Source organism: Rana temporaria, chromosome 6, assembly GCF_905171775.1.
Source record: "Rana temporaria chromosome 6, aRanTem1.1, whole genome shotgun sequence".
NCBI lineage: Eukaryota > Metazoa > Chordata > Amphibia > Anura > Ranidae > Rana > Rana temporaria.
This window is the reverse complement of record NC_053494.1, coordinates 189761760-190050117: the sequence shown is the minus strand read 5'-3', so window position 1 is coordinate 190050117 and position 288358 is coordinate 189761760. Positions and strand designations below refer to the sequence as shown.

Here is a 288358-nt window from a genome sequence, read left to right as displayed (position 1 = left end):
TTCTCCCAGCTCTGTCGGCGTCTGGCGTCTCCATGTGTCTCTCTCTCCTCTCCCTGTCACGCGCGCGCGCGCGGGCACGCAGGAAATAGATGAATTTCGCGCCATCGGGAGAGGGGGGAGGGCGGGAGCACGCAGGAAGAGGCGTGTCCCGCCTCTGTTAAGAGTGACAGGCTGCGCGCATAGATCAGTCTGAAGCTGATCTGGAGGAGAGAGGACACAGAGCGGCATTCCTGCGACCCCCGGTGGCAAGAAAGGGGTAGTACATCATAGGCTTGGCCTATTTTTTCTTATTTAGCCAAAAATTCCCCTTTGTCAGCAGGTTGAAGGGCTGGAAAAAAGATATTGGTGGGGCCGTAAAAAAAAAAAAAAAAAAGGAAAGTAAATATAATTACTTCTAATTTAAAGGAACATAATAGCATATTAAAAAAAAAAAAAAAAAAATTTTTTTCCTTTATATTTGATTTCGGCCTCACCAGGGTTTTTGGACACTAGTAATCCTATTGCTCCCTAAACCTTTCAAAATTATTTCCTAGCTGCGTACAGTTAGTTGTTGCAGGCTAAGAACCTCGGTTTTGTACCATGGCACCCAAAGGCTCAGGATCAAGGGGGTCTAAAAATGTAAAAAAGCAAAAGGGTTCCCCCTCGGATTCTGAGGATACGAGTCAGGCTATGCCGGTACTCTCTCCACCTGACCCAGTTGTGGCCGCCTTGGTTGAGCCAATAGGGGGATCTGGTGCAGTGGCTGGCCCAGACCCACCCAACCCTGTGTTCGTCACAGAGGAAAAGCTAGCTACCGCATTAGAAGGGCTAGAGAAAAGATTGGCAGCTATGCTCACTAAATCTTTTCCAGGCAAAAAGCGGGCTAGGTCCCCTTCGCCAAAATGTGTATCCTCGGATGCTGAAGTGATTTCACTGGAGGAATCAGAATTTCAGGAGGATCTATTGGACGAGAACCCAGAGGGTTCAGAAATTGAGGAATCTACTATTGAGGAACCATTCTCAGCCTCCCAAGCAGAGAGCCTGTGGGTCCAGTCTTTGACGGACATGGTACACTCAGCATTTAACCTGCCTTTACCGGAGCTCCGGAGTCCGGCAGTTTCCTCTTTGGGCTCCTTAAAGGCGCCCCTGAATAACGCAGTTTTTCCAGTCCATCCGTTATTAGAGGAGCTAATTTTCCAAGATTGGGTACGACCAGACAGAATTTTTTTGCCGCCTAAAAAATTTTCTGTTATCTACCCGTTGGAGGAGAAGTTTGCCAAAAAATGGGCGCTCCCAGCTGTGGATGCTGCCATCTCTTGTGTAAATAAATCACTAACTTGCCCGGTAGAAAACATTCAGATGTTTAAGGACCCGGTTGATAAACGGTTGGAAACTCTCTTAAAAGCTTCTTTTTCCACGGCAGGGGCAGTGGTACAGCCAGCGGTGGCTGCTATAGGAGTCTGTCAGGCTTTAAAGGACCAGACTAAACAGATGCTTAAGGACATCCCTGCCCAACAGGCAGAAGAGCTGTCCGATATACCCAGAGCTCTTTGCTTTGCGGTGGATGCTATAAAAGATTCCATTCAGCAGGCATCTCGCTTATCTCTATTTTTAGTGCATATGAGAAGGCTCTTATGGTTAAAGAACTGGGCGGCCGAGCCCCCATGCAAAAAGCTTTTGGCAGGTTTCCCTTTCCATGGAGGTCGACTCTTCGGAGAAGATCTGGATAAATACATTCAGACTATCTCAAGTGGCAAGAGTACCCTTTTGCCAGTCAAGAAGAGATCTCGGGGTCCTACATTTAAGAGGCAACTTTCCCCTGTGCCAGGGCCCTCTAATGCCAGGCAGTATCGACGGCCTCCTGCGCGATCAAATTTTAAATCGCAGGGACAGGCCCCGGGAGGCAAAAAGCCTTGGTATCGCAAGCCAGCAAAGCCTGCCCCTAAGTCTGCCTTATGAAGAGATGCCCCCACCCACGAGGATAGGGGGAAGGCTTCGTTTCTTTTCAAAGATCTGGGAAGCCAACATCCCCGACAGATGGGTCCGATCTTCTGTGGCCACAGGCTACAGATTAGAGTTTTTAAAGTTTCCTCCTCCTCATTATCAGGAATCAAGAATTCCAAACGATCCAGCAAAGAGGTCCCCCTTTTTGGCGGCATTGGATCGTCTGATTTATCAAGGCGTGATAGTAGAGGTACCAGTCCAAGAACAAGGGCTAGGTTTCTACTCCAATCTATTTGTCGTGCCAAAGCCCAACGGCGAGGTCAGGCCAATTTTGGACCTAAAAAATTTAAACATTTATCTAAAGGTTCAGTCATTCCGGATGGAGTCTGTTCGGTCAGCAGCCGCCGTGCTCCAGAAGGACGATTTTCTGGCCTCCATAGACATAAAGGATGCTTACCTTCATATACCGATCTTTCAGCCACATCAGAGATTTTTACGTTTCTTAGTGGCTCAGCGTCACTTCCAATTTGTGGCGCTTCCTTTCGGGCTGGCTACGGCCCCCCGGGTGTTCACGAAGGTTCTAGCTCCAATATTAGCCAGTCTAAGAATCCAGGGTGTCACGGTCCTGGCATATTTGGACGACCTCTTGATCATAGACCACTCCTCTCCTTGTTTGGAGCGAGCGGTTGCCCTCACGGTTCAGATCCTCGAGAGGTTCGGCTGGGTCATAAACCGAGAAAAATCAGTATTCCAACCCGCAAAACAGTTGGATTATCTCGGCATGAGGTTAGACACAGCTCAGCAAAAGGTTTTTCTACCCCTGGTAAAGGTCAGGGCTATCAAAGAATTGATTCAGCTGGTTCTGAGTAAAAGAGAACCAACTATTCGCCTATGTATGCGTTTACTAGGCAAGCTGGTGGCCACGTTCGAGGCGGTACCTTACGCTCAGAGCCACACTCGCATCCTACAGGCAGCCATTCTGGCAGCTTGGAGCAAGAAGGCGCAGGCCTTGGAGTTTCCGTTGCCTCTGTCAGCAAGAGTCCGGCAAAGTCTGTGTTGGTGGTTAAACCCTCAGAACCTACTAAAGGGAAAATCGTTCAGCCCCATAGCCTGGAAGATAGTAACCACAGATGCCAGCCTAAAGGGCTGGGGAGCGGTCTTGGATGGTTGCACTCGCCAAGGCACTTGGGCACATGCGGAGAGGCAGTTGCCCATCAACATCTTGGAGCTTAGAGCTGCTCGGCTGGCCCTCGAGGCTTGGACATCCAAATTACAGGGGTTCCCGGTGAGGATTCAGTCGGATAATGAAACGGCTGTAGCATATATAAATCACCAAGGGGGAACCAAAAGTCAATCAGCTCAGAGAGAAGTGAGCTTGATTTTCCTGTGGGCAGAGGCTCATGTGCCCTGTATATCGGCAATTTTCATTCCCGGGGTGGACAACGTGCAAGCGGACTTCTTGAGTCGTCAGTCTCTGTCGCCAGGGGAGTGGTCTCTGCACCCTAAAGTTTTTCAGTTAATCTGCCAGAGGTGGGGAATACCGGACGTGGACGTCATGGCATCAAGATTCAACAAGAAACTAGACAGGTTCATGTCCCGTACTCGGGACCCTATGGCCTGCGGAACCGATGCATTGGTTTGTCCGTGGCATCAGTTCAAACTGCTATATGCCTTTCCCCCGCTACAGTTGCTACCCCGCCTGTTACGCAGGATCAGGGTGGAGCACAAACCAGTCATCCTGGTAGCTCCAGCATGGCCCAGGAGGGCATGGTACTCACTAATCCTGAGGATGGCAGTGGGAGAACCTTGGGCACTTCCTCTACGGCCAGACCTACTCTCACAAGGCCCGATCCTACACCCTGCATTACGGCGTCTAAATTTGACGGCCTGGCGGCTGAATCCCTGATTCTCAGTAGTAGAGGCCGTTTTAGGCAGATAATCTCTACCCTGATCAGGATTAGAGGGCCGGTCTCCAGGGTGATTTGTTACAGGGTCCGGGAAGCCTATGTAGACTGGTATGTGTCGAAGGAATAGTTTGCCGCAAGTATACATTGATCAAATGTTAAGTTTCTCCAGTTAGGAGTGGTGGACTCCCACTCGCGGTTGACACCTTCTTTCAGAGGGTCTTGCGCATTAATCCTCCGGGTATGTCCCCACTTGCCGTGGGACTCGGTCAACTCTACAGGAACAACCTTGTGAGTCGTTGGCTGAAATTCCTGTGATTGGCTATCAAGGAAGCTGGGATTTCTGGTTGCCATAGTTTGGCCAAAGAGAGCAGAAATAGCAGCCTTATCTTATAAGAAGCTATATCTTAATTTTTCTCACAAGGACGAGGTGGTTCTCCATCCGCATCCTCCCTGCCCACCAAAGGTTATATCCAGTTCTTTCCTAACCAGGATTTGGTACTATCATCCTTCTCCGAAACCTACTTCCAAAAGGAAGGGTTGCTATATACCTTGGGTATGGTCACGGCCATAAAGGCCTATCTTAGAGCTACAGAGAAGTTCCGGAAAACAGATGTGTTGTTCATTTTTTCCAGATGAGCCAAGAAGGGGCAGGCAGCTGCAAAAGCCATCCTCTCGTGAGAGAGGAAGCTATTATTTACTCAGGCCTACAGCTTGAAGGACTGCCTCTTCCGTTGCCAGTAAGGGCTCTTTCTGCCAGAGCCATGGGCGCCTCCTTGGACAGCACACCATCAGTTCCCTGGGGCTCAAATATGCAAGGCGGCAACCTGGTCCTGAGTCCGCAAGTGTTCTAAATCAGACCGGTTGGACGTAAGAAGGAATACTGATACAGCCGTTTTGGCAGGAACTGCTGCAGGCCGCATTTTTAAGACCCTCAGAATCGGGGGCACCCTTGAGTTAAAAAATTTAAATTTTATTTCTCGACTAAGTTGGATTTATTATTATTATTTGAGTTATCTCAGAATTAAATCCTTGGGAAGATGTCTCCCTCCCCTCATTAAAGCATTGCTTTGGGACATCCCACATAGTAATGAATATGCCGCTCTGTGTCCCGTGATGTACGATAAAGAAAAAGGGATTTTTAAATACAGCTTACCTGTAAAATCCTTTTCTTGGAGTACATCACGGGACACAGAGCTCCCACCCCTCTTATGAGGACCATTTTGGGAGGCATACTGCTTGCTACAAAACTGAGGTACTCCTCCTATGGGAGGGGGTTATATAGGGAGGGGACTTCCTGTTTGAGATTGCCAGTGTCCATCACCTGAAGGTACTCCATATAACCCACATAGTAATGAATATGCCGCTCTGTGTCCCGTGATGTACTCCAAGAAAAGGATTTTACAGGTAAGCTGTATTTAAAAATCCCTTTATTGTGTTTTTTGAGAACTGCTTGTGGTTATTGGATCTAAACTATTCCCTCTGTTAATTTTATATATTTATAATTAACTCCATATTTACATGAGCTCCAAACTGTCTAGTAATAAAAATGATTGGGATAGGACAAACAATACTTCTAGGGGGCTTAGTTTAAGCAACAGTTTAAGCAACCTTTTTTCTTTTATAAGATTAAACTTTAATGTAATGGCACTGTGCTTCATAAACAATTGCTCAAATAATTTATTTTTTATCCTTTGTTAAAGATAAGTGATTCTGATCTCCTGCATTCTCTTTGCAACCACCTCCTGTCTACATGCATGCGCTACAGCCATGGCTACATAGCATTTTTTTTTGACCGTGTTTTCTGGCGGAGTCAACAGTGCATACCTGCATAGTGTGTTGAAATGGCCACTTGTCTTCATTGGAATCTCATGTGACAGGGTGACAATTCAGGAGCACTGTTGAAGTGGGGACAGAGTGTTGTCACCAGGCTGCATTCACACCTGAACGCGGCGTATGTTACTGTGACAAATTGTAGCGTTTTGTCCCGCGATTTGCCGCGACAAAACGCAGTGTTTTTTAAGCCTACATACGCCGGAGGGGTGATAGGGCTCCATTAACACATAGGCGTTTTGTCGCCTGTAGCGCGACGCTATTGCAGCCTGAAATACGCTGGAGGGGTGATTTAACATTGTCAGCTATGCCGAAAGCTGCCTGAAAAAAGGGTCCCGGGACTTGTTTTGAGCTTCAGGCGTACAGCGGTTCGGCGTGGAAATGTGAACCATCTCCATAGCCGACAATGTTAAATCACCCCTCCAGCGTATTTCAGGCTGCAATAGCGTTGCGCTACAGGCGACAAAACGCCTAGGTGTGAATGGAGCCTTAGGCTGCATTCACACCTGAACGCGGTGTATTGTACCGCCATTTGCCGCGACAAATTGCAGTGTTTTGTCCCGCGATTTGCCGCGACAAAACACGCCGTTTTTAGCCTACAATACGCCGGAGGGGTGATTGAAACATTGTCGGCTATGCCGAACGCAGAAAGCCGCCTGCAAAAAAGGGTCCGGGACTTGTTTTGAGCTTCAGGCGTACGGCGTTTCTGCGTTCGGCGTGGAGATGTGAACCATCTCCATAGCCGACAATGTTAAATCGCCCCTCCAGCGTATTGCAGGCTGCAATAGCGTCGGGCTTCAGGCGTTAAAACGCCTAGGTGTGAATGGAGCCTTAAATAGGTAGTGCAGCAGGATCTTCATGTCATGGTCCACAGATTGTTCAATTAAGCTTTGACAAAAAAAAAAAACCTGGCACAGTTGGGCAATACCGCTTGATGAGTTTTGATTTTCTGGCCTTCAGTGGCACCTTTTCATTGTAGGGACTTGCCGCCATCCTAGTTTACATGAACGTGGTAAAAGGATCATGTGCCCATTCTCCCTCCAAAAGGTAACATACAGTGATCCATAAGATATTTATAATGATCTATCTAAGGTCTGGTAGTAGGAAGCGCTCATTAACACTTAGGCTGCATTCACACCTAGGCGTGTTTTTGCCGCGACAAAACGCGGCGTTTTTCGCTGGAGGGGTGATTACACATTGTGTAATATGGCCGAACGCCGAAGACACCGGGAAAAAAAGGGTCAGGGGGGAGGGAGAGGGGGAGGGAGGGGGGGAGGGAGAGGGAGGGGGAGGGAGGGGGGGAGGGAGGGGGGGAGGGAGAGGGGGAGGGGGAGGGGGGGGGAGGGAGAGGGGGAGGGGGGGAGAGGGGGAGAGGGAGGGGGGGGAGAAAGAGAGAGGGGGGAGAGGGGGGCGGAGAGGGAGAGAGAGAGAGAGAGATGCAGTCAGACAGATCTAAATGCCAACCTAAATTGTTACTAAACCCACAACAGTAAAATCAGTCTGTATATGTAGTAAAGCATGCTGGTTACTCACTATGGAACCTAAATAGTTAATTATTTGCAATATGTAAAAAAAGGCCGTTTGATCCCATCTTCTCTGATCCTCCCCTTCTTCCACTGTCCCCAATCCATCTCCTGATATTACAGAGTCTTAAGAGGCACCCTGCACACATGCTCAGTTAGGTGTGTATTACTTTTTTCTTGGGAGAGTGCATGTGATCAGCACAGGGCCAATCAGCACTGTCCAGACAGAGGATAAGGGATACTGCAGCCTCATAGGACAGTCAGAGAAGAATGAAAATTCCTCCTACAAGCTTTAACCAGACACTGATAGAAGTCACAGAAGTGTGTTTCGGCTTCAGGCGTTTCGGCGTGGAGATGTGAACCATCTCCATAGCCGACAATGTTAAATCGCCCCTCCAGCGTATTGCAGGCTGCAAGGGCGTCGGGCGTGAAAACGCCTAGGTGTGAATGGAGCCTTACACAGCTTGAGCAGCAAAAAAGGTGCATGACTTTGCTGCATCGCTTGTTTTTATTAGGGGAACTATATAAAGCCTATGTGTAGCTTTGGACAAATGTCTCTTGTGTGGCGGTTTTCTTATGGTTGCAGTGGTAAATGTTAGAAATGCAGCTATCTTTGTGTTTCTGGAAGCGCTGCTTGGTTTGAGTGTCCTATAACAGTGTAATACTGAATATTTCAGGCCTGTTCCTGCTGTGTGTGTGTCAGGGCAGTAAGATTGTGAGGGATAGACAGTGACATAATGCCAGGCTTGTTAAATATAGATTCACACGTTGCTAGAAAGAAAGCAGAGCTTGTCAATGGTGTACACTGTATTTACACTGCTACCCTTTGCCTTCGAAACAACAAAGCTGGACATGCTGCTGCACTCCAGCAGCTGAAGAATCACAAGTCCCAGCATACCCTGAGAGCAAGCGGACTAAGCCCTATCCTTCCCAGCATCCGTAGATTATTTGGCACGAATTTCAGGATCCCTTAACACTAAAATGCAGTACAGGAGAGCTGCATTTCTGCATGGCTTCCTGCACCGCATTGCGATTGCGATGTCCTTGCGATCTGCTGTGGGGGTCAGTTCACACTCCAAACGCAGGACGCAAGTGCATCAAGTTTGCCCGCAGAGTACAAAGTATGGGGTTGCCGCATGTTTCAAAAAGCAGTGCATGCGCTACTTTTGGTGCAATGTGTGTTCAGGCCATTCAAAATGAATAGGGCTGTAATTGCACTGCACAGAACTGCATGTGAAGTGCACAGGAACCGCACAGTGTTCCTCTGTGATTTGCATGCAGCTCCTAGTGACTGGGCCCTCAAAATCCAGTACAGTATATTATTCATTACATCTGCCCTCCTCCCAAATACTGGCTGCCTCCTCTGCATGGAATCTGTGGTACTCTTGTAATGGTAAGGAATCCTGCAGTGGTTTAGAGATTGGCTTTCGCTCAGGTTGCTAGTGCTTGCTGCAATTTTTACATTCATCATGCCTTTAATAAATGAGATTGGATATGAATCTTCTTTCAATTTGAAAATGGAATACTCTTGGGCTAATGTACACAGATGTTTTTGTTTTCTCTCTGACATTGCATTAGGAATAATTTTTTATTGATCTGGAATGTACGGTTATTTGGATCTTGTATAGCGACATACATTTGAGCTGCTTGTTTTTGCAGTGCATTTTGTTTTAGCCCCGTTCACATGTGACAAATGTTGGGCGGCATTGGCCGGTTCAATAGAGACCAGCCAACATTCGGCCCACGTGTACCGCAGCAGGTCCGACAAGGGACATGATCAAAAAAGGTCTGGCGACCAGAGTGTTCTGGGGGGGGGGGTTGGCGCTGTACTAAGGATTTAGTACCGCTGCTCGCACCGAAGTTGTCTTCTTAGTTTAAAAAAAAAAAAACACTGTTCTGAAACTCGAAGTGAAAGTATCTGATCTCGGGTCTGTAGGCCTTCCCTATTGTCCCTGGCTAAGCCCTGCTATGAATTTACCTGCATAATTTCTATGGTTTCCTGATGGTCACCATAGCTTATAGCCCTTCCCTGCTCTTCCAGAAGAGTAAAAATGCATGGATCAAACATGCATGCTTGTGCAGTGTTGCTGAACAATTTTCAGGATTCAGATCTTTAATGTCTACAGGCTTTCTTCCTGTGCTGAACTGTAAAGCTGATAATACACAAGTTGATTTTCAAACAGACATTTTTACAATTTAAAGACTTAGAAATGTCATTCGAATGTACTTCTAAATTGTGTTTTGCTTTTAACATTCAATTCTGAAATGAATGAGTTTGCTGAATGAAAATCTTTAGAAATTTGTTCCTTTGGGGAAAAATGTTGCTCCTTTTTGAATTTTTCCACTGTGGTAGAAAATGAATGTCAATTTGAATTGACCTCCCTAAAAATTCCATAATAAGACATGTTTCTAACAAAGCACATTTGCAATGAAATTCTATTAGTGCAGGGTTTGACAAATTTGCTTGGAATCTAGGAGCCAGCTAAAAAAGTTAGCCAGAAAACGCGCCCCGTCCCAACGAGCTTGCGCGCAGAAGCGAACACATACATGAGTAGCGCTCGCATATGTAAACGGTATTCAAACCACACATGTGAGTTATCGCCGCGATCGTTAGAGCGAGAGCAACAATTCTAGCTCTAGACCTCCTCTAACTCAAAACATGAAACCTGTAGAATTTTTTTAAACATCGCCTATGGAGATTTTAAAGGGTAAAAGTTTATCGGCATTCCACGAGCGGACACAATTTTGAAGCGTGACATGTTGGGTATCAATTTACTCGGCGTAACATTATCTTTCATAATATAAAAAAAATCGGGATAACTTAACTGTTTTATTTTTTTTATTAAAAGTGTATTTTTTCCCCAAAAAAGTGCGCTTGTAAGACCGCTGCGCAAATACGGAGTGACAAAGTATTGCAACGATCGCCATTTTATTCTCTAGGGCAGGGATCCTCAAACTACGGCCCTCCAGCTGTTGTAGAACTATACATCCCATAAGGCATTGTAACACACTGATATTCGCAGACATGACTAGGCATGATGGGAATTGTAGTTCCCGAACAACTGGAGGGCCGTAGTTTGAAGACCCATGCTCTAGGGTGTTAGAATAAAAAATATATATATGTTTGGGGGTTCTAATAAGAGGGAAGGAGATGGCAGTGAAAACAGTCAAAGAATAAACATTAGAACTGCTGTTTTACTTGTAATGCCAACGGCCCCCACCAGATGGCGCCAGGTCACAGGAGGAAGCTTGGACTTCACAAGGATGCAAAGCCGCGGCCTCAATTACCGGCTGTCGCTGGCCCGCCGCGATCGTGTGGTGGGGGCGCACGGAGACACAGGATCATGTGCCTCCCCGCGATCACGCGACGGCCGGTAATTGAGGCCGCGGCTTTGCGGCCTTAATTACCGGCGGGTGCCAGGTCACAATTTCTTGTTGCAATTGCGACCTGGTGCCCGGATTTTGTCGAGCCCTGTACTAGTGTATGGCCAGTTTTAGTTTACAAACGTCAAATACTGTTGAATGTTACCTGCTGGAGTCTCCTGCAGATCCTGAGCGAGTCCAGACTTTGGGGTCTGTGTTTTTACCAATATTTAGGTCCTCTTCGCTGCTGGCTCTTCCATTGTGGGTGTGGTAATGCACGTTTAATGTGTGTTGTGCATTAGGGTAGTTCTGGGAATGTGCTTTTAAATGCAATGGTTTTATAACACTGGACCCCGCGTAAGCACTTCTACACCTAGGTATTGACTAACTCTCTCTCCTTAGACAAAGACTATTGTTCATCTACTTCCTGCCGCTAAACTCAACATTGCTAAACTGTGGAACTCCACCACACAACCGATGTTCTTGGGGAACTCCATCACCAATGTGAAATGGAAAAAATACTGGCCTCAGCCAATCTAGTCTAACTGAAAGTTGCCTCTTTGTGATCCATCAGGTTACACCATCCTAACTGTAAAATGCATGGGTATTCGTTAAGCTGGCCATACACTAGTTGGATTTATTTTGTTTTTAAGAACATTATTTAGTTTTTCCAATTGTTGTCAGGGTCAAATGGATGTTCACTTTCAACCACAGTGACAAAATTCTTTCAAAAGTGCGGGATAGAAGAATGATTTTCCAGCTATGTATGTCGGAAATTACATTCATTCCAAAATCAAATGTTAAAAGCAAATAACATTTTGAAGTTCTTCTGAACAACATTTGTCCAGTCATCGAATGTACGAGAAATTTTCATATTAAAGTTCTATTGAATATTAGTATAATCGTTCAGAAATCTACTATGAGCTTGATTCATTGTGAATCAACAGGATCGTTAAAGCATGGGCAAAACATTATTTTTTTTCATTGTGGAATAGAGTAAGGGAGGATTCATAGCCACTGTAAGGTTATTTTCTCCTATCACCTTCCAGGACGGCAGGCCTACATTCAGGTGTGCCGCCCTGGAAGGTTCGTAGATGGACTTTCCGGTAGCAGTATAACTTACCCCCCCCCCCCAATCTTTGTCCTGTTGGGGAGATTTCACTTCCTGTCCCATAGCCAAAACAGGAAGTGGGGGGGGGATCCTGCAAATGAAGAGAAGAATCCCTTGGGGGACCACCAGGTCATCCAAGCTAGTGTCCTCATTGGCTTGCTTTTCTGAGGACAACCCAAAATATGGGACTTTCACTTCCAGTAATGATGGTAAACAGGACAAGTAGAGAGGGTGACTCTCCCTAACAGGTGTTCCAATCCCTCTTCACTCTATCCAAAACTACTTAAAGACCCCCCACCACAGATTTACTGCGGCAGGGCGGCTCTATTGCATGAAACAACGTACCTGTATGTAATTTTGTGCAATGGATACTGTGGCCGCACACGCTGATTGGCCAGCGGGGGAGCCAATCATTGGATCCTGTGGACACTGTCTGCCGGGACCAGACAATCATTCCCCAGAGAGTCAGAACGGCGATCTGCCCATGTAAACAAGGCAGATCACCATTCTGACAGGGGAGAAAGAATGCAGTGATCTTGTGTTCCTGCCAAGCAGGAACACTGATCTCTTCTCCCAGTCAGTCCACCCAGTTAGAAAGCATTCCCTAGGGACACGCTTAAAACTTTGATCGCCCCTGGTGTTAACCCCTTCCCTTCATTAGTACAGGTCATGAAGGGGGTAAAACCTTCTGGGGCCAAAGTGGTAGAATTAGAACTGACCTTGTGCATGTTGTAGTACAGCACAACACTTTCAAGTTGTATCTAGTCAGGTAGGCCCTTCCACTACATAGTTGACAATATATCTAGGATTTAAAAGAAGGAAATTATACAAAGAAAATGTATGTTTGGCCAGCACAACTTACCTACTGTAAAGATTTTTAGCTTACCAGTAACTTACCAACTCTTGAGGCTTTTGTGTGTGTTTGTAAATAAAGGGCTAAGATTGTGGTGTAAATGGTGAGTGATGATGGCAGCCTACAATGACTGCTATAACACTTCTGATAACTGTTTAAAGACAATCGCACAAGAGAACAAGATTGTTCTCAGAGAACATTGGGCCTGTTCTTTTACCTGTGCTCTGTTTGTAAAGCTCCCCCGGCTCCCCTTTGCTTTTCTCTTCCTGCTTCTGGTGAATTGTGATTTTCTAGTGTTATTCAGAAACATCTGTGGTATGTGGCTGTGGAACGTGATTCTAGATTATTCTCTAGGGAGGTTTTTTTTTCTTCTTTAATCTTCCCCCTGTCCAAGGCATCATACGCAGCAATGTACATACAAAAAAAGACTCTGCCAGTGTCCAACTTGACTACAGTTTTGGGACTCATTCACATGGTCGTCATAAATGTGGGATACAGGGTTTAGTATTTTACACCTCTGTATGCAGCAGTATACAAGGTTATGCGCCTATTTACACAGATGCACTTCGAGTATAAAGAAAATTGGAACAGAGCTGCATCTGGGGTCCCGATTTGGTTCTCGTATTACTGTATGCATGTAAACCTGTACTAACGTATACATGGGTTCCCTGTACATGGAATCTATTGGCTGCTGCTTGAGACCTACGTGCAACATGTGTAGCCGGCGCCTATTGCACACAGAATGATCTTGGCCAAGTACGTTTTGCACTGACGTGTAAAATATCAATAAAGTGTAGCTCCACTTTTGTGAAAGGCTTTTGGCTTCAGATGCTAAAAAAATCCATAGCTTGAGAAAGTGGTTTACAACGTTTTCTGTCTAGAACAGTCTTTCTCAATTCCAGTACTCAAGGCGCACCAACTGGTCATGTTTTTAGGGTTTCCCTCAGATAAAACTAATAGTGAAACGGATCAAATCACCTGTGCAAACTAATGGAGAGCCTGAAAACGTGACCTGTTGGTGCGTTTTGAGGACTGGAATTGAGAAACCCTGGTCTAGAATCACCTTTGTCCATTCCCATCAATCAGGGCTCAGAGCGGTCCCCCCACCCCCTGCTTTTCAGAGCTCTGAGATGTGCAAAAATGTATGTATGTTTTGGAAGGCTGTAGAAAAGAGAAGTTGGTCACTACTCTGTTCTGCCCCTCCAGTGCTCACTGGAACATCAGGCTGTGCAGAGGGTGAAAGCAGATATCTTAGGCTCTCATTTGGCATCTGGGTGGATCCTATCATTATTGTAGGGATTCCTGGACTTGCTCTGGGACATCAGCAGGCCTTGGCTGTCGGCTGAATCTGGGTCACAGGAGTCGAGAACTAAGTGCAGTCCTGTGATCCACAGGAGAAGTGGCTGAATGAGCTTCTCATTTGTATGTGCAGAATAAAGCAGATGAAGGGGTTAAAGCTGAACCCAGGTATGACCTTTATTGCTTGGTTACAATAGTCCAGCATGGCATGATGCAAGTATGCATATCTCATGCCTCAGAAGTCTCGGTCACCACTACTATTGGGATATTCTTTGTCATGGGCCTAGCAGATGCCCCACTGCAAACTGAGCACAGGGGTCGCTTGCTCAGCACAGCCGCCATTCACAGAACACTTTTGTATTATATTTTTTTCTCAATAAAGGAAAATTTGTTTCCTAATTTAAAGTGGAGGTTCACCCGAAAAGTTAATTTTTAAGATTAGATTGATGCTCATTTTGTGAAGGGGAATCTGGTATTTTTTTTTAAAAAATCTGAGCAGTACTTACCGTTTTAGAGAGTGATCTTCTCCGCCGCTTCCGGGTATGGTCTTCGGGACTGGGCGTTCCTATTTGATTGACAGGCTTCCGACGGTCGCATACATTGCATCACGATTTTCCGAAAGTAGCCGAACGTCGGTGCGCAGGCGCCGTATAGAGCCGCACCAACGTTTGGCTTCTTTCGGCTACTCGTGACGCGATGTATGCAACCGTCTGAAGCCTGTCGATCAAATAGGAACGCCCAGTCCCGAAGACCATACCCGGAAGCGGCGGAGGAGATCGCTCTCTAAAACGGTAAGTACTGCTCGGATTTAAAAAAAACACCCGATTCCCCTTCACAAAATGAGCATCAATCTAATCTTAAAAGTTTTTTTCCGGGTGAACTCCCGCTTTAACTTGGTGGAAAGTACTGCCTCTTCTGCAGGGAGAGCCCAAAATTGTGTTTATAAAAGTTCTGCCCTGCTGAACTACAGAACTCCTTTTGTTATGCAGATGAGGAGGTGTCCTGTAGTCCAAGAGGAGAGAATTGATTCAGGGCTGACGGTGAGCCTTTGGTTTTCAGTGAAGCGGAGGCAGTGCTGTCCGATCATTGCAGGAAGTTGGCTCGCTGGATTTCTGTAGACAAAGTGCAGCAGTTCTGCAAGGATGTTGGCAAAAAATGGGCAGAGGAAAAAATCTACAAAGATCTACATGGGGAAGAATGGAACATCCAAAAAGATCGCATAAGAAATTGCTTTTCCATTACACTTCTAGGCACAAAATCTGTGATGGGATGGGAGAAAATGCTGTATATCCCCCCCCCCCCCTAATTGCTGTATTGTACAGTGTTGGCCGATGGATTTAATTTTTTCTATACTCCGATGATTGAGAGATCAGATGAGATTGTGTTGAAGCAGCTGCTTTGCTGTACACAAGTGAGCATGTGCTTCCTCCTCTGTGTCTACTGTGTCAGGTCCGGCTCCTCAATGTCTACCATCCGAAAGCTTTCATTGATCAATCAATGGATCCTATACATATTCAGAGGCTTGCAGGGGAGTTTAGGTAAAGGTGGGCAGTATATACCAGAGTGATCGCCATCCTAGCCCGAGCGTGATTAATGCGATCTGTACATGTTGTTTTATATATTTCACAGGCTCTCTGCAGTAGACGACGGTCTAGACTCCATGTCTGCATTCTCCTCCTGCTTTGATCCTCGCTTCCAGCTTGGAATATTGCAGATTTGCGTGCTGTTTCAGTGTAACTTTACTCTTTTGCTTTGTCTTTCTCCCCACAGCAGGGTATTTCAGCTTTCATCTTTGTCTGCTGCGTATACAAGCTAGATTAGAACTGTAAAACCGTCTCGACAACGAGCAGAAAGAATCCTTGTAAACAAATGTATGGGTAGAAGTGGGTAATACTTTGTCCCCGTGTATAAATATGTCAGGCAAATGTGTTGGTGGGTTTGGCATACAGATTGAGGCTCGGATCACATCCGTGCGATGCTAGACATCGCATGTGATGTGCAGATCACATGCGATGTCTGTGCGACGCAAATTCAGCCATACAGTTTATATGGCTGAATTCCCATTGCATTCTCACCAAAAATGGTGCAGAACCCACATCCAATTCCCATAATTGTGAACCCAGCCTTAAAGCGGGGGTTCACCCTAAAAAAACAAAATTCTAACATTACATCCAGCATACTAACGACATTTACAGTAGGCAGGTCTTTTTTTTTTTTTTCGCAGTACATACCGTTATATTGTGATTTTTCTCCCCGGGTTCTGATTCCCGGCGGGACTGGGCGTTCCTATCCCTGGGTTAGAATGACGTGTTGTGAAAAAGTTCCCATGTCGCACAAGGCGCGTCACCAGTTTTCCATAAATAGCCGAGCTGCGAGTCGGCGCTATACGTCGCCTGCACAGTCGGCTCTACACGGCGGGCGCAGGCCCCGTATAGCGCCGACTCGCAGCTCGGCTATTTACGGAAAACTGGTGACGCGCCTTGTGCGACATGGGAACTTTTTCACAACACGTCAATCATCTAACCCAGGATTAGAAACGCCCAGTCCCGTGGGAATCGGAAGCCGGGGAGAAAATCGCAATACAACGGTATGTACGGCGAAAACAAAAAGACATGCAATACTGTAAATGTCGTTAGTATGCTGGATGTAATGTTAGAATTTTTTTTTTAGGATGAACCCCCGCTTTAAAGTCGGCCATATGTGGAACAACATTCATCCAGTTCAGTAGGGACTGGCTAAATTTTGATCCATGTATGGGCAGGCTGGTTGTATACAAGTTGATCTATTGACTTGCATAATTTTCTGACAATCCGTTCTGCCGCCTGTAGCTGCTGGTGAGTGTTCTGACAGCGGGGAAATCTCCCCTCTGACAAAATACACAGTGCGTGTGGACAGGGGAATTGAGTCATTTTCTTTCAGCCAGCAGGTTAAATAGAAGAAAATATCTCATGAAAGTAATTGCCATATATACTCGAGTATAGGCTGAGTTTTTCAGCACATTTTTTTTTTTTGTGCTGAAAATGCCCCCCTCGGCTTATACTCGAGTCACCTTTTTGCACCTGGAATTTGGGGACCCGGTGCCGGCCGTAGGTCTCCTGAACCCCAAACTTGGCACACATGTAGCCCCACTCTTCCTCTACAAGTGTGCAAAGTTTGTTGTCCAGGGGACCTACGACCGGGGAGCACAGATTTTTTATTTTTTCAAAGCTGGGCAGCCCTTGCTGCGCTGTGTGAAATGGGGAAAATGTGAACAACCAAAGCAAATGTAAGGGTTAAAATACCACTAACGTATAAACATCCAAAATTGATAAAAGCTTGCTGGTGGTAGTGATACAACTGACATCAAATCCAAAGTAAAGTGCTAAAAATGAAACTGAAATAATCAACATGCACTGCTATAAGAAATCCCAAGGACAGCAAAAATACAGCATAAAATATACAACACACATAAGTGATAGTGATGCACTAGATGCACTAGAATCTTTCATCAGTGTCCATGCAAAAAAATATAGCCAAAAAAACAAGTGCTGCTATAAACTATAATCCAAAATAAAGTGCTGGTGCAAAAAAATTCAACGTGGAGGTTGTGAAGATAGGGATTCCAATTTCTTTTCGAAATAAACGGGGGTGAAAGGCTGCTGTAAGGTAACGGCATGTATAATAAATCCAAGTGCGTCTTCTGTCGTTTTCCAAGTGTAGTGTATCCAAAAAGAACTGTAGTCTCTATCTGTGGATAGAGCCCCTCTCGGGAGTCACGTCTATGGACGACAGTGACCCTCACCCAAGGAGAAAAAAGCGCCAATAGTGCAGTATTGTTTAAAAGATATTTAATGTTAAAAGACATACACTATGGTACTCGCATAGATGCAGTAAAAGCAGGCATAAAAGTAAATATTGAGTTCGCCAGCGTCACCTCCGGTACCTCTTAGTGGACTCTTGCGCGTATTCTTCACTTCTCGTGACTTCTTCAGGAGTAATTTGGAGGTACAAAGGAGATGTATTGTATAATAAGATCCATTTAGGTGGGTGGTCATTGTTTCCCAGGCAAATGAACGCCGGAAATGGGGCAGTGGCCATCTTTCGTGCATCGGAAGTGGGGCAGCGGGCATTATATTGTAGCCCTATCCAAAGAATGGGGGAGGCCGTTCTAAATACAAGGCCCGACATGGCGGGCACAGTATGCGCCGAGTAGCAGGACGCAAGCTGCCAGATTCATCTTCAGAAGGGAAAAAAACAAATGGGCAGACTACAGCTGCGATTGCCCTGCATAGGCGAACGTACGTCCCATGTTAAACGTCAGTCTAGTCATGGGCACAGTGAGGCAATGCTCATGGGCACCCTGGGCTTATACTCGAGTCAATACGTTTTCCCAGTTTGTTTGTGGTAAAATTGGGTGCCTCGGCTTATACTCGGGTATATACAGTACATTGTTCAGGCTGCTTTACAACACTGTATCTTTATATGTGACAGATGTTTTCAGATTCCTACTGGAGGTTGCTTGTAAATTCTGATTCATCCTTGTAGTGTAGTTTGTAGGATGAAAGTTCTTTCAGTAGTGTGTGGTGTTATGTCATGTTTGTCAATTGTTACACAAGCAGAATTACAGGCTCATTACAACTTACAATAGATGAGGTGTATAGATATCCACCTTGTACCTGTTCTAAGCAGCGAGCTTTGTCTATACCAGTACATCCGTTTGAATAAATTACTTTTATTTTTTCTCTTGCATTGAACCTTTTGTATTTATACAGAGCAAAACAGGAGAGAAACCTAACTAACCGTATAGTGTGCTTTATTTTTTGGGGTCTGAGTGAATCTGCACAGCTTTGGAAGCGAATGGCTTTCTGATTTGTATATTTTTCTCTTTAAGAAAGCCTGGCAGAGTTGCTTAGCACTCGTAGTCTGGGAGCCGCTTGGCAGTGCTGGTAAATAGTGGGGTGGGGGCAATGTACATGTACAGTGTTTCTACTTTCCTGGGATCTAACAAATCTAAGCTACGAGCCAGCAGGCACTATTGAGAAGCCAGGGGAAATTGGCTTCTATTAACTACATTGGGAAAAAAGGCTTGAGCAAGTTATGTTGGGTGTCCTTATTTCTTGGCTCCTGGGATCTGACCAGTCATATTTATGGAGCACAATATATCATATTGATGTGTAATATTTCCATAAGGACATTGTTTTCTAAAGCCCAGTCAAAGTAAAAATCCACCCTTGCAGTGAAGCGGTCTACCTGCTCTGTATGGGTTATATGATCATTTAGGTATAGGTTCACACTGATGCGATGTGGGAACCAGTGCAATTACAGTGCTGGTTCCTGCATCGCTCCTCATCCGCAGGCATTTCACACCGCCTTGTGCGAACCTCTGCAGGTGTCATTAACAAAGTTAATGACACCCCCAGATTGGTTCGCAGTGCGAACTGTGAAATCGCACAGGAATCGGATCACATAGGTGATGACACCCATGCGATCCGATTCTAGTGCGGGGAACAAGAAGTCCCTGCACTATTTTCTATGCAGATCTAATGCGAGTTCAGCCATGCTATTGTATGGCTGAACTCGCATTGCTAAAAGATCGTATGTGATCGGAGCCTGCAGTGCGGATCTGAATCGCATGTGATCTGAGATCGCACCAGTGTGAACCTGGCCTTGGGCTGCTTTCACACTGGGGCACTTTACAGGCGCTTTAGTGCTAAAAATAGTGCCTGCATAGCGCCTGTAAGGAGCCTCTCACTCTAGTGTTAAAGCCAGAGTGCTTTCACGCTTGTGCGCTGGCAGGACGCCAAAAGTCATACATGCTGCATTTTTGAGGCGCTGTAGGAGCGTTAATCAATGTGCAGGGCCAACGAAGTGCCTGCAACGCGCTGCTTTGAACCCCTTTTTGGCTGCTAGCGGGGGTTAAAAGCGTTTTGCTAGTGGCTAAAAAAGCGCTGCAAAAAAAGGTAAAGCGTTGTTAAAAATAGCGCTGCTTTACCGCCAACGCCCCAGTGTGAAAGTAGCCTTAGGTCTAGGGTGCCAAAACAGTTTGATCCAACTCCCCTGGCAGCTGGAGCTCATCTCCTAGCCTTTAACTCCAGATTGTGGGGCTGTCCCTTGCGGGAAGATTTACGAACACTGGAGCGCTCAGAATCTGGTGCAGCTGTACATGGTAGCCAATTGTCTTCTAATGTCAGCTTGTTCACCTAAGCTTTGACAATAAGACCTGGAAGCTGATTGGTTTCTATACAGAGCTGCACCAGATTTTGCACCCTCCAGTTTTGGTAAATAACCCCCTTGGTGACATTGCTTCCAATCCTATGGGCCCTGCAGTGCACTTGATGATGTCATGGTGCACGCAGCCACCAGATAAAAGGGAGGAAAGGGGGCTGCGGGGGCTGATCTTGTAGCATGGAGCGAGGGTGTTGGTACAGGTAAGTAAAACTGCCTTTTCTAGTACCCTAGACATAAATGAGTATGTAACCCTTGCAGTGTGGAGCAGCCCCACTGCATGGGGGGAATTTTTACTTTGCTGGAAATTCAGCTTTAAAGCAGGACTCCAGAAAAACACGATGAGTGGTTCCGATATCAGGAGTGATTTGTTTTTAGCTACCAGGATTTTCCAGCTTGTTTGGAAACCACAGATGAAGCCATTTGGATTTGATCTATTTGAGATGTTCCTGTGGAGTGGAAATGACTCCAGGGCCTATTGATGGATGTCAAGTAATCAGTGATAAGACTTTGTATGGATTGAATGATCTCTGTGTGATTCTGGGTATGCCCGCCAGTGTAGAGTTGACTGTATCTGATGGCTCCTGAATAAAACGTTCTGTTTTCATTACATACCTTGTTTTAGACCACAGGTGTCAAACTGGTGGCTTTCCAGCTGTTGCAGAACTACAAGTCCCATGAGGCATTGCAAGACTGACCGTTACAAGCAGAGGAATGATGGGACTTGTAGTTCCGCAACAGCTGGAGGGCTGGAAGTTTTGACACCCCTGTTTTAGACTAAGTGGTCTCATCATTGGATGTCTGCTTCTCTGTGCAATGCAGGTAGGTGAGAAGGACTGGCCGGATGGTGTAAATTGCTTTCTATAAACAAGGGATATTCAATTAGCGGACCTCCAGCTGTTGCAAAACTACAAGTCCCACCATGCCTCTGCCTTTGGATGTCATGCTTGTGGCTGTCAGAGTCTTGCTATGCCTCATGGGACTTGTAGTTCTGCAACAGCTGGAGGTCCGCTAATTGCATATCCTTGCTATAAACAAACCTCACCCAGCCCTCATTATTCTTAAGAGTCCTGGGGCAAGCAGTAGGCTGACTCTTGAGGAGTTTTCAAAATACCAAAAATACCTAATGGGGTGCATGTCGGTTTGGAGAAGCCGGCAGGCTATGTTTGAATTTGGACTGTCCTAGGTAACGCCCACATATAATGTTGAGTCTTCATCCTTGAATGACCTGAAATCCAATGAGTATTTGGTCTGGGCCAGGGACAGTAAATCTGAGGAGGAAAAGAGCTAGATGATGAATGTCGGAGTGGATTTGATTTAAATTGCCAATAAAAAGGCTTAATTTTAAATCAACGATTTTAAAATCATAACTTTTAAAGGGCAACTGTCCCACAGCGTCTCCTCCTCTGACCCGCTGCTGACTCACCGAGCAGTCTCATTCACTTTAATGGGATGGCTGGTGATGCGGCAGTGACACAACAAGGTGAGGGACGTGGATGTGTGTTAACAGGCGCTGCCATGATGGATCTTAAATGACACTCTTTAAATGTAAGCACTTATTCTTGCTGGTAGTTAGAGTCTTTAGGCTTTCAAGTTAGTAAAGCGGCGATATCACAGCCGATCCTATCGTACAGTTCATTGAATGATTTTACCAAAAATGTAAACATTACAGAAGATTACAGCCTCATGCTACATAACTAAGCTTAATTTCATGCTTAAAGGGGTTGTAAAGCTTATTTTCTAAATGGGTTCTTTTTAAGCTAGTGCATTGTTGGTTCACTTACCTTTTCCTTTGATTTCCCCTCTAAATGTTTTTTTATTTGTCTGAATTTCTCACTTCCTGTTTCTCCTCTGTAAGCTTGCCCCCATCATCCAAGCGTTAGTCAGGATGCTCGCCCCTTCCCTTGGGACTACACCCCTGCGGAGAGACGCAGCGTCTCTCCGGAGGGAGTGAACACGCTGACTAACCCCCAGCCAGAACAGCTTGGATGATGGGGGCACACTTAGTGAGTAGAAACAGGAAGTGAGAAATTCAGACAAATTTTCACTTAATTTCACCGCATTTTATTTAAAAAAGAAAAAGAAAATATCATTTTTTTTAAAATTCTTTGATTTTTATCCTCCCTGTTGAATGTTCTCCAGTCAGCAAATGAGGTTGGCTGTACCTGGCTTGCTGCAGCTTCTAAAGCACATTGTGAGAAGCTCAGTGTGCAGTGAAAAATCGGTGTAAGCAACACCAACACTGTTTTGCCACTTGTTTTACAATTGTTTTGTGTGTGCCCGAGCGGAGATGTGGGTTTCTCCATGGCAGAAGCCGCCAGTGTATGCAACCTCTAAAAATAGATGCACAATGAAGATCAGGGGCAGGTTTTTCCCCCCCCCTGTGCTATTTTATAGTCGCTTGGGGGTAATTTGTGAATGAAGCTGACCAAGTATAACACAATATATGTATTGTCCACCCTGAAGAGGGGAGTGCAAGTCTCCGAACTGCATCAGTATGGATATGTTTACTTTGTAGGTTGCCCTTTGCGCGCTCTGTGAAACGTGTTCCATCCTGCCCGCCATTTTGGTTGTGTATACACACTACGCTTTAGGTGCCTTTTTTATATTTTCTTCAGGTTAGCTTGTGAGCCACTGACTGATGACTTCCAGCACAGACCATGGCTGGTAGAGCCGGCTTTACTGGTTTGATGGGGAATGATGCAGGGTGGATCTCTCACCTTTGGTTGGAAGAGGCGTGTCTTTTCCCTGACGGAGGAACACGTCTGACTTGTATTTAAATAGGGGTTTGTAATTCTGATGAGGCTATAAAAAGAATGCAGTAAATGGGGGTTCATGGTGACTATTTTATTGAGTGAATGAGAATGCATTCTAAAGAGGGAAGTGCTGCAATTGTAAATTTACCTTTTAGTAGGCTTGGAGAAATTCCAGGAGCCAAGCGGCCAGTTACCTACATTTTCTAGGCCTTTTCTATTTGCTTTCTGAGCGCATGTTCCCTGGATTATTGGCATGATTCTAAAAATGAGCTTCATGCTTCCCTGCCAGATTGCATAGCCAGGTCCTGGACCTTCCTACATACTAGCCAATGCCAGAACCCACCCCATCTCTCATTGGACAATAGAGGAGATCAGCACACTGATGTCATTACTACAGCGCTGCACAATGTAGCTGACGATGCTCAAGTCTGTGACTAAGTTGCAGTTTAGGGTGTTTTTTAGTTTCCCCTTTTTGTCTTCCTATTTAAAAAAAATATATATTTTGGAAGTGGGGAAGATTGATCTGTTTAGATTCATTTTGGACTGTTGGAAAATTGTGTTTTTTTTTTATTTTATTTTTTAAGTGCCCTGTGGGGATTAGGTAGGGGTGTTTTTTTTTAGCTTCGCAACTGCAGTATAACCAGAATAATTTTCCTTGTGCTCTGTTTGGATTTTAGTTTCTCGTGTGCGATTTATTTTTTTATTTTTTTCCTTCTTTCTTGTTCTCCATATGTGTTTAACATGCTGACTGCATTGACTAATGTACAGTAGTCACAGATTAATCTGTTTATGAAATCTGGTTTCAGCAAGACATGTACAGTAGCCAGGTTGTGTGTGGGGTGCTTTTTTGTTTTAATCCATTGCTTTCAAATGTGTGTGTGTGTGTGTGTGTGTGTGTGTGTGTGTGTGTGTGTGTGTGTGTGTGTGTGTGTGTGTGTGTATGTATGTATGTGTATGTATATGTGTATATATGTGTGTATATATATATATATATATATATATATATATATATATATATATATATATATATATATATATATATATATATATATATATATATATATATACACACACATTGTGCAAGGCTCAACAAATCCCGGGCACCGACTAGAAATGGTGTCCTGGCGACTTGGCTTGGAAAGTGGGCAAAAAAAAAACATTTTTTTTGTGAGCTGGCGCCATCTGGTGGTGAGCCATTGGTATTACAAGTTATTACCACGAGATGTGTAAGCTGGCACCATCTGGTGGTGGCCGTTGGTATTACAAGTTAAACAGCAATTCTAATGTCCTTTTTCACTATTTTTCACTGCCATCTTCTTCCCTCTAATTGGAACCCCCAAACATTATATATATATATTTTTTTATCCATATCCCTAGAGAATAAAATGGCGATCGTTGCAATACTTTGTCATGCCGTATTTGCGCAGCGGTCTTACAAGCGCACTTTTTTGGGAAAAAAATGCTTTTTTTTAATTAAAAAATAAGACAACAGTAAAGTTATCCCCATTTTTTTTAATATTATGAAAGATAATGTTACGCAGAGTAAATTCATACCCAACATGTCACGCTCGTGGAATGCCGACAAACTTTTACCCTTTAAAATCTTCATAGGCGACGTTTAAAAAAAATCTACAGGTTGCATGTTTTGAGTTAGAGGACTAGGGCTAGAATTATTGCTCTCGTTCTACCAATCACAGAGATACCTCACATGTGTGGTTTGAACACCGTTTACATATGCGGGCGCTGCTCACGTATGTGTTCGCTTCTGCGCGCAAGCTCGTCGGGACGGGGTGCGTTTTTTGGCTCCTAACTTTTTTTTAGCTGGCTCCTAGATTCCAAGCAAATTTGTCAAACCCTCACAGTGTGTGTGTGTGTGTGTGTGTGTGTGTGTGTGTGTGTGTGTGTGTGTGTGTGTGTGTGTGTGTGTGTGTGTGTGTGTGTGTGTGTGTGTGTGTGTGTGTGTGTGTATTATACATTGCAGCCTATTAAGTTGGTAATTATTTTTTAGTTTTGTGCATGTCCTGGTTTTAGCATCCTGATGGAATCGCAGGCCTAAAGTGAAAGCTTGTTTTGTGTCGGTAATCATGGCATTGAATTTAAAACTGTTTTTATGTAAATTGAATGACTTTGACTTTTGCTGTAACCCTTCCCTGAATAGCATTAGCGGATCATTTATTAAAGCTTGCGATGAGTTGCTATGTAACAATGTGGATCTCCAGCTTCTGAGCATGAAGGTCGTTCTCTCCATCGCTGTAAATGTATGAACGCTCTTTAGTAGATAAAATATGCATAGTGTCTTTGGTAAAAAATTTCACAGAGAAGTCTGGAATGTACGGTATTGCTGTGATTACGTATATACCTTGACTGCCTTTTTGGTTGCTTTTGCTGAGGTTTTTTTTGTAGGAAATGAACACAAATTATAGAGAACTAATGGAAGTTTGTGTCTCTTTTGGATGTACTGTATGCTGGAATGAATTGCCCCATCCTTTTTGCTGCTATATTCCTATTACAAGAAAGTGTAGCGATTTGCCATTCTCTAAGAGAGATTGCAACAAGCTTAAAGCTTGTTATACATTGATCGAAATTTGGCCTGTTCAGCAAAGGCCAGCCAGACTTTGATCCGTGATTGGCAGTCCCTGCTCAACAGAAGCCGATCATTTTGAATATCATGGAAAGGACATGCTGAGAAAACTTTTGTTGATCAGCGGCTGCAGGCACTGATCAGTGTATTCTGACAGCCCTATTGTAATGACCTACATGACTGCGTACCTCGGGAGCATTGCGAACTTGGTTCTGACAACAGAAAAGCTAGAAGCTACTCACCTGCTTCCATGACATGCCTTGTGTGCTAGGTGTTGCTCTCCTGCACCCAAGGCCATGGCTAAAGATGTGGGATCAGTCACTTAATCTGGACATTTTCATTTAGGTTGGGTGATATTCTTGCTTCTGTGGGACCTACAGAATAGGCAGAAAAAAAATGTCCACAGAAATAGGCTTAAGCCTTGGTTCACACTGGTGTGATGCGGGAAAACCTGCGAATCCAGTGCGGGTTCCAGCATCGCACCTGAATCGCAGGCAGTTCACACTGCCCTATGCGAACAGCTGCGGGTGTCAATACAAATCGGTTTGCAGTGTGAACTGTGAATTCAGACAGGAATCGGATCGCATGGGTGTGAACACTTGTATGACTGAATTTGCATTGCGTGTGATCTGCACAGCAATGCGGTGCTAATCGCATGCGATGTCTGGCATCGCACAAGTGTGAGTAGTCCCTGACAGTGTGGAAAAACGGTTCAATTGACTATTTTTCAAAGGGGTTGACTGACTTTGGAGAGAGCAAAATTTTGGTGCAGCTCTGCATGGTAGTCCAATCTGCTTCTAACTTCAACTTGTTCAATTTCAAGAGGTTAGTAAATCCTCAAGATTTTTCACCTTAATGCATTCTATTCATTCTATGCATTAAGGTAAAAAACCTTCTGCTGTGCAGCAGGCCCCCCTTTTACGTACCCAAGCCCGATCTATCATCATTGGATAGATAGCAGCAGGAGCCATTGGGGGCACTCCGCTGCCCGCATGAGTGCCCCCATGGAAAGAGGCGCTGCTTGGGGGCACTAAAGAAGAGGAGCCAGGAGCAGAGAAGGGACCCTAGAAGAGGATCATCAGGAAAACTGAGGGCCAGATGGTCCCCGGCAGTCTGACCTTCCTTTTTTTTTTTTTTTTTTCTTTTTTTATCACGTTTGAAAAATTGCTGCGCAAATACTGTGACATAAAAAGTTGCCATGACTGTCTTTTTATTCCTTGGAGTCTGTGGGTTCTAAGTAATTTTCTAGCAAAAAAATGATTTTTACATGTATGAGAGGAGTGCTGGGATTCACACGGTATGGAAGTGGTTAAGCTTTGACAAACCAAGAAATAAAATAAAACTGGAAGCTGATTGGTTTCTATACAGAGCTGCACCAGATTTGCACTCTCCAGTTAAAGTAAATCAACCTCTACGAGGTTTAGAAGTGTATCTAACCTCAAGAACAAAACATGTTAAATACTGCGGTTTACCAGATTGGATTGCTTCATTCGTTTCCTTTTGTCCAACAAATGGTAAACTGCAATATAGTGGGACAGGAAGTCCCACTCCTACTGAAGCCCTCACTCCCCCCCCCCCAAAAAATTACATGTGTAATTGTGGCATGTAAGGGGGGGGGGTGAGGAGTGGATTAAGCGAAAGTTCCACTTTTAGGTGGAACTCCGCTTTAATTGAACAAGCTGATGTTAGAAGCCGATTGGCTGCCATGCACAGCTGCACCAGATTTTGCACTCCAACTTAAAGCAGGGGTTCACCATAAAAAAAAATGCCATCCAGCATACTAGCGTTGGCAACAGTATGCCATTTATTTAAATTTTTTTCGCTGTACCCAGTTTAATCCATTCGTTTTGTTTCAGACTCCCGCGGGGAGTAGGCGTTCCTATGAAGAGGGGAACACGATTGACGGCCGGCTATGGGGCGTCACGCTTCCCGAAAATAGCCGAAATAGGACTTGGCTCTTCACGGCGCCTGCGCAGTCAGCTCCTAGTCTGTGCGCAGACGCCGTGAAGAGCCGAGTCCTACTCCGGCTATTTTCGGAAAGCGTGACTCGCCATAGCCGACTTTAACAAACAGCCTCCTATAAGTTTCTTTATCGGACTTTCGATTTGGTGGCTGCATTGGTTACCTTTTTTTTTTTTTTTTTTTTCCCCTCTGTCTGGTAAACGGCAGTATACTATATATATTTTGTTTCTTGAGTTTGGAAATGCTTATTGGGGTTGATTTACTTAAATTGGAGGGTGCAAAATCTGGTACCAACTGTCTGCTAACTTCAGCTTGTTCAGTTAGACCAGCTTCACACTGGGGCAGTTTTCAGGCATTACTACCCGAAAATAGTCTGCGATAAGGCGTCTGAAAAGTGCCTCCCATTCATTCAAGTGTGACTTTTCACACTGGGTCGATGCGCTTGTGGGACGTTCCAAAAAGTCCTGGAAGCAGCACCTTTGGGGATTGTTGGGAGCGCTGTATTTAGCATGCCCAAAACGCCCTTCCCATTGGAATGAATGGGCAGCGCCCTAAAAATGATTTGAAAGCGCCGCAAAATGGGAGTTTTTTGGAGTTAATAATGCCCCGCTAGTGGCTGAAAAGCGGCGCAAAAGTGCTGATTAAACACTGCTAAAGCAAGCGGTGGTTTGGCGAATAGTACCGACTTTCAGTGTGAAAGCAGCCCTTAAGCTTTGAGGGGTAAAAAAAAAAATTGGAAGCTGATTGGTTTCTATACAGAGCTGCACCAGATTTTGCTCTCTCCAGTTTTAATAGATCCACTTCAAAGTCTTGGTAGCTTGGCCTAAAGTTTGGACAAACACACTGACCCATTCTGAGCAAAACCGGTATCTACTTCCTGACCTCAGAAGTCAATCTGATGAATTCCCTGTATCAACCGACAAGCGCCAAGCTATCCTTTGTAATTATGACTGTGGATATCATGAGTTGTAAGAAATCATCCATTTTCATGTTTATTTTTTCATTATTGATTTTTCTCTTTTAACCACTAGCCGACCAGCCACCGCAGTTATACGGCAGCAGGTCAGCTCGGCTGCGCGAAACGACATAATATTATGTCATTCCGCATTCCGGCCATTAGGGGCGCATGCGTGCTGCCGGAGGTGCGCGCCCCCTGGTGCCGGCACCCGCGATCACCGCTGGGCACCCGCTCGTTACAGAGCGAGAACCGGGAGCTGTGTGTGTGTGTAAACACACAGATCCCGGTCCTGTCAGGGGAGAAATTACTGATCGTCTGTTCATACAATGTATGAACAGCGATCTGTCATTTCCCCTAGTCAGTCCCACCCCCCCCTTCAGTTAAAACACTCCTAGGGAACAGAATTAACCCCTTCTTCGCCCCCTAGTGTTAACCCCTTCCCTGCCAGTGACATTTTTACAGTAATCAATGCATTCTAGATTGTAAGCTCTAACGAACAGGGCCCTCTGATCATTCCTGTATTAAATTGTATTGTAACTATGTCTTCCCTGATGTTGTTGTAAAGCGCTGCGTAAACTGTTGTCGCTATATAAATCCTGTATAATAATTTTTATAGCACTGATCGCTATAACAATGCCAATGGTCCCAAAAATGTGTCGAGTGTCCGCCATAAGGTCGCAGTACCGAAATAAATCGCTGACTAGTAAAAAAAAAAAAATAGATTGCATATTGCAATTTTTTTCCCCCCCGAAAAATTATGTAGAAGAATACGTTTCGGCCTAAACTGAGGAAAAAATTGTTTTGTTTTTATATATTTTTGGGGGATATTTATAGCAAAAAGTAAGAAATATTCATTTTTTTTTCCAAAATTGTCGCTGTTTTTTTGTTTATAGCGCAAAAAATAAAAATCGCAGAGGCGATCAAATTCCACCAAAAGAAAGCTCTATTTGTGGGGAGAAAAGGACGCCAATTTTGTTTGGGAGCCACGTCGCACGACCGTGCAATTGTCGGTTAAAGCGACGCAGTGCTGAATCACAAAAAGTGGCCCGGTCATTGACCAGCAAAATGGTCCGGGGCTGAAGTGGTTAATGGCTTATGTGAAAAAATATCACGTTCAACTGCAGTACTAAAGGACAACAGGGCCGCTCGCATATCCTCCCAGGAGACCATCTAAAGAAGGGTGCATATGTAGCGATACCAGTTTTCTTGAAAAAGGACAAATGGCTGGTTTGCTGTACAGATTTTCCTGCACATTGAGCAATATTTGTATTTGATACTAAGCACTTCTCATATTTACACATTGTATTTCTTAAACGGTCATATCTTACAAAAAATGAAGAGGAATAAATATGAAGAAATTTGCACAAACTGAGTAGTTATGTAATCTTTTCAACTCTGTTGGTATTATTATATATGTAAACCCATGGTGTTTTTTTATTTAACAGGAGCCATACTGGGGAGGTCGGAGACTCAGGAATGTATCTATTATAACACCAGTTGGGAAAAGGACAAGACAAATCACAGTGGTATTGAGCGCTGCCAGGGAGACAACGACAAGAGGAAGCATTGTTTTGCCACGTGGAAGAATAGCTCCGGATCTATACAAATACTTAAGCAAGGTTGTTGGTTGGATGACATGAACTGCTATGACAAGTAAGAAATTGTCCAGCTCTGTCTAAAGTAGTTTTTGGCAAATTCTGAAAAATTTAATTAGCCAGTCATTTCTTGCATCCCGATGGGTTCCTATTGGCTCTCCAGAAACATCTGTGTGCAGTGCCTGGGACGTTGTACTGGTAGCGAGCACCATATAGCAGACCACAAATAACAGACCTCTATGGTGGTCTTTTATGCATCATTAAAAGCTCTTTACCTGGTAATTTTTTGTTCCTTATGGCAGGGCTCAACAAATCCCAGGTGCCAGGTCGCCATGGCCATTAGGAATTGTGTCCTGGTGCCAGGGCTTTTGTCGGCCTATTTACTGTTGCAGGGATGCACAATTTGTATCGCCCAACACCCGGGACATGCAATTCTAAGTGCCGGGCAAGCGTTTTTTTTTTTCCTACACTTAGCCCTGCTTGCTTGTCAGGTGGAGGCATTCGGGCGTCTCCCCTGCCACCTAATCTCATTCATATGCTTGAGTAATGAGACATGTGGGGTCTTTTAGTGCTTGGAGAAAACACCTCCCCTGTAGTCCTAGTGTGAAAGCCCGAGTGTTTTCACACTGGGACGCTGCGCTGGCAGTTTAAAGTCCCGCAAGCAGCTTTCTTGAAGCAGTGAAGGAGCGGTGTATACACCACTCCTGCCCATTGACATGAATGGGCACCGATGCCAAAACACTGGTAAAGCGCCGCTAAAACTAGCAGTGTTTTACCGCCAAAGCTCACCCCGGTGTGAAAGGCGTATTGGTGTCATGTAAATACGCACTTGAATGGGTTGCCCTACGTGTGACAAACGCACCAAAGAAGCACCTGCACGTTTTTGGGTATGGAGTGTCACATGTTTTGATGAGTGCTGAAACGCATTTGGGGTGCCATGAATAGCGCAGGTTGCGGTATAGAATACCTTATCTTTGGCCTGCCCTACAATTCTGGAAGATAGTTGAAACCTACTATATCTTTTTATGTAGTTGCACAGATTCCTTGTAGGGTGTGGCCTTCCAGCATGACATTCACATAATGCGATTCAACACTGCCATACAACATGCCCTCTCCACCTTCCCTGTGTTAATGATTTATGGAATTGGCTTGATGGGTACTGTGTAATCACAGCACTATGGAGAGCCCTCTTATCTTTTTATGAAGTATTTTAGAGAGCCTGTGTTTTGTTAAAGTGTACAGATTTGTTAAAGATACGTTCACTTAAAAAAAAAAAAAAAGAAATGCACATTTATTTGGGGGCGGGGGACTAATTCCATTTATCAGCTGATCACTGGTGCCATGCAGGTCACTTGCAGACTCAGTGTAAGGTGTCTGACATCGTACCGGCAGACAGTTTCACACTGGTAGGAAGAATCATTGAACTACCACAGCACCATGGTAGTTCATTGTTGAGAACTAAAAGCCGTAAAGGATGTAGGGACTTGTAGTTAATTTAGGCACAGAACTCTGAGAGTGACACATCTGTTTGGGTGGGGCCCCGCAGTTTACAAAAAGTGACAGCTGATACAGGGAGCTTCTCCCCATACTGCTGTCACATGGGCAGCGGATCCCCGAGTGGTTGCAGGCGCGGGAACATGTGTTTACAGGTGGAACATTTTAATCTGTGCCCAAAGATAAACTCATCTCTTTAAAGAAAAATAGCAAAGGATAAATGGTTGGCTTCCTCGTCCACCTGCACGTGCATTACCCTAAAAAACTGACATTGTCAGTTTTATTGGATATCGCAAGACCAGTTTCCGGTGCTGTGCTCCCATTTAATGTTTGCCTGTTCCCATGGCATTGCCGTAAGCATAGGTAAGGTTTGACAGTTATCATATTGCATTAGTGGTTCTGTGGTTAGAGTGGTTGTATCCTGTAGAAGGGATGGGTATAGTTTGGGTATAGTTGGCTCACAGAAGGAGCTCAAGAATACCTTTCGTCCGAAGTATCATAACTTTAAAAACACTGGGGAAAAAAAATATTTTTAATACCCACTTCTGAGATCCATGGGTTTGTCTTAGTTTACTGGCCCTTTTTGGGTGGTAAATATCCTGCAAATCACTATTTTCTTCCACTAAAGGTTTTCAAAAACGAGCGGAAGTTTAAAATCTTGATTGTTTTTGGATAACCGTATATTATGAGACGTTATTGAAGATTTTCTTTTCCCTTGAATCAGCTAATGTTTTTTTTTCCCCTTGTTTTCAGGAATGAATGTGTGGAGCGGAAGGAGAACCCAGATGTCTTCTTCTGTTGCTGTGAAGGCAGTGCATGCAATGATCGTTTCTTCCACTTTCCAGAGGCTGACGTCACCCAGCGTACGTATCCTCCTAACTTTAATGGCGATCCTGCATTGTACAGCATTGCCACCAGTTACTGGCGTTACTGCTTTTAATTGAGTGCGGTAACTTTTAGCAGCCAATCACCAGTCACCAAGCATGAATTTGCAAAACCATTAATAGAGTTAGAGAAGTACAACCAAAGCTTGTTTAGCTGTACTTCTCCTATGCATCACAGAAGTGCAGTTCATTCTGCACTCTACTGTGACCTGTTTTCAGCAGACAGCAGGCTGAAGTCACAGAGCTGGTCGAGCCTCAGGAAGAATCATGACCATATAGCCGGGATCCACCCAGAATCCTGAACCAGCACCCGGCTTGGCCTCTCAGCATGCCGCTAAGAGCTTGAGCCTCCCGCTCCCTCCCATGGTTGCAGAGCAGACAGGGATGACTGACCGAAGCTGTAAGACCCGAGTAATTGGCGGTGTTTGCTCGGTTCTCAGTGTTCAAGCCGGCGGGGAACAGATGCAGCATCTGAGCGTATGCTGCATCCAGCTAGGTAAAAAAAATATATATACATCTTTTAATTAGTTGCTATAGCTTATAGGGCATTATTCTTGGCACTATTAATAGACTTGTATAGCTAGAGCGGGTCATGATCATAAATGGGTTCAAGAGCACAGAAAAAAAATACTGTAAATTATCTTCCCGTTTATCTGAAGGATTTTAGAAGTAGCACTCTGCAGTCCTGCCTTGCATGCTCTCGTGGATGCCCTGCCGCCACTTTTATTGTGGTTTGGACATGGAGGCTTTTACAGTGTGGATCCATTTTATTTCAATGTTTCATTCAATTTAGAATTATTTTGACTATTTGCAGTGCCTTGTTTTCATCTGGTTTTCTTTTATCTTGCAGCCACTTCTCTCCCAGTTCCCCCAAAGCCTCCTCTGTTCAATACGTTGCTTTACGCTCTGGTTCCCATCATGGGTTTAGCTGTGATCATCCTTTTCTCCTTCTGGATGTATAGACATCATAAGCTTGCTTATCCTCCGGTGCTGGTTCCAACACAGGTATGTATCCGATGTGAACTGCTTAGCGCTGAAGAAATCTGTCTGTTCTGCTTGTAGGATTAAAAAAATTTAACGGGATTTCCAACTTTTAGCCCACTCAGCAGAAGGACCCCCTTTCCTGTGGCCAATATGACAGTCTAAAGTAAGGCTGCTGCTATCCCTGCGTTACTTTTTTTTTTTTTTTTTTTATCTTTTTCCAGTGAGATGTAACCTGGCCTCGCAAAACCCATTACGTAATGGTTTTCCAAGGTTGGGCTGCACCTGGGAGACGCAGCCAACACTGACCTTTAAAACCAACAGAAAATAATACGTATTTCCCTGGTTTAGTTCAGATGAAACTCTGCAGCAGTAGCCACAGAACTGATCTGCAGCTAAAATAACTAATCGGTTTTAATATGCGTGGTGCTGCTCACACAGGTTTTATTTGTGCCCACAGAGAAGCAGGTTTCTGCTGAGTAGGATAAAGGTGGGGAGCTCCCCTGTGTACAACCCAGGTCACACAAGAATTTCAAGGCTGCAGTGTGTGGTAATAAATGTGAAAATCGCACTGTAAATTTATCCGAGTTAATGATTGCTCGGATGACAGATGACAAAGCAGTCATCAGCACAGGGAACATTTTGCATCTGTGATTATCTGCTCTAAAAGAACTAGGCACATTCTGTTATCTGGTACTAATCATTGACATTTCACTTAAAAAAAACATTCACATTTAATTAATCTATAATGCATCTTTTATTTTTTTTAGAAGGGTGGATAGGATGCTCGGGGTTCAACTAAAGAGAACCAAGCAGTTGTCCTCATTTACAAAATAATCATGTGCATCGTCCAAACATTTTGCAAAAGTACAACATACATGCTTATTAGTCTTTTTTATTAAAGCCCCTTTCACACTGGGGTAGTGGTTGCATCAGTGGTAAAGCGCTGCCATTTTTAGCGGCGCTTTACCGTAAATTTTGCGCTGCTATTGGGCTGCTTTTACCCCCCGCTAGCGGCCGATAAAGGGTTAAAACCACCGCAAAGCGTCACTGCAGCGACGGTATAGCCACAGTGCCCATTCTTTTCAATGGCGGCATAGAGACCGCAGCTAGCAGGACTTTTTTTTTTACCATCCTGCTAGTGCACCGGCAGATGGCAGCGGCTCTTTCAGGGTGCTTTGCAGGCACTATTTTTTGCATTATAGCGCCTGCAAAGTGCCTCAGTGTGAAAGGGGTCTAATGAAGAAGGTATCTATCCTGTCCCACCTCTGTGAATGGAGTGAGTTTCTTCTTCCAGGCATGAGCTATAGTTTTGCTTAGTTGCTGATGGGATGTAATTGGCCAGTTTTGCTAAGGTTTGGCTAGGGAGGGAGAAATCCTTTTTAAAAACAGCCTGACCATACCAGTGCATTGTGATTTGCTGGGGGGGGGGGGGGGGTTTCCTGCATCCTTAATTTTAGGTGCTTTGAACTTGTTTAGGCCTTGACCCCACGGGCATTGTGGACTGTATAGTGTTAATGGGCCATTTCTTTTGGCATAAGCTGTCCTACCCTGCTCAAGCAGCGATCAGCCCTGAATGTGGACTGCCTGCCTTCACTCATGTGATCGCTTTGTGAGCAATTAAATGTGAGTGGGCGCGATTGGCTTTCAAAAGCCAGCTGCCTAATCGCAGAAATCTGCTGGGGTTCTCGCAGCTAATCACACACGGGGGTACATGCACCCTAAATGTATGACTAGGGGGCCCTCCTTCCTTATCAAACCTAATACTGTGCCCGGCAAAATATCTCTGGTTTTGTGTGGGTGTAGTTTAAATTCCACTATGTGTTAAAATGGGAGATTTTCAAATTTCGTTTCACGTTTTGCGCATTTTTGTATATAGTTATAGCTCACTCTGGGGCAAAATAGGATCCCCCCCCTAGATCCCAACCTACATAGTTTTCATCAGTTTTTACCTGGCGAGCCCCCCATTCTAGTCCTATGTTGCCGTTTCCCTCTGGTGTGGGGGGGGACCATCAATCCTGCACAAATGTCCCCTCATTGGCTGGCCCCCACCTTTCCTGTCGCAAAGGCATCGCTTCTTCCTCTGGATCAAGAGGACTACACCGCTGGACACCTGAAGCAGGACTGACTGGAACTTTTTTTTTTTTTTTTTATAACCTAACTCCATTGAATACGGTGGCAGTGCAGTAAGGGGAGTGCTGGTAGGGATTGAAATGTACCTGGTGCTTTGCCCTGCATAGACAAAGCATTGCTTCACGTTAGGCGTAATCTGCTTTTGATGAAAAGACCATTGTATATAAAAATCCCCCAACTTGTAAACTGAAAATTAAGTGCAAATGGGGAACCTACCTGCTTGGGCTTCAGTCTTCATCTAGGCATTGCAGTAGTTCGCAACCCAAACCATTTTGGCAATATTTTTATTTTGCTTTAAAATGATATCCCTGTCAGTTGTAAGAGGTTTGCCACATTACTTGTCTAGAAGTTTAAATCGGATTGGTGGTCTAGGCAGGAATAGGAAGTTGTATAGTAGCAAGCATTGTTCATACACTCACTGGCCACTTTATTAGGTACACCTGTTCAATTGCTTGGTAACACAAATTGCTAATCAGCCAATTGCATGGCAGCAACTTTAATGCGTTTAGGCATCTAGATGTGGTGAAGACGACTTTAATGTTCAAACCAAGCATCAGAATGAGGAAGAAAGGGGATTTAAGTGACTGAATGTGGCATGGTTGTAGGTGCCAGACGAGCTTTTCAGGGATAACCATCTCACGGGTTCACAGAGAAGGGTCTGAAAAAGAGAAAATATCCAGTGAGCGACAGTTGTGTGGACAAAAATGCCTTGTTGATGTCAGAGGAGAATGGGCAAACTGGTTTGAGATGATAGAAGGGCAACATTAACTCGAATAAAACCACTTGTTACAGCCAAGGTATGCAGAATACCATCTGTGAATGCACAACACATCGATCCTCAAAGTAGCTACAGCAGCAGAAGACCACAACGGGTGCCACTGAGGATACTGAGGCTATAATTCTCACAGGCTCACCAATATTGGACAAGTGAAGATTGGAAAAACGTTGCCTGGCCTGATGAGTCTCGCTTTTCAGCTGCGACATTCAGATGGTGGGGTCAGAATTTGGCATAAACATGAAAGCATGGATCCATCCTGCTTTGTACGAATGTTTCTGGCTGGTGGTGGTGGTGATATGGTGTGGGGGATATTTTCTCAGGACACTCTGGGCCCCTTAGTACCAATTGGACATTGTTTAAACGCCACGGCCTACCTGAGTATTGCTGATCATGTCCATCCCTTTATGACTTCAGTGTCCCCATCTTTTGATGGCAGCAGGATAATACACCATGTCACAAAGCTCCAATCATCTCACCACTGGTTTCTTGAACATGACAATGGGATTCACTGTACTCCAATGGGCTCCACAGTCACCAGATCTTAATCCAATAGAGCACCTTTGGGATGAGGTGGAAACGGGGATTCTCATGGATGTGAAGCCAACAAATCTGCAGTAACTGTGCAATGCCATCATGTCACTGTGTACCAACATCTCTGAGGAATGTTTCCAACACCTTGTGGAATCTATGCCAACGAAGAATGAAGGCAGTTCTGAAGGCAAAAGGGGATCCAACCCAGGTACTAGCAAGGTGTGCCTAATAAAGTGGCCAGTAAGTGTGTGATGTACAGATTAAGTGAGGATCTCATCTGAGGGTTTGATTGCCGTTAGGTGAGTTCTTGTGTATTTGATCGCCTTTACAAATGTCCTTCATGTGACCTCCATGTTTGAGTTGTAGAAAGCATTGCAATGGAAGCCGCAGAGTAAAGTGAAGTGTATTGCTTCCATCTGCTCTGTATTGATGGCTTCAGCGTCATCAATCTATAAGAGTCACTAAATGCTGAATAGGCACAGCTAGGTTTCCAGAGCTTTGTAATCTGATAGAGGCAAAGCAGGGGAGTCCTTAAAGGGCACCTGTACTGAAGTAATAGGCGATTGCTTAGAAGGGGTTCCTTCATCTATTCAGATTATATGGTTTCCCTTCTGCAATCCTCTATGGATGCTAGGGGCCTATCTGGCTGTCTGCTGATATACCTACCAGCATGAATCCCATACGGGTAAAGAGAGGGAGGCGCAGACCCCATGCAGCTGATTTCACTGAATGGAGTTTAATCCAAGACCCCAGAGCTTAGCTGAGTCATTATTTATCGGGACTATTAATCGCCTGGTTGTTAGACGGCTATGGGAGCTGATTATTTTTTGTTCAACCCGTTGGTTAAATGAAACCATCTATTTCCCCATCAGACATTCAAGGTGTATGGGGGAATCTCTCCCACTGTGCTGTGTATTTTGCCATGGAGGGAACCTTCCCGCCGGCAGAATAGTGATCAGTGCTGTCGGCTATAGCTGATGATCTTAAATTATTTTGATTATATATCAATTAGAGCGACTTGTGTACAACCAGCTAGCCCATACATTGATCAAACTTCAGCTGGTACCTGCTGAATAAGGATGAGCTCCAGTGTGTTCGCATAGTACACGTGCAGAGCCCGCCAGGGAGTCAGCACGGCGCTGCGCTAATGACAGCCAGGGAGACATTTCCCGATGCTCGGCTGCAGAGATCGGAAACATAGTGGTGAAAACAGTGTAATATAAATGGCACGCACACATTTTAACAGGCACCATGGTCTTTAAAGGATTATTTCACCTAAAAAAAAGGAAACGCTTGCAGTCAAGGGGCCCCAGTAGTTTTCAAAAAACATTGTGCAACCCAAAAAAATATGGAACTTGGTTTACATGACATATCTGTAAGCCACACACTGCTTCCTTGAAGCCTGACCAAGAAAATCTGCAATACTGACCAATGTTTCTTCCTGGCATAGACGCAAGGGCTCTGCCTGTCACATCAGCAGATAAACTCAGACTAGGAAACCTCGGCCCTCCAGCTTTTTTGAAACTAGAAGTCCCATGAGACGTTGCAAGACCCTGACAATCGCAGGCATGACTCCTAGAGGCAGAGGCATGATGGGATTTGTAGTTGCTCCACAGCTGGACAGCCGAGGTCACCTACCCCTGGACTAGGCAAAGCAACATGCATGTTGTCACCAAGCTTTACCAGATCTCACGTTTATCAAACTTTCACTGCAGGTGAATCTTCTTTTTAAATGATTGAGTCACCTGACCAGTGAATGTTTAGTGAAAGCCACCTTCTCTCTCTTCAAAAGATGTGTTGGGCTTGGTTCACACTGCTGCACTGCAAATATGTTCAGTTTTTTTGTCCTGTGTGAGGTGCGAATTTACCACGATTTTACTGTGAATTTCAGGAGTTGGACATTCTGCGATGTTCTAGCCAATGGAATCATAATGTAAAAAAAAAGTGTTCACTTCCTGTGTATTTCCTGTTTTTTTGTGGAGAGTAGCGTGTTGGAATTCGCACATATGTGATTCCACAACGATTTACATTGATGTCTATGGAGACAAAATTTGCAACACTTTAAACTCGCACAAGACCCTTTTTTTTTATCGCATCATATTCAGAAGAATCGCAACGCATGTATGTGAACGACGGTCATTGAAAACAATGACTTTATGGATGACATGCGAATTTAGAATGTTTTTGGCGCATCACATTCGTTGTGAACTCGCATCAGTGTGAACCGGGCCTAGGAGAGAGACTTTGAAATATTGTATGCTTCAGAAAGTATTGAAGTACTGGCTACAGAATTCTTGGAGTTGCTATGATTTGTGTGTTCTATGGAAGAAAGTCTGTCATCCGAGTGTAAAGCTCCATAGAAAGCATTCCACTGATGAAACGTTGGAATGTTCGCCGCCTTATGAGATAAGCAATGTGCTCATGTTCACTTTTAACATATATTTATTACAACAGCGCCCTCTGGTGTGTAAAGGTAAAAGCACACCCTGCCATAGGCTGCCCAGTGGGCCCTGCAGCTTGTGCCATGAATGACTCCTGGACCTTCTCAATAGATTGGGATTTGGGATGATTTTTGCATGGTCTTGTGAAGATTATAGTTGTAATGCTACGAATGCAAGATGATCGTATTTTTGCTGAGGCACAGATAGTAATTTCTTTTGCATATGTGTTTTTCTTCACAAGCACGCCTTTCACATAATGATAGAGGTAAGATGACTTGTTTCCCCAGATTGATAACACTCAGTGCTGTGCATGATAGACTTGTGAGGTTTTTATGTATTGTAACATGGCAAACACGCCCGCAGCCTGCTCACTACACCGTGCCAGTCACATGGTAACATCTAACACATCGCTTCGCTCAGCTATCCTATGGATTAGACTGCCACTGTTTTATATTAACGCTCTAGAAGGATGATATTGGTGCAACATTAAGCACATTTTAGATGTAAAAATAAATGTAATTGTTGCTGTCTTTGATATTTGTAAAGAGGTTTAGTGTTAGAAATTGTTAAATAGTTGGGTTATTTCCCGTCACGAGCCTTAATGTTAAAACATATTAAGTTTTTTAATGCCCAGACTGTGAACAGCAAAGTATTTACAAATCGTTAACAAGCAGTAAAAGGGATTTAAAACAAACCACCCCTGAGCTCTCTAGGTGCTTGTTCTGTGAAGCAATTCATTCTCAAAGTGCACAACAAAAACTTCAAAGTTGTTTTTCAGTCAGTTTCTAACAGCTTGGGGCTCATTCACATAGGCGTTAAAAACGCACGCCGTGTACAAAGTCTACTTTTGTATGCATCTATATGAAGCAATATAAAAGTCTATACACTCAGACAGCTGCACCTGGCAGTAGAATGTTAGTGTGTTTTAAAGCGGAGTTCCACCTAAAAATTGAACTTCCGCTTAACCCACTCCTCGCCCCTTTACATGCCACATTTGGAGAATGTCCCACTTCCTCCTTCTGCCGAGGGGCTGGAAAGGTGATTAACTTAATCGCCTTCTTGCAGCCCCTCCCTGTAGGCGCAATGCCGCTCGCACATGCGCAGTGGGTGCCCGGCCGTGAAGCCGAAAGCTGTCACTGCCGGGTGCCCACACTAGGAACGAAGACGCCGGACGGCGAGGAGCGGAGCCCCGGCCGGCACGTCGCTGGAGCCGTGGAGCAGGTAAGTGTCTGTTTATTAAAAGCCAGCAGCTACACTTTTTGTAGCTGCTGACTTTTAATAAACTTAGTCTGGAACTCCCCTTTAACAATGGAGAAAATGTAGGATGTTTGTGTTAACATTTACATGCCAACAGTAATTTCTCTGATCATTGCCACTGCTCAGGGCCAATGTGTCAATATCAACAATGTGTAGCCAATGGCACCTGCACCACTGATTCAACTTTTATTGATGTTGACCTATCAGCCCTAAATGAGTCTTTCATGCAGTGCCGGTGCATACAGAGAAATACCTCTGCAATTCTGATTGACTGAAGCCCAGTTATTCAGAAATACCTCTGCAATTCTAGAGCCCAGTGATTCTGCGCATGCGCTGCTGCTACATTGTCAGGGCTGATGTCAACATCAATAGTGTGTAATCGGTTGTGCAGGTGCCACAAGCTTTGCATTGCTGATATTGACATGTTGGTCCTGAGCAGTGACATTGTTTACACAACATTGTTTTTTTTTTTTTGGGGCTGTATTTATCCTATGGATCCCAGGAGTGCAGTTCGTTCTGCACCTCTGTGACCTGTTTTCAGCCCGCTGTCGGCTCACTTCACAGACCCAGTCCAGGCCCTAAAGAGATCCCGAGCATGTGGTCAAGATCCACCCAGAAGTCTGGATGGCAGCTGGCTCAGCCTCTCAGTGAGCCGCTAAGTCTAAACCAGCCTCTCCCTCCCCCTCCACATCCCAGAGATCCAGTGAGCTCTGAAGAGATCTGGCGACGGGACAGTCACAGCTCCCCGATCAGAGCAAAGGAAAAAACTGAGCAGTCAGCAGTGTTTGATCACTCAGTCCTCAGTGCAGAGCTGGCTGGGGACAGATTCGGCATCAAAGCCACATGGGATGTTTTTTTTTATTTTTTATAGCCGATACTTTTTGTAAATGCAGGGTCTTACTGCCACCTTCTAGCAAGATCCTGCATTTAAGTTGAGTATTTAGATATTCTTGCCTGAGCCTTCAGCAGCACCCACTGTGTCTACATAGAGGGCTGGCAGGCAGCCAAAATTTTGATGCAATAAAAAAAGCTTCTGTGCCTCTGTTATAAACTTCGAATTTCTCTGCAATGCTTGTAGCTATATACAGTGCATCCAGAAAGTATTCATAACGCTTCACTTTTTACACATTTTGTTATGTTGCAGCCTTATTCCAGAATGGATTCAATTCATTTTCCTCAAAATTTGAAAAAAATACCCCATAATGACAACGTGAAAGAAGTTTGTTTTATCTTTTTGCACATTTATTAAAAATTAAAAACAAAAAATCACACGCGCATAAATAGTCACAGCCTTTGGCTGGGTTCACACTACTACACTACTTTCATCCTACTTTGCTCTGTGTTCAATGTTTCCCTATGAGAGCGTCTTGTAGCGTCCTACACAAGTCGGTCCGACTTTGAAAATGCTCCCTGTACTACTTTTGGTCCTACATTGATCCTACTTCAGGCCCATTGAATATCATTGAAGTCGGACCAAAGTAGTATCCTGTTCATGAAAGTAGGATGGATGTAGGACCAATGTAGGATAAATGAAGGACCAATGTAGCAGAGCAAAGTAGGATGAAAGTAGTGTAGTAGTGTGAACCCAGCCTTTGCCATGACACTCAGTGAGCTCAGGTGCATCCCGTTTCCACTGATCATCCTTGAGATGTTTCTACAACTTGATTGGTGTCCACCTGTGGTAAATTCAGTTGATTGGACATCATTTGGAATGACACACCTGTCCATGTAACGACCCACAGTTAACAGTGCATGTCAGAGCACAAACTAAGCCATGAAGTCCAAGACAGGATTTTGAGGCACGGATCCGGGGAAGGGTATAGAAATATTTCTGCAGCATTAAAGGTCCCAATGAGCACAGTTTCCTCCATCTGTAAATGGAAAAAGTTTGGAACCACCAGGACACATCCTAGAGCGGGCTGCCTGGCCACACTGAGCAATCGGGGGGGGGGGGGGGGGAGAGAAGGGCCTTAGAGAGGTGACCAAGAACATGATGGTCACTCTGACAGAGAATCTTCCAGAAGAACAACCATCTTTGCAGCACTCCACCAATTAGGCCTGTATGGTAGAGTGGCCAGACGGAAGCCAGTCCTCAGTAAAAGGCACATGACAGTCCGCCTGGAGTTTGCCAAATGGAACCTGAAGGACTCTGACCATGAGAAACAAAATTCTAGGGTCTAATAAAATGGATTGAACTTTTTGGACTGAATGGCAAGCATATTGTCTTGGGGAAACCATCTGGCCAATACCATCCCTACAGTGAAGCATGGTGGTGAAATCATCATGCTGTGGGGAAGGTTTTCAGCAGCAGGAACTGGGAGACTAGTCGGGATGGAGGGAAAAATGAATGCAGCAATTTACAGAGACATCCTTGATGAAAACCTGCTCCAGAGCGCTCTGGACCTTATGCCGCATACACACCATCACTTTATGTGATGGGAAAAAAAACGACATTTTCTGTGAAGTAAAAAACGACGTTTTTGAAACTTCAATTTTCAAAGACGAAGTTGCCTACACACCATCATTTTTCTCACAATGTTCTAGCAAAGTGAGGTTACGTTCACCACGTTTTCCCTTGAAGCTCGCTTCATAACTAGCTTCTGGGCATGCGCGGGTGTAAAAACGTTGTTTTAAACGACGTTTTTTGCTACACACGGTCAATTTCTGTGAAGTAAAAAAACGACGTTTTGAAAAACGACACATAAAATTGAAGCATGCTTCAATTTTTTTTTTTTGTCGTTTTTCAGAAGACCTAAAACGACGTTTTCCCCCCACACACGGTCATTTAAAGTGACGTTTTTAAAAACGTTGTTTTTTTTCATCACATAAAGTGATGGTGTATACACGGCATTAGACTGGGGCAAAGGTTCATCTTCCAACAGGACAACGAAGTACACAGCCAAGATAACAAAGGAGTGGCTATGGGACAACTCTGAATGTCCTTGTGTGGCCCAGCCAGAGCCCAGGATTGATCCCAATTGAACATCTCTGGATCTGTAAATGGATGTGCAGACGCTCCCCATCCAACCTGATGGAGCTTGAGGTCCTGCAAAGAAGTATGGGAGAAACTGCCCAAAAATAGGTGTGCCAAGCTTGCAGCATCATACTCCAAAAGACTTGAGGCTGCAATTGGTGCCAAAGGGGCTTCACCAAAGTATTGAGCAAAGGCTGTGATACTTGTGTTTATGGGATTTTTCTTATTTATTATTATTTTAATAAATGAAAGATTTCAAACAAATGTCTTTCACGTTGTCCTTATGGGGTATTGTTTTGTAGCATTTTGAGGAAAAAAATATTTAATCCAATTTGGAATAAGGCTGTAACATAACAAAACGTGGAAAAAGTAAAGTGTCGTGAACACTTTCCAGATGCACTGTAGCTGGGGGGCTCGTTTTTTTTAATCTTTTTACTGCTTGATTATAATATATAAATATATGTTGGTGTGTAGTCTTGGGCACAGGTTCACTTACATTTAGCTAGGGAATGACACAAGGGACCAGGGAGGTCAGTGCTGATGGTACATGGAGGAGATGCTTGTTTACATTTTCCAGTCTGATCTGATTTTCCTTTCCTGCATGAGGATCAGAATTCTGAGAAGGCCCGAAGTTAGCTTTTTTTTTTCTTTTAATATTATGCAATACGCTTAGAATGCCAAGAATTGATGGGCAGCAGCTTCCACCTACATAAATCTTTCTTTCCTCCTTTTTCTTAATTATGTGCAGACTAAAAATAAGGCTTTCAATTCAATCTATAGTTAGGGTTTTATGGGTAAAATCGGGCCAGAAAAGCCATTTCTTGGAATCGTAAAGCTCCTTTTTCTGTCTTTCTCATTCTCAAATTTAAAAGCTGTGTGCTGTCCCATAGGCCATCTGTAATTTGTGTGTGTTTTTTTAAAATGGTAACTAAAAGTGCAGCAATTGTTTAGATTAGCGGTCACAAATCACAACTGTTCCCATTTTATTACTATAGTCTAGTGCAGTGGTCTCCAAACTGAGGCCCGGGGGCCAGATGCGGTCCTTTACTTGCTTTTTTTTTTTCCCAGTCCTTGGGGCACTTTTTCATTTACTGATACCAACAATGGGCATAATTGTTGCATTATTATGTAAGCCTTATTCATATCTATGTACATGTATGTATTGAACACAAATTATGGTCTAAATTAATGACAAAAACAGATTTTTCATTTAATGTGGCTGAATGTGGAGCTTTACGATTCTGGGTTACACTGACTGTACACATTTGAAAAGCAATGCTAGATTTCTTGCATGTGTGACAAATGTTGGTTTAATAAATTTGGGTTTAGAGAGACTGTAACCCCCCCCCCCCTTCTCTCTTTCAGGATCCAGGACCTCCACCGCCCTCTCCACTGCTGGGGCTGAAGCCTCTTCAGTTACTGGAAGTGAAAGCTCGGGGGAGGTTTGGTTGCGTGTGGAAGGCACAGTTGTTAAATGAACTCGTAGCTGTCAAAATATTCCCCATACAGGTATGTGCAGGCATGTTTAAACGTGATCTTCCAGATACTTCAACCTGATTGCTCGGGCTTGTTACCCAGCGTTCAGAGTGTAGTGAAGAAAAATGTGTTTTTAGGAAATGTTTCTTCAAGAAATCTTCTGACTTTATCCAGACTGAGTGACTGTTTAATTCCTGGCGTGACTAGGAGCAAATATGATAGGTGACATCACAGAAAGTATATCCTGAACTTGTCATTGCTTGTGCATCAGTGGCGGTTGGTGTTTTTTTTTTTTTTTGCTGTGTGCCGGGCGGTCCACCAGGACCTGCCCCATCTAGAAAGCAGGCATCCGAGGAGCGGTGGTGGAGAACGGGCATCCAGGCATCAGCCGGGACTGGGCATCCTCGCTTCTGCTGTTCATTTCCTCCGCTCCTAGGTGTCCAATAGGATCACCTGTCCTTTCAGACAATCGGGTGACTGGTATCGGACCCACTTCCGATTTGGCCGGGAGGAGGACCAGTGTTGCAACAGCCAATATGCATTAGCTGTTGCAACACATCTAGCTGGGCTCCGGACCTATCCTTTGCGACCCAAGCCCACCCTATTTTGAAGCCTATTGGAGCCTCTTATCAGTTGCTAAAAAAAAAAAAGATGCTGTAATTCATGCACCCGGTGCCCTGAAAGTGCCTGACGCATAAATAGGGGGGTGGCTGCGACAACCTTGGATAGATTCATGGTATGCATGAATCAATTCATTGCATATAGGGGGTGACCTTGAAAGAGGGGGCGGAGCCCCTAATAGATGGGCCACCCCTGTTGTACATACTGACGTGTGTGTGTGTGTGTGTGTGTGCGTGTGTGTGTGTGCGTATGTGTGTGTGTGCGTATGTGTGTGCGTGCGTATGTGTGCGTGCGTATGTGTGTGTGTGTGTGTGTGTGTGTGTTTTTTTGTTTTTTATCCTATCAGCTCCAGGTATTGGATATATCACACTATTGTGGAACGGATACCTACATCAGATCCAACATAGTATAAGCCCCATTGTGAAATTGTATAAACAGGCTGGAAACAAAGGATATCTACTTTAGTACAGCCATCGCGCTCTCCCAATGCCCAAATTCCTCCCACGAACACCAACACCCCCTTAAGTGTTAAACCTTGTTTAGACTTTTGGTTGGGGGGGCTGCAAATATGCGCCATTAAGCCACATTTTTTCAGCCCCTCCCCCCCAATTCTCTTAGGCAGCGAATGGGGGTGTTGATCTGCTGTGATACTTTGTGCGTGTAGCAAAGTTGGCCTGGCTGGTAGCGATTGGCAGGCGGCAAGGTCACTGAGTGAGACGCATTCTGATCAATGGGGAAGCACTGCAACCACCTGCAATGCATGCGGTTTCTGCCTTTTTGTCGCCAAAAATGGGGTTAAAACAGGCAATGAGGGTGTTGAAGATCTTCCTTGCCGCCTGTCAGTAGCCTCTGGAGTACAATCCAAATGCGGATCAGGCTTCGGAGTCGAGGGAGATTTAGACACATAACTATATCTACTCTTAGTTACCCGCACCCACTCCTGAGATATTTGCTTCTTAACCCACTGTTACTGCACAGCAGTCGCTCTAAAAGACTCCCAGCCTGGCTCTTCCATGAGTAGACTCGATAATCCGAATTTTGTTTGAACTTGTAAGATTGGCTTTTAGTAATGACTAGAAGTGTTGCCTTTATTAAGCTAAAGAGGTTCATCCACTGTGGGAATTGTGAATCCAATCTCTCTAACCGCTTTTGTTTTGTCCTCCAGGACAAATTGTCGTGGCAAAATGAATATGAGATCTACAGCCTGCCTGGCATGAAGCATGAAAATCTCTTGCATTTTATTGGAGCAGAAAAACGTGGCACCAACTTGGACACAGATCTCTGGCTCATAACCGCTTTCCATGAAAAGGTTTGATTCCTTTTAGACATTAAAGTGTTATAAATTATGGGCAAGTTCTTGGATGACTTTTGCGTTCATATATTTTTTTAGATGCATGATGGCATAAATGGCGTCTTTAGTTCTACTTGGTGCTATTTTTTCTTTTGAACACATTTTTACCACAGAGTTGCTATAGAAAAATATTCATAGATTTTTTTTTTCTTTTTCTTTTTTTTTTTTTCAAATGTGGTTACTTAATGTAATCCTGTAGTTAGTAAATATGATTGGGGTGTAGGAGGATCAAAACCAAAAATGGAAAACTTTAGGGCTAGGTTCACATTAATGCGATGCCAGACATTGCATGTGATTTGAATCGCATTGCTGTGCACATCACATGCAATACAAATTCAGCCATACAGTTGGTATGGCTGAAATCGCATTGCATTAGCACCAAAATGGTGCAGGACCCTTTTTTTTTTATTTTTTTTTTATTTATCTGCACTTCAATCTAATAGCATGGGTGTTTACACCCATGCAATCCGATTTCACGATTTGAACTGCGTTCTGCAAACCGATTTGGAGGTGTCAAGTTTTTAATGACACCTGAAGCGGTTTGCAGAGAGCAGTGTGAACTGCCTGCGAGTCAGATGCGGGGAAACGCTCAGAAATCGCACTAGTTCCCACATCGCATCAGTGTGAATTGAGACTAATTGTTTAAAATTTGTCTTTTAATTGATCAAATCTAAGGAAAATTGGTCCTAAAATGCCCCTTTCTTCAGGACTTGTAAAGGTAGCAACCTGCTCAGAACCGCTCTGATAAATGTCTGTTCCACAGTTCGCAGAATTTATTTTTTTGTAGTAAAATTCTTAATCCTAGATCTAATAAATAGTCCATATTAGAAATCATTCATTTAGAGCCCAACTCCAGCAGTTTTTTTCAAATTTGTTTAGTGGAGGAAAGTTAAACTTGCTGTGCGATTTTTCTTCCGAAAAATGTTTTTGGTGGTTTGCATTGGAGAAAGATCCAGTCACTACTTGACAGAAAGGGAAATCTCTCTAAGGCCCCTTTCACACGGTTGGACCGTTTAGGTCCGCCTGTCAGTTTTGTCGGCGGACCTGAACGGCCGCACCATGCAGTCCTATGGAGCGTCGGATGTCGGCGGAGACATGTCCGCTGACATCCGAACCGATTGGACAAAATCAGATGGATGGCGATACGTCCCCATCCGTCCATGGTGGATTGGGTGAGATCTGATGAAAACGGACGTCTGTTTTCATCAGATCTCCCCATAGAAGACAGCGACGCTGCACAAGCCCTTCCCCGCTCAGTGAGTAGAGATGGACTTGTCATCCGCCAACTCAGCGGAGAGATCTCCTGATGAGCCGGCGGGAGCTGGCGGACTCCGTAGCGACAGTCCGTCTCGTGTGGAAGAGGCCATATAGGGGAAACAATTGTAAAAACTTAACATCAAAAAATTTGTGTCACACTGCCTGTAATCCCCAGAATGAGGCCTATGTTGGCCCCATGAATTATTGCCAAAACACATCACCACAAATGTGGTGTAACTGGCTGTTTTACAGTATAAAAAATTAAGTTTTAGAGACGCAAAGGTCCCCTTTGTTAGGTGGCAATACAAAGCAAACACATGAGTGTGACACAAACATATAGACATGCCAAATAAATAGAGGGTTGCCTTGGACCCTTCAATCTAAATGTGGTATTCATCATGCTCTTTCCAGGGTAATACTATGAATAATATAGTAGTGCACAGCCAAGAATACAAATAGTTCCAGCTTAAACGTAACAAGTCTTAAAAATGTCCCCTCCTAACACCTATGCTTGCTAACCTGTGTAAGAAAGATATATGACCTATTTTCAGGCCCTTCTAGTCCGGTCATGTGACTCAGCTCTCCTCTGTCAACCAGCGGTGGCTGAAGGGGCAAGGAAGAATGCCAACAACAAATGGGCCATAGAAGCTGTTGGGTGACATCACTTCTCCAAGCTTTACTAGTTGTTGGAGCGCTCTTTCCTCTCTTGCAGTCGCTGTTGGCTGACACAGGATCACATGACCGAAATTAAGCAGACTGAAAATAGGTGATAAGTACGTACATCTTTTTTTTGCACTGGTTGGTTAGCATAGGTGTTTGGAGGGGAAGGGGACATGTATATGGCTAGTTATGTTAAAGCTGGAATTTCACTTTAAATAAGGAAAAATTGTGTTAATACACCATCTGTGTCTGACTGTTGCAAGTGGGACAAAAACTGAGGAAAAACTGAAAAGTTTAGTTGCACCAAAACTGGAATGGAGGAGAAATCTTCCAATGGGAGCACAGATCATAGATTTCCCTAATTTTAGGAAGATTTCTTATTTGTCTACAGCAGGGATCTCCAAACTGCGGCCCTCAAGCTGTTACATAACTTGTACATGAGGCCTTGTAAAACTGACCTTTGCAGACATGACTAGGCATGATGGAAATTGTAGTTCCTGAACAACTGGAGGTCCATAGTTTGGAGACTCCTGGTCTACAGGACAGGGTCAAAAGTAAATCGCCCCAATAGGACACACTTTTTTTTTTTCTCTGTCTTGACAGGTTGTTTGAACACTTCCCTAATCTAGGGGACACGAGCCATTACACTTTTAAATGATACAAGATTTTGAAGTCTTTCTCTCTTCTGCAGGGTTCTCTTACAGATTATCTGAAGGCAAATGTGCTTACCTGGAATGAGCTGTATCACATTGCTGAGACGATGGCCAGGGGCCTGTCGTACCTCCACGAAGATATCCCCAACGTCAGAGATGGCCACAAGCCAGCAGTAGCCCACAGGTAAAGGCATTTGGTTGGTCGGTACTTCCATGCACTGCTCCGGTAATGCTGGAGAGAAAGACACAGGCACCTCTGAGTATGGACTGCAATATTTAATAAAGAAGGTGCATTAAAAACTCACATTGAGGTTACTGTGTAATGCTGGAGGCTCTGGACATCCTTAGCTAATCATTAAGCCATGTTTTCCATCTTTCTACAGGGATATCAAAAGCAAAAATATCCTCCTGAAAAACAACCTGACGGCCTGTTTAGCAGATTTTGGTCTCGCTCTTAAGTTTGAAGCCGGTAAATCTGCTGGTGACACACACGGTCAGGTAGGTGTCATAACATGTAGAAATTGAACCTCTGTACACAAATTGATTGATTCTGAATAAATGCAATATTACCAGCCACAGGATGAAAAGTTCTGTAGACCTTAATGTGCCATGGGCTGGTGTACTGAATCGTGACGAGTGGGAGATGACTGGGAGTAGGTGGGGCTTTATTCAGAAGATTTGTCTTCATGGAAATGCTTATTTGCATGATTTCTGCATCTTGTTCTACCTAATATTTACTGAGGTTGTTTTGGGGGGGTTACTGCACATTTTGGTAAATATTGGCTGTGCCCTAAATTAATCTGTTATAGTGAGACAACTGACCTCAGTTTGTTTCTGTACTATACAAGTCATATTCCTGCCATCAGATTTGACAGTTGGAGGCTGGTTGCTGTATGCATGACTTAAAGTGATATTAAACGCAGATGTAATGCTTTCCTTCTCTGTGCAAATGTTTTGTGCAGAGCAGCCCCGATCCTTATCTTGGGTCCCCTGCCGGTGATTTTGTCCTCTCTTGCTGAGTGCCCATATAGCAAGCTGCTTGCTATGAGGAACACCCAAGCAGGTTCACTCCGAGCCACTGCTCTGTGTCCATTCACGCATGGAGCATGGCTCGGCCCACTCGCTCTCCTCATTGGCTCCACTAGTTGTGATTGACAGTAGCAGGAGCCAATGAGAAGGAAGAGACCTCTTGTGCATATCACTGGATCGAGATGGGGCTGAGGGGGGCTGCTGCACACAGGTTTTTTTTACCTGAATGAAGGTAAAAAAAACTTGAGCCTTTACAACCACTTTAAAGTAGCATTTCAATCAAAATATAGTAGTTTGTAAACCTCAGACATGAAATATGAACAAAGCATATCCCCCTATAGTGTGTACTTGTCTCAAGAGCACTTTCTGTCTGCTGCATCATTCCTCTATCTGCATGATTCACTTCTGATAAGTTCCTGACACCAAGAGAAACGCATGCAACAAGGGAGGGATCTCCAGCACACAGCATCGGCTCTGTTCCTGTGTGAAAGGGTGGGGTGTGGGGGTGTAAAACTTCAGCTCTACGCTCCCTTTTTACTGACAGCTCAGACTGCATTATAAATTTAGCCTTTTGGATGTAGAGAAGACTGCAGATAAACAAGTACAACTTCTGTAGGAGGATTTGTTTCATGTGTATCACCTGAACTTCACTGGGTATATGTAAGGCTTTACAACCACTTTAAGCTTTCCTTATACTCGTAAATCTATTTGTAATCTCTCCTTCAAATCCTGCCTGTGGTGCTGCTGTGTCCTTCCTGCACTGGGCGGGGAAGAGGTCTTGCAGACAACGTGCTGTAAAGGTGGACATGGTGAGGTCACTGCAATACATAACGGGTGTAATGGAGGGCCAACAAAGCCATTGAATCTGCATCTTTGGCTGCCCTCTATTTCCTTTATCCCAATTATGCTATGCAGTGACATCACTGTCTGTCTTCACACTGCATTGTCAGTCAACCCTCTGATCCCATTTGGCTATGTGGTGTCATTATTGGGTCAGAGAGTGCTGCCCCGCCGCCCCTGTCAGCGTCTCTAGATCCTGACACGGGTCACCGAATAACAATGAAAAACTTGTCTAGGACTGTAGACTTGCCTTCTTGCTAAAGTTTTTCTCTTCACGTTATCACCCTTTGTACCTGAATCAAATGTTTTATGTTTCAGGTGGGAACACGGAGGTACATGGCTCCAGAAGTGTTGGAGGGTGCTATTAATTTCCAGAGGGATTCCTTCCTGAGGATAGACATGTACGCCTTTGGCCTCGTCCTCTGGGAACTGGCATCTAGGTGCACGGCATCTGACGGTGAGTACAGTCACGCTATATAGTAGTAGAATAATGAACTTCCTCTTCTCATCCCCTGAAACGTCCAGTAGTTGCTGAAAGTTTGTACACATGGGAATACTTCTAGCCTCTGAGGACTACAGTATTTCTGATGCTTTCCTTTCCATAATTTTTTTTTTTTTTTTTTTTTTTAACGTATCTGTACTTTGCCTTTTTGAACTTGGTAGAACATTTTGATTACTTTCCCGGGAGAGACTATTCCTTATCCCCATTATTAAGCATTGCGGGGGGGGGGGGGGGGGGGGGGGAACATGTTGGAAGTGTGGCCTGGTAGGAGTCTAGGCCGAGGTTGTTATCCTCACCACCATCATAGGAATATAGGGATGTGCAGCATAATTTCTTCCTTCTCCCTTGAGCTATTGCTCGAAGCCTGAACAAGTTTCCTCCGTTTGCCAGTACTCCCAGTAGCGGCTGTGGAGGAATCCTCATGCACACCCCACATTGGCGAGCCTAAGCCTCACACACAGCTATACCATGGGTCACAGTCCATTCCCTATCGCAGCCCATTCCTCATTGCATGTGATGGCCCTCTCTCCTTTTGGAAATGCCTAATTGTATGTGGTGGCCCAACTCCTCCGCGCACCTCTCTCCATAACCTGTTATGTAATGGCTGGTGGAGGAGCGGAGGGGAATTAGAGTGTTGACTGAGTGTCGACTCTGAGTCTGCTGGGGCTGCTGACATCACATCCAAGATGGACGTGCCCATCAACAGTCTCAGGGCTTTAGATGTCTACACAACAGAGGTTTTTTACATACATAAAATGCATATTATCTCATTAGAAAATTGCTGTTGAAGTGGATGGTCTGGCGATTGGGTCTTTTTAACTCTCCTGGCAGTATTCCTGCTTGTGGCTCGGGGTTACATTTCAGTACCATTAGCGGTAACCCCTGAGCCACACTCGGGATTGTATTGCAGAATCCTGGTACAGCGTACTTGCCTTGTCCCCAGGATCCTGCGATGTCCCCCCGCTGTGTCCTCCGCCGGATCATACGCCCGATGCTCTGTGTTCCGGGCTCCGTTCCCTGCGAGTGTAGCCCGGGTACAAAAAAACCGAACACAGTACACTGTAATCTTATAGATTACATTACCGTATCAAATCATTTCTCCGCCCTTTTGTCCCTAATGCTTGTTATAATTTTATTTCCCGTTTCAAACTTTATCATACCCGGGATGTCTACTACTCTTGTTTGGACAGATTTACGTGTGTTATTAAGTATTACAGGCCTACAATATAAAATGCCAAATTTCTATGAGAAACATTGTACCGCTTTGAAATTTAAAGATCTGACATAATCATACCGCCAGGGAGGCTACAGCCCCAGTTCACCCTTTTTATTACTGATCTAGTTTGTTTTTATTTTCTGTTGTGTACAATCTGTATTTCCTCTTTTTGATGATTCTTCATTTTGCAGCATCCTTTGGGCATTGTCCTTTTTATATATTTTTAAATTTCTTTTTATTAGGGAATGCCACTGCCTGTCATGCATTGTGCAGCTCACAACACCCTCTGGAGAAAAGCAGTGCATGCAGGCGGTCCAGAACATTTTTTTCTTAAGTTCTGCCAGTAAAAAAATAATCTATTGATGTCTTGTAAGGATTTTGAAGCAGCCTGAAATCCTTTAATAACGGATTTTTAACACTGATATAAATAAATTGTGTGGGCACATTAGAAACGTGTCGTTTTTCTTTTTGTAGGTTATAGTTGTTCGGCTTCTCGCTAAATAATTTAATAATAAATGCTATCCAGTTGTAGACTAAGCCTCAATCTGTCGGAATCCTTTTGTCAGGTCCTGTGGACGAGTACATGTTACCGTTTGAGGAGGAAATAGGGCAGCACCCGTCTCTGGAGGACATGCAGGAGGTGGTAGTACATAAGAAGAAAAGGCCCATTTTAAGGGAATGTTGGCAGAAACACGCGGTAAGTAGGAAAACATTTTGCTGTTACCATAAAGAATTTGGTTGTCTTATGGCTCCTGTTTTCTGAAGTAATTGAAGTTGATAAGAATGTGTAAATAGTTTTGTGACGACTTCCGTCTGCCCCTTTGCCTGGGTCTCCCATGCTACCGGGAGACTCGACTGACCAGCCGACATGTCCACCGACTGGCTGGAGTCCAGAACAAAGCTGGAATTGGCTTTGATCGGGTCTCCGATGTAGTAACCCGGAAGCAATGTCACTTCTGGTTTACTTGACGGCCAACAGCACAGATTAAAAAAAGTCCAAAAGTATTTAAGCATATTTTGGCGTTTTGAATACTTTTAAGTGCAAAGGAGGGGTTTGGGTAATCTCTCCATAAAGAGCACCTGTCACTGCCTATTACTGTCGCAAGGGTTTTTTACATTCCTTGTGACAGCAAAAAGTGATCAGAATTTTTTTTTTTTTTAAGTGCCCCTGTTACCACGTGCTCACGCACCAAAGAAAGAGAAGGTGACCGTTCATGAACATTATCCGGTACAATGCAGGACAAGCAATTATACAGGATGTCAAGGGCCCACTTTTTTCACCTTCGTCACCCCCCCATGCAAAACAGGCAGTGAGCCCCTGCAGTGTGGAGGGGGACCCACTGCAAGAGTAATTATTTTTCATCCCAGGTTCAGCTTTAAGTACATGGGATTCAGTATTTGTAATATATCTTTTCATCTTACGGGGGAACAAAAAAAACGACCAACTTGATGAGTAATATTTGCTGAAAATTTATGTGAATCTGTGTAAAAAAAAAAAATCCACTTTGTGCCAAATCAATAATGGTAAAAGCTGCTGGCACATAGGTAGTATAGCAAACCTAAAAAACAGAAAATATTGTCTATTGTCATAGAACTGATTATAGCAATCATGGGTACAAAAAGTAAATATTTGGTGCAAAAGCAACATCCAATAGCATAAAAAGTGACACAGTAAATGTGATTTATAGCAAAGGAAAATGTCCACTTCTTTCCTCTGGTTGCCAGTTTATGAAGCCGTGTAGATTGCTTCTCCCTTTATGAAGTGAAACGATCTACAAATGCTTCACACCATGGAGAACACCCCATGATACTGGAATCTCCTGAGCAGGACTTTTTTCTGGGGGGACTCAGTTCCACCACCTCTGGCTCAGACCCTTTGGTGCCCGCTCACTACAATTACTTGTAAACACAGAAGTCTGGTTTCTGTGTTTACAAGTGACAGCTCTGTACTCTGTGTGTAACCCCCCTGAACTCTGCACTATGTATGCAATGCAATCCTGGTAGTTAATGCCTCTTTAAGACCCTTCTACTGTTTTTGAAATCTGATCAGGGTCGTGGTTGAGTTCCTGCACCTATTTTCTGAGAAAAAAAGCTCTGCTCCTGAGACTTTATCGAGATTACAGTACCAGAAATTCACCAAAACACCCAGGTGTGCGTGTATTAAGCAGTGATCACTGCTCAGTACATGGACAGACGGCCCACCTCATGTTAATAAAAATTGTGTGTGTGTATATATATATATATATTCTCTCTGTCTGAACTGGCAGTTTCTGTGTGTGGAGATGATCGGGGAGATCATCTGTTTCATAAACCATTTATGAGCGGAGATCGTCGGGATCGCTGCTGTTCAGTTTCATAGACGAGAAACACTGATTTAGGTGTCAAACTCCAGTCCTCAAAGCGCACCAACATGTCATGTTTTCAGGATTTCCCTCAGACGAAACGGCTGTGGTAATTACTAAGGCAGTGAAACTGCTTAAATCACCTGTGCAAAATAATGGGAAGCCTGAAAACATGACCTGTTGGGGTGCATTGAGGACTGGAGTTGAGAAACACTGACCTAAATCATAGGACTGATTGTGATCATCATGGGTGCAGATAGTCCCTAGAACAATGTCCTAAAATACCAAAGCAATAGTCCAAATGCATAAAATAATGGGGGGAAATGTAAGTGATGCTACCACTCCAGTGAACTTAAAGGTATTTATCAGATTGTGTCCAAATGGTTGAATGTGAATTTCTGATCACTGAATCCCACTTTTTCTCCACCCAGGGGTTGGCGATGCTCTGTGAAACCATCGAGGAGTGCTGGGATCACGACGCAGAAGCCCGGTTATCGGCGGGCTGTGTGGAGGAGCGGATCATCCAGATGCAAAGACTCACAAATATCATTACCACAGATGACATTGTAACAGTGGTCACCATGGTGACAAACGTGGACTTCCCGCCCAAGGAATCTAGCCTATGATACTTGCACTAGACCAACGGACTCACAGCTGCTAAGCTAAGGAATGACTCTCAGCGGAAATGGTTGGTCTGTACTGCAAAAGTCCGTCCCTCGGGACGCACCCGGCGTATCATTCCCTCGTGGCCTGCAACGGTTCGGCACGAATTATGGAATGAATAAAACATGAAGAAACAAGGAGACCTCTCTGGACAACTCACCGATTTCCCTCTTTGTTTTCTAAACACGTCAGAGAAGGACTGAACCTTGAGTGAACTACTGCTATAAAAATATATATATATATAAAAATATATATATGTATATATACACACATATACATATATGTGTATATATATCCTATGAATATTTTTTTTTAAATCAAAAGCATTTCATTTCAGATTTTAAGAAAAAAAGGGTAACTGTTTTTATTGCATTTGCTGTTGTGTTTCTATAAATGACTATTGTAATGCCAATATGACACAGCTTGTGAATGTTCCCCTGTGCTGCTCTTCTGTGTATAGGAACCTATAAGAAAAGTTTGTGGGACATTTTAAAGAGGCTTCCAAGCATAGTTTAACCTCCCTCAACAAGCTATACCTCAGTTCCACAGTCTCTCTAAATTTAAATTATACAGTTGAAAACACTAAGCAATTTGAAATAACCGATCCATGTTTTTTTTTTTTTTTTCGTTTTTTTTTTTGAATATATATGTATGTGTTACAATTTTTTTGTGTTATTTAAGAATAAATGTGGTAGGTTTTATTTAACCCATCAAAATGGCATCCCCCTGCTATTCATTTTTGTAGTTTATAGGGACCCTGGAACCAGCATAAACAAGTGCATAGGGTTTCTTACCAAAACCCAACTTTTAACATACTAAGCTTCTTTTTTTTTTCTTCTTCTCGGAATTCGTCCCATCTTCAGGAGTAGTCCTTCCTCCTTTTGTGTTTGTGAGGGGTGTAGGCTGTGCTACCTCAGTCTTGGTTAGATACGGTCCTTTAAGCCCACAATGCATTGCTGCAGCAGGTGACGGTTTTAGAGAGGTGTAGTTGGATGTTATACATGCCGAAGAGAAACGACGGGTATTCTTGTGTGGGATTTTTGTTTGTTTTTTAAAGATGGGGGAAAAAGACAAGCACACAGGCTAGGAAGATTGTTTTTTATTATGGGGAAATGTCGCCTGTAGTGTGACGCCGCAGCAGCCCCGAGACGCTGGAGGGATGAAAACACATTGCCCTCTATGGAGATGGTTCACATCTCCACGCCGAACGCCTGCCGCATGAAAAAAAGTCCCGGACCTTTTTTTCAGGCGGCGTTCGGCATAGGAGATGGGAACCATCTCCATAGAGGGGGTGAGGCTGCATTCACATCAATTCGCGGGACAAAACGCTGCGATTTTGTACGCCTAGGTGTGAATGCAGTCTAAGAGTGTATCCATTGAGCATTAATCATTGTACGTTTTCTCAAAGGAGGGGTTGGCTTTTATAATATCAGTCCCTTCCAGGACTTGTTGGCCTGCTACGTCTTTTGACTTCTAAAGGTTGACCTTTTTAAAAGGGCTGTAATAGGTTTTGTTTAGAATGAGTATTTAAAGTGGGTAGGACATGATTGTGTTTAAACCCCCCCCCCCCCCCCATCTCACCAATGCCTGATGAAGGGACTTATCCTTTAAGTTCTTTAAGTTATAAGGACTGAGTATTCAAACTTCTCCCCTCCCTAAACCACTGGATGGACAAAATAAAACCTGTCGGAGGGAAACGGAGAATACACTTTCCTTTCTCAGCTTCCTGTTGTGGTGGCTGGGCGAAGGTGTCGTCGTCCTACTTTGGCCAGATCTGGGAGAATGTTGAGTTGCCCAAATCTCACAAGATGGGTTGCAATGACTTCTTGTGAGATTTGGGCTGTATCAATATTACCTGAGATCTTGTCCGCAGGAGGGTGACATCACCCCTGGCACTACAGGAATTGCAGAAAGGTGCGGGTATGTAACGATTTTCCCTTCACAGGTTCATGCAGTGTTTGTGAGTGAGTAACTTGTATAGCGCTACAAATGCGAACTGAATCGCATCAAGGCGCTTTGTCCCATTTCGTCCAGGTCCCTCAGAAGAGGTGGTTGTTACGTTCTTTCCTGAAGGCCTGGTGGGGGGGCTACCATGAATAAGCAGGCCTTGTCTAAAGTGCAAGGTTTGGTTAAAAGGGGAACATAGAAGCTGTCATCCTTTACTTCTGGTTGGCATATAATCCCTAGGGCAAAGTCATGCTTGTGGGTTAATCTTTGAAGGGGCCTACAGCCAGTAGTTGGCCTGGCCATCTCAATCTGAGACTGTATATCTTCTCATAGGTTCTCTGCACATTTTAATGAGCTTATAGCTCAGATGTCAACCTTGCAACCTCAATCTGAGGCCGTTACTATCTATGGGGCTTGTGTGTTCGAAAGTCAGCTTAGTGGTTCGCCACGCCATCTTTGAACGAGCCACAGTCCAGAAAGTCAGCCTGGCAACCTCATTTTGAAGTTGCATACCCTCTGTGGGGCAGTGATGGTGCCCGCAGGTTTCACCGTACAGCCTACAACCCAGGAAGCCGCATGGTAACCTCCATCTGAGGCTTTCCGCATGCACCTTTTTTTTTTTTCTTCGCAAAAGATTCCCTATAAGGCACTTGATTAGCGCTGGTGACATTCCCTTCCATTGGATGCATCACTTATGGGTTAAATATAGCATTTGCCAGCTCTTTTATTACTGGAAGGGTTAATGTCCAAAACAAATAACCATTCCTAAACAGTGTTTTTTTTTTTTTCTGTGAAGAACTCTTGCCTTTTTATTTTCTTTACCTGCCCACATAGGAAATTATTTCTTACCTGCTGATGTGTTATATAGATTTGCTGTGTCTGAGGAACCATTGAAAATAGAAGCATGTGTTTTTTTTTTTTTTTTAATCTTTATTTGCAAGCTCGGACACTGGAACACCCGGTTTTGTGCTCTCTCTCTCGCTCCTATATTTCCTTTATATTTATGTTGTATGTCTGTTCAGTGAACGACCAAGTTGGCCGTTTTCAGATCTCCTCAGGAAATTTCACGACCCAGAATTCCTCAGAATATAATTGCAACCACGCAGTGCCATCATGTCAGTGCAACACTGGAATCTGAGTTTGTGTAATCATGCCAGGTCTATATTTTACCGCAGCTTCAGATTCCTTGTGTCACCGTTTAAAGATCTCCTCCAGTCAGATAGAAAAACCTTTGCTTTAGCCCATGTAGATCATTGGAGAAAAAGACTAAGATGATTTTTTATTTATTTTTTTAACTTGGATATGCTAATTGGTTGTAATTCCTTAAGTAGACATACACGCTGTAAAGCAAAAATCGCTATACATGCCTTTTCTGCAGTCGGTCCGGTCTCCAGCGGCGGCATCTGTGTGCAGGAGAGAACAGACAACGGCTGGGAAGTGACGTAACCCATAGAGTTACTATGGGGGCTTCCGTTGTAGTCTGCCTCTTGCACACGCCTAGACACTGAAGCCACTGCTCAATGTGGGACCGGAGTGGCGGCACACAAGGCATCATGTACATCCATTTTATTTTTTTGGGGAATTTTATAGAGGGCCAGATTTGGTTTTAGAATGCGCTGCTAGTAGGTTTAGAGCTAGTTGGGTATTGGCTGAACTTCAAATGTAAGCTTTAGTTACCGTCACCCCGTACACACTAGCTTAAATCTAAACTCCAAGCAGACTCCAGTTCAGTTATCCATAAATGTATTATCTACAGCTGCTGTCAGTACCCCAATCTGTCTGCGTTCCAAAGTGCTGTCATTCTGACACTGGAAGATTGCTGACAGGAGAAAAAAAGCGGAGAGCTTACCTAGTCAGATGCTCCACATGTTGCAGGTGTATTAAGGACCAGTCCCCTTTGCTAGTCTGACTGACATTGCTGTGCTGCCTGGCAGGGGTATCTAGATCCCAGAATTTGCTGAACAATTACCCTTTTCCAGTAAGACAGCCCACCTTTATTTATTTTGACTGCATACTTCGCTTTTTGTCTGGAGATCAGCTTCAAATTTCAGTCCAGCCTCAGAGTAGTCTTGCCTGCATTAGCTGCTGTAGTAAAGGAGAGAAGACTGACATAAAATTGTCGTGTCAAAACAGTATTGTATTTGAGGCACGAGGGTAGCGGAGGTGAAAAGGGTATTTAGGTAGAAGTCAGGCATGTTTCGGAGCAAAAAATTGTCTCACTTTTCAGGATAAAGCAAGAAATATTGCTTTTTGGAAGGAGACTGGCTATGCAGAAAATGTATATAAACGCGCTTTTGTAACTTCCTGCTTAAAAGGGTTTTTCTTTTTGACTGGAGTCACTTTAAAATTTTAAAATTCAGGGAAAATTAGTGAAATGTAATCGCTATTATGCAAATCTTGTTTTAAGGTATAACCAATACTGACATGGTTAGCACGGACTAGCAAAAAACAAAAACAATTCTCACTTTGACAGTTTATGGTGTTTTTGGCTGGGCATAGGTGCCAAAGTTTGTTTAAACCTGAGAAATGGAAGTACACCCTTGCCTGTTCATGGTGGAGAAGGCCATTTTGTTAGCTTGGCTTCAGAAATTTGACCCATCCTGTCATCCGAGAGCGCAGCTTATCTAACTGGTGGAAAGCGGTCTCGGTGATGTCACTGCCACTATCCAACTGATGGAAAGTAGCCTCAGTGATGTCACTGCCCCTATCCAACTGATGGAAAGCGGCCTCAGTGATGTCACTGCCCCCTATCCAACAGGTAGAAAGGAGGATCCATGTCAATGCTCCTATCCAACGGGTGGAAAGTGGTTTCAGTGATGTCACTGCCTCTATCCAACCGATGGAAAGCGGCCTCAGTGATGTCACTGCCTCTATCCAACCGATGGAAAGCGGCCTCAGTGATGTCACTGCCCCTGTTCAACTGGTGGAAAGCGGCCTCAGTGATGTCGCTGCCCCTATCCAACTGGTGGAACGCAGTCTCAGTGACGTCACTGCCCCTATCCAACTGATGGAAAGGAGGCTCCATGTCACTGCTCCTATCCAACGGGTGGAAAGTGGCCTCAGTGATGTCGCTGCCCCTATCCAACCAGTGGAAAGTGGCCTCAGTGATGTCACTGCTGCCCCTCCACTAAAGAGATAGGCTTGCCTCCTCAAAAGAATTGCTTTTAGCTAACATGGCTGTCTCCTCTCCCCGTAGACGTCAGGTCGGTGCCGTTACATTGATTTGTGCATGCCAAAGTACATTGTTTCATTTTTCTGAACTTTTACCGTAAACCTACAGACACCAAGTATTGTGTTCTATTGCAGGAAATTTTTTTACAACCTTTCTACCAATCAGAAGCTTACTGTGAATGGACAGTGACCCAGGCTGCGGGCTTAAATGCATAGAACCATGGTTAAAGAGCCACTGCCCCCAAACAGGATTTCTTGTCTTCGGCAGAGTGGAATCAGGGTTTTTTCATGTTCTGGAGATGTCCTGGCATGACTGGCTCTTAATCTGAACTGTCCTCAAGTCCTATCTTCAGTACCATCGCAGTACTGCGTCATGGTCGGCACCTGTAGATACATAGTCACCTACAAGATGCTGGGACTTGGGGATCAAGTTGGGAAATAAGGCTGTAGTGGCTTCTCCATTAAAACTAATGGAGATCTCACAAGCCTGTAATGGAAACTCTAAAGAAACCCATTTTGGGTAGAGCTGCTCTTTAATCACTCTGGGAACAATGCATATATACGTTTGTTATATACAACTTATGCATCGGGGTTGTTCTGTAGAACCGTAGGAAGAGAAAACCAATCGCTGTTGGCTTTGTTTTCAAATCTGTTCTCAGAAATTGGTTGGTTGCTGTGGGTCACGCCCCCTTTTCATCCTACTTGTATAGAATACGTTCCCCCCAAATAACCTTCAGAGGCTTCTGTTTTCAAATTCATGGGGCAAACAATGTTGATGGTTCTCAATCTGTGTTCCTGATCCTCAGGTTTCAGTAGTTGTATCACTCACCCGATGGTTAAATAATACTTGGAGTGTTATTTCTGAAAAGAGTCATTTGAATAAACTCTATTGTTTAATATTTGAGATTCTCCTCAAACATATTTCTTTTGTATTTTCAGTGAAATTGTAGATTCTTTAAAGAATCCTTTTCTAGTATTTGCTGCAATGTGATTTGGTGTCCAGGCGAAAGCTGACAACTTGTGTATCTATAGAACGTCGCTCAGTTTGTCATTGAGCAAGTCTCCACGCGATTATTTTTGGGGAAGCAATATACAGTACCTTAGATGGAGGCCTCAGAAGCATCCCAGCTCTTTGGCAATGGTAAAAACAGTATGCTAACCATACATGCATCGTTCAGCCTATGGGCTGAATGTGAGACATCAAATGGGTTCCTCCATTCATGCTGCTGACACCGCGGCAGACTGAATACCCAAATATGTTTTTTTAGGAACAGGTTATCCATCTTCTCCAACTGACTACACCAGTGGCTTCCCCTTTTCAGGCTCTTGGTGGAGATCAGATGGTGGGACATGTGAAGGTATCCTTGGGGATACCCAAATATTTAGATGTAATCGCTGAGAATTTTCCACCTGGCTCCTACAGGTTTTTTTGTCTTGTCAAGCTGCTCGGTGCCAAAAGGCCCAACATGACTTGCATTTTTCCAACAGTAAATGGCCAACCTTTGTGTCACGTATGACCAGCTTAACAGTGAATAGATGCAACTTGATTTATCTAGAACAAGTATACCGCTTTGGAGGCAGAACTGGCAGCTTTCAACTGATGCTTCTCATGGGATTCTTAAAGTAGCATTCCACCTAAAAGGGGAGGTTCTGCTTGTTTTGCATCCTCCCCAAGCCTACCCCCCCCCCCCCCCCCCCTTTCCTTCCACTGCCACAATTGGCACTTTTTTTAGGGGAGGGAAGGAGGAGTGGGTAGCTGGTTGTGACAGCTCCCATATCCGGCTTGTATCGACACAGTGATCTGAGCCAGAATCTTGGCCATTCCTCTTTACCCCATAGGCTTCTGGGACACATCGCAGGTCTCAGAAGACTATGGGACCATTCACAAGGTACAGCGTGGCACAAAACTGGCTGTGAAGCCGCAAGGTTTTACTTCCTGTTTCCCTAGAGATCATAGGTGTGTGTAGTCTATTGCAATAGGGTGTGCACCCCAAAGCTCCAACACATATGCGTTTGACATATTTACCAGCCTCTTCCCCGCTCTCCATCCTTTAACAATGGGAGGAAGCGGGAGCACGTGGGGGGACCCAGGCAACACAAGGAAGAGGAACAGGGAAAGGAAGGGTAGCATATATTAGTACTGAGCCCCTATATTTTCCTCCTGTGGAATGTTGACAAGAGGCACACCCCTTGCGCACGCCTATCCCAGAGCCTGCACCCAAAGCCGATTGAATAATCAGCTTGGATGAGGACATCGCTGGGTCCCTGGACAGGTAAGTGTCCAGCATTAAAAGTCGGAAGCTACAATACTTTTTTGGGGGTGCCTGGAGCTCCTTTTTAAGGACTTGACAGCACCTGATATTTTCTTTGCCTAATCCACATTAACCTCTTGGTCTCATTTGCAATATACCTATTTTTATATGTTGCAAATGTGAAATCTCACTACTAGGGACTTGGACATCTCATTTGTAGCTGAGCCGCAAGGTATTAATGCTGTCCCCACTTTTAGCTTGTGTGAAGTTGTGTTCCGAGCTTTATTAATAGGGGTCAGCTGCCACTACAGGCCAGGGTTCCATGGGAGAACTTTGTGGGAAAGTAGTGGCTTCTATACCAGACTAACTGCAGCTCCCTTGTCTTATGCGTGCTATTGGTACGTTTGGTGTCAAATTGTAGGTTTCTTAGGAAGAAATGGAAACTTGCATTCCCCGCCAAAGTATCAGTCATGGTAACTTGGAGAATATGTGTACTGAACCCCTGTGAGCGATGAGGTGTAATGCACATTTCTTGAATTCACTGTTTGGTGGCACAGAAGTGCTGTATTGGTTTCTTCTGCATTATAAACTAATGCATGTTATTTAATGCATGTTCACCTCCTAGAATGCCGCCACTGGAGTATGTACAGGCTATGGCACAAGTAAATGAACATCCGAATAGCCTGCAAAGATCTTGTTTTTTTTTTTGGAATATGCTACAAGTCGACTTTTGTAATATGCCCAAGTCGACTTGGGTATAACCAACATGTTGGGTTTTCAGCATTCGATTTTTGCCAACCGCTATAGCGGCTAGCGGTGTTCACTGTTCTCTTGGCAGGGACGGCTCCGCACGCCACTAGAACACCGTATCGCCGCAGGAGGGATTCCTCTATCAGCACTGACTGCGTTGATGGGGGAACTGATCGATTTTTCTTTCCCCAGTTGCAGGGAAGAAAATGGCATAATCATATGGCCTGCTGTAACCTAATTCTCACTCCTCATCCCCAAGACAGTTTATATCTTGGTGAGGCTGCAAGACTATTGATGGGCAGGCAGGACTTTAAGTGCAGCAATACACAACCCAAAAACCCACCGCATCTGAGGGGGGAGGGATTTTTTTCACGACTAACCAGTCATTTTCCGTTCTATATTATTGAATAGCAACGAAGAGTCTGTTTTGTGTCAACAGGCACACCTCTGACTCTAACCTATGGGGTTGTCCTCTGTTAAGCACCCTCATGTCCAATTTGTGCTGAGCCTCAAGGGTTCCTTCTGTTTCACTGGGAAGCTTCTGGCCTAAGCTGGCCATACATGGATTGAATCTCCCAAGACCCAATCCATCTATGGGCAGGCTGGTTGTAGTGAAGTCAATTCATTGATCAACTTCAGTACAACCAAATTAAAAATGTTTAGGTTTGACCTGCATATTATAGGGTTTTAGTGAAGGTTGCATTGATACTGCTCATTGGCAAAAGTACTTGCACTCGTGCCAATGTTCCAATGTTTGATCCAATACCTGTGTCCTCAGCGTAGCGAGGGGCAGTCTCGCAGATGATTGGTGGGTGCAGTTACAAGCACCGATCTCCCTATGCGGCTTTCAATAAAGCAGCTGACAGCCGATTCTCCTCCTGTGGCTGTCGGCTGCTTTATTGAAAGCTATACAGGGAGATTGATGCCTGCATCGATCAATCCTGACTGTCCCATGTGTCGTCATCCTCCGGGTCCTGCACTGTACTTCTCCGCCCCCCCACACACGTCCTGTATCTGCCAAGATGGAGAGCAGCAGGAGGAGATGGTAAATGTCCACTGCTTCCTTTTTCTGAATGAACAGAGTCTGTGATCACTGACTGTCTATTCATAACTGCCACTGGGATGTTTCAGTTTATGAATGGAGAGGAGCCTCTGTCTTTTGTCCCTTCATCTTCAGTGCAGCTGAGGCTGCAGAGAAAGGGACTGGGGGATCTGTGTCCTTATTCCCTTTCTCAAAAGAGAGATGTCTGTTTTTCAGACCCCTGATATCTTGCCAACAACAGGGCTGTAAAAAAATATATATATATATATATATATATATATATATATATATATATATATATATATATATATAATTGTAAAAGAGAAAGCTGACAGTCCACGCCTCATCAGTGCTGCATATTAGTGCCACAGTCAAATTACATAAAAATAAATAAAATAAAAGTACTTGGGGGTGAAGTATTGGTACTTGTACTTAAAGTGGTAGCGGTGCAACCCTAGTTTTGGTAAATCTAAAGGAAAGTTGTACAAGAAAATTGTAAAATGTATGGCCAGCCTTATAGCTGGATTCAGGATGGCGGGCGCATAGTTGTGGCGGCGTAGCGTATGGCATTTACACTACGCCGCCGTAAGTTAGCGAGGCAAGTACATGATTCACAAAGTACTTGCCTGCTAAGTTACGGCGGCGTAGCCTAAATCGGGCGGGCGCCTAATTCAAATTCGGCTGAGGGGGCGTGTTTTATGTTAATGGGGGGGGGGGTGACCTGACGTGATTGACGTATTTTACGAACGGCGCATGCGCCGTCCATGTACATATCCCAGTGTGCATTGCGGCAAAGTACGCCGCACGGTCCTATTGGTTTCGCCGTGGACGTAAATCCCTATTCACGGACGACTTACGCAAATGATGTACATTTTTCAAATTTCGACGCGGGAACGACGGCCATACTTAACATTACTATTCCAGCTATTTGATGGAATAACTTTAGGCCTGAAAGTGCGTTACGTAAACGGCGTATCTTTACTGCGTCGGGCAAGCGTACGTTAGTGAATCGGCGTATCTACTCATTTACATATTCTAGGCCGACCGCAATGGAAGCGCCACCTAGTGGTCAGGCTAAAAATTACACTTTAGGATACGACGGTGTAAGACACTTACGCCGCTCGTATCTGAGCCTAATTTAAGCGTATCTGGTTACCAGAATACGCTTCAATTTGGGTCGGCGCAGATTCAGACTTAGGCTGGCGTATCTACTGATACACCAGCCTAAGTCTTTCTGAATCTAGCTATTAGACTTGTGTTGCGAGAACCCTCAGCACAGAGGTGCTTTAAATGTTGAAATTTGAGGGGGAGATATACCCAGAAAGCGCTCTGTAAACCATTTTATAATATGCAGCTAGTAAATCTGCTCGGAATTATTTGCCAACTCTAGTGGCCTTCCCCTATTTTGGCCGCCTCTGTTCATGTATTTTATGAGCTAGCAGCAACCCTTTTCCAACTCAAATCTTGCCTTTTTATTGTAACGGCGTAAAAAGCTATTTCTTCTAAAAATGAAAGCGATCTGATTGGTTAGTGTTGTTTTAAGAAACTCGCAAAGCCTTGCAGCCTGGGTCCAGTCTCTGAAGGTAACACCAAGTGCGTATTTTGACCCAAATTACACAGATATTTGCTGAATGATATTTGGTGCTTTTCATTGTGATCCCTGTGATTGGTCCTTAAAAAAAAAAAAGTAAGTACACCCATTTGCTTCTCTATAAAAATGTGATTGGTCGCTGCCTCCTGTGAGCCAGTGGCGATAATCTAGCGATAAATCGTTGCATACAAGTTTTTGGCGATAAATTTTCCTCAGCAATCCCTGTGTAGTTTGGACTGTTGTGATATAAGACCGGTCAGTGACTTCTACCCCCCCCCCCCCCCCATTAATGCCTTCAGACATGTACTGAATGTAACAAGGTCTCTCCCTATCTCAAGTCTCTGTAACAGTATTTCAACTGCCAACTTTTACTATATGAGTTTTTTTTTTTCTAAAACGTTTTCCAGTCTTACCTGAAAAAAGGAAAAAAAAAATTACTTTTACGAGTTGCATTTTGGTACAAATATGCATAACCTTTATTTATGGTTTAACCGCAAAAAAAAAAAAACGATACAAAAGGGAAACTGTGTCGTTGGATTAAAGTCATTTTTACCTCAGATATTCAACCAGCAACTCTTATTATGCATTTTCTGAAGTCATGTAATCCGTTATTACCTCTGATACCTGCTAAAGCGATATCATTCGGTGTTCAGGAAATCTCTGCTATTGTCAGTTACGGCAAACGGCGGTCCTTGTTTAGCTGTATAGGAACCTGCAGTACCTCTACAGCTGGGCAGGGAGCGCTGGTTGACCTTCCTGATCTATTTTCAGATTGTCTTTTTATTTTATTTTTTTGGTTTTGCCTATGAAAAATGCCATGGTTAAAAAAATAAAAAGTGATTGTTAAATATTGTACAAAAGAAAACATGTATGCTATCCCCACCAAAAAAAAGAAAACTAATAAAAAAAAAACAAAAACAAAAGCTGACACCTAATTCGGAGCACTTTGTTTTATATGCCTGAAACAACTGAACAGCAAATATTTTAGTTTTGTAAACTTTCAAGTGTATTGAGGAGAATGAGAGAAATCCTGATGAGAAATGAACACATTTGCCAATCAGATGCGTACCCATAGAACAGGGATATGCAATTAGCGGACCTCCAGCTGTTGCCAAACTACAAGTCCCATGAGGCATAGCGAGACTGACAGCATCAAGCATGACACCCAGAGGCATGATGGGACTTGTAGTTTGGCAACAGCTGGAGGTCCGCTAATTGCATATCCCTGCCAATAGAAGATAATGGTCCTGAATTTGCACCTGAGCCGCACCGCAATGCCTAGAAAACGCACACTTTTTTGGGCAATGTGCAGTGCGAATGCATCACACATATGTGAACCAGCCTCATTAAAATCAATGGCCTGGATTCAGATACAATGGTGTATCTTCTTGCGGGCGTAATGTATCTCAGATACGGTACGCCGCCGTAAATTAGGGCGCAAGTTCCGTATTCAGAAAGAACTTGCGCCCTAAGTTACGGCGGCGTGACGTATGTGGTCCGGCGTAAGCCCGCCTAATTCAAATGTGGATGATGTGGGCGTGTTTTATTTAAATTAATGGTGACCCCACGTATTTGACTTTTTTTTTTTTTTTTTACGAACGGTGCATGCGCCGTTCGTGAAAGAATCCCAATGCGCATGCTCGAAATTACGCCGCAAATCGTCAATGCTTTAGACGTGAACGTAACTTATGTACAGCCCTATTCGCGAACGACGTAAAATTTTCAAAATTCGACGTGGGAACGACGTCCAAACTTAACATAGGATACGCCTCATATAGCAGCGGTAACTTTATGCCGGAAAAAGCCTAACGTAAAAAAAAATGCACCGGGCGTATGTACGTTTGTGAATCGGCGTATCGACATCATTTGCATATTCCTCGCGTAAATATACGGAAGCGCCACCGAGCGGCCATCGTAAATATGCAGCCTAAGATACGACGGTGTAAGACACTTACGTCGGTCGGATCTTAGGGAAATTTATGCGTAATGGATTCTATGAATCCGTCGCATAGATACGACGCCACATCCGGAGATACGCCATCGTAACTCCTTTCTGAATCCGGGTCAATGTATTTTATAATGTAATGCGAATTGGATGCGGTTTAAGCCACACTCAATTCGCATAGGTGTGAACCCGGCCTTAAACTGCAGTACGCTGTGGATGGGGTTGTTTACATGCCGTGGCTGCGATGCTTCACTTGGTGCCTGCAGCAATGTTTACCCAACATGTAAAGATTGGTGGGTGGCAATACTAAATTCAAATCAATGGGGAAGCGCTGCAAACGTCCTGCAACCCCGTGCAGTGCTTGTTGCGCATTTGGCAAAAATTTGGTCAAAACAGGCGATGAGGAAGCGTTGCATCACTACCTCCAAAAAATATCCTCTATTTTGTAGACGCTATAACTTTTGCGCAAACCAATCAAATGCTTATTGCGATATTTTTAGTAAAAAAAAAAAAAAAAAAATGTAGAAGAATACATATCGGCCTAAACTGAGGAAAAATATTGGTGTTTTTTTTTTTTATATATATATATTTTTGGGGGGTATTTATTATAGCAAAAAGTAAAAAATATAGCATTTTTTTTAAATTGTCGCTCTATTTTTGTTTATAGTACAAAAAATAAAAACTGCAGAGGTGATCAAATACCACCAAAAGAAAGCTCTATTTGTGGGGAAAAAAGGACGTCAATTTTGTTTCGGAGCCACGTTGTACGACCGCGCAATTGTCAGTTAAAGCGACGCAGTGCCGAATTGCAAAAAGTGGCCCGGTCATTGACCAGCGAAATAGTCCGGGGCTGAAGTGGTTAAGGGTTAATCTCATATTATAAGGTTTTGGTAACTCTGAAGACAAAAATCTGCAGAAAATCTAAGTGTGTGTAGGGTCTAACTGGCTGGATCACCAGATGAAAATAGAAGAAAGTCCTACACAAAAACACTAATATAGCCATCACATTTAAGAATTGGTAAGCTGCAACATAATAAATGGTTGCTTTTGGGTTTAAAGCGGGGGTTCATCCTAAAACATCGATATACAGTTACATCCAGCGTACTGCTGACATCAACTGTATGCTGGATTTTTTTTTTTCAGCTGTACTTATGTTTTTTTGCGTTCTATTCACCCGGGTTCTCGCTCCCCTGGGGAGTAGGCGTTCTGAAGACGAGGCATAGATGATTGATGTGCGGGTAAAGCGCGTCATCGCCTTTCCGAAAATATCCGAGGGGACTCGGCACTTTACGGCGCCTGCGCAGTCAGCGCTACATGGCAGGCGCCGTAAAGAGCGGAGTCCCCGTCGGATATTTTCGGAAGGCGATGACGTGCTTTACCCGCATGTCAATCGTCTCCTGGGAGGATCAACACTCACTCCCAGGAGACATTGCGCAGAGCTCCCCGTCGGGTAAAAGGAGCGACACGCCCACTCCCTGCAAGGAAGAAGACTCGTTTACACATTTAAAAGAAAAAAATGACAACGCTACAAGCCTTTATTAAGGCTGGAGATAGGTTAGGTAAAAAGTAACCCAAATAACCCAAATCAAGGGCTAATTCACCCAAATGCCTTTAATGCTTCATCCCTTCATTCTTCGGCATGAAGGGATGCCCCACTTTTCAGAATGGAGGATGTTTGTTGGCCTTTGGGGACTCCTGGACCGTGAACGTTTTTCACGCTCTACCCCACTTTATGTTGTCCAACTCGACCTTCATTTTGGTCTGGCAGACCTCTTGGATCACGGAGTCATTACCATTATTCTAGTAGCAGGTTTCAAGGTTTTTGCTCCAACTTGTTCACTGTACCAAAAATAAAAGAAGCCATTTGCACCATTCAGGACTTAACCACTTAAGGACCGGACCAATATGCTGCTAAATGACCCAAGGGGTTTTTACAATTCGGCACTGCGTTGATTTAACAGACAATTGCGCGGTCATGCGACGTGGCTCCCAAACAAAATTATTTTTTGCGCTATAAACAAAAATAGAGCGACAATTTTGAAAAAAATTCAATATTTTTTACTTTTTGCTATAATAAATATTCCCCAAAAACATATATACATTTTTTTTCCTCAGTTTAGGCCGATACGTATTCTTCTACCTATTTTTGGTAAAAAAAAATCGCAATAAGCGTTTATCGATTGGTTTGCGCAAAATTTATAGCGTTTACAAAATAGGGGATAGTTTTATTATTTATTTTTTTACTACTAATGGCAGCGATCAGCGATTTTTTTTCGTGACTGCGACATTATGGCGGACACTTTTGACACATTTTTGGGACCATTGTAATTTTCACAGCAAAAAATGCATTTAAATTGCATTGTTTATTGTGAAAATGACAGTTGCAGTTTGGGAGTTAACCACAGGGGGTGCTGTAGGAGTTAGGGTTCACCTAGTGTGTGTTTCTGATGTCATCGATCGAGTCTCCCTATAAAAGGGATCACTCAGTCGATGCAGCTGCCACAGTGAAGCACGGGGAAGCCGTGTTTACATACGGCTCTCCCCGTTCTTCAGCTCCGGGAAGCGATCGCGAGGGGGTGGCTAGAAATGAATAGCCGCGCCCTTGTCCTGGATCGCTCCTGAAGCCACGGGAACCGCCGCATGTACGGCGGGGGGGGGGGGGGGGGGGGGGGGGGGACGTACAGGTACGCCAATGTGCCTGTCCGTGCCATTCTGCCGACATAAATGTACATGCGGCGGTCCGGAAGTGGTTAAAAGCAGTAAATTTCTTCCAAGTCTGAAAGATTTGTGAGGCCTGTCTGTGGAGGAGGGAGGTGTTTGGGGGGTAGTGGAGGAGGGAGGTGTTTGGGGGGTAGTGGAGGACTACGTATGGGTTTAAAAGGAACCCCCCCCCCCCAGTGGTATAAGCAATTTTTGGGGAATTCACACTGCCCTGTCATATTAATTTACATCCAATTAATATATTTTTTCCCAAACTGGAAGCCTCAGTAGATGCATATTTCCTTTGTGATGTTTTATGTATGGAAAATATAGAAGCATCGCCCCTATAATTAGGGTAAGGCACCACTTGGAATTCCACTCTCAAAATTCATACACAAATTGGGTTTCTTGCAGGAGATGTCCTGGACACCTTGCCACTCTGACATTGGAAAAACCCGGTCTTCCAACTAACCTTTTGGACCATTTGGTTGCCTCTTCAATGGTGGAAGGTCAGCCGATCAGGATTCAGCCAGACAACACCATGGCTGTGGCCTACATCAATCGATAGGTAGAAATAATCAAGAAATCTTACTGCAGTGAGAGGTAGAAAGGTTTGTAGCTTGGGCTCAGTTGTCAACATCAAGAACCTGAGGGAATGGTCTCTACATCTGGAGGTGTTCCAAGACCTGTGCCATAGCTGGGTGTGCTTGGGCCTCCAAATGTAGCAACAAACTGGACATGTTTCCTGCAGAAACAGCGACATTTTCCACATTTTGCCATGTTACAACCAAAAACGTAAATGTATTTTATTGGGATATTATGTGATAGACCAACACAAAGCGTCACATAATTGTGAAGTGGAAGGAAAATGATGAATGGTTTTCAATTCTTGTGGTGTGTATTTGTATAGCGCCCCCCTGAGTCGATACTTTGTAGCAGTGGTCCCCAACCTTTTTGGCACTGGGGACCGGCTGCATGGAAGAAAATTTTCCAAGGCCCGGTTGGGGGGAGGTTGGGGATGGCATGCGGGGGGTAAGCGATTTTTCGCGGGCAATTTGTCAGCGCATTATTTCTATTTATTACATTGTAGTAAAAAATAAAGTTAAACCCACCATAATGCAGAATCAGTGGGAGCTTTGAGTGTGTCACTTGCCATGCTGCCTGCCACCAGATGCGGATTGTCACTTGCCACGCTGCCTGCCACCAGATGCGGATTGTCACTTGCCACGCTGCCTGCCACCAGATGCGGATTGTCACTTGCCACGCTGCCTGCCACCAGATGCGGATTGTCACTTGCCACGCTGCCTGCCACCAGATGCAGATTGTCACTTGCCATGCTGCCTGCCACCAGATGTGGTAAGGCCCCAACAGATGAAGCTAGTGCCCCCACTAGGCCCTGCTCACACTCACCCTGTCACGGGTAGTGTTGTCATACTCTGGGCTCCCCCATTAACAGTACTGTCATCTGCCCCTATTTATATCATAACCCCACATTACAGTCCTCAGCCTTCCCCCCCACACATTACAGTCCTCAGCCTTCCCCCTCACACATTACAGTCCTTAGCCTTCCCCCCCACACATTACAGTCCTCAGCCTTCCCCCCCACACATTACAGTCCTCAGCCTTCCCCCCCACACATTACAGTCCTCAGCCTTCCCCCCCACACATTACAGTCCTCAGCCTTCCCCCCCACACATTACAGTCCTCAGCCTTCCCCCCCACACATTGCAGTCCTCGGTCCCGTCCCCCACACATTACAGTCCTCGGTTCCGTCCCCCACACATTACAGTCCTCGGTTCCGTCCCCCACACATTACAGTCCTCGGTTCCGTCCCCCACACATTACAGTCCTCGGTTCCGTCCCCCACACATTACAGTCCTCGGTTCCGTCCCCCACACATTACAGTCCTCGGTTCCGTCCCCCACACTTAGGGACAGATCGGAGGGAGGCACAGCGTGAGGAGAAAAGTTGCAGGCAGGGAGGCGGGACAGTTCTGGATGGAGGGCCAAGGTAACAAACAGGTGATTGGCTGCTAGGATGAAGGACAGTACTAGCAGCCAATCGCCTGTTTGATAACCTCGGGCAGCTCCGCCCTCCACCCAGAATTGTTCCGCCTCCCGATGTCGGCTCTATGAGCGACGCAGGAGGAAGAAAAGTCTCCTTGCGGTCCGAATGGCAGAGTGCCGCGGTCCGCATGTGGGGCTCTCTCATGCCGCCTGCTCGCGGCCCGGCTGCAGAAGTGCTGCGGCCCGGTAGTGGGCCGTGGACCGGGGGTTGGGGAACACTGCTTTGTAGAACCTTCTTTCTCTGCAATTACAGATGAAAGTCTTTTGGGGATGTCTCTATCAGCTTTGCACATCTAGAGAATTTCACCAATTCTTCTTTGCAAAATGGCTCAAACTCTGTCAGATTGGATGGAGAACGTCTGTGAACAGCAATTTTCAAGTCTTGCCACAGATTCTCAATTGGATTGAGGTCTGGACTTTGACTGGGCCGTTCTAACATGAATATGCTTTGATCTAAACCAGGAGTCTCCAAATTATGGCCCCTCTAGTTGTTCAGGAACTACAATTCCCATCATGTCTGTGAATGTCAGTTTTGCAATGCCTCATGGGATGCGTAGTACTGCAACAGCTGGAAAGCCGTAGTTTGGAGATCCCTGATCTAAACCATTTCATTGTAGCTCTGGCTGTATGTTTAGGATTGTAAATCTTCTGGAAAGCAAACCCTGGCCCCAGTCTCACGTCTTTTGCAGACTCCCAACAGGTTATCTTCTAAGATTGCCCTGTATTTAGCTCCATCCATCTTCCCATCAACTCTGACCAGCTTCCCTGTCCCTGCTAAAGAAAAGAATCCCACAACATGATGATGCTGCTGCCATGTTTCGCAGTGGGGATGCTGTGATCAGGGTGATCTGAGCTGTGGATCTCTGCAGCTCCTCCATGGGCCTCTTGGCTGCTTCGCTGATGAATGCGCTCCTTGCCCGGCCTGTCAGTTTAGGTGGACGGCCATGTCTTGGTAGGTTTGCAGTTGTGCCATACTCTTTCCATTTCTGGATGATGGATTGAACAGTGCTCTGTAAGATGTTCAAAGCTTGAGATTTATTTGTATAACCTAACCGCTTTAAACTTCTCCACAACTATATCCCTGACCTGTCTGGTGTGTTCCTTGGCCTTCATAATGCTATTTGTTCACTAAGGTTCTCTAACAAACCTCTGAGGACTTTATAGAACAGCTGTATTTATACTGAGAGTAAATTACACACAGGTGGACTCAATTTACTAATTACGTGACTTCTAAAAGCAATTTGTTCCACTAGATTTTAGTTAGGGGTATCAGAGAAAAGTGGGCTGAATACAAATGTATGCCACACCTTTATTTGTAAACCATTTATCATTTTCCTTCCACGTCACAATTATGTGCCACTTTGTGTGGGTCGATCGTAGGGATGGCAAGCCTTGGCACCCCAGATGTTTTGGAACTACAGTTCCCATAATGCTCATGCACTATAGGTGAGCATCATGGGAACCGTAGTTCCCAAACATCTGGGGGGGGGGGGTACCAAGGTTCACCATCACTGGTCTATCACATAAAATGTATTTATGTTTTGGTTGTAACATGACAAAATATGGAAAATTTCAAAGGGTATGAACACTTTTTCAAGTCACTATATGCCTCACCTCCTCTGGAACTCTTCATTTAGTCCTAAGTAAAGATGAGCTCCAGCGTGTTCGCACACTCCATGTGCAGAGCCCGCCAGGAAGTTGGCACCGCGCTGCGCTAATCACAGGCAGGGAAACATTTTCCCGATGCTCGGCTGCAGAGATTGGGAAATATCTCCCTGCCTGTGATTAGCGCAGCGCCGACTTCCTGGCGGGCTCTGCACATGGAATGTGCGAACACGCCGGAGCTCATCCTTAGTCCTAAGGAATAAAATAGAGCGCATTCCTGTGCTCTTCATGGTTCTCGACTACCCAGGCCGATGTGCTACTCTGACCCGTTTTATAAAACTGAAGCATGGTGAGGGATTATTACCAGCTGCACAATGGTTTTTGTGTGTACGTTTGTCCAATTCCTTCTAAAGGCAGCAGTATGTACTTGGAGCCTATCAAGCATTGCACCCACGATCGGCAAATCATGGGTGCCATGCATGACTCCTAGAGATTTCTCAGTGTATCTGTCTGCTCGAACCTCATACAGGCAGACAGATATACACCAACAGGAAAAATAAATGAACTACCAGAGCACTCAACGGCACCATGGTAGTTCATTAAAAGTACAAGTTCACAGCCGCCAAGGCTGTCGGCATTTGTAGTTTCCCATTCACAGAAGACTGAGGCTGGGTTAAAAGATATGTGAATTGGATGCAGGTTTCCCCATATGCAATTTGCATGACAGAGTGGGACCAGCTCTCAATGAAAATGGTTCACAGGGCTGCATTGAAGAAGGGTCCTGTGTGTCTTCTGGTCCAAATTCAGAACAGATTTGCTCCTGAATTAGTGAACAGGAACACACCAGACCCCATACTGTGAGATGCAGCCTATGTGAATGGAGCCTTAATAAATGATGTGGCTGGGCGGGCAGAACCTCACACAGCCATGTTATTTTCAAACAGTAGCCGCCCAAAGATGCCCACCGCTGGCTCTGTGGAGGGGAATAGGTGCAGCTGCTGAAACATGTTACATGTTCCAAAAGGTGAACTGATTTTTGAGGCTGGGTTCACACTGAAAAATGCAACAGCTCACAGCAGGAGGCCGGTGTGTCTCCAATTGAAAACCTGAAACTAACCAATTCACACCGAAGCTGCTGCAGAGATGATTGAACCAGCTCCATAGAGAGACGGTCACAGGCTCCTGCTATGCAAATTGGATGCGGAAAAGCTACATACAATTCACAATAGTGTGAACCCAGCCTTAAAGAGCTGTATGCAGAGGACTACAAAATGTTGTGTTGGCATTGGTAACTTGAATCTTTTACCAGTTTTCTATACAGTATCTGTCAGGGAGTCCAGTAGTGACATTTTCTCACAGTAGCTTGTCTTCCTTCCCTCACCACAATTATGAAGATGTTGCTCTCTAGAAGCTGAGCTCCTCAAATATTTATTTCTCCATTAAAAAAGGCCAACTATCAAGAAGCTTTGTAACAAGTGGGACAGCACAGTGATGAAGCTAGAATAGGATCATCACCAGCCACACAACAAATACATTAATATGGTGAAGCACAATGGTTAGGCCCCTTAGCTTTGCAGCACTAGGGTCCTTGGTTTGAATCTCAATCAAGCTACTACCTGCATGAAGTTTGTACATTCTCCCTGTGCTTGGATGGGTTGCCTTTCCCGACGGCCGTACGACTATATACGGCCGCAGGGTGGTTCTACTTCTCTGGGGCACCGTCATTTGACGTCCGCCCCTTTCCGCGTTTGCCAAACGCAGCGGGGAACTTCTGTGCTGGCCTTGTCCCTTGGACACAGCCAATCACAGATCGCCGTGAACGGCCAATCGGAGTGGCCGTTTGCTAGGCGATCTGTGCGGCCAATGAGAGATGATCTCATATGTTTACATATGAGATCATTTCTCATTGCCGGCTCTCACAGACAGCGGTGCTGTCAGGGAGAGAGGAGACCGATCTGTGTCTCTTGTACATAGGGACACAGATCAGTCACCTCCCCCTACAGTTAGAACACTATATAGGGAATACATTTAACCCCTTCCTCACCCCCTAGTGTTAACCCCTTCCCTGCCAGTCACATTTATACAGTAATTAGTGCATATTTATAGCACTGATTGCAGTATAAATGTGAATGGCGCCAAAAATGTGTCAAAAGTGTCCGATGTGTCCGCCATAACGTCGCAGTCGCAATTAAAATCGCAGATCGCCGCCATTACTAGTAAAAAAAAATAAAAATAATAATTCTGTCCCTTATTTTGTAGGCGCTATAACTTTTGCGCAAACCAGTCGCTTATTGCGATTTTTTTTTTTTTTAACTAAAAATATGTAGAATACGTATCGGCCTAGACGGAGGATAAAAAAAAAAATAAAAAAAAAAAAATTAAAAATTTTTTTTTATAGCAACAAGTAAAAAAAATATATATTTTTTCAAAATTGTCGCTCTATTTTTGTTTATAGCGCAAAAAATAAAAACGGCAGAGGTGATCAAATACCACCAAAAGAAAGCTCTATTTGTGGGGAAAAAAAAAGGACGTCAATTTTGTTTGGGAGCCACGTCGCACGACCGCGCAATTGTCAGTTAAAGCGACGCAGTGCCGAATCGCAAAAAGTCCTCTGGGCAGGAAGGGGGTTTAAGTGCCCAGTAAGGAAGTGGTTAATCCAAAGAAGGTGGGTTAACTGGTCCTTGCCAAAAAGTATGTGTAGTTACTGTATGTGTATGAGAAAGACCATACACAGAGACTAATGTGACTGTATACCATGTAAAGTGTTCGCACTATAAAAAATACCTGTAATAAATAAATGAACAGGTCACATGTAATCTGCATAAGTAAGTAGATCACAGCTGGCTTCTGTGCGACTCGTCTCTCCCCTAACCAGGAGCCCAGTTGTTGACAAGCATTGGGAGTTGTGTATGTAGAGGCGAGGAGAGAGCAAAGGCTTATGAGCAAAAAAACACAGTTTGCACATAGTAAGAATCAACTCAGTGATTTGTACATTACATATTTATATACATAAAATAAGCATTCTTTGTAGATAAAAACAGTCCCACCAAATGGTGCCAATGACATTCTGGAAAAATATATATTTCTTTTTAGAAAAGACAACTCCTAAGTACAAAATTTGGGCACGGAAGGAAAAACAAGTAACCAACATGCTTTGCTCCAATCTCTCCCCCCCCCCCCCCCATATCTCAAAACCTTCAGCGATCCAGAATTTGATCTTAAAAGGGATAAGTTCACCTTACAAATGCACATATTTTTTTAAATGAGCATTTATAATTTTAATCCTGCAGAAGCCTGATAAGCATTACACCTGTGATCAGTGGATCAGGAGTGCAATGGTCAGGCTTCTACAGACAAGCCCTGCAGCTTTCTGCCCATACCTTCATACAGGCTGTCTGTTGAAAGCTTCAGGGTCTGTGAACAAAGTAAGAGCATTCATCAGCACCCTCAACATTCATTCAGAACTACAAGCCATCAGGCACAGTTGCTGATGGTAGTTGTAGTACATTCATTCACAGAAAACTGAATGAACGGCGTAGACAGAACCCTGCTTGTACAGAATGGGCTAGATTCAGGTATCTGCGCCCGATCTTATGGTGGCGCAGCGTATCGTATTTACGCTACGCCGCCACAACTTACAGGAGCAAGTGCAGCATTTACAAAGCACTTGCTCCGTAAGTTGTGGCGGCGTAGCGTAAATGGGGCCGGCGTAAGCACGCGTAATTCAAATGTGTAAAGGGGGGGGGGCGTGTTTTATGTTAATGTGTGTTGACCTGACGTGATTGATGTTTTGTACGAACGGCGTATGCGCCGTCCGTGTACATATCCCAGTGTGCATTGCTCCAAATGACGTCGCAAGGACGTCATTGGTTTCGACTTGAACGTAAATTACGTCCAGCCCTATTCGCGAACGACTTACACAAACAACGTAAAAAATTCAAAAATCGAAGCGGGAACGACGTCCATACTTAACATTGAGTGCGCCTCATAGAAGCAGGCACAACGTTACGCCGAAAAAGCCTTACGCAAACGATGTAAAAAACGAACGCCGGGCGCACGTACATTTGTGAATCGACGTAACTAGGTAATTTGCATATTCTACGCCGAAAGCAACGGAAGCGCCACCTAGCGGCCAGCGTGAGAATGCACCCTAAGATACGACGGCGTAATAGAATTACGCCAGTCGGATCTTAGGCTAATGTCGGCGTATCTAGCTTTCTGAATACAGAAAGTAGATACGCCGGCGCAGCTTTGAATTTACGCGGCGTATCTATGGATACGCCGGCGTAATTCTTTGCTGAATCTAGCCCACTGTCTTTAAATTATGGTGGCAGGTGCAGAGAGAAGACCCCCCCACCTGCTGTTGCATGTTCCACCCTGAATATGGTTGGAACGTGTAACAAATTCCAAAATGTGAACTTAACCTTTAAATTTCTTACAGGGACTGATCTCAAAACTGCCCACCTCCAGCATGGGACAGAGAACTAAAGATTTCTGAGACCTGAATGCTGAAGTATTTCAAAGCCAAATCACTTGTCTCATCTAGATATCTTGCATGCTTAAGGTTCTACTTTATAGCAAGCAGAAAATGAATCTTCTCAGCTCAGGGAGGACATTGCCCACTGCCGGACATCGGTTGGACAATTGGGATATTTCTGAAGGGCTTCCAGTATTTGGCTGTTATCCAGAAGCAGTTTCATCAGTCTATATTCTTTCTGAGTCCGTACAGAAAGGCCTTCCATTGGCTTGATCAGTTCCAGCTGGTACAAATGTTCAAACGCCTGAAACAGAAAGAAAATGCATCTAACCAAAGCCTAGCAAACATACAAAGGTTTAAGATTAGAGACCAAACGATGCTGCTTGAGCCTGGGTTCACACCCATGAAGGATCCGTCGCACAGTAGGCGTCCTGGTTCACCGTTTCAGGTCAGATTTCAGCCCCAATTTGGGGCCGAATTCGGACCTGAAATGGGCCAAAAAAGGCACACGTTTTTCCTGCAAAACACACCGGATCTGCTGCAGAGATATGTGAACAGGCTCCATAGAGAGCAAGTCCCGTTCTCCCACTATGCAAATTGGATGTGGGGAAAACCCACATCTAATTGGCATAGGTGTGAACCCAACCTCATTCATGCAAGATGAGTTTACACAGTGAGGACATGCAATAGCTGCAAAGAGAAGTGAAGGAATTGATGGCAAAGTAATAACCTTAATGTGTTATTTCCCTCCCGACAAAACATTCATCCAGTGACTGACCGGTACAGAGAATATTGCAAAAATTCCTAGAAGTAGAACATACCCCAACATTATTGCTGGGTAAATTTCACCTTTATAAACATGCTACACCCATATTTAGGGTGCAACATGTTCACCAGCTGCCTGCTCAACACCCGCTGTCATAATTCAAAAAGAGCCCAGGAGTCCGCTCTAAGGCCCCTTGCACACTGGGGCGTTTTTCATGCGGTACAGCGCTAAAAATAGCGCTGCTATACCGCATGAAAAATCATGCCCTGTAGTGTTCAATGTGAAAGCCCGAAGGCTTTCACATTGAAGCGGTGCGCAAGCAGGAGCGCACCAAAAGTCCTGCTAGCCACATCTTTACCGCGGTATAGGAGCGGGGTGTTCACCGCTCCTATACCGCGCCTTCCCATTGAAATCAATGGGAAAGCAAGGTAATACCGCCTGCAACGCGGGCGATATTAACCCTTTTTCGGCCGCTAGCGGTGGTTAAAACCTCACCGCTAGCGCCCGAATATCGCGGTAAATACGCCGGTATAGCCGCGCTACAAATAGGACCGCGGCTGCACGCCTCAGTGTGAAAGCAGCCTAACAGGCACATGATTCATTCACAGTAAGCTGTGAATCAATGAACTACAACCGCTGACAGCTGGTAGGCATCTATGAACTACCAGGACATGGATGAGCAATCTAGGCAGTTCATTGAGCTTCCTGTCATTCAGTAACTGCCTCTCCATATCAGAGGTACGGGCAGACAGTCTACAGGAGCCTGGCATTACACCCATGATCTGCTGATCATGGGTGTAATGCTTTACAGCAGGGGTGTCAAACTCAATTTCATTGTGGGCCGCATTAGCATTATGATGGCCCTCAGAAGGGCCGGTTGTATCTGTAAGATTAGATGTCCAGCACATCCCCTCCCCTTATATTAGATGTCAAGAGCCCCCCCACCATCAGAAGTTGAGTACCCCACTTTCCCTTACATCACAGTGTACCCCCCTTTCCTTATGCTGCTGCTGGGAAGAAGCTGGATGCATTGCTTGAAAGCAGAAAGTAGGGGTCTGGAGGAGGACCAGATGAGGGCTGGAGCTCTCCGGCAGCTGCAGGAGAGGTGCGAGGGCCACATGAAATGGCCTGGAGGGCCGGATTCAGCCCGCGGGCCTTGTGATTGACACCTGTGCTTTACAGGATCCTAAAATATATATAGTTTACACACACACACACACACACACACAACATAATTTCACTTTTTTTTAACCAGCAAAAATAAAATGTGCAATTATATTTTTGTAACAGTAAACTCAACCTTTAACCATCACTGATTGGCTCTTTATATCTTTATCTACATGGCCCACTTTTTTATTTCTGTGCAGCCTGCTGCTCTATGTTTGTTGCAAAGAGTGGATAGATAAAAGACAGCGGGCAATTTCCTTCTACAGTGTCACTTATTCTAGAAGTCACGTCTTCATCAACATACTCATAATTTGATATATTTTCAGTTTTCCTGAAGGTTGTACATAATCACACAAGATTATTAATACTATGGGGGTTATTTACGAAAGGCAAATCCACTTTACACTTCAAGTGCAAACTACAAGTGCACTTCGAAGTGCAGTCGCTGTAAATCTGAAATTATTGGGATGATAAAATCAGCAGAGCTTCCCCTCATGTGCAAGCTAAAAATTATTTTTTTTTCTTTCTTGCATGTCCCCCTCAGGTCTACCGTGACTGCACTTCCAAGTGCACGTTTCACTTGTAGTGTAAAGTGTTTTTTCCTTTAGTAAATAACCCCCATTGTTTAATATGAAGTGATTTATGTTCAATGGTTCTTTAACTGCTTGCCGACCGGTCGGCTCTGCTGGGCAAGAGCACGTAGCTATACGTCACCTCGCCCAGCAGCCAATAGGGGGCACGTGCCCCCCCCCCCCCGACTCCAGTGCCCGGCGGGCGCGATCGCCGCCAGGCACACACGATCGCTTGTTACAGAGTGAGGACCGGGAGCTGTGTGTGTAAACACACAGCTCCCGGTCCTGTCAGAAGATCAGTCATTTCCCCATGTCAGTCCACCCCCCCTACGGTTAGAACACACCCAGGGAACATACTTAACCCCTTCCTCGCCCCCTAGTGTTAACCCCTTCCCTGCCAGTGGCATTTTTATAGTAATCCAATGGTCCCAAAAATGTGACAAAAGTGTCCGCCATAATGTCGCAGTACCGAAAAAAAATAAAAAAAATAAAAAAATGGCTGATCGCCGCCATTACTAGTAAAAAAAAAAATATATTACTAAAAATGCCATAAAACTATGCCCTATTTTGTAAACGCTATAACTTTTGCGCAAACCAATCAAGAAACGCTTATTGCGATTTTTTTTTACGAAAAATATGTAGAAGAATACGTATCGGCCTAAACTGAGGAAAAAAAAATAGATTTTTTTTATATATTTTTGGGGGATATTTATTATAGCAAAAAGTTAAAAATATTTTTTTTCAAAAATTGTCGCTCTATTTTTGTTTATAGCGCAAAAACTAAAAACCGCAGAGGTGATCAAATACCACCAAAAGAAAGCTCTTTTTGTGGGGAAAAAAGGACGCCAATTTTGTTTGGGAGCCACGTCGCGCGACCGCGCAATTGTAAGTTAAAGCGACAGTGCCGAATCGCAAAAAGTGCTGTGGTCTTTGACCAGCAATATGGTCCGGGGGTTAAGTGGTTAAAGCACAAGTTTCCTTTTGTTTATGCATCCCAATTCTAAAAATAAAAGACGTAGCTCCTATTGCAATGCTCCCCTCCTTTCTCTCTGGTGCTGTGCACCACAGAAGACCCAGTGCTGATTCTCATCCAGTTTCATTCAACCTTCATTCTGAGAGTGAAGAAAAGTATACCGCTCTATAAAACAATCAATCCCCGTTGAATCCGTCCCAACAAACCAAGAGGGTGCTGGCTGTGCTCAATTAGCATGGGATGAAAGAAAAATCCTGGATCGCCGCACTCCTAAAAAAAAACTATGTCTTTATTCAAAACAACAAAAATTCATATGGAAAAAAACAGCCAAAATTCATGCAGTCAAACAAGAAGTGGACTAGGAAAAAAGAGCTGACATGTTTCGCATCATGTGATGCTTACTCGTAGCTTTCTGTGAGTGCAGGGCATCATATGGATGTGTCTCCTGGAAGGGAGGGTCACTAAGTTTCCCTGTACTTACATTACAAGGATGCTGAGAACAGTGCATCCCAGCATCAGCTAAGAATATATATGCAAAAGAATAAAAAAAAAAAAAAAAAACACACCACACACACACACACACACTGGGGTGTGCATTTCAAGTTTTATTTTCTATACGTGTGCAATTATAGTGAATAAAAGTGGATTAGGGTTTTATAAAGCGCTTTCTCGTTATATACGGTTTAAACATATTTAATAATGAAAAGAAAAAACTTGAAGTGAGATTAACATCAAAAACGACTTTAAGAAAAATGTTACTCTAAATTATTTTAAATGTGCATCACAAAAATACTATAGTGACGCAGTCTATAATGTTTCCACTAGATGGCGATGTGTACTTACAGATCATGACCCATCTGCATGAAAATACTACAAGGTAGCCCAACCCCCTCAGTAGTACAATAATATCCCAAATACAAAGAATACTGGAAACCTCCTACCTTCAGCACTACAGCCTTCTCAAAGTTATACACGGAATGAGCCTTCCTCTGAACAAACTTCTGGTATTCTGCAGCAACAGAAATGTATACAAATGAACATTTCAATGAAAAACAAGTCACATTCTATACAACCACTTTCTGCACTATACTAGGGGACTAAATAGGCTGCAAGGGTTGTGCTATAGTTATGAAATGCTAGTTGCCTGGCCATCATTATTCAGCTGATGTCAATATTTCAATCATACAAAAAAAAGGGAGAAGATAAAAGATAGTTGAGGAGCCTTTATCTGGCTTTTATTTTCAGGATGCCAATTCCCAGGCTCTGTTCACACCCAATGCTGATGCGGCTCCCAGCAGGGGTCCAGTGCGTCCTGGTTCACCGTTTCAGGTCCGATTTCAGCCCAAATTTTTGTTTGAATTCAGGCATAAAAAACGGACCAAAAGACGCAGAGGGCGATCGAAGATGTGTGAACCGGCTCCATAGAGAGGGATTCACATTCTCCTGCTATTGCGTATTGGATGCGGAGATCCCGCATTCAATTCGCCATAGTGTGAACCCGGCCCTAAACACTAGTCATGGGTGGCGGGACAACAAGCACTTGAATGAATGGTGAATGGCAATGTTGGCAGCCTCCATGTTTTTTTCATTAGAGGTTTTCGCTATCATTTTGTAAATAGCTGTGCAAGTCATAATTAACCACTTGCTTACTGGGCACATATACCCCCTCCTTTCTGCCCAGGCGAAATTTCAACTTTTGCCACTGTGTCGATTTAACCGACAATTGCGCGGTCGTGCGACGTGGCTCCCAAACAAAATTAACGTCCTTTTTTTCCCCCCACAAATAGAGCTTTCTTTTGGTGGTATTTAATCATCTCTGCGGTTTTTATTTTTTGCGCTATAAACAAAAAAAGAGCGTCAATTTAGAAAAAAATGAATATTTTTTACTTTTTGCTATAATAAATATCCCATTTTTTTATTTATTTTTTAAAGAAAGATTTTTTTCTCAGTTTAGGCCGATACGTATTCTTCTACATATTTTTGGTTAAAAAAAAAAAAATTTGCAATAAGTGTATAGTGATTGGTTTGCGCAAAAGTTATAGCGCCTACAAAATAGGGGACAGAATTATGACATTGTTTTTACTAGTAATGGCGGCAGTCTGCGATTTTTGACGGGACTGTGATAATATGGCGTACACTTGACACATTTTTGGGACCATTTATACAGCGAACAGTGCTATAAATATGCATGGATTACTGTATAAATGTGACTGGCAGGGAAGGGGTTAACACTAGGGGGCGAGGAAGGGGTTAAATGTGTTCCCTACTAGTGATTCTAACTGTGGGGGGAGGGGACTGACTGGGGGAGCTGACCGATCTGTGTCCCTATGTACCAGGGACACAGCATCGCTCTCCTCTCCCTGACAGGACGTGGATCTCTGTGTTTACACACACGGATCCACGTCCTTGTCTGTGTAAAGGCCGATTGTGGGTACCTGGCGGACATCGTGGCCGCCAGGCACACGCATTGCCCCCCAGTGGCCGGAGGACCCGAGGACTTCCATAAACGTTCTCCCAGTAGTTAATCCAAGGTTCACATTGATGCTATTTGACATGCCAAATCGTCAGCAATTGCACCGTCTGATCTGGTGCAATGCTGCATTGATTCCCAAAAGTAGTCTCTGTACTACTTTTGGTGACTTCGGATGCGATTTCAATAGACATCTGTGCAGGAACCCGCACAGATGTCTCTGGAGTTGCTCCCGAAGTCGGACTGACATGTGGATATGAAGTCGTGCAATTTTATCTAAACTCGCACGATTTTAATTCCGCTGTAAGAGTGACCCTAGGCTAAAAGCCCAATGACTGATTGACAATGACCCAGCAAACACTGTAGCTGTGATGAGTTAAAAGAGTTTACTCAATCGTACAGCAGATTCCAGAGAACTCCCCACATGTGGGTGGAGCGGTCTTCTTTCTGGTACATATTTGTTTTTAAACCACCAGCAAAACACGACAATTTCATAAAAATAAAAAAAACATTCCTTCTAGGAACACACAGTTGCTCCGGGATTCCTCTACTTTATTTTAAGGAAGCTTTGCTGTGAAGGGGGTGAACAGAAACAGATTTACTACATTTACTATGTCGTCACATTGAAGACATGGTTCAACCACCCATGTTAAAAAGCAAAGTCTTGTTAATTGATTTAATCTATACACAACTGGGTATTTAAAGCAAACTTAAAAGTGAATTTAAAAGGGGTTGTAAAGGAAAAAAAATGTTTTCCCTAAATAGTCCTCCTTCACCTACCTCATCCTTCCATTTTGCTTTTAAATGTCCTTATTTCTTCTGAGAAATCCTCACTTCCTGTTCTGCTGTCTGTAACTACACACCGTAATTCGAGGCTTTCTCCCTGGTGTGGAGAAAGCCTCTTGAGGGGGGGGGAGGGGGCGAGCAGGAGTGTCAGGACGCCCACTAACACACAGTTCCTTTCTCTATTTGCAAAGTAGAGAGTGTCCTGACTTGCCTGCTCACCCCTCCCCCCTCATGAGGTTTTCTCCACACCAGGGAGAAAGCCTTGCATTACTGTGTGGAGTTACAGACAGAAGAATAGGAAGTGAGGATTTCTCAGAAAAAATAAGGACATTTAAAAGCAAAATGGAAGGATGAGGTAAGTGAAGGAGGACTGCACTAAGGTAAAGGAAGCTATTTAGGAAAAATAAATTCCTTTACAACCCCTTTAAAGTCACCACCACTACAATGTATTGAGTGAATTTTTAGTGAATTTTCTCAACTCCTTTAGTAAATCAGCCTCTCTTTTTCAGGATGCCAGACACTGTCCTGTAAATGAAGGAGGTAAACAAAGGTGTGGGTTATTTTTGTTAACCAATTTTAGTGTCTCCGTTTTGAACAATATGCTTTTCCATTAGCCTCGAGATCCTCCAACAGCAGATTGTAAAGTTAGTGACCAATGCTGCTGAAATCTAATGGGTCACAACAAAGATATTCAAAAGACTGAAGGTAGGGAAAAATAATTGCAAATCAATCACATGGATACCTTTTTACCATAGAAAAACTGATCTTACCATTGTGGACCATCTGGAAATTGAAAGGCTCCCCTTGGTAGGTATCTTGTAAGTGCTTCATAGCGATTACTAAACACATCTCCAAAACGGACAGGCCTGCAGATGAGACACACCAGTGAAAATCACCATAATAACAGCAGCAATAAACCAGCAGTCAACCATTCACATACAGCTTTGTTTAATACATTTCCCAGTACGCAGTTTTCCAGATAGCCAACAGACCTCAATTTAAACCGGATTCTAAAACACATTACAATAAAAGCAGAAGTCTCAGAACTAAACTCTCTCAATCAACATTAACCATTTTTAATCCCTTTGTGTCTAGTATTAGTGTGCGAAGAGCTAGGGGGGTATTTAAAGTGGAGTTCCACCCTCCAATTTTTTTTTAACAAAAATCCTAAATAGATTATTATATATATATATATATATATATATATATATATATATATATATATATATATATATATATATATATATATATATATATACATATATATATACATACATATATACATATATATATACATACATACATACATACATAGGGCAGATGTTCATGAATTTTGGTAATATACGGGGACATTTTCTAAAACTGGAGCGCTTGAAATTTGGTGCAGCTGTGCATGGTAGCCAATCAGCTTCTAAGGCTTCATTTCCACTGGCGTTTTTACAGCCACTGTTAGGCTTTTTTACAGCTTAAAAACGCCTGTCCATGTTTATTTTGTAAAAAAAAAAAAAAAATGTTGTGAGCTGCAGCTTTAAAAATGCCGCGGTCGCGTTTTTGAGCGTTTTTGAACGTCTGGCGTTTTTACAGCTCTACTCTGGAGCTTCAGAACGCCCTGGTCCTGCGTTTTTTTTACAGCTCAAAAACGCCTATGCCATTTGCAGCTCAAAAACGTCTATGTGGGCATGATGCCATAGAATAACATGGACAGGCGTTTTTAAGCTGTAAAAAACGCTCAGAAAAGTGGCTGTAAAAACGCCAGTGGAAATGAGGCCTAAACGTCAGCTTGTTCAATTAAGCTTGGACAATAAAACCTGGAAGCCGATTGGTTTCTATACAGAGCTGCACCGGATTTTGCACTCTCCAGTTTTAGTAAAGTTGTGACGTGTCAACCCCCACCCCCCCACCCAAAAGGGTTTAAAAATATATTTAACTGCATTGAGGGTGCTGCAAGTGCAAGTTATATCGAATGCAAGAAAAAGTTATATTGAATTTATACTTCTGCCTCACTATATATAAAGCAACAATATTTCTACATGTTTGCCACACAGACCAACAGAGAGCAGTATAAGCTCATTTTTGCAGCTCTGCAGGATTTGAGTCATGAGATATTGCCCTTGCACAAGCAGCAATAGTCTGAAAAAAAGTCTCTCAACCCTTTTACCTTGGGTACCCTTGAAATAATTTTCAGATCTCCGGGAACCCCTGCTAAAATGAATTCATTGGCGGTCATTGGGAAGAATCCCCCCCCCCCCCCCCCCCCCAACAGTGGTTGTCAGAATGTCATCTCTAAAGATAATTTTAAATTATTTTTTTTTTCCTTCAAACATTCTATACCTGTGAAAAGATCATTGGTGTCATGCCATTGATTCTGCCTGGTAGCGTTTGCCCTGGAATTTTGTAGGCACCATCAAATGTGATGTAATTAGCCACAGCTGAAGGAACCCCCCCCCCCCTTAGTAACCTCTGGAGAGACCCTGGGGTTCCACAGAACAATCGGTGGTCTATACAAATCGTTCTCACCATGCAGAATATTGGCTTTTGAGTCCACACTGCGAAGCCTGTATGCCTCTACAAAGTCCGCTGCATTCAGATGAGGGTGAGACGCGCATACTCGACACAAAGCCAGCAGCTGGAAAATAAATATTCAGTTAAAGGCTTTTTTGTATACATTTAAACTCCTAACTCACCCGCCCTCCAAATAATAAAAATGCACTGCTCAAAAAAATGAAAGGAACATTTTGAAAACACATGAGATCTCAATGGGGGAAAAATCTCATGCTGGATATCTATACTGATATGGACTGGGTAATGTGTTAGGAACAATCGGACGCCACATCATTTCAACCTACAGCTGAATTCAAAGACACCCCGAAAATCAATTCAAAATGGTATTTAGTTGTATGGCCCCCACGTGCTTGTATGCATGCTTGACAATGTCAGGGCATGCTCCTAAATGAGACGACGGATGGTGTCCTGGGGTATTTCCTCTCAGATCTGGACCAGAGCATCACTGAGCTCCTGGACAGACTTGAGGTGCAACATGGCGGCGTCGGATGGACCGAAACAATGTCTCGGAGGTGTTCTACTGGATTTAGGTCAGGCAAGCGTGGGAGTATAAATTCCTTCATCCTCTAGGGACTGGCTGCATACTCTCACGAGGCCGGGCACCAGGAGGAGCCCAGGACCCACTGCACCAGCATAGCGTCTGACAATGGATCCAAGGTTTTTATCCCGATACCCAATAGCAGTCAGGGTACCATAGTCTAGCCTGTAGAGGTCTGTGCGTCCCTCCATGGATATGCCTTCCAGACCAATCACTGACCCACCACCAAACCAGTCATGCTGAACAATTCTGGATAAAATGAGAAATCACAATATTTTTTTTTTGCTTACAGTAAAGATCACGATTCTCAGAGTAACTTCATCTTTCACATTATACAAAAAAATTGGTGCAACTGTTTATTTTAGTTTTTTTAACTCATTGAAATGTATTTGTTCTCCAAAAAATTGTGTTTCAAAGACCAATGCGCAAATACAGTGCGACATAAAATATTGCAATGACTGCCATTTTATTCTCTAGGGTCTCTGCTAAAAAAAAAAAAAAAAAAAAGATATGTTTGGGGGTTCCAAGTAATTTTCTAGCAAAGTATACCGATTTTAACTTGTAAGCAACAAGTGTCAGAAAAAGGCTTAGTCTTAAAGTGGTTAAACTGATCTCATTTGCAGACCGAAGTTCATTCCTTTGACCTAAAAGAACCGAATGATACGTCTTTTTATCGCTCAGCGCTGAGCAATGTGATAAATAAATAAAATAAAAAAGCAGCCAGCATAGTTTAACAGCTGTGAGAAGAGAACAGCTCTGCACTTGTTACATGAATCATGGAAATGCTGGATTAAGATCATGAGGGGGGTTTGAATACAGATAGCAATTTTTTAATGACGAATCCTGCAGCTTTATGTTACAGGCAGCACAACATTCTCCACGGCTTCTCCAGAGCCTTTCACATCTGTCACATGCGCTAAGGGTGAACTTGCTCTCATCTGTGAAAAGCACAGGGCGCCAGTGGCAGACCTGCCAATTCTGGTGTTCAATGGCAAAATGCCAATCAAGCTGCATAGTCCCAGGCAGTGAGCAAAAAGGCCCACAGGACACTCTCATGAAGTCTGTTTCTGATTGTTTGGTCAGAACTTTCACAACAGTGGCCTGCTGGAGGTCATTTCGTAGGGCTCTGGCAGTGCTCATCCTGTTCCTTCTTGTACAAAGAAGCGGATACTGTTCCTGCTGATGGGTTAAGGAACTTCTACAGCTCTGTCTAGCTCCCCTATAGTAACTGTCTCCTGGAATCTCCTCCATGCTCTCGAGACCTTCTGGCAATACCATCCTGGAGGAGTTGGACTGCCTGTGCAACCTCTATAGGGTCCTGGTATCGCCTCATGCTATCAGTAGTGACACTGACCCCAGCCAAATGCAAAACTAGTAAAAAACAGGCAGAAAAGGGGAGTAGGTAAAAAAAATGTCAATGGCCTACACCTATAAAACCAATCCTGTTTTGGAGGCCGTGTCTCATTGTTGGCCATCTAGTGCACCTAATAATTTTTATTAGCACCAAAGCAGCTGAAACCGATCAACAACCCCCTCTGCTACTTAACAAACCAGATCAATATCCCAAGAGTTTAATTGACTTGACGCTATACTCTGATTAACAAAAAGTGTTCCTTTAATTTTTTTGAGCAGTGAATATATTAGTAGCTGCTGTGTAGAACACAAAAAGTGTCAGGAAATTATGTTATTTATACTACACAGCGCTCCTATAAATTACAAAGTGCCCTACTCAGTATTCACCATGCATGAATACATAATAAACCATATATCATTTGTGCACCAACCATTTGATCTCTGGAAAATTGTAACCCCTTCATGACCAGGCCATTTTTTGCTATTCAACATGGTGCTACTTTAGCTTTCGATTACATGGTCATGCAACACTGCGCAAACAAAATGTATATCATTTTTTCCACACAAAAACAGAGCTTTCTTTAGGCGATTTTTAATCACCACTGGCTTTATTAATTTTTTTATTATATAAAAACGAAAAAATAAATAAAAAATAAAATGGATTGTGTGATAAAACGTATCAAATAAAAAAAAAAAAAATCTTCTTTCTTCTACAGATTTTTGGCAAAAAAGAAACCCAATAAGCGTACATTAATTGGGCTGCATGAAAGTTATATGCCCAGATTCACAAAGCACTTACGCTGATGTATAACAGGTTATGCCGACGTAAGTGCAAATGTGCGCCGTCGTATCTGTGCGCCAGACCCACAAACAGATATTCGCCTAAAAACAGGCCACACCCCGCCGACGTATCTTGCTTACGCCGGCGTAGAGTGGGCGCACATTTAGGCTGGGAGCATGGTGCCGCTCCCATTGATTAGCCATTCAAACATGCTAATGAGGGAAATACAGCGATTTACAAACGTGCGTGTGCCCGGCGCATGCTACGCGAGATGTGTGCAAGTTGTACGTCCGGCGTAAAGTCATTCCCCATAAAGGAGGTGCAACCCAGCAACAGACATGCTTAGGTCTGCACCAGGGAACACAAGCCGGCATATTGTGCGTTTGACGTGTGTCTGGCTGGGCGTACGTTATGTTCACGGCGTACGCAGTGATCCGGCGTAGCTTAGGCAGTTTTGCCGGCGTAGTTGCGAGCAGGCGCATATGGGTGCGTCCACGTCACGGCGCATGCCCAGTTCGTGATACGTACCTGTCTGGCGCTCGGCCCATCATTTGCATGGGTTCACGCCCACTTCCACCTACGCCGACGTGCGCCTTCGAAACCCATGCTACGCTGGCGCAGCATTGGGAGCACTGGCTTGCTGAATGCAATGCTTGCCTCTCTGCGCTGCGTTGGCGTAGCGTACAGTGTGTGCTCTACGGCGGCATAATGTGCGCCTTGTTTTCTGTGAATCTGGCCCAATACTGTCTAAAAACTCCATAATATAATGGGGTTAAGCATGTAGTTTTATTGTGGTGCACCATTAATAAAATAGTAAGGTTTTACATTATTGAAGCTCTTGTTTTTTCCTAGATGTCTGACGATATTGGAGAGAAAATATCTGGTCTTGTTTCTGAATGACTGATCCCCGGAGGGCATAAAGTGCATTGTGACCCACTCTAATCGAGGGGTCCCGGGGTTCTAGCGAGTTCTCTGTATTGTAGGTGGTGGCGACATGGAGGGTGGAGTGACTCAATGAAGACAAATAATGCACTGGATGGCACTTCATTGATGAAAATATTATATTGCAAGCATCTTGATATTGCAAGGACACTATTTGGTTTCTTCATACTTGTAATGGATATACGGGTCATTGTATATTAATGCACAAATGATATATGGTTTATTATGCATTAATGTATAGTGAATACTGAGTAAGGCACTTTGTAATTTAAAGGAATGCTGTGTAGAGTAAAACAACAAATAGTGTTTAGATTTGCAGCAAAAAAAATAAATAAGAAGCAGCATATACAGTACTAAATCTTAAAGAGCATCTGTGGTAAAGCTATGTATATCAAATCATTTATATAGTAATATTATGCATGGCCATGGAAATACCTTTTGAATGATGAATTGCTTGCTTCCCAATTCCGGAGTCGAACTACACCTTTAATAATATGCTACTATGTTCTATTTGAAATTGTCAACTTACCCTCTTTCCTTCTCTAGCTACTGCTTCCCCTGTGGATGTGTTATTGACAGATCAGGTGACCTCTGCCAATAGTGGAGGAATCCTAACTGCAATAGGGCAGGAGCAACACATCTTTAACCCGGTAGCTGAGATTGCCACTTACCTTCCTGGATGAGATGAACAGAGGCAGTGTGGCCAATCCAGAAAGCAGTGAGCAACACTAGGAACTACCCATTCCAGGTGCAGACAAGCCACGGGCTTGTAAAATGGCAACGGCAATATGTTGATAGACCACTCCCCCAGCATCCCACGGTAGTGCAGGCACAGTCTACATGTGTGTGGCAATGATGCCCTGAATTCAGGGCATCTGGAAAGGCCACCCTAATACAACTTTCTGTGATGATGCGACACTAGTTTTATTACAGCATATACGATATACCGTATTTATCGGTGTATACCGCGCACTTTTTTGCCCTGAAAATCAGGGCAAAATCGTGGGTGCGCGATATACGCTGATACCCGCTTTCCCGCGCCGAGTTTGAATACTGCGCCGACATATACCGAGCGCAGTACACTCGTGTATTGTCGGGCAGTCTCGGCTCCTCTCGCGCGGACGTCCTGGACATACAGGACGTCAGCGCGAGAGTAGCCAAGCCTGCCCGACTATGCACGAGTGTACTGCGCTCTGTATATGTCGGCGCAGTATTCAAACTCGGCGCGGGAAACGAGCGGGGAGGACGCCGCAGAAGGACGCCGGACCCGACGAAGAGGACACCCGACGAGGCCGCGTAAGACACCAAAACTGTAAGTACAAAAAATCTTTTTTCCACAGGAATTCGGGGCAACTTTAGGGGTGCGCGCTATACGCGGGAGCGCGCTATACCCCGATAAATACGGTACTTACTCTCACTTACTCACCCTCTCTCCCAATGAAAAGGTGAAATGGTAAAAAGCAACTGCTGTAATAAAACTAATGACAGCAACCAGGGCATCCTAGCATGCTGCAACCCTTTTTTGCTTTTCGCTCGTTCTCTCTTTAAATTTATTTTAATACTAGACTATAGTTATAATATTAATTACAACTCGTATAAACAACTTACCAACAACATGTGCAGTGATCGGAGATCCTTTGAAGCATTAAATTGTTTCTGCAGGATGTCTTCCACAGTCTTATTTTCATGGAGACTCTATAAAACAGAAACATTCAAAGTCTTTGCATCAAACAACCTTGCTAGGGCTAGGTCAGTCTTCCACTGTAAGGGCCTCCAGGCAAACTGCTAAATACACACATTAAATATAAGGAAGCAGCTAAACATTAAAAAAAAAAAAAAAAAAAAAAAAAGAAGACCACAACGTTTTTTTCTGTCCATCTACTGCTGAACTTTACACAGCATGCCACAGAGCACAGTCCTGTTTAGCAGGGAATGGGACCCGATTTTTTTTCCTGCAGAACCTTCACATAAAGTATAACTAAAGGCCAATGTTTTTTTTTTTTCTTTTGGACAGGGTGAAGAGGAATTAGAAATAGGGAGATTAAAGCGGAGTTCCAGCCTTTTTTGATGTTTATTAAAAGTCAGCAGCTACAAAAAGCATAGCTGCTGGCTTTTAATAAACACAGACTTGCCTGCTCCACTGTCCAGCGAGGCACGGAGCTCAGCTCCTCTCCCCCCATCTCTGCCGGCGCCTCCATCCTAACTGTGGGCACCCGGCCGTGACAGCTTTCGGCTTCACGGCCGGGCACTCACTGCGCATACGCAAGGTACCCGATTGGACAGGCGATCGCCTGGGACCTGTCACGTGTCCCAGGCGTTCGCCTACAGGGAGGGGCCGCCAAAAGGCGATAGGACGTATCGCCTTAGCGGTCCCTGGGCGGAAGGAGGAAGTGGAAAAAAAAGCCCCACTCCTCCTGAAACCCCCCCCCCTCCCCCCATAAAATGACATGCTAAATGTGTCATGTAAGGAGGTGAGGAGTGGATTAAGCGGAATTCCACTTTTGGGTGGAACGCCGCTTTAATTCTCTCCAGTTGTCCTGTTTATCATTATCACCAAGAGTAAAGGTGAAATAAGATTCCAAATTTTGAGTTGTCAACAAAACCGGAATAGAGGGGATATCTTCCTATGGGGATACCAGCTCTGGTAACATTGGTGACAACCAAGGGCACCCTCAGTTCCTGTTTTGGCTAGGTGACAGGAGTGAAGGGGAATCTCTTGAATGGAACATAGATGGGCAAAAAACACAACAGGGGTTATAACCCTCCCTTACGCTAAAAAGGGAAAAACAGAGCCATGAGCTTTGCTGTAAAGCAAGTTCATACAAAGACAAATTTAGGTACATTTAACAACGCCTTTGTGATTACAAAGCTGGATTCAGTTGTGCCCATTAGCTTTTCACGATGTTCTGCTTTAAAAAAACAGGTTGCCTGGCTGTCAGACTAAGGCCCCATACACACCATTAGATTTTCTGCAGATTTTTATCTTCAGATTTACCAAAACCATATACGAGGTCAAACCTTAATGCCGCATACACACGATCATTTTTCGGCCTGAAAAAAACTACGTTTTTCGGCATGTAGAAAAAACTATGTTTTTCCAACTTCATCATTAAAACGACATTGCCCACACACGGTCGTTTTTAAAAAATGCTCTAGCAAAGCGCGGTGACGTACAACACGTACGACGGCACTATAAAGGGGACGTTCCATGCGGATGACGCCACCCTTTAGGCTGCTTTATCTGAATTCCTGTTAGTAAAAGACGATTCGCGCTTTTCTGTCTGTTACAGCGTGATGAATGTGCTTACTCCATTATGAACGGTAGTTTTACCAGAACGAGCACTCCCATCTCATAACTTGCTTCTGAGCATGCGCAGGTTTAAAACGTCGTTTTAGCCCACACACACGATAGTTTTTTACAACCCGAAAAACGACATAGTTTAAAACGTCGGTAAAAAATGCAGCATGTTCGAAGAAAAAAAAAAATTGTCGTTTTTCAGAACCCGAAAAATGATGTGAAGCCCACACACGATCATTTTAAATGACATTTTTTAAAAACTAAGTTTTTTTCATGCCGAAAAATGATTGTGTGTATGCCGCATAAGAGTTTCAATTTGTATGCAATCAGGCAGGCCCTTCCACTACATGGTTTTGGTAAATCTGAAGACAACAACCTGCAGATTGTAATAATAGCGTGTATGGGGTCTAAGGATGGGTTCACACATGTCCAGCTGCAGCTTGCAGTCTGGAGTATTTCTGTTCACATATGATTTAGCGCAGAATTTCCCCCTAAATTTGCAGACCCAAAAACACACAGTGCCCTTTTTCAAACCGCACTGCAGCCACCACGACATGTGTGAACAGGCTCCATTGAAAGCAGTTATGCGAACTGGATGCGGTTAAAAAAAAAAAAAAACACATTCAATTCGTATATATGTAAACCCAGCCTGCGCTTGTCATTTTTTGAGTTGCTGGCTAAACATCGATTGCAGCAAGTCAGACCAAAGTCTGGTCTACTGATCATCATAAGCTTGTTTCAGGCCAAAGTATTAAAGCCATTAGATCAGAAGTTTCCATATACAAACTTTTCCTGAAATCTGACATATTCATAGCGCCAAGGAGGTTATATACCACGGCCTACCTGAGTATTGTTGCTGACCACGTCCATCCCTTTATGATTACAAAGTAACCATCTCCTGTTGGCTACTTCCATCAGGATAATGCACCATATGCAAAAGGAGAAAGATATGGACAGCCGCACTCCAATTTCTTAAAAAGACGTGCCCTTTATTGGGTAAAGGAAAAATGCACTACAGGTATCAGCACACAGTGGGAAAAACAGCGGACGCGTTTCGCATTGGATATCAATGCTTAGTCAGCTATGACTAAGCATTGATATCCAATGCGAAACGCGTCAGCTGTTTTTCCCACTGTGTGCCGATACCTGTAGTGCATTTTTCCTTTACCCAATAAAGGGCACGTCTTTTTAAGAAATTGGAGTGCGGCTGTCCATATCTTTCTTCTTTTGCATATCCTGTGCATTGCCGGCACCCATTGGTTTCTGAGTGGACATTGATTGTTCTAGTGTGCTCACCTGGAGCGGCAGCCTTCCTACCAGGATAATGCACCATGTCACAAAGCTCAAATCATCTCACCACTGGTTTCTTGAACATGACAATGAGGTCACTGTACTCCAATGGTATCCACAGTCACCAGATCTCCATTCAATAGAGCACCCTTGGGATGCGGTGGAATGAAAGATTTGCATCATGGATGTGCAGCAACTGTGTGATGCTATCATGTCACTGTGGACCAACATCTCTGAGAAAGGTTTCCAACACCTTGTTGAATCTATGCACAAAGAATTAAGGCGGTTCTGAATGCAAAAAGGGGGTCCAAACGGTACCAGCACAAGGCGTACCCAATACCAACCAAGGGGCCGGTGAGTGTAGGTTACAAAAAGATTACCAGTCAGTGGAGTTCTGAAATACAATATGAGGTACCACAATATATGGCAAGAACAGCATAGCATACACCTGTGTTCTGTCTATTACCTGAATACTTGTATTCCATTGCTCAGCAAAGTTCATATCTGGAAATCCAGAAGCTAGAGAAAGAAGTTCCTTAAAAATATCCCGGTATTCAGAGAAGCTGAACGAGTTCAACAGATGGATTTGTCTGTGGGAGAAGCGAGACTTGACCCTTTTTTCCAGCAGCTCCATGACATCCTGAAACAGAGAAAATTGCTAAATTTATGAAGGCAAGGGAAACCAGGCAAGTCACAGATAATGGTGCAAAGAACAGATCTAGAACATCAAAATAAATGCCAAAGAGATAAGTGTAAATGACCCAACATGGATATCGGCTGGCAACATTAAAGGTGAAGCTGCTTCACAAATACAAGCAGGGAGACCCTTGATCCATGCTGAAAACCCCAGTTAAAGCAGAACTTAAGTGTATCCGAGACCCACAAACCAAAAACACTATTGAAGACCCCTTCCACATGGGATGGACTCCGCCAGGTCAGCGGGGAATCTGTCTGCAGATCCCCACTAAGCAGGCGGATGGCTGGCCCATGTCCGCTCATGCAAAGACAGACACAGCCCACTCTGCTCTATGGGTAGGTGAATGTAAATGGACGACCTGTCCGTTTACACCCAACTGTCATCTGATCCACCAAATGGATGGGAAACGGATCCCCATCTGTCAGTTTTTAGCAGATCGGATTTGATGTCGGCGGGTGTAAACAAACACATATCCGTTTTAATTTAGCCTAGGCCAGAAACCAGGAAGCAACCGAAGAAATGAAAAGATAAACAAAAAAACAAAACAGATATACATTAAAACAAGCAAATAGATTATACCTTCCTAGCTATTTAATACAGCTATCAGCATAAGGATTAAAAATTGTTTTTTACCTTAACGCATTCTCCGACTCCATTCTCGATTCAGCGCTGCCCCATCTGCAGCAGCTCTTCTCCCCTCTCTCACAGGTTTGGCTTAAAGCAGCAGAAGCCATGAGCTCCTGATGCAGCGAGTCAAATCCTGTAACGAGGGAGCTGGAGGTGGGGGCGCGCCACACTGTGGGTCTCAGGAGCAGGCCTGCACATTTGCCCTCCCGTAGCAAACGCTTGCTACGGGGGCAGATACAAAAAAAGAGTAGGAGTGGAGAGCACCAGCTGGAGAGCCCAGAAAAGGAGGTTCAGGGCCGCTCTGTTCCAAATAATTGTACAGAGCAGGTAATTATGATGGGTTATTTTAAATAAATAAAAAAACAACTTACAATCACTTTAATTTTGACAATCAGCAAAAAGGACAGCCATGTGGCAGCATTCCATTTCCATTGGGATAGGCTGATCTGCTCAGATTCTAGCATTTATTTGATAATCCAGATATGGTCAAAGCACTCACAGAAGAACAAAAGTAAATGTACTACTGTGACCCACAAAAAAGCACAGCCAAAAAAGCTATGGCAATACTTGACTTAAGTTTCCCCTAATGGGTAACTGGAGATGTTTTACCCTCAAGAGGCTTTCTCCACACCAGGGAGAAAGCCTTGCATTACTGTGTGGAGTTACAGACAGAAGAACAGGAAGTGAGGATTTCTCAGAAGAAATAAGGAGCAAAGCAAAATGGAAGGATGAGATAAGTGAAGGAGGACTGCACTAAGGTAAAGGAAGCTATTTAGGGAAAAAAAAATCCTTTACAACCCCTTTTAACACCACCTGAAGGTTAAAAAGGTTAAGGCCGGGTTCACACTGTCGCATGCGGCGCACAGCAGGGGTCCGGTGCGTGCTGGTTCACCGGTCCAGGTCCGATTTCAGCCCTAATTTTGGGCTGAAATCAAACCTGAAACGCACCAAAAAACGCACATGTTTTACCGGCATACCGCACCGGACCCGCTGAGGACATATGTGAACCGGCTCCATAGAGAGCCAGTCACATTCTCCTGCTATGCAAAATGGAATGTGTGAAAACGTGCATTCAATTTGCATACATGTGAACCCGGCCTTCGTGAAAGCAGAGGCATTCAGGAGCCAAATAGTACTCACCAGCCGACAGGTGAGTCCGATGACTGTGATTGGAGTCTGGGCCGACTGTGCGATATCAAAAAGATTATACAGCAACGTCTGGTTCTTATGGTGAGCAAACAGATCAAACTCATCCAGGATGAAGATGACAGGACAGCTACTGCTGCGGTCACCTGAATACAAAATCATATTATTAGAACCAGTTTAAACCCAGTTACATCCCAACTAAATGAAAGAAAAAGTCCTCTTTCACAAAACAAAATTTGTTATAAAAATACTAAAAGCTAAACAAGCCTTCTTTTATTGCAACGTTCTACAAAAAATAAAAATAAATATCTTTTCTGTTTCAATCTACAGTCAGCAATAATTTTCTAAAGCTGCAAAAATTTATATGTCGTTCTCCATGGCAACACCAGGGTCATTCTACACTCTACATTAAACTTAGAACTCATTTCCTTCTTGCACGATTGGCTCTCTGCTTTACCCAGCCGTTCAATTTTTAGGCTACAAAATGCATGGGTTTTGCTGCATGATAATGGACAAATATGAAAAGGCCCTAAAAGTCTGCAATGCATATAACTGGCCAAGAGTAAGGCATTTTCCCTCCTCAGCAAAGTTTGGGAGTCCCAGGTTGAGGCTCCATTCACACCCCAGGGATCCGTTTTGCTGGCAGAATCGCAACGATATGGAAATGCTCCTAATTGTGGGTTGCCCTTGCGATCCCCGTTACTTTGAATGCCACCAAAAATCAGCGCGATTCTGCCACGATTGTCGCCCTGACAAATCGCAATAAAATCACGCAAACAGGATCGCGGGAACGCCCGAAAGAAGTTCTTGTACTTTATTTGGGCGCCTCATGATTCTGTTTGCCTGTTTGGTGCCATTCAAAATAGTGGGGATCGCAAGAGGGTCCTGCGATTTGAAAACACCGCAAATCGTGGGACCCCCTTGCAATCCCCGCTATTTTAAAAGGCACCGAATTGCAGTGCGATTTTGCCAGCAAAACGGAACGTCTTGGTGTGAATAGAGCTTGAAGGCATGTTTGCTCAAAGACCAGAAAGAAAACAGCAAAGCACTAAAGCTCAGGTGAATTTTCAAGATGCATCAAAACAAAAGGTTGTGTACAAAGTAGGAAAGAACGTCTTCTACCAGCATGCTATAGAGACCTTGATCTCTGTGTGGAAGAAGGTCCAACATGCTCTCTGCTAAGATATAGAAAACAGCAAAGATCATATTCTTTGCCGATTTGGAGAAGTCTAGATCTGACTTAGCAGGGAGCATGTTGGATCTCTGCAGAGAGACCACTATTGTACACAGAGAGAAAGGGTTGTGGCAGATGACAGCAGTTTAACTTGCTAAGCCTACCAGTATTGTTTTCTTTATATTCTACCCACCAAGACATTCTGGCCAGGACTCTAGTAATAACAGTCACAGTTGCCACAGTTTTTAAAAACATAAAAAAAAAAAAAAAGTGCCTATACTGTTTAAAATCCAGTAATGCTCTGACTCACTGTGCTCTGCACATGCTCAGTTGCTCCTTTTTCTCAGCACTGTGCCTAAAATCAGAGCCACTAGAGGCCGATCGGTTGACAGCTTTAAGAATTACTGCTGCTGAAGGGGAATAAAGCAACAGAAATGGCAAAAGATTGTACTAAGAGAACACAGATTAGGGAGGGAAAAAAAGAAAAACAGGAGAGGTGACAGGACAAACTCTGCTGCCAGGGAGGCACAAAAGAGTAAAGCCTAGTTATTAGTTTTTTTTTCATTCAGCCAGCAGGGCACAAATCTGAAAGCTCCGGAGGAGCCACTGTACTAAAAATCCAAAAATACAATGTTAGTACAGCAATATCCCGATATGTTATTGTGTTCTGTCCCCCCCCCCCCCCCCCCAGAACACACTGGTCAGCGCTCTGATCGGGAGCCAATCGGCAGATCTTTTTCGGTCATGCCCCACTGACAGAAGCTGGCTGAATAGCCGCCTTTTGGCCAACTGGCTGCAGTACATACGGGTCGGATGGTTCCTTTGAGCCGGCCGATGCCGCCCGGCATTTGGCCCGTGTGTACTAGGCTTTAAAAACGTACAAGGATAGTGTCTCATCATCCTGATATTCGTTTTCTCTCTCTCATCTGCAGATCTGTTAACGTCAATCTGTAAGACTTCAGTCAGTCTTCCTCTTTATATGAACCAAGACATACAATCACGGCTATATTTTAACTGAAGTGATAGTTATTGAAACCAAAGACGGGGGGAGAGTTTCCGATAAGGAAGTGAAGAGGTGAACTTTCTCCTTTGATCATCAGACTGGGAAGAAGAAGAAGAAGCTGCTGTGCATTAGAGAATGGCTCAGTCTTATGCCGCATACACACCATCACTTTATGTGATGAAAAAAAACGACACTTTCTGTGAAGTAAAAAATGACGTTTTTGAAACTTCAATTTTCAAAGACGAAGTTGCCTACACACCATCGTTTTTCTCACAATGTTCTTGCAAAGTGAGGTTACGTTCCACCATGTTTTACCATTGAAGCTCGCTTCATAAGTAGCTTCTGGGCATGCGTGGATGAAAAAACGTCTTAGAAAACGACGTTTTTTGCTACACACGGTCAATTTCTGTGAAGTAAAAAGTGCACTTTTGAAAAACGACACATAAAATTGAAGCATGCTTCAATTTTTTTTGGTCGTTTTTTACAAGACATAAAACGACGTTTTCCTCCACACACAGTCAATTAAAGTGACGTTTTTAAAAACGTCATTTTTTTTCATCACATAAAGTGATGGTGTGTACGCGGCATTAGTCAAAGAGCTATAAAATTACCTGTTTTTAAAGCTTCCAAAAGGAAAGAAAGGTTTTCTGCAAAGCTGCCCTGTGGAGAAAGAAAAAATATATATCTGAAAACTGTGCAGAACATACAAAAGCATTAAAACACCAGTAAGCTGAAAATTACCAACAAGTACAGTTTATGCAACAGGATCTTTGCCTTTTTTCTGCCTTCTCACTGGCGTTCTAATGTGCTGAGCAGCCTCGAAGGGTGGGGTGTGATGTTGAGATTTGCATATAACCTAGCAGCTTATGTTTCTGGATCTGATGATTGATTCAACATTTGTATTGTTTTACTTAAAAAAAAAAAACGCATAGGTGTGTACCAGGCCTAAAAGAGGATCTGCTTTACTTTAGAGCGATTTCCCCCCATTTCATGCTGCATATCTGAGACAGTAAGCGTAAGAAAATATCTCCACTGGGACAGGATGGATAGTAACCCTTCTGTATAATATCTAAAACTATAAATAGTTTTGGCTTTAGGTCTATTTCAACCACTTCAGCCCCGGACCATATTGCTGCTCAAAGACCAGAGCACTTTTTGCGATTCGGCACTGCGTTGCTTTCACTGACAATTGCGCGTGCAAAGTGGCTCCCAAACAAAATTGGCGTCCTTTTTTTTCCCCACAAATAGAGCTTTCTTTTGGTGGTATTTGATCACCTCTGCGGTTTTTAGTTTTTGTGCTATAAACAAAAATAGAGCGACAATTTTGAAAAAAAAAATATATTTTTTACCATAATAAATATCCCCCAAAAATATATAAAAAAAAATATTTTTCCTCAGTTTAGGCCGATACGTATTCTTCTACATATTTTTCTTAAAAAAAAATCAAAAAAAAAATCGCAATAAGCGTTTATTGATTGGTTTGCGCAAAAGTTATAGCGTTTACAAAATATGGGGTAGTTTTATGGCATTTTTATTATTTTTTTTTTACTAGTAATGGCGGCGATCAGTGATTTTTTTTCGGTACTGCGACATTATGGCGGACACTTCGGACAATTTTGACACATTTTTGGGACTATTGACATTTTTATAGCGATCAGTGCTATAAAAATGCATGAATTACTATAAAAATGCCACTGGCAGGGAGGGGGTTAACACTAGGGGGCGAGGAAGGGGTTAAGTATGTTCCCTGGGTGTGTTCTAACTGTAGGGGTGGTGGACTGACATGGGGAAATGACTGATCGCTGTTCATACATTGCATTTCTCCCCTGACAGGACACAGCTCCCGGTCCTCGCTCTGTAACAAGCAATCGCGGGTGCCCGGCGGTGATCGCGGCCGCCGGGCACGGGAGTCAGGGACGAGCGGGGGACGCGCTGCAGGGCGAGGTGACGTATAGCTACGTGCTCTCGCCCAGCAGAGCCGACCTGCCGCCGTAAAACTGCGGCGGCGGGTCGGCAAGCAGTTAAAGAAATCATTAATACACACAAATTAAACTGCGCATATGATGAAAATACATAAGCGATGGTTGACTTAAAGGAGTTGTAAAGGAAAAAAAAAATGTTGCTTAAAATTTATGTCTGCAAGGTAGGCAGACAGAATAGTGTAATGATTGTCTTAAAAAACGAGTAAATACCTATTAAATTCCTTCATCTATATCACCTCCGGCATTCTAGTTTCTGTTCTCTCATTCACTTCCTGGTTTGCGGCGCTCGTTCATGTAAGAACTACATTTCCCAGTATGAATTGCGGCACGCCCAGTAATTCACACCTCCTTGAAGTCTCTAACACGTAGAGAGCGTCCTGCCGCACAGATGTAGTTCCCAGGAGGGGGTGAGCACGTCACTGACCACCGCAGTAAAGCCTCCCATCACTGTGGTCAGTAAAATCAGACAAGCAGGAAGTGAACAGAACAGAGAAGAAATAGAGCAACTTCTGAGCAAAAACGAACAATGAGGAAGTGAAAAGTGGAATGTCTGCAGGTAAAGGATGCTTATTATGAAAAAAAAAAAAAAAAAAACACTATACTTTTAACCACTACACTTTTAACCACTATACTACCAGCCGCCGTCAATTGACGGCGGCAAGGTAGCTCAGTTATTCTGACAGGACGTCATTTTTAAAGCCGCTGGGGGGGGCACGCGTGCCCGCGCACCCGTCGCGTTACTGGGAACACAATGCACGTGCCCGGCGGCCGCGACGGACGCTGGGCACCCGCGATTGCCCAGTAACTAAACAGCAGGACCGTGGATCTCTGGGTGTAAACACAGAGATCCACGTCCTGTCAGGGAGACGATGTACATAGGGACACAGATCAGTCACTTCCCCAGTCAGTCCCCTCCGCCTACAGTTAGAATCACTCACTAGGCTACACATTTAACCCCTTCCTTGCCCCCTAGTGTTAACCCCTTCCCTGCCAGTCACATTTATACAGTTATCAGTGCATGTTTATAGCACTGTTCACTGTATAAATGTGAATGGTCCCAAAAATGTGTTAAAAGTGTCCGATGTTTCCGCTATAATGTCGCAGTCCCAATAATAATCGCAGATTGCTGCCATTCCTAGCAAAAAAAAATTATAATAAAAAAAATCATAATTATGTTTTGACCAAAAAATATGTAGAAGAATACGCATCGACCTAAACTGAGAATTTTTTTATTTTTAAAAAAAATGGGATATTTATTATAGCCAAAAGTAAAAAATATTTTAAATTCGTATTTTTTTTCAATATTGACGCTCTTTTTTTTGTTTATAGCCCAAAAAATAAATACCGTACAGGCGATCAAATACCACCAAAAGAAAGCTCTATTTGTGGGAAAAATTTTGTTTGGGAACCAAGTCGCACGACCGCGCAATTGTCAGTTAAAGCGACGCAGTGCCAGAAGCTGAAATTTCGCCTGGGCAGGAAGGGGGTGTATGTGCACAGTAAGAAAGTGGTTAAAGAGCAAAATTTTTTCTAAAAAATAAAAACCTTTTTGGGTTGACACACTTTAAAATTATACTTAAAAAAAAAATACATATTACAATTTAATAAAATGTGCTTTATTCCCTTTAGAAGCCCCTTCTCTTTATAGGCTGTGTTAACCCAGTAAAGGTTAGGCTTAAGAAAAGAGGATCATCAATTCTAAAGCTACAGCCAATCTAGGGAACGGCAAAAAAAAAAAAAAAAAAAAAAAAAAAAAACCTTTATAAAACATTTGACTTGACTGGATTCAGCAGGGGAAAAACTAAACCCAATAATAATTAATAAGTTACATTTGGTGCATGCAGAACATGCAGCCCTATACTGAAGCAACCTACTGAGTTGGATAGAATCAGTTCCAATGGAAGGCTTTTCCACACTTGCACAACTCTTACAGTAAAGAATCATTTCTGTATGGGGAGATTAAGCCTCTCTTGTCTCACCTGTAAAAGCGTGCCTTCCCATGTTCCCAACATACCATGTACAAAAACAATATTGGGGGTTTGCAGCCTCTTTAAAATGGGTGATATCAATAACTTGATGACAAGTATTGGAGTTCCAAATAAATAAACTTCTATAAATCCTATACAAAAGGCAGCCACCATGATCCAGAAAATGTACTTACAAATACTCTATCCCCAACTACATTCTCCAAATACAATTGCCTAGTAATCTCTTTCAAAGCAATCTTGTCATTTATCTGCAGCAAACCTAGGAAAAAAATAAAAATAAATAACAGATTGTATTAGAAAAAAAAAAAAAAAAAGAAGGACAATGTAACATGTAGCTTGTGCCCTATGCCAATCCCTAAATATCCCTTATTTACCATACCATTCAGATGGACTGCTAGGGCATTCTCCTTCAGCTCTTTCACTGCCAGGATCTCCTTCAGAGCATCATGCAACAACTGAAAGATTATAAATAATACAAAAAGGTGGACATTTATTGAGGAAATGTGAAAAAAAGTGTAACAAAAAATTAGATGCAAATTATTATGCCTCTAAGCAAAGTCTATGACACAATACGTTTGTGTGCTTGCATCTCCTGCACCTGCAACCCTGGGTAGGCAACTGACCAATACCATCTACATGGGCTTGTTGGATATCCCATTTCAAAACCATGGACATTAGTATGGAGTTATTAAATACAATTAAAGATACAGCCCTCCCCTATTGATCATAAAGTGAAAAAAAAAAAAAAAAAATTATATATATATATATATATATATATATATATATATATATATATATATACACACACACACATACACATATATATATATATATATATATATATATATATATATATATATATATATATATATATATATATATATATATATATATATATATATATATATATATATAAACCCTCTATGTCATGAGTGCTCAACCTGTGGCCCTCCAGCTGTTGTGGAACTACAAGTCCCATCATCGTCTCTGCCTGTGGAAGTTATGCTTGTAGCTGCCAGCCTTGCAATGCCTCATTGGACTTCCCCCAACAGCTGGAGGGCCACAGGTTGAGCACCCGTGCTCTACATGAATCTGCTGTGATGGGCATCAATACAATAGGCGGATAAATGTTTATAGGAAAATTATATAAGAAAAAAAATATATATATATATATATCAAAAGTACAGTATTAGAAATACAAATTAATCAAGTGAATACACTCAAGCAGTGTCACTTTAAAGCGGAGTTCCGGCCACAATTTCACTTTTTAAATATAAATACCCCTGTAATACACAAACTTAATGTATTCTAGTAAAGTTAGTCTGTAAACTAAGGTCCGTTTTGTTAGGTTGTTACAGCATTTAGACACTTTATAAAATAGAAATTGACTGGGGCCATCTTAAGTGTGGGCATCATGAAGCCAGACTGTATGACTTCCTGGATTTCAGCCTTGCAGATCTCGCACATGCTCAGTGCTGCACAAGCTGTGTAATAGGTTTCAGATCAGGTTTCAGCACCTGTACTGTCCAAGTCACATGATTCTTCGAGACTGGGGAGTGCACAGACTCCTGGAAAGTTACACCCACTACATTCCCAGGAGTCTGTGCGGTGTAGGTTAGGAAGCTTAAGCACCTAGGTGCAGGAAGTGGAAAGATTAACTATTCTGCCTAGCAACAACACTTTGAAGGCATCTAAAAAAAAAAAAAAAAATTCTTAAAGGACTGACATTTTTTTTAAAACTGTAATGTTATATTTATGGGTGGAACTCCACTTTAAATAAAACTACTACTAGTAGTAATGTAGTGAAACACCACTATGACAACAGAGTCGGCGAGTAAAAAACATACAACCAATTTCATGTAGACTTAGGTGGTAACAACAATAAAGTCCATAAACATCCAAAGAATTAGATGGTACAGTGCCGACACGCAAACACCTTCAGTGTCCCTCCACTTTCACTCTTATGCGATTACCTCCACTTTGGACCCAATACAGGTCACCATGTGCCTTCCCCTTTAAGAAATCCTCTAGTAGATGGCAATCTCCTTTATTGGTGCTTGCAATAGTCCTGAGTGGTCCTGGATCCTACCAAATGCTTGCAATATGACCTGCGACAATCCTGAGCCGTATTGCTCCCATAGGAATAGAAAAGACTGTCATAGAATAGAGCTGAAACCTTTTTAAAAAAAACTTTAATAAAATAATAGTACCGGTGCACTAAGATCACGTACATGGCATATAAAGGGTGGGCAGCCCCCTTAACCACTTCCCATCCCGCCTATATTTATATGACGTCCACAAGGTGGCTCTGCCATCCCGGGGGGACGTCATATGACGTCCCCAGGCCTCCTGGCCGCTGGGGGGGCGCACACGCCGCCGCATGCCCCTCGTGTGCCGATGCACGTGCCTAGCGGCCACGATGTCCGCCAGCTATCCGCGATCGACAGTTACAGAGCCAGGGATGTGGATCTCTGTGTGTAAACACAGAGGCCCACGTCCTGTCAGGGAGAGGAGACCGATGGTGCGTCCCTTGTACATAGGAACACCGATAAGTCACCTCCCCCAGTCAGTCCCATCCCCCCTAAAGTTAGAATCACTCCCTAGGGCACACATTTAACCCCTTGATCGCCCCCCTAGTGTTAACCCCTTCCCTGCCAGTCACATTTATACAGTAATCGGTGCACATTTATAGCACTGTTCGCTGTATAAATGTTAATGGTCCCAAAATAGTGTCAAAAAGTGACCGATCTGTCAGCCGCAATATTGCAGTCCTGACAAAAAGATAACCGGCATTACTAGTATAAATAAAATAAAAAACTTTTGCGCAAAACAAATCACTGTACGCTTATTGCAATGTTTTTTTACCAAAAATATGTAGAATACATATCGGCCTAAACCGAGATAAAAATATATATATAAAAAAAAAAAAATGGGATATTTATTATACCAAAAAAGTAAAAAAAAAAAAAAAAGTATTTTTTTTTTTTTTACAAAATTGGCGCCCTTTTATTGCTTATAGCGCAAAAAATAAAATCCGCAGGGATGAGCAAACACCACCAAAAGAAAAGCTCCATTTGTGAAAAAAAAAAAAAAAAAAGACGGACGTAAATTTTGTTTGGGAGCCACGTCGCACGACCGTGCAATTGTCATTCAAAGCGTGACAGTGCTGAAAGCTGAAAATTGGCCTGGGCAGGAAGGGGGTGAAAATGCCCGGTATTGAAGTGGTTAAGGATCGATTGGCTGTTGGTAGCAAACAAAGCACACAGGATAAACTTCCTTCTTATGCATGCTGATGTAACTAGGCCCCGCCCCTGATGCGTTTTGTCACACGCCACGTGATTTCTTCAAAGGATATGGTACCTAGTGACATTCCAGGGCTTTATATAGTAAATGGCAAATTTTTTTTTTTTTTGTGTACATAATGAGTAAGTTTATCCTGTGTGCTTTGTTTGCCAAGCCAAGCGATCCTTAAGTGGGCTTCACACCCTTTATGCACCGTTCTGAGTGCACCAGCAGTGGCGTAGCGTGGGGGGGCGAAATCCCGCACCAGCGTGTCACTTTTTTAAAATCTGTAAAATTCAATTCACTGTGTCCCGAGCCCGGCCGCCATGTTGCGGCAGCTGGTGCCCTGTGAATGGGCAAATGTAGTCATGTGCTGGCGCTGCGGCGGGGCTGGCCAGTCATTGAACGTGGGCAGCGCATACGCGAAGGCTGCTCCTGGAAGAGTCCCGTCCACGCTTCTGTAAGCCGCCACCATCTTCTCCTCTACACCCTTCCTTCTGACCGCGCCGGATGTGCAGTGGACTTCGTCTGGGACCTCATGGCATACCGATCTGGACACAGGTAAGCCTGTGAGGGAGGCAGGAAGCCATCTCAGATGGGAGTAGGACTCGGAGCAGCAGCACTTAGTTAGGGGGACAGGCAGACTCACGCCACCACCATGCTGCCACGTGTTAATGCATTGCCAGCCACTCCAGCAAGCACACACGCAGCATGCCTGACAGTGTAGTGTAAGTGGGGTGGGCAGTGTAGTGGGGTGTGTAATGTAGTGGGTTGTAGTGGGGTAGGCAGTCTAGTGTAAGTGGGGTGGGCAGTGTAATGTAGTGTAGTGGGCATTGTAGTGGGGTGGGGATTGAAGTGTAAGTGGAGTTGGCAGTGTAGTGGAGTGGGCAGTGTAGTGGACAGTGTAGTGGAGTTTAGTGGGCAGTATAGTGGGCAGTATAGTGTAATGGAGTAGGCAGTGTAGTGGAGTGGGCAGTGTAGTGGAGTGGGCAGTGTAGAGCAGTTTAGTGGAGTGGGCAGTGTAGTGGAGTGGGCAGTGTAGTGGAGTGGGCAGTGTAGTGGACAGTGTAGTGGAGTTTAGTGGGCAGTATAGTGGGCAGTATAGTGTAATGGAGTAGGCAGTGTAGTGGAGTGGGCAGTGTAGTGGAGTGGGCAGTGTAGAGCAGTTTAGTGGAGTGGGCAGTGTAGAGCAGTTTAGTGGAGTGGGCAGTGTAGTGGAGTGGGCAGTGTAGTGGAGTGGGCAGTGTAGTGGAGTGGGCAGTGTAGTGGAGTGGGCAGTGTAGTGGAGTGCGCAGTGTAGTGGAGTGCGCAGTGTAGTGGAGTGCGCAGTGTAGTGGAGTGCGCAGTGTAGTGGAGTGCGCAGTGTAGTGGAGTTTAGTGAGCAGTATGGTGGAGTGGAGTGGGCAGTGTAGTGGAGTTTAGTGGGCAGTGTAGTGGAGTTCAGTGGGCAGTGTTGTAGAGTTTAGTGGGCAGGATAGGAATCAGGTGGTCAGTGTAGGAATCGGGTAGGTTAGTACTATTGTAGGAAAGAAAGCGACTCAGGGAGTGCTAAAAGTCTGCAGGTTTTGGGGGGGGGGGGGGCGCAAATACTAGCTCATTATGAAATACTTACTTTAGAACGAGGCATTGGTAACTCACCTGGTCCACGATGAGGGAGATAACATCTTGCCTCGGCGTGTCTTCTGGATATCGTGGCTCCATCGCTGTGAGTGGCCGGAGCCGCAATGTCATCACTCCCGTGCATGCGCACAGGAGACTTTTTTCCGGTAAGGTCCGGCGTCTGCCAAATATTCCCTGTGGGCATGCGCCGCTGCAGTCAGCGGCTCATTGCGAGGGGAATATCTCCTTAACAGTAGAGGTTTAGGAGATTTTTGTTTAACCTACAGGCAAGTCTTATTATAGGCTTACCTGTAGGTTAAAGTACAAAAATAGACTATACAACCACTTTAAAAGGAGCTAAAAAGCAGCAGGCCGTAAAGGAGACCCAGTTTGGAAATATTTACTAACCGGACAGCTTAGTATTCTAAATATATAAGAAACCTTAAATCTTGTTTGCAAATATTAAAGATTACAACTACCAGCAAGAATGAGTCCTTACATTTAAAGAGCACCTGTCATTTCAGATCCATCATGGCAGCGCCTGATAGTGGGAATCCACTCACCTGCTGCCACCACGTCCTTCACCTTGTTGTGTCACTTCCACATCACCAGTCGCCCCATTAAAATGAATGGGACTGTCGGTGAGCGGGTCAGAAGAGGAGCCGCTGCGGGAAAGAGATGACAGTTGCTCTATAAAAATGTGGATTTAAAAATCAAGTTGATTTAAATCAAGCCCTTTTACTAGTGATTTAAATAGGCTTGTTTTAAAGGGGTTGTAAAGGAAATGTATTTTTTTCCCTAAATAGCTGCCTTTACATTAGTGCAGTCCTCCTTCACTTACCTCATCCTTCCATTTTGCTTTTAAATGTCCTTTTTTCCTCTGAGAAATGCTCACTTCCTGTTCTTCTGTCTGTAACTCCACACAGTAATGCAAAGCATTCTCCCTGGTGTGGAGAAAGCCTCTTGAGGGGGGGAGGGGGCGAGCAGGCAAGTCAGGACACTCTCTACTTTGCAGATAGAGAAAGGAGCTGTGTGTTAGTGGGCGTCCTGACACTCCTGCTCTCCCCCTTCAAGAGGCTTTCTCCACACCAGGGAGAAAGCCTTGCATTACTGTGTGTAGTTACAAACAGAAGAACAGGAAGTGAGGATTTCTCAGAAGAAATTAGGACATTTAAAAGCAAAATGGAAGGATGAGGCAAGTGAAGGAGGACTGCACTAAGGTGAAAAAAATTGTACCTTTACAAATCCTTTAAATCAAATCCACCCTCATCGGAAATGTACCATCTAATCCTTTGGATGTGTATTGACTGTATTGTTATAACCACCTAAGTCTACCCGATATTGGTTGTAGGTTTCTACTCACGGACTCTGTTGTCACAGTGGTGTTTCACTACATTACTGCTAGGAGTTCTTTATTTAAAGTGACACTGCTCGAGTGTATTCACTGTACTGATTTGTATGTCTAATACTTTTTTTATTTTATATATATCTCCCATAAACATTTATTCACTTATTGTATTGATGCCCATCACAGCATATTTACATATAGGGTTTATATTATTACTCTCTTTATTATCCATAGGGAAGCGCTGTACCATCTTTAAACTTGATTTAATACTTTCATGAACACCTTTTGGGTATTCAGCAGCGGACCTCACATACATCAAAACTGCGGTTTATAAGACATAGTGGTTGTTGGCAGATATATTACACATAGTAGCGAAGGGGATCAGGCACTTTATTATTAGTATGGATTTATCCCTCCTTTTGCAGCTATAACAGCCAAAGTAATTTTTGTAAGGATTGTGTATTAATGTTGAATGAGAAGACGTGGCTAGTAGGCAATTTTCCCGTTTATCCCAAAGGTGTTTAGGTCAGGGATCAGTGCAGGCCCTTCAAATTCATCCACATCAAACACATATTAAACTATGTTCTTTTGAAGTTTGCATTGGGAGCAGCCAAACTACAACAATGGGCTTCCCCAAGCCGTTGCCACAAGCATGAAAGCACTTAATTATCTAAAACATCTTAGTATGCTGTAGCATTACCAGTACCCTTTACTGGAAATATATGAACTCTATAATGTGGAGGAGTTTCCACATACGGTAGTTACAACGGTCATATAGTAGGTGCGATAGTCACCTAGTCTTGTAGTCTGGGTTAAGAGTCCAGAAACATTTGGCCATACAGCATCTACCATACATGTCAATTTTTGAGACAACACAAGGCATAAAGAATTCAATCATATTTCAGCGAAACCCTGTACAGTAAAAACTTGGTTTGAGAGCGTTTTGCAAGGCAAGCAAAATGTTTTTATACATTTTGCCTTGATATACAAGTGATGTCTTGATACAAGAGTAGCATCATGTCACAACCGAGTATAAAAAAAAAAGAAGAGAGGAGCCTCCAAGTGTAGCAATATTGTTACATGTAATGAAGGTACAGCATTAGAGGTGCCTCTCTCCTCTTTTATACCCTGTAAAAAAATGCTTTGAAATACAAGTGCTTTGGATTACAAGCATGTTTCTGGAACGAATTATGCTCGCAAACCAAGGTTTTACTGTATTAAAAAACTGAAAATATGTTCTCAGGAACTGTTGTAGATCGTACATACAGCGGGTAAAATAAGTATTGAACACATCAACATTTTCCTAGGTAAATATATTTTTAAAGGTGCCATTGCCATGAAAATTTCACCACGTCTGTAACAACCCATACTAAGAAACCAAAACAAAGTTCAGCAATTAAGTTATGTGTAATAAGATTTGTACAAAATCCTTTGTTTATAATGACGGCTTCAAAACGCCTCGTGTACGATATATCTTTAACCACTTCCTTACTGGGCACATATACCCCTTCATATACCCCTTCCTGACCAGGTGAAATTTCAGCTTGTGGCACTGCGTCACTTTAACTGACAATTGCGATGTGGCTCCCAAACAAAATTGATGTCCTTTTTTCTCCACAAATAGAGCTTTCTTTTGGTGGTATTTGATCGCCTCTGCGGTTTTTATTTTTTGCGCTATAAACAAAAATAGAGCGACAATTTTGAAAAAAAACAATATTTTTTACTTGTTGCTATAATAAATAGCCCAATTTAAAAAAAAATAAAAAAAATTTCTCAGTCTAGGCGATACGTATTCTTCTACATATTTTTGGGGAAAAATAAAAATAAAAATCGCAAGAAGCGTCTGGTTTGCGCAAAAGTTATTGCGCTTACAAAATAGGGGACAGAATTATTATTTTTTATTATTATTTTTTTTTACTACTAATGGCGGCGATCAGCATTTTTTTCGTGACTGCGACATTATAGCGGACACTTTTGACACATTTTTGGCGCCATTCACATTTATACAGCGATCAGTGCTATAAATATGCACTAATTACTGTATAAATGTGACTGGCATTGAAGGGGTTAACACTAGGGGGTGAGGAAGGGGTTAAATGTGTACCCTAAATTGTGTTCTAACAGTAGGTGGAGGGGGGGTGATCGATCTATGTCCCTATGTACAAGGGACACAGATCGGTCTCCTCTCTCCCCTGACAGGACATGGATCTCTGTGTTTACACACAGAGCTCCACGTCTTGTCCCTGTAGCCGCCGATCGCGAGTCCCTGGCGGACATCACGGCCGCCAGGCACTCGCATCGGCATCTCAGCGATGCGGCGAGCACGCGCGCCGCTGGATGCGTGCGCAGGCCGTAAAAACACGGCCTGTTAGAGATTCAGAACCACCCCGCGGCCGTATAAACTCGTACGGCCGTCGGGTAGTGGTTAAAACCATTGTAGTTCCTTATAATTGGACTATATTGACTTCAAAGATCTGCTCAATGATTCCCACTACCTCCCTCCAATACCAAAATAATTTCGGACATCTCCAAAACATCTGAATCGTATCCCCTTCATTTCTTCCTCATCTGGGGCAGATGGTCTACCACCAAACCGGAAAAGCTTGTACGGGGTAAAACGGGCTCTATTTAATAAAAACAGATGGGACATCCTCTGGGAGGGGGATAATGAAATCGATGGGGCAAGTTCCAGGATTTTTTTCCACTGTATCTCAGTTATGTTACCAAACGTCTCTTTCCCACTTCTTTGTGTGCATCGGGCTATGTATTTCTCTCAGCCTCCCCTTGTATATACTAGGGTAAACTTTTGATATTAGACCCTTTGATGTTCTTGTATTGATAATTTCTTGGAGAAGTGGGATCTTACTCCATTCCATTACCGTTCCTTTATATGATTCTGCAAGAGCATGCCTAATCTGCAGATATCTATAAAAAAGATTTATTTGGTAATGAACTCTGATCTTTATAGCCAGATTCAGAGAGGTTTACGCCGGCACATCAGTATATACGCCGTCGTAACTCTGAATCGACGCCGTCGTACATTTAAGTGTATTCTAAAATTGAGATACACATAAATGTAGCCAAGATACGACCTCCTACGCCGTCGTATCTTAGCTGACTATTTACGCCGGCCGCTAGGGGCGTGTACGCTGATTTACGCCTAGAATGCGTAAATAAGCGAGATACACCTATTCACGAACGTACGCTTGCGCGTCGCAGTAAAGATACGCCGTTTACTTAAGACATACGCCGGCGTAAAGATAAAGCTGCTCTCTAGGTGGCGCAGCCAATGCAAAGTATGGACGTCGGAACAAGCGTATCTTTTTACATTGTTTGCGTAAGTCATACGCGAATAGGGCTGTGCGTAAGTTACGTTCACGTCGTAGGCAGTGTTCGACGTATCTTAGGCATTCTATCCGACGCATGCGCACTGGGATACGTCCACAGACGGGCGCATGCGCCGTACGATCAAAACGTCAATTACGTGGGGTCATGCCTTATTAACATAAAACACGCCCACCTCTTCCCAATTTGAATTAGGCGAGCTTAGGCCGGGACATTTACGCTACGCCACCGTAACTTAGGACGCAAGTGCTTTGTGAATACAGCACTTGCCTCTCTGACTTACAGTGGCGTAGCGTATATGCGATACGCTACGCCTGCACAAAGTTAAGCCAGTCTTTCTGAATCTGGCTATTAGTTCTTTCCATAGATATTCTATTGGATTCAAGTCAGGTGATTGGCTGGGCCATTCTAGCAGATTTTATTTCTTTCTTTCTTTGAAACCAACTGACAGTTTCCTTGGCTTTGCGTTTGGGATCATTGTCCTCCCTTCTTTCATCTTCATCATCCTGGTAGATGGTAGCAGATTTTTATCAAGAATGTCTTGGTACATTTTTCCACTCATCCGTCCTTCAATGATATGAAGTTTGCCAGTACTGTATGCTGAAAAACAGCCCCACACCATAATGTTCCCACCTCCAAACTTCACTGTTGGTATGGGGGGTGTTTTTGGGGTGATGTGCAGTGCCATTTGAACTCCAATAACGGTATGTATCATCTGACCAGACTATATTCTCCTAATATTTCACAGGCTTGTCTAAATGTTGTGCATAAAATTTTAAACAATCTTCAACGTGCTTTTTCTTCAGCAAGGAGTCTTGCTTGGTGAGTGTGCACACAGGCCATGGCGGTTGAGTGCATTACTTATGGTTTTATATGAAACAATTGTACCTGCTAATTCCAGGTCTTTCTGAAGCTCTCCACATGTGGCCCTTGGCTCTTGGACAACCCTTCTCAAAATGATTTTCACTCCTCTGTCAGAAATCTTGCAAAGGGCACTTGGTCATGGCCGGTTTATTGGGAAATTATGTTATTGCCACTTCCGGATTATGGCCCTACCAGTGCTCGCTAGAACATTCAGAAGTTCAAAAAAAACGGGCATTCTAATTACTGATAGATCTCAGCTGGCGTCATAGCTTTCCATGCCTTTTTGCACCCTCCTTTCTTCATGCGTTCAATACTTCTGTGTCATTCCATTTTTTTCACACGCAACTTAAATTTCTGAACTTGTTTTGGTTTCTTTGTATGGATTGCATATATGCAAATCACTTATTTGTACAGAGTGCATTATCTTTTTACACCACCACTTCTCTTCCCCATACCAAGTTAAAGGAGCTGTAAAGTCAGAAAGTATTGTATCTCAATGCATTAAGATAAAAAGCCTTGTGTGTAGCAGCCACCCCAGCACCTCCTAATACTTACCTGAGCTCCATCTCTGTCCAGAACTCCCCCCCCCCCCCCACTGATTGGCTGAGGTGCGGCAGCGGCGCCAGAGGGAGAGGGAGACTCCTTGTCTGAATGGACACATGGAACTGCAGCTTGGCTCGGGCGCCCCCATAGCAAGCGGCTTGCTGTGGGGGAACTCAAAAGATAGTAGGGACCAGGAGCTCTGAAGAGGGACCCGAGTAGAGGAGGATTTGGGCTGCTCTGTGCAAAACCACTGCAACAGAGCAGGCAAGTTTACATTCCCCCCCCCCAATAACAAACACAAAAAAACAAAAACAAAAAAACGTTGACTTTACAATCACTTTAAGCCGGCCATAGAGATTCGAACCACGTATGGGCAAACTGAATGTACCCGAATTGATCGATCGACCAGCCTGCTTTATTTAACATGCGATTATTGCTAGTGGCTGTTACAGCATCTAGCACCAATTACTGTGCTCTCCTGGCGTGGACTGCTTACCCTGCCAGGAGAACACAATGGCTCCGCAGGAAGAATCCCCCCCCCCATCTACACTGACTGTGTTGATGGGGGGGAATCATACAAGTTTCTTTCCTGCATTCCGTGGTTGCAGGAAAGAAAATCGCTCCATCTATGGCCAGCCATACAGTTCTTTTGTACAATTTTCCTTTATATTTAACAAAAACATATAATATGAGGTCAAACCTAAACACTTTTAATTTTTATGCAGTTAGGCAGGCCCTTGCACCACATATTTGAAGATAAATCAAAAAGGAAACTGCACAAGAACATTGTAAAATGTATGGCCAGCCTTACAAGGTCTCACAGCTGGAGGAGAGTTAGAAAAACATCAAATTAGTGACTGGCAAGTGTGGAGACAAGTGTGGGACAAAACAGCACTAATAAGTTGCATGTCAACCCCATCAGCAGTCTTATTAAGAATGTTTTTATATTCTGCCAACACAAATCCTTCCACACAGGACCAGTGTCTTGGCTTGTATAAAAAAATAACGAACACTTACCATACTCTTCCCTGATCCCCTGGGTCCGATGATCAGCACAGAGTTACTCTCCCCATGAATCACTGTTCTCTTCAGAAGCTCTACTAAGTGCCTGAAATTATAATAACAAAGGCTGAGCTTCTCAAAGTCTTGGAATAGCACAGAGCAGAAAGAAGGAATTAAAAAAAAAAAAAAAAAAAAAAAAAACACACACACCACACACACTAGCTGAAAGGCAGTCATCTGAGAAGCTGGCTTCATCTAACTTCTGACAGCAGCCGAGTGAGAGGCAAACAGCTGTTTGACTCATGTTGTAACTCACAAAGACACAATAGGTTTAAAGGGGCACATCCTTACATGTTATCAATGATAATATGTCCTTGAGAAGTAAAAAAAATAAAAAATAAAGATTTTTCTTTATTATTTCAAGAAAACTGATTGCTATAGCACACAACAGAGGGAAGGCACTTGTATCCAATTATCTTATTAACAGATACTCGAAGATAGAATCCATAGTTTCAGTGAGAACATTGCATTGGTGAGGACTATCAGTATAGTAGTGCCTACACTTTATACCTTATATCAGAGCATCTCCCGGCACTCACGTGACTCCTCGGCTCTCCCAATCTGACAGATACAGCGGGAGGGGCCAAGAACTTCTGCCAACGTCAGCCAGGAGGAAAGATGGAAAGAGTAGAGTCTAGGGCTGCAACTAAAGATTATTTTCATAATCGATTAGTTGGTCGATTAATCGATTATTCGGATAATAGCCTTAAAAAAAGAAAAATTGCATTTTCAAAAATGTTTGGGCCAATTTGTTGTTGGGCAGATTACAAAACACAAATTGCCGCAAAAACACATCACATGCTTTTCTGCAGCTTCTTCATTGAAGTATATTGAACCAAAAAAAATAAAAAACAACATTGTTTTGCGTTAAAAAGTCCCTGCCCTTTTCAAATACGCAGCAGCTGAAAAAAGTAATGGATGTCAATGTGTCCCATAGGAAAACATGTAAATGAACTGTAGTGTGTTTCTGCAAAAAGCACCAAAAAACAGAGGTGTAAACCCAGGCCTGAGCTATTTAGTAACATAATGGGGTTAAAAAAACAAAAAGAAGTACAAAAAGAGCAAATAATCGCTACTGTAAGGGGTTCATTTTTTACTGTGGGACAGTGAAAGTAATATTTACAGTAGCCATTTGCTTTTTTGTACTATAAAGGGATAATTTTAGTTTTTTTTACCCCATTATGTTATTGGCCGATTAATCGATTATGAAAACTGTAATCGATTAATTTCATAATCGATTAGTTGTTTCGGCCCTAGTAGAGTTGTCACGTCAGGGGACACCCTAAAGTAAGGTAGATATTGGTCATACAGTGGGGCACATCTAACAGAGGGGATTGTAAAGACATAACACTATTTTACCAGCAGGAGGGGAGGATCGTGGACGGAGCTGACAGGCGGGGGGGGGGGGGGGGGAGAGGAGAGAGCAGATGACAGAGGCATATAAACTGACCACAGTGTCAGGACTCAGCAGCCATGGTAAACCAAGGTCAGTTTACATGGGGGAGGGGAGGGCAGATCGTGTGTACAGGGCTTTAGTGTTTTCGGAGGCCCATAGACATGTCCACACACAAAGAAATTGCACATTGATGCACGATAGCATACCTGCCTATGCTACAGAAAAATGTACCTGCATAGATCTAAACAAGCCATAATTATCTGAGGTTTGCTAACCTAAAAATGAAAGAAAAAAAAGGGATTTTTAATACAGCTTACCTGTAAAATCCTTTTCTTGGAGTACATCACGGGACACAGAGCGGCATATTCATTACTATATGGGTTATATGGAGTACCTTCAGGTGTTGACACTGGCAATCTCAAACAGGAAATGCCCCTCCCTATATAACCCCCTCCCATAGGAGGAGTACCTCAGTTTTGTAGCAAGCAGTATGCCTCCCAAAATGGTCCCCAAAAAGAGGGGTGGGAGCTCTGTGTCCCGTGATGTACTCCAAGAAAAGGATTTTACAGGTAAGCTGTATTAAAAATCCCTTTTTCTTTATCGTACATCACGGGACACAGAGCGGCATATTCATTACTATATGGGATGTCCCAAAGCAATGCTCACAATGAGGGGAGGGAGAACATCTCCAAGACAAAAGGATTTAATTTAGAGAATACTCAAATCATAATAAATCCAACTTAGTTGAGAAAAATAATCTTAAATTTTAAATTTAACTCAAAAAAGAGGAGCCCCCGGATTCCGAGGGTCTCAAACTGCAGCCTGCAGCACTGCCTGCCCAAAGGCTGTATCAGAATTCCTTCTTACGTCCAACTGGTAGAACTTTGTAAACGTGTGGACAGAAGACCAGGTTGCCGCCTTGCAAACTTGAGCCATAGAGATCTGGTGGTGTGCTGCCCAGGAGGCGCCCATGGCCCTAGTAGAATGAGCCTTTAATGATACTGGAGGAGGCAACCCTTTCAAGCCGTAGGCCTGAGTGATTAATTGCTTAATCCACCTAGAAATGGTGGACTTTGCAGCTGCCTGCCCCTTCTTGGGCCCATCCGGTAATACGAACAGCACATCTGTTTTCCGGATCTTCTTTGTAGCTTTAAGATAGGCCTTCATGGCCCTGACGATATCCAAGGTATGCAGCAACCCTTCCTTTCTGGAAGTAGGTTTAGGGAAGAAGGATGGTAATACCAAATCCTGGTTCAAATGAAAACTGGATACAACCTTCGGTAGGAAGGAAGGATGAGGGCGGTTTCCTGGCTCTGATTAGGGTAGAGATTACTTTCTGAGACAGACCTCTACCCCTGAGAATCAGGGATTCAGTTTCCAGGCCGTCAAATTTAGATGCCGTAAGGCAGGGTGGAGGATCGGACCTTGCGATAGCAGGTCTGGCCGTAGAGGAAGAGTCCAAGGGTCTCCCACTACCATCTTTAAGATTAGTGAGTACCATGCCCTTCTGGGCCATGCTGGAGCTACCAGGATGACTGGTATGTGCTCCACCCGGATCCTGCGCCGCAGGCGGGGTAGTAACTGGAGCGGGGGAAACGCATAAAGAAGTTTGAACTGATGCCAAGGGCAAACCAACGCATCGGTTCCGCAGGCCATCGGATCCCTTGAGCGGGACATGAACCTGTCTAGCTTCTTGTTGAGTCTCGATGCCATGATATCCACGTCCGGCACTCCCCATCTTTGGCAGAGTGCTTGAAAGATTTGTGGATGCAGAGACCATTCCCCCGGCAAAAGAGTCTGGCGGCTTAAGAAGTCCGCCTGAAAGTTGTCCACTCCTGGAATGAATATTGCCGATATGCAGGGCACATGAGCCTCTGCCCATAGGAGAATCAAGCTCACCTCTCTCTGAGCGGCTTGACTCCTGGTTCCCCCTTGGTGATTTATGTATGCCACGGCCGTGGCATTGTCTGATTGAATTCTCACCGGGAACCCCTGCAATTTTGACGTCCAAGCCCTGAGGGCTAGTCGAGCAGCTCTGAGCTCCAAGATGTTGATGGGCAACTGCTTCTCTGGCGTTGCCCAAGTACCTTGGCGAGTGCAACCATCCAAAATTGCTCCCCAGCCCGTCAGGCTGGCGTCTGTGGTCACTATCTTCCAAGCCACTGGGCTGAAAGACTTCCCCTTCAGTAGATTCTGAGGGTCTAACCACCAGCACAGACTTTGTCGGACTCTTGATGAGAGCGGCAACGGGATATCCAAGGCCTGCGGCCTTTTGCTCCATGCTGACAGGATGGCTGCCTGCAGGATGCGAGTGTGGCTCTGGGCGTATGGTACCGCCTCGAATGTGGCCACCATCTTGCCTAGTAATCTCATACATAGGCGAATAGTCGGTTCCTTCTTGCTTAGAACCAGTAGGATTAATTCCTTGATGGCTTTGACCTTCCTCAGAGGTAGAAACACTCTTTGTTGTTCTGTGTCTAATCTCATGCCGAGATATTCCAACTGCCTTGTGGGCAGGAAAGCTGACTTTTCTCGATTTAGGACCCAGCCGAACTTCTCGAGGTATTGGACCGTGAGGGCCACTGCTCGCTCCAAGCCGGGAGACGAGTGATCTATGACTAGGAGGTCGTCCAGGTATGCTAGGATCGTGACCCCTTGGATCCTTAGTTTGGCTAGGATTGGAGCTAGGACCTTCGTGAACACCCGGGGGGCCGTAGCCAACCCGAAGGGAAGCGCCACGAATTGGAAGTGACGCAAAGCCACCATGAAGCGTAGATATCTTTGATGTGGCTGATAAATTGGAAGATGAAGGTAGGCATCCTTTATGTCTATGGACGCCATGAAGTCGTCCTTTTGGAGTGTGGTAGCTGCTGACCGCACGGTTTCCATCCGAAATGAGCGGATCTCTAGGTATGTATTTACCATCTTTAGGTCCAAAATTGGCCTGACATCTCCATTGGACTTCGGGATGATGAATAGGTTGGAGTAGAAACCTAGCCCCTGTTCCAGGACTGGTACCTCTACTATTACTTCCTGGGAAAGTAGATGATTTAATGCCGACATTAATGCGGCTCCTTTCTCCGGATCGTTTGGAATCCTCGACTCCTGGAAATGAAGAGGAGGAAACCTTAGGAAATCTAATTTGTAGCCCGTGGCCACGGAAGACCGTACCCACTCGTCGGGAATGCTGGCTTCCCAAACCTCTGAAAAGAGTCGCAGCCTTCCCCCCACCTTCGTGGGTAGGGGCGCCCCTTCATAAGGTCGGCTTGGGGGCTGGGTTTGCTGGTTTGCGAACCCACTGCTTTCTGCCTTTAGCAGCCTGTCCTTGTGATTTGCTGTTGAAGCCGAAGTTTGCTTTCGCAGGAGGCCGTCGATACTGTTTGGCATTAGAGGGCCCCTGCCCAGGGGAGTACTGTCGTTTAAACGCAGGCCCCTGAAACTTCCTCTTAGTTGGCAAGAGAGTACTTTTGCCATTTGAAATGGTTTGAATGTATTTATCTAGGTCTTCTCCGAAGAGTCGTCCTCCATGGAAGGGGAACCCTACCAGGAGCTTCTTGCATGGGGGCTCGGCCTCCCAGCTTTTTAACCATAAGAGTCTTCTCATATGGATAAGGGATAACGATAAACGTGACGCTTGCTGGATAGAATCCTTAATTGCGTCTACTGTAAAACATATGGCCTTAGGGACATCCGAAAATTCTTCTGCCTGCTGGGCAGGAATAAGTTTTTTTTTTTTTTTTTTTTTTTTTTTTTAATTAAGTGTATTTTGTGCGTGTGCTCGAGAGAGGAGCCGGACTGCAGGAGTTGGGAGTAGGCAGGCCTCCCCCAGGGGCAATCTGCCACCTTTCTCCATGCCCCAGGTGGCAATGGCGGGTGTGTGAGGGGGTCCTCCCACACAGCCCGCCCTACCTGCTCCGCTTTGAAGCCCAACGGGGCAGAGGGACTCCCTATAAGGGAGTGAGAGGATCTAGCCCGCTCAACCAGCCCCGTTAGTCCTTCGCCTCTCTTTTTTAGAGACCGCGTGGTCAAAGTGCATGTGTGTTAACCCAATTTCGAGTGCGTGTAAGTGTGGTGGTTTTTGTGGGAGGGGGGTGGGCATACTAAGCGCAGGCTTACCTCGCATAGCACACCCACCGGGAGCCGGGCTGAGACCACCAAACTCAATTCACATGTAGCCGAGACCGGGAACCAAACCCCTGGCTGCAGAGGTGAATGGCTTGTCAGCGCAGTGCCAATCACGTTGAGCCACCGCAGCTCCCTGGCAGGAATAAGTTTAAGCATCTGCTTAACCTGATCCGATAATGCTTGAGCAACCCCAATCGCAGCCACGGCTGGCTGTACTACTGCCCCTGCAGTAGTGAAGGAGTTCTTAAGTAGTGCTTCCAAGCGTTTATCAACTGGATCCTTGAATACCTGTATGTTTTCTACAGGGCATGTTAATGATTTGTTAATACATGAGATGGCTGCGTCCACTGCAGGAGTAGCCCATTTCTTGGAAAATTTATCTTCCATAGGATATAGGGCAGAGAATCTTTTAGGTGGTAAGAAGATTTTTCTGGCTTGTTCCAATCTTGGAACAAAACTCCCTCTAGTAGAGGGTGGATCGGAAATACTGCATTGCTTTGAGGCGCCCTCAGTGAGCCCAAAGCTGAAACCGTAGATACCTGGAGATCTGGTACTGGCAAGTTGAATGCATTTATGGACCAAGTCCGTTAAGGCTTGAGTCCACCAGCTCTCCCCTTGGGAGACTGCTCCAGACTCCTCTGTATCCGGATCTTCGATCCCTGAACCTACTTGGTCCTTGTCCAAGAGGTCGTCCAATTCCCCTGAGGAAAGGACCTCCTCTTCTGAGGGTCTGCGCTCGGGCGACGGAGATCTAATCCGTTTACTGCCCCGCATAGCTGTGGCTATCATTTTTCCCATTCTTTTCTCCATCTCTCTTAAAGAGGTGAGTAATACCTCGTCCGTGACCATCTTAGGGTTGGACTGACCCGCGCCAGCTCCAGCCCCAGATCCCGATGGCCCCAAGGCTCCCTGTGGGGAAAGCAGCGGCATAACTTTGTCCGAGACCTTAGACTCTCCGGATGCCTATGGTACAATACCAAGGTACACCTGCTACCTATTGGTATTTGGAACTATAAAAGTTAATTGCCCAAACACCTGTTTGGGGGATAAAAAATGCTTCCTCTCCCCTAGATGACTTTTTTTTTTTTTTTTTCGTTTTTGTTTCAAATCCAGGAAAGAAAAAAACATTCTGTCCCCCTGAGTAGTATTGCAAAGAAAAACTATGAGATGGAAAAGAAAACAGCCTATTTCTAGGCTTGAAAAACAGTCTTCTGAAGACTGCAATATCCTTTCTGGCCACTGTGAGTCCTCGGCGCCCCGTGCTGCCGTTCTGGTCTTTCCTCCCCCGTTCCAAAGTATTGAATGGAACAAACAAGGAAGGGCCGCCCCTTCCTTAAGCCACTGACCCGCCCTTCCCCCCCCAGCAATCTCAAACAGGAAATGCCCCTCCCGACAGGGGGGGGGGGGTTTGGGAGGAAGGGACCTCTCTGTTCCAGCAAACTGCAGCCTGGAACCATGAGGAGGTCAGGCTCTGAGGAGGAAGACTGAATGGAGCATCGCCTGGAGGCTTGCAGGTAAGCACAGCTCTCTGACACACACATATATTTTTATATCACACAGGCCCCACTCAATGCTTTTCCAACACTACAAGGGAGGTCACATCTTATGGGGAATAATACATATAGAGCCATCCTATCTTTATGATATGTGACTAGTTTGCCAGATGCAGTGCATAACTTTAGGCATGTCCCCTGTGACCCCCCAGAAAAAAACCTGCTAAGAACCAAGTTCCGCAAGTTTTCCCCTCACTTACCTGCTCCATGCCGCAGGACTTTGCCAAGCAAGAGGCCCAATCTTCCCCCATCTCCGTGGGGATGTCTAGACCTTCAGGCCCTGGGTTCCTATGAAGGATCCACTGTCCTGGGCCCATATAGCACCCTGGCAACAGAAAACATTAGGCACCCAAAGGTTTCTAAGTTCTGGGCCCAGGGTCCAGCTCTCTAAAAAGAAAAGCATTATGGGCTATACCCCAAGGGTTTGGGGTCCGGTTACTGACCACTTTAGCGCTGAGGCTTTTTTGGACAGAACCGGTAGCTCACCTAATCCCAAGGATGCGGAGGCAAGCTAAACCATGACTAACACCTAAGACACTGGCGAAAAAACTGAGGTACTCCTCCTATGGGAGGGGGTTATATAGGGAGGGGCATTTCCTGTTTGAGATTGCCAGTGTCAACACCTGAAGGTACTCCATATAACCCATATAGTAATGAATATGCCGCTCTGTGTCCCGTGATGTACGATAAAGAAATAATAATTCTTTATCCTGTTTCATCTTCCTATTTTTATTTTGCATTGGACAGTAGACATGTGCACACTGAAATATTACGTTTCGTAATTTCGTTTTCGTCCGAAAAATAAATTTATTTAGTTACTCCCGAAATTCGTTTTTATTTATTTAGTTTTTCGTAAAAAAAATGCATTTGTCCGAAAATACAAATTAAGGTCGAATCTGTCATTGAAGGCTCTTCATGTCTCTCTATGTTGAATATTCATGTCTCTCTATGTCGAATCTGTCATTGAAGGCTTATGGTGTCTGTCGAATTTTCTAAGAAAAAAAAAAAAAAAAGAAGATTCAATAGAATCTTAAAAAAAAAAAAAAATAATAATTTTTGACTCTTCATGTCTCTCCAAGTCGAATCTTCATGTCTCTCCAAGTCGAATCTTCATGTCTCTCCAAGTCGAATCTTCATGTCTCTCCAAGTCGAATCTTCATGTCTCTCCAAGTCGAATCTTCATGTCTCTCCATGTCGAATCTTCATGTCTCTCCATGTCGAATCTTCATGTCTCTCCATGTCGAATCTTCATGTCTCTCCATGTCGAATCTTCATGTCTCTCCATGTCGAATCTTTTCTCTTTATGTAGAATAATATTGGACTAATAGAGTTAAGGTTAGGCACATTCGACCGCTACGAAAACGAAAATAAAGCATTTGTTTATGTCGGATCTTTCGGTTTTCGTCTTCTGTGCTTTCGTTATTGTTTGTTAAAACGAAAAACGAAAATAACTGAAATTCGGACGAAAATGCATTCGGACGAAAACGAATGCACATGTCTATTGGACAGTGCAAGTGAGGAGTCAGAGTCAGCACATTCCTGCAGTAAAACCTAGTCAACAGAGAATTACATCCATCAGCCAAATGCATCTAAACCTGGCTTTACACTAGTAGAATGTCCTTTGAAATTTTTCATTCTAGTCCGTTTAATTTTCTAATCATTAGCATGGTTAAATTGACACGCGTTTGCGAATGCAGCGACAAGAAAATTTAAAGGACAAAGATTTCTCAAAAGAATTTAACAGTATACATGTTTTTTGTTGCGTCAAGTCCATTTGTTCAAAAAAATTAATGTTAAAGGGAAACAAAAGGGGTTAATTCTAACCTTTCCAATGGCCCCTCTTCCTGTGTGCTGGTCTTCAGGTGTCTTCACTGTGAATGTCATTCTGGCACACAGAGGAGGACAGCACTGTAAACTGAGCTGAGCTGTGAGTAAAACAGGTATTTTACTGCAGGAGAGACATTGCATGTCTCTTCTGCAATGAAAGCCTGCCAGCTTGCTGTTTGTTTTAGTGGAACATAAATTTCACTCTAAAAACAAACAGAATTTTGAAGTACTTTGAAACAACATATGTTAAAGCGTTTGTTAACCCAAAAAAAAAAATAACTAAAAACAAACATAGATTTGGTTCCAAAATAATTTTATACACCACAGTGCTTGTGCTGTATAATTTGGACCCCTGAAACACCTAAAAAACTTGTCTGATCCTGACAGTTTCTCCCCTCCCCTATGCAAACAGATCACAATAATCATGTCTGCTGAGCCCCTCACATCGTGGTCCGTTTGTGTCCCTCCGTCAGCCGCAGCCTGATATCCTGTGTGTCTCTAATGTGCACAGATGAGGCTGCGCTGATGTGGCGGCACTGACTGGCATCACTGATGGGCATCGCTGATGAGGCTGCACTGAATCACTGCACTGATTACCAGTGCAGACCCCCCTCCCCAGCAAGGAGAGATGCTTTTGGACTCTCCTCTACTTACGCCCTGCCAATGTGAATAGAACAACGCTGATAACCGGCACTTCCTAGTTACACTGTGATCAGCTGTGATTGGACACAGCTGATCACATGGTAAAGAGCCTACATTATAGGCTCTTTAACATGACTGGAGATGCGGAGCGACACACTGCACTAATGAACGCCACCATATGATGTACAGTCAGAACTGGAGAGCCACTGCCCAACCATAATTGTGCTATAGGCTAGGCGAAATGTGATTAATACAACTTTATTTAAATGTCAACAGTAGAAGACGGTGAACCAGACATTGTGCTACATGCGTTTGCAATTAGATCTTACTCCACAGTATAATACATTAGTTCTCCTTTCTGCTACTGCATATGGCCACTTAGCACCTAATACAATAAAGTTAGTTGTATACACCAAGAAACAACACTGTATTCACACACAGAGTGCAACATACAGTTGTATTCAAAATTATTCAACCCCCACTGAAATTGATTGTTTTGCCCAGTTTGACACTGATTTTGATCATTCAGTCATCCTGCTTACAATTAAATCAAAGAGGCACGTATAGGTCAGACAAATATAACATAACATTTATAATGAAATAACCACAAATGTCTTTTCTGTGCTCACATCATCAGTTTTATTCAACCACCAATTGACATTCAATCTTAGTACTTAGTACAACATCCTTTTACAGTTATAACAGCTTTTAAACTTGAAGCATAGCTGGACACAAGTGTCTTGCAGCGATCTACAGGTATTTTCACCCATTCGTCATGGGCAAAAGCCTCCAGTTCAATCACATTCTTAGGCTTGCGCACTGCAACTGCTTTCTTTAAGTCCCACCAGAGGTTCTCAATCGGAATTTAAGTCTGGTGACTGCGATGGCCACTCCAAAATGTTCCAGCCTTTAATCTGCAACCATGCTCTAGTGGACTTGGAGGTATGCTTGGGATCATTGTCCTGTTGAAAGGTCCAACGTCTCCCAAGCCTCAGGTTTGTGACGGACTGCATCACATTGTTATCCACTATCTCCTGGTACTGAAGAGAATTCATGGTACCTTGCACACGCTGAAGCTTCCCTGTACCTGCAGAAGCAAAACAGCCCCAAAGCATGACCCCCCGCCATGCTTCACAGTAGGCAAGGTGTTCTTTTCATCATAGGCCTTGTTCTTCCTCCTCCAAACATAGCGTTGATCCATGGGCCCAAACACTTCTAATTTTGTTTCATCAGTCCACAGAACACAATCCCAAAACTTCTGTGGTTTGTACACATGATTTTTGCATACTGCAGTCGACTCTTCTTATTCTTTGGAGACAGCAAGTTCTGGAGTTCTGGCATGGAGGCCTTCATTACGCAGTGTGCGCCGTATTGTCTGAGCAGAAACTTCAGTACCCACATCTGACAAATCTTTTGTCAGCTCCTCAGCAGTCACAAGGGGACTTTTCTACACTCTACGCTTCAGGTAGCACACAGCAGTCGAAGTCGGCATCTTCTTTCTGCCACGACCAGGTAGCATTTCAACAGTGCCCTTTGCCTTGAATTTGCGAATGATGCTTCCTATGGTGTCTCTTGGTATGTTTAACATCTTTGCAATCTTCTTATAGCCATTGCCCTTCCTGTGAAGAGTAATCACCTCTTCTCTTGTCTTCCCCGACCATTCTCTTGACTTCACCATGTTTGTAACCACACCAGTAAATGTCTAGAAGGGGCTGAGTATCACAGTCATTTTAAAGCTGCCTGATTGGTGCTTATTAGGCTTTATTGCTGCTCCCTGACATCCACAGGTGTTTTCAATACCTGATTGAAAACACTTCAATGAACCTCTGTTCTTCAGAGTGGTAGTCTTTAAGGGGTTAAGTAATTGTGTAAATGAAGAATTCACAAAATAAACATTTACTACTGTATTACAAAACCAATTGATGTCATTTTAGTTGCATATGGTTCTTTAAGAAGTCCTTGTAGGATTTCATTCTGAATACAATTACAAATGTACACTAAATTTCCTAAAACCCTTTACAGCATTGGGGGGTTGAATAAATGTGAACACAACTGTACACCAATAGCTGCAGTTCCAGGGTCTTCGCGAGCAGAGAGTGTTCTCAGACAGTTTAAACACTCTATGGAAGTTGTGTGCGCCACACAAGACAAAAAAGCTACGACTGATACCCTCTAAAGCCCAATAGGTGCATCAGGCATATTCTGCAACAAAAAGGTGTGTCTGCTGAAATTTCCTTCAATAAAAATAATACAGAAGACGCGGGGGGTAGGCCAGGCATACTGCAGTTTCTGGTTCACATTACCCGTTTTCTTAGGAAGGGTTTCTGATGACGGAGCATGCATGCTACCTACCAGGAAGTGCTGGGAGCCACCAGCACAGCTGAGGGCTTTACTTACAAATCCACCATAGCAGTGTTAACTAGATGAGCACTTTTCCTTCTTACTGTTGCAAGTTGTCACTCATTTAATAAAGCCAGTACTCTTATGCTACACTTAGAATGTGCTGCGTCTATTCTCATTTATCCACATACAGAGTTCCTTCTAGCTCTTCAATCAGTGGAAGCCACCGAGTCAGGCACATAGGCATACTTGGATTTTCCACAGGCCCCCATTCATTTACTGATAGCCATTTACTAAGGCCCCTTTCAGACTGGGGCGGGAGCCGCGGTGGCGGTATAACGCCGCTAAAAGTAGCGGCGCTATACCGCCGGGATTGCCGTGGAAATCAGCCGCTAGCGGTGCGGTATTAACCCCCGCTAGCGGCCGATAAAGGGTTAATACCGCCCGCAATGCGCCTATATAGAGGCGCATTGCGGGCGGTATTGCCGCGGTTTCCCATTGTTTTCAATGGGAAGGAGCGGTGAAGGAGCGGTATACACGCCGCTCCTCTCACCGCTCCAAAGATGCTGCTGACAGGAGATTTTTTTGTCTCCCGCCAGCGCATCGCCTCAGTGTGAAAGCCCTTCGGCTTTCACATTGAGGTAGCTGGGCAGGAGTTTTTCAGGCGGGATAGCAGCGCTATTTTTAGCGCTGTACCGCCTGAAAAACTCCTCAATGTGAAAGGGGCCTAACTGTGGACTGTGTTCTGCTAGCGTGGAATTTTCTGTTTTTGAGGTCACTGCAGCCAGCCAGTCATAAGCAGCAGAGGCATTCCCCACCCTAAAAAATATTATATATATATATATATATATATATATATATATATATATATATATATATATATATATATACACACACATACATACACATATACACATACACACACACACACACTATATATATTTATTTGCAAAATTTAAAAAAAACAGTAGTGATTGAATACCATTAAAAGAAAGCTCTATTGGTGCAATAAAAAAAAAATTTGGTTACAGTGTTACATGACAGCGCAATTGTCATTTAAATAGTGACAGTGCTCAATGCTGAAAACTGGCATGGGTAGGAAGGGGGAAAAAGTGTCTGGTATTGAAGTGGTTAAAGCAAACCTGTGCTTTGCCCTTTAAAGTACAGGTTAAAAGTCATCTGACTCAAAAGGTACGTGTATGTGCATATAGAATATCCTGTACAGAGATTAACTTACTTGTGCTGAGATTCCACCCCACATCTCTTGCCAGGTTGGGCAAGCTGAAGCAGCCTCAGTCGCAGGTGAGCCTGTAACTATATGAGCAAAGAAAGGTCACAAGTAGCCGACATATTTCCGAATCAAAAGCACATCATCCACACAAACATCCATCCAATAGGACACCCGATAATGCCTTTCAGATAAATCATGCTGCAGGGATAAAACTGCATATCAGAACAATGATGACTGATTTGTTGCAAAGGCTATGGAGCTACAAACTTCAGTCACTGACTTGGTGAAAATATGCAGGAGACACTTCTCTCGCTGATCTTATGTCCCAGGTCAGGGACTCACTAGGTCAGGGGTGCCCAACATTTTGAAGCGCGAGGGCCACTTAAGCGACTTGGTAACCAGTCGCGGGCCAAAATAAAACGGAGCAGGCGGACGGCAAGTCGATGTCTGCTCTGCATATGCAGAGCAGAAACTGACATAGCCCACTATACTTTTGTTTTACTGCACTTTGCAATAGACTTCTATTTTATTCTGCAGGTTTGGTACATTTTCAGAAAGCTCACTAAACTCACAGGTAATAACAGAAGTGTATGGCTCAGTTCAGGTGACCAGCAGGTGAGCTGCTCTGCATCTGTGGGTCAGTTTGAAAGCAGCCCAGTAACCACTGCAGAACAGATATGCCCATATATACACTATGATTTTAGTAATAAACCGACCTTTAATAACAGTATTCCATTCTAAACCATCCCAGAGCAGGAGGTCGTGGGCCACATCAGAGGGCTCCGCGGGCCACTGGTTGGGCACCCCTGCACTAGGTAAAGAACCCATGATCAGGATAACAGTCCCAGAGCCTGCACATCTAAATAAATAAATCCGCAAAGGCAGGAGTCAGGTGAGTGTTTAGGGATGGGGGTGGGTAGGACAGGTATTGGAGTGTTTTTTTTTTTTTTATCCCAGTTCTGCCTCTGTGTACCGCTGGACCCGTGGGCACGCACTGCAGTGGGTGGTCTGGAAGTGGTTAAAATGGTTGTGAACCTCAGACGTGAAATAAGAACAAAGCATATCCCTCTATAGTGTGTACTTGTCTCAGTCCATGGCACACAACACTTCACCTCGTTCCTCTATCAGCACGAGTCACTTCTGAAAAGTTTTTCAAACACCAAGAGAACAAAAAGGTAAAAAAGGGATGGGGAGAGAGCTCCAGCTCAGATACTGTGACTGACAACAAAAACCAACGTTAGACCTACCGGTAACGGTATTTCTATGAACCTTCCAGGACGGCACCCGAGAGATGATGGCTCCTCCTGCAGGAAACACAATCACATGACAGTTTAAAAGGCCCCGCCCTTCCCCTTGCTCCTCAGTATGCAATAGAGTAATCCTGAACTGGTTCACAAGGGACGTAGTCCTTATAGGTACTTACCTTTTTTCCCTCCACATAGGGTGGGAAGTAGGCCTGCCGTCCTGGAAGGTTCATAGAAATACCGTTACCGGTAGGTCCAACGTTGGTTTTCTCTTACCACCTTCCAGGACGGCACCCGAGAGGATAATTGAGTAATAAACACAGGCCTACCTTCAGGGTGGGACCACAGCTTGTAGCACCTTTCGACCAAAGGCTAAGTCTTGCTGTGACAACATTTCCACACGGTAGTGCTTCAGGAATGTATGATGGCTGGACCAGGTGGCCGCACTGCGGATTTGTTCCCAGGAGGCCCCTGCTTTCTCAGCCCAGGAAGTTGCTATGGCTCTGGTAGAGTGAGCCTTGATCTTTTTGGGAGCTGTTGCTCCAGTACATACATAGGCTTTGGATATTGCTTCTCTAATCCATCTTGAGACTGAGGCTTTTGATGCCTGCAGTCCCTTCCTGGGCCCAGCGTGTAGAACTAGTAGGTGGTTAGATCTTCTAAAACTTTTAGTTCTCTCTAGATAAATGAGAAGACACCTTCTCACGTCTAACAAATGAAATTTCTTTTCTTTTTCATTCTTTGGTTCAGAACAAAAGGACGGCAATATTATGTCTTGCGTCCTATGAAATAGGGATGCCACCTTCGGCAGGTACAGGGGGTCTGCTCTGAGGGTGATCCTATCTGGCTGTACCCTCAGGAAGGGTTCTTTCATGGATAGCGCCTGCAAATCCCCTACCCTCCTGGCCGAAGTAATGGCTAACAAAAAAGTCAACTTTAAGGTTAGAAACTTAAGGGGAACCTCTTCCAGAGGTTCGAATGGGTGTATAGATAACGCCTCTAACACCCTAGTTAAGTCCCAAGGCGGACAATTATATTTTTGGACTGGAGAAATTCTTTCTCTAGCTAACAAAAAACGTTTTATAAAGGTCCTCTTTCGCCAATCTTTTATCCAGATAGACTGAAAGAGCCGTTATTTGGACCCGAAGGGTACTAACTTTTAATCCTAAATCTACCCCATCCTGGAGGAAGTCCAGGATAACCGGGATAGAAGTTGAAGCTACCTGTCTTTCCTTACGCCAGGAACAGAAGGTCTTCCATACCTTTTGGTAAATCTTTTGAGTTACTGGTTTTCTGCTCATGAGAAGGGTATCTATGACCCTCTCTGAGCAGCCTTTGCGTTCTAGAATCTGGCGCTCACTAACCAGGCTGCTAGCTGGAAGAATTCCGGCTTTGGATGGAGTACTGGGCCCTGCCTGAGGAGATCTGCCCTGTACGGGAGCTTCAGAGGCTCCACCATTGCCATGGCTCTTAGGTTTGCGAACCAAGTTCTTTTTGGCCACCATGGTGCTATCAGAAGAATCTGGCCTGGAGACCTGCTGAGTTTCTGAAGAACTCGCGGAATGAGCGCTACCGGCGGGAAGGCATAGGCCAGCCCGAAGCGCCAGGTCTGGGATAGCGCATCCAGACCTTCCGACTGTAGTTCCCAGGAAATCGAGAAATACCTTTCTACCTTCCTGTTTAGTCTGTTGGCAAACAAGTCTATTTCCGGTTCCCCGAAATACTGGACTAGGTGTTGAAACACCTCTGGGTTCAGTTCCCATTCCTCCTCCCTCAACTTGTGACGGCTGAGGAAGTCTGCTTCTATATTGCTCGTCCCCTTTATGTATATGGCTGAGATAGAGAGTACTCTTTCTTCTGCCCAGGTTAGGATTTCCCTGGAAAGTTCTAGTAGGGGACTGGACCTGGTCCCTCCCTGGTGACCTAGGTACGCTACTACTGTAGAGTTGTCTGAGCTTACTTGGACTTCTCTGCCTCTGATGTCTTCCTGGAAGGCTATTAAGGCTTCCCCCACTGCTCTGAGTTCTCTGTAATTGGATGACCTGCGAGCTAGTGAGCTGTCCCATTGCCCCTGCGCTTTTTTCCCCTCCAGGTGGGCGCCCCACCCCCAGGAACTGGCATCCGTGGTAACCTTCACTGGGTTCCACTGAGCCCACGGTCGCCCTCCCCTCAGGTTTTGGGGAGATGTCCACCACTCCAGGGAGGACAGAACCTGGGGGGTGAGTAGTATATCCTGATCTAAGGACTCTTTCCTTTTGTCCCATGAGGACAGGAAGAAGAAGTGTAATGCCCTTGCATGAAGCTGAGCCCAAACCACCGCTGGGATGCTTGCTGACATCAGGCCTAGAACTCTCAGAACATTCCGTCTGGAGAGTTTGGGGTTTTTGATAAGGTTCCCGACTGCTGAGGCTAGTTTTAAAACTTTTTCTTCTGGTAAGAAGAGTCTCTGCTGCCTGGTGTCCACTACGTATCCCAGGAAGGTCTTGACCTGTTCTGGGTTGAGGGAGGATTTTTCTATGTTGATTATCCACCCTAGGCTCTCTAGGAGTGCCATTGCTTTGTTGGCATCCAGCGTGACTTGGGCGGCCGATTTTCCTGAAATCAGCAAGTCGTCTAAATAAGGTATAAGGGATATGCCCTGAAGGTGCAGGTATGCCACCGCTTCTGCTAGGACTTTTGTAAAAATCCTTGGGCTGGAGGTTAGCCCGAATGGTAGTGCTCTGAACTGCCAGTGGAAGGTTTCTCCTTCCACCACGACCGCAAACCTCAGATATACCTGGTGATCCACGTGGATTGGCACGTGGAGATAGGCATCTTTGAGATCTAGGGTCACCAAGAAGGCCTCCTTCATGAGGTTCTTTCTTACCGAATAAATACTTTCCATAGCAAACTTTTTGTATTCCAGAAACTTGTTCAGGTTTCTCAAGTTTACTATTAGACGGTATTTCCCGGAGGGTTTCCGTACTACGAAAATATGGGAATAAAATCCCTGGTACTGCTGAGCTTTTGGTACTGGTACTACCACTAGTTGTTTGGCTAAGTCCTGTATGCCCTCCAAGAGGGCAGACCTTTTCAGGGAATCCCTGGGAAGGTGAGTAATGGTGATCATGGTGGGGGGTGTAGCCAGAAATTCTAGGCGATAGCCTTTTTGAATTATTTGGCAGATGTAATGACTGTTCGAAATTTTCTCCCATAGGGGAAGGAATTGAGATAGTCGACCCCCCACTCTGACTACGTCGTCACTTGGACGGTTTGTCGCTGGGTTTTGGAGGAGGGAAAAGGAGGTTCTTCTTCCTGTTCCCTTTGCCAAAGTTCCAACGCCTAAAAGGTTCCTTTTTGGCTTTTTGTCTACCCTGCCCCTGGGGGCCTCGAAAAGTTTTCTTGAAACCTTCTTTTTTGGGTTTAACTGGGAATTTTTTACCTTTTTCTGATGACCTAGCCAGGACATCATCCAGGTCTTTCCCAAACAACAGGGAACCTTGAAAGGGGATGCCACAGAGTTTTCCCTTGGATGTAGCATCTCCTTCCCAGGCCTTGATCCAAACTGCCCTCCTAGTAGAGTTAATGAGGGCTGCTGTCTTGGCTGCTGCCCTTGCAGATTCCGTAGCTGCATCTGCTAGGTAAGCAATCGCCTTCCTTACCACTGTAAGTGACTCAACTACCTCCTCCGCCTCCGAATTCTGGGCGAGGTGGTCGATGAGTGTCTCTACCCAAACATCTGTATTCCTAGCTACACATGCTGCTGCTAAGGCTGGGCTTAGTGCTGCCGCATTGGCCTCCCAGGCTTTCCTAAGGAGAGACTCTGCTCTACGGTCCATCACATCCTTGATGTTACCTGTATCCTCAAAGGAGAGATCAGACAATTTAGTGACTTGCGACAAAGCCGCATCAAGTCTAGGAAGCTTAAAAAAGACTTCCTCATCTTCATGGGAGAAGGGGAACCTTCTTTTCCAGGTTTTTTGTTTGATTATTCTCCTTTCAGGGTCTCTCCACTCCTGAAGGACTAACTCCTTGAGGGATTTGTGCAGGGGGAATACTTTAGATTGAGCGTCACTCAGGCCCCTATAAACTTTATCCTGTGCTGAGGTAGGTTTAGGGGTCTCAGGAATTTCCTCTGTGGCGTAGATAGCCTGGAGGAGACTCTCTAGATCTTCTACAGCAAAGAGGTGTTTTCTCGGACGTGTGTCCTCCTGAGACTGACTAATGGAGTCTCCATCTACCTCCCCTGAGCTGTGCCTAGACCTAGGTAGACTGGCTACCTCACTCTCTTCACCATCTGCTTCCCCCAAAGGGGGATTTTGTGAAGGTGTAAAGAAAACACTTGGGCCCTTAGAAAAGGGGGTCTCCTGAGAGGAAGTGCCTTCCTTAGGGGTAAGTTCCTCTGTTTCAGTCTGTGCCGACTGCCCGGCTGCCTCCCGAAAGGCTTTAACTGTTGCTAACATTTCTGTTTGCATGGATGAGAGAAAACTCTTCATCATGGCAGCAGCCTCCTTTCCCGCCAGTATATTAATACATTTGTAGCAGAAAGGTTTTGTGTAGGACTTGGGGAGCTTCTCTCTACAATTCCCACATTTTTTAGAGGAACTATGCCCTGTAGCGGAGGGAGACTGAGCTGAGGCCTCCTGGGGTCCGCTGGGGGTTTCTGAAAGACATGAAATATACATTTAAATTGTCTTTTTTCCCCCAAGACTGCTGGCTGTACTGGGGAGGGGAGGAAGTGGACGAGAAGGGACCAGATCCTGCTCCGGTCGTTCCCTAAAAGTTTGGGAACTCTCACCACTTCCCCCCTCCCTTTCCAGGGGGATTGGTACTTACCGCCCCCCGACCTGGATCTGCCAGCGGTCGTGTCTGTCTTTCCGTCCTCTTCCATGAGGAGGGTGACTCGGTCCTGGCTGTCGGTACTCCTGTACTGGTCACCGCAAGCCGACCCGTCCACCACCCACGCTGTCTCCTCGCTCCACTGGGAACTTCCGGGTTACGCCGTCCGGAACCGCCCACTTCCTGTGATGCAGTTCCTGTCTCAGAATGAGGCCTGGAGCGCGGCGTTTTTACGTCTGGAGACCCGGGAAAACGGCGATTCGAATGGTGGTGGATTCGATAGCACGCAGTGATGGCTCACCTCCCCGCAGCTCAGAGCACTGGTGCTTCCATAGGGCGACCTGTGAGTTTGGACCGAAGTCTACAGGTAAGTTCAGCCCTCCCTGGCCTCCCTTAAACCTGTCTCACAGGGGTACCTTCGACCCTCCCCGGTCTCTAGGTTTCCATAAACAAAACAAACGTGTCGCTGTGTTGGAGAAACACAATCAATACTGAGGAGCAAGGGGAAGGGCGGGGCCTTTTAAACTGTCATGCGATTGTGTTTCCTGCAGGAGGAGCCATCATCTCTCGGGTGCCGTCCTGGAAGGTGGTAAGAGAAAGCTGTGTTCTTGTGGTAAGGGAGGGGGGGGGGGTAAGCTTTATTCTTGCCTCCAATCAGCTCTCCTCACAGAGCTCTGCAGAGTTATGCTTCATCCCACCGCCCCCTGCTTTCTGAAAGCTAAGGCAAGCTGTATAAATTATGTACTTTGAATGGATGTAGAGAAGGGAGGGCTTCAGATAAAGACATTTGTTTAATTTCTGTGTATCATCTGAGGTCAGTCACTTAACTGGGTATATGTAAGGGTTTACTATCACCTTAAAAGTTGTTGTTAAGCCACTACACTATAAATATACCATCCCCTCTGTAAAATAATATTGGGTGCCCCAGTTATATTAAAAAAAAAAAAAATGCTGGATTATACCTTATATCAGAGCGTCTACCGGCGTTCATGTCACTCCTCAGCTCTCTCCTCTGCCTGGCTAACAGCTATAATGGGCGGGGCCAAGCCCTCCCGCTGACTTCAGCCAGGGAGGAAAGAGTAGAGAGAGCCAAGGAGTCACGTGAGCATCGGTATACGCTCTGATATAAGGTATAATCTGCATTTTTTTTTATTTAACACAGACATTGGGACACAGTTATGTTACAGAGAGGATGGTGGGTTTTTAGTGTAGTTATGATCGCAGTAGGAGAAGAGGGCTAGGGAGTGGAAGGAGACAGGGGAGAGGAGAGCTGTGGGTGATGGAGGCACGTAAACAGACCACAGTGTCAGGGCTCAGCAGCTATGATAAACTGTGGTCATTTTACAGGGGGGGGGCATAGCCAGGCAGGATCAGCCAGGTATTTTAGGTGATACAGGGGGCCAAATTACACAGCACAAGCACTGTGCTGTTATTCATGCCCTAAGGGAACAGTGTCTTTTTTTTTTTTTGAGTAACACTTTAACGCAGAGAATACATTAAAGGTAAAACACTTATACTTTAGAACTCCAGGCAGTGGCGGTGCGTCCATAAAGGGCGCACAGGCGGCGCCCCCTCTCTCCTCCCGCCTGTCTATCACCATAGGTTCATGCAATGCATGAATCTATCTATGGTCGATGCTGCCACCCCCTATTCATGTGGCCGACACCATTTTGGGCGCCAGGCACCTGAATAACAGCGGCGGTGTATTTTTTGGAAGCACCTGATTAGAGCCATAGGCTTTAATAGGCGTCCAAAAAGGTGTACAGCGGGCGCAATGCTGTGTGCTCGCAGTTCACTCAGCGTTGTTAGGAAAGCAAAAGAATATTCGCTATACTAACATTGAACCGCCTCTTAGCCAATCAGGTGCTCAGGTCTGTTACCTGTCACCTAATCGGGTGAAACGACAGGCACTGTGATTGGACGCCTATCAGGCATCCAATCATAGCAGAGGATGGGTGAAGAAATTGAGGAGTGTGGAGGACATCTCCGCCGTGACCCGCTGCCCCACCGAGACAGGTAAGTGCCGGGCGGGGGATGCACACTGACGGCAATTGATGGGCACAGTAGCTGCTTTTGATGTGTTTTTTTTTAGTTTGTGCCCCCCCAAAAATTTTGAGCACCAGCCTTCACTGACTCCAGGTATGGATATTTTATATATCACTATCCCACCTTGTCCAATCAGAGAATACTTTGCATTCATTCCGAATATGCAAAGCTGTGCTGCTGATGAGAAAATGTATTTAGCAGTTTATATTTACTAAAGCCATTACATTTCCATGTTCTGCGTACTGTGGGAGACCAGATATAGTGAATGCAGGGTCCATGGTTTGATAAGTCTTTAATAAGTCTAAGTCCACTATAAATCATAAAGCAGAGTTGGGTTTAGTATGGAAATTGTATGTGTAGAAAAGGTAGGGGCTCCCCAGAGCTGGGATTTTTGTACTGTACACTATACATAGCTCATCCCAGGTAATTCTACCCCTTTACTGTACAACCAAAAATAATCATACCTGAGAAATACATTCTCCTATGGGGAGACTCTTGTCCTTGCTTTTCCGTTTACTCATTACATGAAGTTTGAATCTGCTGCAGGTGAGAAGATACAGTCAAAATCACTACCATATGAAGATTACTCAGAAAATATAATAAACCGGAGACCCTCCTTAACAGACACCTGTACTGTCTGGTGACTGCTAGTAGCCAACTCTCCTGTTGGAAAAAGTCAGCTTCCCTGAAAATCCAAGGATTACGATTGCTTTGCAATAGCCCAAACCTAGTATATATACACAAGGATTTCTGATTGGACTTGCAGCATGCTTGTTGCCGGCAAAAAATAAAAAAAAATAAAAAAAAAAGTCAGGCAAAATATTTTTCCAGTAGGTCAGCAACAGCAGCCTACATACAATACGTGTATGCAAAGATCGCCTTAAAGAAGAACTTTACCCATAACAACTTGATAAAAAAAAAAAAAAGAAGAATGTACTTTATCAAGGAACATACGGTACATTCCACATAAATAATTATGCTACCAAAATTAGCGTGTGCTGTAAATTGCCTCCAGCATTGCTACAGTTTCTCCTTGCTGATTTTCTGAAGCCCAGAGCTCCTGAGCAGCAGTAAATCATAAAAAAGGAACTAAACCAATTGATTTAACAGATTGAAAAAAAAAGTCACTTGGAATGTGGGGATTGCCAACTGCCACATTTAATTGTGTCCTCAACCAAACTGTTAAACCAGCAAAAGGCTGGTGTCATAATTGATCACGTGAGCAGCACCATGACAGTTGCAGATCAAACAGAAGCAGCGTGCTTGGCTGTGAAGGATAGGAGGGTTTAATTCCGGTTTAAGGCTGTCAGCAGATCGGCCTCTACAAACTTGGCAGTGTCTAAAAATAGAGAGCTACTGAGCATGTGCAGAGCAGGATGAGACAGTGTATTACCGATTTTAAAACAGTATAGATACTGAATCCCCAATCCTGAAGCTAAACAAGGTTTGACGCCAGTCCGCGAGAGGAGTCCCGGGGTCCTCAGCGACTAGTCCGCGAGAGGAGTCCCGTGGTCCTCAGCGACCAGTCCGCGAGAGGAGTCCCGGGGTCCTCAGCGACCAGTCCGCACCAGGTCCCCCATACCCAGTCAAAGTCAGGTCCTAGATGCCCAGTGAGCAGGATCCTGTCAGTGCTTTCAGAGTCCTCAGCTACCACTCAGTGAGAGAATTCTGGGGGGGTCAGCACCCAGTCAGTGTGGAGGGTGTAGTATTCTCAGTGGAGCTCTCAATAAATGTCCTCAGTCATTACTGTGCTGTCAGTGTATTTCTACAGTCAGTGTAGAGGCTGTCATTGTCTTCATCAGAGCAGTGCACGGCTCTCAGTCAGTACTGGAGGGTGCACGGGTCCTCAGTCAGCACTGGAGGGTGCACGGGTCCTCAGTCAGCACTGGAGGGTGCACGGGTCCTCAGTCAGCACTGGAGGGTGCACGGGTCCTCAGTCAGCACTGGAGGGTGCACGGGTCCTCAGTCAGCACTGGAGGGTGCACGGGTCCTCAGTCAGCACTGGAGGGTGCACGGGTCCTCAGTCAGCACTGGAGGGTGCACGGGTCCTCAGTCAGCACTGGAGGGTGCACGGGTCCTCAGTCAGCACTGGAGGGTGCACGGGTCCTCAGTCAGCACTGGAGGGTGCACGGGTCCTCAGTCAGCACTGGAGGGTGCACGGGTCCTCAGTCAGCACTGGAGGGTGCACGGGTCCTCAGTCAGCACTGGAGGGTGCACGGGTCCTCAGTCAGCACTGGAGGGTGCACGGGTCCTCAGTCAGTACTGGAGGGTGCACGGGTCCTCAGTCAGTACTGGAGGGTGCACGGGTCCTCAGTCAGCACTGGAGGGTGCAGGGTCCTCAGTCAGCACTGGAGGGTGCACGGGTCCTCAGTCAGCACCGGAGGGTGCACGGGTCCTCAGTCAGCACCGGAGGGTGCACGGGTCCTCAGTCAGTACCGGAGGGTGCACGGGTCCTCAGTCAGTACCGGAGGGTGCACGGGTCCTCAGTCAGCACCGGAGGGTGCACGGGTCCTCAGTCAGCACCGGAGGGTGCACGGGTCCTCAGTCAGTACCGGAGGGTGCACGGGTCCTCAGTCAGTACCGGAGGGTGCACGGGTCCTCAGTCAGTACCGGAGGGTGCACGGGTCCTCAGTCAGCACCGGAGGGTGCACGGGTCCTCAGTCAGTACCGGAGGGTGCACGGGTCCTCAGTCAGTACCGGAGGGTGCACGGGTCCTCAGTCAGTACCGGAGGGTGCGGGGTCCTCAGTCAGTACCGGAGGGTGCACGGGTCCTCAGTCAGTACCGGAGGGTGCACGGGTCCTCAGTCAGTACCGGAGGGTGCACGGGTCCTCAGTCAGCACTGGAGGGTGCGGGGTCCTCAGTCAGCACTGGAGGGTGCGGGGTCCTCAGTCAGTACTGGAGGGTGCGGGGTCCTCAGTCAGCATGGAGGGTGCGGGGTCCTCAGTCAGCATGGAGGGTGCGGGGTCCTCAGTCAGCATGGAGGGTGCAGGGTCCTCAGTCAGCATGGAGGGTGCAGGGTCCTCAGTCAGCATGGAGGGTGCAGGGTCCTCAGTCAGCATGGAGGGTGCAGGGTCCTCAGTCAGTACTGGAGGGTGCAGGGTCCTCAGTCAGCATGGAGAATGCATTGCTCTATCAGTACTGGAGGTGCAAGGTCCTCAGTCAGTACTGAAGAATGCATTGCTGTCAGTCAGTACTGGAGGAGTAGGGTCTTCAGTCAGCATGGAGGGTGCATTGCTCTGTCAGTACTGGAGGCGCAAGGTCCTCAGTTCGCATGGAGGGTTATTGCTCTCAGTCAGCATGGGGGGTGCATTGCTCTCACCTGCTCCCCGGAGAAACCTGTATGTATATCTCCCGCTCTTTACTACTTTCCACCACGTGACCGTAGCATCCTCCAGCCCCGCCCCATAGTCCCGTCACCTTGGAGACAGCAGACGACCTGTTCCGGGCCTCCGTCACTTCCGGGAATCTCCTGGTCGCGGTGCACCCTGGGTCCCCTCCCCTCCGCTTCCCCCGGCCTGGCCCGGACATGCGCAGTTGGAAAACTCCCATCTTTTTCCTGAGAAGCCAGGGAGCTAGAAGCGGCCGGGGGAGTCGCCGAGGGGTGTCGTGTTGAGCCCCGGGGAGCGGGTGAGAGAGGGAGCCCTGCCCTCCGGCTCCCAGCTGGATGTGGGGGTGGAGGGAAAGCGCTGACCGGGCCTGAGAGGGACAGGGGGCCCCCCCGGATCCCAGCTCAGGGGCCACACTACTTATCTAGTGACTGCTCTGCCTGAGAGAGGCCGGAAGAGTACAGGAGACCACCCTGAGGACACGGGGTAAGAGGGGAGCCCAGCCTGGGCCATGGGGGGTGGACTGAGGGGGGGTCACAGCATGGAATTATGGGTGGCCCCTGGGATCTTCTATGGGCCCCAACTGGGAGATGGTTTGTTGAAGTTCTCATGGAGTCTCACTCCTCCTGCTGCAGCAGCCTTCAGACTCTGGATTGCTGTGGTAGGTGAGGGGGGCTGGGCTCTGGTACACAGGGCCCTCTGACAACACATGGGACAAGCCAGGAGCCTGTATTCATGGGACAAATTCATAGGAGGACCTGTCAGAGAGGTCACAGCCAGAGCTGCCGCACAGAGCCAGGGCCTGACCCCAGCCTGGGGGTCCGGGTCCATGTCAGGGGACTGGGGTGTCCGCCCAGCACTGATCGGGAGCCCCATCTGTGACCGATCGTATGACAGGTCCCCTTTAGGAGGACCCCGCTCTGATGATGGGGCTGGAAGGACACCTGGCTTTTATATGACTGGAGTCTTATTAGAGCAGCAACACGGCTCAGTGATGTCTGAGAGACTTTGTTTATTTGCAGTAAAAATGCAACTTTAATTGCAGCTGGAAGCATTGCAGACATTTCTCAGTACTTGGAGTTAGAGCAGTATTTATCCCCGAACCAAAATGTATTATATTGCAGATTACCAAGCATTAGATTTCATGCATTCGTTTTTTATGCTTGGGCTGGTTTCACACATGTGCGGTGCAAATTGAAGTTCAGTTTCCACAGCAAATTGACAAAGTAGTTGGTCAGCTTTGGATCAGGGTCAGGATCTGGCCAGGTTTGTTTCAGGGTCAGGTTTGTTTCAGGGTCAGGTTTGTTTCAGGGTCAGGTTTGTTTCAGGGTCAGGTTTGTTTCAGGGTCAGGGTCAGGTTTGTTTCTGGGTCAGGGTCAGGTTTGTTTCAGGATCAGGTTTGTTTCAGGGTCAGGATCAGGTCAGGTTTGTTTCAGGGTCAGGATCAGGTCAGGTTTGTGTCAGGGTCAGGTTTGTTTCGGGGTCAGGGTCAGGTTTGTTTCAGGGTCAGGATCAGGGTCAGGTTTTTTTCAGGGTCAGGTTTGTTTCAGGGTCAGGATCAGGGTCAGGGTCAGGTTTGTTTCAGGGTCAGGATCAGGGTCAGGTTTGTTTCAGGATCAGATCAGGTTTGTTTCAGGGTCAGGGTCAGGTTTGTTTCGGGGTCAGGATCAGGTCAGGTTTGTTTCGGGGTCAGGATCAGGTCAGGTTTGTTTCGGGGTCAGGATCAGGTCAGGTTTGTTTCGGGGTCAGGATCAGGTCAGGTTTGTTTCGGGGTCAGGATCAGGTCAGGTTTGTTTCAGGGTCAGGATCAGGTCAGGTTTGTTTCAGGGTCAGGATCAGGTCAGGTTTGTTTCAGGGTCAGGATCAGGTCAGGTTTGTTTCAGGGTCAGGTCAGGTTTTTTTCAGGGTCGGGTTTGCGTCAGGATCAGGTCTGGTTTGCGTCAGGATCAGGTCTGGTTTGCGTCAGGATCAGGTCTGGTTTGTTTCAGGTTTAGGATCAGGTCAGGTTTGTTTCAGGGTCAGGATCAGGTCAGGTTTGTTTCAGGGTCAGGTCAGGTTTTTTTCAGGGTCGGGTTTGCGTCAGGATCAGGTCTGGTTTGCGTCAGGATCAGGTCTGGTTTGCGTCAGGATCAGGTCTGGTTTGAGTCAGGATCAGGTCTGGTTTGCGTCAGGATCAGGTCTGGTTTGTTTCAGGATCAGGTCGGGTTTGTTTCAGGATCAGGATCAGTTCAGGTTTGTTTCAGGGTCAGGATCAGGTCGGGTTTGTTTCAGGGTCAGGTCAGGTTTTTTTCAGGGTCGGGTTTGCGTCAGGATCAGGTCAGGTTTGCGTCAGGATCAGGTCAGGTTTGCATTGGAATCGGGTTAGGATTTTATACTGTTCACAAATGAGTGACGTGTGATTCCGAAGTGTTTCAATGGAAGTCAATGGGACTGAATTGCACTGCTCAGAAAAAAAAAAGACAGGACTCTGAAGTCTGCACCCGACATGTGAACAGGCACAATAGAAAACAATGTTTTTTCACATGTCATACAAATTGGATGTGGTTCAAAATGTATCCAATTCACTTGTGTGAACCTAGCATGAGTTCACATATTTACAGCTGAGGTTTGCAGTCCGGGGTCCGGTGCGTTCCGGTTTACCGGTTCAGGTGTAAATTTGTGCCTGAACCGGGCCAAAAAACACACAGGACCCTTTTTGAAATGGAACCGTGGCCTGCCCCAGACATGTGAACTGGCTCTATTGAGAAACGGTCACATTCAACATGTCATGAAAATTGGGTGCGGTGTAAAACAAATCCAATAAGCATATATGCTGCGACTTAAAAGTCATGTGAATTTGATGCGTTTTCAGGGAATGCCTGTGTAACTTGAGGTCTATAGACTTGGGAAGCTGCAATATAGTGTTTAATTTTGGATTTAATGCCGCTATATAATTGGTGAAGATTCTTATGCCAGTGTTATGTGAGGAGACCCAGCTCTGGTGGCATGCAACCTGATGGTGGGGGCACAGCTCTGGTGATGGGTACAGATGTGCTGGTTAAGTTTTGACAATAATGTAGCTGTGATTGGGACAGGGCACAGCTCTGATATCTGAGCTTTGATGAATGATGCTGTGCTGTGGCTGGGGTGAAGCTCTGGTGGTAAATCTAGTGGCCGGGATACAACTCTGGGGTGCAGCTTTGACAATGACGCATGTTTGGTGGCTGGGCTGTAGCAGGGGGCTCTTTTTGCAGCTTCGGTGGTTGGGCTATGGTGGAAGTACAGCTCTGGTGGCTGAGCTGTGACAGGAACACAACTGTCAGGGGCGCAGCTGTGGTGGCTGGGCTGTGACGATGATGTGGCTGGTGGGGGTACGCAGCTCTGATGGCTGCGCTGTGGCAGGGTTGAGGTGTAGGACTGTAATAGTAACGCAGTTCTGTTGGCTTGGACACTACTTTGGTGCTGGGGGTGTAGATGTGATGGCTGGGGGTGCAGCTGTGGTGGTTGGACTGGGTGTGTAGCTGTGGCTGAGTGTGCAGCTGTGTGGCAGAGGGAGTATTGGTGGTGGCAGGGCTGTGGCTGGGTGTGCAGCCTTTATGGATGTGCGGCTGTAGTTGCTGGGTGTGCAGCTGGGCTATGGCTGTGATTGTAGCTGTGGTGGCAGAAGGGGTATTGGTGGTGGCTGGGTGTGCAGCTCTTGTGGCAGAGGGGGTATTCATGGTGGCTGGGAGTGTAGCTGTGGTGGCTGGGAGTGTAGCTGTGGTGGCAGAGGGGGTATTGGTGGTGGGTGTGTAGCTGTGGTGGCAGAGGGGGTATTAGTGGCTGGGTGTGCAGCTGTGGTGGCAGAGGGGGTATTGATGGTGGTGGTAGTGTAGCTGTGGTGGCAGAGGGGGTATTGGCGGTCATGGGTGTGTAGCTGTGGTGGCAGAGGGGGTTTTGGTAGCTGGAAGTGTAGCGGTGGTGGCAGAGGGGGTATTTATGGTGGCTGGGTGTGCAGCTGTGGTGGCAGAGGGGCTATTGATGGTGGTGGGTGTGTAGCTGTGGTGGCAGAGGGGGTATTGGTGGCTGGAAGTGTAGCGGTGGTGGCAGAGGGGGTATTTGCTGTGGTGGGTGTGTAGCTGTGGTGGCAGAGGGGGTTTTGGTGGTGGTGGGTGTGTAGCTGTGGTGGCAGAGGGGGTATTGGCGGTCATGGGTGAGTAGCTGTGGTGGCAGAGGGGGTTTTGGTGGCTGGAAGTGTAGCGGTGGTGGCAGAGGGGGTATTTATGGTGGCTGGGTGTGCAGCTGTGGTGGCAGAGGGGGTATTGATGGTGGTGGGTGTGTAGCTGTGGTGGCAGAGGGGGTATTGGTGGCTGTAAGTGTAGCGGTGGTGGCAGAGGGGGTATTGATGGTGGCTGGGTGTGCAGCTGTGGTGGCTGGCCTGTGACTGAGCAGCAGTTCTGGTGGTTGGTGCCTGTTGGTGAGGGTGAGGGTGGGGGGGGGTTATTGAAGATATCTTATTACCTGGATGCATACAGTGGCACACAATAGTATAATGGTGTTCAATCTCAGTCCTGCCAGCAGGCCATGGTTTATGGAGTTTCTGTAGTGTATTACTAATCTAAGGTGTTCAATGTGGATTATTCCATTGTTGGTTGATGGGAAGGTTATGAGGAGTGCATGGTGAAGTGGGACACCCCTTTGAGGACTGTCATGAGTTGAAGCCGGCCTAATGTTGGTATAAAGTTGACTGGAGAGCTCTGGTTACTTAGCCATTAAACCTACTGGCTTGATCGATCATTCAGAAATTGCAGTGGGAAGATTGTCTGGCAGAACCGCTCAGCTCTGTCACTTCTGCCATACTTTGTCTTTACACTGCAACATTCAGTGTATACACGGTGACCAACCCAACACAGTTGTCATAGGTTGGCAGAGCTGGAAACTTGAGCATATATGTCCAGATGTTGGCAATGAATCTGGTAGGTTAATCGTTTTACTTGAAATCAAAATATTAACTTTCGAGTGATGCTTTAAACTACTCCTGGAAGGTTTTATCCCTTTCATGACCTGAGCATATTTTGCTATTCAGCTCTGCAATGTCATTGCTCAGTCATGCAACACTACACAAATAAATTTTTTATTTTTTTCCCACACACATAGCCTTTTTTTGGTGGTATTTGATCGCCACTGAGTTTATTTTTTTTATTTTTTGCAATATAAACAAAAAAAAGACCACAAATTTTGGAAAAGACACAAACAATATTTTCTACTTTCTTTTATAACATATCCAATGAAAAAAAAAAAAATCAAATGTCTTCATAAATTGAGGCGAAAATGTGTTCTGCTACGTGCTTTTGGTTAAAAAAAAAAACATCCCAGTAAGTATATAATTGGTTTGTGAGAAAGTTATTGCTTCTGCTGTGTGTGTGTGTGTGTGTGTGTTTTTTTTTATTTATATACACTGGAATTGATGCAGCTATGATAAAATAGTAATGACGGTGATGAGTGACTTCTGATGTGACGGTGATAGTGTGGGGGACAATCTGATACTGGGTGGCGGTACGCTAACTGACGTCTATAGTGACACTAATGGAGTGATCAATGTTAATACTATACACTGTCACTGTACTAAATACACTGGCTAAGAAGGGGTTAACAGCTAGGGGACAATAACGGGGTTAAAGGGTCACTAAAGGAAAACAATTTTTTCGCAGACCGCCACGCACTGAAAATGTTTCCTTGTGTTCCTTTTTTGGACAGTTTGTTGTACAAGGAATCGGGTACGCCGCAGACAGTTTTTGCCTTCGCGACCCGTTATCCCTTTGTGGAGGACCTTTTTAGTAAAAGTGGGTCTCTCCTCCGTCCAGGTTGAGCAACCACCACATTGGCTGTGGATGGGGCTCCTGCCTTTGAGGACCCGGCGGCTGGGAGAATGGAGGCTGTGGCCCGCTCCATCTTCGCGGTAGGGGGTTCGGCTGTGAGACCGGTTTTGGCCGGGGCTCTGGTGTCACGGACTCTGACTGTACGGGCAATGCTTTTTGCTGCAGGCGCTGGAGGCACAGGGTGCTTCCGAGACCTGTAAGGACATGGCTGAACAATTGGTTCAGGGTCTGAAATTTGTCTGTGAGTCGGTCCTGGTTACACTCTTGCTTTCAAGGGCTTCCGCCTATGCGGTGGTACTGCGCCGCCTTGCGTGGCTGATATGCTGGTCTGCGGACCAGTCTTCAAAAAGGGCCTTGGTGGTTTTACCCCATAAGGGTGAACGGTCTTTTGGGGCATCCCTGGATGGCATCATTAAGGATGCCACGGGTGGTAAGAGCACACTGCTCCCACAGTCTGGGAAGGGCTAGGAGCCTCGCCATGAGCAAGGGCCCTCCTTTACTACCCCCAAGCGTTTTTTTTTTCGCCCGCCCAGTGCGGTGAGGAAAGGTTTTCAAGGTGCTAAGACCCCCGCTGCGGTGCAGTAGCGCACCTGGTACCGCAAGCCCAACAAGTCTGCGGACAAACCTGCTTCTGCCTGAAGGTCTGCCCCCGCTCGTGTCTCGGGTGGAGGACCGGCTTTGCGAATTCCCGGCTCGGTCTAGGTCTCTCCTCTCAGACCGTTGGGTTTGCGAAGTAGTTTCCTCGGGATACAAGATGGAGTTTCTCTCTTGTCCACCAAACAGATTTTTCCCTCCAACCTCCGTTTTCCTCCGGTTCGCCGGCAGGCTCTGTCAGGGGCTGTCCAGGATCTTCTGGTCAGGGGAGTGATTGTGCCAGTTCCCTCGATGGAACGGTTTTAGGGGTTTTACTCCAATCTGTTTGTAGTCCCCAAGGCGGATGGGGTCTGTCCAATCCTGGACCTCAAGGCCCTCATTTGTTTTGTCAAAGTGCAAAAATTCAGGATGGAGTCGATTCACTCGGTGATAGCTGCGCTCCATCAGGGGGGATTTCATGGCATCCTCGGATATCATGAACGCATACCTGCTTGTTCCCATATGCACAAAGCACCAGAGATTTCTGCGCTTTGCGATCAGGGAGGACCACTTTCAATTTGTGGCCCTCCCGTTCGACCTGGCCTCAGAACCACGAGTTTTCACCAAGGTGCTCGCCCCGATGCTGGCCCTGCTGAGACAGCGAGGGATCGCTATCGTGGGGTATCTGGACGACCTTCTCCTGAGAGCTTCCTCAGGCTCAGAATTAGAGGATGTGTCTGTCACATGTCAGGCTCTCCAAGTGTTCGGCTGGCTTCTGAATGTCCAGAAGTCAGTGTTGGTTCCGTCTCTACGTCGGGAATGCCTAGGGCTAGTCCTGGATTCCGCGGAGGCGAGAGTTTTTCTCCCAAAGGAGAAACTCCAGGCATTGCATTCTGCGGTGCAGCAGCTGTTGACCCAGTAGTGGTCGTCTCTTCGATTCTGCATGAGGGTTCTGGGTCAGATGGTGGCCTCTTTCGAGGCAGTTCCTTATGCCCAATTCCACACCAGGGAACTACAGGAGGAGATTCTGTCACGTTGGGACAAGCTCCCGTCTTCTCTGGAATTGCCAGATTCAGTTGAGTCATCTGGTCAAGTCTTCCCTGGTGTGGTGGCTGACGACTCCGGTGCTTCGGACCGGGAAGTCATTTCTACTTTACAAATGGACCGTGGTCACGACGGATGCCAGCCTCTACGGTTGGGGGGCGTTTGGGGCACCCAGTCAGCCCAGGGGCGCTGGACTCAGGAGTCCCGCCTGCCAATCGATATACTGGAGCTCCGAGCACTCAGGCTGTGCCTTGCCAGGTGGTCCCTGGATCTGCAGGGCCGACCGGTCAGGATCCAGCCCGACAACGCCACGGCCGTGGCCTACATCAACCATCAGGGGGGCACACGGAGTTCAGCTGCAGCGACGGAGGTCGCGCACATCATTTGGTGGGCCCGAAAGGTCCGTTCCGGCTCTATCGGCCGTGTGCATTCCGGGGGTACGGAATTGCCAGCCGACTTCCTAAGTCACCAAACGCTAGACTAAGGAGTGTGGTCACTCCACCCGGAGGTTTTTCAGAGTCTGTGCCTGAAGTGGGGCACTCCAGACGTGGACCTTCTAGTGTCCCGTCTCGATCGGAAGGTGCCACGGTCCGTGGCCAGGTCGAAAGACCTGTGGGTGGACGCGTCAGACGCGTAGGTGGCACCTTGGGGTCGCTATCTCCTGATTTACGCCTTCCCTCCTCTGTAGCTTCTTCCTCGCCTGCTGCGCAGAGTGGAAGCTGTAGGGATTCCAACAATCCTGACTGGCTGCGCCGCTCCTGGTACGCGGACCTGGGGCGTCTGGTGGCAGACTAGATCTTCTGTCGCAGGGTCCTATCTTCCACCTTGCTTTACAGTCGCTGGCTTCAACAGCGTGGCTGTTGAGAGCCAGGTACTGTAGGACCGAGGCCTGTCAGGCTCGGTGGTCTCTACCATGCTGCGTGCACGGAAGTCTACCTCACGTAGGATTTACCATCGTACGTGGAAGGCCTACATCTCTGTGTGTGGAGATGAAGTGGCACCCTCATACGTGGTGTTTAGGATTCTGCTGTTTTTTACAGCGTGGGAGTGGACCAGGCTCTCGCCTTGAGTACGGTTAAGAGTCCGATTTCGGCTCTGGCCGTTTTACGTTCAGCGACCCTTGGCAGCGCACTCCTTGGTGCGTACGTCTGTACGGGGGGTCCGACATGTGGCTCCTCCGGTGCGCCCTCCACTATCCCCGTGGCACTTGAATTTAGTCCTTTCGGCGCTTCAGGATACTCCCTTTGAGGACATCCGAAAGATTCCCTTGTTGACTCTGTCACAAGAGATGTTTTTTCTGGTAGCAATTACCTCGATCAGATGGGTGTCTGAACTGGCGGCCTTGTCCTGCAAGGCTCCCTATTTGGTCATCCATAAGGATAAGGTGTTGCTGCGGCCGCAGCCGTCTTTTCTCCCGAAGGTTGTTTCGGCTTTCCACATTAATGAGGACATTGTTTTTCCATCCTTATGTCCTCAGCCAAAAAACCAGAAGAAGGCCACTTTACATTCCCTGGATGTGGTTCGGGCCTTACGTGTGTACTTATCTGCTACTGCTCCGTTCCGGAAGTCGGACTTACTGTTCGTGTCGGTGGCTGGTCCCAGAAAAGGTCTGGCAGTCTCGTCGGCCACCATTTCTAGGTGGATCCGACAGGTTATGCTCCAGGCCTATGCCCTGAAGGGGCGGGCGCTTCCCTTTCGGGTTACGGCGCATTCGACCAGGGCGATCGGTGCCTCTTGGGCTTTCCGGCATCAAGCCTCTGTGTTACAGGTGTGTAAGGCAGCGACCTGGTCGTCGGTCCACACTTTTTCAAAGTTTTACAAGGTGGAGGTGGGTGCATTTTCTGATGCCTCCTTCGGCCGCATGGTGTTACAGGCGGCAGTTTAAAGTTGGAGTTCCTCCGTTGAGTAACTCCGGTCTTGTTTGGGGTGTAGCTTGGTTTGCTGTGTCGTTTTCCCACCCCTCGAATTTTTTTGACACTGCTTGGGGACGTCCCTAAGGTCAAAGGCTGCTGTGTCCGGCCATGAACTGAAGAGAAAATAGGATTTTTGTACTCACCGTAAAATCCATTTCTCTGAGTTCATGGACTGACACAGCACCCACTCCTCATTTGTTTGTACTGCTTGTTACGAACTGGAAGCTGCTAAAGCAGGGTGTGGGCTATACCCGGGGAACCATGCCCCCTGGGAGGAGCTGCACTGAGGAAAGTGTTGTTAACACTTAAAGTGCTTTGTTTCTGCCTAAACTCTCCTGAAGGGAAGCGGATATAACCCTAAGGTCAAAGGCTGCTGTGTCCATCCATGAACTCAGAGAAATTGATTTTACGGTGAGTACAAAAATCCTATTAGGCCCGCACCTATCTTGGGTCTGATTTGAGTGCCCAGGCAAACTAAAGAAAAAAAAGGGGGGGGGACCCCAATTTCCCCAAGCCCCCCCCCCTCTTAATTACTCAAGATATTAATAAAGATTTCTGTTTCCCTAAACTCTCTCCATCCTCTCAAATCTTGGCCTACATTCATTTTGAATTGACAGTAGCTCCTCCATAACTCCGATTTTATCCACCTCCCTGATCCATTCGCCCACCGATGGAGCATCTTCTTTTTTCCAATTCTTTGGTATTACTGCCTTAGCTCCATTCAATAGGTAAGGGATCAGGGACAATCTATATTTTTTTCCTTGATATCCTTGTGTTATGGAACAGGCAAACCCAGGGGTCCCATTTCACCTCTGTACCACTTATCTTTTTTATCAAGCCTAAAACTTCTCTCCAAAATGTCTGTACCATCTAGTCAAGAGCTTGTAGTTCATCTCTTTTACTTTGGTGTCTTTAGAGGAGGAATGAACATAGTCCAAGACTTGTAACTTCTTATCCTCTGGTAGATTTTGTTTTAGTTCTAGTTCCCAAGCCCTCAGTGATTTCAGCGTCTCCGGTCCTCGACGGGGTCAATATGCCATATATGTTCGATATCCCTTGTTTACCCAAACCCCTCCGGTCTATGAGCTTCTCCCAAGGGTTCAGCTTATTCAAGGCACGCAGGGGTTTCGGCAGGGAATCTACGAAATGCTGGACCTGTCTGTACCTCCAATCATCGCCTACAGCAGCTCCAAATATTTATTGCAATTCTAATAGATGGCACAAGGTGTCACCTTTCAATATGTCCTTTAGTTTTAATGTATCCGCAGCTGCCCATCTCAGGAACCGGACACCCCCCTTAACTGGCGGGAAGTAGTCTGTGCCCGTGAGGGGCAACTGAGGGCTGTTGTAGGGCCTCTTTTTAACTTTACATACTCTGTCCCATATTCTGAAGGCTTCTTTAGTTAATTTAAGATATTAAGATCGCCGTTCTGCTAGTAGGGGAGACAGAGATCCTGTGTTTCTGATAAGCAGGAACACGTATCTTCTCACAGCCAAAGCATCACCCCCACAGTTGGCAAGCACTCCCTAAGAGCACATTAAACCATTTAATGTGAAAAATATACTACAGCGCTAATTAAATAATCAATTCCACGTGCACCTAAATAAAAAAACAAATAATATAGCTGCTATCTTGAGTGATACCAAATCCAAACAGTGAAACATATAAAATATAGATGCGCTAATATTAACTTAAAAGGTGATAAAACGTACAAAGAAAAACTAATCAGGGAGAATACTCCATAAACTGTGAATTACTAATATGTCCTTAATTAGTGCACAGTGATTAGCAGGATTCCATGCAGGGAAAAAGTCACTCTCTTCAATCTGAATGCTAATCCAGCCCTCCACCGCTGTGATCAGATGATACAGGCACTCACAGACAGGGATTGCATGAAAGAAAAGAGAAAAATCTCATTGCGCAATATTCGATGACAGATCAAAAAATGTAATCAGAGCATTGACATATGCACTCACGAATCCCGGCTTTCAGTAAAGCATGAAAACGCCACTCAGTATGTTGTTTCCTCAGCTCGATCCGATGCACTCGGATTCGATCGCAGGCTCCTCCCTACGCGTTACGTCACAGGCACGCGACTTACTCATGGGTTCATACGTTATGAGAATGGCTTGGGGTTTAGATAGCCTTCTCATTGACAGCGTTTACATTAGTGTGAGCAACCAAAGGGAAAGACAAACATCATTGCGGCAAAACTTTACTCACATAGCTGAATTCTAGTGAGATCAAATGTCGATGCATAGACACACATAATTTTAATAAACAAATTTAAAAAAATGTAATTGATATAAAACTTTAAAAACATTCTATGTAGTTTGCTATGTGAATGGTGCATTTGCATTTGCATTTGCATATGCAATCTACTGCCCTCTTGTGGCCAGATATACAACAAGCATAGAATAAGTAGATGAACATTTAAAAATACAATTAAATAGATGCATCAACACTATTCAATATTATCAATAAAACATATAAAACCATCAAAAATATGTAATAAAAATTGTACTAAAGAGTTAAAAGATTATTACTATAATAACAGTAATAAAAACCATCATAATGAATAAAAATCAATATATATTAATAAAATTAATTATTAATACAAAACCAAGAGTATGTTTACGAATTGGAAATGAAGCAATTTAAATCAAATTCGATATTAAGGCCATTGGGAGATAGAGTCTGCATCTCATGTATCCAGCGAGACTCAGTTTTACTTAATTCCCTTACTTTATGACTGCCCCTCCAGTGTGGAGTGTATTTGGCAATGGCCCAAAATTTCATTTCCTTGGGATTGTTGTGGTGGCATAGATCAAAGTGCCGAGACACATTGTGTTTGGGGAAGGCTTTTTGGATATTTTGGACATGTTCTCTGATGCGCTTCCACATTGGGCGCTTCGTGCGTCCAACATATTGGAGTGAGCAAGAGCACTCCAATACATATACTACCCCTTCAGTCCTACACGTGATCAGATCCTTTATGTTGTATTCCTTCTGAGTCACTGTAGATTTGAATTTAGAACATTTTTGTCCATTGAAATTGGTTTGCCTACACGCAAAACATCGTTTACATGGAAAAAAACCTTTTCCTTGGTAAAAAGTGAGTAAATTGTTTCTCACTGGTGGGTCAGGAATATTTTTTGCCACCAAATCCCTTAAAGTTGGTGCTCTTCTGTACACCACCCGTGGGTAACTCGGTAAAATTCCCTGTAGCTGTCTGTCTGCTTTCAAAATTGGCCAGTGTTTCTTTATAATAGCTTCAAGTTGCTTGTGTTGGGTGTTATAATTTAGAATTATGGGTAATTCAGTTTCCAGCCTTTTTGTCTTGATTTTGTCTTGTGTTAGAGAGGTACGTGGAGTTTCATACACCTTTTGTATTTGTTCCATTATAAAGTCCTTGTTATACCCTTTATCAATAAATTTTTTCCCGATCGTTTTAGCTTGATCCAAAAATACCTCAGGGTCTGAGCAATTCCTGCGAATCCTTAGCATTTGACCCTTTGGTATATTGATTAGCCACGGGTCATGGTGGCAGCTATCCACAGGGATATAGCTGTTCCTCTGGACCGGCTTAAAGTGTGTTCTAGTTTTTAGTTGTTGATTGTCTATAGTAATCTCTAAATCAAGGAACTGAATAGTAGTGTTGCTCAAAGTGTAGGTGAGTTTTATGTTCTTCTGGTTATCATTTAATTTCTCAAAAAACTGAGTTAGGTTGCTGTGTTGTGACTGAATTAAGGATTAAACCATTTATTTGCCTTTTATATTATTATTATTATTATTATTATTATTATTATTATTATTATTAATTTTATTTTATTTTATTTTTTAGCACTGATCACTGTATTGGTGTCACTGGTCCCCAAAAAGTGTCACTTAGTGTCAGATTTGTCCACCGCAGTGTTGCAGCCCCCCTAAAACTTGCTGAACTCCGCCATTACTAGTAAATTAGAAAATTCCATAAATATATCCCATAGTTTGTAGACGCTATAACTTTTGTGCAAACCAATCAATATACACTTATTGGGGTTCTTATTTTTGGCAAAAAATGTAGCAGAATACATATTGGCCTAAATTGATAAAGAAATTGGATACATATTTTTATTTTGTGTTTTATAGCAGAAAGTAAAACATTTATTATTATTTATTTATTTTTTCCAAAATTGTTGGTCTTTATTTTTTGCGCTATTAAAAAAAAAAAAACTACAGAGGTGATCAAATACCACCAAAATAATTTTTTATTTGTGGCCTGTGCAATAGTCCGTTAAAGTAACGCAGTGCCATATCGCAAAAAATCGCCTGGTTGTGAAGGGCGGAGGAGGGGGGTAAACCTTCAGGGGCTGAAGTGGTTAATTTGCAGGGATTTCCTCTCACTTCCTGTTTTGGCCATGGGATGTGAAGGGAAATCTTTGCAATGGAACAAAAGTGGGGGAAAAATTATCCTTTTCAGGGGTTATAGGTTTTTTTTCGTTACTTTACCTATAGTTCTACTTTAAATGTGATGGCTTCATTTGTTTTTATTTTTTTAGGCTTTCTTCTATTTTATTTTGGTGATCCAGCCAGCAATTCTGTTTATTTTCAAAAGCTCAAGCTCTGTAGCAGAATGTATCAGTTTACATTGATGAGCCAAACCACTTAGAGCGATTTGTAAACCTCTGCACGTTTTCTTACCTTTGCTTTGCAGGTAAGAAAAAACTTTGATGAAGATCAGATCACATTTTATGATCATTCCAAAAGGGTTCACATACTTTTTATTGCAACTGTACATCTGCCGCTCCATAGAGGTGAATGAAAGGTCCGATTGGGTCAGATAGTTCATGTTAAAGGTGCCTAAGGCTACTTTTACACTGATGGTCTGCAGTCTACCCACACCATGGATGCAGTGCAGTGCACCTGTGGCTTTCCTGCAGGTTAGCTGCACTTTGCCATATAATTTGAGATTTTCCTAGCTTGTGACGGAAAATATTGATTATATGAAGACAGGAGGCGAGTATCTTATGCATCATCTTTCCTTTAATAATGCTCACAGCAGAAAGTGTATCTAAAACATTCAGTGTAAAAAACTTAAAACAACCACCACCCCCAGCAGTCCATATAGTCACTAACCACGCCCCAACGGGGGACTCCATAAAGGGGGCTGCTTGTGGTGGATCCTCCTCTTTCTTGATGCGACGCTTACAGAGTAGAACGGCACCGGAGGAGAAACAAAGTGTAGCCTTGAAGTCTAGACCGGCCGGTCGACGTCGGGCGTCTTCTGTGGAGAAGAGACAACTTTTCACCATGACCCAACAGGGGTCCGGGAACGAACGATCCCAACGGGGAAACTAAACCGGGTTGTGTTTCATCCATCGGACGGGATTCCATCATCCTTTAAACTGGATAATCCGTCTGCCAAACGCAGTTTGTCGGTCAATAACCTGTGAAGGAGAGAAAACAACCGTAATAGGGAGGGCAGGGAGGGAAGATACTCGCCTCCTGTCTTCATATAATCAATATTTTCCGTCACAAGCTAGGAAAATCTCAAATTATATATCAGACAGGAGGCTCATATCTTATGCAAGTTCAAAGCTAATGTAGCCATCACAAAATTAACACAATATAAGACATAAGATATCCATTAAGAGAGAACTGATCTAGAGATGTGATCTGGAGGTCTGAAGTAAAATTGGCGGAACGTGGTCTCCGAGGACCAGTCCGCTGCTCTCAATAAATCGTAAAGAGAGCCTCCTGAGACGAGCACCTTTGTGGCCATGGCACCCCTGGTGGAGTGGGCCCCAAAAAGTGTGACGTCGATCCCCGCCATGTCCATGGCGGTCCTAACCCAACGCGCCAGAGAGGCGGGGGAGACTGGAAAATGGGGTTTTACATAAGACAGAAGAAGCTGGGAAGAACCCGCGGAACGCAGAGCAGAGGTCTGGGCTTCGTACGTCTGAAGACAGCGCACGACGCAGAGGAGCGGATGATCCGGAAAAGAGGGGTAAAAAACCGAGGTAATGCCGGTTTTAGTCCTGCGTACAATGGAAAATTCAACTCCCTGTGGGGAAAACTGCCGCCTGGAAATGTCCAGGGCTCTAACATCTGACACTCTCTTGACAGAGAGGAGACAGAGAAGGACCGTCAGTTTTATGGATAAAAGTTTAAGCGAAAGGTTTGTGTTGTCCCCCCAACTGGCGAACATATCCAGCACCTTGGAAACATCCCAGGTCGCTTGGTATCTAGGCCTGGGGGGACGTTGGAATTTTGCACCTCTCAGAAGACGGCATACTAGTGGGTGTCTGCCAATGGGTAAAGAATCAACAGGTTGGTGATATGCTGAAATAGCTGAACGGTAGATATTAATGGAGCTATACGAGCTACCGGAATCGAAGGAATCGGCCAGATAGTTGACCACTAGGGGCACAGGGGCTTGCACGGGATCAACTTGCCGTTGATCACACCAACGAACCCAACGTCTCCAGGCTGATCGATATGCCGATCTAGTCCCGGGGGCCCAGGCCAGGGCGAGGAGGTTTCGAGCTGACTCTGAAAGAATTCTATCAGGGGTAGGGATCCCGATACTAACCACGCGAGAAGTGGGAGATTGCCCTCTAGAACTAGGGGATGGGGTTCCCCGTTCGGGTTGGTGAGGAGATGAGAGGATTGTGGGAGATGTCTGGGAGAGTCCACAGACATTGCTAGTAGCAGAGGGAACCAAGGTTGGGTCGGCCACCATGGTGTGATCAGTACCACCGTTGCTCCCAGGTTGGTTATCCGAAGGAGAAGTCTGGATAGTATCTGGAAGGGGGAAAAGCGTAGTGCGTCCCCTCCGGCCAAGGTTGGCGGAGAGCGTCTACTGCGTAGGCCTCCGGATCTGGCCTCCAGCTGAAGAAGCGGGGTAGCTGGCGATTGAGCCGAGAGGCGAATAGATCGAAGGATAGCGGACCCCAAAGCCTCTGCAAAAGGAGAAAAATTGATCGATCTAGTCTCCAATCGCTGGAATCTCGAAGATATCGAGAGTTCCAGTCGGCCACGGAGTTGAGGATTCCCGGGATGTACTCTGCTATAGGAGTGATGTTGTGGGACAGACAAAAGTGCCAGAAGTCCTTGGCGATATAAGCCAAAGTTTTGGATCTGGTGCCCCCCAGGCGGTTTACATATTGCACCGCCGCCACATTGTCCATGCGAAAAAGAATACAGCATGCTGGAGAATGAGGCATGAAGCTCCTGACAGCGAACAGGGCTGCCAGTAGTTCCAGTGCATTGATATGCAGGGAGGATTCTGTTTGGGACCAAGTCCCCCCTGTGGAGGCTACGCCGCACCGTGCGCCCCAGCCCAGGCGGCTGGCGTCCGACTCTATGACAACGTCTGGGCTGGGATTGAATATAGTTCTGCCGTTCCACTCGACGGCATGGTGTAGCCACCATTTCAGTTCCTCGGTGGTCTCCCGACATAGGGGAATCTCGTCTGAATATCCGAGGCCTTGCCTCAGATGCATAATCTTGAGCCTCTGAAGGGCCCTGTAATGCAGAGGGGCCGGGAATATGGCTTGGATAGAGGCAGCCAGCAAGCCCACCAGTCGGGCCAGAGTGCGTAGTGAGAGATACCTCTTGCGAAGTGCAGAGCGAATCTCCTTGCGAATAAGTGTAAGCTTGGGTTTGGGGAGGCTGAGGGTAGATTGGACGGTGTCCACTGTAAAACCTAAGAATTCCATCTGACGGGATGGGGTTAAGACCGACTTTTCGCGGTTGATTATGAATCCCAGTTTTTGTATAAGGGACATAGTCCATGACATGTGTAACAGGGCTTGGGACTTTGAGTATGCCATGATGAGAATGTCGTCCAGGTAAATAATCAGACGCACCCCTCTGCTCCTTAGAGCTGCCACTACGGGTTTCATGATCTTGGTGAAACACCATGGGGCGGATGATAGGCCGAAGGGGAGGCAAGTAAATTGCCACATCTTGCCTTTCCACGGAAAACGCAGCAGATGCTGAGAGTCCGGGTGTATGGGTACCGTCAGGTAAGCGTCCTTGAGATCTACTTTCACGAGCCAGTCTCTGGGTTGGAGAAGGTCTCGTAGGAAGTGAATTCCTTCCATTTTGAAGTGCCGATACTGGACGTGTTGATTCAGGCCCCTGAGATTGATAACTGGGCGGTAGCCCCCCCTTTTTTGCGAACCAGGAAAAGGTTGCTCACAAAACCTGGGGAAGAAGGGTCTACTTTTACGATGGCCTGTTTGGTAAGCAGGTCTCTCACCTCCCTGTCTATGAGAAGACAATTTTGTTTTGCAAATTGAATGGGAGGGGGAATTATATTGAGTAGTGGAGGGGTAAGTATGTCTATCGTGAACCCCTCTACGGAATTTAAGATCCACGCGTCTGCCGTAATCGCAGACCAGGCGTGGGTAAAATATCTCAGACGACCCCCCACCGGGGTTAGATCGAGTGTGGTGTAAGGCATGCTCACCGGTATAGGGTCTGGATCGAGGGTAGCCGCGTCCCCCGCGTCCGCGCCAGGGTCTGCCTCTGGGGGGAAAAAACGGTGCTGGCTGAGCCACCGGGGTGGAGTAGTTTGGAGCCTGGTACTGATACTGGGTAGAGTTCCTACCTTGTGGCCTGTAAAAGTTAGCGCGGCTGGCAGAACGGCCTCTACTTCTGCCGGCCCTGTTGAAAACCTTATTGGTTCCGGTACGTCTCAGAGAATTCTGAGCTTTATCTAGGCTGGAAAACAGGCCAACAAACTTGTTGATGTCCTTAATGACCGAATCCCCAAATAGCATGTCCTCGGCCGATGGGCCGGGTTCAGTCTCAGCCAGGTGTAAGAGTTGGGGATCCAGGCGCATGAGAATGGACCTGCGCCGTTCTACGGAACATGCCGTGTTGGCAGTGCCCGCTAGGCATAGGGCTCTTTGCGCCCAACCTCTCAGTTGTGGTAAGTCAACTGCTTGTCCCGAAGTTGCTGCTTGTTCGGACAAATTTAAGATTTTGGTCAGTGGACCGATAAGATCTAAAACTCGGTCTTGTATTGACCGGAAGGACCTCTCAATGCCCTTTTTCTGAAATGTACCTGTTTTAATTAGGTACTTAGTGAGGACTGGGTCTACCTCCGGGGTAGCCACCACTTTTTTGGGCAATGAGGGTCTAGGGCATTCGGCTCTCAGTTTGTTACGGGCCGTTCTGTCCAGGGACTTCCTGGCCCAAAGCTCTACATACTGTGCCACATGTGGCAGGGGTGTCCACTCTCCGGAACGCGGGTGAGTAATCGCGTCCGGGTGGAAAAATGGTTCCCCTAGAGCGTCCAGTAGGACATCGTCCTGCGTGGCAGGATTGGCGACTGTGTCGGTCGCCGTGGCCCCAGCGTCCTGATTGATAGATTCAGAATCTGATAGTTCTGATCCCTCAGAAAAGTCAGCCGACTCCTCAGCAGAGGAATCTTCGTAAGAATCCGGCTTGGCTCTTCTAGGAATTCTATACCCCTTTTGGTGAGTCTCCCTGGGGTCCAGGGGTCGAGCAGATTCAGGTAAGTGCTGGGGATGGTAGCCCGTGCTAGGGGCTACCTGTTGCACATTATTTTCTTCCCCTGCCGGGGAGTCAATTACCACCAGGGTGTGTTTTCTTTTATGCAGTACTTTTCCCTTTTTTAAAGGTGGTTCGCCGCTCTGCGGCGGTGGTGGGTGTACCACAGTGGGTTGTAAAGCCCAAGCGGGTGAGGCAGTGGAGGCCAGGGCCGCTTGAATGGACATTTGTATAATGTCCTGTAACTGTGTGGCACTCAAAGTATGTGAAGCAGCAGAAGGAGAGATATCTCCATTAAGGGATAGGGGATTAGTCTCAGACATGTCCACTATGATATAGTCTGTAGTATATTAAATAGTACAGGCAGGCACTTAAAACAGGGTTTTGTAAAGGAGCTGTAAGCTATCCTGTATCTGGTCCTGTAGTGTATGTAACACAGGCAGATATTATCTGAAAGTGCCAGCTAGATTAGTTGGTAATTCGTTTCTAATATTATTACTTATCAGTCTCAGGTTCCAACTAGTCTTCCCCTCCGTCGGCGCCGATTGGCGACAGAGGGGAAGGGAACCTGGACTCTCCCAGCGGCCCGGGAACGAAGTCTCGCGAGACTACGGCCGCTGGGCGCTGATTGGACGAGCGAACGGAGAAGAAGCTCCGCCCCCCCGAACGCGCGCTCTACGCAGCAGTAACTGAGGGAGACGTGATCTCCCTCAGTATGGCGGTGATAAGTACAGGCGCGCGCTGGGTAAGACAGCGGAGGGGCTGTAGTGAGGTGAAGAGGGAGAGGGTCTCGAGCGCCAGGGAAAAACCGCGCGATCGGAACGGGGAGACAAGTAAAAATCCTGTCAGAAACAGGAATACTGGGAAAAAGATGGCAACGATAGGCAATCCACAAATATGCTATTAAATTAAATTAATTTAAAATAAATAAAATAACATATCAGTAAAAGGAAACAATAGTGAGGGTAAGCAAGGGAAAGAAACAGGAGTGGAAATCTCTGTATATCCCTAGTCAAAACCAATATAGTTATACTGATGACAATATCTAATGGAGTACTTATCTGATCCTGTGAGCAGAAAGAAAGAGGAGGATCCACCACAAGCAGCCCCCTTTATGGAGTCCCCCGTTGGGGCGTGGTTAGTGACTATATGGACTGCTGGGGGTGGTGGTTGTTTTAAGTTTTTTACACTGAATGTTTTAGATACACTTTCTGCTGTGAGCATTATTAAAGAAAAGATAATGCATAAGATATGAGCCTCCTGTCTGATATATAATTCTATTATATTCTGCAGGTGTGGTGCACTTTCTGAAAGTGCACCAAACCCGCAGGTGAAACCAGAAGTCTATGGCTCAGTGCAAGTGACCCACAATGTATATGATGGACATATCTGTTTTGCAGTGGTTACTGGGCTGCTTTCAAACAGGTGTAGTTCAGTGCACCCTCAACTACACCTAATTGAAAGCAGCCCAGTAACCACTGCAAAACGGATATGTCCATAATATAAATTGTGATTTTAGTAATAAACAGGCAGAGTACCTTTGGTATCACTCCGCCTATGACAGGAGCTGGTGCTATACAGGAAGCATTGGCTTATTCTGCTCTGCATCTGCTTGCTTTCTCTACCGCTGGCTTTATTCACAACATTGATGCCCTGGCATATTGGGTAGGCAACCTGCAATCCTGGGCTTGCCAACCTACCATCAGATGGCTCCGCAAGCCACATGTGGCCCCTGGGCCATTGGTTGGGCACCACTGCTATACATGCTTGTTATCGGTTAGTGCCTCACTAGGTAAAGCAAAGATAAAGATGATGCCTCTATAGCTTCCTCATTCTAAATAAAGTCAAAGGTGGTAACCAAAAAACTAAAATGTAATATATTGCAGTTTACCAAGCCATAAATATGGTGGCTGATTTTGTTTTATTTTTTTTCACCTGGTGGTCCATTAACACACTTTCTGTCCAAAGCCTAGTACACACGATGAGATTATCGGACAAACGATCTTCCTTTTTTTTTTTTTTTTTTGCATGCTAGTCTCCATATTGAGAACGAATGGTTTACTAAAGTACGAGAATTCTCGTACGACTGAATAAAAATTCAGAAGTGATAGAATGCATTAAGGTGAAAAACCTTGAGGGTTAACAACCCCTTTAGGCCTGATTCACACCTATGCATTTTTTTGTGCTTTTTGCATTTTGCAGATTTGCACTACAGTCCATTTAACTTGGTTTCCTATGGAACACGTTCTGTAGTGCAAATCTGCAAAATGCAAAAAGCACTAAAAAATGCATTGGTGTGAATCAGGCCTTAAGAGAGCTATGAGTGTTGAGGATTGAAGCTAAGTAGTTGTGACAATACGGGGGGAGGGGAATCGTGCTTGGTAGAAGTGGTTCGGCTCTGCAGTGTGCCATCGAATGAGAAATTGGGATGCCTAGATCTAAAGGAAAAACACAAACAGGTACAGTATTGCTTAGCAGAGTTATTAGTACATGGGTGGCTTTTTCAGGTTGGGAGTCCATGAAAAAACGTATGTCTTCTAAACTGGGTGTTTGGAAAATGTTACCATTATTTCAAATCAAGTTGTTGTAGCGTGTTGGCCTACACAAGTCCCCCTTTCTGCGTTTACATTGTAGAACTTCATATCTTGTTGCTTGTGTCCACCCCTAGCTTTTGGTTTGGATATGGGGGATTGCTCTTGGCCTTTTTGTCTCCTTAACCTTTTTAAAAATTGTACCACACCAAAACACAGGCTTCAAAATGTTGTGCCTGTAATTATGATGTGATCACTTAATAAAACGTTGAAACCTGCCGCTCCTTGTTGTGCTGGTGACATCCTCTACACCAAAAACGTTTCTTTTGCGTGCATTTTCACAGCACCCAAGTGTGCATGTAGTCTAAAAGCAAAAGCCTTGGATTTGTGCTGGCCAGACAGTTTTTTTTAAAAGGGCTCAACCTGAAATAAAGATAAAGTAATACAGTTATCGGGTATCTCTAAGTACTTGTATTGGTTGATACTGTTCCACTTTGACAAAGCTGCAGTTACCCTTTAACCACTTCCCGCCCGGTCAATAGACAATTGACGTCCGGGAAGTGGTTGTGAAATCCTGACTGGACGTCTATTGACGTCCTGCAGGATTTCTTGCTGGCACGCGCCTGTGGGGACGCTCAGCGCCGCTATCGGTAGTGCGGGGTGTCAGTCTGACACCCTGCATCTCGGTTAAGAGCCTCCGGCGGAGGCTCTTTACCACGTGATCAGCCGTGTCCAATCACGGCTGATCACGATGTAAACGGGAAGAGCCGTTGATCGGCTCTTCCTCACTTGCGTCTGATAGACGCGAGGAGAGCCGATCGGCGGCTCTCCTGACAGGGGGGGTTCACGCTGATTGTTTATCAGAGCAGCCCCCCCTCGGTAGCCCACACTAGACCACAGGGAAGCCGCCAGGACCACCAGGGATTGGAGGAAACATGTGGATGGCCAGGTACATCCCCCATGGCCATCCACATGTAAAAAATATGCACAATAGATGCAAATCAGTGCCCACAAATGGGCACTGACTGGCAACAGGGGCACTGATTGGAAAAATTGTAAATAAACAAGTGCCACCCCTCAGTGTCCATCAGTGCCCATCGGTGCCGCTTATGAGTGCCCATCAGCGCCGCCTATCAGTGTCCATCAGTGCCACCTCATCGGTACCCCGTAATTAAAAAAGAAAACATACTTATTTACAAAAAAAATTAACAGAAAAAAATAAAAACTTAAATTTTTTTCAACATTTTCGGTCTTTTTTTAGTTGTTGCGCAAAAAATTTAAATCGCAGAGGTGATCAAATACCACAAAAAGAAAACTCTATTTGTGGGAAAAAAAATGATAAAAAAATTTGGGTACAGCGTAGCATGACCGCGCAATTGTCAATTCAAAGTGCGACAGCGCAGAAAGCTGAAAATTGGTATGGGCAGGAAGCTGCGTAAGTGCCTGGTATGGAAGTGGTTAAATTAAAGCTTGCCAAAGAATACTTTTATCTATCTATCTTTTGGGGATCAGGCGGAAGCTGTCACGAATGTGGGGGAGGGGGGGAGTTGATAAAATGCCTGGAGCTGTGCTTTAGCCTAGGTTCACATTGCAGTGATTTGGCATGCAATTTCACATTGCATGTCAAATCGGCAATGGCACCGCCTGAACTTTGCGGCGCCACACCGATTCCCAAAAGTAGTTTCTGCACTACTTTTGGCAACTTGGGATTGTGATTTCTATAGACCTCTGTGCAGCAACCCACACAGATATCTCTGAAATTGGTCCCCTGATGCCGGGACTGGCTTGCGGGAATGAAATTGTGCGAGTTCAGCTGAACCTTTGGGTGTGAACCTGGGCTGAAGCACATAGTTGGTTTCCATCTTAAAATACTATTGGTACTCTGTATTCTCAAGCTGGTTAGCTTCAGCCATTTGCATACAAATTACTTTTGACTTTATCACTGGACTATGCAGACATTCTAGAATACATATTTTTTTTTTGCATCTGACACCTAACTGCCATTTTTAATGCTTTTTTGGGGGCCAGTGACCTTTATAGTGATCAGTGCTCAAAATATGCTATGTTGCTGTACTAGTAAAACTGTCAGGAAAGGGGTAGGGCTGAAACAACTAATCGATTATGAAATTAATCGATTACCATTTACATAATCAATTAATTGGCCAGTAACCTAATGGGGTTAAAAAAACTAAAATTAGCCCTTCATAGTACAAAAAGAGCAAATAATCGCCACTGTAAATATTAATTTCACTGTTCTACGGTAAAAAAAATGAACCCCTTACAGTATCGATTTACTCTGTGTACTATAAAGGGTTAATTTTTTTTTTTTTTATTTATTTTTTTAACTCCATTATGTTACTTAAACGTCTTAGGCCCCATTCACACCTAGGCGTTTTTACGCCTGAAGCGCACTGCTCATAAACGCCAGAGTGGAGAATTAACATTATTCCCTATGGTGACTGTTCACACCTGAACGCCCAAACGCCTGTCGCGCGAAGCTCAAACAAGTCCCGGACCTTTTTTTGTCGCGCGTATCGTGCGGTTTGGGCGTATTTGAGCGTTTTTTTTCCCCCATAGAAAGTAATGGGAAACGCGCGAATTGAGCGTATCGCGCGACCACGGGCGTTTGCTACGGGCGTTTCGTCGCTTTAATAAATAGAACTTGTCGCCCATGCAGAAGATTAAAAAATCTACCAACATAGCAACAAGTGATGAAAAGATCATTTTTCCTATTGGCTAAAATAAAAAACGCAGAAGTACAAAAAACGTCACACGACGCTGTATGCAAACGCGCAAATACGCGCGACAAAACGCCAGAAAAAAAAACGCCCAAAAAAACGACCGAACGACCTACGCTCAGGTGTGAATGCAGCCTTAGGCCTGGTTCACACCCATGTGTTTTTTTTGCGTAAATGCACTACAGTTCATTTAGCCTGGTTTCCTATGGGACACGTTCACATCTATGCTTTTTTCAGCTGCTGCATATTTGGGAAGGGTCAGTTACTTTTTTCAACACACAACTGCTTTTTTTTTTGTTCAATATCATTTAATCGAGAAGCTGCAGAAAAGCATGTAATGCGTTTTTGCAGCATTTTGTGTTTTTTTTTTTTTTTATCTGCCCAACAACAAATTGGCCAAAAAAAGCATAAAAAATGCAAACACGCAAATCGCAGCAAAATCATGTGTGCAGAAACAGATCCAAAGCAAACCACACAGGTGTGTATTGAGCCTGATGCTGGCCTCACGGATCAACTTTCACTAAGGCCTTATGCCCAATGGACAGTTTTGATGCTACGGTTAGGGGCTGCGTGTGTGTGTGTGTGTTTTTTTCATCCCTGCATATTATTCTGTTCACACACACACCCATATATACAGTTGCAAAAAAAGCACAGAATTGGAATACTATTTTGTTGCACACCTTTTATAGGTATTGATAGTACAATTGGCAGACAATGCATTGAAGTGAACAGCAAGAGCAGTCACGTACTTTGTAATTTGTCCTCATTGTAGTTCAGAGGTTGCCATGGCACACAAACCATTTTCTTATTACTATTGCAGCACACATAATGCATTGAGAGAGAAAAGGCAGTGTTTACTGATGCACAAAACCTGACAGGCCCAGAAATTCTCAGTAAGCGTCACGTTATCCTTGTTATCAGACTCGCATAGTCAGCAGATATGAATGTCTTAAGCACATTTACAAATGGTAGACAGAATATTTTTTTTTACAACAGTAATTGATAAAATTATACACCAAACCAAAAACACTTATTTATTTTTATTATTCAAAGCAAACTCCCTATTCATCCATGTTTTTATTTTGCTGAGAAATCAATTTGAATAATTCCCCTTGGCATTTCTGATGAGTGCTCCTAATCTCAGCTTGTTACCTCCTATAAAAGATACCTGTCCACAGAAGTTATCAATCGATGTCAGGAACAAGATTGTAGACCTACACAAGGCTGGAATGGGCTACAAGACCGTCGCCAAGCTGCTTGGTGAGAGAGTGGCAACAGTTGGTGCCATTAATCGTAAATACAAGAAACAAAATAACTGTAAGTCTCCCTCGGTGTGGGGCTCCATGCGCAGTGAAAGTGCCGTTTTTCTTAATGGCATAACCAGGGTTAATGCCGTTTTTCCGCGCAAGCGTGGAAGTGACGTCATCACCGCTCTGGCCAATCAGCGGCGAAAACAGGAAGTTTCTTATGAGGGGACATGGTGGGGACCGAGGAGGACTTCGGGGGCTTCGATATCAAGTAAGTGCCACATAATGAGCTAGTAGGCTATGCCTACTAGCTCATTATGCCTTTCTCTTGCAGGTGTTTTTCCCCCCCTGTTTTTCAGGGGGGCTCCGTTTTGGGGTTAACTTCCTTTTTAAAAGTATAGACTGATCATTTCTTTGTCAGAGGGGCAAATATCCAAAATCGGCAGGCGATCAGATACTTTTTTCCCCTTGCTATATGTTCATAGCTTCTATTGTATATGCGTTTTTTTTTTTTTTTTTTATATTATTATTATTATTATTATTATTTTTTCTCTTGTATTGTTTAATATTTTAATAAAAATGTATTGATCTAAAAAAAATAAAACCTGACACGTTCTATTCCGTCTGCACTCGATACAAAAAAAAAAAAAAGTTTTGACTTTCGTTGTACTTTAACCACTTAAGCCCCGAACCAATATGCTGGCTAAAGACCCAAGGTGTTTTTACAGTTCGGGACTGCGTCGCTTTAACATACAATTGCGCGGTCGTGCGACGTGGCTCCCAAACAAAATTGGCGTCCTTTTTTCCCCACAAATAGAGCTTTCTTTTGGTGGTATTTGATCACATCTGCGGTTTTTAGTTTTTGCGCTATAAACAAAAATAGAGCGACAATTTTGAAAAAAAATCAATATTTTTTTCTTTTTGCTATAATAAATATCCCCCAAAAACATATATAATTTTTTGTTTTTCCTCAGTTTAGGCCGATACGTATTCTTCTACCTATTTTTGGTAAAAAAATCGCAATAATCGTTTATCGGTTGGTTTGTGCAAAATTTATAGCGTTTACAAAATAGGGGATAGTTTTATTGCATTTTTATTTTTTTTACTACTATTGGCGGCGATCAGCGATTTTTTTCGTGACTGCGACATTATGGCGGACACTTCGGAAAATTTTGACACATTTTTGGGACCATTGTCATTTTCACAGCAAAAAATGCGTTTAAATTGCATTCTTTATTGTGAAAATGACAGTTGCAGTTTGGGAGTTAACCACAGGGGGCGCTGTAGGAGTTAGGGTTCACTGTGTGAGTGTTTACAACTGTAGGGGGGTGTGGCTGTAGGTGTGACGTCATCAATCGTGTCTCCCCTATAAAGGGGATGACGCGATTGATACGCCGCCACAGTGAAGCACGGGGAAGCCGTGTTTACACACGGCTCTCCCCGTTCTTCAGCTCCGGGGAGCGATCGCCGCACTCGAGCGGCGATCGGGTCCGCGGGACCCGCGGTCCCGGAGCTTCGGACCGGGTCGCGGGAGCGCGCCCGCGACCCACGGCTGGGTACAAGTACAGGACGTGTATATATACATGCTTGTGCCCAGCCGTGCCATTCTGCCGATGTACCTTACCTTACCTTACCTGAGCCTTTGCTGATCCAGCAATGTTCACGATCCCACTGCTTTCAATCGCAGGCTAAAAGGTGTTCTAACCCCTGTCCCCTTCAAGTAAAATAATAATAATGTGCCCAACTATTTTCTCATTACTGTGGTGGTCATTATTCACTAACCAGCAGTGAGGCAAAGTATAGGGAAGAGGCCAAGTATGACTTTAATTACCTGAATCTGATATCATAATGGAGCTTACCAGCCTTTAAAGCTGGAGCAATGTTTTTAAGGCTTTGCAAAGGTATGTACACCTCCTGTGTGCAGTTTATTAATTTTATCCCGTTTTAGGCTGCATTCAGGCAGAAAGTTGTGCGTTTTTACCGCAATTTTGCACAGGTCAAAAGGTCATAAATGTAAAAAGCAGAAAAACACCTGTAATCTGTCCAAAAAACAAGCTAATGTACTTTTTTGAGCTTCATGCGTTTTTGCTTCAGGCTACAAAATGCTCGGATGTGAACAGGGTCCATTTAAATGAATGGGATTTTGCTTGTTGGGCATTTTTTTCTGGCGTTTTACGAGCTGAAAATGCTCAGGTGTGAATGCAGCCTTATGCCGCGTACACACGATCATTTTTCGGGTTGTAAAAAACGAAGTTTTTCAGGCTCTAGAAAAAACAAAGTTTTTTTCAACTTGATCATTAAAACGGTCTTGCCTACACACGATCGTGAAAAAAAAATGCTCTAACAAAGCGCAATGATGTACAACGCGTACGACGGCACTATAAAGGGGAAGTTCCATTCGGATGACGCCACCCTTTCGGCTGCTTTAGCTGATTTTGTGTTAGTAAAAGACGATTCGTGCTTTTCTGTCTGTTACAGCGTGATGAATGTGCTTACTCCATTACGAATGGTAGTTTTACCAGAACGAACGAGCGCTCCCATCTCATAACTTGCTTCTGAGCATGTGCAGGTTTTTCACGTCGTTAAAGCCCACACACAACCATTTTTTACAACCCGAAAATAGACAACGTTAAAAACGTTGTGAAAAAATAGAGCATGTTCGTTTTTTTTGTTTGTTTTTGGGTTTTTTAGAACCTGAAAAATGCTCTGAAGCCCACACACAAGTTTTTAATGACATTAAAAAAAAATCATTTTTTACAAGCCGAAAAATGATCGTGTGTACGCGGCATTAGAGTTTGAAAATAAAGTTTCGGCTTCTACTTGGACCCTACTGCAAAGAAAACTGATGAATGCAAAAAAGCATGAAACCTTCTGATCATGTCTGCCGTGGGACTCCAGCGCTGCAAGGTTCCTGGGATAACTATAAATCACTGTTTTAGAATTATTAAAGATAAGAATCTGCATCTTATGCATCAAGTTTTTCCTATAGCAGCCAGTCTCATTGGGACAGTGCAATATAAAATACCTAGGGCCAGATCCACAGATAATTAGATGGGCACAGCGTATCGGAGATCCGCTACGCCGCCGTACCTTACCTGGCCGATCTTCGAATCCTCAAAGAATTTGCGCCTTAAGTTACGGTGGCGTAGTGTATTTCTGGCAGCGGAATTCAAATCGGCGGGTAGGGGGCGTGATTCATTTAAATGAAGCGCGTCCCCGCGCCGAATGAACTGCGCATGCGTCGTTCCGAAATTTCCCGCCGTGCATTGCGCTAAATGACGTCGCTAGGACATCATTTTTTTTTACTTAGACGTGAGTTACGTCCATCCCTATTCACGGACGACTTGCGCAAAAAAAATTAAAATGTCAAATTTTGACGCGGGGACGACGGCCATACTTAACATGGCAAGTCTATCTATACCCAGCAAAATACCAGCTTTAACTATACGCTGGAAAGAGCCGACTACAGACGACGTTAGAAAATGCGACGGCTGCGCGTACGTTCGCGGATCGTCGTAAATCGCTAATTTGCATACCCGATGCGGAAAACGACACGAACTCCACCCAGCGGGCGCCGAAGTATTGCATCTAAGATCCGAAGGCGTACGAAGCCGTACGCCCGTCGGATCTTACCCAGATGCCGTCGTATCTTGGTTTGAGGATTCAAACTAAAGATACGATGCAGGAAATTTGAAAGTGCGCCGGCGTATCAGTAGATACGCCGGCGTACTTGCTCTGTGGATCTGCCCCCTAGTCTCTATGAGGAACCTTTTTGTTTCTTACATTATGTTGAATTTTCCAACTTCTTCTGCATTATTCTTGCTTTTATATAGATTGTTCGTATTGTGAAATGCAGATTTTGATTTATATATTATTAATGTATTATCCTCAGAATAAGTTCATGTGCAGAATCGCATAAGTCATTGTTTGACAGATTGTGCTGTAGTGCTGCATTCTTGTTGGCACAAACATCGGTATGAATCCTGCATATAAATTCTCTGTACGGACGTTTGACATCTGCACAAACACTTCTATCGGATGCGAGTTAAAAATATTCCTATACTAGCTCTAGGGGCTTTGATTTTTTTTTTTCCAGCAGCCTGAAAAAATGATGGATGGGTACAGGTCGGCTCCAGCCAGGATAAAAATTACTAGTAAACCTGGATAAAATCAGTATATGTGAACATGTTCTATTCTTTGTAACTGTGAGCTACACAAGGCCATTGAAGGTTACTATTAAAATGGACTTGTATTTTTAAAGTGGTTGTATACCCGCTGTCATATTTTTTTTTTTTTTTAAACCTGAAAAGAAAAAGCCATAATCGGCTAGTATGCACCGCATACTAGCTGATTATGAAATACTTACCTTGGAACGAGGTGAGAGGAACTTACCTGGTCCACGCCAAGGGAGATGTCATCTTTCCTCGGCGTGTCTTCCGGATATCACCGCTCCAGCGCTGTGATTGGCTGGAGCAGCGATGCATGTGCGCGGGAGACTTCTATCCGGCAAGGTCCGGCGGCCGCCAGCCCTTTAGCCGGGGATCCCCGCTGCGCATGTGCCACTGCAGTCAGAGGCGCATTGCGGGGGGAATATCTCCTAAACCTTATAGGTTTAGGAGATATTCTTTATACCTACAGGTAAGCCTTATTATAGGCTTACCTGTAGGTTTAAGTGGTAGTACAGAGTTTACTATCACTTTAAATGTACACATGAAGATTTGTTAAGTCTAGGGCCAAAACAACTAATCGATCGCCAACTAATCGATTATGAAAATGGTAATCAATTAATAAGCCAGTAACATAATAAGGTTAAAACAAAAATGAGCCCTTTATAGTACAAAGAGCAAATCTCTACTGTAAATATTACTTTCACTGTCCCACAGTAAAAAATTAACCCATAAGGGTAGCGGATATTTTGCTCTTTTTGACTAATTTTAGTTTATATATTTTTTTTTTTTTAACCCCATTATGTTACTAAAGATCTCAGGCCTGAGTCACACCTCTGTGTTTTCAATGCGTTTTTGTGGCAATTTGTGTTTTTTTTTTTTTTTGTTTTTTTTTTATATCTGCCCAAAAAAATGCAAATCGCAACAAAATTACTTTTTAAAAAATAATCGGCTAATCAATCAGTTATGAAAATAATCGTTAGTTGCAGCCGTAAAAAAAAGTCTGAATGTGTTGCTTTTCCTGCAGAAAATGCTGCTCCTGGTTCATTCCAGTGCTGAGCATGCACCCAGAAGCATAGGCATTTGGTATATTGTGAATACTTGAATAGCAAATACAGGCATACCCAACTTTTAAAGTGTAGGTAAACCCTCCTATCGTTTTCAGCCAAGGAAGCTGCCATCTTTGTTTAATCTACAACTGCCATGATGCTGCACATGTGATGAGTTTAGACACCAGCCATTGGATGGTTTGACAGTTTGGTTGAGAGCGCAACCAATGGGAGTGTTACATTTCCGGCACATGCCAGAAATGAATCTGTTTTATGGATGAGTTTACTTCTGCTTTAAGTACACAATGGGACCAGTGCATGTATGTAGAACTAAAATATACTTAACCACTTAAGCTCCGGACCAATACGCTGTCTAAAGACCAGAGGTGTTTTTACAATTTGGCAATGCGCTGCTTTAACTGGTAATTGCGCGGTCATGCAATGTTGTACCGAAACGAAACTTGCGTCCTTTTCTTCCCACAAATAGAGCTTTATTTTGATGGTATTTGATCGCCTCTGCGATTTTTATTTTTTGCGATATAAACGCAAAAAGACCGTAAATTTTGAAAAAAAATGATTTTTCTTATAACAAAAAGTAAAAAAAATCGAATAAACTAAATTTTAGTCAAACATTTAGGCCAAAATGTATTCAGCCACATGTCTTTAGTAAAAAAAATCGCAATAAGCGTATATTTATTGGTTTTCGCAAAAGTTATAGCGTCTACAAACTAGGGTACATTTTCTGGAATTTACACAGCTTTTATTTTATGACTGCCTATCTCATTTCTTGAGGTGCTAAAATGGCAAGGCAGTACAAAACCCCCCCAAATGACCCCATTTTGGAAAGTAGACACCCCAAGGAAACTGCTGAGAGGCATGTTGAGTCCATTGAATATTTAATTTTTTTGTCCCAAGTGATTGAATAATGACGAAAAAAAAAAAAAAAAAAAATGTTTACAAAAAGTTGTCACTAAATGATATATTTCTCACACATGCCATGGTTATATGTGGAATTGCACCCCAAAATACATTCTGCTGCTTCTCCTGAGTACGGGGATACCACATGTGTGGGACTTTTTGGGAGCCTAGCCGCATACGGGGCCCCAAAACCCAAGCACCGCCTTCAGCATTTCTAAGGGCACAAATTTTTGATTTCACTCCTCACTACCTATCAAGGTTTCGAAGGCCATAAAATGCCAAAATAGCAAAAAAAAAAACCAAATGACCCCATTTTGGAAAGTAGACACCCTAAGCTATTTGCTGAGAGGCATGTCGAGTCCATGGAATATTTTATATTTTGACACAAGTTGCGGGAATATGACAAACTGATTTTTTTTTGCACAAAGTTGTCACTAAATGATATATTGCTCACACATGCCATAGTTATATGTGGAATTGCACCCCAAAAGACATTCTGCTGCTTCTCCCGAGTACGGGGATACCACATATGTGGGACTTTTTGTGAGCCTAGCCACGTACGGGGCCCCAAAAACAAAGCACCGCCTTCAAGATTTCTAAGGGCATACATTTTTGATTTCACTCCTCACTACCTATCACTACCTATCACAGTTTTGAAGGCCATAAAATGCCAAGATGTCACACAACCCCCCCAAATGACCCCATTTTGGAAAGAAGACACCCCAAGCTATTTGCTGAGAGGCATGTTGAGTCCATGGAATATTTAATTTTATGGCCCCAAGTGATTGAATAATGACCAAAAAAAAAAAAAAAAAAATTTTTTACAAAACGTTGTCACTAAATGATATATTTCTCACATATGCCATGGGCATATGTGGAATTGCACCCCAAAATACATTCTGCTGCTTCTCCTGAGTACGGGGATACCACATGTGTGGGACTTTTTGGGAGCCTAGCCGCGTACGGGACCCCGAAAACCAATCACCGCCTTCAGGATTTCTAAGGGCATAAATTTTTGATTTCACTCCTCACTACCTATCACAGTTTCGAAGGCAATAAAATGCCAAAACAGCACAAAACCCCCCCAAATGACCCCATTTTGGAAAGTAGACACCCCAAGCTATTTGCTGAGAGGCATGTTGAGTCCATGGAATATTTAATTTTTTTGCCCCAAGTCACTGAATAATGACCAAAAAAAAAAAAATACAAAACGTTGTCACTAAATGATATATTTCTCACACATGCCACGGTTATATGTGGAATTGCACCCCAAAATACATTCTGCTGCTTCTCCTGAGTACGGGGATACCACATGTGTGGGACTTTTTGGGAGCCTAGCCGCGTACGGGACCCCGAAAACCAATCACCGCCTTCAGGATTTCTAAGGGCATAAATTTTTGATTTCACTCCTCACTACCTATCACAGTTTCGAAGGCAATAAAATGCCAAAACAGCACAAAACCCCCCCAAATGACCCCATTTTGGAAAGTAGACACCCCAAGCTATTTGCTGAGAGGCATGTTGAGTCCATGGAATATTTAATTTTTTTGCCCCAAGTCACTGAATAATGACCAAAAAAAAAAAAATACAAAACGTTGTCACTAAATGATATATTTCTCACACATGCCACGGTTATATGTGGAATTGCACCCCAAAATACATTCTGCTGCTTCTCCTGAGTACGGGGATACCACATGTGTGGGACTTTTTGGGAGCCTAGCCGCGTACGGGGCCCCGAAAACCAAGCACTGCCTTCAAGATTTGTGTGAGTGAAATCAAAAATTTATGTCCTTAGAAATCTTGAAGGCGGTGCTTGGTTTTCGGGGTCTCATATGCGGCTAGGCTCCCAAAAAGTCCCACACATGTGGTATCCCCGTACTCAGGAGAAGTAGCAGAATGTATTTTGGGGTGCAATTCCACATATAACCATGGCATGTGTGAGAAATATATCATTTAGTGACAATGTTTTGTACATTTTTTTATTTTAATTTTTTTTGGTCATGATTCAATCACTTGGGGCAAAAAAATTAAATATTCCATGGACTCAACATGCCTCTCAGCAAATAGCTTGGGGTGTCTACTTTCCAAAATGGGGTCATTTGGGGGTTTTTTGTGCTATTTTGGCATTTTATGGCCTTCGAAACTGTGATAGGTAGTGAGGAGTGAAATCAAAAATTTGCGCCCTTAGAAATGCTGAAGGCGGTGCTTGGTTTTCGGGGTCCCGTACGCGGCTAGGCTCCCAAAAAGTCCCAAACATGTGGTATCCCCGTACTCAGGAGAAGCGGCAGAATGTATTTTAGGGTGCAACTCCACATATAACCATGGCATGTGTGAGCAATATATCATTTAGTGACACATTTTTCTTTTTTTTTTTTTTTTCTCATTATTCAATCACTTTGGACAAAAAAAAAAAAAATCAATGGACTCAACATGCCTCTCAGCAGTTTCCTTGGGGTGTCTTCTTTCCAAAATGGGGTCATTTGGGTTTTTTTTGTGCTATTTTGGCATTTTATGGCCTTCGAAACTGTGATAGGTAGTGAGGAGTGAAATCAAAAATTTACACCCTTAGAAAGCCTGAAGGCGGTGATTGGTTTTTGGGGTCCCGTACGCGGCTAGGCTCCCAAAAAGTCTCACACATGTGGTATCCCCGTACTCAGGAGAAGCAGCAGAATGCATTTTGGGGTGTAATTCCACATATGCCCATGGCATGTTTGAGCAATATATCATTTAGTGACAACTTTGCGCAAAAAAATATATATATATATATATATATATATATATATTTATATTTCCCGCAACTTGGGTCAAAATCTAAAATATTCCATGGACTTAAGATGCCTCTCAGCAAATAGCTTGGGGTGTCTACTTTCCAAAATGGGGTCATTTGGGGGGGTTTTCAATTGTCCTGGCATTTTATGCACAACAATTAGAAGCTTATGTCACACATCACCCACTCTTCTAACCACTTGAAGAAAAAGCCCTTTCTGACACTGTTTGTTTACATAAAAACATATTATTTTTTTGCAAGAAAGTAAAGTTGAACCCCCAAACATTATATATTTTTTTAAAGCAAAGGCCCTACAGATTAAAATGGTAGGTGTTGCAAAAAAAATTTCCACACAGTATTTGCGCAGCGTTTTTTCAAACGCATTTTTTGGGGAAAAAATACACTTTTTTTTATTTTAAAGCACTAAAACACACTATATTGCCCAAATTATTGATGAAATAAAAATTATGATCTTAGGCCGAGTACATGGATACCAAACACGACATACTTTAAAATTGCGCACAAACGCGCAGTGGCGACAAACTACATACATTTTTAAAAGCCTTTAAAAGCCTTTACAGGTTACCACATTAGATTTACAGAGTAGGTCTACTGCTAAAATGACTGCCCTCGATCTGCCCTTCGCGGTGATACCTCACATGCATGGTGCAATTGCTGTTTACATATGACTCCAGACCGACGCTTGCGTTCGTCTTTGCGCAAGAGCAGGGGGGGACAGGGATGCTTTTTTTTATTTTTTTATTTTTTTATATATTTATTTCGCTTTTTTTATTTTATTTGTTAACTGTTCCTTCCATTTATTTATTTTTTTACCATTTTTATTGTTATCTCAGGGAATGTAAATATCCCTTATGATAGCAATAGTTAGTGACAGGTACTCTTTTTTTTTTTTAAATGGGGTCTATTAGACCCTAGATCTTTCCTCTGCCCTCAAAGCATCTGACCACACCAAGATCGGTGTGATAAAATGCTTTCCCATATTCTCAATGGCGCCGTTTATATCTGGGGGGGGGGACATTCCCTCCCACTGAATGTAAAAGCAGTCTAGAGGCTAATTAGCCGCTAGGACTGCTTTTACATGAAAGCCGACCGCTGGCTGAAAAGAATGATACCAAGATGATGCCTAAACCCGCAGGCATCATTCTGGTATAACCATTCAAAGTCCAGCAACATACCAGTACGTTGATGGTTCTTGTTGGACATGTATTGTAATCTTTTTTTTTTTCATGCAGTCTGTTGGCTGAACAAAAAAAAGATTGATCGGTGGGTATGCCCACCATTAGAATACCTCCCTTCATCCACCCACTTCTAATGATGGGCATACATGCACCATTTATATATGCCGAAGCATGGGGGCATCCTCCCGCAAAAAAGTTATGCCGCGTACGGTCGGACTTTTCTATGCCGCGTACACACGGTCGGACTTTTCTATGCCGTGTACACATGGTCAGACTTTTCCACAGGAAAGCCTCCGTAGGAATGTCAACCGTATGTACGCGGCATTAGGAGCAAAATCGCTCCTCCGCCCCTAATGCCCCCATGCTCCGGCATATATGCTCTTTTTTGAACTGTAGTGGTGAAATCACCTCCTACAGCATTGGAGTCGCGGCTTTATATATCGTGGGAGCAAACGCTGTTGCTGTCACGCTAAATAAATCCGCACTGCAACTGAATGGCGTACCTGCTAAGCAAATGATGGTTAACATTAAAACAAAGTAACATTCCAGTATAACAGTAAGATCATACCATACCTGCAAAGCAAATACCTATAAAAAAACATAGTAAAAAATAAAACATTTTTTAACGCAACCTGTGCCTAAAATATATATATATGCCAAAGCATGGGGGCATCCTCCCGCAAAAAAGTTATGCCGCGTACGGTCGGACTTTTCTATGCCGCGTACACACGGTCGGACTTTTCTATGCCGTGTACACATGGTCAGACTTTTCCACGGGAAAGCCTCCGTAGGAATGTCAACCGTATGTACGCGGCATTAGGAGCAAAATCGCTCCTCCGCCCCTGCTGCCCGCATGCTTCGGCATATATGCTCTTTTTTTTAACTGTGGTGGTGAAATCACCTCCTACAGCACTGTAGTCGCGGCTTTATATATCGTGGGAGCAAACGCTGTTGCTGTCAAGATAAATAAGTCCGCGCAACAGCTGAATGGCGTACCTGAAAACAGTAAAATAAATTACATACCTGAAAAGCAAGCATGAAAAAACATAACAACAATAAAACTTTGCAGAATAGAATACAGTAAAAAAGAGCAGAACAATAGAGAGAGAATAGAGAGGGAGAGAACAATAAAACGACAACTATTTTTGGTTTTTTTATTTTATATTTTTTTGTGTGTTTTTATTTTTTACTTTTTTTTTTTTTTTTTTAACACTTTTTTTTGTAACTGTGAACTGTAACTTCAACTTTTCGGTTCCAGGTTTGGGTCTCTCAAAATGCGATGGCATCTTGGGAGACCCTGTGTGAGTGTGCCTAGCCTGTGAAATGTTTCACCCTACACTAATAATTAACGTGTGTGTGGAAGCGTTCAAAACATTCACCAATACAAAGACCAGGATTGCCAGGACATTTGGGACAAAAATAACGGGTGTCACGCCTAAATCCGCGCTTGGTACAGACACGACATTTTCTTTGGGGGGCTCGTTGGGTAGGGGTACTCGGGAGGACATAAGAAAAATGCCTCTCATGCAGTCGGCTTACTGCATTTGGTAGGAGATGGTGAGGTACAATACCGCCTGGATACAGGAGTTCTGTGATGATATCCCTCTGGAATTGAAGGAAGGATTCATTCCGTCCTGAAGCTCTGTATACGACATGAGCATTCAGTAGAGCCAATTGAAATAAATGTAGAGACACTTTTTTGTACCAGCGTCTCGTCTTACGGGCAATATGATACGGCGCCATCAACTGGTCGTTGAGGTCCACCCCTCCCATATTAAGGTTATATTCGTGGACACAGAGGGGTTTCTCCACAACACCAGTCGCCGTACGAATTTGGACTGTCGTGTCTGCGTGAAGGGTGGTAAGAACGAAAACATTCCTATTGTCCCGCCACTTCACAGCGAGCAAATTTTTACATCTGCAGCAGGCTCTCGCCCCCGGCCTAACACGGGCATCTACAAGCCGCTGGGGGAAGCCCCGGCGATTAGGTCGCACGGTGCCACATGCTCCAATCTGTTGATCAAATAAGTGGCTAAAAAGTGGCACGCTGCTGTAAAAATTGTCCACATACAAATGGTACCCCTTTCCGAATAAGGGTGACACCAAGTCCCAAACAATCTTGCCAGCGCTCCCCATGTAATCTGGGCATCCTTCCGGCTCTACCTGACTATCTTTTCCCTCGTAAACCCTAAAGCTCCATGTGTAGCCTGTGGCCCTGTCACAGAGCTTATAGAGCTTGACCCCGTATCTGGCACGCTTGCTGGGAAGGTACTGTTTGAAAGACAAGCGGCCAGCAAATTTAATCAGGGACTCATCAACGCATACAACCTGCTGGGGATTAAACAAGGCTGCAAAACGTTCGTTGAAATGGTTTACGAGGGGCCGAATTTTGTAGAGCCGGTCAAATTCAGGGTCTCCACGTGGACGACAAAGTGCATTGTCACTGAAATGCAGGAACCGCAGGATCGCCTCGTATCGTCTCCTGGCCATGTGAGCAGAGAAAATGTACCTATGGTCAATGGGATGTGTGGACCAATACATCCGCAATGACGGAAATTTGTGTATGCCCATGTTGAGGGTAAGGCCCAGAAAGGTCTTAAATTCGGAAACCTCGAGAGGTTTCCATTCTTTGGCAAGGCGAGACTGGGGGTTAGCGGCGATGTAAGTACCAGCATATAAATTGGTCTGGTCCACAATAGATCTATAGAGATCTTCCGTGAAATACAGCGAATAAAAATCAAGTGACATAAAGTTCGCTGTATCCACCTGAATACCGGGTTGGCCAGTGAATGGGGGAAGTACAGGTGCTGTAGAAGTGGTGGGGACCCAATCAGGATAGGCAAATTCTACAGGAAGGGCACTATGGGCACGACGGGCCTGTCTCTGTCTTTTTCTTGGTGGCAGCGGGACACTACTTGTGCTTGCCACATCGCCAGCTTCAACTGCACTTATGGGACTCGCCACGTCACCAAGTGTTACTGCAGTGCTGGATAAACGACCAGGGTGTACTAGGCCGCTGGTGCTTGCCAATTCACCAGAAGGAATAGCGGCGCTAGTACTGGATCTCTGCTCCATACGAGGGTCCTGCGGTTCTTGCTGCTCAACAACATCAGAATGGGATCGGGTACGCCTGGCCTTAGCAGGGACCTCAACTTCGTCGTGCGAGCTATCTGACATGGAGCCGCTGTCGTAAATGGGTTCATATTCTGAGCCAGAATCTGTCAGATGCGTGACCTCCTCCTCTTCACTATCTGACATGCACATGAACTCAAAGGCCTGCTTATCATTGTACCTTCGGTTTGCCATTTTGGACTCTAAATTTAGTGGTACAATGGTAAGGATTCACAGGTAAAAAAAGCACCTGACTATAGAAAAGCAAATGTAGAAAACGCTTCAAAAAAAACTGTAAGCGATCGCAGGGATCAGGCCTGTCTCTGCGAACGCTGCAGTTATGTGTCTTGTGTTTTGTAAGGGACAGTGATCGATCGATACTGCACTTGGGTGGGTTGGGCTGGGCAGAGGGGGAAAACGCAGGTGCTAGCGGGTATCTGGGCTGATTCCGCTAACAATGCGTTTTTGGGTACCCTAAACTGCTGGGTACGCTAGTATAGATCTGATCAGATCAGGTATCGATCCGTTCAGATCCTATACCACTAAGGGGGGTGTATGCTTAGCGAGTGGGTGTAAGCGGTACTGGCTCTAACCTAACGCTGCCTGGGGTGACGCAGACCCTGACTGGCGCTAAAATTAAATTTATATCACCCGCCGGGTGATCAGGGGGTTAAACCTATTGGGTTATATACGGCGGGTGCTCTGATGCTATAAACAGCAAACTAACCAACCAGCGTCAACCGTAACACTTATACGGTGATCACTGGTGAAAGGGTTAACTAGGGGGCAATCAGGGGGTTAAAACCTTTATTCGGTAATATATGGGGGTACCTAACGCTTTCTAAAAACCTGGTGGCGAACCTAAAATAACTAAATAACTAACTGGCTAACCACGTCACCAGTGACACTTATACAGTGATCAGTGGTGAAAGGGTTAACTCTAGGGGCAATCAGGGGTTAAAACCTTTATTTATGGGGGTACCTAACGCTATATAAACCTGGCGGCGAACCTCAAAAAAAACTAACTGCCTAGCGGCAACAGTGACACTAATACAGCGATCAGAAACCGATCGCTTAGTGACACTGGCAATAGGGGTGAAAGGGTTAACTCTAGGGGCAATCAGGGGTTAAAACCTTTATTTATGGGGGTACCTAACGCTATATAAACCTGGCGGCGAACCTCAAAAAAAACTAACTGCCTAGCGGCAACAGTGACACTAATACAGCGATCAGAAACCGATCGCTTAGTGACACTGGCAATAGGGGTGAAAGGGTTAACTCTAGGGGCAATCAGGGGTTAAAACCTTTATTTATGGGGGTACCTAACGCTATATAAACCTGGCGGCGAACCTCAAAAAAAACTAACTGCCTAGCGGCAACAGTGACACTAATGCAGCGATCAGAAACCGATCGCTTAGTGACACTGGCAATAGGGGTGAAAGGGTTAACTTTAGGGGCAATCAGGGGTTAAACCTTTATTGGGGGGGGGGGTAGGGGGCTACCCTGGACCTAAAGGGGCCTAAACCTAACTGCCCTGACACTTTTTTCTGTCACACTGACACTAAAAGCAGTGATCAGAAAATAAATGATCACTGCAATCAGTGACACTGTGACAGGGGGTGATCTGGGGGTGCTGGGGGGGTGATCGGGGGGGGTTATGTGCCTATGTGTGCTGTGTCAGTGTGCTGTTGGTGCAACTCACAGTACTGACGTCTTCTCTCCTCTGGAATCAAACGAAAAGACCGCCAGAGGGGAGAAAACGTCACTTCCTCCCTGCCTGTGTTTACAGTTACACAGGCAGGGAGGGCTCTGCTGCATTCTCATTCGCTGAGGGAGATCGAGAGGGGACGGCTGGAAACCAATAGCCGCCCCCTCCTCCCGGACCTCCCGTACACCGTTCCCGGCCGCCGCATGTACCGGAGGGGGTCCCGATCGGACCCCCGAACCGAGGTAAGGCGGGGACGTACCTATACGCCCATGTGCCTGTACGTGCCATATTGTGGACGTATATGTACATGCGGTGGTCGGGAACTGGTTAAATAACGTATTACCTAGGCAAGCTGGCCGACCCCAAAATCAGATATTTTGTGCTCCTGGGTCCCCTCTCGGTGTCCTTGTCACCTATGGTTCAGGAGCAGTGCCATCTCAAGAGACCAAGATTTCCCATAGACCCCAATGTGTCCATGCTCACCAGGGTTATTAAAGCGGGGGTTCACCCAAAAAAAAAAATGTAACATTAGATTCAGCCGAGTTGTCAGAATGACAATCGGCTGTTTTTTTATTTTTTATTTTATCTCCATATATACCGTATTTTCACCGCCGCTTCCGGGTATGTCTTCTGCGGGACTGGGCGTTCCTAATTGATTGACAGGCTTCCGACCGTCGCATACAGCGCGTCACGAGTTGCCGAAAGAACCCAGACTGCAAGTCGGCTCTATACGGCGCCTGCGCACCGACGTTCGACTTCTTTCGTCAATTCGTGACGCGCTGTATGCGACGGTCGGAAGCCTGTCAATCAATTGGGAACGCCCAGTCCCACAGAAGACATACCCGGAAGCGGCGGTGAAAATACGGTATGTACAGGGATAAAATAAAAAAACAGCCGATTGTCACCAGGAAAAAAGTTTTTTTCCTCGTTTTGCATTGAATTCAATGCACATTTTGCCGCGCTAGTTTTCAGCCGCGTTTTTCTCTCTCTATTCAAAATCGATGGTTCCCTATGGGAGCCCATTGATTTGAATAGAGGTCGCACCAGAGATCGGATCAAGATGATCCGACTTGCGTGGCGACTCCTGTGCGGAGAATCTTGAAGGGGAATCCCGCGCAAATTAAAAAAAAAAATTGTGTGAGGTTCCCCCCAGGATGATACCAGACCCTTCGGTCTGGTATGGATTTTAAGGGGAACACCTACGCTGAAAAAACGGCGTGGGGGTTCCCCCAAAATCCATACCAGACACTTATCCGAGCACGCCGCCCGGGCAGGAATGGGGGTGGGGACGAGCGAGCGCCCCGCCCCCCTCCTGAACCGTACAAGGCGGCATGCCCTCAACATATGGGGGGGGTGGGTACCAAAGCACTGTTGTCCCCATGTTGATGGGGACAAGGGCCTCTTCCTGACGACCCTGGCCATTTAATAAGGGGGTCCCCAGATCCAGGCCCCCCACCTTACGTTTAGGAGTATGGGGTACACCGTACCCCTACCCATTAACCGGGAGGAAAAGTGTCAATAAAATAAACACAGCATAGATTTTTAAAATAATTTATTAGCCAGCTCTGGGGGTCTTCTCCGCTCTCCGGGCGTCTTTTTCTGACTTCGGGGGTCTTCTCCGCTCTCCCCTGTTCTTCTCCTGCTCTCCTTGTGCCTTCTTCGGGGCTGGCCGCCGCTATCTTCTTGCAGCTCTATTACTAGCAGGCCAGCCCAGTCTTCCTTGACTCCTTCTTCTTTTCTTCCGATGTTGCCACGACGCTCCCTCCCGCTGTAATGCTGGGTGTGCATTGCGCAATGATTTATATAGGCCTCTTATGATGTCAGTCCCAGCATGCTCCGGGTGGTGACGACACACGATCATGAAAAAAAAAATAATGCTCTAGCAAAGCGCGGTGACGTACAACACGTACGACAGCACTATAAAGGGGAAGTTCCATGCAGATGGCGCCACCCTTTGGGCTGCTTTAGCTGATTTTGTGTTACCGTGTTTCCCCGAAAATAAGCCCGGGTCTTATATTAATTTTGGCAACAAAAGACACAGTAGGGCTTATTTTCTGGGTAGGTCTTACCATGTAATGTGATGTCTTCTCTCCCCCTCTCCCTCCCTGCCTGTCAGGAATCCCCAGTGTGAGTCAAGTTAAAATGCTTGTAAAATCATATGATCTACTCTATTACAGTATTATATAATGTACAATGTGTGTGTTTCTGTAATATAAACGTGCCAAATACCTTCATTATAGCGGCACTCTGTACTTCCGTGACGCGCCGAAGCTCTTTTCCCCACTCCGAGCACTGCAGAGGGGGGCCCGTACCGAAGGTATTTGGCAAAATTATATTACAGAAACACACACATTGTACATTACATACTCCATAAATATAGTGGATTATAGGATTTTACAAGCATTTTAAACTAGGGCTTATTTTCGGGGTAGGGCTTATATTGCAGCTCTCCTGGAAAATATTGCTAGGTCTTATTTTCGGGGTAGGTCTTATTTTCGGGGAAACACGGTAGTAAAAGACGATTCACGCTTTTCAGTCTGTTACAGCGTGATGAATGTGCTATCTCCATTACGAACGCTAGTTTTACCAGAACGAGCGCTCCCGTCTCATAACTTGGTCCATCCTCAGCTCTTTTTTTGATGGCTTCAGGAGACCCTCTTCTCTCACCTGTGTTACTTTACAATAGCAATTGGGTACTCCAGCAGGTGATTTTAGAAGGGACAGATGGACGTCATGGTTCTTCCACCCTTCTCTACTTCAGAAATCCTTGCGATAAAGTGCAGTTAGGCTTTTACCGGCAGCCCCTCTCCCGAAACCTCCTATCTAATAAAGAACATTGTTTTCAATAAAAATGCAGGATGTATGTACGCAGAAATTGGGAGGATGCAGTCCACAGTGGGAGGAGCACATGGTTCTTTTTCCACATTTAGTGTTTTTTTTTTGTCTCTGAAGGATAATGACAACTAAAGGATCGGCTTTGAAATGGTTATTCTTTAGGCCTCAAGCACACGGGTATATGATTTTATGCTCAAAATATGCTGGATTTTTTTCTGCCGGAACCTGTACCCATTTTTGTGTAAGTATGTCGTTGAGGGTTAATGCATTCTATTGGCCATTATATTCCATTTATAATATTGCTCGCGTGTTTCTGCAATGTTAATTATGTCCTTAAACATCTCTCAGAATGCAGAAAAATATTGGGCGGGGGAACCTGTTTTTGCAATACTGGCGCAATCCCCTAAAAAAATAATGGGAAACCTTTTCTTCTTCCCAAGTTGATCTCCTAAAATGAAGGCGGTTCATGGGAGATGGGGATTTTTTTAATGTACCCAGAAAATGGTAAATACTTACATATGGTCCATATAAAATCGATACATTTTATTTGTACAAAACCTTTAAAAACGTGTTGTTGTGTATTCCACTTAAATCGGATGTGCCACTAAAAAAATATATTAAAAGCCAGCAGCTAAAAATACTGCAGCTGCTGACTTTTAATATAAGGACACTTACCTGTCCTGGAGTCCAGCGCCGTCCGCAAGCAGATGACGAGCGATCGCTCGTCACCCTGCTGCTCCCCACTCCATCCACGGTGAGGGAACCAGGAAGTGAAGCGCTCCGGCTTCACTGCCCGGTTCCCTACGGCGCATGCGCGAGTCGCGATGCGCCCGCCGATTGGCTCCCGCTGTGTGCTGGGAGCCGAGTGTTCCCAGCATACAACGGGAGACGGACGGGATGCCAGGAAAAAACCCGTCCTTTGCCCGTATCGTGTGGCCGGAAGTGGGTGCAAATACCTGTCTGTAGACAGGTATCTGCACCCCCTCCCCCCTGAAAGGTGTCAAATGTGACACCGGAGGGGGGGGAGGGTGCCGATCAGCGCGACTTTACTTTAGGGTGGAGATCCGCTTTAAACATACAGAACAAAAGTTTTACATGGGGATAACTCCCAAGAGGTGTATGAATCTGGATTGGTGCATTTCACCTAGTGTAAGGGCTTCTTCAGGATCCAATCTTCAGATATTCTGAAAGCTAATAACTGATTGATTGGTAATACAAATAAGATATCGGTACAGAAAATCAAAATCTATCAATAGACTAACAAAAAAGTGCATTTTAAGCCATTGTTTTTTTTACTGTTAATTATTATGCTTTTAGATTTTGTTATTTAATGGAATACAACTCTCCTGCCTTTCAGATATTTAAGGAGAAATGTGACTATTCAGTTCGGTGGCATGAATGAAGAGAACATATCTTGGAGTACTCATGTTTGGGGGGAAAACAGGTGGGTTCCAAAACTTTTTATGTTTTCCTTAAAAAAATAAATAAAAAAAATGTCAGATCAGAATCTTCAAGAGATACTGAACAATACAGTGACTTTTTTTTTTCCTGCTTTCCATAAGTTTCATTCAGCTTCTGGTCATAACTGTAAGGCCCCGTACACACGGGAGGATTTATCCGCGGATACGGTCCAGTGGACCGTTTCCACGGATAAATCCTCTCGAGGATTTGCGCGGATTTTGATGCGATGGAGTGTACTCACCATCGAATCGAAATCCGCGCCGAAATCCTCTGGCGATGACGTGTCGCGCCGTCGCCGCGATGATGACGCGGCGACGTGCGCGACGCAGTCATATAAGGAATTCCACGCATGCGTCGAATCATTACGACGCATGCGGGGGATCCCTTTGGACGGATTGATCCGGTGAGTCTATACAGACCAGCGGATCCATCCGTTGGGATGGATTCCAGCGGATAGATTTGAAGACATGTCTTCAAATATTTATCTGCTGGAAATCCATCGCATGGGAGAAAAATCCGCGGAAACAGATCCGCTGGATTGTACACACCATAGAATCTATTCGCTGGGATTTTTCAGCGGATGGATTCTATCGTGTGTATGGGGCCTTACAGTTTTCTATGTGTTTGTCAGATCTCAACCAATCTTTCAAGCCCTCAAATATAGTGGATCACTTGTGTAGCACCATGGCAACTGCTGACCTATATAGAAGCTTAAAGCGTTTGTTACCCCAACACTTCATATTCCTGATATGTGGCTGCTGTACCATGTATTTTTTATGAGAGTCTCCTGTTCTCTCTGTATGGCTTCATTTATGTGAAATCCCTGTTGTTCCTGCCAGTCCCTCTGCTTTCCTAATAAACACTGACTACACTAAGCATGGGAGCACAGTGTGGTCAGTTCTCTAGCTGTGCTGGGAACTCAACCTGCTCTCCTCCAATGATCAGACTTGTCCTGACACGCCCCTGCTGTACAGCCATTCACTGAGAAGCTGTTTGCTGCTTTTTCTCCTCCCCCCCCCCCCCCCCCAGCTCTTATGCAGCTGGGAATGTGATCACTAAAAAGGGGGGGGAAAAGTATTTGTAATTTTTCCTTCTAAATACTTCAGGTGATTGTCGCAGTAGTGAGTACTGTCCGTGATACTTTTTTTTTTTTTTATTTGCACCAACATAAACATTTTCATAGACGAGCTTTCGGGGTGTTACCCCTTCTTCAAGGTCCAAGCAGTACTGAACTGCTTGGACCTTGAAGGGGGCACACCCTGAAAGCTCGTCCATGAGAAATTATATGTTGGTGCAAATAAAAAAAGTATCACGGACAGTACTCAATTTTCTCTACATCTATAAACGTTTCTATTTCATTTTTGTTTTAAACTGGGCTGTTTTACAAGGTGATTGTTTACAATCACTTTAGGCTGACCATATTCAGATAGAAGTTCAGCAGGGTTGAACGACCGACTTGGGTTCAACCAGCCTTTTAGATCTTTTATGTACGGCTCCAGACGCAAGCAGTAATTTTTGTGTTCTGCTGGCCGGAAGGCATGTGCTTCCCCCCCCCCCCCCCCCTTGTCAGGGAACACCGTAGCTCTGCAAGAGGCATTCCCAGTCGGTGTTGGGGGGGGGGGGGGGGGGTCAAGTGATTTTAATTCTTTCCAGCTGTGGTAGAAGGAAAGAAAATCAAATCATCTGTGGGCTACCCTAGATGGCACTGCCTTTGGCTATAAAGCATAGGAGGGTTTAGTTCCCCTTGCATGCACTACTTTTAATACTGTACTGCACCCAGCTCGCATGGTACTGTGTTACCATGCGAGCTGGTGCAGGCAAGCACTGCATTTGGGGTGTTGGGAATACATATGTGAACGAAACACAGGTTTCCAGCACCACGTTCTGGTGTAAACAGACCCTTACTGATGTTGTAGGTTTCGAGTATTTCATCACTGAGATATCGCTTTGGTTGTGCTTACTAGTCCTTTGCAACTCGACTGGTTCTGTAAGATCCCAGTGTTTTACTGTAGTGTGTGTGTGTGTGTGTGTGTGTGTGTGTTGTGTTTTTTATTTTTTTGTTTTTTTTTGTGTGTGTGTCAAGACTGATGTTGATTGTCCATGTAGAGGGTGTTACCTGTGGTGTTATAAATGCCGGGTAAACTATGTCCAGTCTCATGGATGATCTCATAGCAGCTGTCCCAAGTCCAGCTTCATAGACAACAATCGAAATGGAAGGGATTTATGCACTAGGAGACTTGCCCCTCTAGAGTTTTCTGAGACTGAGCACCCCCACCAAGTGAGTCTCTTGGAGGTTACAGATGTGAGGGTGACATTTCTTCAAGAATTTTAATATTGGGGGCCTCTTGACATTGAAGTTTAGCCCCGTCCATCCCACAAAATTATGTTACAGGTAGCCATGATGGAATACCAAACAATAAATCCTGGAGAGCAGTCCACAGCAGGACTCATGCAGCCATCTATAAGTGTATCATAGAAAAAAAAACATAAGGACAAAAAGCGTACAGTTAGACACGCCAAAATATGCATGGTATTCTACGTACCAAAGCAACCAGAAATGAAATGCAAGCAGGGATGCGGTAAGATTGATTCACTGGAAACAAGTTTGAAAACTTGGCATTCGGAATTAACTATGTCAGCAGTTCTGTAAAGGCTATAGGCTTGGCACCCTACACTGCTTCCAGGAGGCCCAGGATACGGAGGTTATTCCTCCTGTTGTGATTCTCAGCGTCCTCTGCCCAGGCTACCAATGCCTTCACCTTTATCTTCAGATAATGAAGATCAGCATTGTGGTCTCTAATGGTGTCTTCAGTGCAGGAGACTCTCTTCTCCACTTTGGTCCCACGCTGTCTAAAGGAATCCAGGTCTTTCCTAATGAAGCCAATATTGGTCTGGAGGTGGTCAATCTTGTCTGTCAGTTGTTTGACAGGTGGCAAATGGTCTGCATGACTGCCACAAGATCCTCCGAGCCAGCGGTTTGCAGGCTCGGATCCTCCATGTGTGTAGTAATGACATTGGGGTCCAGGTTTCCTGCCAAAGGGGGATCGCTCATCCAAGACAGCTTGGAGGAGGCTGACTCTTCCCCCTAGTCATGCCCCGAGAGCAGTGTTGAGGCAAGGGACTTGAATCCAGGGTGTTAGGTACTCGCTGCACCTGAGAAATGATCCTGCCAGAGCGTCCTCTCCCTGCACCATCTTGGACACGCCCTCTTTTTAGATAAAGACCTCTAGTTAAATGGCTTTCATAAGCATATGCTTGCTGGCTTGTTTACTATTTCTTTATCGTTGCATCACGGGACACAGAGCGGCATTCATTACTATATGGGTTATATGGAGTACCTTCAGGTGATGGACACTGGCAATCTCAAACAGGAAATGCCCCTCCCTATATAACCCCCTCCCATAGGAGGAGTACCTCAGTTTTTACGCCAGTGTCTTAGGTGTTGGTCATGGTTTAGCTTGCCTCCGCATCCTTGGGATTAGGTGAGCTAACCGGTTCTGTCCAAAGGCCTCAGCGCTAAAGTGGTCAGTAACCGGACCCCAAACCCTTGGGGTATAGCCCATAATGCTTTTCTTTTTAGAGAGCTGGACCCTGGGCCCAGAACTTAGAAACCTTTGGGGGCCTAATGTTTCTGTTGCCAGGGTGCTATATGGGCCCAGGACAGTGGATCCTTCATAGGAACCCAGGGCCTGAAGGTCTAGACATCCCCACGGAGATGGGGGAAGATTGGGCCTCTTGCTTGGCAAAGTCCTGCGGCATGGAGCAGGTAAGTGAGGGGAAAACTTGCGGAACTTGGTTCTTAGCAGGTTTTTTCTGGGGGGTCACAGGGGACATGCCTAAAGTTATGCGCTGCATCTGGCAAACTAGTCACATATCTTAATGATAGGATGGCTCTATGTGTATTATTCCCCATAAGAAGTGACCTCCCTTGTAGTGTTGGAAAAGCATTGAGTGGGGCCTGTGTGATATAATGTGTATGTGTGTGTCAGAGAGCTGTGCTTACCTGCAAGCCTCCAGGCGATGCTCCATCAGTCTTCCTCCTCAGAGCCTGCAAGCAGGCAAAAACGCTGACCTCCTCGTGGTTCCAGGCTGGAGCAGAGAGGCTCCCTTCCCCCCAACCCCCCCCCCCTTATCGGCGGGCGCGCGCGTTCCCGTGTTATAGGCGCAATTCGCGCCGTTTAGCTGAGGGGGGAAGGGCGGGTCAGTGGCTTAAGGAAGGGGCGGCCCTTCCTTTTTTCGTTCCAACAGCTCATTCTAAACATTGGAACTGAGGAGGAAAGACCAGAGCGGCAGCACGGGGCGCCGAGGACACACAGTGGCCAGAAAGGATATTGCAGTCTTCAGAAGACTGTTTTCAAGCCTAGAAATAGGCTGTTTCTTTTCCATCTCATAGTTTTTCTTTGCAATACTACTCAGGGGGACAGAATGCTTTTTCTTTCCTGGATTTGAAACAAAAACGAAAAAAAAAAAGAAAGAGATTGAAAAAAAAAAAAGTCATCTAGGGGAGAGGAAGCATTTTTTATCCCCCAAACAGGTGTTTGGGCAATTAACTATTTATAGTTCCAAGTACCAATAAGCTAGCAGGTGTACCTCGGTATTGTACCATGGCATCCGGGTCAGAGGGTACAAGAGGTGGGGATTCCCCCAGAGAGTCTGAGGTCTCGGACAAAGTTATGCCGCTGCTTTCCCCAGAGGGAGCCTTGGGGCCATCGGGATCTGGGGCTGGAGCTGACGCGGGTCAGTCCAACCCTAAGATAGTCACGGACGAGGTATTACTCACCTCTTTAAAAGAGATGGAGAAAAGAATGGGAAAAATGATAGCCACAGCTATGCGGGGCAGTAAACGGATTAGATCTCCGTCGCCCGAGCGCGGACCCTCAGAAGAGGAGGTCCTTTCCTCAGGGGAATTGGACGACCTCTTGGACAAGGACCAAGTAGGTTCAGAGATCGAAGATCCGGATACAGAGGAATCTGGAGCAGTCTCCCAAGGGGAGAGCTGGTGGATTCAAGCCTTAACGGACTTGGTCCATAGTGCATTCAACTTGCCAGTACCAGATCTCCAAGTATCGACGGTTTCAGCTTTGGGCTCACTGAGGGCGCCTCAAAGCAATGCAGTGTTTCCGATCCATCCTCTACTAGAGGGAGTTTTGTTCCAAGATTGGAACAAGCCAGATAAGATCTTCTTACCACCTAAAAGATTCTCTGCCCTATATCCTATGGAAGATAAATTTTCCAAGAAATGGGCTACTCCTGCAGTGGACGCAGCCATCTCATGTGTTAACAAATCGTTAACATGCCCTGTAGAAAACATACAGGTGTTCAAGGATCCAGTTGATAAACGCTTGGAAGCACTACTTAAGAACTCCTTCACTACTGCAGGGGCAGTAGTACAGCCAGCTGTGGCTGCGATTGGGGTTGCTCAAGCATTATCGGATCAAATTAAGCAGATGCTTAAACTTATTCCTGCCCAGCAGGCAGAAGAATTTTCGGATGTCCCTAGGGCCATATGTTTTACGGTAGACGCAATTAAGGATTCTATCCAGCAAGCGTCACGTTTATCGTTATCCCTTATCCATATGAGAAGACTCTTATGGTTGAAAAGCTGGGAGGCCGAGCCCCCATGCAAGAAGCTCCTGGTAGGGTTCCCCTTCCATGGAGGACGACTCTTCGGAGAAGACCTAGATAAATACATTCAGACCATTTCAAACGGCAAAAGTACTCTCTTGCCAACTAAGAAGAAGTTTCAGGGGCCTGCGTTTAAACGACAGTACTCCCCTGGGCAGGGGCCCTCTAATGCCAAACAGTATCGACGGCCTCCTGCGAAAGCAAACTTCGGCTTCAACAGCAAGTCGCAAGGACAGGCTGCTAGAGGCAGAAAGCAGTGGTTTCGCAAACCAGCAAAACCAGCCCCCAAGCCGACCTTATGAAGGGGCGCCCCCACCCTTGAAGGTGGGGGGAAGGCTGCGACTCTTTTCAGAGGTTTGGGAAGCCAGCATTCCCGACGAGTGGGTACGGTCTTCCGTGGCCACGGGCTACAAATTAGATTTCCTAAAGTTTCCTCCTCATTTCCAGGAGTCGAGGATTCCAAACGATCCGGAGAAGGGAGCCGCATTAATGTCGGCATTAAATCATCTACTTTCCCAGGAAGTAATAGTAGAGGTACCAGTCCTGGAACAGGGGCTGGGTTTCTACTCCAACCTATTCATCATCCCAAAGTCCAATGGAGATGTCAGGCCAATTTTGGACCTAAAGATGGTAAATGCATACCTAAAAGTCCGCTCATTTCGGATGGAATCCGTGCGGTCAGCAGCTGCCACACTCCAAAAGGACGACTTCATGGCGTCCATAGACAAAAAGGATGCCTACCTTCATGTTCCAATTTATCAGCCACATCAAAGATATCTACGCTTCATGGTGGCTTCGCGTCATTTCCAATTCGTGGCGCTTCCCTTCGGGTTGGCTACGGCCCCCCGGGTGTTCACGAAGGTCCTAGCTCCAATCCTAGCCAAGCTAAGGATCCAAGGGGTCACGATCCTAGCATACCTGGACGACCTCCTAGTCATAGATCACTCGTCTCCCGGCTTGGAGCGAGCAGTGGCCCTCACGGTCCAATACCTCGAAGTTCGGCTGGGTCCTAAATCGAGAAAAGTCAGCTTTCCTGCCCACAAGGCAGTTGGAATATCTCGGCATGAGATTAGACACAGAACAACAAAGAGTGTTTCTACCTCTGAGGAAGGTCAAAGCCATCAAGGAATTAATCCTACTGGTTCTAAGCAAGAAGGAACCGACTATTCGCCTATGTATGAGGTTACTAGGCAAGATGGTGGCCACATTCGAGGCGGTACCATACGCCCAGAGCCACACTCGCATCCTGCAGGCAGCCATCCTGTCAGCATGGAGCAGAAGGCCACAGGCCTTGGATATCCCGTTGCCGCTCTCATCAAGAGTCCGACAAAGTCTGTGTTGGTGGTTAGACCCTCAGAATCTACTGAAGGGGAAGTCTTTCAGCCCAGTGGCTTGGAAGATAGTGACCACAGACGCCAGCCTGACGGGCTGGGGAGCAATTTTGGATGGTTGCACTCGCCAAGGTACTTGGGCAAAGCCAGAGAAGCAGTTGCCCATCAACATCTTGGAGCTCAGAGCTGCTCGACTAGCCCTCAGGGCTTGGACGTCAAAATTGCAGGGGTTCCCGGTGAGAATTCAATCAGACAATGCCACGGCCGTGGCATACATAAATCACCAAGGGGGAACCAGGAGTCAAGCCGCTCAGAGAGGTGAGCTTGATTCTCCTATGGGCAGAGGCTCATGTGCCCTGCATATCGGCAATATTCATTCCAGGAGTGGACAATTTTCAGGCGGACTTCTTAAGCCGCCAGACTCTATTGCCGGGGGAATGGTCTCTGCATCCACAAATCTTTCAAGCACTCTGCCAAAGATGGGGAGTGCCGGACGTGGATATCATGGCATCGAGACTCAACAAGAAGCTAGACAGGTTCATGTCCCGCTCAAGGGATCCGATGGCCTGCGGAACCGATGCGCTGGTTTGCCCTTGGCATCAGTTCAAACTTCTTTATGCGTTTCCCCCGCTCCAGTTACTACCCCGCCTGCTGCGCAGGATCAGGGTGGAGCACATACCAGTTATCCTGGTAGCTCCAGCATGGCCCAGACGGGCATGGTACTCACTAATCCTAAGGATGGTAGTGGGAGACCCTTGGACTCTTCCTCTACGGCCAGACCTGCTATCGCAAGGTCCGATCCTCCACCCTGCCTTACGGCATCTAAATTTGACGGCCTGGAAGCTGAATCCCTGATTCTCAGGGGTAGAGGTCTGTCTCAGAAAGTAATCTCTACCCTAATCAGAGCCAGGAAACCGGTCTCTAGGGTGATTTATCACAGGGTCTGGAAGGCCTATGTAGGCTGGTGTGAGTCCAAGTTATGGCTTCCTCGCAAGTTCACCATCGATAGAGTTTTAAGTTTTCTCCAGCTAGGAGTGGATAAGGGATTGGCATTAAGCACAATCAAAGGACAGATTTCAGCTCTGTCAGTGTGGTTTCAGCGGCCGCTGGCCACCCACTCGCTGGTTAAGACCTTCCTTCAAGGGGTCTTACGTATTAAACCTCCAGTTAAATCCCCGCTTTGTCCGTGGGATTTAAATCTTGTTCTGTCAAGTTTACAGAAACAACCGTTTGAGCCGTTGGCTGAAATTCCTTTGGTTTTACTGACAAGGAAGTTAGTATTTTTGGTCGCCATAGTTTCCGCAAGAAGAGTATCGGAACTGGCGGCCTTATCCTGTAAGGAACCATATCTTATTTTTCATAAGGACAAGGTCGTTCTCCGCCCTCATCCTTCCTTCCTACCGAAGGTTATATCCAGTTTTCATTTGAACCAGGATTTGGTATTACCATCCTTCTTCCCTAAACCTACTTCCAGAAAGGAAGGGTTGCTGCATACCTTGGATATTGTCAGGGCCATGAAGGCCTATCTTAAAGCTACAAAGAAGATCCGGAAAACAGATGTGCTGTTCATTTTACCGGATGGGCCCAAGAAGGGGCAGGCAGCTGCAAAGTCCACCATTTCTAGGTGGATTAAGCAATTAATCACTCAGGCCTACGGCTTGAAAGGGTTGCCTCCTCCAGTATCATTAAAGGCTCATTCTACTAGGGCCATGGGCGCCTCCTGGGCAGCACACCACCAGATCTCTATGGCTCAAGTTTGCAAGGCGGCAACCTGGTCTTCTGTCCACACGTTTACAAAATTCTACCAGTTGGACGTAAGAAGGAATACTGATACAGCCTTTGGGCAGGCAGTGCTGCAGGCTGCAGTTTGAGACCCTCGGATTCCGGGGGCTCCTCTTTTTTGAGTTTAAATTTAAAATTTAAGATTATTTTTCTCAACTAAGTTGGATTTATTATGATTTGAGTATATCTCTAAATTAAATCCTTTTGTCTTGGAGATGTTCTCCCTCCCCTCATTGTAAGCATTGCTTTGGGACATCCCATATAGTAATGAATGTCGCTCTGTGTCCCGTGATGTAACGATAAAGAAAAAGAGATTTTTAATACAGCTTACCTGTAAAATCTTTTTCTTGGAGTACATCACGGGACACAGAGCTCCCACCCCTCTTTTGAGGACCATTTTGGGAGGCATACTGCTTGCTACAAAACTGAGGTACTCCTCCTATGGGAGGGGGTTATATAGGGAGGGGCATTTCCTGTTTGAGATTGCCAGTGTCCATCACCTGAAGGTACTCCATATAACCCACATAGTAATAAATATGCCGCTCTGTGTCCCGTGATGTACTCCAAGAAAAAGATTTTACAGGTAAGCTGTATTAAAAATCTCTTTTTTTTTTAGCCATTTTTTAGGCATTTTGCCAGGGCACCCCTGAAGAAACCTGAAGGCACCCTGGTTGAAAAAGGCTGCGATAGGCTGTATTTGTTTTGGAAATCAATTGCACTTGCTGTTAAGAGAAAACGAAAATGAGTTTCAGATCATTTAAACCGAGGCATGCATCTGCTCCTTGTCTTGGCTATTGTCAGCCAGTGTCCCAGGCAGGGAAGATCTGCATTAATAGTGTTTGAAAACTGCATGAGGCTTCCCCAGCCCCTGCCAGGACCTTGGTTAATATCAGGACTGGGCATGGGGAGCAGCCAAGTGTAGACTCTCAGTAATGTCAAAGGTAATTAAAAAAATTTAAATAAGTGTCTGATGATGCCAGTTCTCTGTCTAATAAGAATGCCGGGGGACTAATCAGGAAGAGAATTGTTACCTGTCTGGTTGTATGTAAACGTATACATATTTCACCCTTGACCTTAGCTGTTGGAGATTCGCATTCCTATGGGATACTGAGTCTCCTGATTCAACGTTTTTGGCAAGTGCAACTCAATCGCTCTTTTTCCTCTGCCCAGGACTTTCGGTTTTAAAGCAGTTGAGCTACAGGTTACATGTTTGTAGTCCCCTTATGTTGGGTGCTGAAGCAGTAACAGTACTCTTAGAGGCAGCACAGTGACCAAGCCATATTTATGGCTTTCCATACTATCAGGAGCTCTATTTATGTGACCTATTTTTTTTTTTTCTAGCATAATTTCTATAGCAATAAGTAGGATATTTTTAGAGAGTTGGTGAATGAAACCATTTCATCTTTTCTTTTTTTTATTGTGTAATGTAACATTGAAATGCAGCTGACATTGATTTGTCAGGAGTGAGTCATCTGCTAACCTAATAGTAGCTGTGTGTTAATTTAACGCGAACCAGTCACAACTGAGCTAATGTAAATATTTGAATATCCTTCTTAATATAAAGATAGATTGATTTGAAACGCATTCAATTCTTTTTCTTATAAATTCTGCCTTTTGTTTCCTGCGAGCGCTTAAAGAAGAAGTTAAAGCCTATAAAAAAATCCTACAAAAACCCTGCAAGACAAAGGCATAATGAGCTAGTATGCATAGCATATTGGCCCATTATGCAATACTCGCCTCATATCAAAGCCCCCGCAGCCGACCTCGTACACAGTTTGGGCGGCCGACATCTCTCCCGGGACTAACTTCCGGGTATCGCAGCTCTGGCGCTGTGATTGGCCGGTGCTGCAATGACATTACCCTGCGCATGCGCGTGGGAGCCGTCAGTCACGGTATGTAGAGAAAAGGGAAACAGCCGCTCTAGGTGAGTGCACTCAGCAATCAGTGTCCTCTCAGTCACGGCATGGCCTCATTAGGAACGACACGCTCGCCTTTGCTAAAGTGCGCCTGCCACCAGTCGTAGCTCCGGCCAATCACAGCGCCGGAGCCGCGATACCCGGAAGCCCAAAAAAATATATTTTTGTTGCAGTATACATTTTCAACCCAGAGCTCTTCCCAACAGCACTTCTTTTCTGCTACTAGTTCTCAGTCTGATGACCAGTATCATACAAGCCACTTCATCTGAGCCTAGTTTGTCCTGAATCCACCCCAAACTCTGACTGGACAGTGAAAGAAGAAGTAGCACAGTGATGAGCTTCTCTCGCACTGTGCTCCTTCTTCGTATCCGTATGCCTTTTGGTGTAAGTCATTGGATGACACCTCTAGGTTATAACTAAGGTTGTCCCGATACCACTTTAAGACGGAGTACAAGTATCGATACTTTTTTTTCCACGTACTCACCGATTACCGATACTTTTTTTTTATGTCATGTGATGGTGGCACTAATATGCAGCACTGATGACGCGTGGGCTGTTTTTATTTTATTTTTTATTAGCTTTGTTGGGGGTGGCTTTGGTGAGATATCGGGGTCTTAACAGACCCCTGACATCTCCCTTTTGAGACAGGGAAAGGGACTGAGGACAGGGATTCCCCAGTCCCTTTCTCTGCAGCCTCAGCTGCACTGCAGATGAATGGAGAGGAGACAGAAGCTCCACTCCATTCACAAACTGAAGCATTGTATACCAGTTTACGATGCTCAGTGACAGTCATGAATGCACAGAGCATTCGGAAAGGGAAGGACCCGGTAAATTACATATCTATACTCTCTATACTGACAGAGCACAGAGGGGACCGGGGGAGGATATGGGGGACAGCCGGGGGTGATCGGTGCGGTGCTGGGGAGGTGTTTAAATCCCTGTATAGATTTTAATAAAGCAGCTGAAAGCCATGGGAGGGAGAGGAGGAGAAGCCGCTGTCAGCTGCTTTTATTAAAATCTATACAGGGAGATCGGTGATTGTAACTCATCACCCCTGACTGTCCAGGTATCAGATTAAGCATCGGAGCGTTTACCCAAGTATAAGTACTTAGGCAAATGCTCAGTATTGATACCGATACTAGTATCGGTACAACCGTTTAGTTATAATAACATATTGCCGTTCGTTGAGCTAGATTTTATATGTTCCAAACAAAAACGGAAAAAACGTTTGTTTGTTTTTTTTTGTTTTTTGTTTTTTTCCCTGGTTTATGTTCTGCATATTGTGCCCCATATTTTTGCTATGCAAACATAAGTGGGAAATGCAATCTTGAAGCAAACCTGAGTGGTTATATATAAACTAGAACACCACCTTGAGTGCTAAAGGATAACTGAACTTTCATTGGCGGTCCCTTATCTCTCCTTGTCCATGCAGTCTGTACATACAGTAATTCAAACAGAATACTCTGCTTCATTTGAAAGAAAAATAGTGTTTGGCACACTGTGACCTGCAGCCTTCTATTGCTTGTGTACTGCATGCTGAGGTGCTGAGGGAGCTGCTTCTGGCTGCCACTAGAAGGGGCGTTTGGGAGACGAGAGAAGACTTCTATATAGTGCACTGAATAAGCAACCCGTCTTTGGTGCTCTCCAGGAGCAACTTGTTCAGCAGAGAAGACATCACAAGGACTTGGTGGGCCCAGTAAACTATGGTTGGTGGTTGTAAAGGAATGCAGAGGCTATCACGGAAAAATCTGATTGTGGTGTATAAGATTTCACATAAACTATGCCACAGCACATATAGTTTATAGTTTAGACAAAGACACCATTATCTTGACTGTCTTGCTGCATCATCTGCACACCTCCATTTTGCCAAATATTCATCAGCTCATTTGTGAAAATGTATTTATTTATTTGGCACAAATCATGCAACTTTTTTGTGACAGGTCAGTCTTGTGGGTGTTTTTTTTTTTAATTATTATAACTTTTTTTTTATTAACTTGTTTTAAAAATAAATAAAAAGACAGAAGAAAAAACATATACAATGGCAGTTTACAGTAGGCTAAAACAGGGCTCAAAATTTCAAGTCCTGAGCTACTAGCCATGCCTCAAGGCGTACTCGCCACCAGTTGCCCTGCCCAACCCATGCCATGTCCCGCCTCCTAATCCCGCCCCTAGACACGCCCTCATAAATCTCATGAAATGACACTTAGATGTTTTATGCAGAATCAAGTTATAAAAATAAATATTAACAACAACTTTTATCTGTGCCCAAAAATGAAGCCTGCCCATGTCTACCATTGCAGCCAGAGTCCCCCCACAATTGCAGCCAGAGTCCCCCCACAATTGCAGCCAACCTGTGCTGGGTAGGGGAGGAGCCAGAGCCGCCGCCTGGTTGTTCAAACCGCAGGGTACATAACAGCTTTCAGTTCAATAGCTGTGTTCCCCGCCGCGCGCATCATATACAGCCCCTCCCCCCTTGTCCGGAAAACAAGATGGGTGATCTGTCTATCAAAGTGCCCCTACAAGGGGGAGGGGCTGTATATGACACGCGTGGCGGGGAACACAGCTATTGAATTGAAAGCTGTAATGTTCCCCGCACTCTGAACAACCAGACGGCGGCGGCGACTCTCCTCTACTTGCTCGCCCCCTCTGCTCCCAGGCAGCCCACACTCGCCAGCCCTCAAAATTTACTCGCAAAATGCGAGCAGGCGAGTGTAAATTTTGAGGGCTGGGCTAAAACATCTAAAAATGGGCTAGTACTGCAATCGTAACACAAGTCACATAGTAAATGTTCCAGACATATCCATCAGGGTGACCAACAGCATTCTCACAAGGGAAATTAAAATGATTGTAAATGATCACCTTGTAAAACAACAAAACATTTTTGTATAGATATAAAAACATTATTAATACTTTTTTTTTTTTTTTTTTTTTTTCTTCTTCCCCTTTTTGTATAAGTGATCACATTCCCTCTGTTCTCAGCTGCATAAGAGCTGGGAGGAGGAAAAGCAGCAGAACACTAAGCTTGCCAGTGAATGGCTGTGCAGCATGGGCCTGTCAGGACAAGTCTGATTTTCGAAGGGGAGTACACGGAGTTCCCAGCATAGCTAGAGAACTGAGCATGCTGTGCTCTTGCTTAATATGGTCAGTTTTTAATGGGAAAACAAGGGGACTAGCAGGGAGACCAGGGATTTCACATAAAGGAAGTAGAGGACTCTGCTGTATCTTAAATCGTACGACCGCCCTAAAAAGATAGAAAAGAGGAAAAGGGAGGAAAGAAGGAAGAAAAGAGGGAAACGGAAAATTAACTTGGTGTGTCCATTGTCTTTAAAGTGGCGTTCCAGACCCCCCACCAAATTTTTTTTTAAGTCAGCAGCTACCAATACTGTAGCTCAGGGTTTGACAAATTTGCGTGGAATCTAGGAGCCAGCTAAAAAAGTTAGGAGCCAGAAAACGCACCCCGTCACACCGAGCTTGCGCGCAGAAGCGAACGCATATGGAGTAGCGCCAGCATATGTACACGGTATTCAAACCACACATGTGAAGTATCGCCGCGATCGTTGGAGCGAAAGCAATAATTCTAGCTCTAGACCTCCTCTGTTACTCAAAACATGCAACTTGTAGAATTTTTTAAACATCACTTATGGAGATTTTAAAGGGTAAAAATTTGTCGCCATTCCACGAGCGGACGCAATTTTGAAGCGTAACATGTTGGGTATCAATTTACTTGGCGTAACATTATCTTTCACAATATTAAAAAAAAAAATGGGATAACTTTACTGTTGTCTTATTTTTTAATTTAAAAAAGTGTATTTTTTCCCCAAGTGTGCTTGTGAGACCGCTGCGCAAATACGGCGTGACAAAGTATTGCAACGACCGCCATTTTATTCTCTAGGGTGTTAGAATAAATATATAACTGTTTGGGGGTTCTAATTAGAGGGAAGGAAATGGCAGTGAAAACAGTGAAAAAACACATTAGAACTGCTGTTTTACTTGTAATGCCAGCGGCCACCACCAGATGGCGCCAGGTCACAGAAGGAAGCTTGAGCCTTCACAAGGCCGCAAAGCCGCGGCCTCAACTACCGGTGGGCGCGGATGCCAGGTCACAATTTCTTGTCACACTTGCGACCGGGCGCCCGGATTTTGTCGAGCCCTGCTGTAGCTACTGACTTTTATTATTGGTGCACTTGCCTGTCCATGGATCCCACAGTGTCCTCACCCAAGCCAAATCTTGAATTGGGTTTTGGGTGCTGGCCCCGCCATCTTGGGTAGGGGAAACCAGCTGTGAAGCCGCAAGGCTGCGGTGAGAGCCCAACTTCTGGCTGAGTTTGCTGCGCGAGCTCTGCAGGAAGTAGGAGAGTGTACCTGTCAAAACCAGGTACCTGCACCCCCTCCCCCCAAGCCTAAAGGTCAAATGAAAGGTCAGTTCAGAGAGCAAGCAGCCTTTTTAACCTAAATTTTTATTAACCCTTCCACTTTTTTCGTTCTAGTATAAACGCATGAATTTGACTGCCATCAGTCTTGTAGACACTCTAAATGAAAGTTCAGTCAGGAGGGAGAAGCGGCAGGAGAGCGAGGAGAGACCTGCAAGTGTTGAACTGCAGCATAGAAAAGCAGGTCTCCTCCCCCGGCCAGAGTTCTGGTGTGTAGTTGAGCTGTTTAAAAAAAAAAAAAAATCAGGTTAATTAGTTCCTTTTTTGATACATTTTTTATTTTTATTCTACTGGGTCCAGAATTTTGTTTCCAGGGGGCTACAAACTGAGGTTTTGCTTTCTGAATCCTTTGCTTCATGATTTTCAAACTGTCTCCTTCCCCGTCATGGCAGGTGGATCTACTTGCTACTCTTCAGGCAGCTCTTTTCTGAAGGAGTCTTCCCCCTATTGCTCCAGCAGAATGCTTTCAAGGATTTCTCCTTTAATGCTTTTCTGGTTCCCGATCCTAATGGAGGAGTTTGACTCATTCTACATTTACTTTGGGATTGACAGTATTGTATGGAACATTGCAGGGATAAGAAATAGGGATGGGGAAAAAATGTGTTTGAATCTCAAATCGAGTTGAGAGGTCAAATTGATTCAGATTTTCAGCAAATCGATCTTTTAGATTTTTTTTTTTTTCACCAGGATCGGCCTCGCCTAAAAACTCCTGCCCGCAGCTCCTCTGGAACGGCGCGGTGTCCGTAAAAATAAAATAAAAAATTTGAATCATAAGGTTTTTTTTTTTATAAAATCGCCCGGCTCTAATAAGAAACGGAGAGATTGTTTCCTCTGTACAGAGGCTTATGTTGATGTTCAACACAGAACTCTGGGCTATGATTGGACATAGCCAATCAACAGGTCCCGGCAAGGAATCGTTGGCCGAGACCTGCTGACAGACTCCCGCTGTGTAAAATCACAGTGGGTGTTGGCACCCGGTGCATGCCCTAAACCCGGAAACAGGCAGCGCCATGCTGCCCGTCCACAGTACATTTTGCGAGAGGACGGTCTGCAAGTGGTTAATCTTCGATATTTTTGTACTTTGTAAATTATACTGTTGGCTATTAAAGCGTTTGTAAAGGGGGGAAAAAAAAAAATTGTTATTTTAAAAGGAAACGTGTTATACCTGCCTCCACTGTGCAATTTGTTTGGCACAGAGTGTCCCCGATCCACGTCTTCTGGGGTCCCTCGGGGGCTATCTCTGGTCCTCCCCGCAATTAGTCACCACAGTCATGCGAGAGCTCGCATGGTGGTCAGTAATTGTGGGCGCGCTCCCGTGACCCTCTGTCCCGCCCCTCGGTGCGCTGTGTCACTGGATGTGATTGACAGCAGCGCCAGCCAATGGCAGCAAGCACTGCAGCATGTCAGCTGAAGACAGCAGACATACATGTAAAACTTTATATACAGAGATTTGTTTAATCTGTGTATCATCTGAGGCTATTCACTTCACTGGGTATATGTGAGGGTTTACATCCACTTGAATGCTCAAAAGCAATATGCATAGGTGTGAATTGAGCCTAAGACCGCAAGGGGCCTGCTAATCTTTGTATAGCAACCTCCCCCGATACACTTCTATCTCCTGTTTTGGAGAAGGTGTGAGAAGTTATTGGGCTGATAACAGAGCTACTGAGGAAGAGATGGCTATGGGACTTCGTTCATTGAAGAGAGATAAGAAAACACTACAGATATATGCCCAGCTTTGAATGGGGGCAGGCCGGGTCGTAGCTCCATGTCTGAATGGACACATCGAGCTGTGTCTCGGCTTGGGTGCCCCCATAGCAAGCTGCTTGCTGTGGGGGCACCCAACAGGAGGGAGGAGCCAGGAGTACACAAGAGGCAGAAGAGTAGGAATCTGGTCTTCACTGTGCAAATCCAATTCAGAGCAAAGCTGACTTTGTGACACCATGAGTTTAGTATAACATGTATATTATTTTTAATAAAAAGGAAAATCAAGCGAGAGAAACTTTACAATCACTTTAAGGTAATTGGGTAGCATAGACTGTAATCTTGTAAGGAAAGTTCCTTGATATTAACTGTCTGTGTTTTTTTTTTTTTTTTTGCAGAGCAAAGCTGACTTTGTGACACCATGAGGTCACCTGGGAAGTATTGCAACATTTTATCTACAGATTGGAAAACAAAAAAAAGACACAAAGAATGCAGCATATAAAAAGGTAATCCGTCATCACCGCTCCCACCAACAACGTCTTTGGATACACAAGGATGAAGTTCTTCTTTTCTGTGTGTCTTCGCATAGGCCACAGCACATGGATGGATTCTACCAGTTCGTCTTCGGAGGGCACAGTGGCTTTGTGAGATCTTTTTGTTCCTTGATCGGTGTGGCATATCGCACAGCAATGGATTACGGAGATAGTGACCCATTCTTCTGACTTGTCATAAAACTTTATTTACCAAATGCACTTTGTGCGGATTACACAACTGTGCAGGATTGGTCCTCTCAGAGACATGAGTTCCTATGGCATGTGGCAGTCCTCTTTCTGTTAATATCTTGGCTGGATCACAATAAGAAAATGAATGGTGGAAAGGTGTGTGATGGAGGAGACAACGATGGTGCCTCGCTGTCAGTGCAGGTTCCAGTGGGCTGGCAACGTCGAGTGGACCAAAATGGCGTTGTATATATTAGGTGAGCATGACCAGGCCTTCAGTTTTTTGTATGAAACACAATTATCTACTTCTGTTCTGATGTTTTATCTTTTTACATTTAAAGTGTTCCTAAATCCAGCACCCTGCATTCACTATATCTGGTCTCCCACAGTACACAGAAATGCAATGGTTTTAGAAAATATAAACCGCTAAATAGCCGTATATAGCAGTCTTGTGACTTTTATCGGTCTCTGCTTAAAAGGGTTGTAAAGGTTCGTCTTTTATTCTCTAAATTGGTTCCTTTAACCACTTAAGCCCCGGACCAATATGCACCTAAATGCCCAGAGGTGTTTTTACAATTTGGCACTGCGCTGCTTTAACTGGTAATTGCGCGGTCATGCAATGTTGTACCAAAACAAAATTTGCGTCTTTTTCTTCCCACAAATAGAGCTTTCTTTTGGTGGTATTTGATCACCTCTGCGGTTTTTATGTTTTGTGCTATAAACAAAAATAGAGCGACAATTTTGAAAAAAAAAATCAATATTTTTTTACTTTTTTCTATAATAAATATCCCCCAAAAATATATTAAACACTTTTTTTTCCTCCGTTTAGGCCGATACGTATTCTTCTACATATTTTTGGTAAAAATCGCAATAAGCGTTTATCGGTTGGTTTGCGCAAAATTTATAGCGTTTACAAAATAGGGGATAGTTTTATTGCATTTTTATTAAAAAAAAAATAATTATTTTTTTTTACTACTAATGGCGGCGATCAGCGATTTTTTTTTTTTTTTCCATGACTGCGACATTATGGTGGACACTTCGGACAATTTTGACACATTTTTGGAACCATTGTCATTTTCACAGCAAAAAATGCATTTAAATTGCATTGTTTATTGTGAAAATGTCAGTTGCAGTTTGGGAGTTAACCACAGGGGGCGCTGAAGGAGTTATGTTTCACCTAGTGTGTGTTTACAACTGTAGGGGGGTGTGGCTGTAGGTCTGACTTCATAGATTGTCTCCCTATAAAAGGGATGACACGATCGATGCTGCCGCCACAGTGAAGCACGGGGAAGCCGTGTTTACATACGGCTCTCCCCGTTCTTTAGCTCCAGGGAGCGATCGCGAGGGGGGTGGCTAGAAACGAATAGCCGCCCCCTTATCCCGGATCGCTCCCACACGATTAACGACCGCCGTATGTACCGCGGGGGGGGGGGGGTCCCGATCGGACCCCCGACCCACGTCTAGGCAGCGACGTGCCATTCTGCCGACGTATATGTACATGCGGCGGTCGTTAAGCTAGTGCATTGTAGGTTCACTTACCTTTTCCTTTAATTTCACTTCTAAATGTTTTTTTTTCTTTGTTTAAATTTCTCACTTCCTGTTTCTCCTCAGTAAGCTTTCTACCATCATCTGAGCGGTGGAAAGTCATTTAGAACAGCTTACTGAGGAGGAACAGGAAGTGAGAAATTCAGACAAAGAAAAAAAACATTTAGAAGGGAAATTGTTTGGAAAATAAAAAACGAACCTCTGCGACCCCTTTTTTAAAGCTTGTAGATGAAGGAAGTTTTACCATTTAAAGACCAAACCTTTTCTGATATGTTGCTTGCAAGTAAAACATTTTTTTCTGCTAGAAAATACTTGGAACACCCAAATGTGATTATGTTTTTTTTTTTTCTATAGCAGAGACCCTAGAGAATAAAATGGTGTTTGTTGCAATATTTTATGCCACACCGTATTTGCATAGTGGTTTTTCAAACGCATTTTTATTTTAGAAGAAATCCACTTTAATTAATTAAAGTACACAGCAAAGTTAGCCCAATTTTTTTGTATAATGTACAAAAAAGATGTTGCACCGCGAAAATCGTGAGAGAATCCCGATCTTCCAAGCAAAAAAAAAATTGTGATTCTCATTTTAGCCAGAATCGTGCAGCTCTACCCTGTGCTAAGCACCCTCCCAAGAAAAATTAAAATAAAAAACTTTAGCAATACACACCAAACTGAGCATGTGCAGCCTGACTCCTAATGCTCTTTTCTATCACAATATTGATTGGAGTTAGTTAAAGAAGGGGAAGATCAGAGACCGGATCTAACAGCTTTTATACACAATGCTGAGGATTAACCTCTTGGGTTCCACGGTGAGTATAACGAGCATGCTTTACAGTTTATACAGACTAATTTTACTGTTGTGGGTTTGGTATCACTTTAAAGTGGAGGTTCACCCAAAAAGTTAATTTTTTACCCTTAGATTGATGCTCATTTTGTGAAGGGGAATCGGGTGTTTTTTTTTTTTTTTAAATCAAAGCAGTCCTTACCGTTTTAGAGAGATCTTCTCCGCCGCTTCCGGGTATGGGCCGCGGGACTGGGCGTTCCTATTTGATTGACAGGCTTCCTTCCGACGGTCGCATACATCGCGTCACGATTTTCCAAAAGTAGCCGAACGTCGGTGCGGCTCTATAGGGCGCCTGCGCACCGACGTTCGGCTTATTTCGGCTACTCGTGACGCGCTGTATGCGACCGTCGGAAGCCTGTCAATCAAATAGGAACGCCCAGTCCCGAAGACCATACCCGGAAGCGGCGGAGAAGATCTCTCTCTAAAACGGTAAGGACTGCTTCGATTTTAAAAAAACACCCGATTCCCCTTCACAAAATGAGCATCAATCTAATGTTCAAAAAAAAAATTTCGGGTGAACTCCCGCTTTAAGGTGTATTCTTTCTAGTTGGGGTTCTTTATTTATTTTTATTTGGGAGTGTTGGAAGCTCTATCTAGTTTTTACTGGTGTGTGTTATCATTGAAATCACTTTGCTACAAGGACATTACAGGGGCTTTAATTACTATTCCCCCCCCAAGACAATGCTGTTTGCCTGGCTGCTCCTGATTGATATCCTTTTGTATTACATTGAACAAGCATGCTTTTAAACTTGTGCAGAATACCTTCTCTCTACCTGTTGCAGGTCAGCAACTTTGTCAGCATTGAACCCTCGAAGCATCAGTATGACAAGTAGCTTTCTAAAAAAGAGAATTCTGCAATGCTCCGCGATTTAGCCTAGGTTCACACCAATGCTGCTGCTTAATTTATGTATTTTCAATGCTTTATTCGTTTTTTAGGAGGAAGAGACTGGTTGTTAAACACAACCTTGCCAAAAAACGCAAAAAAAAAAATTCGTGTTTTTCCTGGTCTCCCTTTGAAGTCTAATGGGCAAAAAAAATGTACTATGCCCCTGCACCTTTTAAAAACCATACTGCATGTTGCGTTGTCAATGGGCACCATAGAAAAAAAATGTGATTTCTCTTGGCGTGCATTGCAGCACAATGGCAGATGCAGGAGAAATCGCATTAGTGTGAAGAAGGCCTTAAAAAGTAGAATTCCAGGCAAGCTTAGAAACTGCTCCCTTCCCCCTTCTAGCACCTATACCAACTACCCTGTAAAAGGAAGATACCTGTTCCCAGAGCGCGCCGGTCATATGATCTCCCCAGCAACTGGCTTCAGGGAAGAGGAGAGAGTGCCAACAACAGATGGAATGCCTGGACGGTGATGTCACCCATAGACCTTCTATAGGACATCTGTTTTCAGCTGTCCCTCTTCTCACCTGAAGCCAGAGCACTCTGAGAACAGGTAATTGTATGCATCTCTCTTCTACAGTGTCGTTGGTATAGGAGTTGGAAGAGATGTGAGGGAAGTTTTAAGCTTTGTTCTAGCCTGATATTCCACTGTAGGAAATTCCCTTTAACTTCCTGTGTTGTCACCCAGGAAGGAATACAGGAAAACTTTATTTATTTTTTAAGCAGTTAAGGCTGAGTTTGACAAAGGTTGCTTGGAATCTAGGAGCCAGCTAAAAAAGTTAGGAGCCAGAAAACGCGCCCCGTCACACCGAGCTTGCGCGCAGAAGCGAACGCATACGTGAGTAGCGCCCACATATGTTAACGGTATTTAAACCACACATGTGAGGTATCGCCGCGATTGTTGGCGTGAGAGCAATAATTCTAGCTCTAGACCTCCTCTGTAACTCAAAACATGCAACCTGTAGAATTTTTTAAACGTCGCCTATGTAGATTTTAAAAGGTAAAAGTTTGTCGCCATTCCACGAGCGGACGCAATTTTGAAGCGTGACACGTTGGGTATCAATTTACTCGGCGTAACATTATCTTTCACAATATAAAAAAAGTTGACACGGGCTGGCTGCATTTTTGGGTATGGATAAAGTTGTTGTTTTTAATATTTTTATAACTTAACTTAATTCTGCATTGAACATTTAAGTGTACATTCATGAGATAATATATGAGGGCGTGTTTAGGGGCGGGATTAGGGGTAGGGGGTTGGGCGGGGCAACTGGTGGCAAGTAACCCTTGAGGCCTGGCTAGTAGCTCAGGATTTGAAAATTTGAGCCCTGATATAAAACCTTAAAGTAGAACTAAAGGAAATACTTGTTTTGTTTTGTATAGAGTAGGGGAGAGTTATAACCCCTGGGCAATTTTTTTTTTTTTTTTTTTTTTTTTTTTTTTGTGTTTTGAGATGTTCCTTCACCTCCCATTAGGGTTGTCCTGATACCACTTTTTTAGGACCGAGTACAAGTACCGATACTTTTTTTCATGTACTCGCCGATACCGATACTTTTTTTTTTAAATGCAGCCTTGTGTCCCTAGATGCAGCCTTGTGTCCCTAGATGCAGCCTTGTGTCCCTTGATGCAGCCATGTCCTTGATGCAGCCTTGTGTCCCCCTAATAGAAAGCCAAGACACCCCTCCCCGCGGCTGCCGACATCTAGTTAATTTGCGCTGGGGGAACACAACAGCTTTCATTTGAATAGCTGTGTGTTCCCCGCCGCGCCTCATGTATAGACACTCCCCCTTGCCCGGGCACTTTCATAGACAGATCGCCCGTCCAATCCTGGGACGGGTGATCTGTCTTTAAAAGTTTCTGGGCAAGGGGGAGTGTCTATACATGAGAGGTGCGGCGGGGAACACAGAGCTATTCAAATGAAAGCCTGGATCCTCCTCCTTCTCGGGTCCCTCAGTGGCGCTCCTGGCCCCTCCCTGTAAGTAAAGTGTAAAATAAAACCCTCATCACATTTAACCCCTTGTTCACCCCCTAGTGTTAAACCCTACCCTGCCAGTGTCATTTATACAGTATTCAGTGCATTTTTATAACACTGATCGCTGTATAAATGTTAATGGTCCCAAAAAAGTGTGCCATCTGTCCGCCGCAATGTCACAGTCCTGATTTAAAAATTACAAATCGCTGCCATTACTTGTAAAAAAAAAACTGCATATATCTATCCCCTATTTTGTAGACTCTATAACTTTTGCGCAAACCAATCAATATACGCTTTTATTGCGATATTTTTGTTAAACAAAAAGTACAGGAATATATATCGGCCTAAACTAATGATGAAATTATTATTTTTTTTTTAAACCTTTTGGGATATTTATTATAGCCTAAAGTAAAAAAATCTTTCCTTTTTTTTTTTTTTTCTCAAAATTGTTGCTCTTTTTTTGGTTTTATATCACAAAAAATAAAAACCGCAGAGGTTATCAAATACCACCAAAAGAAAGCTCTATTTCTGGGGGGAAAAGGGACGTACATTTTGGTTTGGGTACAGCACGACCGCGAAATTGTCCGTTAAAGCGACGCAGTGCCGAATTGCAAAAAGTGCTCTGGTCAGGAAGGGGGTAAATCGGGGCTCGACAAATCCCAGTCGCCATGTGTGGTTTGAACACCGTTTACATATGCGGGCGCTACTCACGTATGTGTTCGCTTCTGCGCGCAAGCTCGTCTGGACTGGGCGCGTTTTCTGGCTCCCAACCTTTTTAGCTGGCTCCTAGATTCCAAGCAAATTTGTCAAACCCTGGGGTAAATCCTTCTGGGGCTGAAGTGGTTAAATTTAATTAATTAAAGTTTGAAGCTGTACTGCACTGGTGACCAAAATGGCTTAATTTAAAAAAAAGTGACAAAAATCAAATCAAAAATCTCGCCATGCCTCTTACTAAATGCCTCAGCCTGTCTACTTTCCAAAAAGGGTAATTTGGGGGGTATTTGTACTGTCCTGGCATTTCAGGGCCTCAAGAAATGAGATGGGCCGTCAGTACATCAGGATTGATAAACTTTCAAATATATGTCCCATAGTTTTGTAAATGCTATAACTGGCATGTTTGTTGCCAGGGACATGTAGCAGAATATACTTTGGCCTAATTTTATGATGAAATTTGATATTATTGGATATGTTTTATGACCGAGAATAGAAAATATTTATTTTTTCAAAAGTTTTGGTCTTTATTCATTTATATGGAAACCTATGTTGAAACCTCTTGTACGTGAGAGCTCAGGCTGGGCAGAAACAATACAAGGAGTCGCTCAGCTATGCTGCAATACTAATGTGCTAACAAGGAACATTCTCTCTTAGTAGGTTAGTGCAAAGTGAAAGGGAGATGAGCACATCGGTGTCCTGATTCCATTTTATTATCCAATCGGAGGCTGGGGGAGGGACTAGTCGTGTCTTCTGCTCACCCAGACAGTCCTGTGCTCTGTGAATCTCTGGTAATAGTCAGCAAGCAAAGGCAAAACATTATCTGGAAGATCATTCTACTTCAGTGAGTCAAAGCATTAAAACCCCTGGATCAGATTGACCGCTGTGCCGATAACTTTATCTTCTAAAAAAAAAACACTCCTAAACCTTGTGGACAGCCTTCCCAGAAGAGTTGAAGCTCCTATGGGATGGGCCAACTCCATATTGAATCCTCAATAGAGGAAATGTCTGCAATCCAAGATCTATCAAAAGGAATTTTCATCGATCTCGGAGTGCAGCCATTTCTTCTATTGGTCGTATGCGAGCCGGGGCCTGCACCCGTAAGTTTAACCACTTAAGAACCGCCTCCTGCACATTTACGTCGGCAGAATGGCACGGCCGGGCACAAGCATGTACAGGTACGTCCTCTTTAAGTGCCCACCCGTGGGTCGCGAGCGCTCGCCCGCGACCCAGTCCAAAGCTCCGGGACCAGCGGACCCGATCGCCGCTGGAGTCCCGCGATCGGTCCCCGGAGCTGAAGTATGGGGAGAGCTGTGTGTAAACACAGCATCCCCGTTCTTCACTGTGGCGCCGTCATTGATCGTGCGTTCCCTTTTATAGGGAAATATAATAAATGATGTCACACCTACAGCCACACCCCCCTACAGTTAGAAATACAAATGAGGTCACACTTGACCCCTTCAGCGGGGCGCTGAACTCCCAAACTACAATTGTCATTTTCACAGTAAACAATGCATTTTTAATGCATTTTTTGCTGTGAAAATGACAATGGTCCCAAAAATCTGTCAAAATTGTTCGAAGTGTCCGCCATAATCTCGCAGTCACGAAAAAAATCGCTGATCGCCGCCATTGGTAGTAAAAACATTTTTTTTTATAAAAATGCAATAAAACTATCCCGTATTTTGTAAACGCTATAAACTTTGTGCAAACCAATCGATAAACGCTTATTGCGATTTTGTTTTACCAAAAATAGGTAGAAGAATACGTATCGGCCTAAACTGAGGAAAAAATATATTTTTTTTTATAGATTTGTGGTGGATATTTATTATAGCAAAAAGTAAAAAATATTGCATTTTTTTTCAAAATTGTCGCTCTATTTTTGTTTATACCGCAAAAAATAAAAACCACAGAGGTGATCAAATACCACCAAAAGAAAGCTCTATTTGTGGGAAGAAAAGGACGCCAATTTTGTTTGGGAGCCACGTCGCACGACTGCGCAATTGTCAGTTAAAGTGACGCAGTGCCGAATCGCAAAAACTGGCCAGGTCCTTTAGCTGCCTAAAGGTCCGGGTCTTAAGTGGTTAATCGGGCTTCTTGTCTCACCTGGACCAGCGAGTTTTCTTGTTTGCATATCCATATTGAACTCTACGAACAAAGCCTGGGATGCCATTAAAATTCACGTGGGTGTAAAGTCATGTGTCCCAATACTTTTGGTAATATAGTGTATGTGGCCCCACTGAAAAAAGCCCAGTCCAGTGTGTCCACGTATATGCGTACTATCGGCAGGAATGGGTTAAAAACTTGCCTGCACTACTTTTGGTGCGAGTTTGGTCATGAGAATGTAAAGTCGGATCAAAGTCGCACTGGAAATCGTTCGGCTTTGGAGACGAGCTAATGTGAAGAGTAATGTGTAATTCTGCGCTGCCTCATTTATCTGATTTGTCTGTTTACTTTGCAGCCCAAGTGGATCCCATCTGTCATGTTTGGACCAGGTGAAATCTTATCTTCTCACAGATGGAACCTGCAAGTGTGGCCTAGAATGCCCTCTCATTCTGCCGAAGGTACGTCTACAATCTGGTTTAATTGTTAGTTTCTACGATCATAGATTAAACTGGGATATTGTGTAGGGGTGGTGGTGATTAGGGGAAAGGGTATATCACACTCTGTCTTTAATGTAGACCAATCTAATGTTTTTTTCTCTTTATATTTTTCTCCTTGTGAATGTAAGGGTGGGCATTCACAGTATTGGCACAGTATCTAGTATTGGCAAACAACGGCATACATTGTATTGTTGCATTCATGACTAGGGTGTAAGGACTGGCATCAGTGATCATGTACATACCTGAATGTCCGATATACCCGCACAGAGATTTAGTAACATGTCTGTAAAATTGGTGGTGCCATGAAAGAAATAATGCAAAACGTTTGCCAAACAAGCCTTGTATGGTTCCATCTTGCCAGTCCTAGATATGAAGGCTGGCACGCTCCTTACCTCCATTTTTGCTCAGTGAAATATGTACCCGTGTGTGGCCACCCCTAAAGACTTCTAATTGTTAGCCTCTGGCACTGCACAACATGCCATCTGACTGATCTTGGTTTAGTAAATTACTTGAAATTGGAGAATATCTCTTAAAGCGGAAGTAAACCCATCGATTTAACAGTTTCAAAAAGCAGTTACATTTCCGGCATGCCGGGATTGCTAACTGTCCCATTGGTTGTGCTCTCAACCAAACAGTCAAACCAACCAATGGCTGGTGTCATAACTGATCACATGTGCAGCATCATGGCAGTTGAAGATTAAATATAGGCCAAGATGGCAGCTTCCTTGGCTGAAAATGATAGGTGGGTTTACTTACACTTTAAATGGATGCTATTATTGACATTTTGGTGACCACTGGACACACAAAATGTAAAGCATGTGGATATGTATCTAGGCAACGTTTCCAAGAGGCAAATGTATAAATTGGTTTTCTTCCTGACAGCAGAAATTGACAAAAGTTCCCGCTCTTGCTTAAAGTGGCAGTAAACCCTCCTATCGTTTTTGGCCAAGGAAGCTGCCATTTTGGCCGATGATTTAATATTTTAACTGCCATGATGCTGCACATGTGATCAGTTATGACACCAGTCATTGGATGGTTTGACAGTTTGGTTGAGAGCACAACCAATGTGACAGGGCATGCCAGAAATGTTTTTTGAAACTGTTAAATTGATGGATTTACTTCCACTTTACTATACCTGCTCTATCAGAGCATCATTTCACATCTTCTTTAAAAGAGGGGTCTAAGTTCCAGGGGTCTCCAAACTGACGGCCCTCTAGCTGTTGCAAAACTTCAAGTCCCATCATGCCTCTGCCTGTGGGAGTCATGCTTGTAACTGTCAGCCTTGCAATGCCTCATGGGACTTGTAGTTTTGCAACAGCTGGAGGGCCACCAGTTTGAGACCCCTGGAACAAATGGGAATTTTCTAACTACAAGATTTAGGACTTTTCAGAATTCTGAAAAAGGTAAATCCAATATGCTAGCCCTTGGCTAAAGTAGTGGAGCATTGCAGACGTTAATGTGCCTGTCTTTTAGAGAGACTAGTGTACCAGTGCATGTTGACTTCTGCATCCTACCATAGAGCGGGATTGAACTAAAGAGAACTCGGATGGTCCAGGGTGCAGTGTGAGCGGATAATGAATATCTGAATGTGCATGCCCACCCTTATATAATCCAATGTATGACCATTGTAGGTGTTTAATTTTGACCCTGGAGCTGCTGTGAAGCAAAGAACCGCAGAGGATGTTAAGGCGGATGAGGATGTGACCAAGCTTTGCATCCACAAGCGTAAGATCATTGCTGTGGCCACACTGCACAAGAGCATGGAGGCGCCGCACCCCTCGCTGGTGTTGACAAGTCCTGGGGGTGGGACAAGTAAGTTAAATGCTGGAAATTTTAGTAGAAGAGATATATCTTGTGTCATCAGAACTTGTTTTATTAGGGCCTCTGTCAATGGGATTTGGGTTTGTGTCTATGGGTAACTGCAGTTTGCTTTCAGGTTTTGTAATGCTTGTATGCCAAATGAGATAGCGAGGATTCTGAGATTAAAGTGGAGGTCTGCCGAATATTATTTTTTTTTTTTTTTTACAAATACTGCAGCTGCTGACTTTTAAAATAATGACACTTACCTGTCCAGGGCGCCTGCGATGTCGGCACTGGAAGCTGACCTATTGCTCGGCTCTCGGGTGCTGCTGCTGCCGCCATCTTCGGTAAGGGAATCCGGAAGTGAACCCTTGCGGTTTCACTTCCTGGTTCCCTACTGCGCATGTGCTATCCCACTGGTCCTTGCTGTCTTCTGGGACCTGTGTGTCTCCCAAAAGACAGCGGGGGGGGGGGGGCTAAGGCGCCAGAAGTGGCATAGATACCTGCGGGTGGCTCGGGTATTTTATGCTCGACAGTGGGAGCAAAATACCTGTATTACACAGGTATCTGCTCCCTCTTCCCCCCCTGAAAAGCGCCAAATGTGACACCGGAGGGTTCCAAAAAGCAGAAGTTAAATTTTTGGGTGGAACTCCTCTTTAATAGGTGCATATGACATGTGGTCATAGGTGTGCGCAGCCTTTGGCATTGGGGTGTGCACCCCCAAAGCTCAAACACACTCTACCAATCACTCACAATGTTCATTTAGAAAGGGAAGGGGCCAGTAAATGGCATATTTACTGGCCCCTTCCCCCACTCAGCCTAAAATATCCACAGTAACAACCGGTGGGAGAGGAGGGAAGCTGGCAGTGCTGTGGGGGGAAGGAGGGATCTGTTCTGCACAGGGTGATTAGGGTGTGCCTGGGCACACCTGGCACACCCTGTGCGCACGCCTATGCATGTGGTTTACCCTCTTTTAGGCTGCATCAACCTACCTTTTGAGCTACCATTTTTGCAAACAAAAGCTTATCAACCCAAGTCTTTATTGCTACTTTCATTTCAGCAGTTAGGCCAGTGCTGGTGTTGTTGGGTTATCCTAGAAATATTGTAGTGTAAATTCCTAATAATTGCTGTCCCTTTATAGCAGTCTGTATGCCATTACCGGGTCATTCTTGGAGTAGAACTATGGACAATACTTTTTTTTTTTATTGGAATAAGGATTGTTTCATTTTTTGCCTTCTGTGAGCCATTGGGGAGATTTACTGTCACTTCCTGTCTCATAGCCAAAACAGGAAGTGAGTTGAAATTCCTGCAAATTAATGAAATCTTTTGGGGACCCAAAGCCACCGGAACTAGTGTCCTCAATGTAAGATTTACCCTCTTACTTTCCTGGGGACTACCCAAAATGTAGTGTTTTATTTTACTTTCACTTTTAATGGTAATCAGGAAAAATAGAAAGGATGAATCTCCCTCATGGGGGGGAACAGACGGCAATAAAAACTGACAAATCCCTCTCCATTCTGTCCAAAACGAAAGAAAACTTTTTTTGTTTTTAGTTCTACTTTAAACCGTTTTTTTTTTTTTTTTTTTGCATTCCCTTTAGTTTTATCCAGACCCCCAGAGGAGCTCCCGCAGTTTTGTTAATTTTTTTATTGCATAGTAGTATGCTGGCAAGTTCAGCTTGGCATTTCATGAAACTGCCTCCCCCCTGCTTTCTAAGAATATGTACTACCGCTAAACCACAAAAACACATAGTCAGTGACATTTCATACAATAAAAGTAATCTGTTACTGGGAGTGAATTTTATAGCTGTAGAAAACCATGTGCTGCTATAACTAAAGATTACGTGAAACATAAAATTGCTGGTTAGTTCAAAGCTGCAGATGACAACTAAAGGTGGGTCCTTTCTCCAACTCCTCAAGCCACCCTCCTGGTCATACAATCTGCTGAGATCTCAGAGACCAGTTAGGTTGTTTGACGATGGCAGGTCTTAGTGTCAACTTTATACATGAAATTATTATTTGTACTTTTACTGCCCACCAATACAGCTACATGTAATAGTCTTGGTGGATTCCAGGAACCCCAGTCAGTAATTTTTTGGATCTAAAGGCTGCTTTCTAAAAATTGGTGGACCCTAAGGCTGCATTCACACCTAGGCGTACAAAATCGCGGCGTTTTGTCCCGCGAATTGCTGCGACGAATTGCGGCGTTTTGCACCGCGATTTGCGGCGTCAAAACGCCGCGATTGTGAATGCAGCCTCGCCCCCTCTATGGAGATGGTTCACATCTCCTATGCCGAAAGCCGCCTGAAAAAAAGGTCCGGGACTTTTTTTCAGGCGGCAGGCGTTCGGTGTAGAGATGTGAACCATCTCCATAGAGGGCAATGTGTTTTCATCCCTCCAGCGTCTCGGGGCTGCTGCGGCGTCACACTACAGGCGACAAAACGCCTAGGTGTGAATGGGGGCTAAAAGGGTTCCTTGGAAAGCCAGTGGTTTTCGACGATCCATTGAGAGTACTTCATTGCTTATTTCTGTGACCTTATTTGAAACTAATAGTGTGTTGGAGAGACTAAATCTGTGGGGCTCTCTTTTTTTTTCGATTGTAAATGCCATTGCCACCACCAATAGAAAGCAGAAGTATTAATAACATTACAGCAGTCTTGGTTTTAAATTCTTTCCAAAAGGAAAAGGGTCAAAAGCCAAAAGATATATGTTTTTCTAAGTCTTAATCCAACAATGGCTCCTCTTAAAGGGGTTGTAAAGGTTCATGTTTTTTCCCCTTAATGCATTCTGTGCATTAAAGGGTCACTAAAGGATTTATTTTTTTTAGCCAAATAGCTTCCTTTACAGTCCTGGTTTCATGTCCTCATTGTTCGTTTTTGCTCAGATGTTGATCTATGGCTTGTCTCTTCTCCCCACTTCCTGGTTGTCTCTTTGAGAAAAGACACACAGAGCGATGATTCCTGCTGTGTGGAGTAACGTGCTCGCTCCCTCCTCTGTACACTACATCTCTGCGTCTGGACGCGGTGTACGTCTTCCAGACTGCTCTCTTTCATTAATTACAGCAGAATGGAAGGGGGTGGGTGCGCTCTGCGTCCTCCAGCCCCCTCTCTCACTGTGCCCGCCCACACTTCAGCCAGCCTGTGTGATCCATCGTTAGGGGGTATAGTGGGCTATTCAAATCTTTGCACAGAGCGCCCCTCCTGGTTTTTTAACTGCGCATGCGCAAAGGATACTGGGAATAGTAGTTCCCAGCATGACGGCGACGTCGCTCTCATGAACGAGCGGCGAGAATCGGGAAGTAAAATCGTGAAACGAAACTAGATGGAAGGAGGTAATAGATATGAAGCAATTTAATCGCTTTTCAATATTTTTAAAGATGTATCACTACACTATTGTGAATATATAGGATGCAGCAGGGCATTTTAGCAGAAAAAAACGTTTTCCTTTAGTGATCCTTTAAGGTGAAAAAACATCTGAGCATTAGCGGCCCCCCCGAGCCCCCGTTTACTTACCTGACCACTTTAAAAAACCTGCGCCGCGAACGCGCTGGCTTTTTGGTCGGCTTCTCCGCTCATTCATTGGTTGATTGAAAGCAGCGCAGCTATTGGCTCGCGTTGCTGTCAATCATATCCAATGACGCAATGTGCGTGCCGGGGCTGAGTGATACAGCCGGTGGCTATAGCCGCTCACTCTATCACGGAAGCGCCCCCAAGAACTTGCCACCATGCGAGAGAGCTCGCATGAAGGTGGAAAGTTCTTCCGGGGGGCAGCCGAGACAGCCGCTGAGGGACCCCAGAAGACCAGGTTCGGGGGCCACTCTGTGCAAAACGAGCTGCACAGTGAAGGTAAGTATAACATGTTTGTTATTTTAAAAAAAAAAAAATAATTCTCTTTAGTGTTTCTTTAAGCACTCCTTGTGCCTCAGTACAGAACACAATAAAGCTAAAATCTCACATTTCTATTTTATTATAACTTAGGACAGGCTGCAAAACTTTGGTTGCAGCCTTGTCCTAAGTTATTATAGAATAAAAATTAGATTAAAAAAATAGAATAAAAAATTAGAGATGTTAGCTTTATTGTTTTCTGCACTGAGGCACGAGGAGTGCTTAAGAGGAGCCATTGTTGGATTAAGACAAAGGGAAAACATATCTTTCGGCTTTTGAGCTTTTTGCTTTTGGAAAGAATTTAAAACCGAAACCAAGACTGCTGTGAACTTGTGCTTGCAATAAAACAATACAAAACCGGTAAAGCAGGTTCCATACAGTGTGGGGCATGAATTTGTTAAATTTTGAGGGGAATTTATGAAAACTGGAGCAGCCAGAATCTGGAGCAGCTGTGCATGGCAACTAATTAGCTTAACCATAACTGAATAATCTGAAGATAGAAGCTGATTGGTCGGCATGCACAGCTGCTCCAGTTTTACTACATTTTTTCCTTTTTGTGTCTTCATGTGGTCCACTGCTAATACAAGAAAAATACAAACCTTGAAGACAATATCGGCCTTTAACCGGGCCATACATGGGTTGAATTCTGAACAAATTTTCTTTCAAAAAATCAGAAATTGTGTGTTTTTTTTTGTAATCCATTGATTTAGAAAGTCAACCAACCAAGCCAATTTCACCTCATGTTGCTTCAGAAAATGAATCTTCTGGACGGCAATCCTTCTTTTTTTTTTTTTTTTTTTTTCTGGTCACAGCTTATGCGCGATTCTTTTCCGATGTATTCTCTCACATTTCTCCCATCATTGATTAGAAATTAGTTTTTCAAAATATTTCCAACATGCCCGATTACTCCAGTTTGATGGCTGCAGGAAAATTGGTTGTTGCTGCTAGGGTTGCCACCTCATCCCTTTAAAACGGAACACATATGAATTACACAGATTCTGAGGCTGATTTAATGCAGGTAAGGCACCAAATGAGTCTAATTACCACCTTAATTAGCCTCATAACCTGTGTAATTCATATGTGTTCTGTTTTAAAGGGATGAGGTGGCAACCCTAGTTGCTGCAGCCCGCTAATGGTGCAAAATTCGAACGAAAAATTAATCGTTACGATTTTCTAAACAAACTTTGTTGGGAATTCATCCCATGTATTAGGTAAGATATATACTGTCAAGAATTTTGAGAAGAGTTTGGATAAATGTACAGGTAAGGAGGCAGGGTGGTCATCGATTAGTTAACATATGCCACCACTGGTAAAATCTGCCCCTTTAAAGTCTCTCCCTAAATGTCCCCCACCAGCTTTTTTGCATCAATCTGACCACCACAGCTTTTCATAAGAAAGGTTCCAACTTCAAGAGGAGTTAATTGACCAAAAAAGTTGACCATGAAGGCTCTTCCTTGTAGCCTTCAGCATGATTTCACACATTTGTCTACTTCTTTTCCACCAAACACTAGTTGCTTGATGTCCCCATTTAAAGGAAATACATATTTTTTTTAAAAGTTTGAAGCAAAACTACAGAATCCATTTTGTAACGTTTTTCAAAAATATCTTCTTGCAAGACTGCTACAGTGATTTAAGATGCATTTTTTGTTTTTGTTGTGACACATCTCCAATTCAGAAACGCATCGTTTCCTCTTTGGAAGTGGAATGATTTTTTTTTTTTTTTTTGTATGTTTATAAGGAAGTCTGTTTTTTAAAATAACATGCTAAAAAAAATGCTTGTCTTCTTTCAGATTCTGCTCCTGTGGTCTCCACACGTGCATCGACTCCACGTTCCATGAGGAATAAGTCGCATGATGGAAGTGCTAATTCTGTTCTGCCAGAATGTAAAAATCCATTCAAGCTGATGGTGAAAGAACACATGGGAACTCAGCAGCATGACCTCCATTCTGCATATTCGCGGCAAAGATTAGGGAGCAGCGAACACGGGCACAAATCACCATACCGTGGGAGTCATGGTGGCATGCCAAGTCCAGCTTCATCTGGGTCCCAGATCTTTGGTGAAGGCCCTGTCTCTCCAAGGACAGACCCGTTGGGAAGCCCTGATACTTTCATAAGGAGCAACCCCAGTTATCATGCGCCACCCAGTTCCAGTCCCATTCATGTGAACAGGACTCCTGTGTCTCCCCAGTCCATTATGTTGCATGGTTCCCCTGTGCAGCCATCTTGTGCTATGGCCGGAAGGACGAACATACCTCTGTCCCCCACATTTACCAGCCCAGTGTCGAAAAAAACTGTTTGCAATTATCCACATAACATGGATATGTCGCGTGCAATGTTTCACCATAAACCAACACCAGGTCCCCCACCCCCCCTGCCTCCACCGCCCCCTCCACCCCCACCACCGCTTTGTGCTCTTCAGAAAAAGCCATTAACATCTTCAGAGAAAGATCCGCTTGGTATTCTAGACCCCATTCCAAGTAAACCAGTTCTCCAAAATCCTGTTTTGAACACTTCCACATTTCATCCAAATGTTCACTCTCAGGTACCTGTGATGAATGTAAACATGCCGCCTGCTGTTGTTCCTTTGCCAAGTAATCTCCCTTTGCCAACTGTCAAACCCGGTCACATAAATCATGGTAATCATGTTCAAAGAATCCAACATCCAGCCTCATCATCTTTGTCTCCTTCCCCAGTAACCTCCCCAGTTCACATAATGGCACCTGGTATTGGGAGGATAGAGGCCTCACCCCAAAGATCACGCTCCTCTTCCACATCATCTGAACATGGAAACTTCATGATGCCTCCAATGGGAACACAACCTTCCTGTGTTGGCCTCAAAATCCCCCCACGTTCTCCACGACCCCACATGGGCTCTCCAAGACCCTCCATGCCATCAAGTCCTTTAGCTAAACCTGATGGCCATCATCAGTACAAAGACATTCATAACCCATTAATTGGTGGCATGGGCAACGTATTGAACCCCCCAAACAATACCGTATTCCCCTCATCATCGGCTGGTAATGCTCCTAGTAAAGGTCAGGCAGGTTTGCTGGGAATGCCTTTAAATCAGATTTTGAACCAGCATAATGCTGCCTCTTTCCCTGCGAGCAGTTTACTTTCAGCAGCAGCCAAAGCACAGCTAGCAAATCAAAATAAACTTGCTGGTAATAAGAGCAGTTCTGGACCTGCAGTCAGCTGTGGCAGCAGTGACGGGAATAGCACTTTACCCACAATGTTTCCTCCGGCCTCCAGTGCGCTTCTACCACCAGCCGAGGGACAGAGTGGTCGGGCAGCTCTGAGAGATAAGTTGATGTCTCAGCAAAAGGACGTGAGAAAGAGAAAACAGCCTGGGTCAACGGTGATGAATTTGCTCAAGCCGCCACCAATCGATAATTCTAGCCTACAAAAGCACGGGACAGAGTTGATGAGGAAACAAGGGCAAAACTCATTTCCAATAAACTCAATGTCGCAGCTCCTCCAAACCATGAGTTGTCAAAACTCCCACATGAACAGCAATAGCAACACCATTCCTGACTCAAACTTGAGTCTGCCTTGCTCTGCCAACCAGATGAACTATACCGACAACAGCCTGAACACCGTCAATCTCCATAATTCACATAGCTTACCGATGAGAGGGGAGGGCGTTTCCTGCCAAAACACTAACTTTGTTCATGGTGGCAATGCAGTTCCCAATGCCCATCTAACTGGGTTCATCAACCAGATGCAAAATAGCAATTATGGGATGCTAAACCATCCAGGAAATCCTTTACACCACAACCCTTCCCAACCGAGGATACAGTCATCATCATCCTCGATGCCAATAATACCCAACAGCATTGGTAACAGTTCTGATTCAGGTATGCTCTTCACCTGACTGTGTTATGAGGTGTATGGATGGGTGTCTGTAATCATCATGCAAATAGCAGACTCTTCTCTTTTTAATTTTATATGTACACAAAAATATATAATTTTATATGTACACAAAAATATATATAAGCGCGTGTGTAAATATTTATTGGTATTTTTTTTTATTTAAATTATATATATATATATATATATATATATATATATATATATATATATATATATATATATATATATATATATATATATATATATATATAATTTTTTTTTTTTTTTTGTAGTATTGCAGTATAAATAAAAAACAAAAATGGTAATGCTCACTTGCTTGGAAAAAGGTGTGATTCTGTAATTTACTGAACCAGTCCCAGAAGCAAGTCAATTTGTCAAGAAGGAAACCAGGAATAATACATTTGGGGAGAAAAACCTGCAGTCCTGCCCCAAAGCAGTTCCTGTATGACATTTCACTTTTAAAATTTCACCACAAATAGCCTCTGTATGCTATCCTTAAATGTGAATGCTTACAGTGGCAGTTCACCCAAAAGGAGAACCTCCCCCAAGTCCTGCTTGTCTGTTTCCTCCTCCTCCTCCTCCTCTTTAGGTTTTGGCACTTAATTTTTTTTTTGGGGGGGGGGGGGGGGCACCAGTCAGATCACTGCAGCAATCCAAAAGAAAGTTCGCCCCCCTCCTTCCCCTGCCACAGCCCGGTTCCCAAAGTAAACCTGCTGGTGCCTGGACCAGAAGACAGCTGAAGAGCCGACTCGAGTGAGGACAGCGCTGGATCACTGGACAGTTAAGTGTCCTATTATTAAAAGTCAGCAGCTACTGTGTTATATTTGTGTGTGTGTGTGTATATATATATATATATATATATATATATATATATATATATATATTTGTGTATGTGTACCATCTCAGAAATCTCTTTGGGTGGCTACCTGTACGCTGTTGAGTATTTGCATGCTTCGTTGCTTTAAACCTGGTCATTTAAAGGGCCAGCAGCATACACCAAAGGAAGATGAGGGCGTTGGATCCATCCCTGGGTGGCTCAATGCTTGTATAATTGCACACAGTGCTTCATGTATTTATCTCAAATCTGGCATAAATAAGCTCTAATGAACTGGTAGACTTTGGGACCAAGTAGTTATTGGGTTGCCTCCATTGCATGAAGGTATTGTGTAACATGAAATCAATAGATATCAACCCTGACCTTGTGTCTTGTGTTTTTTAGGGGGTTCATTACCAATGTCATCAGTAGCAATAGCTGGAACAGGCCAACCAGCCATCACAAAGACCACATCTGTTCTCCAAGATGGCGTAATAGTTACCACAGCTTCTGGGACCCCAATGCAGAGTCATCATCCTATGGGTAATTCCTTCCCATTTCCAGGACCTGAGCATCCAAATCATTTTGCACAGAACGCTACCAACAACCTTCCACAATCCGTCAACCCTAATCTTCTAAACTCTCTGCCGATGGCATTACCCATGAACCAGCAGCATCTTCTGAATCAGAATATTTTACATATGCTACAGCCTTCAGCTGGAGAAGGCAAGTCTTCTGAATGTACTTTACTTTTTGGAAGCATTAATTCAGTTCAATGTTCTCTTCTTTGTGCCTGACAGTATTTATAAAATGAAAACCTTGGGGTATTCATCCTCACTGTTTGTCCTGGTGACCATTGTCTACTATACAACACATACATACATACATTTAAGGTTGTACCCAGAACAGGTTTTGTCTAGGGCTGCAACTAACGATTATTTTCATAATCGATTAGTTGGCCGATTTATTGTTTCGATTAATCGATTAAATGGATAATGGCCTTTAAAAAAAAAAAAAGTGCATTTTTAATTTTTTTTGGGCCAATTTGTTGTTGGGCAGATTACAAAACACAAATTGCCGTAACACATTACATCTTTTTTTGCAGCTTCTCCATTGAAGTATATTGAACCAATAAAAACAAAATGGCACCATTTTGCGTTAAAAAGTCCTTGCCCTTTCCAAATACGCAGCAGCTGAAAAAAAATCATGGATGTGAACGTGTCCCATAGGAAAATATGTAAATGAACTGTAGTGTGTTTCTGCAAAAAGCACCAAAAAACCCGGCCTGAGATGTTTAGTAACATAATGGGGTTAAAAAAACTAAAATAAGTACAAAAAGAGCAAATAATCGCTACTGTGAGGGGTTAATTTTTTTTACTGTGGGACAGTGAAAGTAATATTTACTGTAGTGATTTGCTTTTTTGTACTATAAAGGGCTAATTTTTGTTTTTTTAACCCCATTATGTTACTGGCCGATTATTCGATTATGAAATTAATCGATTACAATTTTCATAATCGATTAGTTGTCGATTAATCGATTAGTTGTTTCAGCCCTAGTTTTGTCCAATGAGGAATTTTTCTCTGGTGGCAACTGTCTATAGCTGGTCATAGACGGCTCTCATTTTGACCAATTCAGCAGGAATCTGATGAACAATGAGCAGTCTATGGTCATCTATGGAGAGTTACCAGAACAACTTTTCCCAATTGAAACATGTTCTAATAAGAAATTCAAGAAGTTAATCACCCTATCAGTACCCCCAGCTCAACAAAAGTACATTTTAATATCTTATTAACTGGGTCAGTCACTGGTGCAACGGCTCTTAACACAATAGCTGGGGGTTAAGACTCCTTAATCCACACTGGTTAGTATGGATGGCTGAATACATTTTTATTTATTTTTTCTTCTTGGCAATCCTAAGAGGTGACATACTTTGGAGAGAATATCCTTTTACTTTCTGCTGTGTCTCTAGGGCAAGTAGAAGGAAAATCTCTACGAGATTACACAGCAAAAAAGAAAAACTGACAAGGGTTTAAAAAAAACATTCTAACAAACATGTTAAACTTATCTGCTCTGTGCAATGGTTTTCCACAGAGCAGCCCCAATCCTCTTCCTCCTTCTCCTGTCCCCCACCAGCGGTTCTGGCTTCCCCCCCCCTGCCAAGTCCCCCAAATAGCAAGCCTTTTGCTATAGGGGCAATTGAGCAGGCAGTCTCTTGTGAAAGGACATTGTCCATTTACACACACAGCTCAGCTCTCTCATTGGCTTAATGGCTGTGGTTGACAGTAGCAGGAGCCAATGGCTTCCGCTGCTGTAAAACCAATGCTCTCGTGCACATCGCTGGATCAAGATAGGGCTCAGGTAAGTATAAGGGAGGGGCTGGGGGAGGAGACGCAAAACCTTCTGCCTTTTAGAACCATTTTAATTTATGTGATTTCTCTTTCAGAATTTAACACATAGTCTGCAGATGGACCTCGGAAGTCCATAACCATTTTCCTGCCCTTTGCTATTCCTGTTTTTAGACAGACGGGGGGGGGGGGGGTATTGAGGGCATCAGAGTGATGGGCTCCTGCTGCTGTCAGCCAAGGCCATTGCTTGACTTGCTGGAGTGTTGGATGTGTCCTAAGGAAGTACAAAGCATTGTCTGGAAGTGTGCCCGCACAGGTGACTTATGCGGCTAGCAAGGGAGACACCTGCAAACTGGCAGGGGGTGAAGAGGGCAGGGGGGTTGGGCGATGGGTCCATTCTGTAATGCAAGTGTGAACCTCTTAATAAACAAATTAAATAAGGGCTTAATATCACTTTAACTGCAACAGAAAAAAATCAGGTCTCCTGCCCTGCTGGACAAGTGTTTGCTGTATGACTGAGATGTGCAAATCTCAGAACTGGAAGCGCAATGGTAAAATTAATTTGCTTAGAGTTCAGCAGTAAATGATTCTAATTGTTTCATACTCATGAAAGATTTATATGTCAAAAAAGAAAAAACTGCGCTAATCAAATAGTAACATTCAAAGAGAGTACTCAATAGGTTAATAAACAGATTAAGTATAGGGGGAGGCAGCAGCTAGCATGCAATGCACAAACAATATAGACAACAAGGGGTTAAAGCTGCGCCAATGCACCAAAAAACTTTTTTAAAAGTTGTTAAACATATGTGTACAGTCCTCGGGGTACACTTTCACTGTGAGTCCTGTACGATATGCTCCTAATCACCACCGTGACCATCATAAATATGCACACTCTCGGTGAGAACCCGCCACCAGGTATCAAAGCCGCTTACCAGACAGGGCAAGCTCAGTTTGCAGTCGGCTATAGCCCAGCCCCGGCCTTTGGGAGGACGTGTAGTGACGTCACCACGCCGAGGAGGAAGGGCTCCGTTTGCTTGCCGGCCGGCAAATTTTTACATGACTGATTTTAACTGTGTTTTTGTAAGTACAACTTACTTTTTTTAATAAAATATGTTATGCGGAGTTACGCTATATTGCATCCTCTCTGTTTACACACCACCATTTGGTAGAGCTTGTGGAAGTGAAAGAAGCCAGTTCCAGGAATCTGTAACCTGTGGGTTCATTACAACGTTAAAGGCCGTGGCTGGGCTATAGCCGACTGCAAACTGAGCTTGCCCTGTCTGGTAAGCGGCTTTGATACCTGGTGGCGCATTCTCACCGAGAGTGTGCATATTTATGATAGTCACGGTGGTGATTGGGAGCATATTGTACAGGACTCACAGTGAAAGTGTACCCCGAGGACTGTACACATATGTTAAACAACTTTTAGTCTCGGACTTTCTAAAAAAAATTATTGGTGCAGCTTTAACCCCTTGTTGTCTATAAAGATTTATATGTGCCTTCCATTTTTTGCCTGAAGTTAACTGTGGAGCTGACAATCGCCATTTCTTACAGTTGCTGCTCTCTCCAGGACCAAATAACAGAGCTATGAAGTTGAGCGGAATGTAAACAACTGCATAGTTCCTTTATGTGGTTCTCTTATGCATACTCAGGAGCTCTCCGCTCCAAATTCTTCGCCAAGCAGAGTCAGTCATATAGAAATATGTGTGCACAAGCCTTATGAATTCACTTGAAGCCATGATGGTCTCGTATAAGCCCCTTGGTGCTCCCTACCCCCATCCTAAATGCAACAAAAAAGACACAACATCAACAGAAGAGATATATCTGTCTGCACTTATCCTTACTCTTTAGAATGAATAAATGGTGTAAAATGTTGTTTTTGTCATTTCAGGGGACATGTCATCAATGAACCCCCCTTTGAATAACCATCAGCTGTCTCACCTTCAGTCGTTTTTGAACAGCAGCCAACAACAGCAGCAACAGCTCTTACAAGGCTTTCCCAATCTACACGCCTTGAAAGGACATGTACCGGGGCCACCAAACAGCCTAAACCCAATGGCCTGCTTGTTCCAAAACTTCCAGGTAATTATAATAGTCATGACACCTACAGTAGGGTATTAATGATAAATGTATTAAGTTACAATAGCTTAAAGTGGAAGGTGCCTTGTTTTATGTAATATATTATACCTTTCCAACCATGCACTAAAGAGCATCCCTTTTTTGCTGCAATGGTCTTTTTTTTTTTTTAAAGTCCCACTGTTGTCATAAGACTTAAATACACATGCTTTTTGACACACGCCTGCATCCTTTGAAGTATATGTAAATCTTAACAAAAAAATTACCGTATTTGCTGGAGTATAAGACGACTGGGCGTATAAGACGACCCCCTATTTTTCCAGCCAAAATGTTGGTTTTGGGATATACTCGCTGTATAAGACTACCCCCCTTCCTACTAGTCATGCCTCGCCTCACGGTGCCACCAGTACATGCCAGACTGTGCCCCAGTACATGCCAGACTGTGCCCCAGTACATGCCAGACTGTGCCCCAGTACATGCCAGACTGTGCCCCAGTACATGCCAGACTGTGCCCCAGTACATGCCAGACTGTGCCCTTACCTTATCCCAAGACATGCAGAATCGCGGCCGTACGATTTTTCAAAAGCCGCGCCTCCTACGTCTTCTGTTCCGTGTTAGGCGGAAACACTCAGCTTCCCAGGAGGCACTGTGTTCAGTGTTCGCCTATCACGGAGCCTCTGTGATAGGCGGACTCTAAACACAGGACGAGAGGGCCTCCGTAATAGGCGGACACTGAATACAGTGCCTCCTGGGAAGCTGAGTGTTTCCGCCTATCACGGAACAGAAGATGTAGGAGGCGCGGCTTTTGAAAAATCGTACGGCCGCGATTCTGGGGTAAGGTTAGGTTACCGGCGTTTAAGACGACCCCCGACTTTTAAGGGGTTGGAAAAAGTCGTCTTATACACCGGAAAATACGGTATTTCCTCCATTGTTGGCCATTGAAAGCATTTTGTTACTTGTTCAAAGTGCAAAAAATAAAAAACTATGTTGAACCTGCCAGAAGTCCAGTGAGCTCATAACTTTTTATACTGAGATAACACAATACCTCTGCTGCACTGAAATGCAAAGACATTCAGAGCTGTCCTGTGATCAGGAGTACTAATAGCCCTTCCAGTACTTATCTTGAAACTACAGAAAGATTGGCCTAATCTCATGGAGCTGAAAGAGTAGGAGGGTCTGAGTAGTTTGCCAAGAGACAACTGGTCAGTACTGACAACACTTATGCAGGCCATACACGGAGCGAATTTCTTTCCTGCAACCACGAGTTGATTCCCCCATCAACACAGACCTTGTGGATGGGAATCCCTCTCGCCGGTCCATTGTATTCTCCTGGCGGGGACGGATTATTGTTGCGCCTACACAAGCTGCTAGCAATAATTGCATGCAACATCCGGCAGGTTGGCTGTACCCAAGTTGATCAATCAACTTGGTACATTCAGTCTACTCATGCATGGTTCGAATCTATGGCTGGCCTAAGTCCACAAAAATGCTTAGTGTTGTCAGCCCACAACATGACTTTGTAGTAAATGCATTTTCTGGCAGATCAACAGATTTTTTTTCTGTAATTGCAGTCGCTAAAGGGATGTAATATGGGCAAATGTGCATGTATTGCAGAGATGTACTGTATAAGGTTTTTTATTGCCCTAAGATACAATTTAACCAACTCTCATGACTTTTAGCAGGCACCATAAGATTTCTTCCTGATCCAAAACAAAACCAAAGAAAATTTCCCAGCTCATCAAACCGACCAGTCTGCTAACCAACCGATTTGTCCTGTCTAACAGTATGCTTTAAAAACTGGTTTAGTTTGCACACATCTTGTATGCAAATGCATACATAAGCTACAGAGGCCCGTCGAGGCAACCCACTATCTGTAGTTCTAACTTTAAAAGCCTCCACCTTGGGAGCACATGCATTATAATCATTATAATGGTTAGACAGATGAGCCTGGAGGGAGTCCACCCCTCAAAGGCACAGGGGCACACTGGACACCCACCACATAGCACCATGGCAGCAAAGGTGTGCAGTACATCACATGGAAGGGCATTGCATGGTTGTACGGTTTCCATCTTGATCCACTCTCCTGTTCTCCAAAAATGCACATACCTACTTTTTTATTTGCATTGGTCTAAGCATGCCTCTTACCCCCACGTAGCATAGGCCTGGTGGGTGATTCACTGCTCAGGCATTAGCGCTGAATTGTGGGAGACACAGTGAATGGTCACGTGTGTGCCCCATAGTTGGAAGAAGTGGTGCTTTTGCAAGACTCTAGTAAGGAGTTTGGGGGGGGGGGCAGATAAAAGGTAAGAGCAGACACATTTATTGTCTACTGCAAAGCCTGAAGTTAGGTAAGTAATTATGTACTGAGTACTGCTTTCCTTGAAGGGAAACCTGTCATCAAAGAAATACTTTGGTTCCAAATATTGAACTCTTAAAGAAAATACTGATTGCCTGGATGTCTCTGGATTCAGTACCTTCCAACTCACTGATCTGGAACGTGAATGCCTGAAGGCACTATAAAGGCATAACATTTTTGTATGCTTGTTCTAGGCCAATGACTCAGGAGGTATTGAAGTATGGCAGCCAGGCACCTTGGCATATTCAGACACAAATATCATTAATCCTTGCCCACTGCATGTCCCTCTAATACTAGGTGTTGATCAAGATGGTCTGGAATGCTAAGTAATGCTTGCTAAATTATCTAATTTCCACAGATGAAAATGCAAGAAAACAAAGAGGTCAGCGCACAGATGGGAACATCTTCAATACCTGAAAACCCAAACTCATCGGTTCCTCCATTTCCGGACAAATCTTGTAACATGCCTCATAGGACAGAACAGTACGTGAAAGATAATGTCCGAGAAGGAGACGGTTCAGTGGACGCCATCTATAAAGCTGTGGTTGATGCAGCCAGTAAAGGAATGCAAGTGGTCATCACGACGGCGGTGTCCAGCACGACGCAGATGAACGCTATTCCAGCACTAAGTGCCATGAGTGCCTTCACTGCATCCATTGGTGACCCATTAAACCTGTCAAGCGCGGTGAATGCCATCATTCATGGCAGAAACATGGCAAATGCTGATCTGGAGGTCAGGACACGAAACACGAGAGGTACCCGAATGAGGAAGAACATGGATCAGAACAAACACATGGTGGACGGGGATGGTTTTGAATATTTCAAAGCAGGATGCAATACTCCTAAAAGGCAGTGGAATGGCGGTCAAAGTCCAGGTGACATGAACAGGTGGAAATGTGAGGAGTTTTTGGACCACAATGCACAGGTCCATGGCAACCCTTACCAAGTAAGGTCTGGCAATGTCTCTCTATTGCACTCCTTCGAAGACGAGCAGTGCCAGATCTTGCTGCCGCCCAGGCACTGCCCAAGCGATAAGATGCTAGAGGAGAATTTCAGGTTCAACCATTACAAAAGGACTATGATGAGCTTCAAAGAAAGGTTGGAGAGCACGGTGGAACGTTGCGCGCACATGAACGGTACACGGCCCCCACAGCACAGGGGGTTTGGAGAGCTCCTGAACATCCCCAAACAAGAAGTCAGCATAGAGGAACAGTCTCCCAGCTCTTCCAACAGTTTAGAAAGTTCTTTAGCAAGAGACTACATTCATTATAATGGAGACTTCCATGCCAAAGGCATGAATGGGTGCGTCCCTAGCCCCTCGGACACCAAGAGCATCAGTAGCGAGGATGACCTTCGGATTCCTGACTCCCCTTCTTCTAATGACTTAATGCATTATAGGCCAAGGACGTTTAATATGGGAGACTTGGTCTGGGGGCAGCTTAAAGGACTGGCTTCATGGCCTGGAAAACTAGTGCGGGACGACCTACGTAACCCGTATCAACAGAACTCAGAAGAAGGGAAGGTACATACATAACTGCTTTAATTTTTTATTTTTTTTTATTCTTTGTAATGCGCATGCTTATTTTAAAATCATTCAACTGGATGTTTGCAAAATAAATCCTCAATGTCTTTCTAATTGAAAGAGGAAATAGGATTTTTTGTACTGTACCGTAAAATCCTTTTCTCTGTCTTCCATGGACGGACACAGCTTCTTAAATCTTGACATTTGGGTTATGCTCCTGTTAATAGGAGAGCCTCTCCTATGAACAGGAACATAACCCAAATGTCAAGATTTAAGGAGCTGTGTCCGTCCATGGACGAAAAGAGAAATACGTTTTTGCTGTTTTTGGATTGTGGAAGGGTTAAACCATTCCAGTTTTTTTTATGTTGCCATGTCCCTTTTACCCTTCACTTGCTGAATGGAGACGGGCAAAATGACTGTATTTATTGGCGTATAACACTCACTTTTTTTACCCTGTAAAATTGAGGGTAAACTGTGACTGCGTGTTATACGCCAATATTTTTTGCTTTTATTACCAACGGGGGGCAGTTTGCCAGGGTGCCACCCATTGGGGGGGGGGGGGAGAGAGGTTGTCAGGCCGGCTGCCCTGCCAGCATACTTTAACGTTAAGAAAACATTACTGCCAGACAGTCCTTTCTCATACACTGCTCCTCCTGTGCCACCCTCAATGCAAATGAGGTATTTAGAGGCTTCCAATTAACGCTGCTCTTTCTGGCCGCTCTCCTCCTCCTGCTCTACCTCCTTGAGTGTAGCTTTTGATTGGAGGAAGAGAGCAGTCATGTGGCCGTCAATGAATCAGCAGAGGAGAGCAGTCACATGATCGGGTCCACGAGAGAGCGGCGGTAATTGAGGTTTTTAGAAGCTTCGATTTACAGGAGGAGCGGTGTATGAGAAGAGGCTGACGGTGATGTTTTCTCAACTTTAGAGTTGCTGGCAGTGCTGACCCAGGAGACTGGGGGTCTCCTGGGAGTGCAGGGTAGCTTTATAATGAATGGGCGTCTGTGCCCCCGTGCAGGGGGGCCGTGTAATGTGCAGGGGGCTGTGGAAAGGTTGTTTTTTTTTTTTTTGTTTGTTTTTCTGAAACTTCCCTCTTAAAGTTATGTTGCGTGTTATACACCGATAAATATGGTATTTCTATTTTTTTGTCTTCAGTGAACACTCAATTTCATTACGGTACACCTTAATGTCTCTTTTACTATTCACTCCAATGCATTTCCCCAAAATGGCAAAATGTTGTTGAAATTTCTTGTTTTTGTCAAATGTTTAGGTCAAAAAAAGGCGACGTTTCTCTTCCTTCCTGGTGGCATTGAGAGCATTATTCTAAACTGAACTTTCTACTCCTCATGTTTGGGGCATATGCTCCACATACAGTATTCTGGTAGAGAATTCACTAGGGAGCAAGTAATCCTGTTACCAAAACCTCTAAAAAGAATGTATGGAGAATGCACACCATGGAGGGGAGACCAGATGATGAGCTTGTTACGGCTCTATCATTGTCCCTAAGGATATGAGGGGACATTACCCAACAAGGTGCACAGTTCTGAGCTGGTTTCATTAATACCAGCTGTTGTTTTGTGTTTTACGCGTATAGCTTTATTGTGTCTCACATTGTCTGCTCTCACTTTTGGCAAGCATAAGACCAGGTAATGTTGAAGCATAGTAGCGTTGTAGCTGTGCGGACGGATACACTTGCCTCCCAGAGCTATTTACAGGGCTCAAGTGTTTAGAAGCATAGGTTACCAGTGGACTGATTTCTTCTAGCACAAAAGTAAAGCTGTAAAGTAAAATAAACCTGCCATTAGGAAAATGCAAAGCCATTTAAAAAAAAAAACAGTGCCTTGAAATTTTCCACATTTTGTTATTTTACAACCAAAACATGTATTTTGTTGGGAATTTATGTGATAGACCAACACAATGTGGGTGAACACAAAGTGGCACGTAATTGTAAAGTAGAAGGAAAATTATAAATGGTTTTCAAAATGTTTTACAAATATCTGAAAAGTGTGGCGTGCATTTGTATTTAGCCCCCCCTTACTCGGATACCTCGAACTAAAATCTAGTGAAACCAATTGCATTCAGATGTCGCCTAATTAGTAAATCGAATCCACCCGTGTAATTTTAATCTCTGTATAAATACATCTGTTCTGTGAAGCCCTCAGAGGTTTGTTAGAGAACTTTAGTGAACAAACCGCATCATGAAGGCCAAGGAACACACCAGACAGGTCGGGGATAAAGTTGTGGAGAAGTTTAAAGCAGGGTTAGGTTATAGAAAAAAAAAAACTATCCCAAGCATTGAAAATCTCACGGAGCTCTGTTCAATCCATCATCTGAAAATGGAAAGAGTATGGCACAACTGCAAACCTACCAAGACATGGCCGTCCACCTAAACTGACAGGCCGGGCAAGAAGAACATTAATCAGAGAAGCAGCCACGAGGTAACTCTGGAGGAGCTGCAGAGATCCACAGCTCGGGTGGGAGAATCTGTCCACAGGACATCTATTCGTTGTGTACTCCACAAATTTGGCCTTTATGGAAGAGTGGCAAGAAGAAAGCCATTGTTGAAAGAAAGCCATAAGAAGTCCCGTTTGAAGTTTGCGAGAAGCCATGTGGGGGACACAGCAAACATGTGGAAGAAGGGGTGCTCTGCTCAGATGAGACCAAAATTACATTTTTTGGCCTAAAAGCAAAATGCTATGTGTGGCGGAAAACTAACACTGCACATCACCCTAAACACACCATCCCCACTGTGAAACTTGGTGGTGGCAGCATCATGTTGTGGGGATGCTTCTCTTCAGCAGGGACAGGGAATCTGGTCAGAGTTGATGGGAAGATGGAGCCAAATACAGGCAAATCTTGGAAGGAAACCTGTTAGGGTCCTTTCACACTAGCGGACCGTTCGTCCGCTCATTACAAGTCCGTTAACGGACTTGTAATGAATCTCTATGGGAACGCGTCCGTTAGCGGATGGAGCATCCGCTAGCGTCCGCGTCAGTCGGGATCCGCTTTTCCGAACGGAAGAAACCCTATTTTTCTTCCATTCGGCGGAGCGGAACTGATGCAGGCGGACAGACGGTCCGTCTGCATCAGGTTCCCCATAGGGCAGAGCGGAGCAGAGACAGGGCGGTCCCTGCACTGTGTGCGGGGACCGCCCTATCCGCCGACAGCTGAGCGGGGACCCCCGCTGAGCCGACGGAGACACACGGAGCGGACCCGGAAACGGTCCGCTCCGTGTGAAAGAGCCCTTAAGAGTCTGCAAAAGACTTGAGACTGGGGCGGGGGTTTACATTCCAGCAGGACAACGACCCTAAACATACAGCCAGAACCACAATGGAATGGTTTAGATCAAAGCATATTCATGTGTTAGAATGGCTCAGTCAAAGTCCAGACCTAAATCCAATTGAGAATCGGTGGCAAGACTGGAAAATTTCTGTTGACAGGTGCTCTCTATCAAATCTGACAGAGCTTGAGATTTTTTCCCAAGAAGAATGGGCAACATAATCACTCTCTAGATGTGCAAAGCTGGTAGAGACATCCCCAAAAAGACTTGCAGCTGTAATGGCAGAGAAAGGAGGTTATACAAAGGGGGGGGGCGCCATACAAATGTACACCACACTTTTCACATATTTACCGTATTTATCGGCGACGAGCATTCAAAATGGAAGTTTTTTTTTTTCCCCCTTAAAACATCCCTTAAGCTTGGGGTGCGCGTTATACGCAGATAAATACGGTATTTGTAAAAAAAAATTGAAAACCATTTATCATTTTTCTGCCACTTTGTGTTGGTCTATCACATAAAGTCCCAATAAAATACATTTATGTTTTTGGTTGTAACATGACAAAATGTGGAAAATTTCAAGGGGTATGAATACTTTTTCAAGGCACTGTACATGGGGTTTAAAACCTTCCCTATTCTATCTAAAACAAAAGTAAAAGTGCTCACGTTAGGTATGCAGTACTTTAACTTAATGTTAATCTACTTCTTTAAACCCCCCCACACACACTTTTCTTATATTGAGAATGTGTCCTGTATTCAAGACTAGATTAAAAATGTTAATTTCTCTTTAGTCTAGTTAATGTGAAATGTTGCATGAAAATGGCAACAGGTCAGGAGTGCACTGACTACAAATTTCCTGCTGTTCTTCTCTTCTATAAAGAGAGGGTAATTGATCCCCTGCTGTTTAGCTCTCTTCAGAACACACACAGCTGTGTGGATCAATTCATGGAGTAAATTGAATACATTTTATTGTATGACCGTTTATTTGAATAGAAATCTCGTGTATTCCTATGTGGCAAAGTCGCATCTATGCACTGATGCATGCTAGTTTACTACTTCTCAGTAGGGATGAGCTGAACACCCCCGCGTTCGGTTCGCACCAGAACCTTCGAACGCAATGAAAGTTCGCTCGAACATTTAGAACCCCATTGACGTCAATGGGACTCGAACGTTCGAATTAAAAAGTGCCCATTTTAAAGCCCCATATGCAAGTTATTGTCGGAAAACGTCTTTGGCCCCATGCACACGAGACGCTGCTAAACTCGAGTTCAGAGGCATTTGGGCATTTTTTTCAACTGCCCCTGAACACATTTAATGTTATCCTATGTGTCCATGCACACAATCAAGTTTTTTGGCGTTTTAAAGCAGTTGGGTTTAGGGCCGTTTTTCCAAACCCAAAATTTTGGGTTCAGAGGCTTTCAGCTTTCGCGTTTTAGACGCAAATCGCGGCAAATCGCGGCAAAACGCGGTACCGCCGTTTTGCCGCGATTTCGTTTATAGGCGTTTTTAAAGGTGACCTATTTTTTTACATTAGAAATCTCAAAAATGATGGCAAATGATGAAAAAACATAAAAAAAACATAAAAAATGTAATTGCTTGCATTGCATTGTGGACAATCCACAACTTGTGGCAGGTGACGTGGCCAGTGGACAATCCACAACTTGTGGCAGGTGACGTGGCCAGGTGATGTGGCAGGTGACGTGGCCAGGTGACATGGCAAGTGGACAATCCACCACTTGCGGCAGGTGATGTGGCCAGTGGACAATCCACAACTTGTGGCAGGTGGGGTGGCCAGGTGACATGGCAGATGACGTGGCAAGTGGACAATACACAACTTGAGGCAGGTGACGTGGCAAGTGGACAATCCACAACTTGTTGTAGGTGACGTGGCTAGGTGATGTGGCAGGTGACGTGGCCAGGTGCCGTGGCCAGTGGACAATCCACAACTTGTGGCAGGTGGCGTGGCCAGGTGACGTGGCAAGTGGACAATTCACAACTTGGCAGGTGACGTCGCCAGTTGATGTGGCAGGTGACGTGGCCAGTGGACAATCCACAACTTGTGGCAGGTAACGTGGCCAGGTGACATGGCAGGTGATGTGGCCAGGTGACGTGGCAGGTGACGTGGCCAGGTGACATGGCAAGTGGACAATCCACAACTTGTGGCAGGTGACGTGGCAGGTGGCGTGGCCAGTGGACAATCCACAACTTGTGGCAGGTGGCGTGGCCAGGTGACGTGGCAAGTGGACAATCCACAACTTGTGGCAGGTGACGTGGCCAGGTGACATGGCAGGTGACGTGGCAGGTGGCGTGGCCAGTGGCCAATCCACAACTTGTGGCAGGTAGCGTGGCCAGGTGATGTGGCAAGTGGACAATTCACAACTTGGCAGGTGACGTGGCCAGTTGACGTGGCAGGTGACGTGGCCAGTGGACAATCCACAACTTGTGGCAGGTGACGTGGCCAGGTGACGTGGCAGGTGATGTGGCCAGGTGACATGGCAGGTGACGTGGCCAGGTGACGTGGCCAGTGGAAAATCCACAACTTGTGGCAGGTGACGTGGCCGGTGACGTGGCCAGGTGACGTGGCCAGTGGACAATCCACAACTTGTGGCAGGTGACGTGGCCAGGTGACGTGGCAGGTAAAGTGGCCAGGTGACATGGCAGGTGACGTGGCCAGTGGACAATCCACAACTTGTGGCAGGTGACGTGGCCAGTTGACGTGGCAGGTGACGTGGCCAGGTGACATGGCAAGTGGACAATCCACAACTTGTGGCAGGTGACGTGGCCTGGTGACGTGGCCAGTGGACAATCCACAACTTGTGGCAGGTGGGGTGGCCAGGTGACATGGCAGATGACGTGGCAAGTGGACAATACACAACTTGAGGCAGGTGACGTGGCCAGGTGATGTGGCAGGTGACGTGGCCAGGTGATGTGGCCAGTGGACAATCCACAACTTGTGGCAGGTGATGTGGCCAGTTGACGTGGCAGGTGGCGTGGCCAGTGGACAATCCACAACTTGTGGCAGGTGACGTGGCCAGGTGACGTGGCAGGTGACATAGCCAGGTGACATGGCCAGTGGACAATCCACAGCTTGTGGCAGGTGGCGTGGCCAGGTGACGTGGCAAGTGGACAATCCACAACTTGTGGCAGGTGACGTGGCCAGGTGACATGGCAGGTGACGTGGTAGGTGGCGTGGCCAGTGGACAATCCACAACTTGTGGCAGGTGACGTGGCCAGGTGACGTGGCAGGTGACATAGCCAGGTGACGTGGCCAGTGGACAATCCACAACTTGTGGCAGGTGGCGTGGCCAGGTGACGTGGCAAGTGGACAATCCACAACTTGTGGCAGGTGACGTGGCCAGGTGACATGGCAGGTGACGTGGTAGGTGGCGTGGCCAGTGGACAATCCACAACTTGTGGCAGGTGACGTGGCCAGGTGACGTGGCAGGTGACATAGCCAGGTGACGTGGCCAGTGGACAATCCACAACTTGTGGCAGGTGGCGTGGCCAGGTGACGTGGCAAGTGGACAATCCACAACTTGTGGCAGGTGACGTGGCCAGGTGACATGGCAGGTGACGTGGTAGGTGGCGTGGCCAGTGGACAATCCACAACTTGTGGCAGGTGACGTGGCCAGGTGACGTGGCCAGGTGACGTGGCAGGTGACATAGCCAGGTGACGTGGCCAGTGGACAATCCACAACTTGTGGCAGGTGGCGTGGCCAGGTGGCGTGGCCAGGTGACGTGGCCAGGTGACGTGGCAGGTGACATAGCCAGGTGACGTGGCCAGTGGACAATCCACAACTTGTGGCAGGTGGCGTGGCCAGGTGATGTGGCAAGTGGACAATTCACAACTTGGCAGGTGACGTGGCCAGTTGATGTGGCAGGTGACGTGGCCAGTGGACAATACACAACTTGTGGCAGGTGACGTGGCCAGGTGACATGGCAGGTGACGTGGCAAGTGACACGCTAAATACACGTACACTGCTGCTCTCTCAGCTGCTCTGGTCTCACAAAATAGCTGAAATGGTTAAATAATATTGTTTTTTGAGCTTAGGGAGGGTCTTATGATGTTTCTTAACCAAATGCTTATAAACGCAAACGCGGTAAATCGCGGTAAAACTTGTGTTTAGATGAGTTTGCATTTGCTTCTCGTGTACATGGGGCCTTTGAGAACCCGGGTCTTGCCCCAGGGAACATGTATCAATGGAAAAAAGTTTTAAAAACGGTCGTTTTTTCTGGAGCAGTGATTTTAATGATGCAGCATCATTATAAACACTGCTCCATAAAAAACGACCATTTAAAAAAAAAAAAAATTCCATTGATACATGTTCCCTGGGGCAAGACCCGGGTTCTCGAAGACGTTTTCACAGGTATACTACAGACACCCAGCAGGTACAATATTTAAAGGATTTTTTTTTTTGATGATGCATAAATAAATAAAAAATTAAAAATTCCATTAAATATTGTACCTGCTGGGTGTCTATAGTATGCCTGTGTAGCTTTATGGTGCACACTGCAGAGGACACAGGCAATACACCACGTGAGAATACTGTGGCTAGCACAATCGACTACCTGCCAGTACATTAGGAAGAACTGATCTAGCTAAGCTATACAGTGTATAAATATATGTACAACACCTGGGATGTATATATATCCTCTACACACTAACATTAACTGACTAGCCTGCCTGCTCTGTCTACCTAGAAAAATCTCTCTCTGCAATGCCGCAGTGAATTATGGGCCGTGGCGCGTCACTCGAATTTGGCGCAAACGACCCGTTTTGTTCGTATTTCGACGAGCGATCGAACATACGTTCAACTCAAACACAAAGCTCATCCCTACTTCTCAGTGAATTCCTGTTATTGCACAAGCAAGTTCATCTGCAAAGTATCTGATCCACCTGGCGCACTTTAAATGATGGATGGACTTGTGTGCGAACCCAGGTCTGGATAATATTATGTGCTTTCATTTAGGTGGACAGTGACAAGCTGAGGACGTTGACGGAGGGACTGGAAGCTTATAATCGTGTGCAAAAGGGCAACAGAAAGTAAGAAGTGTTTTCTACTTCATTATAATATAGATTTTGGTATTTTATATACTGAACCTAAAGTCTCACTAAAGGCAAGGTGTGTTTTTTTATGAGTTGGATTTTATTAATTCTTATTGCTGTCTTTTCCCCCGTTTATGGAGATTCACCATCTCTAGTTGTCCTGTTTACCTTTATTAATGAAATTAAAAATTAAAAGATATTTCAAAATTCTGGGTTGGAATGGAAGGCAAATCTTCCAATGGGAACACTAGTGACCTCTGTGACACCCGGGTATTCCTTCACTTTGGAGAGAGCTCCTCTTACTTCCTGTTTTGGCTATGCAACAGGAAATGAAAGGAAATCTCCCCAGTAGGACATTCATCCAATAAAAAAAAAAAATTGCCTGTAGTGACACTAAGGCCTCATGCACACTGGACGTTTGTAGCGTGGATGTTGGGGGCTTCTGGCAGGTTTTTGTTTCTGCCTTTAAATGCCCCTACATGTTGTCTTCTGTGTCCATCAGGGGTGGGCAGGAGGAGAGGCTCAACATTGTGAGATAGGGGGGGGCACCATGAGCAAATTGGGTGGAGGGGGATTTGTGTTAGAGTAAATTTGGGGAGCAGCAGGGCATACAAATTGTTCTAGGAGGGTAAATTTAGAGGGCATGTGCTAGGAGTGGTGATTTGGAGAGATTTGTGTTTGGTGGGGGATGGAGCAAGAGGAGTTGTGCTAGAAGGGGCGTTTGAGCTCGAAGAGGTGATATGGAAGAGCGGGGAAGGGGGATGTGTGCTAGGAGAGGACAATTTTTTTTGGAGGGGATTTGATCTAGTAGGGATGTTTGGGGGGTATTTTTGTGCTAGGAGGTGAAATTTGGCAGGGGTTGGGAAGGAGGATTTGTGCTAGGAGGATGGAGGAAAACTTGTGCTGGGAGGAGGAAGTTTGGCGGAAAGGATTTATACTCGGAGGGGCATTTTGAGGATTTGTGCTAAGAGGAGTTTTTTTTTGTTTTTTGTTTTTTCTTTTGGGGGGGGGGGGGGGGATTTGGGGAGAGAGAAGATTTTGAGGAGCGGGGATGGAGGGACTAAGATTTGTGCTGGGAAGGGGAATTTCATCAAGGGGACAGATTTGTCCTGGGAGGAGGGGGAATTTATGCTTCGGAGTAAGCATGCAGATTAGTGCTAAATTATTATAATTTTTTGGGGGAGAGGGGGGAATGTTGCTAAAAACATAATGCTCATATATCTTGGGGGGGGGGGGGGGGGCAGTTGGGCATGTTCAACCTGATGACCTTGTCCTGGCACACATAGGCATTTAGGGGAGTTTAAAAGCAAGGGCGTTTAAAAGCAGAAAAAACCCCAACTGCCAGCGGGTCCAGAAGAAGCGACTTTTTGGTGGAAGAAACATGTTATCGCTAGGCTGGCTAGCGCTTGAGCATTAATTTACTTCACTGGCCAGAATACATGATTATTCTGGCCATTGAAATGAATTGACACCCAAGCTCTTGACACACCTAAATGCATTTACAAGCTTAGGCCCCTTCCACACGGGCGGATCCGTTGCAGCGGTCCGCCAGCTCAGCGGGAGATCTCTCCGTTGATCTCCGCTGAGCCGGCGGATGACGAGTCCCTCTCTGCTCACTGAGCTGGGCTTGTCGAGCGCCGCTGCTTGTCTTTGGAGAGACCTGATGAAAACGGACAGCATATCTGTTTTCATCAGATCTCATCCGAACCGCCAGAACGGGTGGCGACGTATCACCATCCGTCTGACTTTATCGGATCGGATGTCAGCGGACATGGTCGCCGCTGACATCCAATGCTCCATAGACTTGCATGCAGCGCCGGTTCAGGTCTGCCGAATAAGCTGACCGCGTGAAAGGGGCCTTTAAGCGTTATTTTTTATTTATTTTTTTCCAAAACACTGCTGCCAGGAGGAAAGGCATCTAGGAGAGATGGAAAAATGTCCAGTGTGTATGAGGCCTAAAACTGAACCTTACTCAACCTCGCTTTTTAAAACAAATATCTGCCTTCAGTTAGACTGGAGATCTTGTGTACATGTTTAATAACTGTTGTATTTCATATTGTAGAAGTGGAACACTAAATAACCATCTAGAAGCTGCGATACACGAGGCCATGAATGAGCTGGACAAAATATCTGGCAATGTAAGTTGTATGAGATTGCGGGGTCTTATTCTCCCAACACTTGCAGGACAAGAAAAACGTTCCCCATAATTTCCATCCCCACGTTAGACCGTGAGTTGCCAAAATGTATATGAGTAAAAAGAAAGGGTGTTTTGAACTTTGTAAACTGTACAGTGATGGTGCAGAGATAGACCGGGTTTAAGGGTGGCACAGTCTTAATTGCCCAATATATATTACTGGCTCACTTTAAAGAGGAGCTCCAGCCGGCCAAAAGGAAAGCGTAGCACGATTCTTGCATGCGCAGTAGGAAACCGACTTTGAAGCCGTAAGGCTTCACTGCCGGCTTTCCTTACCCAAGATGGTGGCGCCAGCACCCAGAGAGCCGATTTCAAGAATCGGCTTGGGTGAGGACACCGCGAGATCCCTGGGTAGGTAAGTGCCCTAATTGTAAAAGTCAGCAGCTACAGTATTTGTGGCTGCTGACTTTTATTTTTTTTGGTGGGGGCTGGAGCTTCTCTTTAAGCGGAGGATGCATTAAGGTGAAAAAACACAAAGGTTTACAACCCCTTTTAAGTGGTTGTAAAGCTTTGTTTTATTTATTTTATTAAAATACCAAACATGTTCTACTTTAAAGCGGGAGATCACCGGAAAAAAATGTCTTAACATTAGATTGATGCTCATTTTGTCTAGGGGAATCGGCTAGTTTTTTTTTTTTTAAAACGAAGCAGTACTTACCGTTTTAGAGAGCGATCTTCTCCGCCGCTTCTGGGTATGGTCTTCGGGACTGGGCGTTCCTATTTGACAGTTTTCCGACGGTCGCATCTATCGCGTCACGAGTAGCCGAAAGAACCCGAACGTCTGTGCGGCTCTATACGGCGCCTGCACACCGACGTTCGGCTACTTTCGGAAAATCGTGACGGGATAGATGCAACCGTCGGAAGCCTTTCGAAAGACTGTCAATCAAATAGGAACGCCCAGTCCCGCAGCCCATACCCGGAAGCGGCGGAGAAGATCGCTCCCTACAACGGTAAGTACAGCGTCGTTTTTAAAAAAACTAGCCGATTCCCCTAGACAAAATGAGCATCAATCTAAGGTTAAAAATTTACATTTCCAGGTGAACCTCCACTTTAACCACTCTGTGCAGTTTTGTTGCATAGAGCAGTCCTGATCCTTCTCTTCTAAAGGCCCCCCACTGGCGCTCCTGGCTTCACAACCCCACCCCACCAAGTCATTTGCTATGGGGGTACTCATTCGTGCTCACTCCTGAGCACAAATGTACATTCATAAGATGCTGGGCTTGGCACCGCCCCCTTCTCTTGCCACTGATTGACAGAAGCAGGAGTCAATGGCTTCTGCTGTTGTATCGGAGCCAGTGAGAAGCAAGGGAGCTGAGAGGGCCTCAGCTCTCATGCACATCGCTGGATCCAGATCGGCTCAGGTATATATTTAGGGGTGAGCTGCAGTAACGTAAAAAAAAAAGCTTCTGCCTTTACAACCATTTTAAGTCATTATGGTATGTATTGTGTTTCTGCAGACACATTTCTGGTGATGTCAGTACAGTACTGCTTTTGTCTGTTCAGACAGGCCTCTGATGGTTTCAGTATGGTTTGTGTGTTCGTGGACATGTTCCCGGTGGCGTCAGTATGGTCCCGATTTTTATTTTTATTTTTATTTTTATTTTCTCTGCTAGCATTAATGTGGTTACCCATTGAACCGGCAGGTGGCAAAGAAAGGTGCAGTATTCCAATCCCGGCCATGCAGTATGGCAGCGGATATGTAAATAACATGACTATCCAAACAGGGCTAGAAATATCTTAACGGGTAACATAAATATATTTAAACTGTGTTAAAGTTTTTGCCTGAACTTCTGCTGCTTGTATCATGCGTTTGTGGTCATTGCTGTTCTCTGTGTGCTTTAGGTGTCTCAGAGGGATCGACAGCTGAAGGACCCCAAACCCAAGAGGAGGAAGATCTCCAGATAACATTGATAGAGCTCAAGATTATATATCTGTATATAGGCATTGATATTAATATATGTATATCAATATTTCTAGATATCACCACCTGGTGTAAAGTGAATATGTGGTAAATATTTTTGCATTTTAGGCAGGTGGGTGCTGGAATCCTAAAAAAACAAAAAATGTGACTGAGCGGAGATTTTTTTTTTTTTTTTTTTTTTCTATAACTACAATTGTGATTACAAAGAATAATAGTCAAATGTTTCTGATACATTTTCAGTGTGTATATAAAAAGATATAGAGTTTGATGCCGATAACCGAGATGTATATAGTGTACAATATTGTCATGTACAAGCTGACTTAATGCACACTTTATCTTTTACTGTACAATAATAGTGTACAAAAATTCTTTGGTTTCTATCAAGTGGATGTTCGAGCGATGTATAGAGATGAAAAATAACTGCTTTTATACCATAATGTCAGAGATGACAGAAAGGGGGCGCTCCACATTTCTGATCATTCTCTACCCCCCCCTCCCCTCCCCCGGGAAGCCCCTTTCTCCCCTTTCAGGTACCTGTAGGTGAGTGAAGTCTTATAATGATGATTGATTGCATGTCCACGGCTTATCTAAACAACCTCAATTAATTTGATTTCTTCTTTGTCGCTGTGAGGACTGGCGGTTAAGCAATAGGTTAGTCTGGGCAATGACTGTCATCTTCTGTACACCTTTTAATTAATGAACTCCTCTTCTTCGCTTTAGTGCCCAGAGGTCATTGATGCCCAAGACAAATTTAGCACCATCAGTATGCATTTACGGGATTAAACTGCCCACCCCAAAAAATAATATTTTTTTAAGGACATACAGTATAGGGAATTCATTTGCTGTACATCCTTCTCTATTTTAGACTATAGTTCTATTACAGGCTGACAGTGGACAAAATATATATATATATATATATATATATATATATATATATATATATATATATATATATATATATATATATATATATATATAATATTTATTTAAATGCTACAATTGGCTGGTAACGCTATGGGTTTTCACCTTGCCACGCATTCTCCTATTCGAGACTACAAGTTGCTATGCTGACACTTATTTTTGTCCCCATCAGGTAACCCACCCTGAGAAATGCCATACACCAATCGTGTCCACAAAGAGGCTGCGGAAGGTTGGCAGTGTTAATATTGCAACAAACGATAAGAAAAAAGGGGGGGGGGGAGACATGTATTTTGTAAAGAAAAGGCTCCGTAAGATTTATCCCCCCCTCCTTCATGACCAGGCCATTTTTTTGCAACTGCGTGGTCGTGCGACCCTATGCCCAAATAAAATGTATGCCCTTCTTTTTTTTTTTCACAAAGGAGCATTCTTTTGGTAGTATTTGGTCACCTCTGCGTTTTTGCGCTAAAAACAAAAAAATTACAAAAATTTGGAAAATAAAATTCATAGAATTTTTTGCTCTCTGCTATAAAACATAGCCAATAAAATAAAATAAAAATAATCAAATTTTTTCACCAATTTAGACTAGACTAATATGTATTCTGCTACATATTTTTGGTAAAAGAAAAAACCCCAATAAGCGTATATTACTTTGCGGGAAAAGTTATATAGTCTACCAACTATGGGATATATTTATAAAATTATTATTTATTTACTAGTAATAGCGGCGATCCGCGACTTTTGTAGCAGGACTGCGGTAATACAGCAGGCAAATAGGACACCTGACTGACACTTTTGAATGCCCTGTTCACAGCGGCAGATCACCGTTCTCCTTGTGTACAGAACCGCCGGCGGACATAGGGTCAGCGGGACCTGCCGGTCAGCTCCCGCTGTGTGGACATCGGGAGTGGGCTGGTGCGCACTTGTGCCAATACTTGGAAGTGCAGTATTTTGTGTGTGTGTGTGTGTGTGTGTATATGTATATATATATATATATATATATATATATATATATATATATATATATTAATTATACGCACACGTGATCCTGCGCATCGCGACCGCCCTGTAGCAGTAAATGTGCTATAGTGTGGTCGGCAAGCGGTTAATATGCTGTGATTTAGCAATCTAATCGCCATTCACTTAAGGTTTTGCGTCCACTTTCATTACAAACCCTTTCTAAAAGTGAAAAATGCTTCTGCCAGGGATTAGCGGTCCCTCCTTTGGAGATCAAATAAAGGTAAATAAATTTTGTAAGCACTGCTGATCTGCCTAACCTGCCACGTTCTCCAAAATAAATTGAAGGCTCTTGTGGGTTTATGGAACCTTTCTAGCCAAATTAAATTTACACTTTGTACCAATACAGTAATTTATACTGTAGGAAAATCGGCACCTCTCCCCCCTTCTGAATTGCACACAAATGCCTCTTGAATCTTGCCCATATTTTGTACCACTCTGACTCCTCCCCCTTTTGCTGACTTGCTGCTCTTGCTGACACAAAGCCAGTCCTCACAGGTGCAAAAAAGAGACATTTCTTAGCTACATAATTTTTCTCCAGTTTAAGTATAACACTGATATACACTGAATACAAAGGCACTACAATAATAATATTAAGGTAAGGAATCTAAAGAGCATAAGAATTTGATTTGCCTTGAAAATTCCTCCAAGTATGCCATTTTTTTATTTTTTTTAAATTGCACATGTGTTGCAGCCTGGCCATCTTGCGATTGGTTAACCCGGAAATTCTCTCCATGTGCTAAAACGAGTTTCTTTCACGCTAGAAGCAAAGCCGCCGCTGATGCTCCAGGGGGCGCCATCTCCCCGGAGTTCACCGGTAAACTTATATTGCTAATTTCTAGGACACTACAAACTATGTATTGTCTGCATAGCCTGACCAAGGAAGCATGCATCTCCGTTATCCCATTGAGCAGTATTAACCCATCACAAGCTGCCGTGATAGACTCACAAAATGCAGCCTCTCTTCTTTCTTTTCCTTCTTTTTTTTTTTTTTTGTCAGTATTATGTAACATATCACAGATTTATTTTATTTAAGAAAAAGTATTTATACTGTTAACAGATTATATATTAATGTGGCTGAAACACGCAAGTTATTTTATTAACCAAATTATTTATGTTACGTAAAGTGAAAATGTGAAGCTAGAGGAAAAAAAAAAACACTACATACAGAGACATGAGCCGACATTATTGTGTTGTAAGGAAAGGTTCACTTGGAACATTTGACGCGTGTATATTCCGATATGTGATTACGTATGTGGATATACCTCTGTCTTCTCCAGTCCTGTTGATTGCAAAAAAAATAAAAAATAAAAAAAGCAATTGACGTTAATGCCATGATCTAGTTTGTACGAAGCCTGCGCAAGTGGAGGAAGCCATGTTGCTTGCTTATTCAGTGCTAATTAGACCACAGCCCCGGTGACATCACTTTAAATGCAGCTCTAATTTTAAATGACAAAGAAGGATATTTGCACTTTAGACATCCAATGGTCTAGAATGTAAATACAACCTTTATTTTTTAATTATTATTATTATTATTATACAGGATTTATATAGCAATGACAGTTTACTCAGCACTTTACAACATAATGGTGAAGTGTGTACTATTTTCACATTTGGGAAACCTGTATGAATATTTTTATTTTTCATATTTTAATCTAGTTCTGTCTACAGTACACAGTGATTGCAGCATTCCCCAATATATTTTTGAGAATTTGAATAACAAATCGGCAGAACCATTTTTTTTATACGTTTGATGTAAATAAAGTGGGGGAGTTTTACGCCCTCTTAGCATTTTTTTTGTTGGATTATTAGGGCCAATTTAGACTATTGGTGCAATGTGTGCCCCCCGAACACACCTTGGCAGTGGACTTGCGTTGCCGTGCAGGGCATTGTGTAGTGATGCACTTACATGATGCACTGCCAAAAATGCTGCATGCACATTTTTTGGTCCATTGCAGTGTGTTGGGCAGCCCAGTCAAATGAATGGGCTGCCCTAATGCAACGCACATGTATGTGTTTGTATTTAAAGCGGAGGTTCACCCGTTTATATTACTTTTTCCCCTTAGATTGATGCTCGTTTTGTCTAGGGTAATCGGCTATATGTTTTAAAATATGAGCTGTACTTACCGTTTACGAGATGCATCTTCTCTGTCGCTTCCGGGTATGGGCTGCGGGACTGGGCGTTCCTATGTTGATTGACAGTCTTCCGAGAGGCTTCCGACGGTCGCATCCATCGCGCCACGATTTTCCGAAAGAAGCCGAACGTCGGTGCGCAGGCGCAGCATAGAGCCTCACCGACATTCGGCTTCTATCGGCTCCGAGTGACGCGATGGATGCGACCGTCGGAAGCCTCTCGGAAGACTGTCAATCAAGAAGGAACGCCCGCTCCCGAAGACCCATACCCGGAAGCCGACGGAGAAGATGAATCTCGAAAACGGGTAAGTACGGCTCATATTTTAAAACAATTAGCCGATTCCCCTAGACAAAACGAGCAGGAATCTAAGGGGAGAAGATTAAACAATTAATAAATGGGTGAACTCCCGCTTTAACGTACTACTGCTGACTAGATTAGCGCGAATGAGCCCTTGGTGTATGCGGACACCCACCAGGGCAACCCACCTACAATCCTGGCCAGGGCGAAAATATATCAAAAACTGGAGCTTTACACTCTTTAGCTGCTCTAATTAAAAATGTTTCTCATTTGCAGTAAGAACTTCTACATTTGTACTGGTTTAAAAAGAATAAGCTGCTTCCAAAAATGTCTACCTATAAAATGCCTCCCATGAGTAACCCCTTCTATGTTTGAGTGGTGTCACTGGCTCTTAACCAATCGGCTGCTTTTTAGCAACTACCTTTTAAAGCCGCAAAATGGCTGCTTCAACTGTGGACAGGCAACGGCCATGCTTTCTATCCTCTGATCCCTGGCCTGTCCCCTGATACAGATTATGTCAAGTGATGTGTGTGTTTATCGTTCTTTTTGAATTGTTAACGTTACTCATTTTTTGTAATAGTCTGCTTTTCTGCTGTTTTGTCCATAAAGAAGCGAGAGTGTATAAGAATTTAAATTTTTTTTTTTTTTTTTACTGTTTCATTGTATTTCATTTGTATCAATCAGCCATCTCCTCTGTGTTTTCACTAGTTAATGTTTTTTCTCCAGCTCTGTACTTTACGTCGGCCTCCTGTGTAAAGTATATGCGATCTTCCTCTTTTGTGGGTTGCCTACAGAGCAGATGATAGGAGTAGATTCAGTCCATACCATTGTTTTTTTTCTGAGTTTTTTTTTCTCTGGTTGTATGCAGTTAATGTAAATATTGTGAGCATTACAGGTCATGCAGTATTGTGACATTTTTTTTTTAAAATGTTGCACAGACTTTACGATTAAAACAAAAAACTGGTCACATACTTGAATCTCTGAACTGCTTTGCCTTTTATTTCGCTGGTTTGGGCTGCCAGTCTAAAGGTACCCTGTTCTGGAGAGACAAATGGGAGGCTGCCATTTGTGCCTCCCTCTGAAAATGCCAACTTACCAGCTTTTCTGTGCTGAATCTGTGCCTTTTGGTTGTGGACTTACTGACCTAGAAGACCTATGAAGAATTTAAGTTTTGACTCTGAAGGTATTGATGAAACCAGTAACTTCACAGCAGGATACAGGGGGTCCCCGACTTATGAACTACTCCTACTTACGAACGGGACGCAGCCAGGACCCTCTGTCGTTCTGCGCATGCATGGCCAGACGGAGCCTCGGAAAATGTCGGAATTGGCCGCTCATGCACAGAACGGCAATCGACGGAACATCGGAAATGTCTGTAATTGCTGTTCTGCAGGATACAGGGGGACCCCGACTTACGAACTACTCCTACTTACGAACGAGACACTGCCGGGACCCTCTGCCGTTCTGCGCATGCATGGCCAGACGGAGCCTCGGAAAATGTCGGAATTGGCCGCTCATGCACAGAACGGCATTCGACGGAACATCGGAAATGTCCGTAATTGCTGTTCTGCGCATGCGCGGCCCGACTTACGAACATTTCCGGATAACAAACAGGAAAGTCCCGAACCCGTTCGTAAGTCGGAGACCCCCTGTATAGAAACTTTACAAGAATACTGCAATTAAAAACAAAAAAAAAAGGGAATGGGCAACTCAATGCAAAATGAGGTTTAAAGGGGTTGTAAAGGTTCTTTTTTTATTTTTTAAATAGGTTCCTTTTAAGCCAGTGCATTGTTGGTTCACTTATCTTTTCCTTCCATTTCCCTTCTAAATGTTTTTTTCTTTGTCTGAATTTCTCACTTCCTGTTCCTCCTCAGTAAGCTTGCCCCCATCATCCGAGCTGTTCTGGCTGGGGGTTAGTCAGCCAGAAGAGCTTGCTAAGGATGCTGATTGTATGACACATGAGCGCGCCTGCAAGGTAACCTCCTCGGGAGAGAGCTTCGCAGAGGGGGTTAGCGATTGCGTGGAGGAGCTGCTGTGGGACCCCAGAAAAGTCTATCAATATTCCAATCGCACACGTTCCTGGAGAGACTGCTCACAGGTAAAAGGTGGGTGCTGAAGCGATCACCAGCTGGCCACTGGAACAATAAACCACATGAACATATTCGCCAGAACACCATGGATCGTATATGACGTCCAAAAATGTATTGCAAAGGAAGCATCACAAGAAGTGAAACGTTTCGAGGCCACACAGAACCTCTTCTTCACTTGGCTGACGAAGTGGTCCTGCGTGGCCACGAAACGTTGCACTTCTTGTGATGCTTCCTTTGCAATACATTTTTGGACGTCATATACCAGGGGTCTTCAAACTACGGCTCTCCAGTTGTTCAGAAATTACAATTCTCGTCATGCCCAGTCCTGTCTGTGAATGTTAGAGTTTTACAATGCCTCATGGGATGTGTAGTTCTGCAACAGCTGGGGGGGACGCAGTTTGAGGATCCCTGTCATATACGATCCATGGTGTGCTGACGAAAATGTCCATGTGGACCCCAGAAGATTACGATCAGGGGCCACTCTGTGCAAAACAAACTGCACAGTGAAGGGAAGTATGAAATGTTTGTTATAAAAAAAAAAAAAAAAATTAACCTTTACAACCACTTTAATTTAAGAATTCCATGTATCATCCCCATCTATCTCTGTCCCTCTCTACATGGATTTATTTCCCAGAAAAAAACAGTCTTTGACTGGTATGTAGGGAAAGGGGTTTTCGTAGATTTAGTTATAGGGTAGTACCTACCACCAATATATTAGGAACCAATAGGAATCAAGAGGAACTTAGGGCCAGATTCACCAAAGAAATGCGACGGCGTATCTCCTGATACACCGTCGTATCTCTGTTTCTATCTATGCGACTGATTCATAGAATCCGTTACGCATAGATATCCATAAGATCCGACAGGTGTAATTGTTTTACACTGTCGGATCTTAGGATGCAATACCGCGGCCGCCGCTGGGGGGAGTTTGCGTCGTAAACCAGCGTTGGGTATGCAAATTAGGAGTTACGGCGATCCACAACGGATTTTTGCGTTCGCTATGTCGCCGCTAGTCTAGTTTCCGGTCGCAAATTTAGTCGTCGTTTTGGGTGCCCTAACTTTAGTCAGCAATCGTATTGCTGTCTAAAGTATGGCCGTCGTTCCTGTGTCGAAATTTAAAATTTAACGTTGTTTGCGTAACACGTCCGGGAATACGGAAGTACGCTACGCGCGTCGCCATTCTAAAAAAATACGTCACGGCGCGCAAAGCACGACGGGAATTGCGAAACGGAGCACGCGCAGTAGGTCCGGCGCGGGAGCGTGCCTAATTTAAATGGCACACGCCCATTTGAATTGGCCCGCCTTGCGCCGGAGGCTGCCAGCGTAGTTTTCATCGCAAGTGCTTTGTGAATCAGGCACTTGCGATGAAAACTTGCGGCGGTGCAACGTATCTACGATACGTTACGCCGCTGCTCACCTACGTGAATCTGGCCCCCATGTTCCTAGCAGCAGGAGTTTTGACAATTTGATAATGATGTTACAAAGATCAATAAAAGCCGTTTCCCACTACATGAGAAAGGTAAAATAAAAATATTGCTGGGACTTGGTCTATGAGAGGGGAGATCTGGGGTTAAATCTGAGATGCCTACACAAACACATTAGGGATGCACTGATATATTGGACAAAAATAGAGTTATCAGCATTTTGCCGATGGAAAAAGAGGGCCAATAATAGCATGCTGCATCCCATAGACTTCAATGCAAAAATCACGTCCAAAAGACTTTAATACAAAAATGCCTACTAGTGACTTCAATGCAAAGTCGCATGCCATAGATTTCAATGCAAAAACGCCCCCTACCCAGATTGCAAGCAATTGAGATGCAAGTTTGAAAATCACTTGGTAAGCTATTGCTAGACTTGTCAGGCTTCACAATTGCAGCAAGTCCGCATTGCATGACTCCAGATCAACTTTCTTTGCAAATATTCTGCAAATCAGCTGCAAGTTCTAGTTCAGTTATTTTGTGCAATAATCATCCCACCACAGGGGGCAATGTGGCTGAATTTGGAAAAGTGTCAACTAGAACTTGTGCGTCAAGTTGCCCTGAAAGTGTACAACTTGCCAGTGACAATGTGCAGCAAGTTAACCAGATTTACAATTCAACACTGCTACAAATTTGTGGCAAGTAATCCTTGCTATCTGGATAGTAACTTCAATGCAAACTCATGTTCCATAGACTTCAATGCAAAAAACGCCCCATAGGGACTTCAATGACTTTAATTTTTGGGTTTAGGCGCTGTAATTTTCATTTCGGTGCACCACAAATTCATTTTAAGGTAATCTCTAGAAAGGAAGGATAAAAGCAAGGGAAGAGGACTAAGAGGGTTTATGTGGTCAGGTAAAGGGGGAGACCATGGAGCAGGGTGTGCGCTACAGAATTGCACTGTAAAAAAGGGTAATTTATAAAGAGAGCTCAGTAAAATTGACAGTGTAGCCTCGTACACACAACCGGTTTTCCTGGCAGGAAAACTGCCAGGAGAGCCTTTTGGCCTGGAAAACTGGACGTGTGTATGCTTCCTCAAAGTTTTACCGTCAGGAAAACCAGCTGGGAATCCCAGCAGGAAAATAGAGAACCTACCATATTTATCGGCGTATATCGCGCACTTTTTTCCCCTTAAGATAAGGGGAAAATCATGGGTGCGCGTTATACGCCGATAGCCGCTTCCCGCGCTCAGTTTGAATTCCTGCGCCGACATATACCGAGTGCAGTACACTCGAGTACATTCAGCTAGGCTTGGCTTCGCTCGTGCTCACGCATAAACGTCACAGAGCGCAAGCCGAGCCGAGCCGAGCCTTGCCGAATGTACCCGAGTGTACTGCACTCGGTATATGTCGGCGGAGGCGTTCGAACTGAGCGCGGGAAGCGGGGACTTGAGGCGCGTGCTGGAGATGCCGGAAGGACACCACCGAGGCCGCAGATGAACGCCGGACCGGACGATGGACGCTGGGAAGACACCAAAACTGTAAGTATTAAAATCATATAACATTTTTTTTTTACAGGAATTTCGGGGGCAACTTTAGGGGTACTCTCTATTTTCCCGTCGGGGTTCCTGACAGGTTTTTTTTCGCCAGATCTACTACTTACCTATGGGAAACACTGTGCCGATGGAGCATACACATGGGCGGGATTCCTGGCCGAAGCTCCATGGCAGTTTTCCTGCCGGGTTCTCGGCTTTCCCCTCGGTTTTCTCTGCAGACTTTTTACCGCTGAGAAAACCGAGCGTGTGTACAGGGCTTGTTAGATTGTTAGTGAGTCCATATGAAAAGGAGAAGGCATGTAGGCTTTAGTCCATGGGGTCAAGATCCTAATAAGTTTGGTGTTGCTCTTCTTTAGTAAGCCCCCTTTCACACTGGGGCGGGAGGCGGTAGGATTCGGCCGCTAGCAGTGCGGTATTAACCTCCGCTATCGGCCGATAAAGGTTTAATACCTTATACCAGGCATATGCAATTAGCGGACTTCCAGCTGTTGCAAAACTACAAGTCCCACCATGCCTCTTGCTCTGAGTGTCATGCTTGTGGCTGTCAGTCTTGCTATGCCTCATGGGATTTGTAGTTCTGCAACAACTGGAGGTCCACTAATTGCATATCCTTGCCCTATACCAGAGATATGCAATTAGTGGACCTCCAGCTGTTGCAGAACTACAATTCCCATGAGGCATAGCAAGACTCTGACAGCCACAAGCATGACATCCAGAGGCAGAGGCATGATGGGACTTGTAGTTTTGAAACAGCTGGAGGTCCGCTAATTGCATATCCCTGCCCTATACCCTACCCTAGTTGATACCCTATCACCTGTTTTAGCAGACATAAGGATGTAGGTTATCAGTTTAAATTAGGCAAGTGTTTTTTTTTCTTTAAGCCTCATTAGGGTCTCAGTGGAAAGAAGCTCCAGCCAGGAGTTGGTAAACCCTAATCCAGATTTTTTTTGCTTTAGTACATTCCCACCATATTTGCGAAAAGGAGCCCACCTACCAAAACAGGCTGGTAAGTAGGAACAGAATGGGAGATTTCCTGGAGGACTAGGCACCACCATAGCAGAAGTTTTCCTTTCCATTTAGCAGTAGAAAAGCACTTCTGATAACAGTCCTCCTTTTTTTTTTTTTTTTTTTTGTGTATTTTGTGCATGTACTCGAGAGAGGAGCAGGAGTTGGGAGTAGGCAGGCCTCCCCCAGAGGCAATCTGCCACCTTTCTCCATGCCCCGGGTGGCAATGGTGGGTGTGTGAGGGGGTCCTCCCACACAGCCCGCCCTACCTGCTCCGCTTTGAAGCCCAACGGGGCAGAGGGACTCCCTATAAGGGAGTGAGAGGATTTGCCCGCTCAACCAGCCCCGTTAGTCCTTCGCCTCTCTTTTTAGAGACAGCGTGGTCAAAGTGCATGCATGTTAACCCAATTTCGAGTGCGTGTAAGTGTGGTGGTTTTTGCGGGAGGGGGGTGGGCGTACTAAGCGCAAGCTTACCTCGCATAGCACACCCACCGGGAGCCGGGCTGAGACCACCAAACTCAATTCACATGTATGGGCGTAAAATGAAGGATGGATGGCCGCACTCCAAACCAAACAGGTTGTCTTTATTTAAACAAACAGCAAAACATACCAGATCACAGCAACAGAAACAGGAGGATAACCGACGTTTCGCACTGACTTAGTGCTTATTCATCAGCCATGAATAAGCACTAAGTCAGTGCGAAACGTCGGTTATCCTCCTGTTTCTGTTGCTGTGATCTGGTATGTTTTGCTGTTTGTTTAAATAAAGACAACCTGTTTGGTTTGGAGTGCGGCCATCCATCCTTCATTTTACGCCCATGCTTGCCTAGTGCACTGCCAGCACCCTTGGAATCCTACATCTGTGTATGACCCTATAGCAGACCCACCTTGAGCGGTGATTTTTCTTCTTCTATCAATTCACATGTAGCTGAGACCGGGATCCGCACCTCTAGCTGCAGAGGTGAATGGCTTGTCAGCGCAGTGCCAATCGCATTGAGCCACCGCAGCTCCCAACAGTCCTCTGTTTTGAGGGTCCTCAGGAAATCTCTTTCCCACTTCTTTGCATATAAGACTAGGGCATGTAAGAATGAGATAATACCTTGCAGATTAAGTATATTTTGTATACTAATTGCTTTATGTTATACTGTGCTAATAGCTGATTTATACATTTTAAGTAAAAGAGAACATAGCACAGAAATATGGGATCTGTCGTTGTCGACATGCTAATCCACATGTCACTTATTGAGAAAATGTCTTGACTTTTGACCTGTAGTTATGCCAAGTTAGTAAATGATTTGACATAAGAATTGGGGATGGTAGCCATGGAGTCTACACCTTTAAAAGCATGTTGGCAACCTCCCAATTTTGTATCAGAAAGATTCACTTAACAGATTCTCTTGCTTGGTTGCCAGTAGGGTTGCCTGAACGTTATCCGTTGGGGTTTCCTATCTGTCTCTCCTATGAAGAGATAAAGGTTACAGAATTAATTTCACAAGAGGCTGCATTTTCTCACAGAAGCAAGTAGGAGAGCCTGCTGAATCTGGCTAACATACATGGAATGTTTCTTGGATAACATTAGCAATTCACTAATTGATCTCACTTGCTCTTCCTCCCATTGATTTTGAAAAGCCAGGACCAGCCATACTAAGAATGCCAGCATTGCCACTGGCTTTCATAAAATCTAACCTTTTCTACTTTCTGTGTAATATAAAATCATTTTCAACAAGGGTAGAGACCCACCACTTAAAGCAGGGCTTAACAAGTTTGCTTTGAATCTAAGGGCCAGATAAAAAAAAAGTTAGTTAGTTTCCAGAAATCACAATTTATGATTTTTTAACTATTTATTTGTATGATACAGCTGCAAATAAGTATTTGAACACCTCTATCAGCTAGAATTCTGACCCTCAAAGACCTGTTAGTCTGCCTTTAAAATGTCCACCTCCACTCCATTTATTATCCTAAATTAGATGCACCTGTTTGAGGTCATTAGCTGCATAAAGACACCTGTCCACCCCATACAATCAGTAAGAATCCAACTACTAACATGGCCAAGTTCCCCGTTCATTGAAGACGGAGGCATGTCGGACTTCAAGTCGCAGGGCAAAGTCTGATCCAAAGTAGTATGACTGTTGTAACGGAACCCCAAATGGGACAGGGGTTAACGCCGTTTAAGATATTCCATTTCCGAACCCAAGACAGTTACCGACACTCCACAGTCAGGCAAACGAACCCCAATAACGAGACACACAGCTCTGTTTGAGGTTCCACACGAAGAGACCCTTTATTGAGAAAATCAGGCTCTTATATACAGTTAGGATCCTGCAGTAACCAAAATGAACAATGACTCAACTCCACCCACAACATCAGACAATGGTTCCTAACGAGCCTCAATACACATCTTTCAGTAGCCATTCTGGCTCCAGCTCTGACATAATTTACACAAGCTAATTAACTACAGCTGATATTTCTGACACCTGACCTTTAGGCTGTCTGTTAACTCACAATACACATTTATCATCAATAGACCTTCACACAATACAGTGTCAATTAGCACAAACCACAATGACAGATCCTCAGAAGTTAGTCTGAATTCCATACACATCACAACAGACAATAGAATGCAATCACAGCAAGATTTATAGTACACTACAGCCAACATACAATATATAAATATAATATATACAATTAAATCTGACTAGCCCAGACCATAGTGGGGTTCTCATTCACCCTGTGCCCCTATTAGAGACACAGGGTGATCTACACATAAGAGGCATCAGGGAGCTTCTGGGTATCACAGGCCCTTCTGTTACATCTGTCATGTCGTACCAGTGTGAACCCATCAGATTTTAGGAGGGGGTTTCCTGAGCTGTACACAGAAGATGCTTGCAGCTATTAGAGTAATGTTGCACATATGTATGGGGAATGCTTTTTATATCCTATGATTATCATTATTGCGCTGGAGTTCTCCTTTAGTGCTTATGATGAGAGGGACAAAGGCATCTAACCATCCTCCAGTAAAAGAACAATGCTGTTTTCTTAAGACTGGTACACACAAGAGCTCAGGAGGAGCCCCAGTACTAACAATCCAATGTTAGTACAGTGACCTCCCCCGTTGAGCTATTGTGTTCTTACAGGGGGACTGCTCCCCCACCAGAACACAGCGGTTAACGATGATCAGGAGCCAATCGGCAGACCTTTTCCAGTCATGCCCCTTCAACAGAAGCTGGCTGTAGTACACACAGGCTGAATGTCAGCTGGTTTCTATTGAATCGGCTGATGCTGCCCCAATATTCTTCCTGTGTGTACGGCCCTTTAAAAGATGTTCACATGTCACCTCCTTTATCGAAAACTCACAGAGTATAGACAAATGGCTTATTCTGGCAGAGTGAAAGGAGATCATTCATACACATACACATGTGACCATCTCAGTGTTAAAAAAAGATTGCCTTGTAGTAGATATATTATATATATATATATATATATATATATATATATATATATATATATACATACACAGTGAGGAAAATAAGTATTTGAACACCCTGCTATTTTGCAAGTTCTCCCACTTGGAAATCATGGAGGGGTCTGAAATTGTCATCGTAGGTGCATGTCCACTGTGAGAGACATAATCAAAAATTTTTTTTCCAGAAATCACAATTTGTGATTTTTTAACTATTTATTTGTATGATACAGCTGCAAATAAGTATTTGAACACCTGTCTATCAGCTAGAATTCTGACCCTCAAAGACCTGTTAGTCTGCCTTTAAAATGTCCACCTCCACTCCATTTATTATCCTAAATAGATGCACCTGTTTGAGGTCATTGGCTGCATAAAGACACCTGTCCACCCCATACAATCAGTAAGAATCCAACTACTAACATGGCCAAGACCAAAGAGCTGTCCAAAGACACTAGAGACAAAATTGTACACCTCCACAAGGCTGGAAAGGGCTACGGGGAAATTGCCAAGCAGCTTGGTGAAAAAAGGTCCACTGTTGGAGCAATCATTAGAAAATGGAAGAAGCTAAACATGACTGTCAATCTCCCTCGGACTGGGGCTCCATGCAAAATCTCACCTCGTGGGGTCTCAATGATCCTAAGAAAGGTGAGAAATCAGCCCAGGACTACACGGGAGGAGCTGGTCAATGACCTGAAAAGAGCTGGGACCACCGTTTCCAAGGTTACTGTTGGTAATACACTAAGACGTCATGGTTTGAAATCATGCATGGCACGGAAGGTTCCCCTGCTTAAACCAGCACATGTCAAGGCCCGTCTTAAGTTTGCCAATGACCATTTGGATGATCCAGAGGAGTCATGGGAGAAAGTCATGTGGTCAGATGAGACCAAAATAGAACTTTTTGGTCATAATTCCACTAACCGTGTTTGGAGGAAGAAGAATGATGAGTACCATCCCAAGAACACCATCTCTACTGTGAAGCATGGGGGTGGTAGCATCATGCTTTGGGGGTGTTTTTCTGCACATGGGACAGGGCGACTGCACTGTATTAAGGAGAGGATGACCGGGGCCATGTATTGCAAGATTTTGGGCAACAACCTCCTTCCCTCAGTTAGAGCTTTGAAGATGGGTCGAGGCTGGGTCTTCCAACATGACAATGACCCGAAGCACACAGCCAGGATAACCAAGGAGTGGCTCTGTAAGAAGCATATCAAGGTTCTGGCGTGGCCTAGCCAGTCTCCAGACCTAAACCCAGTAGAGAATCTTTGGAGGGAGCTCAAACTCCGTGTTTCTCTGCGACAGCCCAGAAACCTGACTGATCTAGAGAAGATCTGTGTGGAGGAGTGGGCCAAAATCCCTCCTCCAGTGTGTGCAAACCTGGTGAAAAACTACAAGAAACGTTTAACCTCTGTAATTACAAACAAAGGCTACTGTACCAAATATTAACATTGATTTTCTCAGGTGTTCAAATACTTATTTGCAGCTGTATCATACAAATAAATAGTTTAAAAAAATCATACATTGTGATTTCTGGAAATACCGACGTTTCGGAGGAATCTGACAGCTTTGGATGACACCACATATAGACTTACGCCTTTTCAGGTATGCCTGGGCAGCCTTAGCATAGTCAGGAACTGTATTGCACTTAGATGGACATTATAATAAGAGTTTTCAGTAAAAGTTTTGAAGTTATTGAAGGGGTGCATGGTGTTACATGGCATATCAGAAGATTAGGGCCCATAAAGCACGCAAGGGGTACAGAAGCACTACAAAGAGTTAACTCAGCAGGAGGAGTGGAGCAGGAGAGTAGTTTCTACGGGTAACCATAGACTGATGGAATAATGGAATGTCATAAAAGCGTGGTACTTGGCATGGCGACGGGTCCTCTGGTAGCGAGGGGGTCAGTGTTCTGGCTCCCTCCTTAGCGGTCCGTTCCCCATAATTCCAGAACCGAACCAGCAGTGCAGAAGCCTCACAGCCTAGCCTAGCTGAAGGAGTTATGGAAGTGCATGCATGAGGTCCATGGTGCATGGTGGGACCCCATTCTGTCACTTGGAATGAGGTGTCAGAGGTGCACTGGACAGGTGGAGAGAGCACAGGCTCAGTAGTGTCCCTCCTAAATGCAACATACAATGAGGAAGGTGTGTAGTGTCACGGGACAGAACGCTTCACAGAGGGACGCTGTACTTTCAACATCTGCACACAGTGTACAGCTTGTCTCTGAACCGGGAGAACGTCATAATGTTTGGCTTTCACATGAATGGAGCCCCGCCTGGTCCTGAGCACTGAGGCGGATGCATACATATAAAGAAACCTCCATGTGCAAGGCGAGGTGGCCCCGCCCACACACTGTATATTACACGCACTCGAAATTGGGTTAACATGCATGCACTTTGACCACGCGGTCTCTAAAAAAGAGAGGCGAAGGACTAACGGGGCTGGTTGAGCGGGCAAATCCTCTCACTCCCTTATAGGGAGTCCCTCTGCCCCGTTGGGCTTCAAAGCAGAGCAGGTAGGGCGGGCTGTGTGAGAGGACCCCCTCACACACCCGCCATTGCCACCCGGGGCATGGTGAAAGGTGGCAGATTGCCTCTGGGGGAGGCCTGCCTACTCCCAACTCCTGCAGTCCGGCTCCTCTCTCGAGTACACGCACAAAATACACTTTAAAAAAAAAAAAAAAAAAGAAAGCTCTATTTGTGGGGAAAAACAGTACAGTGTTGCAATTGTCATTCAAAGTGCGACAGCGCTGAAAACTAAAAATTGGTCTGGGCAGGAAGGAAAATGCCCTGTATTGAAGTGGTTAAAATTCAACATCAAAACAGTGTCACGGATTTCTAAATATTGTATTTCACGATATGAGCTCAGTTTAGTGTTACAAATAATTGTGAAATTCATGGGTGTAAAAAGATGTCTGTAGGGGAGTGCGGGGTGTGCCAAGATGGCCGTGATGGAAAGTCACTTTCATTACAAATTCTTTTTTTTTTTTTTTGTAAAACCGGTACAAGGCCGCGCGGGCCGACAAAGAAAAAACACAATACAACACACAGTGCAGTATACAGGATACACAATAACAGAATACGGTGCTTGGAAACCATAGCGGGCCTCTAGTCAAGTACACCCCGAAGACCACCAGCCCCAAATGGGGCGTGTGTCCCCGGACTGCGCCCGTTTCATTACAAATTCTGATAGGTTGCCTAATCGAACAGAACACCGGCCTCTGATGGAGACTACATGTGGCCGTTTCAACACACATTACACAAGCATGGATCACAGTTGTCACCATCTGGAAACCTGTCCTGGGAAACACTGGGCAACCATCACTGAAGAGCACAAGGACATGAAATGATCATAGAGACGCTGCAGGAGATCAGTGGCACTTGACTATCTCATCAATAAAGCATGGAAACCCCCCCCCCTCCTTATTCCTCTTCTTCTCTCCCAACCTCCCTATCACACCCCCCATCTCTTTCTTCCTTGGAGCCCCTCCCATCACCCCCTTCTCTCTCTTTCTCTCTATTCTGCTGCATACCTTTCTATGGTTGCTTGACTGCGATTTCTTTCTTATTGTTAAAAAAAATAATCAATAATCAATAATCAAAAATAATCAATTAAGGGGAGGCTGGACCCGTGGGGCCAAGATAGTTTGCCATGTGTCATATCGATACGCGGAATTGCTTCACTGCACTCTTGAGACACTACTGTCCGTGGAGGTGGGGACCCTGGGGAGGGTGGTGCGTGAGCGCATGTCGCTTGGTTGACCCCCCGGGGGGGGGGACACACCCTGTGGTGTAACGGCTGGAATCTATATCGTTGATGGTGTTATGTGTAATAGATGTATGATCCCGACTCTGTGCCATTTGTGGTATACTGACTGTATTGTTGTGCTCCCTGCGGGCCGGCTTCTCTGTTATAAATAAACAATTAAAAAAATAAAAATAAAGCATGAAAAAAAGTATTTTAGGGGGAAAAACACAGCAATTGTTTATGACACACAAAGCTTTAGCTAATTAAATGTCATGCAGTGGGGTTTACATCCACTTTAGAGCTTGTTTGGAGTCTATACTATTCCTAGCAGCCAAGCCTTCATCTCTTTGACATTTAGGCTTAATCTGTGCATTAAGCTGGTAGTTCTGGCTGCACAGTTGGCCACAAGGACATAAACAAACGATCTACTGATCTCCCCATCATTCAAAAATGAGCAATAAATATGTTTTTTGGATTTATAGTAGAAGTGATATGTGAATCCATCTGTTTTAAAAAGGTATTTATATTTGTCACATATACAATGGGGATCGAAAGTTTGGGCACCCCAGGTAAAATTTTGTATTAATGTGCATAACAAAGCCAAGGAAAGATGAAAAAAATCTCCAAAAGGCATCAAATTACAGATTAGACATTCTTATAATATATCAAAAAAGTTAGATTTTATTTCCATCATTTACACTTTCAAAATTACAGAAAACAAAAAAATGGCGTCTGCAAAAATTTGGGCACCCTGCAGAATTTATACCATGCACTGCCCCCTTTACAAAGCTGAGACCTGCCAGTGTCATGGATTGTTCTCAATCATCATCTGGGAAGACCAGGTGATGTCAATCTCAAAGGTTTTAAATGTCCAGACTCATCTGACCTTGCCCCAACAATCAGCACCATGGGTTCTTCTAAGCAGTTGTCTAGAAAATTGAAACTGAAAATAGTTGACGCTCACAAAGCTGGAGAAGGCTATAAGAAGATAGCAAAGCGTTTTCAGATGTCAATATCCTCTGTTCGGAATGTAATTAAGAAATGGCAGTCATCAGGAACAGTGGAAGTTAAAGCAAGATCTGGAAGACCAAGAAAAATATCAGACAGAACAGCTCGCAGGATTGTGAGAAAAGCAATTCAAAATCCACGTTTGACTGCACGATCCCTCCAGAAAGATCTGGCAGACACTGGAGTTGTGGTACACTATTCCACTATAAAGAGATACTTGTACAAATATGGTCTTCATTGAAGAGTCATCAGAAGAAAACCTCTTCTACGTCCTCACCACAAAAATCTGCGTTTTAACTTTGCAAATGAACATATAGACAAGCCTGATGCATTTTGGAAACAAGTTCTGTGGACCGATGAGGTTAAAATAGAACTTTTTGGCCGGAATGAGCAAAGGTACGTTTGGAGAAGAAAGGGCACAGAATTTAATGAAAAGAACCTCTGTCCAACTGTTAAGCATGGGGGTGGATCAATCATGCTTTGGGGTTGTATTGCAGCCAGTGGCACAGGGAACATTTCACGAGTAGAAGGAAAAATGGATTCAATAAAATTTCAGCAAATTTTGGATGGTAACTTGAGGCCATCTGTGAAAAAGCTGAAGTTAAAGAGAGGATGGCTTCTACAAATGGATAATGATCCTAAACACACCTCAAAATCCACGGGGGATTACATCAAGAGGCGTAAACTGAAGGTTTTGCCATGGCCTTCACAATCTCCTGACCTCAACATAATTGAAAATCTATGGATAGACCTTAAAAGAGCAGTGCGTGACAGACAGCCCAGAAATCTCAAAGAACTGGAAGACTTTTGTAAGGAAGAATGGGCAAAGATACCTCAAACAAGAATTGAAAGACTCTTGGCTGGCTACAAAAAGCGTTTACAAGCTGTGATACTTGCCAAAGGGGCAGTACAAGATATTAACTCTGCAGGGCGCCCAAACTTTTGCAGACGACATTTTTTTGTTTTCTGTAATTTTTAAAGTGTAAATGATGGAAATAAAATCTAACTTTTTTTGACATATTATAAGAATGTCCAATCTGTAATTTGATGCCTTTTGGAGATTTTTCCATCTTTCCTTGGCTTCGTTATGCACAATAATATTTTTTTTTACCTGGGGTGCCCAAACTTTCGATTGTCTATATCGCGCATTCTGAAAAATGGATGGAAGGAGCGGTTATATTTAATTACATCCTTTATTTTCGTTGTGCCCCCACCCCTCCTCCTGTCCTGTTTATTGCATGGTTGTTTAAAGATTTTATTGATCAATATCAATTTAAATTTATTTTTACCTGGGGTGCCCAAACTTTCGATCCCCACTGTATATCTCTACATAAAGAATTTGATGATTTGATATATACGTCCCTATTTTCAGACATTAGTCCTATTCATTTTCATGAACCAGAATCAATCTTTTCTCCAGTAAGTCTTTTTTCTTTCCCTTCACCTGTATTAACACAAAGCCCCCAAGGGGTCCCATTAACATTTAGATTCTGCTCCCATCTGCAATGGGCCCATCACAAGCTAATTTCCACCTCAATGAATCGGGAGCCCTGATGAAAAACGGCCTCGGGAGAGGTGACCTTTGTGCGCAATTGTAATGCCTTTTGGAGATTCGTCTGCACATGGCACTTTCACTTTCCGTGCGACACAAGGAAATCGCTCTGAGATATTCATAACAAGCTGGAGACCAACAGAAAGCCATTCCTCCACTGTTTGTGTACATAGATACTTCCTAGTACAGCCAGTTCTCTAGAGAGGATTATGTTCACAGAGAACAGGAGGGAAAAACACCAATGTCTGAAAAGACGACAAACAAAGCTTGTTCTATACCTGTTATCATAGCTCCCAACTGTCCCTGATTTCGAGGGACTGTCTCTGATTTGGAGCAATGTCCCTCTGTCCCTCTGTCCTCCTCATTTGTCCCTCATTTTTGTCTGATCTATATAGGTGTATATAAAATACACTTTTTATTTATCAAAAAGTGTTTCCCAGTGCTAAACCTTTCATCCAATGTCGAAATTGCGGCATTTGTAAATTCCAAAAGCCAATATAAAGCAATAGTAGTGCTAAAAAAAAGCACTTGTGGGTTTAACCAATCTTGTTTTTGTACAATTCTCCTTTAAGTGGGCGTGACAAGGGGTGTGTCCTATGCCTGCATACTTTTGCTGGTAGGTGTCCCCAGGGTTTTTTTTCTCAGCGAATAGGCGCAGGAACTCCCCCCTTTCAAGTCACCCCTTGTCTCTGCCCCCTACCCACCTCCCTTGCACTGTCCCTTGATTCCTTCCCCTATCCACCTCCTAGTAACACCTCTTATGTGATATAAATAAACTTTTAGTGAAAGTACAAAAATAAAGTCACAAAATAAATTTAGCACACCCCGCCCACATAAGAGCTGCCTATGTCTGAAAACATCACATCTGATACATGTTACATAACCCATACATGCCAGGGTGAGAGCAATAATACTGGACCCATTATTTATGGTTAACTGTAAACTGATGACATGTAGGGGCTTTAAAGCGTCACCTACAGAAAATATAGAGTACTGAAGTTCATGGATGTATTGAGGGAGCACACAAACTTAAAGTTTGACATGTAATAATGATGCTTGACGTAAAAAAACAAAATCACACTCACTAGCAGAAAACAAAAAAACATACTAACCCTACACTCTGTGCCCGCTGTACCAAGGTAAGGGTGAGGTTATAGGCCTTCCAGGCTGATCCTGGGATTACTGAAGTTCTCATATCTCCTGCAGCATTTTTTGGAACCACTTCCTCCTTACGTGCATGATCCCCAGCAATGGCTACATGATATTTATTGAAAAATTCACCTCCAATCTCCATGGGAAGCTCATGTGACCGGGTGACAACAAAGAAGAACAATTAGAAGACAGGACAGAACGTTGTCACCCTATGACAGAAAGTGCCTGAGTTGGAGCTTTCATGGTGGAATCATATGTATTATTTTACTGAAAGCAGCGGATTTAACCACTTAAGATCCGGACCTTTATGTAGGTAAAGGACCCTGGCCAGTTTTTGCGATTCGGCACTGCGTCGCTTTAACTGACAATTGCGTGGTCGTGCGATGTGGCTCCCAAACAAAATTGGAGTGTTTTTTTCCCCACAAATAGAGCTTTCTTTTGGTGGCATTTGATCACCTCTGCGGTTTTTATTTTTTGCGCTATAAACAAAAATAGAGCGACAATTTTGAAAAAAAAAACAATATTTTTTACTTTTTGCTATAATAAATATCCCCCAAAAAGATATAAAAAAACATTATTTTTTCTCAGTTTAGGCCGATACGTATTCTTCTACATATTTTTGGTAAAAAAAATCCCAATAAGCGTTTATCGATTGGTTTGCGCAAAATGTATAGCGTTTACAAAATAGAAGTTTTATTGCATTTTTTATATTACTAATGGCGGTGATCAGCGTTTTTTTTTCGTGACTGCGACATTATGGCGGACACATCGGACAATTTTTTTTTTTTTTTTTTAATTATGTTTATTGAATTTTTCAAAATATTAGTGTACAAGCATTTTCAATAAAGCATTACACATCAAACTTTTGCGTTGAGAAACGCAGACTTCTTGTCTTACATAAGTTTAAATGAACAGACATATTATAAACTTTAATACGTATATATATTTAAAGCAGAACTTAAGTAAATGGGGAGGGGAAATGATAAGAGAGAGGAGAGAAAGGTTTTTCTGTTTACTGAAATGAGTAAATAATATTACGTATCAATAGGCATATTCTATAATTTCATTTTGTTATGTGTTGACTAAAAACGTCCAGAAAAAAGGTCAATCTTATCCAGAACAATCCATTAGGACTCCAGTAAGGCATGACATTCAGCGGAATTCACAAAGTGTGTCCAACAGGACCATTTATCAAGATATGATCTTGAAGAGTCTCTAGATTGATATATTAATTCTTCCATTTTGGAAATATGGTTTACCTTACGTATCCATTCCGGAATGGTAGGTGGGAGATTTTGTTTCCACTTTGCTGGGATGCAAAGCCTCGCTGCGTTGATGAGGTGTATTATAATGGTGTCTTTGTAAACGGAGTGAGAGAGGCTAGACAAGTGTAGTAAGTATTGTCCCGCCGTGAAATCGGGAGAGTAAGTAGTTATTTGTACTATCAATTTATGTACTCCCGTCCAAAATTCAGCCAATACATTGCATTCCCACCAAATGTGTATCAAACTTCCCGGCGAGACCATACATCGCCAGCAAAGGGGCGATGTGTCTGGGTTAAATTTGTGAATGACCAACGGGGTCTTGTACCATCTTGAATAGATTTTGTATCAGTTTTCTTGTGTACAGATGTTCAATGTGCCTTTGTGCAATCGTTTAAATACATTCGCCCATTGATCATTCGTCACAGAAACTTGAAGGTCCTTTTCCCAATGAAGGTTTGTGTTGTCCAATTGAGGGTCTACGTCAGAATTTAGAAGGTTATAAGTGAAGGAAATGAGGTGGCTCTGAGGGGATTCCCTAAGGCAAATTGTTTCAAATAGTGTCTTTGGCCTATACCATCCACTCATTGGTTCTAGCCTTTCAAGAAATCTAGTGATTTTAACATAATTGATATTGGAGATTTTACAATTAGGGTCAGTAGATTGGAAGGATTCAAGAGACAAAAGGATATTATTCTTAAAGAAATCTGTAGCTCTGTATAACGTTACTGGAAGAGTATCGGATGTCGATGCGTTACTGTCAGGAAGATAAATTTCAGGATTTATTGTGATTGGGGTAACTGGTCCATACATGGAAGACACTTTTTTCGTCTTACATAAATTCCTGAATATCTTCAGGGACGCTCCTACCATGGGATGTGTTTTAGTTATACGAGGGATCTTTTTGGGGTTGATCCATGGTAGGTGTCTTATAGGTGCACTTGAAAAACAGGAAAGTTCCTCCAATGCTATCCAATCTTTGGATCGAGCATGCACTTGCCAGTCAATTATCTTGGATAGGTGGCAGGCCCAGTAGTACTTGCGCAAATCCGGAACTCCGATACCTCCCAGATGCTTGGGTTCCACCAATTTGTCCCATTTAATTCGAGGTTGTTTCCCACCCCATATAAAGTTTACGCAAATCTTACGAAAGGACGTGAAAAAAGAGCTGGGGATACAAATAGGCAGTGTCTGAAATAGGTATAAAAATCTCGGTAGGATGTTCATCTTAATTATATTCGCACGGCCAAACCATGAGAATAGTCCCTTATCCCATCTTGTTAAATCGGATCTAACCACATTCAATAATGGTACAAAATTATTAGAGTATATGTCATTTAAATGGGGGGACAAATTAACGCCTAAGTAGGACAATACTCTATCTTCCCAAACAAATGGGAAGTTCTTTTTGCATAGATTAACCTGGTCTGGAGGTAGGGAGATATTGAGGGCTCTGGATTTTGCAAAATTAATTTTCAGGTTGGACATGTCTTGGAAGATGGAAAAGTCTTTTAACAGATTGGGGAGTGTAATGATAGGATTAGTCAGAAATAATAGCACATCGTCAGCGAATGCAGCTAATTTATATTGTTTATCTCCAATGGTTATCCCCACAATGTCTTGATTGGCTCGGAGCCTACATAGGAGGGGTTCCAATATTAGAATGAATATGATCGGTGACAATGGGCATCCCTGTCGAGTTCCATTGGACACAGAGAAAGCCTCCGACAGGTTGCCATTTATTTTGATCCTTGCTGTTGGGGAGGAGTAGAGAAGGTTGATATATTGTAGCATACGTTCGTTTAGTCCCATAAATCCCAATGCTGCGTGCATATAATCCCAAGCTATCCTATCGAAGGCCTTCTCTGCGTCCAATGAAAGTACAAATCCCGGGAACTTCGATACCAGTAACCAATTTTGAATGTTAAGGACCTTGATGGTATTATCCCTGGCCTCCCTCCCAGGAGTGAATCCCACTTGATCCAAAGAGATTAGGTTATTCAGAAGGGGTAATAGGCGGTTCGCTAATATTTTCGCATACAGCTTCACATCCACGTTCAACAGTGAAATGGGTCTGTAGTTGGAAACTAGATTTTTGTCTTTGTTCGGTTTTGGGACCATCACTATATGTGCTTCGAGCAGATCTTTGGTCGATGTCCATTGGGCTGGATCAGAATTAAATGCTTTTATAAAATGGGGGATTAGGAGTTCTTTCACATCGGACAATTTTGACACATTTTTGGGACCATTGTCATTTTCACAGCAAAAAATGCTATAAAAATGCATTGCTTACTGTGAAAATGATAATTGCAGTTTGGGAGTTAACCACTAGGGGCGCTGAAGGGTTTAAGTGTGACCTCATATGTGTTTCTAACTGTAGGGGGGCGGGGCTGGACGTGTGACATCATTGATCGTGTTTCCCTATATCAGGGAACACACGATCAATGACACTACCACAACGAAGAACAGGGAAGGTGTGTTTACACACATCTCTCCCGTTCTTCCGCTCCGGATGACAGATCGCGGGACACCAGCGGCGATCGGGTCCGCGGGTCCGGTCACAGAGCTTCGGACTGGGTTGCGTGCACGCGCGCGACCCCACGGCTGGGCTTAAAGGGCCACGTACAGGTACGTGGATGTGCCCAGCCGTGCCATTCTGCCGACGTATATCAGAGTAAAGGGGGGCTGAATACAAATGCATGCCACACTTTTAAGATATTTATTTGTAAAAAAAAATGAAAACCATTTATCATTTTCCTTCAACTTCACAATTATGTGCCACTTTATGTTGGTCTTTCACATAATATCCCAATAAAATACATTTACGTTTTTGTTTGTAACATGACAAAATGTGGAAAATTTCAAGGGGTATGAATACTTTTTGAAGGCACGGTATGTATTCTTAAATTAAAAAATTCCCTTCTATTGCTCTCAGCCTCCTCAAAATCTCAAAATCCCTTTTTTGCTGCAGTGATCTGACTTCTTTTTAGAGGCTGGTAAACCTTAGTCATGAAATCTGACCAAAGTACATATATCTGTAGTGTTCACTTGTCTCTCTCCAAAGCTCTAAGTGTTGTTTCTCTTTGGTGCTTCATTCCTCTGTTATCATCATGGGTCACTTCTGGCAAGTTTTCCTGACACATAAGATAAATTTGTGATGGGGAGGGAGCTCAACACACAGCTTGTCTATTCAAGACATAGCTCTGCATCCTTACTTCATTCCTGCGCAGTGAGTGGAGGGGTGTGTGTCCTTTTCCTCCAATCAGCTCTCACACACAATAACTACAGCTCTCAGGGGCGGACTGACGACTCATGGGGCCCCCAGGCAATAGCAGATTATGGGGCCCCGGGGCAATAGGAGATTATGGGGCCCTCGGGCAATAGCAGATTATGGGGGCCCCGGGCAATAGGAGATTATGGGACCCCCAGGCAATAGGAGATTATGGGACCCCCAGGCAATAGGAGATTATGGGACCCCCAGGCAATAGATTATGTGGCCACACAGTATACACACACATACAGTATACATACACAGAATACACACACAGACACACAATATACACACACAATATACATACACACAAAATACACATACACACACTGAAAAGTTACTGGAGAGGAGGGGCAGCTGTAATCTTGGGATTTAAAAAAGACACAGATTTTTACACAGGCTGGTTTTACTGAGGCTGGCAACCCTGATGGGGCCTCCTAGTGGCATGGGGCCCTCGGGAAGTGCCAAAGGGCCCGAATGGTCAGTCCGCCCCTGGCAGCTCTCCACCCCCTCCTCTCTGTTCCTCACAGATGCAAAAGCATTTTATCAAATATCTGCACTTTTGAAGGGATGAGGAGAAGAGAAGAATGCAGATAAACAAGTAAAACATATGTAGGAGGATTTGTTTCATCTCTGTGTATCATCTGAAGGTATTCACTTCACTGGGTGTAAAAAGGGTTTACAACCACTTTAATAAAAACAAAATAGATTACAGGGCCATTAAGTGGTGCATGTGTGTGGAATATTTTTGGAGAATTAGGATATCTTTAGGGCCTGGGTTCATATATGTGCGAATTGGATGCAGTCTTCTCCGCATCCAATTCCCATCCAATTCCCATGACATGCGAGTGTGACCGGCTCTTAATGGACCCAGTTCATACATGTTCAAAAGAATTGTTGTTCTACATAAAGATGGCCTAGGCTATAAAAAGATTGCCAAGACCCTGAAACTGAGCTGCAGCACGGTGGCCAAGACAATACAGCGGTTTAACAGGACAGGTTCCACTCAGAAAAGGCTCGTGCTCGTGCTCAGCGTCATATCCAGAGGTTCTCTTTGGAAAATAGACGTATGAGTGCTGGCAGAATTGCTGCAGAGGTTGAAGGGGTGGGCGGTCAGCCTGTCAGTGCTCAGACCATACGCCGCACACTGCATCAAATTGGTCTGCTTGGCTGTCATCCCAGAATGAAGCCTCTTCTAAAGACGATGCACAAGAAAGCCTGCAAACATTTTTTCTGAAGACAAGCAGACTAAGGACATGGATTACTGGAACCATGTCCTGTGGTCTGATGAAACCAAGATAAACGTATTTGTTTCAGTTGGTGTGAAGCGTGTGTGGCGGCAACCAGGTGAGGAGTACAAAGACAAGTGTGTCTCACCTACAGTCAAGCATGGTGGTGGGAGTGTCATGGTCTGGGGCTGCCGGCACTGGGAAGCTACAGTTCACTGAGGGAACTATGAATGCCAACATGTACTGTGACATACTGAAGCAGAGCATGATCCCCTCCCTTCGCAAACTGGGCCGTAGGGCAATATTCCAACATGATAACGAACCCAAACACACCTCCAGGACGACCACTGCCTTGCTAATGAAGCTGAGGGTAAAGGTGATGGACTGGCCAAGCATTTCTCCAGACCTAATCCCTATTGAACATCTGTGGGGCATCCTCAAATGGAAGGCGGAGGGGCGCAAGCAGGGCCGATCCTAGGCAGGGTGCACGGGGTGCTCCGCACCCAGGCACCGCAGAGGTGGGGGCGCCGAAGCTCCAAAGTGATCCCCTCCCTCCTCCTTGTCTGTATCCAGAGGCAGAGCGTGTGTAGCAGGTGCTTGCAGTTCCCCATCCCGCTTGCTCTCTCCGCTGGCAACTGACAAGAGCCCATACCTCCCGCTGTCCCCGGAATCCGGGCTGGGTACCACAACGGAGCCTAATACCAGAACACGTTCCGGCACTATGCTCCACTAATTAATTCTGTCCGGTGTGCATGGAGCAGTCTCCTGTTTGCCCTGCCCCCTCTGCGTGTGTCGGCTCTTCTCCCATAGGCGGCGTGTTGAGAGGCTTCTGGGTTGACCAGAGCTGCTGCCAATCACTCCCAGAAATGCTCTCCGAGTGCCACCCTCCAAGTAACCAAAGATGCCACGTATGCCCCGCCCCCTGTAATGTGCTTCTGCTCCCAGCACGCCCGAGCTACAGGGATCTATTGGACAAGTACTGATCTATGGCGACACCTGATGTGGGGGGCTCTGATGGGGGGCAACTGCTGGGGGGCTCTGATGGGGGGCAACTGCTGGGGGGCTCTGATGGGGGACACTAATGAAGACTTCTTAGGGGAGCATCTCTGTATTTGAGGCGTAGCCATAGAAACATGTGTAAAGGGGAGGAGTTAGTAAGATGACCACGCCCATGTGGGGGTGCCAGAAATATTTCTGCACCCAGGCATCTGTGACCCTAGGATCGGCCCTGGGCGCAAGGTCTCTAACATCCACCAGCTCTGTGATGTCATCATGGAGGAGGGGGAAGAGGACTCCATGGGCAACCTGTGAAGCTCTGGTGAACTCCATGCCCAAGAGGGTTAAGGCAGTGCTCGAAATTAATGGTGGTCACACAAAATATTGACACTTTGGGCCCAATTTGGACATTTTCACTTAGGGGTGTACTCACTTTTGTTGCCAGCGGTTTAGACATTAATGGCTGTGTGTTGAGTATTTTTGAGGGGACAGCAAATTTACACTGTTATACAAGCTGTTGAATGCTCCTTGAATGTATTTTGATTTTTAATGGGCTTCTATGACACCTACGTTTAAAGATCAGCTGAAGATTGCACTTCATTTCGCCACACTTTGCCCTATTTCACCACTTAATGTAAATGTGCAATCATAAACCATAAACCATAATAAACCTGGGCAAATCCAATTGCGCATATGATGAAGAAATGGCAGAGGCACAGGTTACCATCAGTAAAGATCACACGTCAAAGCAATCAGAGGATCCAGGAAAGGAAAGCACAATTATATGTAAATCTTCCCACTCATCACATACACCTGCCTTGGTGTGGTGTGTCCAAAAATACCAGCTTGCTGCGTCTTTAGTGTAATATTCAGTAAAGCTCATCTTCCCGAAGGGTGAAGGATAATGTATGTAGAACACATGTAAGCCACGTGTAAACATATACTGTATACTATGTACAAGATAGAAATACAGTGATGTGAATGGATCCTAAAATAAAGCTTGGTCCTGCCCCCTTCCCTTATCTTGCCTCCCTATTGGTCAGTGACACTGTCAGTCACATTAACCACTTAAAGCAGGAGTTCACCCGGAATTTTTTTTTTAACATTAGATTGATGCTCATTTTGTCTAGGGGAATCGGGTAGTTTTTTTAAAAACGAAGCAGTACTTACCGTTTTAGAGAGCGATCTTCTCCGCCGCTTCCGGGTATGGGCTGCGGGACTGGGCGTTCTTCCGACAGGCTTCCGACGGTCGCAGACATCGCGTCACGAGTAGCCGAAAGAAGCCGAATGTCGGTGCGGCTCTATACGGCGCCTGCGCACCGACGTTCGGCTACTTTGGGAAAATCGTGACACGATAGATGCGACCGTCGGAAGCCTGTCGGAAGACTGTCAATCAAGTAGGAACGCCCAGTCCCGAAGACCATACCCGGAAGCGGCGGAGAAGATCGCTCTCTAAAACGGTAAGTACAGCTTTGTTTTTAAAAAAACTAGCCGATTCCCCTTGACAAAATGAGCCTCAATCTAAGGTTAATAATTTACATTTCTGGGTGAACCTCCACTTTAAGACCCGGACCTTTAGGCAGCTAAAGAACCTGGCCAGTTTTTGCGATTCGGCACTGCGTCGCTTTAACTGACAATTGCGCGGTCGTGCGACGTGGCTCCCAAACAAAATTGGCGTCCTTTTTTCCCCACAAATAGAGCTTTCTTTTGGTGGCATTTGATCACCTTTGCGGTTTTTATTTTTTGCGCTATAAACAAAAATAGAGCGACAATTTTGAAAAAAATTCAATATTTTTAACTTTTTGCTATAATAAATATCCCCCAAAAATATATATAAAAAAAGTTTCTTTTCCTCAGTTTAGGCCGATACGTATTCTTCTACCTATTTTTGGTAAAAATAAAAATCGCAATAAGCGTTTATCGGTTGGTTTGCGCAAAATTTATAGCGTTTACAAAATAGGGGATAGTTTTATTGCATTTTTATAAAAAAAAATGTTTTACTACTAATGGCGGCGATCAGCGATTTGTTTCGTAACTGCGACATTATGGCGGCCACTTCGGACAATTTTGACACATTTTTGTAATTTTTACAGCAAAAAATGCATTAAAAATGCTTTGGTTTACTGTGAAAATTACAATTGCAGTTTGGGAGTTAACCACAAGGGGGCCCTGAAAGGGTTAAGTGTTACCTCATATGTGTTTCTAACTGTAGGGGGGTGTGGCTGTAGGTGTGACGTCATTGATTGTGTTTCCCTATATCAGGGAACACACGATCAATGACGGCGCCACAGTGAAGAACGGGGAAGCCGTGTTTACACACAGCTCTCCCCGCTCTTCAGCTCCGGGGACCGATCGCGGGACTCCAGGGGCGATCAGCTCCGCGGGTCCCGCGGCCGCGGTCACGGAGCTTCGGACCGGGTCGCGTGCACGCACCGGCGGCACATGCATGCGACCCCACGGCATGGGCTTAAAGGACCACGTACAGGTACGTGGATGTGCCCAGCCGTGCCATTCACACCACATGCAGTCCAATGCATTTTTTTTTCTTCATCAAATAGGTTAGATGGTTTTCAATGGCATAGTTCACACCAGTGCTTGCAGTTCTAATTCATTCCAGTTCCAGAAAAAAGTAGAACATGCCGCATTTTTTTGCACTAAAACGCTGTAAAACTAATGAAAAATGCACTGAAACGCACCTAAATGCCCCAAAAACGCACTGGAACACATGTCCTTATTTGGGGCCAGTTCACACCATAAAAGCGCAGTCCAAATGCGTTCCAGATGCTTTTCTGCATGCACATTTTTGATGCATTTCTGATGCGTTTTCACCCCCCCTTATTTTTTCTTAACCTTAACTAAGGACACGTGTGTTCCTGTGCATTTTGGTGCATTTAGGTGCATTTCAGTGCAGTTTTCATGCGTTTTACAGTGTTCCAGTACAGTCCAGTGCAGGAAGAATTTTTCTAGAACTGAAACACACTGGAACTGCAAGCACTGGTGTGAACTATACCATTAAAAACCATATAACCTTTTTTTTCTCAATGCGTTTTTGATGCAGAAAAAAACGCATTAAAACGCACTGGAACGTGTCAAAAACAGTCATGCAGAAAAGCATCAGGAGCGAATCTGGTCTACGTTTCTGTGGTGTGAACTGGCCCTAAAGAGAACCTCTTAGCCTGGGTTCACACAACTGCATGCGCATTTGCTCACGCATGTCACAGGTACAGCAACCTATTCATTTGCTGTACCCATGGGTGTTACGACCTGCAGTGGTTATGGTACTGCGGCCTTCTTTCCATCCCTCAATCGCCGAGCATAAGTGATTATCGCTACCATAGGAGGTAGAGGGATAGTGGAGATGAATGCAGTTTTTCAGGATGATTCTTCCCAATGGTTAGAATATTCCCCCAAACATGAGCCAAGACTTCACGAAGGGTGTACCAGGCATTGAACATCTTTATTGAGAAGGCAGGCTCTTATATACACCAAAAAGAATAATTGCAGTAATCAGATGGACAATAGAACTTCACACAATACAGTGTCTTGAGAGCCAGACTAAGGTTTATTTACATGACAGTAGCAGACGACATTACCACAGCAAGTGGTATAGTTAGTACACCCGCCTAGGCATGTGCAAAAGGGAAAAATTGTTTTGTTTTGTTTCGTTTTAATTTGTTATTTAATTAATTTCATTAAGTTAGATTCGTTACATGTGTTAAATTCGTTTTCGGAATTCGTTCGTTTTCGACCGAATTCGAAAAATCCGGTCTAATTCGAAAATATTTGGACCGGATTCGATAATATTTCGACCGGATTCGATAATATTTCAATCGGATTCAAAAACAAATTCTATTCGAATCGAATTTGAAAACAATTCGATTCGAAAACAAATTTGAATGAAAATTGAAAGCAAATTTTAATTAAAATCTAAAAAATATAAATCGATTTCTAAAGAAGAATATAATAAAATAGAATATAAAATAATAAAACATTAGAATGAAAATCAAAGAATAGTAAAGAACAGAATGGAATTTAATAGAATGTAATCAAATACAATAGAATATGACCTGGCATCTTCTATCTATCTTCTATCTATCTTCCATTTTCTGAAATTCGAAATTCATATAGAATGAACTCAAATTCGAATAGAAAAATATTAGAAGAGTAGAATAATAAAAAAAAAAATATATATATATATATCTATATATATATATATATATATATATATATATTTATATATATATATATATTTTTTTTATTCTACTCTATTCTAATATTTTTCTATTCGAATTTGAGTTCATTCTATATGAATTCTAGAAATCGATTTATATTTTTTAGATTTTGATTCAAATTTGCTTTCAATTTTCATTCGAATTTGTTTTCGAATCGAATTATTTTCGAATTCGATTGAATTTCGTCCGCGGGTTTTCGATTCGAAAACGTTCGTTCGGATTCGGTTAATATTACAATTCGGGAATTTGTATGCATCCGAATGTCTGAATAATTAAATATTTGTCCGAATTTCGATTCGGAACAAAACGAAATGCACATGCCTACACCCGCCCTCTGTCTGCCTGGGAGATATTGAGATCAGTTAAGGAATAAACCAATTATCTCCAGGCAGAGAGCACACAATTTTCCAAAAAGTTTGAACACCCCTTACCACACAAGGTATCCCTACAATTACATATCCCCTGATAGCCCCGATCTGGGGGACCAACATATCCAAATTTCACCCAGATCGGTCCAGGGGTTCTTAAAAGAAAACCGAACCTATGAGAAAATACAGAATAAAGTCTATTTTCTTCACAATGGGAAACACAGGCAAAGAAGTTCCAGAACCTTTCTTCAAAGATGCGCTGTACAACTGCGTGGTGCTGTGCCACCCTGCAGTTTCATGCATGCAAAAACGCACTGCCATTAATTGCTAAAGAGCATTGGGCCAGATTCACATATAACTGCGGCGGCGTAACGTATCGTAGATACGTTACACCGCCGCAAGTTTTCATCGCAAGTGCCTGATTCACCAAGCACTTGCGATGAAATCCTCCGCCGGCGGCCTCCGGCGCAAGGCGGGCCAATTTAAATGGGCGTGTGCCCCGCGCCGGACCTACTGCGCACGCTCCGTTTCGTAATTCCCGTCGTGCTTTGCGCGCCGTGACGTAATTTTTTCGAACGGCGACGCGCGTAGCGTAATTCCGTATTCCCGGACGGCTTACGCAAACGACGTTATTTTTTAAATTTCGACGCGGGAACGACGGCCATACTTTAGACAGCAATACGCTTGCTGACTAAAGTTAGGGCACCTAAAACGACGACTAACTTTGCGACGGGAAACTAGACTAGCGGCGACGTAGCGAACGCGAAAATCCGTCGGGAATCGCCGTAACTCCTAATTTGCATACCCGACGCTGGTTTACGACGCAAACTCCCCCCAGCGGCGGCCGCGGTATTGCATCCTAAGATCCGACAGTGTAAAACAATTACACCTGTCGGATCTTCTGGCTATCTATGCGTAACTGATTCTATGAATCAGTCGCATAGATAGAAACAGAGATATGACGGCATATCAGCAGATACGCCGTCGTATCTCATTTGTGAATCTGGCCCCATATGTTTTGCCTGTGGGTCAGGAATGCATGCAAACCTCCATGATACAGTGCCTTAAAAAAAGTATTTATTCCCCTTGTCATGTTACAACCAAAAATCGAAATGTATTCTATTGGGATTTTATGTGATAGATAGACCAACACAAAGGGGGTTATTTACAAAATGGCAAATCCACTTTGCACTACAAGTGCACTTGGAAGTGCAGTCGCTGTAGATCTGAGGGGAAGCTCTGAAATTAGGGGAAGCTCTGCTGATTTTACCATCCAATCATCTGCATGTCCCCCTCGGATCTACGGCGACTGCACTTGAAAGTGCACTTGTAGTACAAAGTGGGTTTGCCTTTCGTAAATGTAGAGAGTCAGAAACAACCATATGAAAAGCGCTTTTCATATGGTTGTTTCTGACTCTCTACTTAATGGGTCTTCAAACTACGGCCCTCCAGTTGTTCAGGAACTACAATTCCCATCATGCCTAGTCATGTCTGTGAATGTCAGTGTGTTACAATGCCTCATGGGATGTGTAGTTCTACAACAGCTGGAGGGCCGTAGTTTGAGGATCCCTGAAATTCTACATTTATCACACCTCTCCTGGTGTATTTTTCCATATAGCAGCTTTTTGGGCTTACGCAGGACGCTCATTTTTTTTTTCCCATTTCCACATATGTCCCGGTCGTCTGGCGCCAGACTTTTTTGCTGTGTTTTTTTGCCTTTCGTAAATAACCCCCAAAGTGGCACATAATTGTGAAGTGGAAGGAAAATGAAAACTAAATATGTGAAAAGTGTGGGGTACATTTGTATTCAGCCCCCCTGAGTCAATACTTTGTAGAACCTCCTTTTACTGCAATTACAGCTGCAAGTCTTTTTGGGAATATCTCTACCAGCTTTGCACATCTAGAGAGTGATATTTTTGCCCATTATTCTTTGCAAAATAGCTCAAGCTCTGTCAGATTGGATGGAGAGCGTCTGTGAACAGCAATTTTCAAGTCTTTCCACAGATTCTCAATGTGATTTAGGTCTGGACTTTGACTGGGCCATTCTAACACATGAATATGATTTGATCTAAACCATTCCACTGTAGCTCTGGCTGCTTGCAATGCTGTATCCTGGCCTAGGCCAACAAGGCCCAGGCCTAAGGCAGCACTTTGCAGGGGGGCAGCACGGAAAGAGTCCCCGTCGGCTTGCGCTACACAGTTAGTGTAGCGCCACCTGAGCTGTGGATCTCTGCAGCTCCTCCAGAGTTACCATGGACCTCCTGGCTGCCTCTCTGATTTTTTTTTTTTTTCTTAAAGTGTATTTTGTGCGTGTGCTCGAGAGAGGAGCCGGACTGCAGGAGTTGGGAGTAGGCAGGCCTCCCCCAGAGGCAATCTGCCACCTTTCTCCATGCCCCGGGTGGCAATGGCGGGTGTGTGAGGGGGTCCTCCCACACAGCCCGCCCTACCTCCTCCGCTTTGAAGCCCAACGGTGCAGAGGGACTCCCTATAAGGGAGTGAGAGGATTAGCCCGCTCAACCAGCCCTGTTAGTCCTTCGCCTCTCTTTTTAGAGACCGCGTGGTCAAAGTGGCTGCCTCTCTGATGAATGCTCTTCTTGCCCGGCCTGTCAGTTTAGGTGGACGGCCATGTCTTGGTAGGTTTGCAGTTGTGCCATACTCTTTCCATTTTCGGATAATGGGTGAACAGTGCTCAGTGAGATGTTCAAAGCTTGGGATATTTTTTTATAACCTAACCCTGTTTTAAACTTCTCCACAACTTTATCCCTGACCTGTCTGGTGTGTTCCTTGGCCTTCATGATGCTGTTTGTTCACTAAGGTTCTCTAACAAACCTCTGAGGGCTTCACAGAACAGCTGTATTTATACTGAGATTTAATTACACTCTATTTCCTAATTAGGTGACTTCCGAAGGCAATTGGTTCCACTAGATTTTAGTTAGGGGTATCAGAGTAAAGGGGGCTGAATACAAATGCACGCCACACTTTTTTGATATTTTCAGAATTTTGAAAACCAATTTATCATTTTCCTTCCACTTCACAATTATGTACCACTTTGTGTTGGTCTATCACATTAAATCCCAATAAAATACATCTAAGTTTTTGGTTGGAACATGACGAATTATGGAAAATTTCATGGGGTATGAATACTTTTTCAAGGCACTGGGCCAGATTCAAGTAGCAATTGCGCCTGTGTAACCATAGGTTACACAGCGCAATTGCTTACTTGCCGCGGCGTTACGAATGCTCCTGATTCAGGAACATCGTAACGCCGACTGCAGCCTAAAATCTGCGTGGCATAAGGCTCTTATGCCACGCATATCTAGGCGGCATTCTTGCGATGACCGCTAGGGGGTGTTCCCATTGTGGTCAGCGTATAGTATGCAAATTGCATACTAACACCGATTCACAATGTTGCTCGAGCCCTGCGTACGCAATTTTCGTCGTTTCCGTACAGCGTTTTTAGCGTAAGGCTGCCCCTTCTAATAGCAGGGGCAGCCAATGCTAAAGTATACCCGTCGTTCCCGCGTTGCGACGTTCGAATTTTACGTAATTTGCGTAATTGATTCGTGAATGGCGCTGGACGCCATTCACGCTCACTTTGAAGCAAATGACGTCCTTGCGACGTCATTTGCCGCAATGCACGTCGGGAAAGTTTCCCGACGGAGCATGCGCTCTACGCTCGGCGCGGGAGCGCGCCTAATTTAAATGATTCCCGCCCCCTACGGGATCATTTACATTAGGCGCCCTTACGCAGGGCAAGTTTACACAGCGCACACGCAATTTACGGAGCTACTGCTCCGTGAATCGCGGGTAGCGCAGTAAATTTGCAGGGGCGCAGGGCAAAAACGCTGCCCTGTGCCTCCGTAAATAAGGGGCAAATCTACCTGAATCCGGGCCACTGTATGTGAACCTAGGATTAAAGAGAGTTCAACTTTAAATTATAACTTACCCCTTCACCTTGTAAAACAATCCATTGCGTTTTAAATTAAAATGAAAGGCAAAACATTTTTGTATACACAAAAAAAATTATACCTTTAAATATAAATACCCTTTCCCCCTTTTTTTTCATAAGTAATCACCTTCCCTCTGTTCTCAGCTGCATAGAGGTGAGGGAGGAGAAACAGCAGCACACTGGTCTTCCCTGTGAATGGCTGTACAGAAAGGGGGGTGTCAGGACAAGTTTGGTCACTGGAAGAGAGCAGGCCGAGTTTTCAGCACAGCTAGAAAACTGACCACGTTGTGCTCTCATGCCTAGTGTGGTCGGTTTTTAATAAGAAAGCAGGGGGACTGGCAGTATCAGCAGAGATTTCACACAAAAGAAGCAATTCAAGAGAACAGGGTACTTTTTCATACAAGTACATATTACAGCAGGTACCTATCAGGAAAATATCACGTTAGGTTTACATACTGTATTCTTTAAAATCAATATAAAAATATTGTAAAGCTGTTTGAGTGCCGTCAGATTACATACAGGAGAATCTCCTGTTTACTCGGCAGCCTCTGTAATAGGAAGTCCCATCTCCTGGGCTGGCATTGGACGGCTGTTCTGTCTATTATAGGAGGCGGGACTTTGTATTAAAGAGGCCACCAAATAAACAGGAGATTCTCCTGTATGTAATCTGTTGGCGCTCCTCCCACCCCCTCACTGTCCCCTCTGAGCCTGCACATGGGCATGTATCAGGCTGCACTGATGACAATGGTGAGACTGCATTCAGATGCTGCATTCATAGCAAAAGTGAGGCTGCATTTATGGCAATGGTGAGGTTGCATTCATGGCAATGGTGAGGCTGCATTCATATGCTGCATTCATAGCAAAAGTGAGGCTGCATTTATGGTAATGGCGAGGCTGCATTCATGGCAATGGTGAGGCTGCATTCATGGCAATGATGAGGCTGCATTCATGGCAATGGTGAGGCTGCATTCAGAGGCTGCATTCATGGCAATGGTGAGGCTGCATTCATGGCAATTATGAGGCTGCATGCATGGTACTTGTGAGGCTGCATTCATGTCAACGGTGAAACCTACGCCACGCTGGCGCAGCCTTGGGAGCACTGGCTTAATGAATGCAATGCATGCCTCTCCGCGCTACGTTGGCGTGCCGTACGGTATGTGCGCTACGGCGGCATAATGTGCGCCATGCTCTCTCTGAATCTGGGCCCATGTGTTTTTGATCCAGAATAAAAACGCATTAGACGGCATCAGATGTGAACCAAATGGGAACTTATGGTGGGATATTTGCTTTGGCATGTCCCTGCAGGCTGCAATACTCCGTCATGTGTACATAACAAAACACAACAAAAGTTTTTCAGCTGCGGAGGTGACAACAAGCAGCCTAAACATTCTATTATGTAAGATATCGGGAGGAATGTGAAACCCTACCCAGGAGATTTATACCATGATGGTGAAAAAAAAACACTGCAGACAGCTTTTCCTCAGCCTGAAATGCATAAAGAATAAAGCAAACAGATGTACTCTACAACAGATCAGGATTTAATACAATGTGATATAATATAAATTAAATAGTTCAACTCACCATAATGCTAATCAGTGGGAGTCATGAGCGTGTCACTTGCCATGTCGCCTGCCACCAGATACAGCTTGTCACTTTACACGTCGCCTGCCACCAGGTGAGGAATGTCACTTGCCACGTCACCTGCCAGTGCCACCAGATGAGGAATGCCACATCACCTGCCAGTGCCACCAGATGAGGAATGCCACTTGCCACGTCACCTGCCAGTGCCACCAGATGAGAAATGCCACGTCACCTGCCTGTGCCACCAGATGAGGAATGCCACTTGCCACGTCACCTGCCAGTGCCACCAGATGAGAAATGCCACGTCACCTGCCTGTGCCACCAGATGAGGAATGCCACTTGCCACGTCACCTGCCAGTGCCACCAGATGAGAAATGCCACGTCACCTGCCTGTGCCACCAGATGAGGAATGCCACTTGCCACATCACCTGCCAGTGCCACCAGATGTGGATTGTCACTGCATTGGTGGCACTGGTTCAGTGGTCGTTGAGTGGGGGCAGGAGAGCGGAGTAAAAGGGCAGGCGGTGAGAGATGTAATGGCAATTGGATGGCGCCAGTGCAGGGTGAGCGGTATTCGTGTGTGCCGCGGCGGTAACCTAGCAACCAGCCACGCTCAAGGCGTCTGACGTGGATGTGCAGGGAGGTCGTGTAGCGGGCCGCGTGTGCACATCGTAGCAAGGGGATCGTTGCCGACGTCGTCATGGAGACGTGACGTCGGCGTATCCCGCCCCTAGATCGGAAAGCGACCAATCAAGGGAGGTGGGGGAGAGTGAGCAGACGTGAGTGTAGGACCAGCAAGTGGGCAAAGAGTGAGAGCGCGCTTCTCTCATCCGCCCGCCCGCCCGCCCGTCTGATCCACCTGCCTGCCTTACAATGTCATGCTGCCCACTGCGGCCCGGTAGCAGAGGTGCTACCGCCCGGTAGTGGGCCACGGCCCGGGGGTTGACGACCCCTGTTCTATACTGTATATAACTCTATACCTACCTAATCAAGATCAGGTCCTATTGCTATGGAAAATATCTTTACTACAAATTTTTTATAAAAGGTTCCATAATACTGAGAGGTCATTTAAATGTAGTCCTCATCCCTCTTCTTGGCCCTTTATGAGGGAAATCAGGCATTCCACTTTCTAGAATAAATAAACTGAAATCACAATTTATGAAATTATCACTCTGATACAACTCGTCCTTCACTCCATCACACAAGACTTTACCATTTAGTCATCGGTACTTCGCACATATAGCAGGATTATTTCTCACTGGCCATCAAATTCTAAACTTGAAACTAGAAGTCACTATCTGGTTTCCTTCATAGGGACTTTTTAATCCATTTGTTGAATCCAAGAATACGAGACTCTATTCTAAAATAACTCTCTAACTAAATAAGGGCCAGATTCACAAATGAGATACGACGGCGTTTCTCCTGATACGCCGTTGTATCTCTGTTTCTATCTATGCGACTGATTCATAGAATCAGTTACGCATAGATATCCCTAAGATCCGACATGTGTAATTGTTTTACACTGTCGGATCTTAAGATGCAGTACCGCGGCCGCCGCTGGGGGGAGTTTGCGTCGTAAACAAGCGTCGGGTATGCAAATTAGGAGTTACGGTGGATCCATGACGGATTTTCGCGTTCGCTACGTCGCCGCTAGTCTAGTTTCCCGTCGCAAAGTTAGTCGTTTTTTTTGGTGCCCTAACTTAAGTCAGCAAGTGTATTGCTGTCTAAAGTATGGCCGTCGTTCCCGCGTCGAAATTCAAAATTTAACGTTGTTTGCGTAAGCCGTCCGGGAATACGGAAGTACGCTACGCGCGTCGCCGTTCAAAAAAATGACGTCACGGCGCGCAAAGCACGGCGGGAGTTAAGAAACGGAGCATGCGCAGTAGGTCCGGCGCGGGAGCGCGCCTTATTGAAATGGTACACGCCCATTTAAATTGGCCCGCCTTGCGCCGGAGGCCGCCGGCGTAGTTTCCATCGCAAGTGCTTGGTGAATCAGGCACTTGCGATGAAAAATTGCGGCGGTGTAACGTATCTAGGATACGTTACGCCGCCACGATTCTACGTGAATCTGGCCCTAAGTCTCTAACTTTCTTACAGACCATAGCACAAACACTCCCTCCCTTCTGATAAAGTGGGAAACAATTAAATTCATGATTAGAGGAACCTTAAAGGGGTTGTAAAGGTTTTTTTTTCTTTTTCTAAATAGGTTCCTTTAAGCTAGTGCATTGTTGGTTCACTAACCTTTTCCTTCCATTTCCCTTCTAAATGTTTTTTTTCTTTGTCTGAATTTCTCATTTCCTGTTCCTCCTCAGTAAGCTTGCCCCCATCATCCAGGCCGTTCAGGCTGGGGGTTAGTCAGCGTGCTCGCCCCCTCCCTTGGGACTACATCCCTGCGGGGAGACGATGTTCACAGAATCCAGACACAGGATTGAAGTTTCCGATCAAGAACTACAGGATACTGAGAGAACTACAGGACACAGATGAGATGCGAATGAGCGACATCTATTAGCAAAAGTATGTAGGCATAGGGCAACCCCGCTCCTTGCCATGCCCCTTTAAAGGAGAATTATACCAAAAAAACACTACTATTCCTTTATTTTGACTTTTGACCAGTGGCGGCTGGTGTTCAAAAAAATTTCTTTTGGAGGGGGGGTGCAAACAAACTGAAAGATTCTGACAAAAAAATATCAATTGCAGCCTCACTGTGCCATCAAACGCAGCAACTTTGCCATCAAAAGCTGCCATTGTGCCATCAAATGCAGCCACTGTGCCAACAAAAGCTGCCACTGTGCCATCAAATGCAGTCACTGTGCCATTAAACGCAGCCACTGTGCCATCAAACGCAGCAACTGTGCAATCAAACGCTGCCACTGTGCCCATTAAATGTTGCCACTGTGCCCCAAATGCTGCCCACTGTGCCCATTAAACACTGCCACTGTGCCCCAAATGCTGCCACTGTGCCCATTAATTGCTGCCACTGTGCACATTAACCACTGCCACTGTTCCCAAAATGCTGCCACTGTGCCCCAAATGCTGCCACTTTGCCCCCCGCCTGCCCAGCATTTACCCTGTCTCGGGTGGGCAGCGGGTGATGCAGGCAGCGAGCGATGTCCGGTGTCCTCCATGTCTTCCTCGATGTCTTCTCCCGCCCGCCCTGTCCTATGATTGGACGCCTTATAAGCCACGTCCAATCACAACGCCTGTCGTTTCAATTAGGTGACAATTAACAGACCCGGCTACCTGATTGGCTGAGAGGCGGGTCAGTGTTAGGAAAGCGATTTATTCGCACAGCATTGCGCCCGCTGTTCACCATTTTGGACGCCTATTAGAGCATACGGCCAGGGCAGTCTTAACAATGGAGACAATTTTGGGGCAGCGTGGGCTCAAGGAAAGTGCAGGGGCCCCCCAATGTAGCTGGGGCCCCTGGGCAGTGCCCAGTTGTGCCCTCTCATTAAGACAGCCCTGCCTACGGCTCTAATCAGGTGCTTCCAAAAAAAACGCTGCTGTAATTCACGTGCCCGGCGCCTGACAAGGGGCCAGACACCTGAATAGGGGGTGGCAGCGGTGACCATAGATAGATTTATGCACTGCATGAACCTATCTATGGTGATAGACAGTTACAGGAGAATGGGGGCAGCGCCCGTGCGCCCTTTATAGACACACCGCCACTGCTTTTGACATTTACAAATGCAGCAATTTGGATGAAAGGTTTAGCACTAGGAAACTTTTTGAAAGATAAAAAGTGCATCTTATATAAAACTATATAGATCAGACCAAAATGAGGGACAAATGAGGAGGAAAGAGGGACAGAGGCACTCTGTTCCAAATCAGGGACTTTCCCTCCAAATTAGGGACAGCTGGAAGTTATGCAAAAACACAGCTTTCTCTGCTCAAAAACAAGAGTCCAGAACCTCGCCCTTAACCCTAAGGGCTAGTTTACACTTGCTTCAAAACAAGGCTTCGGACACCTTTGTTAAAGCTCTCTGAACACCAGTCAAAGCTCATGTCACTAAATAAAATGGTTAGCTTACAATCCCGTTTACACCTTGCTTTTGCTTGGGGCTTTGATGAGGCTTCGGTGGGGCTTTGATGAGGCTTCGGTGGGGCTTCGATGAGCCTTTGGTGGGGCTTCGATGAGGCTTTGGTGGGGCTTCGATGAGGCTTCGATGAGCCTTTGGTGGGGCTTTGATGAGCCTTTGGTAGGGCTTTGGTGGGGCTTCGATGAGACTTTGGTGGGGCTTCAAGTGATCTTTGCCATAGACTTCTATGGAGACTTTGAAGATGTTTTTAAGCACAACTAAAGCGACATGGAGTATAATTTTTGAAGCAAAGCAAAGCAAAAGCAAGGTGTAAACGGGACTGTAAGCTAACCATTTTATTTAGTGACAGGAGCTTTGACTAGCGTTCAGAGAGCTTTAAAGGGGTTGTAAAGTTTTTTTTTACCTTAATGCATCCTATGCATTAAGGTGAAAACAAAACTGGCAATGATGGCCCCCCCCCCCCCCCCCGTTTTACATACCTGAGCATGTTCACCTGCTGCGCTCGCTCCCGACATCCTCTTCTCCACTCAGCCTGGTCGTTGATTGACTAGATTGGATGGATTGATAGCAGTGCAGCCAGGGGGCTGGGCCGAGTGATACAGTCTACGGCTATAGCCGCCAGCTGTATCACGGGAGCGCGCCTGCAAGAACTAAACCCCATGGGAGAGAGCTCCCATGAAGGGGGTTAGTTCTTGCGGGGAGGAGCCGAGACAGCCCCCGAGGGACCCCAGAAGTACAGTGTTGCATGATCGCGCAATTGTCATTCGAAAATGTTACAGTGCAGAAAGCTGAAAATTGGCCTGGGTACTGAAGTGGTTAACCAGTTCCCGACCCCCGCATGTACATATACGTCCACAATATGGCACGTACAGGCACATGGGCGTACATGTACGTCCTCGCCTATTAGCGGGTGGGGAGTCCGATCGGGACCCCCCCGCTACATGCGGAGGTCGGGTCCGCTCGGGGAGCGATCCGGGACCACGGCGCGGCTATTTGTTTATAGCCGCTCCGTCGCGATCGCTCCCCGGAGCTGAAGAACGGGGAGAGCCGTGTGTAAACACGGCTTCCCCGTGCTTCACTGTGTCGGCGCATCGATCGCGTCATTCCCTTTATAGGGAAGACACGATCGATGACGTCATTCCTACAGCCACACCCCCCTACAGTTGTAAACACATACTAGGTGCACCCTAACTCCTACAGCGCCACCTGTGGTTAACTCCCAAACTGCAACTGTCATTTTCACAATAAAGAATGCAATTTAAATGCATTTTTTGCTGTGAAAATGACAATGGTCCCAAAAATGTGTCAAAATTGTCCGAAGTGTCCGCCATAATGTCGCAGTCACGAAAAAAATCGCTGATCGCCGCCATTAGTAGTAAAAAAAAAAAAATTAATAAAAATGCAATAAAACTATCCCCTATTTTGTAAACGCTATAAATTTTGCGCAAACCAATCGATAAACGCTTATTGCGATTTTTTTTACTAAAAATAGGTAGAAGAATACGTATCGGCCTAAACTGAGGAAAAAAAATGTTTTTATATATGTTTTTGGGGGATATTTATTACAGCAAAAAGTAAAAAATATTGCATTTTTTTCAAAATTGTCGCTCTATTTTTGTTTATAGCGCAAAAACTAAAAACCGCAGATGTGATCAAATACCACCAAAAGAAAGCTCTATTTGTGGGAAAAAAAGGACGCCAATTTTGTTTGGGAGCCACGTCGCACGACCGCGCAATTGTCTGTTAAAGCGACGCAGTCCCGAACTGTAAAAACACCTTGGGTCTTTAGGCTGCATATTGGTCCGGGGCTTAACTGGTTAAAGTAGAATTTCACCTATAACGAGAAGTTCACCCTCTCCCACTTTCCCACTTCTGCCTTTTCTTGCCTACGGGGGAGGAGAGAGGAAGTTTGAAATGTTTGTAGCTGCTCACTTTAAATCTTTGTATAAACCAAAAAGTCCTGCATGCGGCATCTTTTGTGTGCTTTCAAAAAATGCGCCATAAAGGGTGAGACCTGATAGAAAGTGCAGCCAAAAGTTACATAGTTAGGTTGGAAAAAAAACACAAGTCCATCTAGTTTAACCATAAAAAATAATAAATA

At 44.6% G+C, this 288358-nt stretch overlaps 3 protein-coding genes and 1 non-coding gene across 6 annotated transcripts in view; 2 read left to right on the top strand and 2 right to left on the bottom strand.

The window, feature by feature from the left end:
- The window catches only part of ACVR2A (activin A receptor type 2A), an 86784-nt gene extending 30538 nt beyond the window's left edge, over positions 1-56246 (top strand). The window contains exons 2-12 of one of the 2 annotated variants that reach the window (XM_040358026.1): positions 29716-29923; positions 32113-32222; positions 33094-33248; positions 39349-39372; positions 44704-44847; positions 46601-46744; positions 49395-49540; positions 49740-49854; positions 51544-51682; positions 53510-53640; positions 55717-56246. In XM_040358026.1, the coding sequence (XP_040213960.1) occupies positions 29716-29923; positions 32113-32222; positions 33094-33248; positions 39349-39372; positions 44704-44847; positions 46601-46744; positions 49395-49540; positions 49740-49854; positions 51544-51682; positions 53510-53640; positions 55717-55911 (1511 nt within the window). In that variant the 3' untranslated portion in view covers positions 55912-56246. The remainder of the gene's footprint in view (positions 1-29715; positions 29924-32112; positions 32223-33093; positions 33249-39348; positions 39373-44703; positions 44848-46600; positions 46745-49394; positions 49541-49739; positions 49855-51543; positions 51683-53509; positions 53641-55716) is intronic. The other variant, XM_040358027.1, reaches the window with a different exon arrangement.
- Positions 56247-62312: 6066 nt separating this feature from the next.
- Positions 62313-62439, bottom strand: LOC120944572. The gene has a single exon (XR_005750434.1). It is a non-coding gene; the product is annotated as a small nucleolar RNA SNORD22 (small nucleolar RNA).
- A 16818-nt stretch (positions 62440-79257) lies between these two features.
- On the bottom strand, positions 79258-142401 carry ORC4 (origin recognition complex subunit 4). 2 transcript variants are annotated; one of them, XM_040358024.1, is made up of 14 exons: positions 142195-142401; positions 139339-139414; positions 130773-130849; positions 117608-117698; positions 105989-106064; positions 105783-105868; positions 102251-102299; positions 99457-99608; positions 97459-97632; positions 94013-94099; positions 88746-88854; positions 86999-87094; positions 83914-83981; positions 79258-79798 (listed from the first exon to the last, which is right to left on the bottom strand). In XM_040358024.1, the coding sequence occupies exons 2-14, from the start codon at positions 139393-139395 to the stop codon at positions 79616-79618; spliced, it is 1305 nt and encodes a 434-aa protein (XP_040213958.1). In that variant the 5' UTR covers positions 139396-139414; positions 142195-142401; the 3' UTR covers positions 79258-79615. The 2 variants fall into 2 exon arrangements, with proteins under 2 accessions (XP_040213958.1, XP_040213959.1); XM_040358025.1 differs by lacking the exons at positions 130773-130849; positions 139339-139414; positions 142195-142401 and adding an exon at positions 126551-126604.
- An 8-nt stretch (positions 142402-142409) lies between these two features.
- Positions 142410-244155, top strand: MBD5 (methyl-CpG binding domain protein 5). The gene is made up of 12 exons (XM_040358023.1): positions 142410-142687; positions 186703-186789; positions 203993-204570; positions 212732-212834; positions 214505-214685; positions 220347-222413; positions 223649-223969; positions 227481-227671; positions 230380-231543; positions 239788-239861; positions 241927-242002; positions 243901-244155. Exons 3-12 carry the CDS (start codon positions 204458-204460, stop codon positions 243961-243963), a joined length of 4353 nt encoding a protein of 1450 aa, XP_040213957.1. The 5' UTR covers positions 142410-142687; positions 186703-186789; positions 203993-204457; the 3' UTR covers positions 243964-244155.
- Positions 244156-288358: the final 44203 nt, after the last annotated feature.

Excerpts from the sequence above, each read along its gene's own strand:
- ORC4 (XM_040358024.1), bottom strand. The coding sequence starts at position 139,395 with ATGAGTAAACGGAAAAGCAAGGACAAGAGTCTCCCCATAGGAGAATGT. Across the intron at positions 97,633-99,456 it reads TCGGACTCACCTGTCGGCTG|GATGTCATGGAGCTGCTGGA; the intron begins GTGAGTACTATT and ends TCTCTGTTTCAG. Across the intron at positions 87,095-88,745 it reads AAAAGCCAATATTCTGCATG|GCCTGTCCGTTTTGGAGATG; the intron begins GTGAGAACGATT and ends TCTCATCTGCAG.
- MBD5 (XM_040358023.1), top strand. The coding sequence starts at position 204,458 with ATGAATGGTGGAAAGGTGTGTGATGGAGGAGACAACGATGGTGCCTCG. Across the intron at positions 223,970-227,480 it reads ACAGCCTTCAGCTGGAGAAG|GGGACATGTCATCAATGAAC; the intron begins GCAAGTCTTCTG and ends TTGTCATTTCAG. Across the intron at positions 239,862-241,926 it reads GTGCAAAAGGGCAACAGAAA|AAGTGGAACACTAAATAACC; the intron begins GTAAGAAGTGTT and ends TTCATATTGTAG.